Here is a 288358-nt window from a genome sequence, read left to right as displayed (position 1 = left end):
CATTGTCATACTTGAAGAAAATTTTGCTACAGCAGGCACGATTCTCTTTTTGTACCATGGAAGAAAGTGGTCGGTCAGAAACTCTATATACTTTGCCGAGGTCATTTTCACACCTTCAGGGACCCTAAAGGGGCCTATCAGCTCTCTCCTCATGATTCCAGCCCAAACATGACTCCGCCCCCTCCTTGTTGACGTCCCGGCCTCATTGGGACATGGTGGCCATCCACCAACCATCCACTACTCCTCCATCTGGACCATCCAGGGTTGCACGGCACTCATTAGTCAACAAGACTGTTTGAAAATGAGTCTTCATGTCTTTCTGGGCCCACTGCAACCGTTTCTGCTTGTGAGCACTGGTTAGGGGTGGCTGGATAGTAGGTTTATACACGACTGCAAGCCTCTGGAGGATCCTACACCTTGAGGTTGGTGGGACTCCAGAGGCACAAGCAGCTTCAAATACTTGTTTGCTGCTTTGTAATGGCATTTTAGCATCTAGTCTTAATCTGATATATTTGTCCATCAGAAACCTTCCTCATTATGTCTTTATCTGCACAAACCCGTCTGTGCTCTGAATCAGCCACAAATTTCTTCACAGTATGATGATCATGCTTAATTTTTCCTGAAATATTGAATGTTTTCATTCCTTGTCCAAGGCATTACACTATTTGACACTTTTCAGCAGCAGAGAGATCCTTTTTCTTTCCCATATTGCTGAAACCTGTGGCCTGCTTAATAATGTGGAACATGTGGAAAAGTGCATTTTGAGGTTTTTATTTTTAAAAAAATAATAGTTATCATTATGAAGTTTGTTCAAAAACATTTGAATTATACTCTAACTGTTGATGACTTGAAAAATATTATGACTGTCATTTGCATTGATATTTAGAAAATCAGAAAAAAACGTTTGCATAATAATGTGGAACGCGGTGTAATGCCACAACAATGCAATAAAACTAGAGTGTTAAAAGCGATGATGCTGGCTTTGGTTGGAATGGTGCAAATGCAGGGGAATGTTACATCTGAAAATCAGGGAGGAGGGAAAACTAGGGGGAGCCAGTGACAGAGGTGAGTGGCATATGTGCTTTGGCGGAAAGTATGGAGTTAAATTGGCTGAGGGGGTCTTTGATGGAAAGATAACAGTCAAAGGAGAAAAAAAAGATAGATTATGAGACATCCAGTGTTATAAGCCAGGCCTCCTCTTCCTGCACGCTGTACAGGATTGTCAGTGATTTAAATTCATGACCCTAACTGGGACCTTAAAGGCTCTGGAAGTGAGAAGTGGGATTGTGGTTTCTCACTTGGAGGCCTTGAAGAGTTGGAATGTTTTGTCCTTTGTTGGAATTATGAATGAAAGTGTTTCTTTGGCTATGGGCATGCCGGGGGTTGGTTGAAGTATTGGTGGGGAGAATTTGGTTCTTGGTGGACTTGCCTGTCTTTTGGGCTTGAGACAGTTGGTGAGGCAACACCTAAGTCAGGATCTTCCCCCCTGGGCAGCTGGAAGGCCTGCCCTTGTTGGAGTCAACATTTGATGAGTTTTGTGCATGTGTATTGCAACTGCTGTAAAGGTAAAGGTATGATGTAAGGCACGGCAAGGGAAGTTTATTCATATAGCACCTTACAGACAGAAGGCAAGCAGGCAAGTAGAGAGGACTCCAGCTTCAGCGGTTTGCTGTTCTTTAAATAAAAACACAGCATGAAAAGCAAAGTTTAAGATAAAAAGATGAGAAGAGATGCATAAATCCAGAATCAAGCACATTGTAAACCCTGATAGCCATACAGACTCACACAAACTAAGTTAACTTTACTTGATGGTCAACTATTCACACTTATTACTAGGTTTTATCAAGTTAAGTTTAGTAGCAGGATGAAGGAAACATGCTTTAAGTAAACAAGTAAAATCTAAGGGCTGGGCTGCCAATTTGTTGATTCAAACCACTGTCCAGTAGGTGGCGGTAACTAGGGTAAAGCAACACTCAAACAGACAGAAAAGAAGAAATTTAACAGTTTGAGCTCAGATTCTAAGAATTCTGTAGCTTTGTAATAATGCACAGTTGCCAAAAAAATGCATTTATTCTTCAAATATTTACAGATCATGACAAACTTCTGTTTCCTACTTTGGTTGTTTTTGATAAAGTAGCAGAGAGAAGAAACCATGAATCCAATCACATTAACCACAAAACTGTCCTGCACTGTAAGACCGAACTTAACTTAAAAAATCCAAAATAGCTATTTTAGCCATAATTTGCAGAGCTGATTGAACACATTTTTAGTTTTAAGTAAACAGTGCTCAATCAGCCTACATATTTTCTATAAATATGTAGGCTGGTTTTCCGGTGCTCCGGTTTTTGCGTTCCTTTCCACACTTGGCCATTGTTCAAACATTTTCCATTTTAAATCAGCACATAAATATTAATGCAGGACTGTTAAAAACATAGGCTCAGCTTCATGAGTATTCAATGTTTCTTTAAATGAAAATTATGTAAAGCTTTAAATAAAAGCCTGTCCTATTGTAAGGTCCCTTTTACCAGCCTGGTGTAGCCATACATTTTGACAGGTCTCATTAAAAACTCCTGTGCAGTTAGTGTTGAAATAGTTTGGCTGGTCTGTGTAAGAAATAAAGATAAAAAGCAGCAGGACACAGAAAATTCAACATGAACTTCAACATCTATGTGAACCAAGGATTAAAGATCAGCTGGAGATTCGTATGTGCATATGCAACCACAGAACGGCCTCTCAGAGTCTCCTGCATCGTGATCTGGATAAAAACTAAAGACATTTATGCTCCAGTGAGTGACAGGAGGTGAAATAATGAGGACATTTGTTTTCCATACCTCGTACAGAAAATGTTCATGCTCGTACAGAGGCTTGTCCCAAACAAAGGCAGGGTCGTTTCACAGAGCCTAAAAGCATATCTGTTAACTGAAGTTTAGTAACATTAATGTTTTATGAATCATGAGCCCTCCACTAAATCTCTCTCTGAGCACTAGAAAACTTTTCAAACATTTTCATAACTGTCCTCATCCAAAAAGGTTGAATACAAACGGCTCATTCCCTGATGGATCCTTTTCAATGGCATGCTGAACATTTATATTTTTGCTACTTGCTGTAAGGAAAGAAGATTTTGGCCTTGAGTATGACTCTTTATAGGTGCATGAGTTTAAAGATTAATTCTTGAATTATCATATCATTATTTAGTCAGCCTATCTAGATTCAAATGACGTATTTTTTCATGAGATGTAACAGGATGGTTAATGTGGAGAACACTTTTGAGAGAGCACAGAGCCTCTGAGCTCTACACTGAGGAGCCTGTTAGAATAAAAATGGACATGATAGAAATTCAGAACATTCACAGACACTGATTTTTACAGAATTATACAAACATATCTTTAGATGTTTAGATGTTAGAAGTGTTTAAAGTTTTCAGTCCATATGCTTACCATAAAATACCAAATAGTAGCCAGGTTCCCTTTAATCACCGGGTCCCAATTAACTGCCGGGTGTAGCAGTACATTTTGAGAAATACCCACCTGTTCATAATAAACGCTTGGTGTAATTTATTTAAAGCACGGGTGTGTGACTTTCAATGAGAACCATATAGAACCAACTCTCAACTCCCCCTCCATTCCTGTTCTTCTCTGTGTTTGACTCATGGTTTGTCTGTTTGAGCTCCGTAGCTCCGCCCCCTCCTTACATACGTACCTCCTTGCGGATGAGAATGTATTGCGGATGTCTGAATTGAATACTGACGGTGGCAAAGCGCTCGTGGAGTGATTTTGCTCTGCTTTTCCACTGAAATCAATGGCCGAATCACAGGCAAGAAAACACTTCATCTCATCATGAACAAATTCTACACAGGACCAAACACCGCCATTGAATCAACTTCTCACTGAGCTGAGATACGGAAGCTACAGCGGCCAGTAGGGACGCTCCCTCTGACCTGAGCCTGATTGGCTGGGGCACGCCGTCCCTTGCTGGTTTTCTTAAGTGAGATAGCAGCGCCATGGCCCCGGTGCAGCGAAAAAATAAAAAGTACGACATGAGAGAGTGTTGAGTTCACAGAATAAGACAAAAGTATAACTATGGTACTGTAATCTTGTCTTAAAAATGTAAAGGTGATATTCATACTGGTGTAAATAAATACTTTGATTAAATTTACCATATTTTTCCTTTTTTTTTTTCTGAGCAAGATTTTTGTGAGAAAGGAATTAAACACCTGTCCCAATAGCCGCCTGGTCCCAAATAAAGGCCTGGTCTGCTCAGTGATTGAAACAAATAAACGGCCCAGCTATTATTTGGTATTTTACGGTATAATTTTATGGTTAAACATTTATGTAGCATCCCAAATGTACAGTGCAGTCAGTAAGTATTCAGACCCCCTTTTCAATTTTTTGTTACAGCGTGATGCTACAGTGGTTTAAATTCATTTTTCTCTCAATAATGTACACTAAGTAACCCATCATGACAAAGGGAAAACAGTGTTTGCAATTTATTAAAAAGAAAAAACTGAAATATCACATTGACATAAGCATTCAGACACTTTACTCAGTATTTAGTTGAAGCACTGTTGGCAGCAAGTACAGTCTTTCGTGTTTCTGAATGTGACGCAACAAGCTTTGCACACCTGGATGGGGGGATTTTCTGCCATTCTTCTTCTGTTCAAGCTCAGTCAGGTTGGATGGGGGCCATTGGTCAATGGCCATTTTCAGGTCTCTCCAGGGATGTTCAATAGGGTTCAAGTCAGGGCTCTGGCAAGGCTACAGAGTTGTCCCTATTCCACTCCTGTGTTGTCTTTGCTGTGTGCTTAGGGTCATTGTCATGTTGGAACGTGAATCTTCGGCCCAGTCTGAGGTCCTGAGCGCTGCGGAACAGGTTTTCACTGAGGACATCTCTGCTCTATTCAGCTTCCCCTCAACCCTGACTAATCTCCCTGTTAATAAACACCCCCACAGCAGGACACTGCCACCACCATGCTTCACTGTTGGGATGGTATTGGGCAGGTCATGAGCAGTGCCTGGTGTCCTCCAGACATAACGTTTAGAGTTGAGCCCAAACAGTTCAATCTTGGTTTCATCAGACCAGAAAATCCTGTGCCTCAGAGTCTGAGAGTCCTTCAAGTGTTTTTATTGGAGATTCCAAACAGGCTTGCATGTGTTTTGCACTAATGAGAGGCTTCGATCTGGCCACTCTGCCATAAATACCAGATTGTTGGAGGTCTGCAGTGATGGTTGTCTTTCTGGAACTTTGTCCCATCTCCACACATGATCTCTAAATCTCTGTTCTTGGTCCCCTCTCCCACTAAGGCCATTCTCCCCCTGCTCACTGATCAGTTTGGCTGGCCCACCAGTTCTTGGAAAAGTCCCGGTTGTGCCACACATCTTCCATTTGTGCACTTGTGATCCTTCAGTGCAGCAGTAGCCCTCCCTAGATATATGCCTTGCAACAATCCTGTCTCTGAGCTCTGCAAGCAGTTCCTTTGACCTCATGGCTTGTTTTTCGCTCTGATATGCATCATCAGCTTTAAGGCCTTCTATAGAGAGGTGTTGCCAAATCATGTCAAATCAGTTTAATATACCACAGGTGGACTCCAGTCAAGGTGGAGAAACATCACAGCAGTGATCAAGAGAAATGGGAGGCACCTGAGCTAAATTTCAAGTGTTGGTGCAGGTGCAGGGCTTGGGTCTGCTGAAGGTGTCAATGCTGTTTTGGTTGTAGAGGCTGCTGTGGGCCATGTGTTAGGGTAGGTAAGTATCAGTTGGCTAAAAGCATTGGGCTTAAGTCCAAATGTATGCTCATCTTTATTATTATGACATGACTTTATTAAGTTATTTACTCAAAGTCAGCCATAGGTTTTGGCAATGTTTTATATTTAAAGTTAGACAGAGATCAAGCCAATGACAGACAAAAAGCTGTCAAGTGAAGTTATGCAATAAAAGAGTCTGTTATCAGCTGTGGTTGTGACCCATCCTGTTCATACCCAGACAGCTGGAGAGACAGAGAGAGAGCTCTTATGGTGCAGTAGCTCTGATTAACAAAACAGTGTGCCCACGCATAATAATGGCTGATATGAACTCAAAGTCAAGTGGTCATGCACAATAATGCCACATGCAGAAGGATGTGTGTTTGCATGTGTTTGTTTCTGGGATTATGGCTCCATCTATAATGGCCTGAGTCTAAGTGCTTGTGTGAGTTGCAGGGTCGTGTATGTAAATACGTTGCAGTAGAGCTGGAGTGTGCCAGCACAAGCTCATGAGAGTGAGTCGCAGATGAGGTCATGCTATGACATCCCCACTTAGCTCATCTGCAAACAGACAAAAGATCTTTAAAAAGTATTTTGCCTCCAATAGTATTTTGATTTCATAAGACAATTTATCAAATAAAAATAAAAGATGTAAAATTTGCATTTCTCTGCATTTTCATGCAGTGAAAGTAGTTTTAAATATCATCTGTAATGTTAGATATTAAGGTGAAAGCATTAAGCCGCTATCTTTTCATAATATTAACAACCAAATGTCTAAATATCAAAGAAAAGTGATATTTTTCTTTGACTGGGAGGCTGAAAACTGGCGATGAGATATTGGTTTGACATTGCTCAGTAGTCATGCAGGGGATGTTTCTTATTAAAATGTCAGATCGGGTTAGAAGGAAGAATTCTGAATATGATAATCATTGTGCCAAAACTCATCATGCAAGTAGCCCAATAAGCAACAGCTCCAGCTCCAACAATTACAATCATTGCATAAAGTCTCTGAGCTATTGTCTGAGACACACATGCATCCATTCAAAGCCATGAACAGAGAAACACATTCAGGTTTGTGATCTAAAGCAGAGTAATTCTGAAGTGTTTTGTTGTAACTGTTGCAGACAGCATTTCTCATTGTAAAAAAGAACACATTGCATTTGGTGTGTCTGACGCATGAATCAGATCAGTTAGTATCACAGGTCTGCTTTAAGCAGTGCCTTGTTTCCTTTCTGATTCTACATTTTCAAGTATTCATAGCATGAACAGTCAAAACTCTCCTGTCAGGATGCTCAGACAGAAAAAAGCAGCACAGTTTAGGTTTTCTGTGACTCTTTCTGATGCCCTTTTCTTCAGTTTGTTGCTACTGTGACACTTTCTGATCGCTGTCTTTGGGTCACATGAATCTCCTTTGAATGAATGTGTGTTGTGCAAGTTAGGCATGATCCTTGACAATATCTATTACCCATGTCATGAAGTGCTGGCTAAACAAAGAAGCACTCTCAGTGCTAGACTCATTCTACTAAAATGTGCTACAGAACGCTATACAAAAGGTCATTTCTATCCTGTGGCTAAGAAACATTTTAACACCTTCCTCTGAGGGTCAGACACTTTTATTTTTCCAACTGTGAACTTCTCTGTGCAATAACTGTACACTTCTCTGAATTAATACAGCCTTAAACGATTCACTTATTTAACAATTAAAGAACAGCAGATACCAATACTGATGTTTAGTTTAACAATTTAGCTGATGCTAATGCTGATATATCTTTCATTATTCTTTTGTTTCACTCCTAGTATGCCTACTAGAACTCCTAGTATAATGTAACTGGTCACTTCCCTTGCCCTTTAAAAAATCTATTTTATTCAGGAGCTAGATGTACCAGACAGCAGCCTAAAACTGAAAAACCCTGGAGACTGATATCTGTTCATTCCATATTATTTGGCTGATGTTTGTAAGCATGGTCAATATATAACCAGGGCATCACTGCATTGACAAAAATAATGTTTCACTGACAAAGATCACACCAGTAAAGACAGGGGTTTAAAATAGTTCATGGTTATCAAGAGGAATGATAGATAAGAGTAAAGAGAGTGAAGTAAGAATAGTTTTACAGTGCAGTACAATAAATACTAAACAAGCTTTTACCTAATACCAAAACTTAAACTAAACCAACAAACCTGATTACAAATTAATAAAGCTTCACTGAAATTGAGAACAAAAGTTCAAAACAAAATAAAACTAAACACTGATGAAAAATCCCCAAAAGTTGGGGTATTGTATAAAATGTAAATAAAAACAGAATGCAATGACTTGTAAATCTCATAAACCAACATTTAATTTACAATTGTACATAAACAACACATCACATGTTGAAACTGAGACATTTTAACACTTTATGAAAAATAGTAGCTCATTTTGATTTTGATGGCAGCAACACATCTCAAAAAAGGAGACCAGTTGCTGGACTTTTGGGAGAGGAATGTTGTCTCATTCTTGTTGGATTCTAGCTGCTCAAAAGTCCTGGGTCTTTTTTGCTGGATTTGTTTGTTTTATGAGGCATCAAATGATTTCTATTGATGAAAGGTCTGGACTGCAGGCAGGCTAGTTCAGCACCGAGGCTCTTCTGATGTGAAGCCATGCTGCTGAGATGGATGCTGTGTGTGGTTTAAACATTGTCTTGCTGAAATATGCAAGGTCTTCCCTGAAAGAGACCTTGACCTTGACCCGGGAGGATATATTGCTCCAAAATCTCAATGTACTTTTTAGCACTGATAGTGGCTTTCCAGCTGTTTTGGCTGTCCATGCCATAGGCACTAATGCAACCCCACACCATCAGAGATGTAGGCTTTTAAAGACCCTGTAAAGTGAAATCCAAAGTTTTTGTCTTTACCACTAGATATGTTGGAATAAAGTTGCTGTAAACATGTAAAATCACTGAGATCTACATGTGACTGAATTCTGGATTTAGACTGTTAGAAAATATTTCACCTCTTTCCTGGTTTGGTTTAGTTTGGGCGGGGTAGTTATGAGCCCAGTGAGGAATGACCCCGCCCCTCTAACACTACAATATAAAATCACAGAGCATTTCATCTCAGTCCAGTCTGTTGTTAGCTGATGTCACTGTCTTTATTGAAAGTTAACAGTCAGTTAAATGCTGTTTTTTGTTCATTGTAAGGTAAATTTGCCAAATTTATCAGCCACAGTGGTCTATGGATCATTAAAGATCATAACAGAGATTTGAGCCAGATAACTGGCTTTTTTCTTCTCTGGCAAATAGCCGGGCAGCTGCACTCTGATCATAAGGTCAACATTCAGATTGTAACATTTTTTAAATCTGAGAGGATTGTATTTCACCTGGGTGGGCGTGGCTTCATCTCATTCAACAGACACGCCCACACCATCCTAGAGCAGATAATTGTTCCACAATTTTTTGCAGATTGGTAAACTGACCATCTATACTTCTGAGAAAGTTTCTGAGCTGTTGCTCATTAACCTAAAAAGTTGCAAAGTGCTCCTCCAGCTGTTTTCCATTGGTGTCACTGGCTTTTCCAGCCTTTTGTTGCCCTGTCGCTACTTTTTGAGATGTGTTGCTGCCATCAAGCTCAAAATAAGCTCATGAAAAGGCAAAATTTATGTTTCATCATCTGATGTTTTTTATCTTTTATTATTATTTATGAGATTTGCATTGCATTCTGTTTGTATTTACATGTTGCATGATGCCCTAACTTTTTTGGAATAAGGGTTGAGTGAAAATTGGTGTCTGATAGGTCCCTGTCTGTCTTGGATTTAATGCCAAAATTTTACATAAAACATTTAAAAACAAATGGAACACCATCTTCTCCAGACATGTCCTCTTAGTTCTTTCCCTTTTTTCTCTGTTGTTGACTTTTACAGGGAGCCATAAAGACATTACAAACATTACCACAGGAGAGAGGAGCTATAACACACAAATGTAGAGTTAAATGTGCATAACGTAGACAGATCAGCAGGTTCCATGTGATGTGCAAACAATGAGACGAGAGGAGATAAGAGAGAAAACCAGCTTCCCTTCAACAGCACTGAGGGAAATGAAAATCTGTTTGCATTGGTAGGTTATTCTGCCATAAATCTCATTACCATTATTAAGTGGACAAAATTATTAAATTCAATCTGCTCTCATAGTGTTTATACCCTGAATACTTCCCTTCTTATATAACTTGGACTGTTTGATTGAAGTGACATAAATAATCAGTCTAATTGGGAATATTTTCATGTCTACTGATGATAATAATGAGTGCTGTCACTACTAAAAATGATCTATGTGTAGCCGACTCTTCATCAAGCACATACAAACTTTTAAAAGCTCATTTCTCACTTAGAACTTAAACTCTTGTCCACCTTTCTGACATATCGCTGATAATGATGAATACAGTGTGAAGCTTTTGAGGTTTAGAGGTCCATTTACACTGGCGTGTGATGGTGGGAGTGGTTTTTGAAGCCAAATGCACACAAACCACATTAGAGTGAAAGATTATGAGCTAATGTCAGACAACAAGTGGTCATCAAGAGAAAGAAGGTTCATCTGCTTCATGTGAAGGGAATTTTAAATAATACTTAAAGAAATCTAAACATGGGGGTCATTTTGCAACATAACAATATTCTGATGTAGAGAAGGACTTCAGTGATCCCAATATTTAACCATTACTTAGCATATTGGTGTTGAAGTTTCTTTAAAAGTGAAGGACGCTCTCTCTGGGCACAGAGCGTGTTAGACGAGGGAATCATCAGTGCTGTGTCAGGTGTTTGTGTGTCTCATTGTCCCTGATTAAGACCAGGTGTGTGGAGCTTATAAATAGATCTGTGTTTCAGCTCTCAGTGCTGACTCATTAACTCACCATCAGAGGTAGAGAGCATCATTCTGTGTTTTCTTATGATGCACAAGCACCACTAAAGCCCTTATTGTGTTGCTCTAAAACTGTAGATTACTAGTAGGTCTCTAAAAACACAAGACAGTCTGGCTGTAGACCTGTGATCTCTGACAGTCTCTCTAGCTGCATTCCATTATCATTTTTTGCAAAATAAAAGCGATATTTCTATCATTTTGACTGAGTACAATTGTGCTTTGAATCTGTTTCCATTGAAGGGTGTTTTGGGCATGAGCCTCGTAATTCTTGTAAAGTCTAATCTTGTGAGACTCTGCTGCAAGGATGCTCAAAACCTGTTGCGTTTTGGCAACAGATGATAGTTCAGAGGGAAAGTCTGTATGTATGGCAGAGGCCACTGTAAGGGTGTAAGTATGATGTTAAGGGAAGTCTCGCTCTCATCTTCTGTCTACATGTACAGCGCTAAGTTGTCTCAGAGTGAACTGGTCATGTGACACTGTACTCCACATCATGTGACATGTAAATGGAGAAAAAGTGTTTCCATTGCACTTTTGCGATACATTTCTAAATTCAAACATCTGAGAAACCACCTAATGAGAGTGTAAGAACTTTTTAGCGATATTTGAGAGGTTTTTCTAAATAATTTTCAATTTTCTATTGTGCTGTTTAGATTTTACGCATTTCTAAGGGTAATGGAAACGCAGCTTCTCACAACCTTTAATTTGGGATGCCGTATATGTCAGAATAGAAATACACACTAAAACGTTTTAAATAATATTAGATCAAGGTAAAAGTTAGGATACCAAAAGTTAAGTCAAAAAACTGACTTGAAAAACCTGATTACCAAAGGTTTAAGAAAGCCAATTAAACAGTCTGCTTACAAGAAACATCTTGTCCTTCATGAAAACAGGCTGGCCTTACACCAAAAGACTTTACTAAAACTTTTAAGACTCCAAAAAGACTGACCTCATGAGACCCTCTCATATCTAAAGATCATTTGTCAAAAAGTCATTGAGTTTTTAGTCTCAGACTAAGAGAAGACTATGGGTCACTAACTACAAGACTGGAATATGATTCCTCATGAGATTATTTCCCATCATACATCAGGTGGAAATTCACTACAAAAAAATTTGGTCAGAGAACCCAGAAACACTTCAGAATAACAGCACCGTATGAAAACGCCACAGAAACAAAGTGATCCGGCTATTACTCTGAAAATCCCAGTGGTGGTTCACCGTACCTGTCATGTTGGCCTGGAATAAATTGACAAAGTACATAAACACAGAGGCGCAGAGATCTGACTGCAGCTCTGAGCAGAAACGTTTTTTAATCTCTTGAGTTCTGAGTGGACATTCAGCAGCTTCACACTGATCTATGCTCATGTTCATGTTTTGAAGAATGAAGTGATTTATTGTGCTTATGCACAACACCAGCTCCCGTTGGTTGTGGATAAATGTCGCATCACTGTAAAACACAATTTCCAAAAGACCAGACTTAAGACTCCAGACAATATCAGACACATTTGATATTGTCGTAACGCCAAGACTGAAGAAAGACTGCCTTAAAACTGCTCAAATCAATAAGTATGACCACCGTACACCTAACGACTGAGACAACTAGAGCGAGCTGCAACTTAAGCAACACTTCAATGATTTTACTACAACTTTGGAATTTTGTCGGCAACTTTGAAATTGGAGGAAAAGTCATCAGATGTAAGGCAACCTTAACACAAGTGTAGTTTACATAGCTTCATTAGCTATGGAGCTAACAGAGCTGACGATGCTAAGTTAGCTTTAGCTACGTTTGCTAAAACTCATGCTGCTCAAGCTAACTTGGCTATAGATAACTGAGCTACGGAGTAGAGGGCTGCATTGCGGTACCCAACGCAAATCTCATGGGAGCGGGTGGTTTAAACTTTGCTGCGGGCGGGAATGGGCGGCTGAAAAAAAACACTGCAGGATCTGGATGTAGCTGAGCGACTGGAGTCAACAAATGATGTAGAAAAGAAGCTCAAACAAGGTCTTTACAACAGAAAAAGAAATCAAGGCAAGTCTGACAAGGTTTGTTTCTGCAGCCAAGCTCTGATGGAATAACAGATTAATATCTACTACTGAATACTAAATGGCAAGACAAGTACAGTTTCATAAATAATTATTTCAACTGAAAAAATGGGTTTTTGTGTTGTGAAAGGTAGTAATGTTTCTGCTGAGAATGGCTAAATGAGCTGTCCCTGTTGCTGAAATGCGGCAGATTTGACTGACAGCTGTGGCTCGGAGAGAGAGTGAGGGAGAGAGATGCTCTCCATCGATCCGTTTACTATTCAATCTGTGGTTTGAGAAAATGCTGCAAAAAACTTTCCAAACTTTTGGAAAAGGCAGTCAAATTATAGGAGAAAAACTAGTAAACAGTAATAAAGAGGAACAGATTTAGAAGTACTCTCTCAAAGTCAATTAAAATGGATCGCACATGTATCAGAGTCAGCTACAGAACGTCTTTCTTTTCTGGTTTTTATGACTAACAGCACTAGCTGTGGCTTTGGCTCAATGATAAACACCATCAATGTCTTTTGTCGGAAAGTGAGCGGTGCAGATTAGACATGACTCTAAAATCCTCTTCGTGCGTCAGTTTTTTATAACTTTGAGATAACAATTCGTTCAACACTGGAAATGCTGACTCACCTTACATTTTTGTGGAAAGTTATTTCACAAAGCTGCAGCAATTTATTTCTGGTGTTCTCTCCAGTTTGATACAGACATGAGGACTCTGAATAACCGTGTGTGCGTGCTGATGCCTTGAGTGTGTATGTATCTGATTGGTCGCCAAAGTCACGTGACACGGAAAACAGTGCAGCAGCGGACTTTTGGCACAACAGACAGACGAGAGTGACTGCAAACAAACAGATGGGGTGCATAGACGTTTTTTTTTTTAAAGTACTCATTTAATATCGATACTTTTAAAAAGTACTCGATACCAAATGAGTACTTTGTAAATATCGATATATTGATACTTTAGGTTCGATACGCCCACCACTAAGACACATTAAAACATGTGGCTTGTGGTTGTTGTGTCTAAGCTGTGCCGTTTTCTTGTTTTTCCCAAAAGTCAAGTATCTAGGCAGCTACTGGGCAACAGTGTTTGAGTTTCTCTTCATCTAATAGAAACATTTATGGAGGGAGGCAGTTTTCAGTCATGCTGATTATGCTCTTCTCCTCTTCAGTTTAATCACAATTTAAGTGGCATCCTAACTTACAGGGATATTTTGGTATTTTTGCTGTTGGATTGTTTGAGGTACTTGGTAATACTCTTGGCCTTAGCTCCCAAAGATTTCGGTGTGTGTCGCCCCTTTAAGCAGATTGCGCTGGGAGCACCAGCCAGAGAGCTTGGTAATTCAGCACTACAGATGGGTACAGTTGCTCTGCATAATGTAGCTTTAGGTAAATAGTGGTCCGAGGCTTCGACAGAGAAAACGACAGACCAAGCTAAAGCTTGTTATTTCAGCTCTGTTTTCTACTAAAAGAGCTAACACATTGTTTTCATAAGGGAAAATGTATCGTCACAACTGAGCCATTTATCTCCAGAAAGTTGAAGAAGGCCCATAAAACACTGGCGTTCAGAGAGGCAGGGAACTCTGGACGGGGAGTGATGCAGGCTGCAGGTTTATGTGAGAAATGATCAGGAATGTCCTGAAGAAGTGTTGATTAGTCCAACTCCTTACAGCAGTTACTCTCCATGTTGATGAGCATGGGCTCACAGTTTGCACACCTACAGTAGTGGGTAACTTGGGATCTCCCTGCTCATCATTTTCTATTAAAGTTTCTCTCTCTCTTTCTTCCTGCTGAGTCCCTATCTGCAGAAGTTGTTCCTTTGGGTACTTCAGGATGTAAAAAAATCACCTCATATCCACAGTAAAAGGCATGCCATAGTCACAAGTTAAAATCCCCGATAATGGTTTTGTTTTACTTTGTCGTTGACTCTGATCAGATACACTGGGGCAGAAAAGCAAGTAGCCGTAGCTTCCTTTGCAGTATTGTTCCAAACACAGGGGCTTTCAGCTTGAAAAATTAAAATGCTTCAGAAATATTCAATATAGCATATAATTGAGCCAACATTGTTTTTTGGCCTATTTTCACGCTGTATAGCCTTGCTTCCTTGCCAGCACTACCAGTGTGATCTGCTTTAAGAATCCTCTTGTTTGGAATGATTGATGGCTATAGAAGGCATCACAATCCTTTAACACTGTCCTGTAATATCTTCTTTAGCACCATGCAGTCATGTGCAGCAGCTGTAGTTGTCTGTAGTCGTAGTTTTAGCCTCCGGTTGTCGTCTCAGACTCGTGTACCTGTTGTCACAGTGACACGGATGAACCTGGCAGCTCTGCCGTCATACCTGCAGTCACTGTCTCTGACCCCTTTACACCCTACAGTAACCTCACTAATGTTCACGTGGAGACAAATGTGGAAGCAGCTGCTGTTATTGCTTTATTCAGGAAATTAAATACATCTAAATACTCTAAATTGGCAAACTAGTTAGGAGCTTTAGGATATGCTTGTTTGTATTTCAAACATGTTTATTGGTAATAAAACTAATTCTAGTGTTAAAGAGAAATGATCATGTGCTCTAAAAGGGTTATAAAGATACAGGAATGTGAAACTGACATCTCTGTCTAAACTTTCTCACAGTGTGTCTATTCTCTGAAAATCACACAAGCTAGATGGATTAAACTTTACCATGAGCTTAAGTGTAGGATCCCCTTTACTGTGCTGTAAAATGCTTTGAAATGTTAAATCAGTGCCTTACAGTGTATTTAATAAATGTCTGTTAATATTTGATACTGACAAACATGATCTCCTCATACAGACACACAAAAATAAATATGAGCGGCATCTCCATCTTCATGTCATGCCGTCTTGTTCTACATCGTTCTGATGACGCAGGTCACAGAGCAGAGGATGCTAAATATAACCCTGAACTGGAAATGTCATTAGTATCATGTATCAGAATTACACCTCACATATGAGCTTGATACAACCTGGTAGAAAAAAAATTTACTTTTGGTTTTAATTGTTCATACCATTGTGAGCATTAGCGTTGTCATCTTTCTTATCCAGTGGTGTAGTGCAGGTGTAAAGAGTATGCCTGCTTATTTTTCAGTCTCTCAAGAAAATACCCACTTCTACAACCCCTCTGGTAGGATGGTTAAGGGAAAAATTAACCAGAGTGCACCACTACACTTAATCATTTATCTGTTGTCAAATAATATGGAGATGGTTGGATGGTAAATATTCACCCCTTTCAGAGTGACCAACCTAATTCAACTGAGGTCCTGTCAATTGGTGCAAGTAGTCTAACAGTTAGTGAAATGTTGATCACCTGAGCGCAGTGAAAGTGTCTCAACTGATTGTTGTATAAAGACACCTGTTTCTGGAAGGTCCAGTCACTGGTTTATCAGTATTCCTGGCTACTATTACACCATGAAGACAAAAAAACACTCCAAGCAACTCAGAGAAAAGGTTAGTGAAAATTTTAAGTCAGGGGATGGATACTAAAAAGTTTCCAAGGCACTGAACATCCCCCAGAGTTAAAGTTTAAGCCATCATCAAGAAAGGGAAGGAATATGGCACGTGAGTAAATCTGCCTAAATCATGCCTTCCTCATAAACTGAGTGGCTGTCCAAGAAGGAGACTAGCGAGGCCACTGAGACATGAATACTCTAAAGGGGTTACAAGCTTCAGCAGCTGATATGGGAGAGACTCAGCATACAACTGTTGCCCAGGTTCTTCACCAATCAAAACCTTATGAGACACTGGCAAAGAGAAAGCCACTGTTGAAGAAAACTCACATCTCAACTAGAGTTTGCCAAAAGTCATGTGGGAGACTCCATGGCCAAGTGGAAGAAAATCTGTTGGTCTGATGAGACCAAAATGTTGCTTTTTGGCCATCAGACAAGATGCTGTGTTTGGTGGACATCAAACACTGCACATCACCAGAAACACACCAGCCACACTGTGAAGTACAATGGTGGCAGCATCATGCTGTGGGGTTGCTTCTCAGCAGCTGGCCCAGAAGACTTGTAAAAGTAGATGGTAAAATGAAGGCGGCAGAAAATCCTGGAAGAAATCTTATTCAGTCTGCAAGAGAACTGCGGCTTCAAATCGTGTTCAAGTTGCATACTTGCATTAGCATTCTTTACTTCAGGATACTTCAGTGCTGTACACAGCACTAATCTCTACAGAGTGACATACATGGGTTGGGGTATCAAACCATGTGTACCCATTTCTACCAAGACAAAAAAGTAAAAGATGTGGAGTTTGAATACAATTATTTTGTACTATTTTTCTTTTTGGAAAAATATAAAATGAGTCAGTTTGAAAACACCACAAACAAAAGAAGTGCTAATCCTTGGATAAATGCTAAGTACCAGTTAATGAAGACAGAAAACCTCACATAATTTGTTAAATCTTCTTAGTTTGCTTTTTCTTGAGCATGTTATAATGCCCACGTCACAACTTTTTATCATGCACTGTACATAGCAAATGATCTTACCAGTGTGCCTATTGTCCAGGACATTTTATTTTCAGCCAAGTCCCTGTTCCTGCATCTCCAACTGCAATCTCTGCAGCATTTAGATAGTGTTCAATCTGAGTTACAGTCGTAGTTATTACATCATTTATCTGTGCTAAATGGACTCTAATTTCTGTGCTTAAACAATGAACCTACACACGGGGGGCATGCACGCTACAGCTGATAGCAGTGACATTAGAAATTAGAAAGTAATGCATGCACAATTCAATAATAAACCCTATAAAACATCTTTACATTGTAACAAATTCTCATCAAAATCCCATGCAGTTTAATGTGTCCTTTTCAAATTGTTCTTTGCCAACCAATAATCTTAAATGTAGAGATTTACAGTAGACTCAGTTAGAGAAGGTTGTGCTTCACATCAGTGTAGATTATCAGTAGAGCGCTTAGCCTTAAAATGTTCAAAAATTCAATTAACTGAGATGATAACAAATCACAACCAGTATATATATATATATATTAGTTCATCACAAGGCACTCATAGTGAAATATTTTGTATTTTGCAAATAGTCTTACACCAAATGGACTCAATGATGATTTCAGCTTAAAATATTTCTCAGCTGTCACTGTATCTCAAAGATAAAACATTTGTTAAAGCTGCAGCCACACAATTTCTTTAATTTGAATGGTTAGGTTTCTCATGTCATCAAAAATAATATTGCTAAGTTTTTGGTTAATTAGGTAAAGATGCTAACTTTAAAATTCTAACATTGGTCCTAAATTCATGTTTTTGATCCGAAGATTTCCCGCATTGAGAGAGACCCCTAATATCTGTTATGCCCTACATGCTGCTGATTAGTTACATAACCTACCACAGAAGCACATAGCCCTGAGTTGCCACAGCCTCACCACTCAGGCCCCATACGTCAAAGGTTCAGTTTGTGACAATGACAATGCAACATTACGCATGAAGTACGAAGATTACATGGTTTCCACTGAAGTTTTTACATCATCATGAAATGTTATCATGATATTATGTTACCATGCTGTGGATAAGGTGCAAACACAAACAGGTGTCTGATGACATCTGATCTCAGCTCATGTTGGTCTCCCTGCAGATTGAGAGAAATGTAATGTTTCCTTGTTTCACTTGATTCAATTTTGCTGTCTGGCAAATTGAAATAATCTGATGTAAGTATTATTAGTCAAAAATGTCACAATGAAAGGGAAATGAGTTGAGCAGGTGAGGGGGGAGCAGAGTCCCCTCACACAGAGGAACATCAGCTCTCATTATGTCGTTCCTTCAGGACCTGATGCTAATGGATGAATGAAAGTTAACTTCTGCTCATTTTGTTTCAAGCAGTCTCAATATTAAAATGGTTATATAAATGTGTGAGAAATGCTCTTTAATGATACGGTACAAATTGGAAAATGGCTGATGGAAACTTTCATTTAAAATTCTAATTTTGTTATGTAACAAATTAACTAAGGATCTGTGTAATGTTATGACTGAAGAGGCTCAAAAATCAACAGACATTTCTATTAATTATGTGTTGCTTCTTGCCATACTAAAACTATTATCAACTCACACTGCTGTGTTTTTTTTTTATTTTACTGCATTAAAGCCAAAATACCTCCATGTGAGTGCAGATGTATTGTGCTGGTGATGTAAATTGGAGTCATGAAGCAGGCTGACTGGTTGAACTGCAGATGACATGCCACAACTCTTCTGCTGTTTTTCAGTTATTTCATTTATTAAATAAGCCATCCACACCTACCTGGTCCTATGTAAAACAGTAATCTCCCTCTAGACCTAATAACTGGTTGTTCCACCCTTGGCGGCAACTTCTGGAAGCAAGCATTTGTGATAACAGGCAATCAGTCTTGCACATTGCTGTGGAGGAATTTTGGCCCACTCTTCTTTGCAGAATTGTTTTTATTCAGCCACAGTGGAGGGATGCCACAACATCTCAGCCAGATTTAAGTCCAGACTTTGACTAGGCAACTCAAAAACCTTCATTTTGTTTTTTAAACCATTCAGAGGTGGACTTGCTGGTGTGTTTCAGATCATTGTCCTGTGGCATAACCCGAATCTGCTTGAGTTCGAGATCATGAACTGATGGCAAGACATTCTCCTTAAAGATTTTCTGGTAGCAGAATTCATGGTCTCATCAATTATGGCAAGTGGTCCAGGTCCTGAAAAAGCAAAGCAGCCCCAGACCATCACACTACCACCACCATGTTTGTCTGCTGGTATGATGTTTTTTTATGAAATGCTGCTTTAGTTTTATGCTAGATGCACACCTTCTAGAAAGTTCAACTTGTCTTTTGGGGATTATCAATAAAATGTGAGATGAGCCTTTGTGTTCTTCTTGGTCAGCAATGGTTTTGGCCTTGGAACTCTCCCATTTCTGCCCAGTCTCTTTCTTATCATTCAGTCATGAACACTGCCCTTAAATGAGTCATGTGAGGCCTGCAGGTCTTTAGATGTTTATCTGGCTCTTTTTTTGACTTCCTGGATGAGTCTTCGATGCACTCATGGAGTAATTTTGGTGGGCTGGCCACTCCTGCGAGGGTTCACCAATGTTGCAAGTTTTCTCCATTTGTGGATAATGGCTCTTGCTTTGGTTGGCTGGAGTCTCAAAGCCTCAGAATCGGCTTTGTAAACCTTTCCAGAATGATAGATGTCAATGACTTTGTTTCTCATCTTTGTCAGACAGGTTCTGTTTGAGGGATTTCTTCAGGTCTGGGTGTGACCAGTAAAGCTGGACTCAGCTCTCCAAAAATGTTGTTGATCCCACTTATTTCATGGTAAATTGAGCGGCTGTTGGTACTTTTTCAGATATGGTCAGGTAGGTTAGGGTGGCTTTTTCTCTCAGTACATGAAAGCACCATTTTCATCACATAATCATGTTTGAGAATTGAACAAATGATGACATATGAAAGATACAGACTACTTCAACTGTGTATTAAAGATGCTTCATAATGTCACAAGCAGACTAAATAGTTGGTAATTCACCACAGAGCTGTGTAATAAATGGATGCCCAAGGGGAGATAAGGTTAAACTTATTTAAACCCAAAGATTTCTGCTGCAAACTTACAGAAAAAAAACATTAATCAAAGATTCATGTCCACACTATGCAGTATAAATATGAATGAGACGGAGGCTCTTACTGAGGTTAATTTACACGAGGTCTCATTTTGTCTGGATATGTATGCTGAATAGAAGCAGATCAAGATATTCTAAGCTGACCTTGTAGACCTCGACAACAGGGGCACTATCTTTTCTTTTCAAAATAAACAACTTAAAGATGCAACACATTAAAAGTCAAGATTTGAGTGAGAGTTTGTCGTCACAGTCAGATGTCACATTTAATGAGTCAGAAAGAAAATACACCCTAAGTCAGGGACAAACATTTAGTCAGGCTGTGCAGAGATTACAAAGTTTTCAGTGTTTTCTTTGGAAGAAATATTGAGCAGAAAACTTTTAAGACTTAGGATTTGCAAACCTGAGTCACATAGTTTCAGCTTGTATTGGTACATGACCTATTTCATGAAGAAAATCTAATCTGTACAGAGACATAAAAGGACATCCTCAGTCTAGACCCAATTTAGACTGAACAGGAAAAGATGATCCAACTCTGTGCCAACTGGGAGCGTGATGATGCAAAATATGAAAGTGATGGAGTAAAACCCTGTAATAATGCTGTATACTGTCCACTTTAAAGACTCTCTAATCTGAGACCAGCCAAGAGAAAAAAGGAGAGGATCATTGTTAGACAGGGCTGTCAGCCATTGTAAAGAGTTGAAATAAACCATTTGCAAATAGCACCACATCAACTAAGTCTAACCCCGACTTGCCAGTGAAGTTTGCCTTTAAAGTGTGTTTGCAATAAATTTAGGTGTACAGTGACTTGTCATTGGCAGGTGAAAAATTAGGAGTTTGTTTTTTGTCCTGTGATTTAATTCAAGAAGATAGACTTTCATATATTCAAGATTTGTCATTACAAAGTGAAATATTTCATGATGTTTTTTGTTTTAATGTTGTTCATCACAGCTTACAGCTCACAAAATTAAAAAAATAATAATAATAACTAAAAATATTAGAATATGACAAATCATCAGTACAAAAAAGGATTTACAATACAGAAATGTTGGCCTTGTGGAAAATTGTGCTGTTTTTTTAACTCAGTAACTGGTTGGAGCTCCTCTTGCATAAATTACTGCATCTATGTGACACGGAATGGAGGCGACCAGTCTGTGGCACTGCTGGGGTGTTATGAAGCCCAGGTTGCTCTGATAGCAGCCTTTAGCTCTTTATTGTTGTGTAAAGTGTCTCTCATCTTCCTCTTGACATTTACCCTGAGATGCTCTGAAGTTCAGGCAGACCATTTGGCTGGCCAATCAAACACAGTAACACCAGAGTCAGCGAACCAGTTTATGGTAGTTCTGGCTTCACTGTGGGCAAGTGCCAAGTCCTGCTGGAAAAGGAAATCGGTGTCTCCATAAAGCTTTTCAGCAGATGGAAGTGTGAAGTGCACTAAAACCTCCTGGCAGATGACTGACAGCCTTGACTCTGGACTTGATAAAGACCAGTGGACCAACACCAGCAGATGACATGGCACCCTAACCCATCACTGACTGTGGTAACTGAAAACGCTGGACTTCAAGCACCTTGGATTCTGTGCCTGTCTGATTGTCCTCCAGACTCTGGAAACTTGATTTTCAAATGAAATGCAAAATTAACTTTTGTCTGACAGCAGGACTTTGGATCATCTTGCCATATTTTTGTGTGGTGAGGTGTGCTAAGAGAGATCTTTCCTTCCCCTGACATGCTAGATGGATGGATTTCATAGATCCATTGCATGAATAGTTTATAATCATCCGGGGAACCGCCCATAAAAAGTGTTTGGGAAGGGCAGGACCTTTCAAAACATTCTCAGAAGGTGATTGGATATGTGGATGGGCAAATCACAGTGACAAGACAAAACAAGGTAGTAGACATCTGCATCTCCAGTGCTAACCTGAGTTATAAAGGCTAGCACTCTCAGGGTTTTAACGGTGAGCATGTTATTGGCTACAATTCATGCCAAAGGCTAGGAGACGTGCAAAAACATCTCTGCTAAGAGAAGCTTCCGCTGTGACTCTTTGCTCGTTTTGATACAGATATGTGGTCTGTGTCTGATTAAACTGACGCTTTCCTACAACTACATCCAAGCTAATCACTACCATGGCAGTAGCATTGTATTCACCAGCTTACAGTGCAACATAACAATCGCAAACTCAAGCCGAAACAGGTCTGCAGAAAAAAGAAATATTGTTTCGGTCATGAAAAGCCTTCAGTGCTGTTCTTTATTCCTTATCTATGAATGACATGTAGTCCAGTTCTGATCAAATTGCTGCTGTAGCTACGTATGAACTGACCGCCACATAGGAGGCAGCCATTGCTAACAGCTCACATCACAACCTAACTCCTACCGCCTCGTTCTCCTCAAATGATGCTGACTGGTTTGGTACAAACGTGATGAATTTGAGTTTTTCAAGATGGAGTTGCCTGGTGACAGTCTGACAAATCTATCAACTTTGCAACGGTTATCTCAGTTGTGCTCATCAGTGTCATTACCTAAAGAAAACATTGTAAAAAAGTCTCTGATAACAAGGAATAATGTGTGATCACAGCAAAACGGACACACTAAGATATAAACATGTAAGTCTGCCTAGGGCTTCAGAACCAGCAGGAAACTCACATCTTTTAGTTTAAACATTCATTCATTCTGAGGGGTAAACAAAAAATGATGATATCAAATCTCTTTATAATAATGTTCACTTATGAACTTTGCTCTGAGTCATCAGTATCACTAATATAAAATTCACCTCAAACATTTACTCTCAGATTTATCACTTCCTTTCAACCAGTGAACATATGTTTCATTTGTTTACACTGGACCAGAAAACCTCTAATGGCTGCACTTTAAACCCTGCAGCTGTTTCTGTTGCCTGTTCGTGGGTTTCAAGGAGAAAAAGTGTCGCCAAGAGAATCGATCGAGTGAGTCTCCAGAGGCAGAATCTGCTTCACACTTCTGAACTCTCAACAAAGAAGTGACGTCAGCAAGAACACCAAACACACATTTCAGCGAGGAATAAACTGTGGAGAAATGTGTGATACAGGAGATTGTTGCTTGTACCGACTGTTAAGGAAAAAAGTTTGATAATGAAATCACACAGTGTACACCTTAATCAACAGAGTCTTTTAAGGTAAAGTAACTTCATCCAAAAGTAACCTGAAAGTGACACGGCTATGAGGAGAAATTTGTCAAAAAAGGAACAGGTAAAGCTTTTAGTATATCAAAGTATCAAACAACTGTCAAAAGAAATGACATGCTGTTTATTAAACCCCAAGTCTTACTCCATTATCAGAGCCGTTATCTTCTTTGGTCAGCATTCATGCACAAAAGCAGTATAACACGATTGTGTGTGAAGTAGCAAGCTCTGTTGTTGAAAAATTATGCCACCTGCAGTTCCTCAAATGGCCACATGAGGCTGCACCAAAAGATAATGAATCCCCATCTGGTCCTGTATTAAACTGTACATTTTGAACAGCAGAAATAATCGCGTTCACAACCCGGTACTGGGAATAAAGTTGGCGTGGTGCACACACCATTAAGGGGGTTGGTGATTTTGTTCAGAACTTATCTGTTTTGATCTGATAAAGCTTTACAGTTATTCATGAATTAGCAGAATTGGGGCTTGGTTGATATAAATGGCACATTGTAGCCATTTATCAGTAGGCTTAGGCCTGCCCCTGCTCCAACTGTTTGCTAATCAGTAGGTTGAGGAAACATTTCTTACATGGAGTTTGTCACTAATGTTGTGTTTATTCAAGAAAAAGTCTGTGCAGACATGCTCTTATGTGCAGAGTGTTATGACCCTGGGTCATAGTTTTGCATTTCTGTTTTGTTGCTCATGTGCAGCTCTGTGTCTTCCCCTGCAGTATTGATGGTGTCTGTGTGGGTGTGTCTTGGTAATTAGGCGCTGATGAAGGCCGCTGTGGCTGACTGGTCATTCAAGAAGGTGGTGCCATGTTGACTGAATCCAGCCACTCCTCCAGCCTTTATATAACAGCTGCTGAAGTCTTCTTTTCCCTTCACCACTTCCAAAGAAGCCAGCAACTCTGCGATTTTAACTTTTATCTTTTGTGAATTGTAGGATCTGATGAATTAGACTTTGTACTCATGCTGAGCTATTGCAAACCAGTTCTGTGATTGTTAGATTTTGGAAACCTGTGTAGTATTTTTGTTAACATTAAGCATTTGGCAGCAGTGATTAACATTGTTTGTTAATTTGTTTGTTTCTCTTATCAAGACAATTAAACTGCTGCTCAACTTTCTGCTCAATCCTTCCAAGAAGAGTGGATGCTTTTGGAGTAGGCCAAACACTTTTGTCCACATAGTGTATAAATCAGGCTTTAAACATGCACAGGACAGAAAGTAGTGATGAAATACTGCTTTGTCTGCAGGTGGCGCCAAAATCAACACATAATAAAAATTCCACATTAGAGCTTTAACAGAGTGATAGAACAGAGGTGGATTTCAGACAGACAGACCCATTTATATTCATGTATGTATGACTTTTTTATTCTCTTAAGGTTCTTTTTGAGGTTCCTGGCTACATGCAGTTGTTAACTCAAGCAGAAAAAAACTCCTTTTGTCCCAGATTGAATGACTGTTGAAGGACACTGGCTCTGCAGCCCTTCGAGTTTAACCTCTTGAGGATGTGATCACACATCCCAACTCTGAAGAGGACCTCCTCTCTGAGATGCTGTTTATCTCTGAGCTCAAGAGTCTCTCGAATAATTTTTGGCTTTGAAACAGAGCAGCCAAAAAAGAAGAAGAGATCAGTGGAGACTTACACTTCCTTTGACTCAGGACACAAGTCTGTGAGAGGTTTTAAATCTATTCAGGGAGAAAATTCTGCCTATTAAGTAAACCTTTCTATATAAATGCGCCAGTTGTGAATGCCCAGTAACGATAATCTTAAAAACTGCTTTCTTCATACATTCTGCAGGATTCTTGCTTCTCCATATTATCTCTTTCTTCCACAGATGACATGACAGTCTGACCAATATTGATCTACTTTTGTTTATCATCTCATGACAAAGTGACCAACATATGCTGGGAAAATAGTCTCTCTGGCTTCCTGCTTGTCTTCACTTTTTCAGTCGTGCTTGACTCAACTGTTCAGAATTTTTTCATTCCCCTGCTGGGACCACACACACCTGCCCATCCTCCTCTGAGCATCAAAAACCATCTCTCAAGCATCGAGTGCTGCAAGTATCCATCTGTCCCCTCTCTTTGTTTTAATCTCCTTCATTCAGTTACGGATCACTATTTTCTCTCTTCTGAGTGTTCTCTTTTTCTCTCAAAACTTTCTTATTTCTAAGAGAGTTTGACGTCCAGGAAGTTAGTATTTGTCAGTCTGGTTTGCCAAGACATGATGCTGATCTCATACATAAAACATCTGATTTTAAACAGGAACTCCTTGTTACTTTGCATCATTAGTTTAGAAAAAAGTGCAGTCTTCCACCCAGTGTGGTGTTGTGTCTGACTTCAGGATGGAGGAGACGCCCAGGAGGAGAAAGATCTGCCGAGCTTTATTCTGAGAACAGGATGAGCACATATGGGTTTTGCTAAACCAACATTTGGATTCACTTTTAATCTTTCCATGCTTAAATGCTTTCTTTCCCAGGCTTGAATTTGGCCCTGGTTTATGTTTCCACCAGCTGTCAGCTCTGTTCACTGAGGCACACTGCCTCCCTGTGGTGAAAAGTTGTAACAGGTTACACAGTCGGTGTAATGTTTATGGAGACATTCATCAACTACAATTATAAGAGCAACTAAAGAGGATAAGAATGAGTGAGGAAATTAAGCAGAGGCAAGGAATCTCTGTAACAATCGTATTTGAAGAGAGTGAAGAATTCTATCAATGATCACTTCATTAGGCGTATGTGCTCAAGTTCTCATTAATGCAGTCAAATCAGTCAATCACAGGCAGAAACGGGTGCGTTTAGACTTATAAACAATGTCAAGATGATCAGAGCATCTGAACGTGTACAAACTGCTGATCTACTTTGATTTTAATGCACAATCATGTCTAGTGATTTTAAGAGCATGCTGAGAAAAAGGGGAAATATCCTTTGCGCAGCAGTTCTCTGTGTCCAAAAAATACATTTTTGATGGCAGAGTTCAGAGGAGAATAGGCAGACTCGTTCAGGCTGATCCAAAGGAAACGATAACTGAAAAAGTAAATCAAAGTTACATCTTTTATAAGCTTTACTCTTTGGGGGTTTATGTAACAGACGGGACAGTAAACAGGGTCAGACATTAAAAAGAGAGTGGGGCATGACCTGGTAAAGGAGCCACAGGTTGGATTCATACCTAGTCCGCCTGCTCTGAGGACTACAGCCTCAGCAGAAGAGGTGCACAAACTAACCTCTGAGGCTACTGGCACATCAGCAAATGGTGAATGTTGACCCAGCACACAGTAGCAGATGGCTGTGTGTCACTGAGTCTGCTTCTGTTTGAGGTTTCTGCCTGACACTGCAGTCTGGTGCTTACTCAGAGAATATTAAAGATGTCTCTGAATAATATTACAGAGCAAATGTTAATGAACAGAACCTTCAAAGGCCACAAGGGGGCCCCATATACACTCAGAAAATCACCTGATTATATTGTCTGTAAAACATAACTGAACTTTGGGATTTTTCAGGAACATCATAGTGCATCACAGAGCTATTAGGAGTTTTTTATGTTTGTTGTATGACACGCCACTGCGTTTTCAGTCATTTCAGTCATGAAAAACATCTCTGAATATATTAAAGTAAGCTTCAAAATCATGAAAAATGAGGCAGAGAAATTTGCTCTAGAATGGTGTGGCTGTGTCGAGGAATATGATCCTCTCAAAATTAAAAGAAAATGCTGCAACCTGAATGGACGAATCATCTGTCTACTTTGCTGTGACTATCTCTTTTAAGACACCAGAGGAACAATCACATTTATGTCATGACGGACAGTTTAGAGCCGAAAAGTCTGTTTCATTTTTTCATCCTGTATATAACTCCTCAGGTATTCCTTATATTTCATTTTCTGGGTTATGTAAAGTTGTGTTTTTCCCCTGTTTAGGAGATGTCTGAGTTGTTAAGTTGCTGCTGAAAACATTTAATTTCCTGATGTTGCTCTTAAAAATAAAAGTCTTCAACGATGATTAGCATTGGATACTTTTATGATGACTATTTTATTATGCTTATTTTCTTAGCAGGAACAGAATGTGTCATCAGATACTTAATCGATCTTTAGCATCACAACGCTAACAGGAAGTACGGAGCTGTTGCTGCTTTGAGAGAGAAAAAGCCACACTGATAAGTGAAATATGGATTCAAACGCAACTTCAGGGTGTGAAGCTGTGCCAAGTTCAAGTGAAAAATAGACAAGCACTCCAGCGATTAGCCTGCTCCCTGACCTTATGGTAAACTCTGGCCAGAGCAGAGGCAGAAGTCTGTTTTCTGGCACTCTATTATGATACTTTCAATGATCCATAGTCCCCTGTGGCTGATAGATTTGGCAAATTTACCTCACAATGAACAAAAACAGCATTTAGCTAGCCGCTAACTTTCAGTGAAGGCAGTAACACCAGCTAACAGCAGACTATTTTGATAAACTGCCCTTGTTCTTTTTATAGCTGCATTAGGGGGACCGGGTAATTCACATAGGGCCCGTGACATCATGGGGTGCTATATCAGCCCCACCCAAATGAAACCTAGCCACACAAGAGGTTTCAGTCTAAATCCATGATTCAGTCACACATAGAGCTCAGTGTTTTAACGTTTCCAGACAATGTATTCCAACATATCTACTATGTCAAGACATACACTTTGGATTACCCTTTACAGGGACTTTAATCCTCTCTCATCACTTAAAGTTAAAGACAGACACAGGTCCTAGTTTTGTATTACATATGCACTATGGCAAGGTGAAAAAAGCTTACAGGTTTTAACAGACAACATCATATCACCTCCCCTTTTAGCATCTTTACATTAGCTTCCTGTTAGTTTTAGAATTTACTTTAAGATTTTACAAATTACTTTTAAAGCACTGAAGGGTCTGGCTCCAATCTATATAAGAGAACTTTTAACCCCCCTCAAGCCAGCCCACAGCCTCAGATCCTCGGGCGGGGGCTTCCTGGTCGTTCCAAAGTCGAGACTTAAAACTAAAGGTGACGGGACCTTTTCGATCGGGGTGCCTAGACTTTGGAACGACCTGCCCGAGGAGATAAGGCATGTAGACTCAGTAACATTCTTTAAAACACTTCTTAAACTTCACTTTTATAGACTTCATTTTATGTCTTATTTGGTTATTTTCTCACAGGTTTTTACCATTTTTAAAGTTTCTTAGCAAATTTCATTTCCTCCTAATCTTTTACTTGACTTTATTCCCTATTAATGTAATAACATTTTCTTGCCTCCTTTGGCTGTTTTTAATTGTTACTGCCTTCATCCCTTAATGCTTTTATTCCTTATCTTCTGTATACCTGTGCTAGTATTATTATTATCATTATTATCTTTATTTTTAAATTCCTTTTTGTCCCCTTAATTATATTTTACTGCCTTTTACTGTTTTTATCTTCCCCTTTTGTTTCTATTCCTCTTTGTTTCTCTTTTAATCTCTAATGTCTTAAATTTTGGTCCTCTTGGTCTCAGCCTGTGTAACTGGGTTCCTGTTGATTTATTGTACTCAGGTTATCTGCTTTCGGATGACATCTATGATGTCTTAGTTGTGTATTATCGTATGATGCCTGCACTCTGATGATGTCTTGTGATATTTAAGAGTTTGCATGGCATCACATGATGTCTGAGTTGTTGATGCCTCACAGTGTTGTTGTTGTTATCATGATCATATTTTTGGTTAGGATGTTTAAGTGGTTTGGATTCTGCCGAAGTTGTTGGTGTCCTTTGTTCAGTCTTCTTGGTCTTTAGTTTGGGTTTTATTGCTTTGCTTTTCTGTTTGCTTCTTTACATGTCAAAAGCACTTTGTAAACCCATTTTTTGAAAGTGCTACACAAATAAAGTTATTATTATTATTATTATTATTACAGTAAGATCTTGTGTAGTAGTTTCTGTGCAGGGAGCATGTGCTATGCAGAACAGGGTTTTGTACAGGGTAACCATTCAGTGGACTACGTTGCTGTGTTCCCTGAAAGTCTTGAGTAAAATGAGCATTTAAAATACACAAAAACACATGAAAATGTTGTGTTTTTGTATTAAAGAAAGACAGGTCAGTCTTCAGGTTTTAACTTTTTATTGACAGTCCAGCCTGTTCTGTAGAATCGAACATTTCAGTCTCTGAACAAAAAAACATTCTCCTCTTTACTCAAAATAAACTGAATCCCCTGTTTTGTTCTTCTACTGTTACAGTTCATCTTTAAAATAAGAAAAATGTTAGCATGACTATATGTTGCATACATTTACAATGTCATAACAGCTTCCCTTTCTGAGGTCAACACAAACTGAAAACGGAGATAAATCAACATATTGTACATAAATATATTTATACATATATATATGGCCCTACAGCAGAATTAATGTATAACTTACATTCAGATGATTCAGTTGACACACAGAAAAATCCACACACATACAAACACAAACACTCATCATCGCCTCAGGCTTAGCACTTAGTATCATAGTAAAATACTGTCAATTGTCTGATTGTTTGTTTCCCAAATGTGCAATAAATGAATGGAGCATCACTGTATCTTTTGGACAGCTGACTCGGATGGAAATGTTTCCAAGAAGACCTAAAAACAAGCGTGATGATTCAATACAGTCTCAAAGTCTAAACAAACACAATAGACATTCAGTTATATGCTTGTCTAACAATCAGTGTTAAATAAATATATTTTAAGTTTCTATTAATCTCCCACTTGATAACATTGAAACCCTTCATAATCAAGGATAACAGACCACTGCCAGCAGCAGAGAAGGCCATTTTCTCCATTTACTTGCTTCAAACTAGAACAGTAGTCAGAGGCCCGGACCAAAACCGAGACCAAAGAGGGCGCCAGTGATCATGCTGCATGAGGAGCGGGACAGGTGAAGTCCCCTGTCTCATGCAGAAGTTTTCTGCATGTATACAGAGGGATGTCACATGGACATCCAAGAGGACGGACACTGGAACTGGGTCAGTGGTACAACAGACTTCCCTCAAGCTAAAAAGAGTGCTAAAATATCTCCTCCTGCTCTAAAAACCAACATTTGGATGTTTCAAGTCACTCCTACAGTTACATTCATAAACATATTAGTCAATCAACTCTCTATGTTGCTATATTTTCAACCACACACTTGTTGGAATTTAACTAAATAAATAAAATAAATGTATGTACTGTGTGATCCAGGTTTTGTCACCTTTTTTAACAAACATGTTTGAATTTTGCGTTGTGGTCCCACCTACTTTTTATTCGGGTCTAACTTTGGTTTGAGTGAATCTGGGATGGTTCAGCTGAGCCTGTGCAGACTTATTCTTTGATTTTACATCTTCCATCTGCATTTCTTTGAAATGTATTTTAGGTTAGATCATAAGCCATCTCCTTTTTACACCCTCTTCAAACCCGTTCAACACAGACGTATGCAAAGAGTAGGTCTGCCCCTAAATAAGAAAACTAAAATAAATAATCTGTTGCAGGTCGGTCTCTTGAGTTCAGTCCTCACAGTGATTTAACACCTGGACCTGGTCTGGATTGTGCCAATGAGCTACACGACCCTGCAGATTGAACGTGAAGGCAATGCTCCACTCAACTCATTATAATCAAAGATCCATAAAAGACACAAAGAATCCTGTGTTGGGAGAAGACTCTCAGCAGGGTCAGATCAAACACATCCATTATTCTCATTAATGTCCTCCACTGCATTAACATGAAAACAAAAGAAATGCAAATACATACAGAATGAAATACAGCATGTTGGCTGTTTTAGGCACATGAGTACAGTAAGTCACAGCAGGATGACACTTTAAAGCCACAATCTGGATTATTTTCCAACACACATTACAATGTAAAAGGGACTAAGGGTCTAAAGAGAGTTCTTAGTTGAAAATAATCTCTAATGCCATCATTAAAACTCACATTCAGCTCCAGTGCAATAAAACACAGACACAAACTAACTAAAAAGGTGCATAATCCCCACAAAGGCCCGAATATAAGATGTTAATTTAGGTGTTAATGCAAGTAAATAAAATTACTTTGACACTGATCCCACATTCAAATAAAATCCAAGCTGATGCCTGAATAACATCAAGTTAAAAACAGTTTCAGGTGGTTCCTCAGCCTTGTTCAGGACAGTTGGCCAGTAGAAATTTAACATTTGGAGAGCTTTTTGTTTCTGCCCGACACGTCTCAACCCTCAAGCTTTTACCAGAGGCTTTAACAAAACCAGAGTCCCTTTGCACACATATAAAACACAACGCAAAGACTAATTAGATGAGTATGTTGCCTATTCTATAGGAAAACTTCAGTGCTCGCTGATAAAGAAATTCCTTTCAGGCTATTTTTGTGTTGCAGCAGCTACAACACATCCTGAACACAACAGTTTTTGGGTAGTGGATGCGTCACTGTGTAGCCCTGCAGTTGATGATGTTCCTGGAGAAATAATTTCCCATTCCACTAAACACAAATTCTAATCGTGTTTAATCAACCAGTCTAAAGTTAAGTTCCACAGTTTAGTTTCTTGTAAATTTTTGACTTTATAAACTAAAATTTTGAGTTTTAAGTCAAAATTTACTTCCTTTTTAACTCAAATTTCAAGGATTATCTTTTTACTTTTTAAACTCAAGAATCAGAGTTTGTTTTTGTAAAAATTTACAACTTTATGTCAAAATTTTGAGTTTTTTCCTTTCCAAATTTTTAAAGAAAAATAATAAATCACTATAAATAGTTAGAAAAAAAAAAAATAATCAGTGGTATTTGGCCAATATCTCCTTTCTCCAAACTCACGACTTTAAAGCCTTTCTGTGCTGGGTTTGCATGTTCTCTCCACGTACTCTGGCTTCCCACACACCAAAAGCGTGCTTGTCAAGTCATTAGGTGACTCTAAATGTGCTGTGAGTGTTTGCGATTGACTGGTGACCAGTCCAGGGTGTACCGCCTCTTGCCCGGTGAAAGTTGGGATAGGCTCCAGCCCCCCACAACCCCAACACTTTTTATTGCTTTAAAATTTCTTAAAGCCCATTGACAGAGGCAAAAGGTTACCAATAGCTCTGATTTATGAAAAAAAATGAAAAATGTGAAAAATAGAGGGACAAGGTTTTGCCATGCCAGCAAAAATCTTTGCTTTTTTAATTTCTTAGAGTGGCCCTAATATGCCATTGTCAAGAAAACACATTTAACTTCACACAATCAGAGAATGTGGCTAGGGATAGCAGTGCTAACATTTGACCTGCTGGCCTTCAATCCTCTTCTGGGTTGATGTCCTCATCTCTGTGCTTCATTTTTAAGCGAGTATAATCCAATACAACATTTGGACAAATTTATCCCTATTTTCTAGTTAAAAAAATGCTAAACCGCATTTTTTCTGCTAGGAGCTATCAATGTTATCAGACCGGTGTTGTTTTACATCGGATTAAAGTGCTGGAAGCAACAAGGAAGTATTTGTTAGGAACAGCTACAGTGGCTACTAGTGGTGTGCAGTGGTGTTACAGTTTAAACAGAGAGTTTGACCGAGATTGTGGGTCTGAAATAAAACAAATATTAAGATTTAGTCAAACCGACTCGTAATTCTGGTGCCACCTACCAAGAGATCTGACTTTAACAGTTAAGCCAGCTATTCCTGCACATCCTTTCTTTTTTACAGTATATACTGTATATTTACATATAATATTTAATTTAAAAATAATAAGAGGGGAAAAACAAAAATCTTATATTCGGGTCATGACTTAAAAAAAGTCCCTTTTGATATTGCACTCATTCATGTTAAGGTGGGAAATAAAAATGAAGGGGATCATGGGGAGGTGCCACTGTATTTTTACCAGATTGGGCTTTTAATATCAACTTTATATGACACAGTATATTGCATAAACAATGTGTACAACATACTATTAAAACAGACTCTGAGGAAGGCAACAAACTCTGTTATCATCAGCCTGTTTGACAGTAAATGAGTATAACACAGTGTAACAGTGCCAGCCATTAGTGGTTCACTCACCACTGTATCATAATCGATCTGGCGGTGAGCCCCAAGGACCGTTTATCTGAGTCTGCGGGCGGACTGTTGTCATCAGAGTGGCTGTTTAATCTGGGGCTTTATCATAGCTGAAGGTTGGCTGTATAATAATGCAGAGTGTTTTGAGTATATGCGTCATCATGTCGTATGAGTAAGATGTGATGTGGATATCTCCCGTTATGTCCCACTCTCATCGTCACTGTTAAGCTCACTGCTTGTCGAATGCCACAGTTTACAGTTTGGCCGTGTATGTCTCTGAATGATCGTCTGTGGTGCGACACTTTCCAGTGCGTGTAGTGTCTGTGGTATGTGCGAGGCCTTTTTAATCAGGGTGTGATTTGTCTGTATTTTGCTCATTTCCTTTGGGTGTACTTCTTGATGGGTGCTAGGGGCTTGCATCGAATGTGGTATGAGAATTTCTGTGCTGGGGGGACCTCCTGGGTCTTTCATAGCCATACTCGCCCCGACCATGGCAGGATAGCTTCGATTCCTCCTCAGCCCTGCATTCAAGCCTGGGAGGCCCCCACTAAGAGAGCTGTTCCCGAGTCCATTAGAGCCAAAAGAGGCTAACAGAGAGCCTGCAGAAGGAGGAAGGGTGCGGAAGCTTTTCAGTTTGTCCACAAGTCGAAGCTTGGTTGTGTCTGTTGGGCTTTCTTCTTCTGTTTGCTCCCTCTCTGCCTCCCCCAGCACCTCCCTCAGGATGGTACGTGCTGGTTTAGAGGCGAGGAAGGTTTCATAAAATGGCGGATCATCATTCAAAGGGCTGAACTGAAAAACTGGGCAGTTGGAGGTAGCTGACGCTGATTTAGCACGAGGGGAGTTTGGCGGTGTGGAGGGCTCAAGAAGGAGAAGGGTGTTTGGACGTTTCTCAGATCGTCTGAGCTCCTCCTCCTCTGATATGTCACCGATCTTCTGCGCTGCTGCTCCTCTGATGGGTGTCGAAGCTCCGCTGGAATCCAACCCACGGTCCCAGCTGCGGGGATTATACACCGAAGCAGAGATCCCGTGCTCCAGCAAAAGGCGCACCAGGCCCAGAGAGGTGCTGGTGGTCTTGGTGGAGTCTCTCAGGTTGGTGGAGGACTCAGCTAGAGAGAGGGAGAGAGAGAGGCGGCGTGGGGTGCAGCAGGGGGTGTAGGAGGGTGTATGAGGGGCAGAGAAAGGTACAGGAGAGGGAGCAGGGGTAGAGGGGCCAGTGCAAGCAGTGCTCTGACAGGAGGAGAGAGCTGGGCTGTAGATGGAGGAGTAATGGGAGGTGGGGAGAGGGATGCAGAAGGATACATGGGGGGGGCAAAGAACATAGGGAGCAGTATGGGGTAAAATGGGGAAAAAGATGAGCAGACATGAGTTATTGAGGCATTATACAGTGCTTTCAGTGCTGTTTTGAGCAGACAAAAACAAATTTTGTTACTGACAGCCATAGACAAAAAACAATCAAACAAAACCTCAGCATATTTCAAAAGTTCACAGACACATTAGACTATTAACCACACAGTAAGTTAATTGTTAGAGCCCTCATATTTTGACACACTAAAAAGGAATTTGGAAACTTTGCACTGATTTACTAGCCATCATTCAGTAGTTGGAGAAAACTCAAGGGTTATCACATAAGCTGGTTTTGATCAATGTGGGTGAAACGGTCACAAACAGTAAAGATATCACCTGCCTGCCCACTTTTCATGAACTGAAGCAGGACCTTAAAGGTTACATTGGAGCGGTCTGACTTAAGGTACTTTTTGACCGCAGGCACTTTCCTTAGGAAGAAGGAACCTTTGAGGAACTCAGTGCTTTTTGACCACAGAAACCAGGGTCTAAACAGCTAACATCCTGCTGCTTAAGTCCACAGGACATGCTATCTTAATGTCATTTTATATGTTTTTGCGTCTCATTTTAATTGTTGCGACAAGTTCTTATTTCAGTAAGTGTTACGCAGGAACATTATTTATTTACTCATTATCTTTTTAGCACACTGGTCCTGAGTGTTATAATTTTGTTCCTCCCTACGGTACATAGATATGGATGGAATGACAATCAATTAGACCTAAAACTGAACATGAACTAAATTTAGTTCTGGGGTAGAAAATCTTAGCTTGACTTGACCTCATCAGAGATTGGAATCATAGCATCATTTCAGAAGCTCGATTTTAGGTTAGAAACTTGTTAAAGGGAACGTTAGCAGCAAATATACATTTAGCTAGTAGGTCCACACTGCTGTGAAGGTTAATTGTTGATGTTATTCTTGTTCACACACACCCACAGTCTGTAGGGACACACTCTCATGCATTGCCTCACCCATGTGCACCCCAGCGGGTACACTCAATGGGTCTGCTCTACCCCAGCCATGACAACCATCTCATACAACTCCACTTCATCTTCCTCATCACATGATCTGCCAGGGCCAATCAGAAAGCAGGAACACAGAGAATGAGTAAGTCAGAGGGGACTGTTTCCTGCCTGAGACACAGTTGATTCACTTCAAGAATAAAGCAAGAAGTCCCAACTAGCAGGGAGTTTATGTTTGCTTCCTGATTTCTTAGATTCCAGTGCCTGACTTCTTATTGCCAGTCAATAAAGTTTCTCATCATGCGTCCCTAACAGTGCATTACATTGAATTTTACTAGTACATAGAATTGACAAATACACACAGAGAAATTATCCCAGCAGACATTTTAAACTGGAAACACAGTAGAGTGGATCAGTGATCGGTGTTTTTTACCTTGGGGACACAGAGGTCAGCTGGTCAGAGGGGTGGAGAATCCTGCAGGTGGTGAAGGTGTACGTAGAGCTGGTGTGGGACAAACACTTCCCTGGGAAATTAACTAGAAGAGATGAGGGAAAGAGGCTGTAAATATGGAGACAAAGGCACCAAGCAAAAAAACAACAAAAAAAAAAACCCAAACCAAAACAAAACAAAAAAACAAACAAAAAACAAACCAAAACAAACCAAAAAAAAAAAAAAAACACTCAGACAATAAAGACAGTAAAGTGAAGAAAAGATAGATCATAACAACAGTATCAGCCCCAAGCAAAAGCAACAGAACACATCAGGGAGAACCCAGAGTAAAGAGCAAGACTTTCATTATATTTCTCATATTTAATTTAAATTTGCCATCAAACTATTTTAATCTCTACTGATTATTTTAATGTGAGCATTTCTTATTATTTTAATGTGAGCATCTTTTCCACCTAAACAAGTTTTCAGTTTGTTTTATTTTTTGCTTTTCCTCAATTTTCTGAACAAAATTAGGATAATTAAGTTTAGGTACTATTTTTTAAGTTATTATCCACCTGAATACCCAAATACGTTATCCCTTTTAAGGTCAACTTAAAGAAGGTTGTATGACACAAATCTCCATGTTCAAACTCAGTCAGTGGTAGTTTCTTGCAATCATTATTTACAGGTTTTCTTTTAAAATACTCCACGCCCATAGCTACAGCTTCTTTCTCCTAAAATGACTCTGATTGGACTTGTCATGAGGCCATGATTGGAAAAAAGCATATAAGCTTGAAGCTTTGCAAGATGGATCCACCTGATGACAGCATATCTACTTGCTCTGCAAGGTTATATTTTGTACCAACTTTAATTGTTTAGATATTTGGGCTGCATGGTCGACAGGGTTAGGGTTTTCGGCTCTCAGTAAAAAGATTCCTGGTTTTTACCCTAGTCGGACAGGCTTGTTCTGTGAGGATCTTCATGTTCTCCCAAGCATGCTTGTGTTTGTTACAAGTACTTTGACTTCCTCCCACAGTCCTGAGGACATGCATGGGTTAGAGTGCCTGGTTGTTTGTCTATGTGTGTCAGCTCTGGGACTGACTGCCAACCTGTCCAGGGTGTTACCCTGCCTCTTGCCCAGTGACAGCTGGGATTGGCTTCAGCCCCACACAACCCTGAATGGGATAAGAGGTATGAAATAATGGACAGATTTAGGGAAGTTTATATGTTTCACTCTTTAAAATGGTCAACACCCACATTTGTATCTAAAACAAAAAAGGAAAGCCTCAGGCTGAAATGCCTGTTTGTCTCCACTCTTTTTAAGTATAATATTTCATTTTAAGTGCTGATGATTTTACCTCTAACCAGCTGCTTTCATTATAACATGCGATCACTTGTTCAAAATCCATGAATAACTTAGATCATACCATGTGTTTCTGAAGGTGACCTTACACTAAAGTTTGAAGTCAAATCCAATCTTAGCCTGGTGTGAGTGCTGTGTTCATGTGACTTGGACAGCTGCACTAATAACACCTGATATATGCATACATGACCACATACCAGACACTAGCCATGTTATTTTTGCATGCATGGTGTAGCGTGTGTTTGGCTGCTAGAAAAATGAATGAATAAAGCATTTCTGATTTACACCAAAACATTAAGAACCCCGCTTTGCAGAGATTTGAAGAGGATAGTCATCACTCAAAATGGATATAGAGGTGTGACAGGATGAAATGAAGCAGTTTTGGCAATGTCAGAGAATGTGAACCCAGAAGGAAAATAATGAAGTGGTAAAATAATGAACAAATAAAAGATGTACTCTGTTTTGTTTGGGTTCGATGGCTGCAAACACGGGAGCTGGCGGAGGGATGGGTGGGTGGGCAGGTGTGTGCGGGGAGGGACGTCACATTGGGGGGGGCTGATGGATGTCCAGTTAACGCCTTTTATATCCCCTCCCCTCCCCTTCATCCCCCTCCCTTCTTTTTCCCCATATTTCAGGGTTATCAGGGAGAGGGTGGGTGTGGGTTAGTGAGCTCAGCTAAGTGCTCCCTCACCAGGCATGTGGTCCACAGTGGCGGGCTGTAAGGCCTGGAGCTCCTTGAAGTCCACGTGCCCGTTCATCTCAGATGAGGGGAGAGGGGACGATAAAGGGCTGGAGAAGGAAAGCGGAAAGTTCGCAACATGTCCATCTTTGACTTGTAACGCTTCTTTAGTCAGGCACGTTTCAGCTTCTAATGTATCTGATTGGCTGTTAATGTCGTCAATATCTCCATTTTTGTTGCAGCAGACAAAGGGAGAAGAGGTAGAGCAAGGATCCATCAGATCTACAGGAGCGGAGTTCTCTCCTGACAGGCCAGTAAATGAGTCACAAGACACTTCGTCTTCCTCTGGTTGGTCCAGCTGCCAGCTGTCTTCCTGTTCATGCTCGTGCGCCAAACTGCGGAAGCCCTTTGTGACCACACCAGGCCGATGATCCAACAGAGCGCCCATGTGGGGTTGAGCCAACTGCTGCCATGCATGAAGGGTAGCAGAGCCTGGTGGAGAAAAGTCAGAAAAATACTCAGGTTATCCAAATCTGTTTTAATCTACCATTTCTTCCAACATTCTTATAAGGCCATGAAAATTAATTTTACCCCATTTGGTTTCATCATATATGTCATATATGCCCCTAGGCCTGCCCTACTTGTATCCAGGAAAAGCTAAGCTCCCCAGGACCCACTTGGAAAAAGTACACATCAGTGCTAATTGTTATCACTGACAAAATCCCACATTATTGGCCTGCATAAGCTTTTTTGGACAAAATATTTATGAGAAAACAACCATTATTATCACAGTGTGTTAGGGCCAATCTAGAAAAAGCAGAGAACTTGAAATACTCAAAGTTAAAAGTAAATTTACAAGACAAAAAAAAAAAAAATAGATATTAAGATGTCAGAAATGTACATGAACCAAAACTAAGATGTTTTAAGAAACCACTGTTTTCAGTTTGGTTTCTTGTAATTTTTTGACTTTACACTGTTGTAAATTTAGGATTGTTAAAAACCTTTTTTGAATTTCTGGTGTCAAAATTGATGACTCTCTGTACTTGGAAATTTCACTTTTTTCTTTAGATTTCCCAAATTTTAAAACTCTGAAATTTTGAATTAGTTTCTTCTAAATATACAACTTTTTAATCTAAAAAAAAAATGTTTTTTTCCACAAAATTGTAGACTCTTTTTTTTTGCTAAAAAATTAACAGGTGCTCTTTAAAAAAGATATGTTGGCCCCTTTACATCATTGTACACTATTTTTCTAATGATAAATTGTCACATATTTTCTCCAAATAAATCCTGTAATATTGTTACTTTAAATCCCTTGCAAGGATTTTTTTCTTGGTTTTGCAATGACTGAAATTATTAAGGATTTCTCTTAGTGATCTGAGATTGCAATATGAACTTCAGCGACAACAACAACTTCTATATTAAAAATTTTACTGCCTCTAACCATGGCCATGGAGTAGGTGTCAGACAACACTTTGCAGAAACAAAAAGGAATAGCTTCTTTAAAAATTTTCCTCAGAAAAAATCTGAAGGATAAAATATACTGTCAAAACACTACCTGCACAAGTAAAAGACAAGGTAAGCAAAGAGGTAAGATGCTCCAAAAATCCTTCATTGGAGCTTTAAAAGCAAACTTTCGGATGAAGGACTTTACCAAAAAAGTTGCATTTCTAATTCATCTTAACCCTGAAAACTTGACGCATCCTAACCTCAAATTACATACTTTTTACTGTGGCACTTCTTAACTCTTGTCTTAGTTTAAATCACATTTACAATGTGGAAAGAAGTACTTCAGTTTATAGCTTAAGCTACGACACTTCACTCAAGGGCTCTGACACAGAATATAAGGAGGGAAGACCACAGGCAAGCTGCCATATTCAGCCACATGCCTTCTACACTGCACTCATGTCTGCAACACAATCCTTATCACTCTACCCAGACAGGATAGTGTCTCAGCTACATGCTAAAAGCTTTTCATTTCATTACAGTATCAAATGTGACATCGGTAGAGACCACTAGACTCCAGGTAGACATACTGACCTATATGTTTAGAGAAAATGCCCTTGTCATATTTGTAAGGTTAAAAATAGATAGAAATGTACGTGACCCTTTATATAAACAGACCTAACAACAAGCATGCAGATAGCACATGCAAACACTCATACATAAAGGGGGCACAGTCACACAAATAAACTGTCTACATGCCCCACAAAAGCACAGCTAAAGGACAGATTTTAAAGATCCTGACAGTTTCTTTACGCACCGTTTAAATATGCAGCCAAAATAAATGACTCAAAGTTATAAACATGCCCTTCCTGTTTATTGAGCAGCCTTGTATTTAGTAACTTGGTCTGATTTCAAGTCCAATGAGTGGTTGTTTCTACTGACAAATGAAAATATTCTATAAGGGATGTCAGTGCTGAAACCAGCAAGACAAACACAAAAGAATGAGAGGAAAGGAAAAGTGGGAAATTAGTATGCTTTTATTCAGGAAATCATTACCAAAGGAAATAGACAAGTTGAACAGAAAAGAAGGAAAGTTCACAGACAAGACAAAAGTAAAAAGAAAGGACAACAAAAGATGAGTGAAAGAGATGGAGGGAATAAGCTCCTGATGTAGAACAGACTGGTTTCTCAACACGCAAGTTAAAACAGAAATAAAACTGCCAAAACACAGAAAATGTGTTTCTTGTGAGGTTACTTTACTTCTCTAATCTTTCTTCCAAAATAAAGAGGGTAATCAAATCGATGCAGACAAATTCACTATGTATTATATTAGTAAAAATAAGAGCTACCTTAAAAATATGAGATTATGCATTATATCTCACATCATAAACAACCATCATTAGATTTGAAATCGAACATTTCCACCTATATCTTTTATATCTTTCCCTCAAAATGTTTTTACCCTCCAATATTCGTGTTCTTTAATCTTATGACAGCATGTGCCACTACAGTATGATCTTCTGTTATCATGTAAGTGTTGTTACAGGCAATTGCCACAAGGTGGTGCCACAAAACAGGATATACTGTCCTCCAATGAGTTTCAAAAATGTTGATGCCGTCAAAGTTGGACAATATTTTTGAAAGGATTAAGTTTTCACACAGCAACAAATAAAGATTACAGCTACAAAAACACATTTTTAAAAGTATCTGATCTTATAGGGATATTTCTATATTTTTGAAGCTGGGTTGTATAAGGTAACTGACAATAGAAGTAGCACTGGCCTCCATTGATTTCAGCAAGTTTCAGCAAGCATTTTTCACCCAGAAAGCCTCATTGTTCAGCACTACTTTGCAATGCAAGCTTCAGCTACAAGCTCTTCAGCTTCAGTGTATCTGATCAGCTGTTTGGGTCTGCAGGCTTCATGGGAAGAAGCAAGTAACTGAGCTAAAATAAAACTAAAATGAGCGTTTTGACATGAATGACGATGCTGTTTGCTGTGGAAACAAGGGGATCCTTTGAGAAGCATTACACAGAGGAACAACATCTTCAGATGGAGAGAAAGAGAGAGGGGAAACTTTAATGGAGAAACCCTGAATTACCTGCTGGTGTAGGTGTGTAAACTGTGAGCCCATGCCCATGAGAGCTACTGTTGTCATGAATGGGACTTAGTTAGAACACTTCTTCAGTTAAAACACTTCTTCAGGACACTTCTGATTGAGGATAGCGGCTCACATACGCTTGCAGCCTACATCGCTGCCCATCCAGAGTTCCCTGCCTTACTGAATGTGTTTTACGGACCCACTACAACTTTCTCGTTCCAACTAGAAGGACTAAATGTAAATTTGTCACCCAAGAAAGTTTATGGTCGACGCTTTATTCTTCTAATGGATGATAATGAGACAAGCTACAGTCAGTAATGAAAATATTGTGCAAGCTGCTGAAGTGGAAAAGCTGAGCTGAAATAACTTGTTTTAGTCTACCAGTACTAACTTGTATCCCCTGACTGAGCTCGCAGTCGCTAACAGCTGACCAAATATGCTGAGATAGAAGAACATGTAGCCGGTAGCTGAGGCTGCCAAACACAGAGGTTTTCTGGGTGAAAAATAAAACACTTTAAGAATTTTCAATACAGCGTAAACTGAGATAGCATTGTTTTTTGGGCCCATTTTTACCTTAAACTTGCTAAATTATGCAGAGCAGCTGTGCCTGTCTGCTATGCTGTATAACCTTGCTTCTCCAAGCATGTCCTGTTTCAATGGGCAACGCTTGCTGAAATCTCTAGAGGCTAATGCCACTACTATTGTCAACCATCTTATGCAACACAACTTCAAAAATACTAAAATATCCCTTTAAGCTTTGAAGCTTAAGGGGATATTTCTGTAAAACTGAAATCATGCTATAAAGTTTCCTGGTGTGTAAAGCTGCATCTTTAAAAATGCATATTTCAGCATCCAAATATATAGTAACAGTGAAACCCTCTAGTGTAAAAACAAAGGCACTAGATTGTGTTTTTAAAAACTACAAAGTGCTCTTTCTAATACAACAGACTTAAATACTGCAAAATAATGTGCAAGGTGCTTACCTCAGAATTTATAAAAACAGGATGAAGGCTAAATTAATATTTGAAATATTTCACTTCTCATCAGCGGCACTCACCATTAAGGTGCTACATGCTGTATAGCATATTCCCTTTACAGAATGAGGAACATTTTCATGCCTTTCAAATCATTTAGAAGACACTTAAACCTGCTTTGAAAATGATAAACACAAACTAAACAAGCTATATGAGGTGGTAATGGCATACTATCACTTAATACTTCAGGTAATCTGTTATTCTAAATTTAAAACAAAAAGTAAGGAAATTTGTGTTTGGTACATTATTTCTTTGTTGTAACAATGCTTCTTGGCAATACATTTTATACTGTTGGACAGCCTGTTTATTATCCTTTTAAATGGTGACACATCTGTAAGGAACATGCATTTGTGGGAGCAGCAGAGCTGAGTATGTGGGTTGCGCCCAATCAGGCACCTGATTGGCAGCACCTGGGGGTACCAGAAGCTCAAAACAAGAGTTAATAGCAACAGCAAAATAAGCTGTTTAGCATTGGCAGAGAAGATTTGGCACATTTTTCATGGTCGCTCTGCGGCTCATCCAAAAAATGCACGATCCTTACAGATGTGGCATAATTTAAAAGGGAAATAAACAGGCTTTCCAACGGCTTTCCTTACTTTTTGTTTTCAGTTTATATCTCAAACCAGCAGCGTGGCTGTGTGTGTCTGAAGTAAAAGGAGTGCTGTAGATTTAGACTGCCTCCCTGCTGCTCCAGCACCTCCAGCAGACCTGTGAGTAAAGCCAGAGGAGGTCCAAGGTGAGGTTCTGAGCTCTGAAGGCCGCCCAGCTCTGGCAAATTGGAGCTCTTCTGCAGCGTCTTAACATCCTGTGAGCCACTCAAAAAGATTTTCGGTGGACTGTTGTTATGAAATATAAGATATTGATTCTGCTGCTGGTCCCGAAGGGCTTTTCTTTGGCTCTGACTTACATGAGCGTCAGGATCAATTAAAAATAAACTGTTTGAGGGATGGGGTTGGCTGTGGTTTTGATTCTGTTCAGATTTTTTTAAGTTTTTATTTTCATTCTGAGAGAAAATCTTTTGATTTTCTTTTTTATTCTGTGAAGAATTAGAAGACTTGTTCCTCTGAGAGGAATAATCACCTTCTAGTGGTTTTACAATCTGCAGCTTCTCCGGCAGGTAGGACCGCGCTGTGAAGGAGTATCCTGACCACACGCTTCCAAAGGAAGGATGTGAGCACAGTGACAGCAGGCTCTCTGCAGGTGTCCCGGGGCCTCCGCTGCCCTCCTCCCCTCCTTTTTCGTCCTCTTTGGCTAGATACGCCAGCTTTCTCTCCCTCTCCTCCTCGAAGAAGCGTTTTTCTGAGAGGTAGTTGTCGCGGCGGAGAGACAGACGCCGAAGGGCTGCCTCCAGGTCCCTGCTGCCTGGGGTCCCTGGGGTGCCGGGGGGACGTTTGTTAGAGTCCTCTGACCTGCATAGACAAAGTTGACAGTAATGTCAGAGAGGATTTTTGAAAGCAGAGTATCCTTTCCTCTCTACTTTGTTGTAGTTTCTTTTGTATTATAAGGAATTATTTTCCTCTGTTGTTACATAATATCTTGAGGGCTAGAGCTGAAGATGAAATCCTAATCTATTCCCAAGTTACTACTCAGGAATCAAGCAGATAAAAAACTTACTAAAACACTAGAAAGCACCTAGATTAGCAACAAAAACAGAAAAAGAACTGACTATATTATTGGTTTCCTCTTAGTTACTAGAAAAAATGAAAAATAACATGAAAAACATTTTTAAAAAGACTTAAAATTTCAATATAATTTAAAAGATGCTGAAAATAATATCATAAAAATCCAAAATGTGTCAGTCAAGCCATCTGTACCCATCATCTGGACCCTCCAGGATACTGCTGGTTCTGTTGTCCAGGATGATCCCACTTCCTGTTTCACTCCCATATATTGAGTTGGAGCATGGCGTGCCCACCCTGCTGGAGCGTCCTGAGGTGAGGCATGATGTCTGATTGGAGCCTGGGATGTTGAGAGGGGAGGGAGCAAGTGATGAACGCTGCTGCCGCATCAGGTTCAAGTTTTTCACCGTCTGGAAAACTCGTTTTGGATGCAGCCTGGAGAAACATGATGAAATAAACATAGAAATTTAAAGCTCACAACAGTGTTACTCAACCTTGCTCAACAAAAAAGAAATAGTGGAAAAACGCCTTTGCAAGTGCCACCATTCAACCCTAGTTTAAGACATCACTGTTTATCCCACTTGTAAACTCCCTCAGACACTCGTCAGCTCCGTCAGATAATTGTCAACAACCTCAAATACTTGTCAACTCTGTCCAGATTATGTCAACTCCTACCAGATACTTGCCATCTCTGTTAGATGTTTGTAAAATCTGTCCAATAAAAGCTTTATCCTCTGTTCATTTTATTCTGCCTTTGTTAAAATACCAGCGAAACTATATGTATTAATAACTAGATTTAAAAAGATGTGTTGAAAAATAAAGGTTGACAATTAAATTTGACATTTAAGCCTGTTTTGGGAAACAAAGTGATTAATGTGACTTGCAAAGGGTCAAAATTTCCCTTTTTAAACGTTTTCTGGTAAGACTTGACTGGTAAGACTTAAAAGAGCCACAAGTCGTCACAAAAGAGCCACATGTGGTTCAAGAGACATTGCATTGAGCATCACTGGCTTAGAATATGAAATCCTGAACATTATATCTATGATTTTGAAAGTAATCTTTTTGATACCTCTGTTCTTCTACGTCTGGATCATCCATCTGAAGTTCCTTCCTCATGGTTCCCTCAATTTCAGCTGCCAGAGAGTCCTTCAGAAGAAGTTTTCACAAAACTTAGTAACTCGAAGAGTGATGAGATGCTTAGATACTGATGGACATGGTAACATTATGAGCTCACCATTGGAAAAAGGCCCAGAGAGTGGAAACGTCTTGGTGTGTTGAGCGGAAGAGTTTTATTCCTCAGGTTCTTCAGCTCCTCCTGAGCCTCATGTAGCATCTCCATGCACTCTGCATACTTGTCCTGCAACTCTCGCAGCTGCAGGAAGGAAAACAAGAAAGTAAGGCATTAAATAAAACTGCACTATGCTTCAATGTTTTCTTTCCGATTCCTTGATTTAATTTAGAGCATATTGTGTTAACTTTTCATGCCTTACACAAGATTCAACCACCAAAGTGGTAAACACATTTTCTCAGAAGCATGAATTTGGTCAGCAGTCGGCTCTTTTAGCTTTATGGCTATAAATAACTTGTTGGTGGAAGCTACCACTGCAGAAAATAAAATAATAGAGCACTGCTCAGCTGGCTGTGAATGGCCTTACCTCAGCAGTGAGCTGGCGCTGGGCATCTTTGGCTGCACCTAAATGCTGAGTCAGCTCCTCATTTTCCACAGCATACTACAAAATCCCAGACACAAAGGACAGTGCATGTGAAAAGATGTATTCAGCCACTGCATTAAAAATGAAAGGCATAACAGACATTTTAGAGCTTTCATACCAGTTTTGCTTTCTTCTGGAGGTCTACTATCTGAGAGAGGAGGTGTGTGATCTCCTCCTGCTGTCTGGAGGCGTCTTCACTCTTCCTGGCCAGCTCCTCAGCCAGAGAGGAGATTTGCTGGTTGGCATTACCTGGAAAAGTGTTCATCTAAAGTGAGACTTTGAGTTTAAAATCGCTGCTTTCGTTCTACATTAGAGAAAGTGAACGTAGAGTAACTCTAGGCAGTCCAGCACTCACGTAGCTCTTTGACACAATCATTGACAAGCTGCTGCTCTTTCTCTTCATAGGAGATTGTTTCCGTCTCCAAATGACTGGCCTGGAAACGCACAGACAAACACAAAAACATCACTAATCAATGCTAGACAATTTACCCATGATGCATCAACAATAAATCACTTATATGACTGTCTTTTATGACTGAATAAACCTGTTAAACATTAATATAAAAGCAAACAATACTGCTATCATAAAACTAAAGTATTCTTCACTTGTATTTACTTGCATCCTGAATCTGGTGCAAATTAGCCCTTGAATTACCCCACTATATTTGCATGCACGTGTTGATTGCCAAATATGAGTCCAAATATGATATGCAAATGAAGTTGAATGACCTGTATATATTTTTTATCATACTTGCTTGAACATCAAAATTGCCAAATTTGGAATAGATAAGTGTCAACGGTGTATGAAATGTGTTTGCTGGAGCTTATTTTCAATAATGTGCACCTCAGATCGCAAAGATTTATTTTCTTCTTCCAGATCTTTTAGTTTCTTCTGCAGGGAGTCGAGGGGGAAAGGTGTTGGAGATGACACACTGGTTTCAGCTGGGCGTACCCTGTTAACACAAACAAGAAAGTAATTATGAATATAATTTATACTACTAATCCATTACAATGATTTTAACTATTAAAAATGTCTATTCTATGCAATCAGAACATCAATTTATTCATTAAAAAAACACTTAAGAGACCATTTTGGAGAGATTTTGCACAAGGAGAAGTCTCCCTTTTTTAATGCTAAATTGAAGCAGTTTGTTGTGTGTGAATGTTTGTATTGACTTGAATTTGATGAATAATTTCAGATTTTTATATTTCAATGATAAGGGAAGATACAAGGAGAGGTGGGGAGAAAATGAGTAAAAGAGTACACACGGTGTTGTGGTGGCAGACTCCCCTTCACTTTCCTCTGCAGCGTTTGTGTAAAACTGAAGCAGCTCATCTTTCATGGACAAGTCATGACGCAACTGAGACACCTGAAAGAGGAAGAAGACATATAGGCAGTGAAAGGATGGTTAAAATGCTGCTTAAAGCCACTGGGCAACTACTAAACTAGGTGAAATCTTAATTGGGAATGTATGTTCTTGTCCAGATAACTTAAATTGCCAGCAAAAATGTGTGTTGTAATTTAAAGAAGAGAAAAAAAACAAAAAAGCTAGAGAGAGACCATAAAATTATTTTGTATGTCCAATAAAAATGAAAAAGAGGGATACTCTTATATTGAAAACCCCATTTCCCAAAAATTGAAAACACACAGGCCGTGTACCTCCTCTCGTATGTGCTCTACTTGCTCCTCCAGCAGTTCGTTCCTCTCACTAAGAGCTTTGTTTTTCTTCAGCAGTGACTGTCCGATACGAGCCGCCAACTCCAAGTCACGCTCTTTCTGCACACAGACAGAAACAAGTTTTCTTTAGTGAAAGAAGAAGAGTTAAAACATTACAGACAGACTGTCTCTCCATCTTATTGCTAATATCATACAATGTTGTGTTGGTGATTTCTTCACTCTTTCAATACAAATATGAACAACAACAGTCTAACACAGTAATCTTTCGCCTTTTATGTTGGCATTAAATACATCTTTAATTAAGTTTAAACTGCTGCCCAGCTAAGCACTGAATACTTATTCATGTGATATCTATGCGATGAGGAAGGCAGCCTTGCCTGCGAGCCTACGCTGAGGGGAACAAAACCCAGTGCATTTACACTTACAGATCTGAGTACACATTTGCAGATTGTGAACAAAAGCACTTCCGTTTGCGCTTTTTAGAATACAAGTCCACTTTGCATTTCTTTGGAGAAACTCTTTCATATGTACATAATGCTTTTATTTTGAAAAGCTCCCAGCACGCCTCCACTTTACACTGGATTCAGTCACTTGTAGGGAGGTTTATTGAGGTAAAACGTAGGAGGAATGACAGAGCTTTGACAGCAGGGAAACAAAGCCAACACGCAGCAAACTCCTGCCTGGTATGAAAGATGTTATGGCAGCAATAGCTGCAAGCAGAAAAACCATCTGAAACAGCGGTTACTGCATAGGAAGGGTGAGGAGCGCTCATAGGGAGCGCTGCAGAACTGTGATGTCACAGTGCCAGCATGGGCCAAAACATGGCAACCTCCTGGTGATGTTTATAAGGTCAAATTTACTCAAAATGCAGATATCTAGTGAGTTTTTTAGTTCAGTACACATTTGAGAGATACAAATATCTATCCAACAAGATGAACTTGTCTGATCATGCAGGGTTCCTTTTAAAAGTTGCTGCAAGATCTGCTTTTAGTTTCCTTGCTGTCAAATTCTTAAATGCAATTACATCACATTTTAAGGCTTTTACTGCTTGTTTTCATGCTGCTCTCTCAATGTTCAAATTGCTTCCATCTCCTGAATTTCTTTAAACGATGTTTACAGCTCTAACTCAGGGAGTGCTCAGGGAGTTCTGTCTTGCAAATCATGATAATGACAAACTTTGTATTTTTCTTAAAAGGAAACATTAAAAACCCTGACTGACTGGAAGGCATTGTGTTAATTCTATTACTATAATGGATACAAAAAACAGTCATTCTGGTTCAATGGGCCTGCCCATAAGTGTACTACAGCTTTGAGAAGCCAACATTAAGGGCTGTATGTCCTTTTGTCCTCAAATGGAAGGACACAAGTAGTGCAGATACAAAGCTTATACCTTCACCCTTTTTGTGTAGGCAGGAAATAATCATAACTCACTCCTCGTTGACTTGTTCATAAGACTTATCTCACTATGACATTTAACATGACTAATGCACACTGAATCACTGAGCCAAACTGAACCATCACTGCCCTGCTTTTTTTGTCAAACTAGTTAACCATGAAACAGTAAGCAGGGGGAGAAGAATAAAACTTTAACTGTAATAGAGGTCAGTGGAATGATGTCGCTCATGGTGTCTGGTCTGTTTGTTGATGCTCTGACATCTTTAAACACCATATTTAGTCACTAGCTGATTGGCTGATCTGCTTGCTGCACTTTAACAACGTCCTCATTCTAGTTTGACAGTTTTTATTTATGCAGAGAGAGCCTGCTGACGCTGTGTTAACACTGAGCAGCTGATGAGGATCACCCAGATTTGGATATCAGCTCCCAGAAATAGTTTGTATAATGCTGTCTATCTAATCTCATTTCTCATGAACTCCATAAAGAAACCAGGGTTGAGACTAATAGTCCATGAAATAACGTTTAACCGAAGTGCTTCACAGTCTGAATATAATGATGATCTTTGAGTTTTATGACTAAAAGAGCTTTGACATGATCTCACCTCTTCCAGCAGTCGAGTGACAGCATCGATGTCACTGTAGGTCTTCGTCATCTGGCCCACTCTGTCTGCACACAACACTGCAGAGACACAGAGAAATAGGGTCTGTAAGTCTCAGTAGAAAGTCTAAAAATTAATACTTCTAATTATGTTTTGTTTGCACTTTTCTTTTATAAGAAAGTCAATTTTTAATGCAGTTTTTGACAGCAGGTTATTGTAAATATGTTTATGAGCCTAAATACGTCTTATAACAAAACGTCTTTTATATAAGAGGAACAGGAATTGCAGGGTAATTCAGGATAACATCATATAGTATAGTATAGGCTATCATATGATAGGGTAGGATATTGGGGTTGTGCAATTAACACATAAACACATCTACACAATATAAACATCTTGAAAAGGCCTGGATTTACTTTGGATAAATAATAAAATACTATATGTAGACACGCAAGTAATTCTTCCTCAGCCAGCATGCTTACAGTTTCAATATAGAAGCCCAGAAGGTTCACACCTTTTTGATGTAATCAGCTTGAGCTTAAACTGTGACTTGGTTTATCAGTGGAGAGAAGGGTTAGAAAAACAAGCTTTCTGGATTATTTAAACCAAAGAAGTCCAGATCACATCAGTGTGATGGGATCTTGCACTATTTTCAACTGATGGTAGCAAATATACAAAGCAACATTTTGCATCGTAATCACTTTGTGTGGAAAGGCTGATTTTTAGGCTCTCTTTCAGTTTTTTGTTTGATGTCAATAGGTCATTCAGAACGGGAAACATGATCATTTGACTTTGACATTAAAATAATTTCTACAAATAGGGGACAGTATTCCATGCTCTACAGGACAGATACTCCTAATTTTTTCAAAATTTCAACATTTTATTTCTTTTTTTTAAAAGGTAAAACCCCTCCTATTTTAACAACCTGCTAATCCTTCACTCTGCAAAAATGCTGTCCGTGTAATTAAATTCTCCTTGTAATTGTGTTCATAAGATATTCTACAGTGAGTCAGCTAAAAATGAAAAAACACTTTGTATATCATTGTAATTTAGTGCATTTAGTTTTCCCCAATGGATACATTCAAATATTTTTATGAGATTTTAAATGTTTTTGGAGCATTTTTGCATCTTGATTTTAGATGCGGACAGTTATCCCGAATGACATTTTGACAGTTTTGAGCTCCATAGATCCTAAAATTTCTATAACTACTAGTATTCAAAAAAGAGGGGGAAAATGAAATCATACACTGTACTTTAAGTTTAAACGTATGTATTTTAATATTAAAAATTTGCTTTGGACACCATAATGGACACGCCAAATCATTAACCCATATGTAATTTTATCACTTTTATGTATAAGTTCAAAACATTTTCAAAATTTCTATCTCTTGAAATGACAACTTCATCATACATTGACATATTTTTATTAAATTATTATTATTATTATTATTTTTAATCAGATTTTGAAAAATCTGATAAAAATGTACTGGGTTTTTTTGTCTTTTTGAGGTCCTTTATCTTGTACAGCAAGTCAAAGTAAAAAAATAAAATTTCATAAAGTTGAGCTTGTTCTGAATAAAATTAAACCAAACACAAGCGTGTTAATCATTGTCTGAGTGGTTTACATTTTTTAAAAGAAAAGGCTAAATGAAACGTCAAAAGTAGCCTGTGGACTCCTAAGGTTTAAGATTAAGGAGAAATATGTTGCAAACATGGGTATTATTAGGATGAGGAACAACATAAAGAGACAGAAACTGATGTTTAGATAGTGGTGGGTAAACCAGTATCAATAACATCCCTGGTAAGTTCCTGCCACATAGTGGATGCTTTTAACACTGTCATCACCAGGTTGAAGGCTTGGTAAAAATCCTCCTATCTCCAAAATTAGACTTCTCAGGGACTGAAAACAAACGCTGTATTTTTCAAATAATTTAACACTGGATGGTCATAATTAACATCTTATGACTTTATTTATTGCTTTGTTAAAACTCACTGACGGATGTAAGGTGTAACCAATATTACTGATTCATTAAATAAACAAAATCATGGAAAATGGAGATATAAGGTTTTAACCTAAGTTTAGTCCTGAATTATTTTGTTTGAGTGCTTTTATTGTGAAGGCCCACATCAGGAAATGTGATGCCATTAGTAGCAGCTTGACACATCTCAGCAGGAGAGAAATAAAACTTAAAACTTGATGTGCAGTTACACAGAAGTGAACGCAGAGAGAAAATCTTTATAAAATCATTTTTCTGTGATCTGATGCTCAGACATGAGGGGAGAATGTCATCACAGGCTTGTTTCGGGGGGGGGGTTGTAATACCTGAATATGCATTAACATGTATTGTCTAATTATCTTTGAATCCTGCTGCCAACTTCTTCTTTGGTCAATTAACTTCTGTTTACATCAACCTTAATCAAGTTTAAGCACCACCTTTACCACAAGCATATTGGCTGCAAAATCTGTTCAAGTGAAAGCAAAATGTCAATATTTGGCAACAGCGATTTGATACTTGTAACAGGAAGGAACTCTACGGCTCTGGCCATATATCTAGCTTAAGGTACAAACACATGTTACTATTTACAACATCTGACCTGCAAATGCCTCGTTTTAAGTTTCTGTGAGGAGCTCTCTCTTTCATATCAAAAATGTTGCTTAAACTGTCTGCAAAATGAAGTTATCACATGAAATGATGGCCTCCTGTTATCTTTTTTTCCTAATCTTTTCTTGGCCAAGATTATGGGTCACACTATTTTCCTCAGAAGTGCACACCCATGTGCTGAACTACATTAAAAACAGACTCATCCTCATTTATCAACCTACATACCCAGTAATTAAGAAAAGATAAGATAAGTGGAACGTGATCAATGTAAGGGGCAACACCCAAGAGCTGCTACTTTAACTACAGGCAAAAGTTCAATATGAGCTCCTAAAAAATCTCATACAAATTTTTGACTAGCCTGAAATCAAAAGTTTGAAATTTAAACTTTTATTGAAAAAAACATCAGCTGCAACTCTCTGCCTGTGCACACCAAAACTATTCTCTCTTCAGTCTAGTCCTTTGGGGTGTTTACTTGTCCAGTTATTTTGAGTTTGGCAGGTTTGTATCAGAAAAAGATTTTGTCCTTTTACAGCCTTCAGCTTTGGGATGTTTCACTCTAGCATTTGTAGAGAACAGGCAGATGAAGCTACACTCTTTGTAGATTCAATAGCAAACATCTCACATTGTGATATCCAGTGCCAGGAGGTACAGTAAAGTTTTCACAGATACAATGTGTTTCAGTCTCGTAAGGAAAAACGAATGTTTTATCAGGAACATTTCAATAGTGCTAACAGAGAAGCATCCTGAGATGCAAAACAGAGCAGGCCAATTCAAATGACACATTTTCATATCCTCATACAGTACTAACTCTGTACGTCTGCAGAAAACAAACACAACAAGGCCTCAGCTGGCTTTGCTTTAGTTAAAAATGTTCCCATCATTATCATCCATTATTTAATAAGCTGCTCTTTCTTCTAAGGCACAGCTGAATGGGCATGCACATGTTTGTGATTCATATTTACTCAGAGACTTGTCAAAGATTCAAGGCCTTTCCTTGAACCACTAACAGGACAGGCAGCTCTTTACTTGTTTATCATTAGTCATGCCAGCAGCTGTGTGAGGCTGTACAACAGCGCTTTGAGTTCATGCTAAAGTAAGCATGTGAGCATAGTCACCATGGAAACAACATCTATGGCTAGTAGTTAAATATGTCATGAATGAAGGTGAATAAGAAATTCAACTTTGGCTTTCAATTTTGTTACTCTAATTGTACAGCTTGGTTAGTATATTTAAACCCCGCCAATTTTGCCACATTTGTTTCCACATCATCAGCATTTTTTGCCACTTTTAGCCAATCTGTGCTATTTTTAAACCCCTTTTTGCAACTTTAGCCACCCCTTTTTAACAGCTTTTCACCATTTTCCATCAATTTCTCTTGATCCATATTTGCTACTTTATCCCATTTTTGCCTCACCTTTTTTTTTTTTTTTTTTTTGCCACTTTAACCCGTTTTTGCCTTTATTACCTCTGTCAAGGAGGTTATGTGATCGGGTGGGTTTGTTCATTTGTTCATTTTTTTGCAATATAACTCAAAAAGTTATGGACAGATTTTGATGAAATTTTCAGAAAATGTCAATAATGGCATAAGGAGAACTAACTAGATTGTGGGACTGATCCAGATCACCATCTGGATTCAGGAATTTTTTTAAAGGATTCTGTACTAATGGGAGATAGGGCTAATGGCAGAGGTCTGCACTGTTACCACTTTACACCAGGAGATGGCAGACATGAGTAACCTCAATCCCAGCAGCATTTTGGGTGTGTTTCTATTCAAAGTTTTGGAGTTCATAGAGTTTGAAAGACGCACGCCTGGTCGAGGAGACAAGTCAGAGTGTAACAGAGAGAAAGACAGCGAATTGTAGCGAGAATACTCACGATGCTGGGAGGAATAGAGGAATATTCACCCTCTGCCATGACTTCCAGTCATCTGGTTAGACCATGGGTGAGACTGTCAGTGCATCTGTTGGCACCAGCAGGCAATGCTTCCACCATTACAGTCCACTCGTAGTGAAGCCAATGCTTTGCCTCACCATGTTTTCATCCCACTGGGGAGGAAGTAATTGGCGAATGCTGTGGTTGGGGGTACATGGGAATGGATCCAGGAATTTTTAAAGGATTCTTCACTATTGGGAGATAGGGCTAATGATGGAGGTCTGCGCTCTCCGAGTGCTTTTCTAGTTTTGCAATCATTTACTTTTCTTTTAGAAGTTACTTAAGTTCCTTCTACTTTAGTCTATGGCATTCTGACATTTGTGCACATCATGGCTCTGCTATGAAGTCTGACATTAGTTTCCTAATAGTTTAGTTCAATGTGCCCATCCACATTGTTTAGATTACTGAAAAAAGATAATTCTGTTTTAAGAAAAATTGGTTTACATTTTGAAACTGTATATTGTACTACAGCATAAATAAACAAAATTCCTTATTTCAGGTGAAGTATAAAATATTGCTATCAAAGATAAACTTTAAAATGGACCGTGGCTGTCTTGACCTCCATGGGCCCCATATAGCTCCCCCCTCTATCCCCCCTCATGGGTGGCCTTGGTCTACACAATCTGAAATTTGACCTAAAAAGTGTTGTGAATGAAACAGGGATGTTTTAAAAAATGTTATTTTGAGTTTTCTGCAGGTTTCTTGATGCACAAGAAAAATAATAGAGAAATCCTTTCAAGCTCTGGCGCAGTTTTTTAGTGTGGTGTGGAGCAAGGCTGCTAGCATCACTAAAAGATTTCACATTAGTCATTTGCCAGAGAGTTTGACCATAAAACTATTATGAATCATTACCACTTTAAACATTAAGATGATAATTAAAATCTGTCTAATATGAGAAAAAAAGATAAAGCCAAAGAGACATGACACTACAAAAAAACATCCAAATGCACACGACCTTCTCTCTCAGGTGAGTTGTTAGGGCACAGGAGAGTTCACATGGCCTGATGGCAACACAACTACACATGCGTGGACAAAATGCCCTGCTTGTATATGTTTGCTATCTCTCCTCAAATGAGATTGTACATCTGATTGCACAAGGTGCAGTCTGTTTACCTGCCGTACTTTCTGGAGCTGCATGTGCCTTTTCTATTGCTTTATTTCAGTGTTAAACCCTCACCCAAGTGGGATCAATATTTCAATACAAGACCAGCAAAAGGAGTGGTCTGTTGATCTGGTGAATTGGAGAGACAAAATCCACAAAATATTCAGACTTATTGCTTATCAAACATCCTTTTTCTTATTAATCCATTTTGGTCTTAAACAGTGAAGACACAAAGTGAATACACAGGACAGAGATAGAAACTGTAACCCTGATTACATAAGACAACAATGTAACTGAAAGCAGTAAGGTGATCAAGGTGCTTCTTGCTGTTTTTCAAAGAGAGCAGGTAACTTTAGATAGTTACACTTGTCCTCTCTGTGTTTGTCTGCTCCGCAGCATGGAGGCTCTGAAGTCTGCAGTTTTGGCTCTAACAGGCCCCTGTTGCTACTGGGCAACAGACAACACACAAGTTCAAGGGTAACAAACAAACGCCAGGACAAAAGAAGAGATGAGCCTTTGGTATGTGAATCAATAGTCTGGACACAGGCTGTGTGATAAAATAAAATACTTATCAATGACAACATTTCCTTATTGCCACTATAAAACGTATTTATCCTGCAGTGATAGCTGTACTTTCCAGTGACAACTAATCACTGGTTTTTAAATAAAATTTCTCCTCTTTTTGGACATCTTTTAGCTGATCAGGTTACAGCATGGTGGGACTTTTTTAATCTCAAGCACAAATCTTCCAAAACCACGTTCCTTCTGAGCTATCATGAAGCCTCGTCTCTCTTGCTGCTTTCAAAGCATGTCTGGGATTTCTTAAAGTGACAAAAACATTTTGCAAGTATTGCACAGTAGCTTGCTGTCAGAAGCATATTTCCAACATAACACAACACAAAGAGTCAGCTGGGATAAAGAGCCAAGCCCATATTTGAACATGTCAAATCAGCCAGGAGATTAGCCACGCTGTGCTGAGATCAACACTAACATGAGGGACACGAGACAAGGAGGATACTCTTTAAAAGTTTACACAAGTTTCTACTAATCCTCTCTTTGGAACACAGAGTGAAAGCAATACTAAGGACTCAAGGTAAAAAAAGAGATCTGAACAAAGTAGTGCTTGGGTCAGGAAAAAAAAAGCGCAAAAACAAGAGATAATTCCCCCGATAAAGCTGACTACCTTCACACAGTTCCTCCAGAACTTGTTGCTCCTCATCGATCTCCTGTTCATCCTCCAGCTGCTCTGTGCTTGCATGCCTTGAATCACAGAAATACTCTTCTCCATCTTCCTCCTCTTCTTCTTCTTCTTCTTCCTGCTCCATGCTGTCATGACCGGGCGTAAAAATATACTCTTTGTCCTCCTCTTTTTCATTCGAGTCCTCCAGCTCATCTTCAGTGCCAGCAGCTGTGAGCAGTGCCATCCTCTGCGGCTCCAAGGCTAACCACTGAACCACAAAGCCTGCAGGTATGACAGCATGGCTCCTATCTGTGCTGTGTGCATCTGTGGGTGTGTTTAAAAACTATAAATCAATACCTGATCTATGAAAGTACACGACTAACAAAGTGTCAGTCACGCCAGGCATTGCAGTGTCAACTGTGTGCACAAAACACACCCAGTGCCCTCTGTGGAACAATGAAAGTATCCTTTAAGTGGAAAATAGAGTCTCCTGGGTCAGTTCCTTAAGGTGTGTGTATCATTTGTCCCCTGACTACTCTGAGAGAGTACCTGACTCCTCCCTGTCTCCTCTGTCACTGGACAGTGAATGGTTTACCTTACTTCACTAACACAGGAGGGTAGAGCCACACAAGTAGAGGCCAGCCCATCTTTTTTATGTCATTCCGCTTGGCAAATAGAGATTTAAACCAACTCATGAGTGCATTTTAAATCATGTATAATAGTTTTCTTTATGCTCGTACCACTCAGAATTTAACTCATGTCATCCTTTTCTATTTAAAATAAGGTTAAAATAATTAAGAATGGCACTATACAAACTGTGAGACGCTTTCTACTTGAGTAGGTTTCACATTCAATGAGAGAAACTCCTTTCATAACCCCCCTGTAGTAAAAGGGACTTGGTACAGTCCTGTTCAGCCTCTATGGTGACAATAGAGCAGAGCGAACAATAACAGAGCAGCACCAGTTTCAAGGGTGGGGCCTGTGAAACCTTTATAGGTGAATGTTTTCACAAATATTTAACCTCAAACTTGTAACATGAGGTGAGATTCTCTGGAAGAGCAGCTTGATTCACTCTTCACTGGAAGCAAACACCCAAATTAATAAAGTGTATACAGGTTAAAAGCACAATCAAAGCATGGTTCAATATTAACTGCATAATGGTCAAAGTATTTTTCCTCTATAAAACTTCCTTATTACTAATGTGTAACACCAGAGGAACAATGTTTGCTGATTCTCAGCCTGGAACCTGCTGTAGGAAAAAAATTTTTCTGGGGGGTTGGTCTCTTTAAATCATTTTTGAGGTACATTAAAGGCATCATGGGAAGATAAATCCGGCTGTAGGTGTTTCAAGCGATGACTTTCTGCTATGTTGATCCAGGACTGGACTGCATTTGTAATTGCATTGTTTTATGCATGTGCCATTGTTAACTGTTGTGGCCAGGGCACTATTGTGAAGGACATTCTTAACCTTAATTAGGTTTTCCTGGGTAAATAAATGTAAACAAATAAAACAAAGAAACAGAGTGCAGAAAGTATGTTAAAGTAGACAGCTAATACTGTAGAGACTTTCCAGATGGTTCAGACTAAGGCTGGGCAATTAATTGAAATTCAGATTATATTGCAGTATGGCCCACTGTATTTCAATTTACAGATACTGCATTTTTTAACCTGAAATGTGTGTAAAAATACCAGTCTAATAAAAAAAATGCAGCAGAGATTTTGTGCTCTACACATAATGCAAATACCCAAGCATTTTTCTAGAATAGTTTGAAAAAATCCTTCTTTACTTTACTTATCCTAGTGTTTTTCATGCTTCACTTAGTACTTGCCTTGGCAACACCACTGAACCGTCACGGGTTAAATGTAAGGGTGAGAGAGCACCAACTTGAGCGTTATTTTACTGGTTAAAACCGGTATGAAGCATGACTAATATAGCCAGAGAGTTTACTGCAAATGCTAACATCACAGAAAGGGTGAGATTGTGTTTTACTGTGCAGCCCTAGAGACGCATGGTTCAGAAAGTTCGATCCCAGATCCTGCTACTCTGCTGCAGCCACTGTCTCAACTTTGATGCTGAAAAAAAAAAAGAGTGAAATGAATAACTTAATCCAAAACTATACTGTCTAGAAAAATGGCATGAAAGTCTGCAGACAGTTCTATGAAAGTAAGGCAGAACTGGGTCAATACACCAGACTGTGCAGCACTTCCATTCATTAGCGGTCCCTATAACATGGAGACAAAAGGACATGTCCAAGCCTAAACTTTACTACTCACAAACACATAGCCAGCTAGCAACTAGCTTCATTAGCATATTTAAAAGTGAGTGTGGAGTAAAATAAGTTCAATCTCTATTCAGGAAGCTAAAGCCCTTCTAACAACAACTATTTACACTAAGTCATGTGTTTGTCTGAGCTGGGATAGTACGACCTGTCAGACCCGCTTGTTCATAAATAAATCTTCCACAACAAAGCCGAAAATTTTCTGCTCATTAGTCACTGCTAAAATGTTATAATTACTGTAATTGGTCTAGAAAACTGATGCCAGCTCCCACACGCTCGAGTAGCTCCCATCAGTGGTCCTGTGAATAAACTGATTTAGGAAACAAAGGAGTTCTGGACAAACAGCACTCAGTGTTTGTGTGGGTTCAGTGTTGTTCTTCTCTCATCGCTTTTCTGGTCACATTCACTTTACACTCCACTTAGTTTCCCTTTCATTCAACCTGCGCAATTTTTTCACGTATCTGTACATAGAATCTGTGGAGTACTTTTTAGGAAAAATCACCAAATGGGACAAAGACTTAGTCTTAATCTAACTTAATCAGGAAATCCCACTGGCTTAACTATTTTAGACAAGAGTTTAAATGATTCATAGGAGATCCTGTTACTGTTTTCTTTGGCACAGAAACTGTACCAACCGAGCAGAGACGGTCACGGGACAACTAGTTGTCCTACTTATGGAGACGCTTTATGAGTTTTTTTAAACATGACTGTTCTTTCTTATTTCCTAATGTCATAAAAATACAGGGAAACAGAACAAGAGCAGAGTATTTTCTGTTGAAAGAAAAGAAAAACATTTATAATAGGGATGTGGCATGATTTCTGAATATCTATATAGTAATTAAATTTAAGATAAGATAAATTAAGATTTCACATGACTTTTATTTCACCTTTACCTGTTTATATTTCCCCCAATAACATTTCCTGCACATGGTTGTAAATAAATAACAAAGGAAAATGAACTTCATGTAAGCAAGACATAAAATGATGATGCAGTGGGGTAAGTTAACTTTTTAGGTCCTGTGTTTCAGTGACTTTTGTCTCATATACTTCAGATTTTGTGCTATCTAATGCAACGTCCGATGTATTAAACAACCATACAATATATACAACATTATGAAGGTTTCACTGACAATATTGTGTCTGTGGTTCTGGCTATTATAATGCAATCTGCAGGATATTGCACTTCCATGCATTAATTCAAGCATAAAACTATTCAAAAATACACCTGATGTTCAAACATGGCAGGTCCCGTTTGTGTATTACTGCTGCTGGGAAGGAAGTGACGAATCTTTTCACCAGTCAACAGACTGAAGGGTGTCTGCTGTTTGTGTAGCTCCTCTCTTAGGTTAGGAGAGGTACTACAGAAGGGTGCCAAAAAGTCGTGTTTATTATGAGACCCTCACCAACTTTTGATAAAGGAAACACAAATACATGCATTCTGCACCATGATAATCTGAATAGGACTACTCAGTAGAAACGCACCATAACCAACACACCAGCATAAGACATAAGGATGTCAACAGGATTAGGCGGTATTCATTTTTGACCATGTTAAACCTTCCCAATATTTTCCCACAGTGTACAGCATTTCCACTAGGTGTTTGAAAGCTACATCATAGATAAGACAAAAATCAATAAGGACGCTTATTACAGATTGACTGAGGTAAACCTATGAAGAAAAACAGGACTGGACATGGCAACATGCAGCACTTGTGCCTGGTATGAGAGCCTTTAACTGGAGCAGACAAGGCAACATGCAGCTAACCCCCACCCAGTCTGACACAGTTGCAAAGGAAGCACTTTCAATGTACAGCTGTATAATGACAATTAATGTTTCTATTCTATTTATTTAAAGCCCATTTTTTCATTGAAAAGTTGCCAGCTTATTTGTACAATTTAGAGTGTGCAGAAATCTGTTTGCAATTCTGGTCATTAAAGACAAGAAATAATCCTAACTTGGGTACATAAGATTTGTATTTATGTTGAAACAGATGCTTCTATTATTTAATTTCTACTCATATTGTAATTTGACCAGTTTTCTGAAGTGAAAACTAGGGATGTCTTCAGTTTGGTGGGCACTACAAATTGTCACGATGACATACCAAATGTGGACACTTAAAGTTTCATGAATTTTAACAAAAGTTTTGTGTGGGGCATCAAACACAGCCTTACTCTGAGACTGAGTATGTTACTTGTTCATTAATAGATGGAAATACAAAGCTAATAACTAAGTAAAATAGGTTATTTTATAAATTCTGGATCCACGACTTATTATTTTACTTTATTTTATTTTCATTAGAATATTTTCCAACAAAGAGCTGCCATGATGCTGTATCAAGTTACTGCTAATGAAAACCAAACATTTCTTGCTGTTGCAGCCTTCCACAAAAAAAAAAATGTAACTGGTAAAACGCAAGTTGAGGGGGTAGCACAACGTCGAGTGTCTGGTTGGGGGCCTGGTCGGACTCGGCCTAAAAGATGAAAGGGAGCCACCACGCTGTGGGGTGCACAGGTGCAATGGAGACCCGGTGGAAGGGAAGGGTGGAGGCCTAGGAGAACAGAACCCTGACAGTGTAGACAAAACAGTAAACAATTTATTATTTATTTGACTGTGGATCAGTTTGAAGTATGTCAGGGGGAAGTTTTGATTAGTCTGTAGTGAAACAAAAAGAAACTCTTTTTTTCAAATTCATAATAAAAATCAGGGAGATTTTCAGGAATGGTAAAAGCTGGGACAGGTCTCTTAAAATGGGGAATTTCACCACACTCTGATGCCTGGTCAACCTATTGTATTGTAACTAAATTTAAAACTCTGGTATTGTGACAACCATAGCCACATCTTCATCAGAGGAATAGCTTGCCCCACTGTTGCCCCAGCCCCCTCCCCTGGTTGCCATCCGGCCATCCAACCATTTGTTTGCCAAAGAATGTTTGGCAGGCCTCTATCAGTGAGGGTGTCATACAGCAGCATGCAAATCTTTGTGCTAAATATAAGCCAACCTACTTCCTCATCCCTCCCTTCACATCTTAGAATAACACAGAACCAGCTGCTTTCTATTTCCGTCTCCCCACTCCACCAGGACATTTATCAAAGATACTACACAACCCCCTCATATTTTCCTATTTGATCACTTTAATATCAAATACAGCTGTGAAATTAATTGTCAGAGTGTGGCAGAAAACAAACCATCTCCAAAAAGCCACGGCTAAACAACACTGCAGATGTTTAAGCTGCGTGGCTCAGATTGGGGAGGTGCAGAGCTGTCTCAGACTGTTATGTAAGATCATCCACAGAGCATCCCCGGCACACATGCATAATATAAAGCACATAAAAGCTAATAGATCATGTTCTCCATCTCACCACTATCAAATCCACAATGTAGCACCTGTGTTAAGCCAAATAGAAAGCAATCACTGGAGTTTATAGTGTAACGAGTGGATTAAATTACATAATACATAAAGAAAGGGAGCCAAAACAACAGCTTAAAAAAAACAAAATAGGAGAGACAATCAGTGCTGTTTGTCACACATGTGACATGACCCTACAGCATCTGTCATACTAATGTGCTGGCTGTGTTTATGTCTGTGTATTTGAGGATAGAAGTAGAAATGTAATCACAAAGTACCACTACTGTGAGACAATAACAAAAGAAGCTGTAGTAAAACTGGGGTACATTACATAACAGCACATCACTGCACCAAATTCTGGGATTAATTGGAAATTCAACCACTGTGCAGCCATCTTTCTGCTTGTGCTGTTTGTTTACATGAGAATTTTTGTGTTATTTTAGCTTGTTTACATCTTAAAGAAATGTCATGAACATATTCCAAAGGTCGCTACATGTCTTTGACCTGGCAAAAACGTGTAACACCCTGATGTAGTGATGTTTTCACCGCTTCATCTCTCTCTTGTCAAACTAAGCTTATTTTGTCACTTTGACTATTTTTGTCTCTTCCTATTATAAACCACCTGTGACTCCCATGAGTCTATCCATCTCATCTGGTATCTGTCTTTCCCAGCACCTGTGATAAGCTTGTGTCTAACGTCATCATACAAATTTACAACCATCCCCGATGCTACTTCCTACACCTACACTCAGAGCAAGTCATTCTGTCTACTCTGAAGCTTATTTTAGAAGCCACTCTGACTCAGCTGACTCTTCGCACCTGTTACAAAATCTATTGTATATAGCTTAAATAAGTGCTTGCTGTGGCTACAGCTTTAATACTGCTGTGTTTGTCCTTTCTGAAGCATGAAGCCTTATGATGTAGCGTCAATCCACAAGGTTACATTCTAAGGGATAAGGATAAAACTAAGAGACAGCTCTGTAACGAGCCTTAATTCAAGGAACTATAAGACATTTTATCTCTTGTAATCCAAATACCTCATAATTAACTCTTTCTATTAAGATTAAGTAAAAATGTCTGTACTGATAAAACTAAAACCTTAACATGTGTATCCATCTGATTTCCATCTGGGTCTTCTCTATTTAGTCATTTTATTTTTCAGGGACAATACACAAGTATTGTTGCATCTAATTGGAGTGCAACTGATGTAATGTATAGAACACTTCAAGCCATGGCTAATTTGCAGTCTTTGTCCCTGGTTAGTCATGTATTTAATATGTCATCATAAAGGTGGGGGTGGGTCCTGAGCTAGACCAGTTGAGAGCCACTGATCTAAGGCAAAGTGTTTAGTGCCTTGCACTTGAGCAAAGCGCCAAACACAAAACTGTTCAGGTGGTTCTCCTTTGTCGGCAGCAGCCCCTCTCTCTGACACCTCTCCATTAGTGCAGAAAAACAGAGTGAAAGGACAGAATCTCTCTTTAAAGGGTTCATAAAATAGATTATATTCTTGTTTCGCTTTTATTTTAACATATAACAGGCAGACCTAAGGCCTGAGCTGTTCATAATATGTTTAAAAACTGCTAATGTAGTAAGAACAATTATCATAGGAATACATACATATGGTTTGCTGTACTGGCAGATACGTTTTACTTATAAGTAATTCAGACCTATCTTTTGCTTGTGATGTCTTGAAATAAGATGTTTATTTTGACTTGTCAGGTAAAAGTGTCTTGTATTTACCATTATTCAACTATATCTACTCAGAATGTGAGAAAAAGATTTCAGTTTCAACAAACTTGCTCAAATCTGACCAGTCTATTTTGATTCTGCCACTATTTCACTTCAACCTACGTTTGTGTGTCAGCGAAGGATGTTATAAAACAAGCAACTCAACACTAAACGCTATTACAATATGTAAGCATGGCATTATCACAGCAGTGTTGAAGTCTATAACCTTTGAACCAAGAAGCTCCATCTACATCTACTTCTGTTTAAGCTGTATTATATAAAGGCTTACATCTAAATCTAATGCACTTTGCACCTCATCTATACAACAGGTGAGGTGCAAAGTGCATTACATCTAAAACTAATGCACTTTGCACCCCACCTGTTGTATAGGTGTAGATGGTGTTTGTGTTGTTTTAGTAATATCTTTGCATTTCTTCAGAGTAAACCAAAGTTTTTAGACTGAAATAATCAACTATGCATTCTTAAATGACCACATGTTACAGTTATTCAGTACAAGACCAACTACTTTTTCTATATTTCTACATAACCAGTAACATAGTTTGACTCAGCTCTTTAAGACTCAGAATCAGCTGCATGAAACTCAACCACCCTGTTGTCTTACCATCCGTGCATTCCTCATAGTACCAGTCCAGCTCATAGTAGTCCGCCTTGACAAACCTCTGGCCTCTGCTTTGGCCTCGTCTCTTCATCCTCACTGCTCTGATAGACCGCTGTATTGTCCCCAAAGTCCCAGCATGCTTAGAGACAACCACTGGGGTCTTGCAAGCTACTAATAATGTATGCAAGTCAGTCCTGTCCTGCTATCCCAGCATGCGTAGCAGTTGCCAGCTGGTGCACAGGTCCCATCGTATGTCCACTCAGTCATTAGCAGCAAACTGTCAGCGTATTATGCTCCATATTTGTTGTGCTGTTGGTGACATTTCTGCGCGTCATCCCACTGAACCGTTACTCTCGCGTCAGCTGTGGCATCTTTTGTTCCTTGTTAATTCTTCACTGTTAAGCAAACATGCAACTTTGAATCTGCAGTGCTCTTCAATCTGTGCTGTCTCTCACCCTCTCTTTTGGTCTTCTTTCTTTACATCCATAATCAAAGCTCCAGCAAACATGCCAGATTTGATTCTCTCATGTATCAATCCATTAATAGCTTCCTGTTAATATATCTTCTTGTCATTCTGCCAGCTCATCCTCCATCTCAGACTTTCTGAGGTCATATTATAACCGCTGTCTTCTCTTGTGTAAGATTCCCTGTGACAGAAGCAGCTCTGCACATGGACCCCCGCATCTCTTACAATGACTCAATAATCACAGGGATACAGAGAGAGTGAGGGAGAGAGAGCGAGCAGCAGTCACGGGTTTTGCACCACAGAGATGATGATAATCATGACACAGCCAAGTGGGACGGGTTAGACGGGGCCTCCTACCAATCAGAGGGAGAAGAATCCCTGGTTTAATCCCACCCTCCGCTCGTATGTAAGCATCTCCCTCCCCTCCTCTCCTCTTTGTCCTTCTGTGTGGTTGCTATAGTAACAGGCTCAGACTCCAAGGCCTGAGACTGGAAGTGAGCAGGGAAGCAGAGCAGTGTTGGAAGAGGTGACGTGGCGAAACAAAAATGAATGAACACAACTAGTGTCTAGGAATAAGAGAATAGAGGATGAAACTAGCATTGGTGGAGCAATGATGTGTGTGGTATATAAGACTAAACCTGCTAAATACCAATGACAATATAAACAAAATTCAGTGTCAAAGAGCTTACTCTGCCTTCATAGACTTGAAATAAGTATTTTGGTGAGATTAAACACAGCTTAATACTATCTCATAAACCCAGGGGGGAAGCTAATATGAAGCCAGAACCAATAGCTAAAAGGCTAAAGATGAAATTATGTTACACTACTAGCAGGTTGGATTTTACACACAGCACCGTACAAAGCTAATGTGCCATAGGGGTCAAGACTGTACGTGTGTAAGACAGTGAGGTTACATCAGCCTCCCTAGGGACGGATGCAGTTACCTTTCCCCCTTTGTATAGGAAAATATGCATGCACTAAAGGAAAACAGGAGTGCTGATTCTGTTGACTAAATATGACTGAAAATGTTTGTTGACAACCTTTTTTCCCATGAGAAAGAAAAATGCATCTTTGACAATGAAACCTCCGGCCTAAAGTAAATTTAGTTTTCATCAAGGACACTGAATGGGACAAAAATATTTCTTCACAATAATCAAAGCACAAGCAGAGATTTTGTGGGAAAACGTAAGTCAATATTTTCATCAGTATAATTTAAAATAGTCAAAGTATTGTTTGTGCCTCAATATTGGCAGTTTCATTTTTGTTAATTTTACAATTGAATATTGAAATTACTTAAAGTTGAATAAATGTATTAACCAAAAGAGAATAAGAAAACCATGAAGAGAAAAAAATAGCTTAAAAAGTGGTCAAAAGTAATGAAGATTTTAAACCTAAGACCTAGACTAAATTTAAAATATCAAATTCAAAAATGGAAAACAATGATAAAACCTTCATGCATTTTCTGTGTAATATACAGTCACGTGCATAAGTTCTAGGCATGTAAGGAACTAAGGATTTATCACAGGGCCTGATGTGCCAAAACGTGGGGCTGGAGAGGGTGGGGGAGGTCGGCCAGAGTCAAGGTCAAGAGATGTAAGCACACATTTGTCAATTGGCAGCCAAGATCAAGCTCAACTGCATATCTTTGTCTGAGCCTTTTCACCCCTTGCAGCATGAGGATGTATACAGAAAATCGGATGTTAAATGTATATTTTAATACTTTTTTTCAAGACCCTCTTCGTATACTTTAAGACCCTATTGCATCTATTTCTAATCCATTACATTAAAGAAATGATTTTATATGTTTAGATCTGAATGTAGGATAAGATTGTGGTATCAGAGAAAAGAAAATGATGGTAGTGTTTCTGACTAACATCATAATGCACTCAACGATTTATTTTCTCTTGCTGCAGGAGGCCAACCCTCAATTTTCTATTTCCTTTTTAATAACAGTTTCATCCAGAATTTTTTTTTTGTCACATGACCTGCAATTCAGACTTCCACCGGCATTACAGCATGTGTTTACAATGTGAAAATCCCTCATCTGAAAAGCCCTCTCCTCTGTTTCATGAGACATGTGGGTGTGATGTCATCACAACATGGAGTGGCTCCCTATTGGTCAGTTTCCTCCTGTAATCATCCTCCCAAACATGTCCTTACATGCCACGGGTTACATGCTCAAAAGAAACCAATCATCTCTGGTGATGTAACAGTGTGCACGTTGGGTTACCTTTATGATTCGTAGTGCAGTTTAACATTTCAACCAATGAGAGCTTCAGGTAAAGATGATTAGCTGGCAGGGAAAATTATTGCATAAAATGTGCATATATATACTATAAGCTATGTCAGATGCCTTTTGTTTGGCATATAGTGTCAGAAAATGTCTCTTGATCTCAAAACTCCTCCTGTCAAACAGAGCCAGGGTGTCAATGAAGGAACCAACTGACCTCTCAGCTCTTTCATCACCCTCAGGGTGTCAAACCCAGCCATCTGTTTGAGGCAGAAATAAGAAGCAGCATGCATACAGTCTGTGGTGAGGATTACAGGGGATAAAAAATCCATATACTGTATCTAATGGAGATAAAAATGCTGGGGATAAATACAGACGGATAAAAAACCAACATGATTTTAGAAAAAAATAACAGTTTGCCACTGTTTCTTATGTAACATGACCTTGACTCCACCTCTTAGCCTTCATGATTGTGATGAATGTCAAGGCAAAGGTGACCATAAAAACACGGAGCATCAGTGTGAAGTTACAGTTCTCAGTTGAGCCTATTTATACTGTGCTTAATCTACTTTTAGAGTTCGATTTTACCCTGAGTCACCGTTCAAGCAGACACAAGTTTAAACTGAATTATTGATAGTGAAGAAACCCCACTCTACGTTCCCCTGGTTTTTCTGAGTGCACGTGTTTTGTGTGGGTCTGTGTGTGTTTGTTTGTGGCTGTGTGCAAATGGGAGTGTGTGTTTTACAGCTGCCTGAGGCGCCAACCTCAGGGCAGCTCTTAATTTAATAAGACAAGAGTCGACACGTGCAGGAATACAAAACAGAGGAAGAGAGGAAGCAAGGGCACATCAGGTGTGTTTGTTGTGGAAACTTTAATCAGCTGTCACACCCACACAGTGATAGGCAGACAGCCAACGATGTGTCTCTGATCTCTATTTGCTGAAGGTCAGTATAAATCTGAAATCTCTACCCTCTATGTTTAAATCATTATGGTAGTTCTCCAATTACTCAAGGATACATCTTAAACTCTTATTTTCTATTACCTCATATTATCAAGAAAAAATGTTAAAACCATCACAATTATGGGAAAGAGATATTTGAGAGTGGGGAATAACCAATGAGTAAGAAGGGTGTGGCATGATATATGTGATCTTTTTTTTTTAAATACCAGTTTAGATGAGATCATTGATAACTGATACTGCAACAAGGGGGAGCTGGATTGAAATAAGACCCTCCTACAGGGATTGTGAACCAATTTTACACAGTTATGACTGTGCACATGTACTTAGAGGGCTGCTTTCCTGAATAAATAATAATACTTAAAAATTAATACATTATGTTAACCAGTTGTTGTGCAGACCACAGTTTATTAAGCTGTGGTGCTGTGCTTAACTGTGCAAAGAGTGCTTGGTAATTATGTGATAAAAACATTTTTAATCCAGACATCCATCATCTAAACTAGTGGTTCCCAAAGTGGGGGTTGTAGCCTCCCAGGGTTAATTTATCCGTTAATGTAGAAATGTGTTCAAATAAAAATGCAAATGTTGACATTACTTTTATGAAAGTGCTGCGCTCTTGTTTTACTGAATCTGTTTTATCCTTCTCTTTTATCTCTTGATGTGGGAACCTCAACATTAAAAATCAAAACTGCTGGGTATTTTCCAAAGTTTGTGGAAAAATTGTTGGTTCATTGCTGAACGATTTGACCTACCTGCACAGAATGAGGACTTTAAAGAAGGCCCAGTCAATCTTGGCTGATCACAGCCATCCTCTGTTGTTAAAGTTTAAGTTGCTTCCATCCAGCCGCAGAATCAGTATGCCTGCATGCAGGCTTCAAAACCCTTTATCCCAGCTGCCACTGGCTTTTTAAATGGATGAAGAATTGGGACCTTGTTTATGATTTTTATTTTGATTTTAATCTGTATTGCTGAGTTATTATTAATTGTTGTTCTCTGTATTTATTTGTTGGCCTGGCGAAAGGCTGTGTTTGAGCAATGATTTGTTTTAAAGCAAATTATCCTCTCAGAAGATAATAAAGACAAGCTTGAACCTTGAAAATAAGTTTAATTTGAAATAAGAACGTCGTTATTAAGTGACATTTTTGCTTAAGTAAAATGCACAAAAAGTACCTAAAATGTCCATTTGTACACAATGCTTTCTACAACATTGTACGCTTTATCCACCTCCAGGTAAGGTGGTGGTCCCAGGTCTCTGCTGCTGTTGTTTTGAGGGTCATTGGCTGAAAAGCTTGGGAACCCCTGATCTAAACCAATGGTTCTCAACTGACCTATCGCCAGGGCCCACCATTGCCTCCTAAACTACAAATTGTGACACATGTCATACATTTTTCAATCAAATCAAAAAGTTTTTTGCTAAAATGGGGGCAGTTTAGCCTGGAGATGGAACAAATGATGTGATGAACCAATGGAGATGGAAGCCCGTCCTTCAAAATAAAAGCACATCATAGTTTTCCCTACATTTTATTTCCAGGCACACATCCGTGATCCACTGAAAATAACTTTGCAGCCCACATTTTGGTCTTGACCCACAAGTTGAGAACTAAGGATCTAAACTGCTTGTACTGTTTTTGGTTGAGGGGGCCTTAGCAGTTCACACATGACTGAAGAAATTCATCCAGTTATTTGCCCTGATTACGATATGAACCCTTCCCTTTTCTGGGTCCAAACATTCCATCAAAATAAAGGGCTATGGTTAATGGGAGTGTATAGTGTAATAGGGTCTTTAGAGATTTCAAAGCTTTAAATAAGGAAACTGTACACTAAACAGTTTTAAGGAGCCTGAATCCAGAGGTCAGTGAGTGAAACATGAAATCACCTGAACAAGGATCAGCAACATTACAGAATAAACCATTGTAGGCTTACATGAGTGTCTCTTCAGACTCTTTCTAACAGGATAAATGTCTCCATCTTGTGGCTGGAGGTGTCATAAACTGACATCACACACCTTATATGTCTGTTATAACCATGCTAAATAAGATGGATCTGAAATTTTAAGATGAGGCTAAGACATTAGTGAATATGTGAAAAATATGTTACAGGCAGACAGATTAACAGCTCATACTTTCAAAGGGTTATCATTGGCTGAAAGTCAGTAGAAATAAAACACCGGCCCTGTATTTTATGACTTAACTCCTCTTTAGTTTCAAGTTTCAGGCCAAAGCCAGAGCTACTTTTTTATGCCTCGATCATTTGCAGATGAAGAACACATCATGAATTTATGGCTTTTACATTTTTTTTTAAACTCAAAACATAATGCAGTGGTATTTAACCACATTGCTACCACTGTTTTCTAAACATGGCCATTCATCTTTGTTTTTTCTGATGTGGAATTCCTAAACACTAGTTTGGACATAGAGCTTGATTTGTACTTGAACAATCCTCATCAGTATAAAAGAAAACTGACATTTTACACAAAGCTGTTGAAAGAAGGGTATGTGATGAACTTACAGAAGTATTTGAGGGTCTCCTCTATCTGTTCAGTAGTCAGGTCGAGGGAAGAGTCGGGGTCCACCAGCGGCGTCCGCAGCCAATCATCTTGGTCGTAGCCAAAGATGGTGTCGGCCCTCAGCTTGTAGACGGGCAGCTGTTCCTCCAATAAACTGATAATCTCGAGCTCCGGCAGATCAGTACTGTTACACACATCTGTACAAAGACAGACACAGACTCTTAGTTTTGCTCTTTGGCATTTTTTCCATTCATAAAATAGAAGAAAACAACTTTTTGCAGTGGAAAATGTCATTTTTCCTCAGCATTAAGCATTAAAACTGATACTGGGCTTTCCTTCCTAATGTGAAGTCCATCCCAACTACAGACAACTGCCTGGTAGGACAGTAAGCATAGGACGCCCTCTAGTGGTAAAAAGATGAACTAACCCAACACTTCTATCAGATACTGTGTACTACAAACAAACTCAGAAAAAATACAGATTTTGCCAAACTGCATCCATGCTTAATTGAAGTAAATTCTTACCCTGATCGGGGCTGCGCATGATTTTCTAACCAACAACATTTATCAGACAGTTGGCCTTACTTTAAAAGAACTGTTTAAGTGCACTTTTACAAATTCATCTCAGAGATACTAAGTACTTAAACAAGAAGTCATCTTTGACATGCAGCTAAACAAGTCAACAAATCTAAAGTCAAAAGCAGCTGGAAACCACTGAGTCAACCAGAGAGCTACATTTATGAGCTGCTGGGAAAACTTCATTATCTTACCTCAGCGTTTAGCTATGTTTGTCTCTGTTCCCTCTCATGTTCAGAGCACAAGTTTTACACTCATTTAGGACTCAAATTAACATTTTCAGTGTTCAGTGTTGAGATGTATAGAAACGTAAAATAAAAAAAGCTCTTTGAGAACTGTCAGAACTGACAAAGACAAAGAATCATGCAGTCAAAATAAAGGCCTTTGTTTCTCTGCCTGTTTCTACGTCTGTCCCTCTCCTCTGCTGCCTGTCTCTCTGCCTCTCTGTCTGTCTGTCTCTAACAATGCTGTCTCTCACAGTTTTCTAATCCAGACTGAATGACTGACTGTGCTGAAAAAGGGAAAAACACACACAGCAGCTGGGAAATCATTCAACAAGCACAGCCAGTGAGGTTAGAAGACAGAGGTGACTACTGAAATACTACTCTTATCCATTTCTACATTCAGTATATCTTATTTTTTGATGGTTTGGGACCCAAAACTAAGCTGGTGAGCTTTTAAAGTGGGTTGCAAATGGGCCTGCAAAAAATATGGCAAAAAAATGACATACATTTGTTTTATTTCACTCTGTTTTCATGATTCAAAGAGATTTAGGTTGTTTTTTTTAGATCCTGACTTATTTATCTTCTGTCCTCCAGATAAGTAACACTGGTTTTCTTATAAATTAATTTGTCCAGATGTCTTAATCCCAGCTAAATTATTTTATTACAGGTAATGGAGTTAAATTAAATGTATGCATGCTTGTCCTTGCAGAGCCTTTGTCATTATGTGCTTTGAATATTGATGTTCCTAGGCGCATATTTCCTGTCCACAGGGATGGAAAGCAGCTAATTACATTTACTCAAATAACTGTAACTGAGTCATGTTTTTGGGTCCTTGTACCTTTTAAAGTACATTTTGAAATCAGTACTTTAACTTCTACTTAAGTAAGTTTTAACCAGAGTAACTGCACTTTTATTTGAGTACAATACTCTTGTGCTTTTTCACCTCTGTTAACTGCAGTAGCACATAGAGAGAGAATGACTCCACATTACAGTGGTGTGAAAAAGTATTTGCCCCTTTTCTGATTCTTGAGTTTTTTGCATATTTATCACACTTAAATGTTTTGGATCATCAAACCAGTTTTTATATTTCACAAAGACAACCCAAGTAAATGGAAAACGCAGTGTTTAAAAGATTATTTAATTTTTTAAGGGGGGAAAAAACCCAAACCTCTCTGGCCCTGTGTGATAAAGCAATTGCCCCCCTTGTTAAATCATGAGTTTACTGTGATTAAACACAGTTTTTGGGAAGCTGAGTTCAATTTCACTGGCCACACCCAGGCCTGATTACCACCAGATGTGTTGAATCAAAAAATCACTTAAATAGAAACTGTCAGACAAAATTAAGTACACTACAAGATCTCAAAAAGAAACACATCATGCCACGAACCAAAGAAATTCAAGAACAAATGAAAAAACAAAGTGATTTGAATCTATCAGTCTGGAAAAGGTTACAAAGCCATTTTCTAGGCTTTGGGACTCCAGCAAACCACAGTCAGAGCCATTATCCACAAATGGAGAAAACAAGGAACAGTGGTGAACCTTCCCAGGAGTGGTCGGCCAACCAAAAACACTCTGAGAGTGCAACCATGACTCATCCAGTAGGTCACAAAAGAACCTAGAATGACATCCAAAGACCTGTAGGCCTCACTGGCCTCAGTTAAGGTCAGAGTTCATGACTCAACCACAAGAAAGACACTGGGCAAAAATGGCACCCATGGGAGAGTTCCAAGGCCAAAACCACTGCTGACCAAAAAGAGCAAAAAGGCTCATCCCACCTTTTCCAGGAAACATCTTGATGATCCCCAAGACTTTTGGAGAAATATTCTGTGGGCTGACGAGACAAAAGTTGAAATTTTTGGAAGGTTTGAGTCCCGTTACATTGGGCGTAAAAATAACAGCATTTGATAAAAAGAACATCATGCCAATAGTCAAACATGGTGGTGGCAGTGTGATGGTCTGGGGCTGCTTTGCTGCTTCAGGACCTGGACCACTTTCTGTGATCGATGGAACAATGAATTCTGCTGTCTACCAGAAAATCCTGAAGGTGAATGTCCGGCCATCAGTATGTGCCCTCAAGCTCAAGCGCTCTTGGGTTATGCAGCAGGACAACTACCCAAAATACACCTGCAAGTCCACCTCTCAATGGCTCAAAAAAAACTAAATTAAGGTTTTGGAGTGGCCTAGTCAGGGTCCGGACTTAAATCCAACTGAGATGCTGTGGTGTGACCTTAAACGGCAGTTCATGCTGGAAAACCCTCCAATATGGCTGAGTTAAAGCAATTCTGTGAAGAAGAGTGGGTCAAAATTCCCCCACAGTGATGAGAAACACTCATCACCCGTTATCGCAAATGCTTGATTTCAGTTATTGCTGCCAAGGGTGGCACAACAAGTTATTAGGTTCAGGGGGCAATTACTTTTTCACACAGGGCCAGATAGGTTTGGATTTTTTTTCCCCCCTTGAAAAATTAGATAACCATTCAAACACTGCATTTTCCATTTACCTGGGTTGTCTTTGTGAAATATAAAGATTGGTTTGATGATCTGAAACATTTAAGTGTGATAAATATGCAAAAAACCCAGGAATCAGAAAGGGGGCAAATACTTTTTCACACCACTGTATATCCCAAAACAGCTGTTGTTCTTCATCATGCCTTTAGGCTGAGTGTTGAGTTGTGTTTGGTTGTCACCTGTTGTACAGTGGTCTCTAATTAGGGTTATTTGCTGATGTATCTGGTGGGTTGTTGTTGTTTTTGATAAGAGATACACATTTGCACCATGAGTGGGGTTAGCCATTGAGTTAGCAATTCCACCTATTACTTTAGGTGTTCCTAAGGATGCATAGTGCATATTCTTCATCAGCATGCACTGCCTTGCTATGAGTTACAATAGTTATGTACTTTTCCACCTCCTCCATCGGATAGGCTATGTGATTAAACCCAAAATATAACTACATTTAGCTGACTAGTTTAAAGTCAGATAATTACATTCTATAATCCAACTTCACACTGCATCAGTTAAACAATGTCAGATCTTTACAATGTGTAACAATATTTTTTCATTACAAAACATTTGTAATTGAAAATCTTCTGAGTTTGGGCTGGTGATTTTTCATTAAGGGGGTAGTGATGGATCATGAGGCTCAAGAAGCTTTGCTGTAGAGCATAGCTGTCAACCTTAGAAATCAACTTTTTGTTTGTTTGTTTGTTTTTTTGGGCATCTGTGTAGCTCAGTGGGTAGAACAGGCACCCAGAGAGGCTGCAGTCCTGCTGGTTGGATCAATTCTCGATCTCTGCGCATGTTTGGTGCATGTCTTTCCCTGCTCTATCCCTAGATTTCCTATCTTTTATCAGCTGACCAATCAAACAAAAGAAAACATGCCACACCAATAAAACTTGTTTTTTTTTTAATTATCAACCATTATCAAACAAGTATATACTGTGTAGCCCTACAGAAGATCAGCAGCTTTATAAACCATTTTAACTATTATCATCCATTGTCACTGTTTTAATAGTCTCCCTCAGTTTTACCAACACTTTACCCCTGAGGTTATGTCAAGTCTATTACTTCCTAATATAAAAAGGCCTTTCTGTATTTCAACTAACTGTCTCTCAAAACCAGGAGTGTAGCTGAAGATTCATGGCAAATCTCTAAGTGTCAAAAATATATATTATACCAGGAGCTACATATGAACAGGACAAAGTCACTGGCCTGCATCCCAAATGTCCTCCTCTGTACTTATTCAAGATCTATCCACTGAACTTCAGCTCCTAAATACAGTACTGATAGGATGTGGGGAAGGATAAAAATAGCACAAAGGCCTGTGTGCCATGTGTGCAGACAAAAGGTCAGTGGAGACAAAAAAAAAGAGTGAGAATTTGTGCGCGTGTCTGTAGTGAATTTAGTCAAAACAAAGTTAATTTTTCAATTTTTAAGGTATGTTCTGACAGTGTATTTCTTCAAATTATGGAGGAGAATTATTTAAACATCGACTTTTTTTCTGTTGTTGACTTTTGTACCCCATTACTGTTCTCAGTCTGTATTTTTATGTAATATACCTTATCCCATTACATCTTTTGGGATCACAATGAGCATCAAAAGGACTACTTTACGTACAACTCTTATCTTATGCTTGTGACTGATTCGTTGGTACCACAGCTGGTATCATAGAGGCATGATCTTGTGAAAAGCAGCAAAGCTTTGGCCAAATAACCAAAAGAAATTCAAGTTCAAGTCTGACATTCAGATTTAAATATAGACACCGGCACAGAGAAGACAACCTGAAGGGTCATTAGCAGCAGTGATAGCAGCCATTAGAGGAGGAAAGTTTAAGTTCAAATATAAGACTAGGGTGCTCACTTATTAGGCACACATACTAAACTAATGCAAATATCTTATCAGCCAATCACAAAGACGCATGTAGACATGGTGAAGTTCAAACTGGGCATCAGAAAGGGGAAAGAAGGTGATTTAGTGACTTTAAAGCATGTCCTGGTTGTTGGTGCAAGGCATATTGTTCTGAATATTTTACTGAGTTAGGCTGGCCACACACTGGATGATAAAACACAGACCACTGACACTTTCAAATTATTCTTCACCTCACAATTTCAACACATGCACTAGACGACTCAGTCAGACTGTCAGATCTCTGGAGACCACACATCTCAGAGTGAAGTTTCACCACACAAGAGAGTTCACAGAATCTCATGTGATCAAATGTGATTTTAGAAGAATAACAAACATGGACTACTATCAACATCCTCGGCTAGCTGTCCCTCCTCAACAGGCTGTCCTGGCATGTGTCACAGTTGCAGCAAAAATCACAAAACAAGGAAAAGAATCCGAATTACATCTTGGCTGGAATGAAGGGACAGTTTTGTTTATGTTTGTGAGCAGTGAAAGTACATAACATCCAGCTGGTGACGCTGGCCGGTCTGCTTGCTATCATTGGTTGGTGTGAGTCATTGGAGGCATCACAACTAGAATGGCAAATATCAAACGTGTTTATTATTTGCGATTCAGGGACTGGTAGGCTACGGGTTGATTTGGGGCAGTAAAATAATTGTGTTGACACCACACACTTAAGGATTATTCAGACAAATAACGAGCCTCCACTCAGGGTCCGCCTCCAAGATCATTTGGGGAGGCAAATCTGGACTCAAATCAGGCCTACAACAGGGCTGTGTGTGGCCGGCCTTACTGGGATGTTAATGTCCAACCATCTCTAGATTTTCCACAGAATGGTGCAAAAAAGAGAAAACATCCAGCAAGAAGCAGTTCTCCTACGTGAAAATGCCCAGTTAATGGCAGATACTCTCAGCTAAGAACAGGAGACTAAAGCTACAATTCACATACACTCACCAAACATGGACACTGGATGACTGGAAAAATGTTGCCTGGTCTGATGAGTCTTGATTTCTGCTGCAACATTACTCTCATTCAAACTCACTTAAATCACCTCTCTTCCCCACTCTTATGCTAGGTTGAACTTCAGCACAATGTCTTGTAGATGAAAAATCAATGCACATCAGAACTGCATTTGCTAATTTCTATGATTCCGAATTTATTTTAATATTTCAAAGAATCTATATTCTTAAGCGTACTTTATCACATGCTGAGTGCATTTTCAAAATCAGACACACTGCTGGTATTTTACTACCTGTGGCGTCTCAGCTGCAGGAGGAAGTATGCTGCCCTGTAAGCATTAGCAGCGCTAGCTCCCAGTATCAGCGATGTTTGCATTATTACCTGACACACTTACATACTGCCTAAGTATGCATAAAATGCTATATTTTTTATTATTGTAATTAGCTGCTAAAACACTACAAATATGCAGATAAAAGCATTATCTTGAACATATTTTGTTAAGCTTTTAATATGAACTCATTATTAACAATCCCTGAGTGCACAACAGACTGGAGTAGATATTGAAATTATCACCACTTTATAAGAAATAGGGAATGTGTTGCCAATCAGGAATTGGTTTGAATCAAAAATTGATTCTGAATCACATCGTGACCCCAGAATAAGAATCAAATTGTGAGATACTGAAAGATTCACATCTTTATTATCTTGACCATGGCCACATGCCTCAATGCATTAGTTACTCCCATGTTGCTGATTAGGCAATTGTGTTAAAGAGCGTGAGCAGGTATACCTAATAAAATGAACGGTGAGTGTAGAACAGATACAAATAAAGGAGAAAATTGGTCATATTAGGTAACAACAATTAAATAATACAAAGATCAAGCAGAGGTGCCAGTGTCAAGACAAAAGCTGTCTGTAAACCCACACAAGAGCAAACACTGCTCTAACAACATCACTGTGTAGTATCACTACACTGACAACCTAAATTAGGTCACAGAAAAGAAGAAGGGTGTACAAGCTCATGAGCTGGCTCATGATTCAACAGTGGTGTCAGACTGAAGAAAAGGTGGATAAAAGTCTACAGATGTTTCTAAAAAGAAAGGTTCAAGTTTAAAATCAAGACAAAGAGCTCTACGTCCAAAATGGCTGCCTCCTGTAAACAAGTACAGTAAAGGAGGGCTACTTTTGGCCATGCTGACCTTTAAGAACACATTCACAGTAGAACCTGGAAACACTGAAAACATCACTATAACCCAGAAATGTTGCAATTTAAGGTTAGTGGTTGATTTTTCTCAGACTGTTAGAAACTCCAACAGTGAAAGGCATGAAAGGACATTTTCTTGAGGGCAAATCCCAAAAGCTCCCTCAACTACAAGTCCAAAAAAGGAGAAAACAGCAGACTGATTCACAGATAGACAAGAAGACAGCTCAAAAGTTCAAACAACAAAGGCAGAAGAGAGAAGCGCTGTCCAGATGTTTGGCAGACTTGTCATAAACTTGTCACAAACAGTAGCTGAAGCTGACAGAAAACCAAACTGTGCACACTGTACTCACTCATGGTGCCTGACGCCCGACAACCACCGGCTCTCCTGTCCCCAATCACATTTTCCACTGGACCAGGAGAGAGCAAGGTCGTACAAAATAACAGAGAGGAGAGAGAGAAAGAAGCGTGTTGGGAGGGTGAGATACAGGAAGAACATGAGAGAGAGAGGGCGTTAAAAGTTTCAGAGGACGGCACTGACTGTAGGAGACAGAGAGAGAGAGGAAAAGGGAGGGAGGAGTGAAGAGTATGAGACCCGAGCCAAACTGGCTCGTCATGCCTGACATGCCAATGACGATAGCCACATAGACTGCCCCGCACTTACTCCCCCTCTCTCTCCCTATCCGTCTCCCTGACTGTGACAGCTACAAACCCAGCTGGATTCTTCCACCAACAAGATAACTAAACACACTCCCTCTGATTCTGCTGCAGAATAAACACGCTGCAGGTCAGTGCAGGCCTGAAGCTCTTCTTACTGTTTGCTTTTCTGGCTGTTCAAGAACATTGTTGCTTCAAAATAAACTTTAGCAGGGAGAGAAACTGTTAGGCAATCTTGTAATGCCAACAACACAAAAGTGTTCCACAGTTTTAATGCTTGCAGCATGGCTCACTAGGTTTGTAATATGTACTCCAATAGGAAACTTTAACTCTGGGATAAATCTTTAAAGTACTATTTTCATGTTTACCTTCCTGATTCAGATTCTGATACCAGGCTTGAGTTACACTATCTCTGTGACTAATGTGGCAACATTTATTCAGATTTCTTGACAAACACTGATATTTGTTTTCCCTGTAACATTTGACCTCATCATGACATTTTATATCTATCTGCTTAATGGTCATTTTACTGAGCTGACCATAAACATATCATAACATGACTGCCAGTCAGCTTGTTCATTTTGTAACTTCGATTCTGGCAATTTCAAAGCAGATTTTGACATTGGATTAATATTTCAACTAACAGGACTCAAGGGATGTGCGTGGTTAAACAATTAAATGGTTAAATTCATGTAACAAATTAGCAGGCACAAGATTTATGAGCAAGGCTGATAATGGTAGCTCCAGCATGCAGTGTTTTCAAGCAGCAAAGAAAAATAGATATACAGTTTAAGTTAAGTTAAACAAAACGTTGCATAACTACATATACTCACCAATATCAATACCCACATTTTCAGCAGTATTGGACGTATTTCTGATAATGGTATCCAAATCAGAACAGCTCTGATAGCAGTATCAATCAAAGTCTCAGTGATGGCACCTATTTAGAAAAAAGACCGAAGGGTCTTTTGAAGCTTACCTATGGTGATCTCCACATTTGAAATGCTGCCTAAACCGAATATTTAGTTAACTTTACACCAGGCAAAGAGGTAGAGCTAGGGCAGGTCTTTTGCCATGCAAAGCTCTGTGTAAGGACAGTCATAAGTCAGGCCAGCTTCTGCAGCCAGCCTCAAGTGGACACTACAGGAATTGGAGAGTTTTTACATTTCCCCCTTCACAAGTTAATGCTTCAGCAGAGCCATCCTGGTCAAAAATGTCTGGTATTATTACTACTATTGGTGTATTTTCTGGCACAGTCATAATACATTTTATTGCCCTTTGGTTATCATTGTGGAGATAAGGAAACAAGTTTTAGTTATAAATTGATATGTGCAGTGACTGGCAAACTTGCCCAAACACATAACAGCATTTATTGAGGTGTTGGTGGTCTTTGGGGGCTTTATACTTTGTTTGATCTTACTGCTTGTAACAAAGGACAACATAACACTGGCCAATCCACTTTGGGTACAGAAAAGTAAGTCAATTGAAATTTAGGCAAGAAATAAGCTAATTTTTTTCAGTTTTCCAAGTCTTCCATGTTTCCATTTCATCTAGAATAACAATCTAATTTCTGAAAATCACTAAAAATGTAAAGAAGAGAAGGTGTACGCAGCTTTTCCCTTTCCTTTTCTTTTAAATTAGATGCATCCTAACAATGGCCTCATTAGGCCAAACTTTAACCTATTCACTCCTACCACGCTTACACCTAGAGCCCCATTAAAGCCACACAACCCAAAGATCAATACTGTTCTCATGAGGCTGCACTAACAACTCTGTCCACAATTAGACTTCAGCAGCTTTAAGTACAGTTAAAAGCTGCCGCTGGTCACAGAGGGTCAGACCATGCCTTACAAGAGAACACGTCAGCTTGGTCAAGTATCTGTGGCAGCCTGCAGGATGTCAGTGTGGGAGACTTGACTGAGGTGTTCAAATGTCACCAGCCGGGTCATTCTGAGTCAAGATTGTGAATGTAATTCCTCACTGGTTACATCTTGAATAGAGACTGGCAACAGCTTAGAAAAAAGAATGCTGTTTAACATTTGTGGGTCATTCTGTTGTTTAATAAATCAATTCTGCCTCTCATACAGATGGTTCAAAATAGTCAAGTATTGAAAAGTATATTATATAACCTGTCACACTGCTTTGTTCTTTCTTATTGTGGCATGGACTCTGAATCCACCCATTACTGAGAGTCTACTGGTGCATCGTGCCAACCATTACAACACAAATTGGCAGACTTGACAGTGCTGATGGTCTGATGACAGCAGCTAGCATTGAGAGGTACTGTACACATGGCTTTGATGCTTAATGGTCAAATTGTTTTGATAATCAAAAGTCATGCTATGTTTGACCCTATGAGAGAAAAGTATCTGTCAGTTTCCCATACACAGTATGGACAAAAGTATTTAGCCACACCTGTTATTTAATAAATTCAGGTGTTTCAATCAAACCTGTTGCCACAAGTGTACAAAAAACAAGCACCTAGCCATGAAGTCTCCATTTGCAAACATTTGTGAGAAAAATGGGTCATTCTGAAGAGCTCAGTGACTTCAAGTGTGGACTGGAACGGAGATTGTGAGTCAGGCCTTCCCGTCCAGTATCAATGCCTAACTTCGTAGATGCTCTACAGAGTAAATGGGCACACATTCTTACAGAAACACTCCAAAATCTTGTAGAAAGTCTTTCAAGAAGAGTAGAGGCTGTTTAAGCAGGAAGAGAGGGTCCAACTCCATATAAGTACATGTATTTGAATACAATACCATTACAGTCAGTGTAAGGGTCAGGCAGTTGAATACTTTTGTCCATATAGTGTTTTTGTAACTGTGCTTGGGCTGGTGTTTCTAATTGGTGGCTGGACATTCCGTGGGATTTTCAAATAATATATAGGAGAGACATACTGCTTTTGAACAACTGCAAAAATCCTGGAAATTTCAAGAATTTTTATGGGTTAGCTGCAACAAAAATGGCTGTATTTTACACCACTGTGTGTCCTTTCTTTTTACAGCCAGCATCTTATCAAATTTTAAACATGAAGATGGGGTGAGTCAGTGTGTGAACCAAGTGGGAACCTTCAGTGTTAAAAAAATTATGTTGATCTGGAAAATCAATAAACTGAGGTCCATTTAAAAGCCAAATATGATCTGCAGTATACAAGTATACTACAATTACACTTGCAAAGGTATGCAGTTTGGTAAATACAGTGTCCAAAAGTCTATTGTTATGAATGCAGCATTAAAATTATAAGGAAAATCCATCCCAAGTGAGTGGGAGAAGGTGCTAATGTTGATATCCAGGCATGTGACCGGTGCAATCAGTGTGCATGTAATGAAAATGACTGTCCCCTGTTCACTATAATGTACACTACTCTTTTTTAAAATACTGTGAATATGTCCAACTACACACTTCAGTATTAATATAAAGGTAAAAACTGCCCTCATAACATTAGACTCTGTTTCCTCATCACAATGCCTCCTGAGACGCCCTCCCCTGTTCAACAGGAATTGTCTCCTGCTGTGAGGGACCTTGGGTGAACTTTAGCCTCGATTTTCTGAAAAAGGTAACAGAAAATTCATGAAAAGATTATCTGAAATATAATGTGGCAGGCACTGATAGTTCCTGTTGCAAAGTTTCAGTAAGACGTGAGCTCTTGAAACAAGCTGGTAAGCAACTACATGACAGGACAGGCAGCTGTATCAGATGTAGAAACATGCAGCTGCACATGCTCACATCCCCTTCAAAAGCCTAAAAACAACCCAGAGTAACAAAGATAGACGAAAAAGAGTAATCACCATTAGTTAGTTACAGGGCATAATGAAATACGCTGCCTCTGGACATAATTCGGTACAATTTGAGGATGTTACACTCACTTGCACAAGACCTTCTAACAACTCCAAGAATATTTTTTCAGCATAGTAAAGAAAGGTTTCTGCAACCAACAAACAATGCAGTTTGGCCTGCTCTGTCTCGTGTGCAGCCAGCCAGTCTCCTTGTGTTCGGTCTATCTCGGATGATTCAGACTTTTCATGAACTAAAAACACAGTAACTATGGCAACCCAGAGTTACTGTGCATGGTAGCACACATCTGACAGACCAAGAGTCCATTAAACATACTACAAATTTAAAGACTCATCCAATAAAGTTTACAACACAGACAGACTGGCAGCATCTTGTCATCACAGTTTCAGTCTCCTGTGTCTTAGCTCTCTCTGCTCTGTGTGATAATGAAAACATCTAAAAAGAAGCGAGATTCCCTCATCATCACGGCACAATGGAAGGTTTTGCATGATGTAATTGCTTCAGAGTGAGCAAGCCGACTCAGCAATTTGAATTCTACTCTGTTTGTCTGCTTACATAACTCCTGTTTCCTCCTGTCTGTACGTCTGTTTGTTCCTGATCTCTCTCTCCTCACCGAGCATCCCATAATTTCACAGTTACTCAACTCTTTACATCACTGCTGGCCAGTCACCACGGAGAGTTCACCTCACGCCTAGGAAACGCTCCATGGCAATGAGCTGCTCCATTCAGCTTTTTTGTGCTCATTCATCCTGTCGACTTCCACACACATGCAAACTTCCACACAAACACACTCTCTCTCTGTGAGGATTCAACCAGAATGAGGGGGAGGGACTGGACGGACTGAGAAGCAAGAGCATAAGAGAGGAAAGGGAACAAAATGCTGAAAATGAAATTTCATATAGATTCAATTGAAAAGTTTGTAACAGTAACCCTCATATACCAGTAGATGGCAGCACTGACCTATGCTCCTTTAACTTTACTTCCTATGAATGACTTCAGTGTTTATCATGTGACTACAGTACCCATTAGCTCAACAGGTGATGTCAACTTCTGGTTTTACAAAATACAGGTTTCATGTCATTGATGTTTGGTTTCTGTTTGCCTGACTACAGGTGTCACTTAAAGAACATGATGGTTTGTTTCTTGTTCAAAATGTCGACCCTTTGTCTGCAGGGATCACAGCATTAAAATCTAAAAGCGATGCATTTACATCTGAAATTCAGATGCAGTTTAGATTAGAGAAAAACAGAACTACAGCAGTTATGAGAGGTTCTGTGCTGAAAGTCACACAACAAACAAAATACCACCATATAGAGTAATAGCATTAACGGATGTTACCTGGATCCTGGCCAATACAAACTTAGGTAAGCTTGCTACAGGCCCCGTAAAAGAATAAGCTGCTTTGAACAGTGAAACGATAGATGAATGAAGTTTGGAAACAGGTTTCTTGGTCTTCTAGGTATAAAAATTCATATGAGGTTGCAGATTTCTTAATTCCTTATTTAAACTAATAAAGGTAAGTGGGTTCATGATTAAGTACTTGAGGTTGTGTAATACAGGAAAGTACAGGAAGGCTCTTTTTTCCTGTTTGTGCATGTAAAAAAACTGCTATTGTCTCAATCACTGCTGGAATCGGTCTGCTGCTGAACAAGTTCTTGGCATCCCTTAAGGCCTTGCTGAAATGGCTTTTTGCCAGGCAGTTTTCAGCTCCCTGTACCCTCCTTGGGGCCCTTTCCTTACTCCTTCTCAGCTCCTTATTTAACAGATGTCAGCTGAGTTTCATGGTAAGATGGTGTACTGGACGAATCCTTTCGTCTAATGGCCATGTACAGTCTCAGCTCACTCCTCCGGATTCATAAAATTAAGAGCTGGTGGTCTTCAGTTTATGTTTGTACACTTCTGCCTCATTAGCAGCGCAAAAAAAATGAATCAATATCAATGAAAAATTCATGATCTATCATTTCAGCTGTTAAAAGCCAGACGCTTGGTCCAGACGGCTCATTCAGACTGTAAAGAGAAAGAAGATGGAGAACAGCACAGCGAAACCAACAACAACAGCACACAAGTGTCCCTCTGCTCCATGGAGAGAAGGATGAGTGGTGGGAGGAAAAGAGGAGAGGAATGAGTGAAAGAGTTGACAGAGAGTCCCCTGGGAGCTTTTGTAGCATGCAGGCTCATAGAGAGAGAGCTGAGGCCCCCTGGAGCTGCTTCACTGACAGGATGTGACATTAGAGCGGGTCACAGAGAGAAGACACTTTCTCACAGCTCCTCAGGACTCTCACTATCACACTCTCTACACAAACTCCCTCAGTACACAGTGTCATTAAAGGGATGCTTATTCTCACACTATACAAACCATTCATATCTCTTGAATTTGACTTTTTGTTATTATTATTGTTTCTTCCTGTTCATTTTTCTCATGTTCAAACGTGTATAGCACTTTGGTTAACTGGGGTTGTTATAGATGGATTATATGGACAAAGATTTGATTTAACTTTGACTTTTGAATTTTGGTTTCATTAATTTAAAAAATGCAAATCAGATGCATGTTTAAATAGATCATTTATTTTAGCCCCATAATGTATTTATTAGGGAAGCAATAACTGATTTTTGTAAATTATAACAACCAATCGTTTAAACGAGTGCAACATTACCAGTGATGGTCTCTGCATCTCTATAGTTGTTTGTGAACTCCTGCAGTGCAGCTGGTAGACTTGCATCACTGACATACTCCTCCTCTTCCTCCTCTTCGCTGACCAATAGGAGCCCTGTGTTTTGGAGCAGCGCTGTGTTTTCAGGATATCGTCCGGGGGTCGGGGCAGAGGAGCAGGTCTGGGGATGCAAAATCTTCGGGTCCAGCTTGGCGCTGAGTGGTTAACGTTTTAAAACATGACAAGCCATGGACAGGACTTGGACTTGCCAATGAATTAGATCTGTCTTGAGGGCATTATTGGACTGTGGAGGATGTCTGGAGCACAGGGCAGGTGGAGGTGACAGAGAGAAACACTCAGTTGAATGTGGAGAGGTTATTTACTGCATACCTGAAAGAGAAAGAAAGAGAGGCATTAATAATTTTGATGTAAAGTTAGGAAAAAATACAGAAAATTCTGTCTGTACATAAACATTGTAACAAACCGTTCGTGTAGTCTCTATGATGGAACTTTAGTGATCCACACACAAACTATTTTTTTATTATAGTCTAAAACAAAAAATTTGCATTGTACTAAATTACATCCTTGTATTATTCTAAGGTAAAGCCTACTTTAGATTATTGTTGGTTTCTGTTAGATGAATGATGAAACATCAACCCCATAAATTAAATATTTAAAGAAAAAAACCCCTTTTCTTTTCAGATCGGTTTTACATTCTCTCGAAGCCTGCTGATCGGTCAACACAGCTTGGATTAAAAATTCACTACAAATGGAAACAAAACACTTAAGTTAGTGAAAATCACGGCTCCTGTGTAATGATTCTTCATTTCCATGTAGGATCTGTGAATAAAGATTAGAACAACTGTGACTGCATGGATGCCATAGTGTACATGTGGCAGGTACTCTAGACAGAGTAGGTTCTGTGTTACTCTGTGTAAGAACCTAATTTTGATTAAATACATTAGCTAATCATATTCTTTAAATTATATCATGGCTTATTTAGGTGTGTCACAAGCAGTGTGACAGAGTTAAATTGCCTTTTCTGCAATACATTCACTACAATTTCACTTTGGGCCACAAAAATGTGCTACTGTAACCAAATTTCAGGGGCTTGGTGCCATGCGGACAGTACTTTAACATTATTTCTATTCCTTAGGGGTCTATACTACATACACAGACTACTGATGAAAAAACTGCAAACTGCACTGTCAAAAATGTGCCTGATAAGCTAGAAGAAACACCATAACACTCAGCAGGCTGTAGGCCAGCATCAAAGAGGAACTTGCCTTAGGTTCTATTAATAGTCAACACTTCATAACACATGAACAGATACACCCAACAACTCTCAAGACAAGCTGTGAGAAGTGTAATCTCATACTGTCGTCATTACAACACAACTGTTTTTTTGCACATATCTATATTCTTCTTCTGATCTTTCCTTTATTGTATTCATGTTCAATCATCTCTCCTTCCCTCCACATCTTTCTTTTTCCATCCCAGACTCTTTTTAGTCATATTTAGTCATAACTCAGTGGCTTATGGGAAACAGAACTGAGGTCACACGTTTCCATTATTTTGGAAATCCAAAAGCCCTCACCACTGTTGCTAATGACAACGAGACATACAGTGACTGCAGAGACATGACAGACTGAAGTGGGTCAGAAGCTCGATCCTTTGAAACACTTCACAGTCTGTGCCCTGAATGAATGCTGCTGATATATCTACAGTAGTGCTGCTGACCAAATAGTGAAGTATTTCCAAATTAAAGTTCAACAGCACCAGGATCAACAGCGTTATGATCAGACATGTTTTAGCCACAACAATCCCGCCCTGTACCGTCCTTCAGCTGGCTCACAATAAACAGGGCTGGGTTTACTTTGAGAGGAAGTGGAGGATTTCAAAACAACGATAAAGCCGGTGATTAAGAACACAATAGTAGCTGCAATTTCTCTCTTGAGGAAAGGTGTGGTTTTCCATTTTCTTTGAATTTATTTCCCCTGATATTGCTGAGAGAATGTTTAGTGAATGTTCAGTTTTACATGCAATTAACTATTCCACAAGGCTTTCAGATACAATTTTTCCATACTCCCTAAAGACGTGCAATGAATCTGACTAATGAAAATGTATCCATGTAGTTGTGGCATGGTGTGGTGTTATAAGTAGGGCTGGGCAATTAATTGCAAATTAGATTAAATCGCAATGTGGCCTGCTGCAATTTTCAAATCCCAGAAAGTGCAATATTTCTTTAACCTGAAATTTGAGTCAAAATACCAGTTTGAAACTTTTTTTGCAGCAGAGGCATTATGCATTAGCCTACATATCATATAATCTTTCTAGTGGCATATTTTTAAATTAGTGTACGAAAAAAAAATATTTTCTTCATTTTTGTATGTTTTTCTTGTTAAATATGAGAGTTATATAAATATATCATTCCCTTTATTACAACAGTTCATATCTAATTTGCAAAATGAGTCAAAATCATCACAATTACATTTTTTTCCACAATTGTTCAGCCCTGGTTTAATCTAATGTTGTGTTGGCTATAGTATAGAATGAACTATTGCTTGTTTTTGTTGGAAAGTACATGAGATGAGAAACTTAAGAAATAATTGCATATTAAATCACAATCGCAATATTGGGTAAAAAAAAAAAAAAATCACAATTCGGTTATTTTCCCAAATCATTCAGTCCTAGTTATAAGCATGTAAAAAACATTCATGATGTTATAAACCGTAACAGCCAGTTGGAGTAAGATAACCTTTGTTTAAGGTCCAGTTTTACTGGGAAGACTTATCCTGCTGATACTGGAAATACTCTACCCTGAAGACAAGTGTGAAGATTTAGAAAATAATTATGATCCAAAGGATATCAAAAGTATACAAGCTGCCAGATAGCCAATAGAAACTCCTGTTTAGAGGCTTTGGTTGTTGTAGCAGGTGACCAAGGTTGGACCTCCCATTCTCACACTTCCCTCCCTCACATCTTCTACAAGACAGTCATCATCTACAAGACAGACATGAAAGCCCTGAAATGATCTAAAAAAAAATCAAATACTGTACAGTTGCCTCCAAATCAAAATCATTGGTTAGTCAAGGCAAGGGCTGGACAGAAGTACTCACAGATAAATCAAAAATAAAGGCAATCACATCCAAACAACCTAAAATGCTTAAGAACACAATTTACAGGCAAAAGTTTCTCATTCTTTTGTCTTGTGTCAAGAAAGGGATAAAGAATAATGTATCCCTCCCAATGACGATTTCTCAATTTTCCATTCAGTTAATCAGTCACTCCCACTCTTGCTTTTAACTGTAACAATATGGACATTACGACACAGCCCACAGATTTTCAATCTCTACTAAAGGAAACCACAGTTGTACCACCCAAATATCTTTCAGAAACTTTACTTCAGATTCTTCAATGGATAACAAAAACCCCAAGGAGGCTGCTGAGGAAAGATCAGCTCAGTCTTTTGGTGTTAAACAGGACTGTTCAAACATGTTTGCATCATAAAACGTTACCATTCCTTTATAACAGAAACTACAAACCAACATACCAACTTCAACTTATAAATCAGGTTTCTTTGTGTGTTTTGAATTACTCTTCATGCAGGAATAAAATGCAAATGATACACAAAAACAGTCCACTCAAGAGAGGCCCAGATTAAAATATAATCCCAAAAAAATTGGGGCGCTGTTAAAAATGTAAATAAAACAGACTGCAGTGAATAGTAAACCTCATAAACTCATCTTTTATTCACAATAGAATTTAAACAACATACTACTGAAACTGAGGCATTTCATGAAAAATCTTGACTCATTTTAAATTTGATGGCAGCAACACATCTCAAAAAAGTAGGGACATGGCGATGTTTACCATTGTGTTTACAACCTCTTCTTTTAACAGCAGCTGGTAAATGTCAAGGACATGAGGAGACCAGTGCTTGGAGTTTTGAGAGAGGAATGTTGTCCCATTTTTGTCTGATGAAGGGTTCTAGCCGGATAACCTGGGTCTTATCTGCCAGAGTTTTTGTTTGATGATGCTTCAGATGTTTTCTACTGTTGAAAGGGCTGGACTGCAGGTGGGTCAGTTCAGCACCTGCCACCTGGACTCTTCTAATGTTAACCCATGCTGTTGTGGTGGATGCAATATGTCATGTAGCATTGTTAGCATTGTCTTGCTGAAATATTCAACGCTTTCTCAGAAAGAGACGTCTGGAGGGGAGAATATGTTGCTCTAAAACCTCTTTATACTTTTCAGCATTGATAGTGCCTTTCCAGATGTGTAAGCTGCCATATGCCAAGGCACAAATGCAAGCCCATACCATCAGGGAGGCAGGCATTGGAACAGTGTGCTGATACACTGGACGGTCCCCCTCCTCTTTAGTCCCCCGCACAAAGCATCTATTGTTTCCAAAAAGAATTTCAAATTTTCATTCATCTGACCACAGAACAATTTTTCATTTTGCCTGTCTATTTTAAACGAGCTTTGGAAGTGTTCCTCAACCCATGTTGTGATTTCTAGTAGAGATTCATGCCTGTTTTTAATGAAATGCCACCTGAGGGCACAAGCATCTTCAGCCTATTCCTTGTCTCCAGATACTCCAAATCTTTTGATGATATTATGTACTGTGGATTGTGAGATCCTCAAAGTCTTCGAAATTTTACCTTGAGAAACATTTTTCTGAAATTGCTCCCAATTTTTAGATGCTGTTTAGTGCTGATTGGTGAACCTCTGTCCATCTTTAAAATATGGGTTTATGAGATTTGTCAATCATTGTATTCTGTTTTTATTTACATTTTACACAGCGCCCCATCTTTTTTTGGAATTGGGGTTATACAAACTTTAAAGATAATTTTCATTTTGCAGCAACTTGTTGCAATGTCATGTTAGTGTAATATATGCTTAAACAGGCAATAAAAGCAGGCACAAGACACCACTTGGTAAATTCAGTTGCAACCTGCATGATAACATTAATAGCCTTTTAACCCATAAGAGTGTGAATTTCATAAGGGTAAGTTTAAGTTAGATTTGTCAGCCATGCAGAAGTAATCATAGCAGTCTGCTTGATGCTCTGAGGAATATGCAAAAGCAACTAAAGTTAACATAGATTCTGCTTTTTTTAAATGCAAAGACTCAAGACAATGCAAGTTCATAGTTTGGCCTAACCTTAGTAATGCATCAATTACAGTACGTAAGAAAAGTACTGACTGACAGAAATACTTTCATTATTAAATGACTGATCTGTTGTACAGAGTTGAATATTTAAAACAGAAAAATAAATCATTAACAGTGTACAGGTTAGGACTGCTCTCAGTAAAGCCTCAACTTTCGTGCATGTTTCAAAATACACACACACATCCCAACAGTCTGTTGAACACGATTCAATGGCAAGAAAACCTCCACAGAATTAAATTCACCAGTTTGTTACCATCTATCTTGTAGAAGTCAGTCCAGGACAGCAGCACTCAGTGAAAATATTATATCAGTCTACTAAATGAGTGACAGCGTTATAGCCCGCTTGTCAGAAATGTCTCTAACATTAACCTTCAGTCAATAAATCAATAAACCATGTCTCTGTGGGTCTTTCTAGTAACTGATTTGAGAGGTTTGACCTTGCTAGAGGAGACTTCCTTTCAACAGTTCATCATTAGGAGCTATTTGACTTGGAGTAGTGAGAGTTTTGTGCACTTAATCGTGTGGGTCTATGTGTCCTGGCTAGTGGAACAGAGAAGGTCAGGCTGATAGATAACTGTGGTCATGTGAGGAGAAGGAGGGCGTACTCATATGCTGAGAGTGACTGACTATAAACTGAGGATTTAATAAAGGACACACTGTAGACACACTACACAGCTTCTTCAGACAAGTCCCTTTGACACTTGGGTATAATTTATTTCCAGTTGTCAGGAATATCACTCCAACTTCAGGACAAAGAGAAAACCTGTTTTTGTTGAGAGTAGAGGCAATGCTTTAGTGACAGATGGCTGACTTGTTAACATACAACAGCTATGATATTAGAAACTAAGATATGTTAGCTGTAAAACATGTTTAAAGCTGTCTTCATGAAGTCACCGAGGAGGAGACGACCAATAAAGCTGCCTGTTAAAAGCAGCTGAAAGAGATGAGAGTAGACAGTAAACAGTGGCTCTATAAAAGGCAGTGTCAACATTAACCTGTGTAAAGAAATAAGTGTAGTACACATTAGCTGTTAATTTAATCACAAAGGATAGGGTACTTCTCCATTAAACTATCCAAGAGCTCAAGCTTTTATTCCCATTTTGAATTGAATGTGTGAAATTTCTAGGTGAAATGTAAAATTCAAAGAAAATGTCTATGTTAACACCTGCAGTCTACAGCCCATTTAGATGTACAGACACTGAACCTGTGCTGATTGTTATGTCAATATGACTACATCTTTGCACAGAACAAAGACAGACTGAGGTTAGAAAGATAAAAAGAACAAAGGAGAAGAAAACAAAACAAATCAAACAAAGACCCCGTGGCTTGATGAACTAGAACAGCTGTTAGGTGATTATAGACACAGCCATGTTAATCATTATTGCTGTTCTGCTATGTCTCTAAATGTTTACCGTACAACATGACACAACACAACATTATTACAAGTTTTTCCCCTTGGGAAAATTTATCTTTGACTCCAAGCGCAGCTCACATACAGCTGACACCACAGTAATGTTAGTCAAGTAGTGCAATGGGAAACAGACTGAAATTGAATGTATGTGTTCATAGGCATAAAGAAGGTAGAGATCATAAGAGGCAACAATGTAGTACAAAGTTACAGCTTCCTTACAATAAGCAAGGTCACAGTGACCTTTGACCTACAAAATTAATCCACATATATGTGTGTATTGTTTGTAGATTTGACAAAGTTTCTCAAAGCATTCTTGAAATATTGTGCTCACATTATTTGAGGTCACAATAGCCTTGACCTCCAAAACCAGATCACACCTGTCTCAGTGAACATTTGTGCAAGTTTGAAGAAAATCCCTCAAGGCTTTCTTGAGATGTCCTGTTCACAACCAAGGGACGACCACGAGGCTCAATGACCATGACCTTTTGACCTCCAAAATCTGATCAGTTCATCTTTAGTCAGAGTGAGCAAAATGTCAACGAGTGGCCCAGATGGACAGCATGAAAACATGCAAGCCCCTGCCCTGGTTTTCGGTGCTGTGAGGGCATAAAAATAGGAAATACTTTGATTTCTGGAAGTACAGCACTGCAGCAGAGAGAAGGCCATTGAGCTGTACTGTTACACAGCTTTGAGGCTGTGCTGACTTTATAAATCAGTGATGAAATCAAAAGCAAGACAGCCTGCAGTGCACTAGTTTGCTGTGTGAAGGTGGTTGACCCAGCTCAATGAGTTTTAGGATGGCACATTTTATCATCATTTTATGATGTAATGTATAAATGTTGGTTGATGGTTGTATGTCCAGTCAGTGCTTAACAAATTTATTAGACCACCTGTCATATTGTCTCAAAGACCATCCAGCATCATGAAGTGCTTTAATGCGGACTCTTTCATTTTCAGTGAGCTCTCCACGTTTTACCATTTTGAACAGGAAAGAGGAATTTCAAAATGAATTCACCCAAATTTGAGCTGGCTCACTGGGCTTCTCTGAGAAGTCAGAAATTAATCAAGCATAACATTCAACCACTAAAACTCATTTTTCTGTTCAGGAATGCAAGTAAATAACTATAATTTGACATATTAATCAAGAAATAATAATGTGCTTTACTATTTTTTCAGTTTTTTTGTAAATCAGTAAATTTGAAAATTGATGGTTTCGATCATTTATGCCAATAAACCATTTTTGAACTTTGTATTAAAGACAAACCATTTGAAGAAGTGTGATTTTGCTACAGTCTGTTTGCTTTGGTCATCTCAACTCTGAGAAATTAGGATAGTCTGACTATCACTCACCTGAAAGATGTTTTTTTTTTTTTTTTTTTTTTTTTGCAGATTTTGAGGCTTTGGGAAACACTTAAGATTGATATACACATGGTCAGGACTTTAAAAAAGGTTTAGCATTTAAATGAGAAACATTTCAATACATTTTGTTCTTATTTTAAGAAAAAAAGTGCAAAAAGCAATTATTTACAATGCAATGCATGCCATTCATCTGATAAGTTATCTCTGCTGGTGGTTATTAAATTGCATCACTGTGTAAAGGTGTACCACTACTGAAACTACAGTATCCCAGCATGTAAAGTCAGAGGCCAACATTGACAAAGGCTGTAAATTATTTTGTGCCCTTTGGTCTGAATTGACAGTGCACTTATCTATACAATGTTCAGAACAGGTCTTTTTGTGAGAACATAATGCTAAAGGGTTCATTCACAAAGTTAAATATTAATGTCCTGAAGCCCCTGGCACACCAACAGCAGGTGTTTTCACTTAGACTAATTAGATGGTCTCTATGACAGAGTGAATGTGTACAGACAAAGCTGGATCATCACATCCCTCTGGTTCTCCATGGCTTTCACATCAGAGCTTCATCTCATCAGCTAACAAGTAAAGCACCTGTTTTGGTGATGAGCAGCTTCAATCTGACGGCAAAAACCTCTCCACAGTCTGGATTTTGACCCTAGATGTCAACCTCATAGCAAGGCAATGCATACTGTTGAAGAGTATGCACTATATGGCCTTTAGGAATACCTAAAGTCACAGGCGGAAACTCTAAGTGGATAACATCACTGATGGTGCAAATGTGTCTACATCAAAAACATTTCCCCAGAAACATCACCAAAAAAAAAAAAAAACACACACCAGGGATCATTGTAGGCAAGAACAAGTACAGTTACTCTGGTTAAAACTTTCTTAAGTAAAAGAACTGATTTAAAATGTACACAAAAAAGTACAAGTACCCCCCCCCAAAAAAACTGCTTAATTACTGTAATTTGAGTAAGTAGTTACCTTTCACCCCTGCTATCAAAAGAAATGCATTATATATTTTTTTTTTTAAAAGCCTGTCAGGAAATGGGTTGTTTTCAGTAGCAGCAACTTTATACCACTTATGTCTAACACAACCACATGGGAGAAATGAAAAAGTTGATGCATCCCTACATGTCAGGTATCCATTATCTTTACTATACTTGTAATTGTATGTCTAGAAGATGCTACATACTAATCCTACAGACGTAATGACGGTAGAACTTCGTTATGGTGCTGTTGTGTAACTGCAATCTGTAAGCAGCTTGTAACACACTTCCTCCACCTCCTCATTTACTTATCCTCCCACTCTGTCCACTGTCAAAAACACGTGGCAACTAGCTCTTTGTTTCCTTCATAGATTTAAATCTAGCAGCTACATCTTAGAAGAAATCTGATGTTATTACTCACAGAGACACGCACAACCTTGCAACAACAGACTTAACAGGAAGGAAAGACAGAGGAAGACAAGTAAAGAAGTTAGGGTGAGATGTAGAGAAGGAAGTTGGTTTGAAAGACCAACAAGTCACATGATCAGTCAAAGGAAGTTGAGACATCCTTTCTGAAATATTTTAAATGTCTTCATGCTTTGTCAGAGTTGAACACTCCTGGCTGAGGTGCATTGTACTATAGCTGAGACACATAATGTACCTCTTTCTCCAAGAGTAAAACAGAGAGGGGATGAGGCTGACGGGTGTGGCTTTTTGCTGTATAGCTACCCCTACTCTCATATATTGCTGAACTAAAAGGAAAACATGTCAGAGTAACAGTAACAGATGACTAATAGAAGTACTGCTATGTACCTCAGCAAGACAGATAACTACTACAGATATGATGATTTCATTTTTCCTAAAGATAAAACTGGGCAAAGAAATAGCAGAGAGCTTTAACAATACCTCAGTAAGCTGTGAAAGGCGTGAGGTTGTGGCTAATCCTTTTGGGACAGAACAAAGTTGGCACAACAGAGAAGTCTTGCTAAATCTCTCAGCCTTCAGCCCTGTTGATTTTAGAAAAACGTGCAGCTTGGTATGAGCACGCCGGTACAATGTAAACAAGACCTGGGACAAAGTTTGGGGGATTTAGCATTACCCTTATCCTTTTCAAGATGTACTATCCCATAAAAGGAAAGAAAAGTCAGATTATATGATATCCAATAAAAACTCTCCAGAGCTAGTAGCGCTTCAAGTTGACTATCTGCTGCTCTGAGTTCTATCTATCTAGCATTAAGTACAATAAAGACATTACAACTGTCATATTTAAGTCTGACTCTGGCACACTCTTTAGAGTTATTCTCTATAATCTCCAGTCCATATATGTCAGTCAGACAGCTAAATCACTGGGGGTTTAATGTACTGGACCGTTACTCTGTCACCTAAAATAGCTCATCATGTTTTCATAGCTCACAGCTTCCTCTTCTTCTTTTTTTTTTCAGCTTAACCTAGTTTGATTGCAAGGAGCAACTGTTAAATTAGCAGCTATTCTGGATGTAAGGATAAAACACCGAGTACTGTAATGTGCTTTATACAATAAATGTCACATTCTTAAAGTTGCCACTGTTCAAACAAACTGGTAGCATCCAGCACAGGTTTTTCTATCTAATTAAAAAAACTATGATCAAAACATTTAATTTCAAATAAACTCAGATTCCAAATGTATTTATTGCTACTTTTTTTTTCATTTCTGCTCACTTAGGTCAGCTGTTTTCATTGATCCCTGATTTTCTAAAGAGATGAAGCTTTAAAATTTAACTATAAAAAATCTGCCTTCTTTTAAAACTCAATCCAAAAGGTTATCACAAATCTGTATGATGCATAATGATCTCTATAGAGGGGAAAGAGAAAGTCTGTGTATTTGTTAAAACTTCTTGACAATATGTCGTACCAGTGCACCACTGACTGGCACTGCAGGGTCTGGCACGACAATGAATGTGAACTAGGTTTAGGTGCAGCCTATTTGTTCAACGGCAAAACAAGAAAGATCCAAACTTTGCTCTCAGAGGTAAGATGGATCTTGACAACCTGAGCTATGCTGTCTCCTGAACTCTAGTCAAGACAGTCTGGCTGCAGACTGCAGATCTCAGACACCACTACAGTGAGATGCCACCTTTGTCAGAATGGAAATACATACGAAAACTTAAAAAAAAAATTCTGATTAGGATCAGGGTAATGGTTAATGTAAGGGTTAGGCTATTAAAAGTTAAAAATCAAAAATCTGACCAGCAAAACCTAATTACAAAACTTTTAATAAAAACAGGTTAACAGTCTGCTTACAGAAAATAGTTTGTCCTCCATGAAAACACTCCAACGCAGCTAATGTAGCTCAGGGTAAAGCAAAGTTTGCTACATAAACTACGTTGGTAACATAACCATGTAGCTATATCTGAAGCTCACAAAGCTACATTGGCTACGTAGGTAATGTAGCTAAAGTAGCTAACAACGCTACATAGGTAACATAGCTAAAGCTAAAGGAAACAAAGCTGCGTTAGCTAGATTAGATGTTGCGTGTGTCTGATAAAACTAGACCTGTGAGTTATGCAAACAGTGGCTTGTTTAGCTTCTTAAGCTAAAACTACTGAAGCTACATTGGCTTAATGTTAACTATGTAGCTAGTGAAGCAACGGTATGTTAGGTTTATCTTAAGCTAACAAAGTTAAAGTGAGCCATTGTTCACATACAGTAACTACTTCTAAAACAGGTCAACATAATTCAAGCCTGGATTAGAAATTGTGCCTTTTTTCTGTTTTATTTATGAAATGTCACTTAGTCTGTAATGTTTGCAATGTGGTTATTTCTGGTCTCATACAGCTGACAGCACCAGCTTTATCCCTCTTCTTTTGTGTTACCATTTGTTTGTTTACATTTGTTACTGCTGCACTGGAGGCCGATGAGTCCTAAAACACTGTCGGATTGGACTGTAATCACACTGAAAAAGTGTAGTTTCACATCAGCTTTAAGCCGGACGTACCCTGTGCTAATTTCATCTGATTAATGCAGTGTACATTGGGACATAATGGCCGACCACAGCCCATCTAGTTGGATGGATTTTTGACATAATTGAAAACTCACACAGTGAGAGAAGAGCCAGGGGCAAAAACCTAAAATAGTTATTTCTCCTGTAAACTGTCAGAGAGCATCTTAAATAAAAATGAAAAAAGCAAAAAAGCCTTATAGATGTGCTTTTCTCGACTACAATAAAGGAATAAAATGAGCAGGAACTATGCCTACCTACCTGTGGACCTCCAGCTAACACTGAATATTTGTAATCCAGCAGCGAGTTGTGTTTCAGTGCTGAGAATATGTGTGTTGGGGGGAGATAGCAAGAGCAGTTTTGTCCCGGTCTGTAGCTATTTGAGCCATGCAAACAAGACAACAGATCTCACATCAGCTTGACTCATTCAATGTGAGCACATAAATCATTTATGATGTTCATGCGTTATAAACCGGAATAATTGATTAACCCCTAATGAAGTTACTGACAGATCAGTGGTTAGTGAAACTAAGCAGCAGTAATTTTCTGATGAACACTGTCCACCTCTGGTTGTACCAGTATGGTGGTATCAGTGTGCAAACATATGTTTTTCTGCTACAGTCATAATCAACCAAACAGTCAGTCTCAGAGGCAGTAAAACCTCCTCACTCCTCAAAGATTATCAACTGAACTCACTCATACTGAAACTCAGGAAACCACAAATCCATGACTCAACACTGATTGTCCTTTCAAACACATCACTACAAATATCAAACACTGCTATAAAGTGTGTGTGCTAAAAGACTTGAACCTGCTCACTGGTGTCACTTGATTCATTTTTCTTCATAATCAAAGCTATTAAAATGAATGAACACCGTTCAGACCGTGACAATTTCACTTGTTTTGGCATATTAAGGAAGGTGACTCGGGCTTCAAACTGACATCCCACTTTTCTAACTGATTTACCATCTGCTACGAGCCTGAATGTGTCAGCATGTGTTTGTTTGTGTGTTGGTCAGAGGGGTCAGATAAGTACAAACACCCCCCCACAGCCCATCTGTCCGTCCCTTTCGCTGTCATGTGAGCTCTCTGTTGAGATCCAGCTTCTGGCTGTGTGATCGTTCTCAGAAGTGTGTGAGAGACCCACCGGGTGTCTGAGCAGGGAGACGGTACGCAGAGCTGATCACGTGCTGTTGGCAAAAGCAACTGGATCCTTATTTAGCTTCTCAAAGAAAGCCCTCTGATCAGCAGAGTAGCTAAAGTAAAATCAAAATCAGCCCTCATTACCTTTCAAACCGAAGATATGATACGCTGCCTTTTCAACTACAAATTAACTTCACAGATGAGATAGCTAAGGCTAATTATTACTCTGTTTTTCTTGGTTAAGTTTGTAAAAGGTAATCTGCTAAATCTGCATTGAAAGTTCAAATGAAGGAAAATTGGGGTCATGAGAAGGCCTGTATGAAATAAAACATCAATGCAATATGCAATAGTGATCAATATTGTGATAACTGTGAAGTATAAATTGAAGAGTCCATGAGCAATGTTCCTAAAGCTTTACAATACAACTTTACTCAATGTTTATGCTGATCACAGGTACACCCAAAATACATTAAAAAGCACCTTTTTCTTTGAGTGTTACAATATGTGCGATAAAGTGCTGTAGGTGTGCATCAGGCTACAGCATGTTTATTAACCTTCTAACTAACTAACCGTCATTGTCCACCACTAAAAATAGCTGTTGGTCTTTGGCGATATATTCATGGATACACCTTGTGATCTGCTGAGCTCTTGCACTGTTGTATTGAAGTGGGATTGTAAACGCTTCCTTAACAGTCTTTTGGCCTGGCCACATTCTGCTCCTTGCATCTTTGGGAATCTTTTCAAGGTGATGACTTATCAAGTGGCTCCTCATGTTACTCATATTCCCGATCAAGTGTCTCCACAGTCTGGCAGTGTCTGCATAATGCGTTTTGTTTGTCCATTACCTTTTCTCCTTTCTCAATTCTTGACACTAGGAAACAAAAACGCTTCCACAAGTCAGATTTAAAAGTCTCTGGAGCCTCCAGAATCTCTAAAATTTTGTCATTTCGTTCTCCCTCGCCACTCATAGCACCCACCATTTTCATGCTGTTAGCTCAAGCCAGTGAGTGAAGCACAAAGGATGATGGGTATGAAGAATTTGGGTTTTGTCGTCTTCTTGAGCTTTTAGACCCATGCTATGCCCTGCCGTCCTGACATTACATTACTGACAGTGCCTTACCGGAGCTGTACAACAAAGTATGTGACAGCAAACTAGAGAATTTAAAAAAGCAACTTCGCCGCCGTCAGCTTCAGTACAGACGTTTAGAGCTCTGATGTTTGCCCCATGTCACTGCTGAGTCTCACTGAACAGTCCTCCACCTTTGAGTTAAAGCGTGTAGTATTACATGTACGCCGGTTTTCTGGGTCTCACACAGCATAGCATGTAAAGCAGGCCATCGAGAATGTTCCTAAACAAGAAGCTACACTTCATTTTAAAGTAATGGTGGGTAAAGAAATGAAAGTGAGGGAGGAAAACGTCATGTGGCTGCTCCAGTTACACTTTAGAAATTGCACTGTAATAACAAGAGTGCCTTGTATTTGATATTTGGGTTTTATTGCAATGCTAGTGTTTTGGTTCATGTCTCAGATTAAGCTGCTACATTTCAATAGGGATTCTTGTTTTGACTCTATATGATTCATATGTTTTGATCCTATTCAAGTTAAACTGTTTTTACTTCAGTTTTTGTTGTGACTAATACAGTCAAGTTAATAATTTTATAATTTTTAATAATTTAATAATTTTATTTATTAATTGACGAATTATTAAAGTGAAACAGAACACCATTATGAGTAGAAATATGATTTCGTTTTTTACGTCTAGTAGTTATTCTGTTTACATCAGTTATTTTTGTAAACAAAAATAACTGAAACTCTGATTTCAGTAATTATGAATATCGGATCAGGACTTGGCACCGGTAGATATTCAATATTAAAAAATCGGATCGGGATCAGAGGCCGAAAGTGCTGATCGGGACAACCCTAAATATGGGCATATCAGATATTGGCAAAAAACTATATTGTGCATCCCTACAGTTTACCAGTTAAGTGTGTGAAAAACACTGCAAAGCACTTCCAACACCTTGGTAGTAAAAGATGTGTCCCTTTGAATCAGACATGGTAAAAAACGCATTGTCTACAGGTTTTAATTGAACACATGCAGAGGTAGGTGAGCCCTCTGCTTGCTGCATGCTCTGCTTTGTCAGAACTGCTTCTCATAAAGTGAGATTCTTGATTAGATAGAGGGAAAATGTGCCCAATCCAACCAGTAGCAACCCACTAATTTGGGGAAAAAGGATAAATAACATTTAGGAAAGTATATGTCCATATAGGGCCTCCATATGTATTAGATAGTAAACCAAACCTATAAGCTTTTCAAGCATCATATTGCACGGGTCTGGAAAGCAAACTAATTTAATTGCAATCTTTGAACTTCACTTGAAGTAATTTCAACACAACTATTTCTCCTTATAAGGTTCCCTCAGCTGTGTAACTTGAATAGTTTGGAAGCCTTCTAAAAAGCTTAAGTCTGGTTAACATTATGTTCTTGTGGACTTACCAGAGGGGATATAATATACTGTGTAACGACATTAATGACAAAGTTTGTTCCTAGTGTGTAAGAGCTGGCTGTAGTAATCATTCAGACTGCTCATCTGTGGGGACTTCAGTCACTTTTAATGAGTGGGGACGGATTTACCGTGATAGGATTAGGTCTACCTAAATCTGAAATCAATCTTATTAAACGTGCCCTCAAACCGCTGAGAAAACTCTCCAAGCTGAACTTTTAACACCTCTGAGGCAGCAAAGTGTGGGAGGAAAACAGATCTATATCAGACAGTAGTCTTCTCATGCAAAACCACCTGTGCCAGAAAGCAGAGCGAGGCATTCAGGAGAAATACGAAACAAGAAAATACGAGTTTCCCTGGTGGGGTTTGGTAAGATATAGAAACATTTTCCAACATTAAAGCATCGTTGATATCACGAGAAGCCGTTACAGTTACAAAGCACTGAAGACCTGCTCAAAAATAATTAAATCTCATATCAAACTTTACAGAAACTAAACTCATAAAACTTAAACTTCAGACTTCTTACCGTTAAAGAAGATAGCTCCGACTTCCTCAAAGAGACGAAATAATTCCGTTTTTTCTGTGTGGCGACTAGCTACAGGCGTTAAAGTGCTAAATTTAACGCGACTCTCCGCGCATTACACAGTAACTTGAACTGTAACTATGACAAAATGCTTTGGTGTTGGTTAAAACGTCATTCCCTCTTACATTTAACATGAAGGCAAACTTTTCTCACGCCAACCAGTTGCCTTTGAGATGCTTATACTGACCTCAACTTTGTCTAACCCCAGTTAACTCTACAACGCCTCAACATGCGGAGAGCACCTCAACGGGAAACACCATCTGAAAGGGGTAGCAGACTTTCCCACAACACCGGCATCAGAATATAACGCAAAAATAAGAAGCGGAAAAAGCCAAGTCAATGAAAGACTGCAAAAAATATGATTCTGAGTCAGCCCTACTCCTGTTTCAAAAACTTCAGGTGTTATTTTGGCTTCTCTAGCAGGGGTGACTGAATGGCTTGATGCGAACAATGCTGAGTGCAGCTAAGTCAAGTGATAAAAACATGGAACTACATCCGGTTAGATTGATATCAAAATAAAACTTTCATTTTATTTCTTTTTTTTAGATTGGACTTGTACTTGTTTTATGTATTTATCATTGACTGTGAAAAGAACATTTTATTTCAATTTATCTTATCTTGTTTTTATGTTTTATTTTTGTATGGTATACTTTATTTTATTGGTATTTTTTATTCATTTTTGAGGACAGCTTTTCAGATATATGACAGTTCAATAAGTAGATGCTACCAAAAAAAAAGTCGTGCCAGTTATTAATAATATGAATAATGGCAATTCTAATAATTCAAATTACCCTTGAGACCCTTCCCCATTAAGTTAAAAGTAATCATAGTGAGTGAACAAAATACTTCTGAAGCATCTCTTTTCAGTTTACAAAGCCAGAGAACTACACAATCTCAAATACACAACCGTACTTGCTCACCATCTCTTAAAAGAGCATCATGACTCTAATTGTTTTAGCATGTTTAGACCAGGTTTAACTAATCAAAGAAAATTTTAGGTAATTCTGGGTACAGTGTGTGTTCCATTGTCACAAATTGTTGTTTTATTTTCCAGCCATATTTAAAGACAATAATCCACCAATTCAGAGTTTCAATATTTCTATAGACCTCCCTAACAATTTGCTTAATGTGAAGGCACTCTGGGGCTTTTTGGAGATTTCTGACCTTGCTGTTGCAGTTGGGTGTTCAACACAAGTGTGGTTCTGCTTGAAGTTTCAGCCTGTTACAAAAGCTTTTCCTGTGCTACTCTTGCTAAAATCGTTTAAATAAGGGTCAAATAAAATTGCAAATAGGTTCTAAGTGTCTGCTTATGGTGGAATCATGTTGTGTCTTAAAAAAATATATGACAAAGTTTGGGGGATAAGAGTGGGGTAAAAATGACCAATTTACTTCAAAAAATCTTCACAAAACAGTGTTTTGCTGACACAATTCAAATCATGAACAGTATATTGAACTTGTATATTTTGCCATTGCAGAATAGTCCTATTATTTCATTGCACTGTAACAAAATAAAAAGACCTTGCCAAAACCTTTTGAAAAAGAATGAGGGTAGTTTGCCATTCTGACAATTAAATTGATTAAAAAAACAAAAAAAAAACAAAACCACAGCACACCATACCACAGTCTGCTCAAAATAACCATAAGACAATCTGTAACTTAATTCTAGAACCAAATATTACGGAGGATCCCTTCTGAAATGGATTTCACATTTATTTAGTTTTATTTTGTAGAACTTGTAGTTGTCACGGAAATGGTACGTGTTGCATCTTTCGGTAACTTCACGGCTTGGAGAGTGCATTCTGTCATTTAAATGAAGTATCCTGAGAGAATTTTCTGAACTGTTTCTTTGGGGGGGTTTTGTTCCCCCTTTCCGCCCATTTCACTATGCATAGTTTTTTTCCTTAAGATTTAACCACATTATTGTATTAAATTTTAGTTTAATAAATTACCAAAGCCTATTAACCTATTCATTTATTGATTATTAAGATTATATTGATTGCTCATCACGAAATTATTTTTCAAATTAACAGCAAAGAAGAAAGAATAATAATAATAATAATAATAATACGACACTGCTTCCTTTTGTTTGAAGAATAAAGTGGACGTCTATGGGCTTGTTATACGCAAATTGCTCAATTTATATTTGTATCATTAACATTACCGAGAGATTTTTGAAGAGAATATGTTTTAAGTAAAATCAAATATGATAAACCATTTCGATGGTGATCATCCCATTTGATTGCCAGCATAGACATATTATAGGTAGACGCCTCATTGGCCGTGTTTACCCGAACACAGCCAATGATTGTCTGAATTTTAAGTCAGAGAGATAGAATAACTTTAATTCTATTGTTAAAATATAAGAAAGTAGATTCTGCTTCTGTGTTTACTCATAAAATCTCGTTCATTTGTTGTCTAAGGGTTTTTTATTACCGGTGCTTACATGAATATAGGTCACTTGGTATAAACTATTTATTAAAATCAATTTAATGTGATCGTTTGCGCTTTTTTTTATTACGACAATTCACATAGACTACTCCTCTTAAACTTGCGTTGCCTTACGTAGCGGACTTGCCTCTCGCAGTATGGCGGCGACGTTGACGTACAGAGCCTGCCAGTCAATGAGGCGTCTACGTATATTATGTCTATGTTTGCCAGGGCGCCGTCTGTTGTATCCAGTCTCGTGTCCTAGCAACGCCGGCTGGAATATACCAGTCGGAGGTAGTCAGGCCGAAGGAAAGACCCATAAAAGTTTTGAAATAAAAGCAACAACATCTTTGAATAATGGGAACATAAAAATATACAAAAAGTTACCGTCTTATGAGAGGAGATTCAATTTTGGCTGGTAGACGGAGCTTTACTCTTATCGGAAGTAATGAAAACTTCCCTCTTCCAATTGGAATTTCGTGGTCCATCGTTCTTCCGCCATCAAACAGCGGGTTGTTGAAGAGAAGTTGAAGGTAAATGGATATTAAGAAATTCAAACATTTATTAAACTAAGTCATTGCGGTGCTTTTTTGTAAATAATGTGATAGCCGTACAATATCTGATAAACTTCTACGATAAACTTTTATCGTTTTACAAGCGAACAAACTCCTTAGTCTCTGAAGACGTTAACGGTTGGCAGACCAAACACTTAAGCAACAGTTTCTAACATGAGAGTCAATTTGGTTTCACCCCTGGATAGCTTTGAAATCTAGATACTCTCTTTCAGCATAACTATATAAGCTTAACTTTTGAGCATTATGCATCTGTAGCTTGCCGTATGCATCTCTCATTTGACCCTTTTCCGTCAAACGTCAGACGACCGTTATTCTTCACTTAATCAGCTGTTAATTTTATCACCTGGCATTTTTTTAAATTCAGCCATTGTGTTGTTAATCCCAAGTACGAGAGCTTTACATTAGTTCAACTTATTAAAAAGTATTCTTACTGTTGGTCGATCAATTTCCTGAGTTAATTGATGATAAACTTTTCCAAAAGCCTGATATTTGTCTGTGTTGGTGATAACGTTCAATATAAATGTTTTTTTTTAATCCTTTGTTAATCCCCCAAGAGGAAATTAAATAGTTATCTGTTGTTTAGACATGCCACACATACATTTGTTTGATATTTTTATGCACATTTTCCACATTAATGACAAATTCAAGGCATTGCTTGTTGATAGTTTTCAAATATGCTAACTTTTGGCTTTGTGTTTGTTTTCCAGAGGAGATGGAGAACTTCATCCTGTATGACGAGATTGGAAAAGGCACTAGCACTGTGGTCTACAAAGGAAGAAGAAAGGGAACTCTCAGCTATGTAGCCATCATCTGCACGGACAAAGTCAAGAGACCAGAGATCACCAACCATGTAGGACAGTGCTTCCAGTTGTTTTATTAGGCCTGAAATCACCATCCAATAATGATAAGAGGATAGATATTAGTTGTAATAAACCTGTTGTGCTAAATCAAAATAAAATGAGATGGCTGTACATCACTAAGGCATTTTTTAATATAAGACTTATGGGCCAGCTGCCCTTTTTCTAAGTTGGTTTTCTGTTTAGAAAACAGCAGTAAATGGGATACTGAAAATGTTGTTTTCAAGATGTAGTACCTGCTGTGCTGATTTAAAGATGTCTTTTGTTGTCTAAGGTACGTCTCAGTCTTGATCTGGATCATCCAAACATTGTTTCTTTCTATGAGTGGTATGAAACAAGTAACCATCTCTGGCTGGTGGTGGAGCTCTGTACAGGTCAGTTGTAATCTCTTGCACTCTGGATAAACTGTCATTAACCATTTTTGTGCGATTTATCGGCCATTAAGGGATGCCAAGGGTGATATGGATCTTTGAATTTAAGTAATTGATGACTTCACAAATAATATGTTCTCAATTATTTGGTTAAATTCAGATTATCACCTTGTCTTTCACTCACATTTACTATTTATGATATTGTTTGGATTTGCACCATTTAAGCCCTAGCAGCATACTACTAATGATAGATTTAACCCCCTTTTTGGACTTTATTTAATTAATTATTTAACTAGAAGTTGGTTCTATTGAAATCAGAAATGTATTTTTCAAGGGAGAAATGGTCAAGAATAGCAGCAACACACTGTTGGAAGAAAACTCAAACTCCACATAAAAAAAACTTTGATGGACTGCTAAAACATTTGCATCCAGGATGATGTGAGTTTGTGTCAGTTTCAGTTTCAGTTTATAGCCTCTCTCCTCTTTTCTACCTTTAGTCTATAATTTTCTCTTAAACATTGATCTCTCTATTATTGCACTATCCCTATCTCTGTATCAGGTGGTTCTCTTTACTCAGTAATCCGCCAGGATGGGTGTCTGCCAGAAGACGTGGTTATGAGGTTTGGATGGGACTTAGTCAAAGGACTTAGATACATCCATGAATCAGGAATTGTTTTCTCTGACTTGAATCCTGCCAAGGTTTGTGTCTTAACGTCACCCAAACAAAATTACTAGCGCAGCAATGCAGTTTTGAAGTAATGCAGTAACTCTTCTTTTGTTACCCCCAGATCCTACTGGATGGTAGTGGTATTCTGAAACTAAGTAACTTCTGTCTGTCCAAGGCTGAGGGGGAATCACTGGAATATCTATTTAGCTCACTCTCTACATCTGATGGAGCAGAGCAACAAGATGGCAAAGAAAACTCTGACAACCTGAAGAAAAGACTACAAGGTCAGATCATCGTAAAGTTTTGTTGGCTTACATGGCTATGTTGACCTCCTGAGAAGCTAAGTGTCAAGTTAGGGGGATCAGATTTCAAGGTGCAATCTGTGATGGCCGGAGTTGAAGTGTGCAGCTTATATACTCCTGTTGCCATGCTGCATTTTTGATTTTGCAACCACAGGAGACATGTTTTAGGTGTAAACAAAGAGAACTCTGAGGTTGATGACTTTATAAATGCAGAAAAAGAAATGCAAATATTAGGGGACACATTTGGTATTTTGAATATTGCAAAAAGTGTACTATTTTATAGCAAAGTGATGAAGTCATGTTTTATTGAGAACATGACTGAATCAGTTGGTAACCATTAATCTACACAGAAGAATATATGGGTTTGAAGAATGAGAAAGCCTATCTCCTCTGATTCAGATATTTGTGTTTATGTTTTCAGGTTCTCCCTTTTACAGTTCTCCAGAGGTTCTGCAGGGATCAGAAACCAACATGAGCTCAGATTTGTGGGCCCTTGGTTGCATACTCCACTACATGTACACTGGTACCTACTTACACTCTAGTCTAGACATACTGGTTTGAGAGAAGAGAAGACAGACTAAGTAGATCCGGGATGGAAGAAGAATCAGGAGAAACTTAGCTAATCAGGATAGACTAATAAAAGGGAAGGACATAAAGGAGCAAGAAGTGAAGTGTCTAAACTGAGAGGAGAGTAAGAACGTCAAGCATACAACAAAAATCAATAAACAATAAATGAAACAGTGAAAACCTAACATTGGGAACAGGGCAGGACTTAACATATTCAAATTTTTATTGTACTGTTCTCAGTTATAGTAAACCGTGAACCTAAACCTGTTGTTGTTTCACAGGTGAACCTCCATTCTATTCTGATGGCTACTCTGAACTTACTGAGATGATTTTACATCAAGAACTTATGCCTCTCAGACAGACAGGTAACATAAACTCTTCATACATAAACATGTGCTGGTACAAATACACACTCTCAAACACAAATGTGATGGTTGACATCAAATTTTTAACAGTTGTATAATGCTTAGGTAAGCGTGGATTCACAATGTTTAACATTTGAGCACCCAATTCTTGGTTTGTTTGTTTAATTGAGGATATCTTCTACCTTGTTTGTTGTAGCCTTGTCACCTAGTCCCCCCAGTGAGGATCTCCAGGATCTTCTGAAACGCTTACTTGACAAAAATCCAGATATGAGGTCAGACACAGACACAAAAACACAAGGCCTTTCTCAGACTGCTCCCTTGTCACTTCCACTCTGGTATGGAGTAAACTCTGTTCGACATCATGAATGAAGCTCCCTTGGTTAAGGTGGAGGGTTTAAAAAAACACTTTTTCTAACATTTCATAATTTCAAGTTGACTTGTATGAGATGGTTTGTTTTTCAGTCCCTGTAAACATGAAACACTTTACAGAAATAAACATATTAACTGCTTTAAAGAATTGACAGTTAGACCCTGATAGATACATATAAACTTTTGATTCGACATCAGTTTGATACTGTTATTTTTCATTTACTCTGATACATTTAACTTTGTGCGGGCGATAGCACAAAACATAAACCAACGGAGCGTCTCCCATGATGAACAATGGAAGGTATTACACCTGTTCATGAAGTCAGCATGAGGACTCAACAATGAAGGGTTTAACTACACATCCCTACTTTGCACTCTGCACTCCAAGGTTTTGGATGGCACTCAATGTAGCGGACCCTTCACAATAGCACACCAACATTGTGGAAATATGTCGAGGGAGGGTGGGTAGCTGTTTGAGAAAGGCCCACACAGACAAACCCTTTACAAGCCTAATCAAGTCTAACTGATACACTGATACATTTCAATTTTATTTCATGTAATCATCTTGAAATATTGGGTAGTGTCTTTAATCGCAACTTACAGGCATTCTTTGAGAGTTGTCTTTTTAAGACCATCAATTTTTCTTATGTTTATTGTAGAACGACTGCAGACATCTTCCTTAATTTGCATGCGAACAATGGTGTTGTTTCATTAGGTCTCAATTTTTACTTTTGTTAGGATGGGCTGGCTAGAGTTGTTAGAGCATCCTTTTTGGACCGAAGTAGTAATGGAAGAAATGCAGGATGACAAAGAGGAAGATGAGACAGAAGTGAATGAAAAAGAAGATCAGGAGAAAGACAATGGCTTTGAGGGTACTTGTTTGGTAAGCTCAAGGTGGGTCCATAAATAATTATTTGTCTTAAACTGACAGATTCTAAGGTGTATAATCTTTGGTTTGAACCAGCTGACAGAATGTATTTATTTCCTAAAGAAAAGTAATTCATACATCATTCATAAATAAATGTGGCGTGAGTTTTATTCAAGCTCGGTCTAACCTCTTTTAATCCCCTGGATGCAGTCTCTAATCTAAAATATCTTCTAATATGAAGCAGTAAAATTCAACAGCACATCATACAGTTATCAGAATTACAAAAAACACTTCAGATAATATGTTTCAGTTTTCTCTTAGTGTTTCTCTTTTTATTACCTCCACAGTCAAACACAGATCCTAGACTCTCTCACACCAGAAGACAAAGACCAGCTTGTTTACCACCGCTCGGCCATCCCCCAGCTAGTCCACAGGACCTCCAACAAACTGGTGCCACCACAGACAACAGCAACAACTCACAGACCTTCTGACAGAGAGACTGATCCCCAGCACAGTGTCAGACATACAACCTGTGGGGCCTTAAGGAACATCCAAGCAAAGGATAGGGAGGTGGGAAAGGAGTCAGAAGAAGAAGAGGAGGCTGAGACAGAAGATGATTCCAAGGCGCCTGCAAACCACCAGATGTGCCACACTCTGCAACCCAATAAATCTTTCACACTAGGTAACACATCACCTGGTGTAAAAGTTTGGTGATGTTATGTTTAGTGTAGTATATGGGGATTGTACACTTGGTTATGCATATTGGAATATCAAACCACTTTATACAGGGAGTTTTTTTTTTACATGTCCTCTTACCAAGAACCATCAAACCCACTCTTCATCAAACTGAAAACACTGAACTTTGAGAACCTGTCTTGGTTGACTTTAAAACTGTTCAGATCATGTGCAGAGTTAATATCACCTATCAAAAAGTATTCAAAGCTATTTCCATCAGAGGGAAAGTAAACACAAGCTCAGAAGAAATTTCTGTTAAAAAGGAAGCAGTAAGAAACTTCACTGATTATCAACAAAAGGACGAAGAAATTAAAATTTGTAAAATATTATGTTGGCTCAAACAAATTTTTAAATACAACATATTTAACAGATATAAAATGGAAGAGCAAAGAGAAGACTTGTAACATGATCTATACTGAGAAGCTTTGTGGGAAATGAAGCTTTTGTGGTCATCTGTATTCTTTGGTGATGTTGTGAAAGCCTAGGCTTTGAATTACTTGATTTAATATTATAGATAAAAGGGAAAGGGTAACATTAGTTCAAGAGAGGAGGGGAAGAAAGAAGAGGAAAAAAAACCTCTACGGATGCAGTAGTTTTCTGTCATAGATCTTTGTCTTTGCTTTATTATGATTTTGGGTTATCCCAATTTTCAAAAGATGTTCTAAATTAACAAAATACTACTACTACTACTACTACTACTAACGATGATCATAACAATAATAACAACACTGAAGATAATGACAGTAATCTTCTCTTTGATGAGAAACACGTTTTTCAACGTTATTTTTTTCTAGATTGAAAATTGCTGTTGTGCTACTCTTCAGCTTGCATGTTTCATACACATTTGTGGCCTTGACTAGCAGTGCATATGAGACATACAGACACTGGGAACAGCTGAGAAAAAGTTATCTAATCCTGTTGGAGAAGGGATTTGGGGCTTATTTATGCTGTGGAGGGTATTTTGGTGGCCAGCATCCATATGTCCCCCTTAGAGCGAAATGGTCATTCTATAATGTTGGTTGAACATTTTTGGTGGGAGTGATCTCCCCAGGGCGATTAAAACTATAACATGGCAAACACCCCACTAAGACATTTTCCCTATATAACTGTAAATATCAATCCTCAAAATTCTGATTTAGTATTGTTTGTTTTCCCTTCTTCAGATAAAGTATCAGAGCTCAGACCAAAGAGTGGAGTGGATGAGGACAACACTGAGGCCATTTTTCTGCTCAGGTATTCAGCCTGTTTACTTTGGGTAAATCTTTTAGCTAGTTTGTCAGGGTCATGAAAGATAATACCTGTTTTGAAACAGTACTTGTTCCTCTCGATAAGCAAATTGATGGTCTGTTAATTTCTCTTTTTGAAGAAGAATGTGAGTCTCAAAAGTGTTACAGACATACTGAATGTGGGACTTCATCCAAACCCATTTATTGGACTCACAAACACACAAATACTCTACCTTAAAGTGAACAATAAATTACAGGAAATGAAACTTGATTTTGAAATAAGTGCGAGGCTTCCATCATATTGGCACACCTAACCTGTGCCCATGCAAAGCTGCATTATAATCAGGCTAGTGTACATACATATCAACTACAGTCATGAGGAACTTACTGCATATTTTAATTCTGTCTTTTTTAAATTTTTTTTTCTCAAGCTCCCGAGCCAACTTGAGGAGAACGTGCAGTGTCTCAGACTCTCCAAGCCAGACCCCTGCACCCCAGGTCTCTGGCACGATTTATTCTCATCTGTAAAAGATATCCACAATAGAGAGGAGTGATTCATTCTTATTCAATATATGAGCAACTGGTTAATTGTGTGCAAACCAAAGTCACTTCTTTTTTTTTTTTTTTTTTTTAACTCAACAGGCTTAAATATATTTTTTTCAAGGTTTAACTTTGAAGGCATGTAACCCTTTGCTTCCATCTGCTGGAGTTACTGGTAAATGCTTCTGTCTTCTCCAGCTGACATTTATTCCTCTGCTGTTTTCTCTTCCTTCCCATCCCTTAGGCCAATCCTGGTATGGATGTCACATCCAAGCTGAAATCCCTTCTTCATACTGATGCTGACCTGACTGTTACACCAATAATGGACAACCCCAAGGTACTGAAATAAAGTGCTGACCGAAGCAGTATCAGATTGTGGACTAGAATACATAAAAAACAAACAATACAAAAAATTGATTCCAAGTGATTTGTCATTGTAAGGAAAGTGTTTGTGCACTGAAGTCAGTGACAGATGCTAACTATGAGGGCAATGCTACATTGTAACTTTTATGGAGATCAAAAGATTAATTTTCAGGCTCATTGTGTGACTTCTCTTTTTCGTTTGCCAGATTCTTAAAGGTTCCTCTGTGAAATTTGACCCCAAAAGCCTCTGTGTCCCAGCATATTCCGGTGTGTTAAATTTAATTTTCTTGTTTTCTTTTTTGTAGTCAATAGAAAATAATATTTGTATCTTATCAGACAGTGAAGAGGTTCCACGGAGTGTAACAACATGTCTGAAAAGCATTTCATGCAAGCAAGTGTCCTTTAAACCTGTTGTCCTGTTTCTATGTTCCTTTCTGTCACTTGTGTCGACATGAACAAGGAACAAGGAGTGAGATTTACAAAGTGCTGGGAGTGTCCTACAGGAAGATCTCTTAATTTGCTTTGCCTTTTTTAACACTGCTAGCCAACTTGTTTTTCTCAAAGTGGAGACAGCGGTGCATTAATTATGTCCATATCTGTTATTCACATGTGCTTTGACCTGTGTTAACACAGAAAATAAACACTCACTGGTGTCTAAAACTTGTCAATACAAAACACAGCTCTTCTGTTAATCCATTGTCATGACCACTAGATGTGATGTTTAATTACATGGGGAAATTTACAGGTCAAAGAAAGTAAATATTAACGGATGCAGTATAGACAGTGAGGGTTCAACACTGGGTGTTGTGAAGTGATATCTGACAATGGCATGCACTTGCATCACGGTGTAAGGTCTTAGGTCCCAGCTTGTTGTATGACTTTCTTCTCCCCTCTAGTTGAGAAGCTGAAGTCTCTAAGTGACAAAGAGTGGACAGTCTTCCTCCAGCAGCTCTGCTCATCTCTTGAAGACCAGAATCCCTCCGCTCCTATATCCTCAAAGGCCACTCGCTCTAAACTCAACCTACTGTGCTACCTCTGCTGTGTGGGTGGCCATGAAGCTGTCGCTAACAGGCTGATTAACTCAACATTGGTAGGGAATGTATTTTCCCTTAAGATCCCTGTTTAAAAATGTTTTTTGTTTTAACCATAGGATGGATCAATTCATCTTAAATCTTTAGAGAATATCCACATGAACTGGCAGAGTGGATGTTCTTGTTGTGTGAATACTATATCATAATTGAAACATTTCATAGATTTTTGTTTCTTTAATTTTCATGTAAAGTCAACAGTATAATTCATGACAGCTGATTGGTCCTGAAAGTAAATTTTGCCTCCTATATAAACATTTCAGTCATTTGTTTTTACCTGTCAGTAAAGACTTTCAACAGGAAGATGCAAAACACACCAGGTCGTTGCCACTGCTATCAGCTAGTCAGTAGTCAAGTGGGAGTCATTAGCCTGGTCAGTAATGCAGACAAACAGTCCTACAGAATTATTCATTGCAAAAAATGAAAATTTTTCTTTTGACTTTGAACAGAAAGAATTTGAAAACATGTAGCATACTTTTTCTCTAAAATGGACAAATTATCTCTATCTTATCGTAAGAAAACTCAAAGTTAGGGACATATATTTCTGATTAAATGTGGTTTAATAATACTTGTGTCCAGCCGACCCTGCCACTCACTGGAACTTAAATTCATATTAAAACAGTGCCTTACTACAGTTTTTTACAGGTTTTTATAATCAGAGAAAATGTAATCATGATTAAGCAGGTCAAAAAGAATCTGAAACCTGTTTTTCTTGTTTTATATAATTTTCTTTCAGTTTACAGTCTTAATCTTGTTCATCTTTCTTCTTTTTCTCTGTTTGCCACTCCCCTCCCTCTTTTATTCAGCTTCCAGTATTGACCCAGCAGTTACGGCAAGCTCCCAACTGGGATGTGTAAGTATTTTTTGTGTATATTTCATTATAAGCCAGGGAGGGGCATTGTGCTCCTTTAAAGTTTAGGATTTAGGGGCACCAGTTTAGCTTAGTTGATAGAGTAGGCACCCACACACTGAAGCTACAGTTCTCAATGCACTGGTCCTAGGATTCCTGGTACATGTTGTCCTCTACTCTTAGTTTCCTGTCTCTTTTCAGATGTCTTGTCCATTAGAGACAAAACGCCTTAAATAAATAAAGTTTAGGATTTAGGATAAGTGATATAAAATAGGTTTTTCAGAAGGCCCAATTTTGATATACAAACAAAACCAACACCAAGTTTTTATTTCACAAATATATACCTTTCTTCCAGGAGGAGCAAGGCTCTCAGAGTAATGGGTCTTCTTGCTCTGCACTGCAGCCAGCTTGGAGAAAGCAGTCCTATATCTGAGGTCTGGAACAAGCACACAAACATACACATATACAGTTTATACTAACAGCGCTATTACTTTTAGTTTATTTCATCTAATTTTTTTTTCTGCTGCAAGATCCCTTTTTGTTTTAATTCTTATGTCAGTCTTATTCAGTCTGGACTCGTATATCTAAGGAAAACATGAATCACTGTAAAATGTACTTAGCTTTTTATTGTCATTTAGTTATGGGCCAGAAATACATTAGAAGCAAAAAAAAAAACCCTGTCTAATGGGGAACTCTGCAGCCTTTGCTATCTTTTTAAGAACCTTCAACCTGCATTACCATTTTGCACCATGAGGGGGAAGTACATACAAGCAGAAGCCCACCACTTGCGTCTAACAAGTAAAATAAAAGTAAAAACATCTGTAAAACACAGTTACCAAGAGTTTAAATGTTAAGACTGTGTAAATGGTTGTTACTTTATTCAAAGGAAATCCTGAGTTGGTTAAGATGCAAATCTAGGGTTCTTTATAGTCTAGGTGTTGTGCACTCTGATTTTTGTGGTTATTCCTGCTGTTTAGAGGATAATCACCAGATGACATGTAGGCGGAAATATTTTTTCTCACCAGAGCGATGTGGAGTGGATAGCTTGACCCCTCCACTCTAACTCTGTAGTGCTAGTGTTCGCCAGTAGGTGGCATTAAATGCCCTAAGACAGCTCTTTTACTAGAGGCTCTTAAAACATCACCTTGCCTCTCTCTTATACACCCCCTTTTGGTAAATTCAGTTTTACATACATAGTTAATAGAAAGAGACCATCATGGGACCTTATTTGAAAAAGAAAAGTTTTTTAATTAATAAAAAAGACAAAGATTTTTTTGCCTGAATAAAGCCATAAATTGCCATTTATGGTTTTAATGAAATTAGAATATAACACTGAATGTGAAGAAAGTAGCAGTAAAACCGTTTTGTTGATGTAACACATAAGAAAGCTTGTGCAGTCAGCCCACATGCTTGCTCTACCTCACCCACAAACTCTTCAGCAGCTCACAGAATTGAACAGAAAACAGAAATAGACTTTGTGATTCTGCTCAAATCTGGTTGATATTTTTCCATTTTCATTCATTTTTTTTAAGGGAACATCCAAAGACTTGATACAAATGACAAAATTCAAAAACAACCAAAAAATCATTCTCACCCTAATGAAGACCATTTATATTTGATGTGGAATAAAGGTCTACCTGAAGAGCAGGTTCTTTGCCTCACTATATGAACTGAAATGTTTCGTGTGTTTACAACCATATATAGAACCCCAGCCTATGAGGATGCTGATATGAAAACAGGGAGTGTTTTTATGCTTAAAGCTAAAACTGCTTTCGTTTTTAGCATTCCAGTCAGATCGCTGTAATAATTGTAACTGAATAACATGATGAACTGGGAAGTATTAGGACTGGTGAGTTTATGCAGATGTTCCCGAACAGAGACACTCATGGGCAGTACAGATAACTGACTGAACCCAACTCAGCTACCACTCACATACTTTCAAACAGAGCGCTACTGAACTAATTCAGCACAAAAGCATTTGGTATGGAGGTAAGATGTGGAGCTTCTCTCGGTCATGTCTTTCTTCACCTTAATCATTTTCCCTGTTTCCCTCTCTTCTGTACCTTGTCTCTACCCTTTGTCTCTCTGTCTGCTCATTCACATCCCTTTAATCTGAATCAAATCCGTTCTCGCTGCAGGAGTTCTGATTCCACATCCGCTCCCATTCCTGGTTGTCTTAGCTTGTTCTGACACCTTACAGCTACTGAGTCGTCACGGCGATTTACAAAATGGCCGACACTGGCAGAGCAGTGGTTTTTCAGGGCGCTTGTTGTTAAAGACAAATGGCGGAACATTTTTTTCCGCTACCCTTCTTACATCCTGCTGCTACCGTAGGATGACAAATTGTTAAGAAAAGGACAAAGCTGTTCGTTTGTGCCGGTGTGTCTTTGTGTGTCTGCTTGTGTCTATGACTGTGTGAGTCTATCTATAGACTCAGCAGGGGTTCTCTCTTTCTGTGTTTTAAAGTGTGCATGGGCTTTTTCAGACGTGTTGCTGTGCTTCTCAGCAGGGGTCCTGGGTGTGTAGTTTTGGGTGTCTGAGATAGTGTATTTCCCTCTTTGAGTGTTTGCGTACATGCAGATGTCCAGCAAAACAACAAATACTTGTGTGTTTTCTTTCTCAGCAGGGGTTCTCCTGCTGCGGTCCTGCTGATTGGAGTGTCAGGGCTGGGCTTAGTTACTATGGTTACTGCTATATGCTTCAATCAACACCCCCCTCCCCAAAATCCATCATACACACACACATGCACTCCTGTCTGTCTCTGTTACTGTCACTTTTTCTTCCTTAAGTCTGTCTGTCTTTGTCCTTAACTCACTCTTTGTCCTGTCTCCAATAGAATTAAGAGAGAATAAAATTTTATGGGTTAATGTCACTAATTCGTGCTTTGTGCTTCTTCCTGCCTCACAGAGAAGCTGTGCTTTCAAAACCAGCTCAATATCATTTTCCCCTTCACTTATCATCCCTTATAAAGTTTTCTGTGGCTTTTACAGCGGTTTAGCTGGTAAATCTTTCACTGTGCGGGGTGTTTCATGGAGTCTTAATGCATTCTAAAGGCTCACAGCGATCTCGAGGAACACATTCAGGGAGCATTAGCTCCAGGATAGGAAGACACTACTTGGAGTATTTGCGACAATTTCATGTAGGGAAAATAAGAGCTAAAACACTACTCTTGAGAATTTATTTGACAAGTAATAAATTTGATTTGAAAAAATCCAAAGCATGCTTCTGGTTGTACCTAAAGTGCATCAGTATTTTCTGCTGAAGACATTTTCAGAGAATCCTACATGTCTCTTATCACTGTTTGATTCAGTCACATTTTATAAAATGAAACTTGTATTTTCTATAAGGATTTGAGCAGTGTGTTTGTTGCCCTTGTTTATCGATGAACTAACAATATGCTGGAGCTGAGTATTTTTCACAGCAACTATGTATCAGCATCAGGCTGAAGAGGCCACAGTATGATACACATGGTGATACGCATTGATTTTGGATAACAGGCTTACCCTGATAAAAATGTCCCACACATTGTGGAAGATAACAGCAAATACATAGTTTTAAGGATCCTACAACTTAAAACACTTAAATTCAAGTCCTTAGATATCCAAAAAGAATTTAAAAGTATCTTATTTATAATCCTTGAGCTATTGATGAATGCAATTTAAATAATATAACATTTCCTAAGCTTGAAAAGGCCATCTCTGTTGTCTCTTTTGCTTTTGTTTTTGATACAGTAATATTCTCATAACACTTGACTATAAGCTAACTTGTATTTGCGAGAATGTCTTGTTGCTTTACATGTGCATTCAGTGTTGGTCCTGCAGTTTTTTAATGAACAAACAAGCAGGGATTATACAGTATTACTCACTCCTTAATCAGCTGCATGAAGTCTTTGTCATGCTGCATGTTTAAAGTCTTCAAGCAATGCATGAAAATGTGATCTTCTGATTTCTGTTTAAAAGTTGAAGGAAATTTGACTTTACAGCATCATCCAGTGCAGTTTGAGACTGCACAAACTGGCCCATTGTAGCAGGCCCATCTGCTGTAACTAACTGCTAATTAGGATGGCGTCTCTTGTCATGTGTAGATGGATGTTGGTTGTGTTGCTGCAGTATTTTACTTTGTTTGTGCATATCTTGCATATTTCATTACTCATGCTCAACTTTTGGTGTTTGAAGAAACCCAAAATCATCCAGTATCTTTGCTTTATAGTCTTGCTGGCAGTGGTTAGACTTTATCATCCCAATTTTTTTTTGTTTTGACCTGAAGCATGTGCTCCTTCTTGCAGTTTACTATTTATTCTATAACAACTGTATTGATGCATGTATTGGCATAGACTACTTGATTTATTTGAGTGCAGGCTGACAATATGCCGCATCTACAGTGTCGCTATACAACTATCTGTAATGAGTTACCATGAACATAAAAAAGAAAAATTCAAATTCCATTGGAAAGCAGGGTGCTTAGGGATATTAGGGTTACTCCTAACAGTAATGCTTTGAGACTGCTTTGTACAGTCGTGCTCTCTCTCTCTCACCTTTGCAGAGACCAAGGTTATCATAGTTTTTTAAAACTAAAAATAAATTTAAAAAAAAGTTAAACAATTGTAGTTACCTGAAACTAGAGTTAAACAAGGCTTTACAACAAGTAAATTTCGTCTGTTTCCAAAAGTATGATGGAATAGAGTCAGGGACAAAATTTCCTCAGATTTATCCTAGTCTTTGACACAAGCATGCTGACTGACACATTCTTTATAGTTTGCCACGCAGGCACAGTAATTTACATTTTGGATGAGCTGTTTATTGCAGAAGTTAGAAATTTGTTTGTTTGATTTTTAAACAGTATCCTTTAATACTTTTTTTTAAAACTTAGACTCCAGGGCACTGACTTCTGGACTTATGTTGGAGTGGCATTGAGTTGCTTTGCACACATTAATGAATAGCATAAATTCACATGATCTTCATGTCCAGTAATCATACCTATTTCTAATGTTAAAGTTAATATGTTTGGACACCCATCCTTTTCCCCATTTACTGGTCAAGGCTTCACTCAATGGTAGTTTAAGATCTTAAGTTGCATTCAGATATATAATTTGGATAATTTAAACAGGGAATGAAGAGTAGCGTATTTGAATATAATTAAAAATTGAGGGATTTTACTTTTTTTTGTTTTAGCACTTGTGGGTCTTGCCCTTGACAAGTGTCCTATATTACTGAAAGCTAAAAGAAATACTTATACTAGTTACAGTTAAACAAGAACAAAAAAATTCCTATAAAAAACTAAACAATTGATCAGGTAGTAAAAACTAAATCAAAAAAATAACTACATTTAAAAAATAAACAATAAAAATTAAACAAATAGAAATCTAAAATTACCACAACCTTTGCAGAGACAAGTGTTGTATTAGGTTAAGGTCATTGATTTAAATTTTTATTGGAGCTATAAACCCCCCAGCCTGCACTTAGAAATCATTCTTTAATAATCTGATCTTCTTTAGGGTTAACATAAAACAGAAACTACTCCATGGGATTATTCGTACGTGCCTTATTTGTGTTTGAGAACAACCTCTGTGATTTGGGTTGGGATGTCTTTTTATTCCCTATGCCACTAATGCTGTTTATGGATGTTAATTAAGTGCACATGTTAATATCAATTGTGTGCATTCATATGCATTATCTGAGCTGAGCTGTTGATGCTGAGATAATGATAATGTGTGTGTTGCTGTGTGTTTGTGTAGTGGTGAAGTGTAGCTTTTTTGACTCTGGCTCTGTACACAGGGCTTCCTTTCAGCTGCCTCTGCGTGAGAGCAGCTGCATGACCAGCTCCAGTGGGAGAGAAGAATGCAGATTAATCATGTTTGCAAGAGGCCAGTAATCGAAAGGAGCATCTACAGCTCATGTGTATGCCTATAGTTGTGGTTCAGGCAAGGTCAACTCAAAAGTGTAGGCTTCTAAAGGTTCTCAATGTGTCCTGACAACAATGTTCAGACCTGCCCATGACTTCAGTGCCAAGCTAGTGCCTCCATATGCTCATTGATAGCTCAGCAGGCGGTTTTACCATGGGCAGAAATAACAGGAAGGTATCACTTCTGGCCAAGGGGAGATATGTAAAGAGAGGACACAAAAACAGACCATTGCCACTTCTCTCTATGAGAAAGAGAGACACAGAAGGTGAGACAGAAGAGAGTATGTGATACATACATAGAGGGCAGTTCAAAGTAAAGTAGAAAGAGAAAAGACAGAAAAAGAACAATAGGAAGGGGAAAGCGATAGCAAGAACAGAGAGCAGTGGAAAAAGAAAAAGTGATGAGGGAGAGATGGAGGAGAGAGGCAGAACTTGCATCAGATCACAGAGGGGGGAAGCTGGCAGTAATGCTAATGCCAGGAAGCAGCCAGCCAGGAAGCCTGTCTCTGCATATACTTAACTGTGTGTGTTTGTGTATGGGAGTGAGGTGTGCATATCTGGGAGTGATTGCATGAGTTTGTTTACCTGTGTTTGCATCGTTATATTGCTCAGAATATACCTGTATGTTTTAAATACAAGTATGTGTCTCCATTATAATATGTTGTGTGTGTTTGCATTTTAGTGGTTGTCAGTGAGATTTTTATCACAGCTGCCCAGTGTTTTTCTGTATATAATTTCTTTCTACGTCGTTCAAACCATTCTAGGACAGGTCGTCCTTTTCTTTACATCTTTCGCTCTCCATTTATCTGTTTGACTCTTTAAGTACATTCACCCTTTCTTTTCATTTATTTAACTTCCTTTCCCTTTACTCCCCCCTTTTAACTTTCTTCTTTTGCCCTTAAACGATTGAAGTTGCTCACTTTTTTGATCATAGACTAAAAGTTTATACCATAAGGTAATCTCAACAAGCGAGATTTTATACACAGAATATCTTCTTGATTCTTGATGAAAAGTTGGGAAGTAATAAAATAGCTCAAAGTTAAAACAAAATCGTCAGAGAGCATACGAAGACACACTGAAGCAAGCATAACCCAACAAAAAAAAGCTCATAAAATGGAAATAGACCAGACATAGTGAAGAGGAACTTTCCTAATCGGAGCAGTCATAGACTCTCAGCTATTTAAAGAGCACACATTTTCATTCATTCTGTTTTAAAGGTGTAATGATACAGAGAAGGTCATCCAAAGTTTATTATTCACTTGAAGTGCTGTTTGCTTTTTGATGTGTTTCATAGATACAATATAAACTTAAAACAAAAAGTAAGGCAATTTGTGTTTGGTACATTATTTCTTCGTTGTAACAATGCTTCTTGGTAATAAATCTTATACCGTTGGAAAGCCTGTTTATTACCTTTTTAAATGATACCACATTTGTAAGGATCATGCATTTGTGGGATGAGCAGCAGAGCTGAGTATGTGGGTTGCACCCATGAAAAATGTGCCATATCTTCTCTGCCAGTGCCAAACAGCTTATTTTGCTGTTGCTATTGACTCTTGTTTTGAGCTTCTGGTACTCCCAGGTGCTGCCAATCAGGTGCCTGATTGGCAGCACCTGTGAGCATGGGTCCTGCTACAGTGGTCAGTAGATGTCTGCTTCAAGAAGCGGCATGCCACGTTTGACTGATCTGGGTAGGGCCCGTTGGCAACATCAAGCTGGTGTTCCACAAAACCAAGTTGCGGCATTGTTTGGAGTGATCCCTAGTACCATCTCCAAACTGAAGGCCAAGTTCCATATAACGGGGAATGTCAGAGACAGGCCATGAAGTGGGCGTCCCAAGAAGACAACACCCCAAGAATACTGTTTTTTCACCCTGTCAGCAAGAACTCTATCCTCCAAGATGACAACACTCGCCCCCACAGAGCGGGGTTTATCAGAGACTACCTCCAGAATTTGGGAGTGGAGAGGATGGAATGGCCTGCCAGCAGTCCTGACTTTAACCCCATTGAACACTTGAGGGATCAGCTAGGGTGTGCTGTTCGTGCCAGAGTGACCAATACAACCACGTTGGCTGACTTGCGACAAATGCTGGTTGAAGAATGGGATGCCATCCCACAGCAGTGTGTGACCAGGCTGGTGACCAGCATGAGGAGGAGGAGCCAGGCTGTGGTGGCTGTGTATGGTTCTTCCACACACTACCGAGGCTCCTGGTTGTTAAAGGAATACATTGTTAAACTGTCAAAATGTCTTGTTTCTTAAAACTTCAATCATCCAATCCACAAAAAACCAAACAAGAGTCAATGGCAGAATCAGCTGTTTGGCATTGGCAGAGAAGATTTGGGACATTTTTCATGGGCGCAACCCACATACTTAGCTCTGCTGCTCATCCCACAAATGCATGATCCTTACAAATGTGGCACCATTTAAAAGGGTAACAAACAGGCTTTCAGAAGGTATAAGATCTATTACCAAGAAGCATTGTAACAACAAAGAAATAATGTACCAAACACAGATTGCCTAACTTTTTGTTTTAAGGTTATTTCTCCTGTAATGAAATGCAACAACCAAAACATAAGCTACTTCTAATTAATTTAAGCTAGAGTAGACAGCATAAATAAGGAAATAAACTTTATTTATATAGGACTTTTCATAGACAAAAGTCACAAAGTGCTTTACAAAGATATAATATTCAGCGAATAAAAAAGTGATGATAATAAAATCACATGACCACAATAGTAATAACAACAACAGAATAAGAGCAATACAATTTAAACAGTTCATAAGAATATGTGATTCCTTCATTGTCAAGCATAGACATGTTAGTGGACATTTATTGTATCTAATAAGTTTCAATTATCTTCCATATATTTATCTATATTTTGAAATCACAATACTGAGTTTAGTTTTATGTTAATGACACCTTCTTTGAGAGCTGTGAACTCTGGGGAAGTTTGCTGATTTGGCTGAAAATTTTAGATCAATTGAGTATCTAGATTCTACTGTTATTTCTTTATTTAATTATGTATTTTTTCATTGATGTCTTCTATAAATGGTTTAAAAATGGCTGCCATGATTTAACATAATCTCTCTTTCCAGGTTGTGTCCACAATAACGGATCTGCTGAGGGAGAACCTGCGGAACAGTAGAGTGAAACAGTTCCTGCTGCCGCCACTAGGGGAGTTCCTCTACCTCATTGCCTCTCAGGTACCATCTGCATAATATAATAAATAATATACAATAATAACAATATAAAGAGACTGTAAGGCTTCTGCAGTTTATGATCCAAACTTATCCTATGCAATCCATGGAAAATTTTTAACAGCCCAGTATTCTGTAGCAATTATTAACAAGTTCATCTATTGTGACAGGGTTTCTAAATGTATCTCCGAGCGTTTTACCCCTTGTGTTTATTACCTGCACCAAGGAGGTTATGTGATCGGCAGGGTCTGTTTGTTAGTTTGTTAGCAACATAACTCAAAAAGTCATGGACAGATTTTGATGAAATTTTCAGGAAATGTCAGAAATGGCATAAAGAAGAACTGATTAGATTTTGGGAGTGATCCGGATCACTGTCTGGATCCAGGAATTTTTTTGAAGGATTCTTCACTATTGGGAGATAGGGCTAATGGCAGATGTCTGCGCTCTCCGAGGGCTTTTCGAGTCAGAATAAGGTTTTGGAATTTGGTATTTTGCTTTGAAAGTCACAGTAAGATGGGGTTTGCTAAATCTGTAGAAAGTTTGTTAAAATTTTAAGTCCATATTGCAGCCAAAAAATCTTCTTTTTGTGTGCCCTCAGAAGATCAGTCACTCATATTTATGGGTAATATTATGCAATATGGTAAAAAAACTAGCGCTTTGTTTTTTTCCAGGGGAAGTAAGCAGGACTTGGGGAAGATTTTTTCATTGCTGTATTTGGCGTAGCTCTGTTCATGGGTGAGAGTGTTACAGAAGAAGAATAGCTGGCAGAGGCAGAGGTCTGTGTGCAATGTTCACACACTTCCTGTTACTGATTGGCTTGAATTGTGTTGTGTGGCTCCATGAACCACAATGTTTGATTCCTATTTACAGATTCAAGGCTGTTAGCTAACACCAGATTGTGTTTATGTACACACACAGGAAAGAGGGACTGCTATAGGAAATATTTACAAGATTTTAGCAAACCACACATAAAATCAGTGGGAAAATCAGATTTCTGGGCCTTTCTTTTCTTCTTCCTTTTGTAAAAGATTTATTTTGGAGCTTTACATATGCCTTTATTTGAGCGAAAGGAGACACAGTTTGGATTCAAACCCACTCTGCTCAATTTTAGGACCACAGCCTCTGTGCATGGGACCCGCATGTATGGACAGCAAACTTATTGCCAGGCTACAGACCCCCTCGTGACAACTGTTTTCTATCAAGCATTTAAAAAGGCTGACTAAACCCCGGAGTTCTGGCGGAAGTTCATCTACCCTTGAAATAAAAAAAAGGAGCCTGAAGAACACCTTTAGAATATTTTACAACTAAAGGATGCATTTAAATGAAACAGCCAACTAAAAGTTCATTGTTGCTTGGCATTTGTAAACACAAACAGATCCAGACGGAGCTTAATAGAGTGGAACTTAGGCCCTGTTTACAGCGGTTTCAGGTGAAAACGCAAAACTTTTGTTGCATTTTGGCTGTCTCTCTACAGGAGAACAGTGTTTTGGATGCCTGAAAACTAGGGATGCACAATAATTATTAGCACCAATAAATTATTGGCTGATATTGCACATATTTTACATATTTTTATTATCCCCATAATAAAATATAAACCGATAAAATCCACTGATAATAAAGGCGTTTGTTCTCTTTCTAACAAAACTACACATTCCGAAACAGTAGGTGGCGCTGCGGTACATGACCTGCTGTTAAACACCAGAGAAGAAGAAGCAGCAGCATTATCGCTAAGAGGCTAAAAAAACGGTGGAATTATTCGGTGTTTATGGGGAGGATAACACGACAGTGTTTGTAAAATTTGCCCCTCAAAGATCCCAAAGAGAGGAAATAAGTCCTTACACAAGAAGTTTAACACAACAGATCTTATAAATCACTTAAAAGTCTTCATCCTAACGATGTTGAAATGAAGCGGCAGTAGCCGTGGGCATTAGGACCAAGCCAGAGCTAGGCAGAGTGTTGATTCAGCAGGCATCTGTAACCGCCGAAAGTTTGCTAGAGCCAAAAGGTTAATTTCAAGGGAAGACGTCTGTCAGTTGTTTGTGTATGATTTACTTTGGTACACAAATGTTTAACTAAAAAAATAACAGTTGTAAAGTCAGAATAGTTCTTCGTTTTTTGATGTAAACAGGAGTGATGTCAGTTAGAATTCACTATAGAGGTCTTTGGTCACTACATATTAACCCCCTTCTTACCCACAGATGTGCATGAATACATCAAACAAACTTCTTTTTTTAAATCAACAATTGAGAAAAAATTATCGGTTCTTATCGGTTATCGAGCATCAGGAGTAGAAAATTATCATTTATCAGTACCTGTTCAAAAAAATACTTATCATGCATCACTACTGAGAACAGAACAATTTGGAAATGAGTCCCAGAGTGAAAGTTTGAGCTTTTAAAGCATAAACATGAATATTTACTGGGTGACTTGGTTCTAAAATGGCTGATGATGTCAGATGGTACCAGCTCAGCTAATAGAAAAATTCAGCTGGCGTAATCTGGTTTCAATCTGTAGAGGGCAGTCACTATGCACATTTCTTACAAAAAATGTAAGATTTCAAACTTTGTGCTCACATATTGAGGGTCAGATGGTAAATGCTCTACAGCACCAGTAAATGCCAACATACAGCTCTGCAAAAATTAAGAGACCGCTGCAAAATTATCACTTTCTCTGATTTTACTATTTATGTGTATGTAGAGTAGAATAAACAGTGTTGCTTTATTCTGTGAACTATTGACAACATTTCTCCAAAATTCCAAATAAAAATATTGTCATTTAGAGTATTTATTTGCATAAAATGAAAATTGGTCAAAATAACAAAAAGATGCAGCGTTTGCAGACCTCCAAAAATGCAAAGAAACCAAGTTCATATTCAAGAAGATTTCAGAAATCAATATTTGGTGGAATAACCTGTTTTTCAACCACAGCTTTTATGTGTTGTGGCATGCTCTCCACCAGTCTTTCACATTGCTGTTAGGTGACTTTATGCCTCTCCTGATGCAAAAATTAAGGAGCTCAGCTTTGTTTGATGCTTGTGACCATCCTTCTTCCTCTTGATCACATTCCAGAGGTTTTCAGTGGGGTTCAGATCTGGAGATTGGGCTGGCCATGACAGGGTCTTGATCTGGTGGTCCTTCATCCACAGCTTGATTGACTTAACTGTGTGGCATGGAGCATTGTCCTGCTGGAACAGCCAGTCCTCAGAGTTGTGGAGCAATGTCAGAGCAGAGGGAAGAAAGTTTTCTTCCAGGATAACCTTGTACGTGGCTTGATTCATGCGTCCTTCGCAAAGACAAATCTGCACAATTCCAACCTTGCTGAAGCACCCCCAGATCATCACTGACCCTTCCCCAACTTTCACAGTGGGTACGAGACACTGTGGCTTGTAGGCCTCTCCAAGTCTCCATTTAACCATTAGACGACCAGGTGCTGAGCAAAGCTGAAAATTGGACTCATCAGAGAAGATGGCCTTACTCCATTCCTCTATGGTCCAGTCCTTATGGTCTTTTACAAACCTCAGCCTGGCTCTTCTTTGCTTTTTGTTGATGAAGGGCTTTTTTCTAGCTTTACATGACTTGAGCCCTGCCCCTTGGAGCCTGTTCCACACTGTTCTCCCCATACAGTTCACTGAAGTTACCGTTTGCCATTCTTTTTGTAGGTCACTTGATGTCATCCAACGGTTGCTGAGTGACATTTGAATTCGGTGACCGTCATCCTGGTCACTGGAAAGTCATTTTTGCCCTCTGCCGGTCTGTAGCTTTGTTGTCCCTAGTGTCTGCTGCTTGACCTTGTTCTGATGAACCACCTTCTTAGAAATTTAAGGAGGGAAGCAACCTGACACTCACTGTAACCCTCTGCCAGTAAAGCCAGAATTGAACACTTTTCTTTTCAGCTGTTTTGGCATGGTTGATAGTTATTTTTTAAAATTCCATTTACTTTTGAGGTACTACTAGCACTGTTTTGTACCATCCAGCTGGTCCTATTGCAAGAGGATAGTGATGACCACAGCAGTGGTTTTTATACTTTACCTCATTAGACAGTATTCAGTTCAGGTGATCACCAGTCCAGGGTGTACCCCACCTCTTGCCCAATGACAGCTGGGATAGGCTCCAGCCCCCGCAAACCCTCACAGGATAAGTGATATAGAAAATGGATGGATGGATGGAGAAGGCTGTGACACAAGACACAACAACCAGTGCTCTGGAGTAATTTAGCTGACATTTGCTACCATACCTGTAATTAAAAGACAAATTAGTTAGTTGATTAAATGTTATCATCATTAGAATATACTTTCATGCTTATAATCAATATCTGAAAAAAATCATGGCTCTCTAACTGTTGTTCTCTTTGGTTTTACTGAGCAAATTATGCATAAACCACATTTAAACCACCCATAGCCCTGTACTTAAAACATTTACACCTTACAGGGCCATTAGAAGATACTAAAGATAACTTTTTTTTTTTACTATGCATGTAAATTCTCAGAAGAATTTTCTTTCCCTGCCTCTGAATTAATGAGGAATGACTGCTTTCTTTAGGGGTAATGAGTCAAAAAGAATTTAGCACAAAACTTATGTAAGATGCATGAAAGATCAAGACATTTTCCTATCACTACAGAGAGAACGACAAGTCTAGAGTAAAATGAACAGACCTGGGTGCCTTGCCATTAGGTAATGGTGTTTAAATTAACATGCTAACTAAATTGAATTGAAAGTGAATTGACCCCTAGACCTGAAAATTACAGGAGAGAAAGAGTGGAGGAGCCCTCGTTTGACTTCATTAGAAAAGGTGATCCCAATTTATTTCTGTTAACCTCAATCTAGCCAGCCGAGAAGATGAAGCATAAGATTTTATTTACACCACTGATGGATAACCTTCAAAAATCAATCACCTTGCCTGATTACACTTATTACTCTCCTGAAGCCATGGAAAATCTCATCAGTGTCCTGGAGAAGCTCTTAATAAATTGACTTTTCAGCTCCTGCACAAGTGAGTGCTTTTCCTCCAAGGCTAGAGTGTTCTTAACAAAAAAATAACATGGTAATTAGTTGATTTTTTCCCCCCCTTGGAGACGACAATTTTTGTTTAACAGCATAAGTATAAATGTTTGTCAGCTGATCACAGTAGCAACATCAAAAACAAAAAACATTCCTTTCTTTCCCTTATGCTATATGCGCAGGCCAAAGATTACATGCCCCATTGGCACTGTGGAAGTGGAGTGATTTTTAATGTCTTTGAAATTCTATAAAGACAAAGTATGGCCCAACGTATTTCTACAGGTAGAAGACCACTCAAAAGCTCTGGTCCTTCCTTGCTATCCTGTCTATGCACAGATCACTGTGTGTACTTACGTAGCTAACCAGTAGGACTCAGACACTAATAATTTTCTACACAAAACAGTCTTTCTCAGCCCGCCCCCCCATATTAATGGTGTTTCCACATCTTAACAATTGTTACCAGTGACCTCAATGTATTATTCGTTATGCTGTGTAAATGTGCCACTGCTAGGACTCTATACAATCTCTATATCTACTGATTTCTTGTTGTTCTTGTGTAGATGACAACTAGAGGTGCAGCCTTTCCATTTTTGTTGCCTTATCCTGATTTGTCATTTTCTCCTGATCTGTCCTGCCCACACCAATTTTAGCTATTTTTGTTCCTTTAAAAAACTGTTATAGACATAAAAAGGATAAAAAAAAAAACAACATTTTCTATTACGGATGTCTGATTTTATTTTTATGACAAAATCAGTCACATGACCGTGATGGAGAGTGAGAAAGTGTGAGAGGGAGAGAGAGAGAGCACTTATACAAATGGGCAGCCCACATGCCAGATCTGCCATTGGCAGAGAGATACTTTACAGGTCACATATTTAATCCCTTTAAGACAGGTCTATAATGGCCTCAGAGGTCCCAAAAACATGCCTGTGTTTTTTTGTTTTTTTTTTGTTTTTGCTGAAAAAACACTCCAGTATTGGATTTTTGCATGTCTAAAAACCCCTCTGTTTCAGCCCTCCACAGAACAAGCTGTTTCTGTGTCTGTGGCTTTAAATGTGAATGAGCTGTCTGATTCCGCCCCTGACTACACCCCCCTCAGGAAATGGATGTGGCTCTCCTGATCCTCCTCTCAGGATCAGGAGAGGAGGGTGGAACCTTCCTCCAAGCGGAGAGGGTCAGCTGATCTGGGGGTGATGCCAACTCCCCACATGACATCATGAGGAGAAAATCTGAGAATGGCCTGTTTCAGCACATTTCTGAAAGGTGGAGAAGGTGTTTTGGGGGGGGGGGCTGATGCTTAGGGGGATTGTAGACAGGTGAGGGGCACATATTTTTGTTAGAAAAGCCTGAAAAAGTGTATTTTGCATATTACGTGACCTTTAAAGCACAAAGAGCGAGTGCACGGAAACATTCTATGTTTATTCCCGTGTGTAAGTGCTTTCTCTCCTCTGCTGATGGGCACCTCATGCTAAATTGTGAAGATATAAGCTTTTGTATAGGCAATGTTCATTAGTCTTTTTGTTTCTATGAACATGGCATAAAACAGCAAGTAAGTCTTCAATACTAGCTGAGGATCTGCTGGTCACAAAACACTACTGAACAGGCAGAAAGTCTATTGGTTCTAATCACCCATACTGTGCATACTGACAAACAAGACAATCGCCACTGAAACGTTAACCTTCATAGAACTTCAGACTTAGGTTTCAAGGTTGAAACAAAACATTAGGCTACTAAAATGTGAAAAATCTAATGTAGTATGATAGCAATGTCTCAAATTTCACCACCATATAAAAACCATCAAGGAAGTCTCTGTGGTATCATGGATCACATACTGTTGAAACCCTTGATCAACATGAGCGGTAGCTTATATTATTCTTAGCAGTTCTAATGAAAACCTTACAAACAGAGTGTGAAATTACAATGACAGGTGGAATCACTTGCCTGTTTAAAAAGCAGGGGAAACAGTTAAAAAATGTGAAACAGCCCTTTAAGTGTCCCCAGGTAAAATCATCTGCTATGCTACTCTCTTCTTGTGCAGCACCAGTCAATGACAACGATTAGCAGCAGCCTCCGGTGCTGACTTTTTCCTCAAGGTTAGATGTTGCCTAGAGCCTAAGAAGTAGCAATAGAATTGGTTAGTGATTCCTGGAAATGAAATAAAAAATTAGTTGAAAAAATGTGACAGTTGTTGTACAGAACACTATTCTGGTGTGACAGGGTGTATTGTATTGTGTTATTATGATAAGAACAAGTATTTATCATGGTCAGAGCAGAGATTGAAGAACCCTTAATTTACAACTGTTTAAGTAACTAACTTTACTTAAGTAGTTGGGAGTGTAAAGGTTGGTTGATAACCATGCTTGTTTCTTGAGATTCTGTGGTTTTTAAATTTAAACCTTAATAACTGCGGTAAAAGTTTACATTTTTCTCCTTTTTGCTACCTCTTATTACATAGAAATGAAAAGGTCAAATACATGAAATAAGAAACAAACTGATAAAAGTCAATAAGATATGCACAATGCCTATCCATGCTCTGTTTTTCAGTATAATAAATATTTGATGAATAAAATAAACAGTTGATTTTAAAGAGTTATGAAAGCATGTTCATATACAGGCACAAGTAATCAAGATGTCATGGCTCCTTATTCCCCTTCTCCCTCCTGACTTGGCCCTTTCTTGCCCTTTTCTTTACTGTTCTCTTCTTGTATCTCCACGTTATCTCTGTGCCTTACTCTCACTCCTGCTCTGCTCCTCTACTGCCCCCACCCCCCAAACCGTACCCCCACCTCCTCTCTCCTCTCACCCCTATCTCCCTGTCTTTTCTATGTCTCTCTATCAGGAGAAGAAGAGAGGTTCCCCAGAGGGACTGTGGTTCGTTCCCGCTGCCGCCTACACTGGCTTAATGAGGAGCCTGCGGGAAGGGGTGAGTGTCTCTGTGTATGTCTGCGTGTGTCTGTTTTTTGTGTCTGTGCCTGTGTAGCTGTGACTAAGTCTCTCTCACTGTGTGTATGTGTGTGGCAGGGGATCCCTGTGAACAGTAATGATGAGGCAGCTGTGGGGGCCTAAAGCATTGTTTGCCAGCTGCAAGTCAAGGGCATGCAGAGCAGTCACACACACATGCCGCACACACACTCTTACCTGCATCAAACACAGCCCTTTACTGCTCAGCAGCCTGACCTCAGCAGCAATTAGGACCCTCCAGACACACATACAGTAGAAGGAGCAGAAATACAAGGAAAAATATGGATAACTCTTTCCTGTTTGCTAGAGTTCTCACTTTCTTTGTTTCTTCTCTGTATTTCTAATTAATTCTGCTTCCGCTGTCACCAAACCATAATACATTAGGACTATGGATAATTTAACTCTGAACGAAACAACCAAAATGTATCTCCAGAGATAGAACTTTTCCTAAGATTGACTATACCTTGTTTTGGGTTAACTCCACCTGTAAGAAGTTGTTCACACATACACAAAACTTCTGTAAATGTCCTGAAATTTTCTAAGTCATCCGCATGTGGGAATGCAGACAGTCAAATTCTTAATCAGATTTTGCCTGGCATTTTATGCAAGTTTGCTAGTTGAATCTTGGTAAGAATTCAGTGTGAGCTGATTTGTAATCACATCAGGATTTATTTAAAAGATTATTTTAAATGAAGGCGTGTTTATCTTTATTTAATAGAACAGCTGAAGAGAGACAGGAAATATAGAGGGAGAGAGTGGGGGAAGACATGCAGCAAACATACGCCAAGACCGATAATCAATCCTGTGACCAGAGGTGGAAAAAGTACACAACTATTCTATTCATGTAAAATTAAAGTTACTCTGGTTAAAAATTTCTTAAGTAAAAGTACTGGTCTAATAATTTACTCAAGTAAAAGTAGAAAGTATTTAATTTAAAGTTTACTTTAAGTACTGAGTACTGAGGAGCTACTGAGGAGTTGTGCAGTAAAAAATGATCTTTCTTTATTGGCAAGAAGAACAAGAGAATAGACTTCCAACCAGGTTGTTCAGGATAAGCCACACCTCTATAATAAAGTAAAATACACAACAAAATACACACTGTTGATTAAACTCACAGAGTAAAATTTAGCACTTAAAAAGTGTCCATAGTTGTCCATACTACATACAGTTAAACTACAATTTTGAAAGTTTAAGACATTTTACAATTTAATAGAAGTGCTGAACTCTTGAAAATCTGTGGCAACTTTGGCCTCCTCTGGCAGGAACAAAGCAAAGAGTCAACCACATAGCAAGACAAATTGATAAAGAATACTCTGTGTTTTTTTGGAACACCTAATGTCACAGGTGAGAACTCTTATTCACTGGATAATTTCACACATTGTGCAAATGTATCTCACATCAAAACAACAAAAACCCGACAGAAATATGACCAAAAACCCCAGCAGAGATCACTGTTCAACAAGCAAAAGTAAAACAGAAAAAAAAAAAAAAAAACTAAAACACATCAAAGGGTCCTTTGCTTCCCACTATCTAGGTTTTCGTTTCTCTTCTTGTTGGTAAGGTGAATACTTACAGTTGCATGTCACATTGACACCAAGTCATAAATGATCATTATACTGTTGGACCCTTGGTCTGGAAGCTTAGATTTTCACAGAACCTTTTATGTCATGTCTAACCTCCTGAGACCTTCATCGCAACCACCTTGCTTCTGTCCATGCAGTAAGGGATATATTGTATTTGGGTGAGCAACAGGAAGATTTCACAGCCAGGCTGTCCTGAAATTTTATAGGAATTTTCCAGAGTGCATGTGTGAAAACAGAGTAAGTTTCCTCTATTTTTACTGTACACATTGTCCCAAGGGTTTGACATTGGCTTCACTTATTTAATTAAATCTGTGGTTGATTTTACATCAAACTGAGCTAGTGTCTAGGTATCCCATGATTGACAGTAGTTACTCTTCTGTGTGGCTCTTCTTTATCCCAACCTAGTTGGCCATAACTGAACAGGCATAATTTTGATAAGGGTGAGACTTAAAGGTCACAGTAAACAGGAAAAGGGAGCAAGGGAGATGTATGGATGTTGTTTTGTGACTCACAGTTGGAGGGGGTCTCTGTGGTGGTGGTAGCCCACTAGCAGATTGAATATAGATGAAACTCTGGTCTGCACACTTGTCAGCTAGTACCTACTGTTGCTTCATTACCACAGGGAGTGTAAGAGGAGGAAGGGGGGTAGATGAACAGAAGAGGGGTGTGTGTGACAGGAGCATGAGGGGTTTTGGGGAGGAGAGGGGAGGTTGACTTATTTATCATTATTGAGCTGTGAGAGTAGGCTGACTGAAACACACAAGCACAGAAACACACCACACAGCCTTAGGGACCAGACACTCATCCCCAGACCCTACCTCCCTCTCTTTTCCTATCTCTCCACCTCATCCTCCTTTTTCCATTCTCTCTCCTCTGTCTCTCCGTCTCCTGCTCCCTGACTGGCTGTTTTTCCTGGGGATGCATAAGTTTATTTATTATTATATTACTGAGCTGTCTAAATAGTCTAACTTTGACTCATGGGCACAACACCTTCTGGAGTTAACAAGGTGGTCATACTATACCACAGCCTGCTATACATCTACAGACAACCATAAAACTGTACTGGTTAAGTATAATAACATTGAATCAAATGATGAAGAAAAAACCTGAAACAAGTATAGGAAAATTTGAAAAAAAAAAAAAATCTTGTCCAAGCAAGTTTTAAGACTATGTAGCCCTTTTCACAAACAAAGCTGTTAATTCATTACTTTCATTAAATTTCTTTAAAAAGTTGTGAGACGAAAATATATGATAAAATATCCACATTAACTGTGCTACTTTAACTGATATAAGTAGGAGGAGGCCAAGCATTTTCCTACAGTCTGTCATGTCTGAACCAAGCTTGTCTATCTCAGCAACTTATCCACTTGCATTCCAGCTCAACACTTAATCACTGAACTTCCAGCAACACCCCTCTAACAAGGCTGAACAAATGACTTTCTCTGTGCCACCTTGTGCTCTTCGCAGGCCTTTACCATAAAGTGTATAAAGTAGTGGCCAAAGTCTGAGTGATGCCAGCTATTTGGTTTCTGAAGCTGTCTTATGTAGCCAGTCAGTGGTGGTCACCATGTTTGAGGTGCAGTCTTTCAATAACTTTCAGTCAACTTAGTAGATAAAGAGGTGGAGTTTAGGCAGGTCTTAAGTCAATAAAAATAACAGCAATAAATAATTATATATAATAACCAACACAATATTAGATACACTATATTGCCAGAAGTATTCACTCACCCATCCATATAATTGAAATCAGGTGTTCCAATCACTTCCATGGCCACAGGTGTATAAAATCAAGCACCTAGGCATGCAGACTGTTTCTACAAACATTTGTGAAAGAATGGGTCGCTCTCAGGAGCTCAGTTAATTCCAGCATGGTACTGTGATAGGATGCCACCTGTGCAACAAGTGCAGTTGTGAAATTTCCTTGCTCCTAAATATTCCACAGTCAACTGTCAGTGGTATTATAACAAAGAGGAAGCAATAGGGAATGACAGCAACTCAGCCACGAAGTGGTAGGCCAAGTGAAATGACGGAGCAGGGCCAGCAGATGCTGAGGCGCATAGCGCCCAGAGGATGCCAACTTTCTGCAGAGTCAATCACTACAGACCTCCAAACTTCATGTGGCCTTCAGATTAGCTCAAGAACAGTGTGTAGAGAGCTTCATGTAATGGGTTTCCATGGCCGAGCAGCTGCATCCAAGTGCAATGCAGAGCATTGGATGCAGTGGTGTAAAGCACGCCGCCACTGGACTCTAGAGCAGTGGAGACGCGTTCTCTGGAGTGACATATCGCACGTCTTAATTTGGCAATCTGATGGATGAGTCTAGGTTTGGGGGTTGCCAGGAGAACAATACTTGTCTGACTGCACTGGTGGAGGGGGGATTATTGTGTGGGGTTATTTTTCAGGAGCTGGGCTTGGCCCCTTAGTTCCAGTGAAAGGAACTCTGAATGCTTCAGCATACCAAGAGATTTTGGAGAATTCCATGCTCCCAACTTTGTGGGAACAGTTTGGGGATGGCCCCTTGCTGTTCCAACATGACTGTGCACCAGTGCACAAAGCAAGGTCCATAAAGACATGGATGAAAGAGTTTGGTGTGGATGAACTTGACTGGCCTGCAGAGAGTCCTGACCTCAACCCAGTAGAACACCTTTGGGATGAATTAGACTGGAGACTGAGAGCCAGGCCCTCTCGTCCAACATCAGTGTGTGACCTCACAAATGCGCTTCTGGAAGAATGGTCAAAAATACCCATAAACACACTCCTAAACCTTTAAGATTAAGATAGGGCTAAATGATTCTCTAAAGATATCTTATTGTGATTACTTTGATTCATACTGCAGATTTTCTATAAAATAATGTATTGAAGGTAATTATCATATTTATGTCATTCCTCTTTTGATTATGAAAAACCTACAAAACAAGGAAAGTAGGATTTTTTTTTTCTCAAAAAACTTGACACTCAAATATTTGCATGTTGTGTATTAGTAATATCTCTGATCCACCAAAAAAACAGTATATAACATCTCAGGTTAAAGAAATGTTGCAGCCTTTGCAACTTGAAAATTGCAGTAGTACATAGAGAGATGTAATTTAAATTTAAAATTTTGATTAATTGCTCAGCCTTTTCCTTAACTGACCCTTTGTTGGCGCTCTGATTGGCCTGCTGATCTACCAATCAAAGAGCCCTTTTTTTTACAGCAGCCATTGGCTGGGCTTTTACTGGTTTGCTCAATCAATCAATCAATCAATCAATCAATCAGTCAGTCAGTCAGTCAGTCAGTCAGGCAGTCAGGCAGTCAGGCAATCTGTCTTTGTATAGCTCCAATTCATAATCAAAGTTATCATAAGACACCTTACAAAGAGGGCAGGTCTAGACCGTTCTCTCTGTCATGACCTATTATGATAAACCTGTGCCATTAATATTATAACAAAGACTTATACCTTATTATCATAAAGACCAGTGTCACTCACCACAAGCACAGCACTGGCGGTATTTAGCCCCATTACAGTAGCGACAAAGACCATCCCTCTAACTGGCAGGAATGGTGACCAGACCAGACTCATGTTAATAGCCTTCTGCTGTAGCTGCGCTGGGGTTGATCAACTTCCACCCAGGACAAGTCTTTTCAGTGCTTCACAGTGAAATTGTGATTTCAATTTGGTTACTTCTTCATGGTTAAAAGGTGGGCTTGTGTCTTCCAGAGTTACTCAAGATTCCTATATCGGGGAAATCAGGGGAAAAAAATTAGAGTTTCAAAATGTTGGATTTTTGATGATATTGGATATGCTGATATTTACAAAATAATTTTAGCCAATACCAATAACGCTACCAATATTTAATATTAGTTCAGACCTAAAACTTAAGTCCTTAAAACACACAAATTAAAGTTTAAGATGGACAAATAAAAAAAAACAGTCCTTAAAACATTCTTTAAAGTGTAAAAAATGATCACAAATGAAGAAAAAGATTTCAGCAGAAGTAAGTGGAACTAAGATTAGCACATTATCTTTGTCTTTATGACTGCAGTGAGGTCAAATTTATTCAAGAATCAAATCAATTAAGCATGACCAAAAGCTAGTCAAATTGCAGGGTGTTTTTTTTTTTTTGGTTGTTTCAAATGGGAGAGAGTCCAGCTGCCAGAGTTGTTTTTAACTTAACTTGGCTGCAGTAACGGGGCGGGGGTCTTGACAAATTGTCAGTTCCTGGTGAGGGATGGGCTTGATAAATGATCAGTAATGCACAACTTGTACCCTTCTTTTAACCAAACAAGTTATTAAAAAAAAGGAAAACTAGCCCACTCATTGTTCTCTCTTAAAGGTGTGATCTATTCCAACCAAAATGGTTCATTTGAACCAGGCTATAAAAATGTTTATTACCACTGCCAAGGAGGTTTTGTGATCGGCAGAGTTTGTTTGTTAGTTAGTTTGTTTGTTGGCAACATAACTCAAAAAAATGTACCAACAAATGATTAATATGCACAGTATTCTTTATTTTGAATCACAAATTGAAAATTATTTGTTGGACTAACTATTTGAAGCAATTTTTTAAGCACTTTGCTTAGAATTCATTTTATTCCATATCTATTGACCAAACAGACCAGGAGGTGTTAGTTTAGATAAAAAGAAAAAAAGACAGGAAGGACTGCTCTGTCTGGATAATTCAGCCATGGATTTACACGGAGTTGAACATAAGGTCCGAAAGAAATATAGAGCCGCTTTTACCAGACAACAGTAGAGGGGTATGGCAGACCGATTAACAGAAGGACTTTATTAGCATTTTTATTATAACTCTGAAAAGAATCATGTTGAATTAGTTGACAAATACCCCAAGGCTGAGTGTACTGCCAGTCTCATTCTCGATTACAACTTTCAATTAAGGCTTTGTTTTTTTTTTGTTAAACGGTAGCAAAACAATGTCAGGTCATTTAAGCTGCTTGTTCACACTACAAAATGAAAGATAGCCAAAATGGAAATCTGGTCAAAAGAAGCAGTTTCTATACATATTATCCCTTATATTTACTTACATGCATGGATTAACGGAAAGCAGTACAAGCTCTTTACTACAAACAAGACATGGAGAGAAAATCCCACAGAAAACCAATGTAGCTTGCATCAAAATTCAAACATCCACCAACACTGGCGTCAATAGCTTCCACATTTGGAGAGCTGCTAACTGAAGCACTTGTAGGACTGTGTCTCAAAACCAAAACTCACCAGCAATAAAGTCAACAATCCCGACTTTTTGTGACCATAAAAATGGTCTGTAATTAAATTATTATCAGGCGTTGAACATGTCCAGGTCTGCCAAGAGCTTAATGCAGGAGAACATTTACAAATGAATGTAGAGTATCTATTGAGTATCTTTTATCTGGATGACCTGCTCCTGCTCGCTCGCTGCAGAGAAAGCTACATTGAAGATGAGGGAACCATGTTTTGCATGTGCAGGGTCTGGGTTGGAAAAAAAACTGCAACAACAAATGATTCTTAATTAATAGTGCTATCTGCAACCAAAATTCAATTTCAGTTTAGCAGACATAAACCATTTATTTTTGTTTACTTGATAGTCTGTATTTCTTTGATAAATGACCTTGAGACAGGGTCCAAAACTAATTTTTTCACTGAGTAAAAAAGACCCTTATTATGTGTAGAACAACAAATGAACTTGCTTCTGTCAATTCTTGTTTTTAAAACGTCACAATTCCAACCCTCCTTTATCTGGACTAGGCAAAATGACTCAAGAGATACTCTGGCAGGTTACTTTAAATTTTATTTTTGGTTTATCATAATTTATTTATTATTCTATTTTTCTTAGAAGTTCAGTTTTCTTAAGTTTGGTTTAGTTTTAAACTTTATGGTCCACTTAAGAGCCTACACAAATCAATTTATTTTTTTGTATACAGTCTTCATTAGCAATCTAAATGGACCAAAAAGATACCATAGAAAAAACTGTCAAGGTGCGCTCGCAGCACGGTTAATCTGTAGTCTGGACATGGAGGCGGGCCCATGGAAGCATCCGCTACTCACTGAGAGGCGCTACAACGATACGTGCTTTCATGTCAGAGTCTTCAAAAGTCTCCAGTAACACCAGAAAAAGTCGCTAGATTTGTTTCTAGTCGCTTTTTTGAAAGAGTCGCTAGAGGGGTCTGAAAACTCACTAAATATAGCGATGAAGTCACTAAGTTGGCAATGCTGCAGGGAGGTACGGGTACAATAACAACCATGGTAACAACAAGCTATCCACCTCGGCGCGCTGTGAATGACGTCATGACTGATGCACTTACGCGACCAAAGATCGTCTCGGCCCGAAATACACATTACTCTGCCAGGAAACCAGCCGATACCAGCGTTGTTCTCCAGTAGCAAAAAAATGAATTTTTCACTGGTAAAAAAAATAACTTGCCGGAGTGGCAAGTAGTCTTAAAAATTTTCCAGCCAGAGACAAAATCCACCCATAATTGGTGAGTGGCAAGTGTTAGTTTTGGACCCTGCCTTGAGCTGAATAGGAAAAGCATTGATCCTTGTTTTTATCTAACAAGAGGGAAAAGTTATACAAAATATGTTTTATTGTTCTGACAGAGCTTTGCAGGACTGACTACTTCAGAGTGAACAGCAATTACTGTATCATTGACATCTTAAAACTATGATTTGTGTTTGTGGTAGCAATATTTTACAATGACAAATAGACACTCTTAAATGGCACATGAGCATACTGGCTTTGGACTACTATATGCTGATCACCAAAGAACTTTCTAAAACCTATAGTGTTCGATTTGACAATTAGCCGGTTGAATCCTTCCTTATTATCATTTCAGTGCTGTCTGCAGTATTTAGTCATGCCTTTGTTGTGTAGAGTTGTCTGGAGAGGGAGATTGTCTTCCAATGTGCTAAATGTAAATCCAGTGCCACACACTGTTTATTGCATGACAGCACTGAGATACAGTGCCAAGACCCTTTCTAATGTGCTTCAGGCAGTGTGGTTTTGATGCATTTCTTGACCCCCTGGATCACCCCAGCCCCCTCTGCTGCTGTTCAGAGTATTCCCGATTTACAAGTAAAGCACTGGAGAGAGGGATGGAGATCGTGGTTCAAGACATAAGGGTCGACTGGGGGTGCACATCGCCAAAGCGATTGTTGCGGTTTTACTAGCAAAGAGGGGGATAGTTGTGGGGGATGGCAGGGAGTGACAGAGAGGAAGAGAGTAAATGATCAGTGTGGTGGGAGGGAGATAGGAGATGGCAAGGAGTCAGTGAGGAGAGAGAGTTGTACTTGGAGAGGGGGATTGGATGGCATGGAGTGAAAGGTAGGTTTCCAGGCCAGACTTGAGCTTTAGGAAATTATTTATGAGCCTGAACAAGATGATGCTTCTGCTGCCTATGATGAAAAATCTGTGTGTGAGAGAGAGAGTGTGTGAACAGTATTACAGTGATGGAAGCCAGGGGGCAGAAGGCAGAAATCCCCCTTACACACACACGCATACGCACACATTCAGGCACACAGCAGTGGTGAGCTTATTAATCATTTATTACTATCTACCACAAAGGAGAGGAGAACAGAGGGGGACTCGCTAAGACAGTCATGGGTCTTGCCCTTGTGTCTCAAACATACAGTGACCACTCCATGTGCATGCACAAACTCACAATATCACACATGCCGACTGTGCAAGCCACATTTCCTCTGATGTCCTGATGCACTGATTACCTACCTGTACCTACACCTCCACTTGTTGCTCTTTCGTGCTGCTTTGTCCACGTTTCTCTCCCTCACACGTCACTGTCTGTGTGTTAGCCTGTTAATCAGACAGTCTGTCTCTCTGTGGCTATTTGTGGTGTTAGATGTGCTCTGTGAGGCTGATAGATGGTGTCTGTGTCTCTGCCATAGGGGCTCATTCAGAACCAGGTGCACTGGCTTCTAAAGGACTTTAATTACAGAGGGAAACCACATCAGACATTTGAACACACGCACTTGTGCACACACGGGTGTTCACACAAATCCTGCATCATGTGATGTACTTTTTGTGATGTGCATGTCTTTCTGTTCAGGACTTAGAGGCCAGGTGCAAACATGTTTGGATAGAAAACTAATCTACTCATCGACAGTTGAAGACAGAATTTCATTGTTCCATATCTTCACAGCCTTTTAACTCTTTACATCTGAAAATGGAGGTTTTTCCAAGTCTTTTAGCCAGCAGTTCAAAGTGCATAAATCTCATCTGTCAGCTCCCTTGTAAAGATTAAGAAAGACCTAAATTTCCCAGTTCATCCTGGTGAATCTTGAAGGAGTCTTGTAAAAACAGGAAGACGCAATAAAGGGATAAAAGCTACTTTAAAATCCAGAAAATTGAAACTGCTATTGTTCTCCAGAAAATATTTTGGAAAATATTATATGTTTTAATTTGGTCTTATTGATTTAATACTGACCAGCTGTCAGCCCTCAAAAATACTGTATTGTGAGACAAATAGTGCTTTGCTTGTATTTTTAATTCAGTGATTTGACGTTTACAGGTCTTTGATATTTCATTTTAAATTTATCAGAGTTTTAGTGTAGATAAAACCATCTTGGATGACCTTATGGAAATTTACCCTGACATGATGCCTTTAATTTCTACAGGTTTAAAGGAAGGGGTTTCAGTTGACACTGAGTGCAATATAATAAGTGTCTTTCTTGGACAAACTTTTTCAGGAAGACATTATGATAAGAATAGCACATTCTCTCCTTCCTCTATCTCCTTCATATCTCTGTCTTCATCATAATGATGGAGTATATTGCATGAGCCACTTGTTTCTCACCACATGTAAGGAAATCTCACTCACCCATCTCTCTCTCTCCTTTAGTCTCCCTCTCTTTTGCTTTCTCTGTGTAGTTCCTGGCAGGGCTACAGTCTATTAAACACACAGACAGTGGGGGCTCCCCCGTGGGCTCATTAGTGAGCTGGCCCGTGCAGCATGGGGAATGCTGGAACAGACCATTCTTCTGATTCCCGAAGGGGTGCCGGAGGATTCATTATGTTGTCTTGCTACGTTGTCCCTTGGTGTTGAATGCACAATATGATGTCTCATATTGGATTAATAGGTAGGATATTTAAGCAGTTATGATTTGAGTCCCCATGTGACAATAAATAGAAAGTATCCTTGATTTTTAGATAGAATGTTAAATAGCCAGGGATCATGCAAAGCCTGGCGATCTTAAATATCAAGGAGAGACTCACAAGTCACAATTTTGAAGGTTCACTTGACAGTTTTTGTAAACATAGGGACATTATTTGTTGTTGTGGTCATTTAAAGAAATGACATTTGTTAAATCATATTTTAAAACAGCTGAACTGAGGGTACATTAAAAAGCATGGCTTAACGCAGAGATAACATCTGTGATCTCTGACAAATGAGTTGTAGAAAGATTGAATAAATGTTAAATATGATTTATTTTCTCTTTCAACTTTTCATACCAGCTGTATATCCAATTCGACATACATTTATACCCTTTGTATAGCATAATCTACATCTGCTGACAGTCTTTATTATGAGAATTATGCTATGATATTAAAGCCTTTTAGGAGCACAAAGATGTGACATTTAAGTAGTTTATTCCACCATATTCAGCTGAAAACTGTGCCTGCTCACTGCGCACACAGATGGACAGAAAATAAGTTTGCTCTTTAAAACATGTGAAACATCTGGGGTCATTATCAATGACAAAACAAAGATGTATGTAAGGAAACAAACTGAAAACTTTATAAAGTGGTTTTTAAGCCTGTAGGGATAAGCTTCATATTGAAAAGACACATTTTCAGTGAAGTTTTGGTGTATTTTCTGGATTTTGCCTTAAGTGTGTCATTTGGTAAATATTATACAGTGGATATACAGTATGTTAATTCTTGCACAGTGAATGCAGATATATATAAGTGGCATAAAACACTTAAGTATTGTAGTATGTTGACTTCACACCACCTGTACCACTCTTCACAATAAACAGTAAAACCTGTCAGTGAAATTAATGTTTCAGCTGTTAATATGAACCGTCACCAGAAAATACCGTTAACTTCATTTATGAAAGGCTCCATTGTATCTCATATCTGGGGAGAGTAGGGTCTGCGTGATGTAACACAGTGAAACACAATAATAACCTGACAGAGGCAATCACTTCTCTCCTACTTCCTGTCCTTCTCCACAATGACTTTCCTGGAAAAAACTCATTTCCTCAGCCACAGAGATTTCATTAGCCTGGCTCTATTGTCTGAACGCAAACAACTGTTCTCAGGCAAAGGTGTGGGCACATACAGTATACACATTAGCAAACACACACAAACACTTGCACGCTAGCTCAAACACACTCACATAATCACACACACAAATGCACAGCCTCTCTCTTTTTGTATTGAGGTGATGTTGAGAGCTAATCTAATTGTCAGGTTGTGATTGTGTTAGCTCTTTGTTCATTTTTGCCTTTTGGTTTGTGACATTTTTCAGTGATTGACTTTCAAGTGTGTAACTTGCCAATGAACCAGAAAATGTGTTGCTCAAAATTGTGTTATATTTTGTGAAAGAAATATTTTCAAATCAGAGCACTTTGATATGATTTGCTTGTTGGATGCAGGGATATACCAGTACAACATCTACTATTTAAAAATGAGCGACATCTAATACATGGTTATCTGGATGATACATATTTGACTCTGCCCTTGTTAATGAGCATCAAAGGCTTTGCAGCAACATATTGTAGAACAAAATTAAGGTCTTGTGGTCTTTGTTGTTGATTTTTAAAATTGTTAATATACCAGAGAGAGTCACTGACATAAAAACCACAATGTACTGTTGAAGAATTACAGCTGAAAGGTTTTTTATAATTTCATACCCCCAGATCTTCCTAAAGGATAGTTTTTAGTCTTTGCCTCAGGTTACCTAAAAATCCTAAATAACAAGTTCCCATAATTTGAATATTTCTCAGGCAAAGATTCCTGGCCAGTATTCTCGTTGTTATTTTTAATCTTTATTTTATTTTTTTATTTATTTAATTTTGGTCTTCAGTGGAGAGAGATTTTGGCTTTTGGAAAGTTTGCAAAAACAAGTTTTCAGTACTTTGTAAATCACTTGGCTGGATATATTTTTAAATGTATGTGTGCTCAGGTGTTTTTTTTGTGTGTGCCTGTTCAACAGGATGACTCCATAGTTCATCACATGGCTGCAAAAGCCATCGAGAACATTTCTACCGCTATCTCTGACTGCTTCCACCCCATGGTAACTCCAGAGATAGGCTCCGCCCTGTGGTACCTGTTCACTCACTCCGCTGTGGAGGCTGTCAGAGTCACTGCCATCTCTGTGAGTTCACATGCATGCAAACACACAGACACACACACACCCCCACACACACACCCCTCCCCACACACACTGTCATGTGTGTAAAGCTATATGAATTAGGGTTCGCTCAATTATTAAGGCTGATATTTGGAATTTGGTGGATTATCTGTAACAATTTTTTATTTAACCAATTATTACCTCTGCCAAGGAGGTTATGTGATCAGCAGGGTTTGTTAGGTTGTTTGGTCTGGATCACCGTCTGATCCAGGAATTTTTTTAAAGGATTCTTTACTGTTGGGAGATAAGGCTAATGGTGGAGGTCTGCGCTATCCGAGCGCTTTTTTAATTTATAAAATTAATTTATCAAAGAGGGCTCAACTGTGGCATTGTTTTTTTTCACTCGCCACAGTCTCATCCAATGTGTTGCCCACAATATTATCTGATTGGGCAGACGTTACACAGGTACTACCCAATCAACACTGGTGCCTGGTGCCACTGACACCATCAGCCATCTGTTTTTTAGCTGCTACTGTGTTGCACTGTGCTGTTTCTTGTGTCAACAGAGCTAATGCTAAATTCTTCATTTTGAATAATAATAATAATAATAATAATAATAATAATAATAAATTTATTTATAAAGCGCTTTCAGTCATAGAGTGCTGTACATAGAGATCAATTACATGTAGGGCCCTATGATTGCTGCATTAACGTAATCACGGACGGAATCGCGGAATTGGCCAATAAAAACGGAATCTACTGTTTAGCGTGGAAATTGAATGAATTTGAATGAATTTGACGGAAATACTGTGTTTTTTTTGTTTTTTTTTTAGAGGAATGTATACGTATGGGCAATATGTTCTGGGGCATTACTGAGGTGTGGCACAACTTGTGCCTCACTTCACAAACTCTCACCCCACCCCTTCCTAAACTAGAAAAGCACTCGGAGAGCGCAGACCTCCGCCATTAGCCCTACCTCCCTGTGGTGAAGAATCCTTTAAAAAAAATTCCTGGATCCATCCCCATGTGCCCCCCCACCACAGCATTCGCAGATTACTCCCTCCCCGGTGGGGTTGACACGCGGTGAGGCAAAGCATTGGCTTTACTATGGGTGGACTGTTATGGTGGAAGCATTGACTGCCAGTGCTAACAGGTGCACTGACAGTCTCACCCATGGTCTCACTGGATGACTGGAAGTCATGGCAGAGGGTGAATATTCCTCTCTTCCTCCCAGCATTGTGAGTATTCTCACTACAATTTGCTGTCTTTCTCTCTGTTACACTCTGACTCGTCTCCTTGACTGGGCATTCGTCTTTCAAACTCTATGAACTCCAAGACTTTGAATAGAAACATCCAAAAACTGCTGCTGGGATTGAAGTTACTCATGTCCGCCAGCTCCTGGTGTAAAGTGGTAACAGCGCAGACCTCCGCCATTAGCCCTACCTCCCACTAGTAAAGAATCCTTTAAAAAATTCCTGGATCCAGACGATGATCCGGATCAGTCCCAAAATCTAATCAGTTCATCCTTATGCCATTTCTGACATTTCCTGAAAATTTAATGAAAATCTGTCCATGACTTTTTGAGTTATGTTGCTAACAAACGAACAAACAAACAAACAAACCCACCCGATCACGTAACCTCCTTGGTGGAGGTAACAATAACAGCATGTCAAAGCAGCTGCACGAAACACTGTGGATATGTCTTAAAATGTTGGAAATATCTGACTGTTACACTGGTTATAATTATTTTATATCAGGGTTATCCAAACAACGGCTCCTGGGCCAACGGTGGCCCTTTTTGAATACGTTTAAGGTTATTTAATTGGTTAACATTTTATTCATTTAACTGATATCATAGGGCCCTATATATGTTTTGTTAATGTAATTTTACTTTTGTCACATTAAGTATATGTTGTTTGTCATAATAAATGAACGTAAGTTCTAAATACCAGTTATCGGTATCATGAATGATTAATAATCTATATTGATATTGGCCTAGAAAAACTAATAAACCCACATATGATTACCCAAAAATCTCAATCTGGTCTACAAACAGACAAGCAGCAAACACACATGAACTGCCAATGCTGTGTCAGTTAACTCAAGTAGAACTTGTTAAAATTTGTAAATAAACTGATAAGAAACATATATAGGTATGTGTAAATGTACATTGAATTAACCTACATGAATTCTTTTGGATCCCTTTATGTGATGTGGCTGGATTTACAAATGAATGAATAGATGATTTGTTGCTGTTATATGTTAGGGGCAGTAATATATATATATATGTGTGTGTGTTTTTTATGTTTTTTTTTCCCTTATTTTAAAGCCACTTACTCTCAATCAAGGGCAAATGCAACATATTTATCTGTGGCGATGTCTCCAGTCTCTTTCTAGACTAGCCCGGGTGGTCCCAGCAGTCTTCTTGGCAGTGATTGACACATGTGGCCCTGCAGCTATTTTGGAGGGTGTTGCTGGAGCAGGGGCCAAGGTGCAGCAGCACCTGCTCACTGCAATGGCTAGTGCCCTTCTCACCTCACGCAGCCAAACAAACCGGTTCACACAGAACAAGGTACGTCTATTTGCAAATTGATTTTAGAATATCTTGCAAAATGTAAACACAAACATGTACAGATTTTCCCTGTTGCACAGATACACCATAAAACAAACAACTTTGTTGTTTCAATATCGTATTTTATTTAAGTTACTGAAGAGAAATACACTGAGGGTTTGTTTCTGTGTATCAATACTGAGAAGGACGGAATTTTGGAGAGGTTGATGAGGAAGTGACATTTCTACTGAGGTTTTAACTCAAGGAGCAAGAAATGAAAACACAACAACATAAGGAATAAATGAAACTATCTCCACATTCTTTAAATCTTTATTTCGTGATTCCTCTCTTTTTCTCTTGTCACCGTCTCCCTCTTTCTCTCTGTCTATCTTTCTTTCTTCCACACAGTTCATGAACTAATGCTGAACTGTGCATGAACTAATTTGTCAGGAATTACTTACTTAATTTTTCATAAGACAGCCCATCTAGTGTGTGTGCAAAGTGCTAATCTTGGTAATGCAGAAGGGGCTAAAATTGATTTGAAGGTTTTTAAGTTGGAGTCTGGCATTGGTAATTGACTCTGAACTGAATTTATTTGCATTGAGCATTTCCAATTTAACACCAGAATACAAACTTAGTACTTCAACTCTGCTCTAATTATACACTGATATGCATTCACCCTCTCTCCCTCCCCCCTCTCTCTCCCCTGGCACAAAGACAGACAGTCCAAGAGTTTGTTTACACAGAACTCTGTCTGTTTATGTGTGTGTGAGTGTTTGTGCTCGTATACATGTGAGAGAGTGATTGTTTGCGCGTGTGTGTTTTTGTGTGTATGGGTGCATGGAAATGCGCTAATTTGTAGAGTGTGTCAGTATCTGGGCTAATTGGCTGAATGAATGTGCTGCAGCCTTCTACTTCAGCAAAGCATTATGGGTAGTGGGGAGGGACTTATCAGCCAGGCACACACTACTGGGCTTTGAAATTAATTAACTTTCTGTGTCTCCCCATACACACTCAGGCATGCACATTATTTCACATTAAGTCACAAACACAGTCAGTGTGTATGGTGTTGGTGATAATGATAATGGTAATGAATGTTGGCCACTCATACATTTTTCCAAACCGTTTTCGCAGCTGAGTTTATACTGAGTGAATGGATGTCTAAAGTAGCTGTAGGCATACAAGTTTCTCTCTGTGTGTATGAACTTGAGAAGTGTGTCCAGTGTGTGTGTACAGTGCGTGTTTGTGTGTATTTTGTGTGCATGTCATGTGATAATATGGAGTCTGAGCTGATTAAGTTTAAGCCTGTTTGTTGTCGCAGTGACAGAAAATCTGTTTTTTTCTGGACACCTTAGGCCAAATGTTAAATTGAATAATTTCGTATTCATTTGAATATATTACATGGATATACTGCTGTTGTATCTTTTGATGAGATAAACTTTGAACATAGCGCAGTATACAGTCGGCATACACTTTCTTCCTTCATACTTCTTATCAAGCCACCACTGTATGTGTGGTACAGTGCTGCATTAACATTTATATGATACTTTCCAGTGGTAAAATCTGCTCCAAACAGCTGACTTGTATTTACATCAACAAAACGTGTTTTAGACTGTAAAACAGCAGAAACATCCACAACCTGTCAAGAACTTTTGCCTTATTCATGTGTATGTTTATGTCTTGTAGGATTTGTTGTTGAAGGTGCTGCGTTTTCTAGAGAGTCCATCCACAGTAACAAGAGCCAAAACATTTCTACTGCTTCTTGTGCTAATACAGGACAACACATACACGCTGCTGTACTGCTGTCAACACAGGTAAGTACACACACTGAGACATATGTGTGAAAAGGGATATACAGTACATGCACTCACACATAGAGACAAGGCATCTTCCTCATTAAAACAAGATTAAACATACTGCTAGACTGTTGTGAAATGTTTCAAGCCCCAAAATCTAGAAAATAGCTCACATGGTGTCACTTACTTGACTGAATTTGGTGGCTGTGACTCAGCGGTAGAGTTGGATGTCTCCTTGGGCAAGACATTGAACACCAAAATGTTCCAGCTGCTGTATGAGTGGTGTAAGAATGGAATAAGTTAAAAATGTTGGACACTTTACACAGACCTTAGACCAGGGCTATTTATTTACAAATTCAACTGGGCCAAATTTTAAAATCAAGAAATGTAGCAGAGTTGGGCATGTTTGGCACCCAGTAAGCAGCTAGTAATGTCAAGTTTGGCACCAATACAGATAAATTTGATGAAAAAAAAAAAAATGCACTTTTCATTCATAGTCTCCCTTTTAAATTTGGCAACATGATAAAAGCACTTCAAAAGGTGCATAAAAACACAACAACAGAGCTGTATTTGAACATAACCTGAAGCAGTAAAAAATGTTTTTTTTTTCACTTGAATAAAAATAAAATAAATAGAATGAAAAAATGAAATTAAATACTGTAAATAAAATTTTGGTAGCATCTTACCCAGGCATATCTTAAAGTGCATAAAAACTAAATTTGCACACTTGCAGCTACAGTTGAAAAGGATATGTTTTATACTTGGTATTTTGGGGCTACTTCTGTCAGCATCTCTAGCCATACTTCAAAACAACGCAGTTCATTGTATGTAGACTGCTGCTAGGCTACGCGGAGAGTTGTATTTACGGTCTGAAATACTGTGGGAATTTATGAAAACTAATATCTCTGGCATGACCACAGGCTGGGCCACTTGGGGGTTGGTTCTGGTTCATGTGGCCCTCGAGCCGCTAATTGAATAGGCCTGCCTTAGACAGTGAATTTGTCTTATTTCAGATCAAAAATACTTTACTTTATTTGTACTTCTTGTTTCAAGATACTCAAGTAAACTTTTGCGTTTTTTAATGTTTTTTACTTATAGCCCCAATTACAAAAAAAGTTGGGGCACTGTGTAAAATGTAAATAAAAATATAATGCAATTATTTGCAAATCTCTTAAACTTATCTTTTGATGGGTAACACATCATATGTTGAAACTGAGACATTTTACTTTTCATGAAAAATACTGACACAGTATTTCAATTTTGATGGCAGCCGCACATCTCAAAAAAATAGGAACAGGGCCATGTTTACCATTGTAGATAGTCCCCTCTTCTTTCAACAACAGTCTATGTGTTGGTTATAAGTGCTGTTGTGATGGATGCAGTTTTAGCATTGTCCTGCTGAAATATGCAAGGCCTTCTCGTAAAGAAATGTTGTCTAGCTGGGAGGATATGTTGCTCTAAAATCTCTATATTCTTCTCAGCATTTATAGTGCCTTTCCAGATGTGTAAGTTGTCTATGCCACAGGCACTAATGCATCCCCGTACCATCTTGTCAGTGCTCTTGAAGTCCACTCCTTGTGAAGCTCCCCCAAATTCTTGAGCAGGCTTTGTTTCACAATCCTTTCAGAGCTGTGGTTATCCCTGTTGCTTGTGTACCTTTTTTTTTTTTTTTTTTAACCACATTTTTTCCTTCCATTCAACTTTCCATTAATTTGCTTGGATACAGCACTCTGTGAACAGCCAGCTTCTTTAGCAATGACCGTTTGTGTCTTACCCTCCTTGTGCAATGATTGTCTTCTTGACATCTGTCATGTCAGCAGTCTTCCCATGATTGTGCAGGCTACTGATCCAGACTGAGAGACCATTTCAGGGCTCAGGAAACCTTTGCAGGGTGTTTTTAGTTAATTAGCTGATTAGAGTGTGACACCATGACTCTCCAATATTGAACTTTTTTACTGTAAGCCATTAGAATCAGAATTTAAAAAAATAAACACTTGAAATAGATTAGTATATCAGTGTGTAATGAATATATCCACAGATCTATATCCTGTTTTTTAAGAAGGTTTGAAGCCTCAACTATGATTGCATTTTGTCAATTAAAGAAACATTTTGTTAAACTGCACTGCACAGGAACAGATGGATCCAGCTTCAGAAGAATGTGTAAGTTTCTTCAAATGTTGTATACCCCTCTGCATCCTCATGCCTACTGTGCTGAGTAAAGGCCCAGTGAAGCTCATTCATGACTAGGGATGGGGATCGAAACCCGGGTCCATAAGGACTCGGTTCTGTGTCTTTGAAATACCCGAAAATCAATAATGTTTCAGCTTATTGATACTGTTATCAAGTCTCACAGGCTCTGTGACGTAACATCATTTTAAGATATAACTGTTGTAAAAACATACATCAGTTCTTTCAAAGGAAACATAAACTAAAAGCACATCAATATTGTGCATCACCGGAATGTACCTTCTACTGTCGGCTTGAGGAAAAAAGACACTGCCTGCGAGACGCATGCAATCATATCCGCCTGCTCTGGTAGTAACATGCTCTCATACCCCTCTCTTTAGCTGCTTCAGAACAGTTTTCCTCTTCAGCTGCTTAGATAAATGCTGAAACGTGCTCCAAAACTTTGTAGCAATTCCTGTTTGTTAAAAGTAGTAATCCAACTTAGACATCCGTGGTGGAATCGGCAGAATTGAAGTTCATCAGCGCACTTAACAAGCTGGAAGACGGAAAATGTGATGCGTTCAGGTAGCCTCAGTAAATTAGATGACTGTATTCTATATGATGTGTTAAAATGTCACATAAGAATGAGAAAATTTAGTTTTTGATGAGAAACTTTAATAAATACAGTTGTGAATATGAAGAATGTGTTTATATTTGAGGGATGTAAAATAGATGTGACAGACTGAATCATAGTTTTTTAACTCACGCTCTACTCAGCTAAGACCACTTCAAGTGTAAATATTTGTCTCCTTTTTGTTTTTCCACCAAACTGTAGAAAAGTATTGATAGTGGTATTGATAAGGACTTGGATCAATAAGGAGTATGGATAAGGGTATCAATATCAATAAAAATTAACGATCCCCATCCCTACTCATGACTCCATGTGGTTTGTCAGACTGCTGGCTAATTAGTGTGTTGGTTTAATGTATTTTCTCATGTTCACATACAGTATACACTGAACTGTCAGAAAACAAATAAATAGCATTTGCCAGTTCTGTTTCAGGGAATTTCCCTTTTTTTTATGCAGCTCTCTTACCCAGCTTCATATAGGTAAGACCAAATCCCATCGGAGTGTCTTTGCAGATGTGAATGTGCATGTATGTGTGTTAAGAGGGCTGGCTAAATTGTTCTCAAGGTTTGGAAGTTTTAGCATTTTTATGTTTGTACTCAAGCTACCACAACATGTACTTTAGATACACTGTAAAAAAAGATACACCATAAATAATCAATAAAATTGAGGCAACAGATTGCACACAATATGATTATCTAGATCTAGATATATTTTTTGTGTTGACTGAACTTAACATTTTTAAGTAAACACAGATGAATAATACAGATAAGTTTAACTTAATAATTTTGTGTAGAAGGTGCTAATTTTTTTAAGAAAAGCCAACTAAACCTAGGTTAACCAGACTCAAATGAATGGAGTTGAATTAACTCAATTTTATCAATTTTAGCAGTTGCACAAAAGAAATTTGCCTCAATAAGTTGACTCAACTTATTATTTTTAAGTAATTCCAAATTAATTTACTTATAGTTTTAGCTCAACAAATAAGAGGTATATTTATCATCATAGGTAACTGCTTATCTTATAATGTTAAATAGTACTCAATGATAAAGGTTGTTTTTATGTTATCATTTCACCCAAGGTGGATTAACTTACGCAATCATTTACAGCAGTGACTGTTGGCGATCCACTGAGCCAGTGGCTTAAGTTTCACCAAGGTCAATCTACTATTCAATAGCCATTAACATTTACAACAGTAAGATTGCCCCCTATAGGTGGGACCTCTTTAATTGAGAGGGCAACTTCACTCATGGTGCATTCTGTTGAATTATTTTATCTAACCCTTATTTAACCAGAAGAAAACCTCATTGAGATTAAAAATCTCTCTTTCAAGGGTGTCCTCACCAAGACAGCGCAAGACACGCAAACTGCGTGCATACAGGTTTAGTGCCCAAAGGCATTCTGGGAAAACTGCAGATTTGTCATAACTCAAATAATTTGAGTAATAACCTAGTGTTGGCTACGTCTTGATATCTATGGCTATAACCTTATAAAAACAGCTATATGTGTTCAAAAAATACTTAGAACAGAAACTCATTTAACTTCCTGACACAAGCTTCACCACCAAAAACAGTAAATCCCAAATGGGTAGGTAACTGCAGGGCTGAAAATGTCCTTGGAAAAGTGTAAATCCCAACCAGGAAAGAACAAAATGGCAGTTTCTCCGTGCACATGCTCAGACAGGGCAGTATGTGGTCCTCATTTGAATACAATTTTTTTATGTTCCTGGTACACATTTAAATCAACTAGCCTGAACACATTTTTAAGATTACTTTTACATAATTAAAATCACTTTAGTTTAACACATTTTTTACATTATTTTAACACATTTCAAACCAACTTATTTGAACAAAGTTTTATTATGTTACTTTTACACAATTAAAATAAATTCATTTGAAATGGAGACAGCACATTTTGAAATTAGTCAAAAAATATAAGCAGGATTAAATTACACATTCAAATTAGTGAAACAAACTTAATAATTATATGTTATAAATACTAAGAGTCAAAATCTGTTTTTACAGTGTAGTATCTATGTAAGGGTTTATATTTTATATTTTATATTGTCAAGTTAATGCTTGCAATGCTGTTGGTTTGAGAGTTAATTGTCATTGATTGATTGACTCCAGTTTTTCATCCCGCAATATTGGCTGAATCTGTAAAACATATTTGAATATGGAAGTGATGTGTCTACTTAACATTTTTGGTTGATGCTGAGGTCAGCCCTACACGTGGCTCTGTATGTGTCTCTGATTGAGTGACGCTACTTTCAGAGCCATACATTCAGAGTTGCACTATGGGCTGGCTTTCGTTGTGCAGAAAGCCATCAGTAATGGCTGCCTCCACTGCGCTAAATACCGCAGATATACAGTAGCTTTAGCATTGGGTTCATTTTACTAGAGCTGGACCACGTTTCTGTATGAATTAAAGAATTAAAAAAGACCCTAAAAGCTTTCAATGTTGGGAAAAATGTTTTCACTCTTCTGCTGATCTGCATTGGCCTGAGTATGTGTTGTGGGGAAAGGGTTACTTGTTGTGTGAATGATTGTATACAATAGCTGCTAATGATTAGCCCAGAATTCGCCACAGCGGCACTTTGGTCTGAATGTTTATTTTAAAACAAACGAATATTTACTTTTAAAACAAATGCTGAGGGCAACACTGAAAGTTTTACATGACGGAAAAGATGTTTTCGCCCTTCTCCCACTCTGTTTCAGCATGGGTATGTGATCACTGCGGTTACTGTTTTCCGGTGTATCCAGGGGTTGCAGCTGCGGTAGCCCTTAGCTCAGTTGTAGCTGTAGGAAAGTTGCAGTTTAATTGGAACTGGCCTACACTTCTTTTTAAAGCAAGCGCAAAGAGTCACACCGAAAGCTTGTCTTGGCACAGAAGTTTTTTTGCACATCTCCCAAGTGGCCTTGGCATCAATTTTACATGAAGCTGTGCTATTCACAATTTAAGGCAGGGTGGCCTGCACAAGACTAGCACATGCATACTACATCATTTGTCGCTCTGGTAGCCTGTCATGAATGTGACGGACAGTACGCTCCTCCAATCACCTTCTGAAGATTGTCTGAAAAGTCCTGCCCTTCCCTAACACTTTCTATGGAAGCATTCTCAGATGAGTAAAATATATTGTGTAGATCTGGCATGTCAGGTTAGTTGTTTCCTGCTAACAGGGCTTTGTGTTTTAAACTTTAAGGCTCCTTCAACTCTCAACCCACAGACATAAGGGACAGCACAATTACACACCCCATAACTAACCACTCTGCAGAACACACAATTCAGTCTGGCATTTCAACAGGCGTCCCAGATAATTACGGTCAGCCATACACTAGGTTTAACTTAGTCTTGTTTGGTTGATTCACAGTTACAGGTCATAGATGCCTGTCCTCTTAAGTGTATGTCATCCCATCAGCTGATCACATCTGACCATGCTTACACCATCCAGAAGCTCTGTTTTCTCCTGTTCCATCAAAGGTGCAAGACTGGCATTTCTGTATAAACACTGGAGAGTACTTTCTATTTTCTGTTTTTAAATTAGCACCTTTATGTGGGCTTAGAGAAAAAAAAGCTTAATTTTTCCATTGAACCAAGGTAGCAAATGGTATATAATTATCTTGGTTGGATATATTTTTTATATTAACCAACACATTTGGCCAAACTTGCTTTTGTGTTTGATGTTAAAGCACAGATTTCGCATTCTGTTATAGCACTGAGAGATTGCCTTTCCACTCATTTGTCTGTTATTTAAAGCTGACTCTTGAAGAAGGGAGACTTCCCGCACAAAAATGCTGCACTGAAGGCACTTGTACTCTGTGTAACCTTTGCATTAAGTAGCACAGCAGCTGAGGGAATGATAATATAAACGTATGTACCCTGGACTCCTAGTTCAGTTTGTGCTGCTGTACGTTGTAACTTTACTAGAACTTCAAATGCTTCATTAGCTGGGTGTCCTGTGTTTCACCCCACACAGCCTTGCAATGCAGCTGTAAATGTGCAGATCCCACATGATCAGTTGCATATGCATGAAATTGTGTACATGTACATATGTACACAGCCAGTTCCCCTGGTAATTTATGGCCAGTTGGTATTTTAGTTTGAAAATGATGCCCTATATTACTGACATATGGATTCTAATAGCTGTCTCTTCCCCAACTGTCTTTTCTCTCACCCTACCCCCCTCTTTTTGCTATTTTTTCTTTTTAGTTAGTTGTAATGTATCTCCCTCACTCTTTCTTTTCTCAGTTTGAGCAGTTTTTCTTGTCTATCATTGTTAATTATTGAATATATGATCTGCAAGATTTAATTAAGTGGCACGATGGCTTATGGAAAGATAATTTGTACATTTGTATTGCTGTTTTATCTACCAAAAAATAAAGTGTTAACTTGAATAAATCACCGAAAGACCAATAGAAGCAACAAATCTGCTACTAGCTTCTGCTGGAGGTTCCCCTTATATCTGAATAAGTAGTTTAATAGTTTATATTTTGATATACACTAGGGCTGAACGATACATCTTTTTACATCTGTGATAGCGATGTGCGCGTATGCAATAGTCACACCACAGCAGAGGTTGTGCTGGACTTGTTTGTTTCTGTCATTTTGACGGAAAGGGTCGTAAAATATTCTGTCATACCATTTTTTACAATCTGTCATAATAATTTTCTCTTTAATATCTGTAATGTAATATAATTCAGTGACTTTATTAGTAGTGTTTAATTAATGAAGCACCATTTCTAAACTTATATTTAAAGAACAATCTTTGAGGTTATGCATTTTTAACTGCATTGAGAGAAAGATGAACACAGCAGCACAGCGTTTACTCCTTTTCATTTTTACGCAGTGACGGTGGAAGAACAATCCCTGTCTTCAAACAAGCAACTATTAACTGCGCCATTTAAGATATCACGTGAAGTTTTTAGGATATTTTTCGTAACAAGATGTTGTAGTTTGACGACCATAGCTGTTAACAAGTTGTTTAAAGGCTGCACTGTGGAGCCGTGTGCATTTTTGTCTGCTCCACACGAGTTGTAATCCAAAAAAACATCATGCACACTGAGTCAGGTGCGTTTGTATTTGCCTGACTGCAAAAATTTGTAGAATGTGGCAAATCATTTCGTACTGCGAGCCTGTGTCTCTGTCACTTCTTTAAAACCCCGCTGGATCCATCCATCCTGACAGAGCGCTTCATACAGCACACGCTCATGCATCATAGCACTGAGACAAGTTGGACAGATGGAGAACGACTTTTTAATTCTGTTTCTGTTATGACCTGTGAGTCGGCCACAAATGTATGCCTTTATCTGTTAAATTTACATGGTTGACATCCACACAATACACAGGCAAACTACGGTGTTTAAAATGAGGTTTTGGTGCAAGAGAGGGGGAGACATGGGAATTGGTTGGGCGGGGGTGAGTGGGAAAGAGAGAATAAACCAACATGAAGAATCATCATTCACCCATCTCTCTGTTATATATCAATGGTTGATATTCACATAATAAATGAGCACACTTTGGTGTTTAGGTTTCGGTGCGAGAGAGGTTGGGGGGGCGTCAGGCGGGGGTGAGCAAGCGAAGTGGAAGTAGTGGGAACTGTTTTGAATCATCAATCACCCATTTAAATGACTTGGACTGATGTGAAATTTCGCATAAAATCAAACCTGTTCCAAAAAAACGGAATGACAAAAAAACACCAATTTCGGCATCAGTGTACAGACATGATCAGAACAAAATGATACGGGCTCGTTGTGCAAAGGCCTTAACACTCTGCATGCTGTCCTGTATCCCTCTGTGATGTATGAGACACCTGCAGTAGCCTCCCAGTGTGCTGTCAGCACAGAGACCAACGCGCTTTCACTATTCTACGATGTCGAGGTCAGTGAGAGAGCCCACTGGGTACAAGATTTTTTAATAGATTAAATAACCTCCTTGATAGTCCATGTGTGCAAAATGGATACCGTCTATGCATCTGTCTGTGTGAGCTGAAATGTAGGCTCATCCTCATCATTCCAGCCCATCAAAATGACAGACAGCCTTCAAAATTATCCATCATCCTTCTAAAAAATCTGTCAAAGACGGAGAATATTCAGTTACCGCGACCTCTGCATCACAGGATGTGTGATGTAAGTCATGTGAGCTGAAGTACAGTCATGGACAAAAGTACTGATACCCCTGGAATTTTTCCAGGAAGTACACCATTTCTCCCAGAAATTGCAACAATTACAAATGTTTTTGGTATACACATGTTTATTTCCTTTATGTGCATTAGAACAACACAAAAAAACAGAAGAAAAAAGCCAAAATTGACATGATTTTACACTAAACTCAAAAATGGGCCATAACTGTACATAATGCTGTGACTTTCATGTTGTTTGATGAAAACCAAAACTACTTGTTTTTGTGACTAATCTACAGTGAAGTCTGTCTGATGACATCAGCAGCAGCCAGAAAGCTGAGCACTGTGCATGCATTTTGTCTCCTGTACATAAGTTAGGGCTACAAGTGACACTGCTGCTGTCACAGATACACTGGCATGACACTCAAGGCAGACACTCAATCACATGAGGCCAATCTTAAGAACCGTATTTTCCGGACTATAAGTTGCACTTTTTTTCATAGTTTGGCTGGTCCTGTGACTTAGAGTCACTTATATATCAAAATATATATAATTTAACATGTTTTTTAATGTTAATTCATACTAACTGACATGCACAAGGAGTAAACATTACCGTCTACAGCCGCAAGAGGGCGCTCTAGGCTTGTGACAACTATGTGCTATATGCTATATGCTATATGCTCCTGTACCACTGAAAAAATTAACAAAAACGATAATCGAGCAGCAGAAAGAAAGTTTGGAGTGAGTGAGAAACTTGTGAGGGACTGGTGAAAAGCAGAGGTTACTCTTACTGCAATGAAGAAAACAAAGAAAGCTAATCACAGGCTGAAAGCAAGATGTCCAGAACTGGAGGATCAAGTCCACAGATGGGTGCTTGAACAACGTGCTGCCGGGAGAGGCTTGTCAACGGTACAGTTACCAAGGAGATGAATATAACTGACTTTGCAGGTGGGCCCTCTTGGTGTTACCGCTTCATGCAATGCAACCGCCTCTTTATCAGAGCATGGACAACAGTGTGTCAATTTCTAAATAAATGTGACTTATAGTCCAGTGCGACTTACATATGTTTTTTCCTCTTCATGATGCATTTTTTGACTGATGCGACTTATACTCTGGAGCGACTTATAGTCCGGAAAATACGGTAAGCGTATTTGCGCTATCAGCAACACACTGTCTTGGAGCTCTTAAATATATCATCTGTTGATGGTACAGATGTGCCATTTTTTTAGATTTACAGCTGCAAGTGTTGACTGCAGTGTGGAAGTATCACAGCAGCTTGAGCTTTCTATCATTATAAGTTACACTCATATGGCTGCTCAGGTCGGCTAATTATAATTTTGAACAACGTTGAAATAGTTGATGACGATTTAAGTTACATAGTAACAAGTTCAATGTAACGTTAAGAAGAAACAAGGCGCTATGCATACCTGTTCTCTCTCTCTTTTCATCCTACTCCATGTGTCACAGCTGCTGTCAGAGGGCTGCATAGTGTGTGATATTTGACTTAAAGACCTGAATAAGAAAAAATTTGTAATGATTTGGTTAAAAAGAAGTAATGTACCTAAAAATGCACAAAAAAATGTATCTGGTTTAATTTACTATTTTGTTTTAAGAATAACAGTACAGTGTATATCACATTAGGAAAAAATACTTAAAAATCAGTTTTTCCAGCATCATGCATCCCTATACACACCTTGTGCATGGAGTGTAAGTTAAGAATGCCTTACAGTACTCAGCTTGCCCTGAAAATCTGACCAAACCAAGTGTCCTCAAGTATGCTGTTACCCATGATAAGATGATGAAGACTGTTAGATCGCACAAGACTTAGGATACTAAAAAAAAAAAGCGTTGCTGTAAATAATTTAATAAAATCAATTTGGGTTTACTCTGAAAATCTTGGGAAACATTTTGAAAACATTTTTATACAAGTTTTAATTAGCATTGTGCACAGTACAATTGTCTTCTGCTAGTATTTGTCTATATCACTTTTTCTTGGCCTAACTGTCTTAAACAATAGTGTAGATACTGTAAAGAAATTATTGTGTCAGCTTCCTTTACAACTGGCAGGAATGGAAATAAAGCAGCATAATTACCTCATTAAGGATCATTTTGATTGGACAGTCCCCGACATTACTGCCTCATACCAGAGCATCATATAATTGATCTCTTGTCTTTGCATTCTTATAAATAGATATGAGAATAGCTAATTCCTGAAAGTCACAAACATCTTCATTTTACACATGAAACTAAAACAGAATGGAGTTATTTTTGTTTCTCTTCAGGTCTTTTTCTTTCCCTGTCTATCTCTCTCTCAAACACGCACAGACACTTTCTGTCTCTCTCCACAAACTTGCTCTCCCTCTTTTCACTGCTAGAGCTGTCAGAGTTGACCTGCCTGTCTCTCTCCCACTGAGCACTCTGCATGATCCAACCACACACACACCCGCACACACAGAAACACGTCTTTCCCTCAGTCCTGCTCTCACCGAGGCACGTTGTGTTTAATTAGCTCCTCAGTGGCATGAAAATATGTGTGCTAACGTGTGTGTGTTTTTGTCAGTAGGAGATAACTTTCACAGGCCTCAGTGAGGAAGTGTCAAAATTGCCACTGGGAGTGGAGTGTGACGCCTTTCAACACATGCAGACACACACGCGGAGCTGGCCACTTGTAGGTCAGCTGTGTGTGAGTGTTTTGTGAGTCTCCCACTGTGGGTGACAGAGAGGTGGCAAGTTTGTCTCTCTTTATTTAGCAATCAGGAAAAACTGCTGCAACACTAACAGTAGACAACACAGGCAGAAGTCTGACTGGGAGACCAGTGAGCAGATAGCAGGCAGACATCTGGTGAGAGCCGCAGACAGGTGAACAGCTACAGAGAAAGACATACATACATTTAGTTATGTATCCAAACAAATAATCGGAATCTGAAAAATTTTGCAGTATACACTATATGGACAAAAGTATTTGGCCACACCTGTTAATTATTGAATTCAGGTGTTTTAGTCGGACTCATTGCCACAGGTGTATAAAATGAAGCACCTTGCCATACAGTCTCCATTTGCAAACATTTGTGATACAAAATGGGTCGTTCTGAAGTCTCAGTGACTTCAAGTGTGGTATTGTGATGGATGCATGCTTTGCAACAAGACGGTTTGTGAAATTTCATCCATGTTGGATGTTCAACATTCAACTGTAAGTGATATTCAGAAAGTGGAAGCATTTAGGAACAGTGTTGGGAGTAACGTGTTACTAAGTACCTAGCGTACTAGTGACCTTTTACCTTTGAAATGAGATTTCTGTTCGCCGTAGGTGCTCGCCTATCGGTGCTTGCTGGGTAGCTGGATTTATTTCTCCACTCATCGCTGAAACGTCTTTCAGTTACAGTTCTGCACCTCAGAAATCAAGTAATGTGAACTTAGTATGAAGGACGGATAATTTTCGAAATGTCTGCCCGTCTGTACGCTTTGGAGAAAAGTAGTGATGGCCAGATGAGGCTTTCTTGAAGTATTGAAGCTTTCCATCGAATTTGTTCATTAGGACGAAGCATCATTCTCTAAGCCATCTAGTGGACAATAAATGTATAACAGGCAGAGTGACTATAATGACATCATGGCTTTTGTGTGTGAAGCTTTGGATTGAATAAATGAATTTGTTGTGATGCCAGTACATAAATTATTAACTTGTTGATATGGTGTCTGTCTTTATAATACAATGGTGGGGTCAAAAAGTAAAGTGCAAACAAATTGGGGAGAGGGTTGTGACGTAAATGTGCTTGTGTTACTTTGTATGTTTCGAATCGCACGCCACACCTGTGCACCAGCTCCTGAATCAGTCACCAGGCTTCAAACGTCACCAGCTACGTCATCAACACAAGCCTCGATATGCACTTCACAAAAATCTTACTGGACTACCTGACATACGCTTCGAAGCCTAACTATGACAGCTCATAAATCTCACCTGTTGAGACGGCAGAGCTAAAGTTTAGTTAAAATGCTAACACCAAATGTAGTTACAAACAGACCCAAAAATTAACACTTTTCTGAGTTCAAACTTGGGGAAGTCTTCAGTTATCACTGCAACAACAGCCCGTTTCATTCATGGCATTTACAACCGTAACATGTTGGGAGTGATTGATTTGGTGACATAATCAAAACATCTGAGCCTACTGGTATGATATTAAACTGAAAGGACTTCACTGAGCTGGAGCTCAGCTGATCACCAGTGTATTAGTTCAAGAACAAAAACAACCAAGAACGGTCAGATACAGAGAGAGCAAGAGGAGATTACAATGTTTTGGCGACATGTAGACTAAATACTCACATTAAGAGGAATTATGAAGAAAAAGAAATGATGTATAGAAATCTGTTATTTTACTGTTTTTACAGCCCCTTCTCCTGTACCAGCAGACACACAGAGCTATGTCTATAAAAATCGCCTTATGATTTTAAGTCAGTTTTAATTTGTGCTTCTTGGAAAAAGTTTAGTTTTAGTTTAGTTTGATTTTAGTTTGTACTATTATTGGGATTGATAATGCTAAAGAAGTTACAAGTACAGAAAGACGTACATGTATCAGTAAACACTCATTTTAATATTTATCTCCCAACTTACTGTCAAAGAAAGACAAGGGCATATGTGTGATGAAAACTTTCTTAAAGATACTTACATAATATTTGCACAGGAGGCCTGGCATTTTGTCAGTTTTATAAATAAGATCAAATCAATCTAGATTATATGAAATTATCTTGTTTTCCCCTTTTTTCTATATATTTTTTTTTTTTTGTCAGAGCAAAAAAGTTATTTTGATTCCATGATCAGTTTGTACCAGATCAAATCGAATCGGACCGAATCGTTTTGTGTTTTAATGAATTGAGATTCGAATTGAATCGTCTTGAGAAGGAGAGGTTCACACCCCTACATGGTACCTGTTACTTTTATAGCCAGCAACTCGTTGATGAAGGTTAGTAAACATCTGGTTCAATGGACGATGTGACAGGACCGTAAGATCATCAGCATCCTGGGAGAAAGAATAGAGCCTCTGCAGAAACACACAAACAAACACAGGCACTGAAGCGCACACATCATTGCCCCACATCATGGCTGAGCACTTGAGCGTGAGTTCGCTGTCTTGGAAATAAGAGCATTATTTTTTCCTCCTCAGGATGAAGGACAAAAAAGAACAGGTAAGGAAACTTTTTCACCGCCAAGAACAACCTCACAAAGTACCGAGTTAAACACATGCTTCGACTAAACTAGTTTCCAGAGAGCTGGACGCTACAAACACCGCTAACCCAAGTAAAGCTCACATTAGCACAGCAGACCAAGGAGGAGCCATCCAAACAACCACGACTTGATTAAATAATCTGCAGTGTGTCACTAAGGAAGCACTAAACAGACTGGTAGCAGGGTACGTTGTTGAAGACATGCTTCTGATATCAGCTGTAGAGTCTGCTGCCTTCAGAGAAATACAGATAAGACGAGATAGGACCGTCATGCAGAAAGACATTTAGAGAGCAGCTGGAATTTAATCTGTACTCTGTCAGTGGAGTAGGCTACATCTTTTTTAGATTTCTTTAACACCGTACCAATACTTTAACAGTGTAAAAAAGTTGAAAAACATTTCTACTGTGTTCTATTGTTTCACCACTTTCCAACAAAATAATGGCTACAATGTTATATGACAGAGTTATTTCCTCTCACACTTCCACAACAACACAATTAATGTGATGTGTACAATAATGATGATTGAAGCAAAAAACATAATTAATTTTTATTGATATTGATACCCTTATTGATAGTCCTTATTGATCCAAGTTTTTATCAATACCACTATCGATACTCTCTATAGTTTGGTGGAAAGACAAAATCAGGGCAAATATTTAAACTACAAGTGGTCTTAGCTGAGTATTGCTTGAGTTAAACAACTTTGATTCAGTCTGTCACATCTATTTTATATCCCTCAAATATAAACACATTCTTCATATTCACAACTGTATTTATTGAAGTTTCTCGTCAAAAACTAGATTTTCCCATTTTTATGTGACACATGAACACATCATAACATATAGAATACAGTCATCTAATTTACTGAGGTTACCTGAACATTTTCCTCCTCCAGCTGTAATGTTAGCTAATTAACTTCAATTCTGCTGATTACACAACAGATTTCTACACTGGGTTAATATTTTTTAACAGGAATTGCTACAAAGTTTTGGAGCACGTTTCAGCATTTATCTGAGCAGTGGAAGAAGAAAACTGCCCTGAAGCAGCTGAAATAGTGGTATGAGAGCATGTTACACAGGCGGATATGATTGCACGCGACTTGCATGCTCTGCTGCTTCTATAGTGGAAAAGTTTTGAACTTCCAGTGGCATTTGTGTAAGCACAAAAGCTGTGCAGTGGGAGCTTCATTGAATGGGTTTCCATGGCCAAGCAGCTGCTTGCAAGCCTCACTAAGTCCAATGCCAAGTATTGGATGGAGTGGTGTACAGCTCACCAACACTGGTCTGTGGTGCAGTGGAAACGTGGCGTGACGAATCAAGCTTTTCTGTTTGGCAGTCAGATGGGTGAGTCTGAGTTTGGCAGATGCATTGTGCCAACTGTAAAGTTTAGTGTAGGAGGGATAATGATATGGAGCTGTTTTCTGGGTTTTGGTTAGAGCCCCTTGTCTCCAGTGAAGGTCAATCTCAATGCTTCAGCAAACCAAGACATTTTGGACAATTCTATGCTTCCAATTTTGTGCCAACAGTTTGGGGAAGGCCCTTAATTCCAACATGACTGTGCTCCATGACTGTGTTTGTTAGCAGCAAATATTGTATTAAAGTGAAAAGCTCAGCCTTAATAATGGGTTGAGCTTTTCTGAGCTGTACTCACTGTGGGTTCAATGGGTCAACCTTTCAACCAAGCAGACAAAATTACAAGGGCCAGTATTCAACGTCAGGCATCTTACCCTGCCTGTCTATATTAAAAACAAACTTAAGGCACAAATAACAACTTTGTATTTTATGGGCATGCCCATACAGTTAACACTGAGATTTCTCAGATAGTTTTTGTCTGTTGAGGTGCATCTGTTATGGCCTCTTAAATAGATTCATAACAAAATAAGGCTCTAACACAAAAGAGACCAGTAACATATTAGGACACAAATAGCAAATTAAAGTTTCAAAAAAAAAAAAAAATCCAAGATGATGCTCAAAGCAGGTGGTGAAACCTCCGTGTGGTAACATGCCCTCACCTGCTCCATATGGAGAACAGTCATCATCCCTACAGACTAGAGGAGGGGCATTGTTGTCCCAAGCTGGAACAGAAAGGGTGATGTGCGAGAGTGTAACAGCTGCAAGGGTATTACACTTCTCTTAGTGTCAGGCAAGGTTATTGCACTGATACTGCTGAACAGGATGCTGTAACACCAGCTGCCTAAACAGTCAGTTTTTACACTTAAGAAATCTAAGGTAGACCGCACCTTGGCACTCTGGGTCCTTACTGAGTGCTTTCAAGAATTCAGAAGAATGCTTGCAGCCTATGTTGACCTCCGGAAGGCATTCAGCTCAGTGAGTAGAGATGCATTCATGCCCCCATGTGTGCTCGTCTAGCTGATGTCTGCCCTATATTGTGGTACTATAGATGTCTTTATGGGAGATGGGGGCTCTTAACTTGCTGAGGGAGAAGGCTGAAGTGTTGGGAATGTATGTCTCTTGGGCCAAAACAAAGATCCAGGCATCTGGGGATGCCTTGGATGCTGCCATCCAATCTGTGTCTGTCAGTGGTGAGAGCATGAAGTTGTAGAGCAGTTCACCTACCTTGCCAGTGTAATCCATCGATCCACTGACTGGGAGGCAGAAATAAACCACAGACTTGGACTCGCGCATGGAGTAATGGGTTCGCTGAGCAAGAAAGTGTCGCGTTCCCAGTATCTGAGCATGTGGAAGAAAGTCAGTGTTTTTGCTCTTGGTCCTTTTGGTCTTACTAGACTCTTGTGAGGCCTGGACATTGACTGACTGCAAGAGGTACCACCTGGACTCAGTTAGTACCAACTGGACACAAGCATATGCTCCCATACCCTTTTTTTAGGACTTTCAAACTTTTTAAATTGTTCATGTGCAGACCTTTAACCCTTTTAAGCCTATTGTATCATATTTGATACACACATGAGACCTCTATCTAATCAACATATTTAATAGATTACTTAAAACCTTTTGAATACAATCTGATAAATGCTAAAAATGCCCTCCAGTTGATTATCAGTTGTCAAGAATGCCTAATGTATCAAACGTGATAAATATAATACATGTGAAATTTTATGGCATTTTTCCTTTTGGGGATTTCAGTAGAAGGTTAAATAAACATTCCAGTTTATTAAATGAAAATTTTCTGACTGTTATTTGAATTATCAGACTTTATGGGAAGTAATTTGTGACAAAAATCTCTTCTTTTCCTCTTTTTTAGTAAAAATTCCCATTTTCCCTCTTAAAAAGGAAGGAGGGGGGCTGCTAGAGAGCTTCATTTCCCAAGTTGTTTTCTAGTTGGTTTAGCAACTTATATAGAAACAGTTTAGAAGACAAACATTTTCAGTGTGATATTTGTTGGATCACTTTGCCCCCCCCCCCCCCCCCGTGAAGGTGTAAAGTCACAAGGGTGTAATAATCACGCCTTGAAATGTCACTGTAAATCAACCTTTTGTTGCCCAGTGGTTTGCACTAAATAATGCAATAATGAAAGTTAAAAAAAAAGGAAATTCACTTAATACTGTTGTTTCTCCCCTGAAATGCATTGAAGCCCCAATACAGCCCCATTGCTAGATGCTATGCAGCAGTAAACTCTACAAACTAATATTGTATGCAGCTGTATGAGGAAAACATGCTGCATTAGTAGTCCTCCACTGCTGCTGCACCATTGCACTAAAGCTTAGAATCAATATTTGTTAACTAATATGACCTCTCTGAATCGCTCTGCGTGTCTGCATTCATATTAATTTGTGTGTGTGTGTGTCTGTGTGTATTTTTGTTATAACACACATGTGGGGGTGTTTATGTGTCAGTTGAATACCAGTTAGCAGTGGTAACCTTTCTGCTCTGCTCTGAATTTGTGAATAGAATTTTATTGATTACTGTTCAATACAGAAGTCTGACAAGAATGAAAATGTTCTGAAACTCAGAGTGTGTCTGTCTTTCTGTCTCCCATTCTTTCACCTTTTTATGCATCCTTGTCAAAATTTTATAGCTCATTGACGAAAATCATCATATTGATGGGTCTGCATCATCCCGTCATTAAATTGTATTGTAAGCTTTCACCATGAGTGCAGCGGTAGAATTCAATAAAACACTACAATCAGTCAAATGATTTAAACTCAAGCAACCTTAGGGTATGCATGCATCAGGAATACAATATGCAGTAGCTTTTTTCACATGCAACACCTGTGTCTCTTTATAGACTTATGATGTACCTGGAGAAAGATCTGCGCAAAGCCATTCCTCTCAAAGAGAATCACAACCAGTCAGGATACCTGTCGCAGTGTTTGGATTTGCTGACTGTATATCTGACCAGCTCTGCACCGCTGATACTTGGTATGGACAGATAAACACAAAACATACACCTCTGTTTACATTTTCATGTCTGTCTCATCTTTACCCGTAATTCAATTCTGATTCTGCAGTAATATAAATGAATTTTGATTGCCAAGTTCATTTAGTTTTTTCTTCTAACTGTGGTACAAATTGTATTTTTCTTAGTTTTGTATTTAAAGCAATATGAAGTAGGCGTTAATGAAATGCATCTTTAGCTTTGTTGCCAGCACGGTGTTTGGTTCAATTCATTTCTTAACAGTCAGTGGTGGGTAGAGTACACATTTAAAGTACTCAAGTAAAAGTACTGTTACTTAATAATAATAATTACTCAGGTAGAAGTAAAATTACTCATAAAAATAAGTACTTGAGTAAGAGTAAATAGGTACCTTATTAAAAGACTACTCAAGTAGTGAATAACTTCATGAGTAACTTCATTTTGTGCAATTTATTAAAACGTATTGCATTACGACATATTATTCAGGGGTAGTAATGTAAATTGCACATTGTCATAAATAAAGTAGCATAACTTGCCAAAAGTAAAGAAATAAATCACTTAATACATAAAGCAGCAGTCAAGTTATGTTTGTGACTCACAATTATGGGATGAAAAGTTCAATATAATGAAAAAAACAGATTCATTTTCTCATAAAAGTTATCTTATTTCTAGATGATGATTTTAATCTCACATACATGAATTTATACCTTGCAGTTCTTACTTTTTAATCACATTATATTCATTTTATCATGTGTTAATGATTTTTGGCTCATATTTATGAAATTAATCTATGAACTGGCCTCATTTCTGACTTTTTGTCCTTTTTTATTTAATTTTTACTTTTTAGCTCCAATTTATGAAATTTTTATCCTTATTATCACTCAACAAATTTGGCAGGCCAAACTGAAACTTATTAAAACCAAAGACATCTTTGGCCCCCCAACCCTAACGTTATAACCATGTTAGGTACAATCACTGTTGTAAGAGATATGCCACAGCCTTCAGCTGCTCAGCACCCAGACTCTGGTACTCCCTCCCCCCACACATAAGACAGACTCCATCACTTTATTCAAATCCTGACTCAAAACCCACCTGTTCAAACTGGCATATTCCCTCTAACTGGACACTGTGCACTTCACTTGTCTTTAATGTTGATGTTTTAATGATGTTTTATTATGCTTTTACTTTATGTAAGGTGACCTTGGGTGACTTGAAAGGCGCCTCCAAATAAAATTGATTATTGTTATTATTATTATTATTATTATTATTATTATTACCTATGATGCAATGTTAAATGCCATGTAAAATCACATTTGTGGCAGAGTTGCAGAGGTGGTTGGACACGTGACATAATTCAGCACTGACACAACTGTGTCTTTGCAGTCTGCTAGGTAAAACAGAGATTTGAACTTACACGTTTAGCTAACCAGCAGCACAGTCGTTAGCTTGTTTATCTTACCATAACGGGCTTTCTTAGATTTGAGGTGCTATTTTTGAAGCTTGAGATTTCCACCGTTTTAGATAGACAGAGTAGGCAGTGCATTATGTGGCTGTTGCTCCTTGTTGTTTGAAAGGCAAAGAGTCGATGTTGGGCCAGGGATGAGCATGCTCCTCTGAAGGAGATGCAGGTATTACATCTTCAGCCATTATCTCTAACTGTTGATAGTTAAGGGGGAGGGGTCACTCCTCCATTTATTCTGTGGTGCTGAGGATCTTACCTCACGCTGCTGTGAGAGCTCAGCTGAGTGTAAAAAATAATTAATGAAAATAAATTATAGACAAGTAAAAGTAGGGACCAGTGCATGCCCGATGTAACAGAGTAGAAGTATAATTTTTTAATCACAAATGTAATGGAGTATGAGTAAAAAATTCTCTGCTTAAAAACTACTCTCAGAAGTAGGATTTTTTTTTTTAAACTACTCAAGTATATGTAATGGAGCAAATATAATATGTTACTACCCACCTCTTTCAACAGTACACGGTTAATTGCATTCAATACCAAAAGTTATTAAAGTTACCAGATGACTAATTGATACCGTCCTGCATTTTCTGAACCCTTCTAATGAGGCACCAAGTGTATCTATCCAACCCTAAAAAGTGGAGTTTGACTCAGAAGTCCTCTGAATGGTCATGTGACTGCAGTGATAATTGACAAACAATAACCGTGCCATGTTTTTCAATGAGCTGAACAGCTTTTCTCCCTTGGACATCATTTTAAAGGAAACTGTTATGTACCATCTAGCAAATAAACCTCTGGTTAGATTGAGATGAAAACGCAGTTTGAGACAAGTTATAAGGAATGGTACCCTGCCATTCATGAGCTACCAAGTTCTAAGAACTGACACTTTCATCTGAATGACAGAGGCTGGCTCCCATTTGAGAACCATTTTTTTTCCCCAACTTTTTTGTTGTTGAATAGACATAAAAGGCCAAAATGGTACCAATGACTAGCAGTTCTGGAGCTGAGAGACCAGCTCTTATTATTAATGACAGCCAAATGATGCAGCTCTCTAAAAGATCATAAACATTCCCATTACAGCCAGGTTGAATGGACATTGGCTGTGGAAATTCAAACAAAGTTGGGTTTACTGTACCAAACCAAGACAAACTGGGCTGAACTAAATTGGACTGCTTGGTGAAATACACTATTTGTGATACAGAAAGTAACCCTATTAGTCCTGCACTTTCAGCCCCTTTCTTGTGACCCCTTTTCTCATCTTTCTTTAGATGAGGTCTTACGTGCTCTACAAGTTGTGATTGGGAGGAGACACCCATCCACAGTTCAGAGCAAACAGCTGAAACACACTCTGCCAACCATGTCTGTTGTGCTTGATCTTGTTTCATCACAGGTAACTTGGGTAAAAACATGTTTCTTCAAAGTTTGCTTTATTTTGTCTTAGTAGTTTTACCTGAAAAATTATCTACATGAAGGTGTGCCCCTGTTGACAAATACAGAATATTTTATAGAGTACCTATAGAATGGTAACCTTGCAAAGCAGATGGATATGCCCATTTCCTTGTTTTTCACTGGCGAATCGATCTTGCTTAGCTCCCATCTGAACCGTTTGGGCCCAGTTAGAAAGTGACAGGACCAATCAGCAATGAGGGGCAGTACTTTCAGACGCAGCAGAGTCATAACGTAAACAAGCGACAGCAAGAGCTGGTGCAGTTCTGGAGGAAGAGATTAGCGTGGATGCTGCTAAAGCATCAGATCTTGACAACATTTCTTCATTAAAAGAAGAATAAAGAACAGCATTGAGTTGTTTTCTTTTCAAAAACGACAAAAGTTGAGTACTTACATGTCTATAGTCGCCATGTTTCGTGTTATTCCTCAGTAACTGCGCACATGCAGCTCGAAAGTTGCTACGTCACATGTTTATTTGCTCTGATTGGCCCGTAGAGATGTGACAGACAGAACGTTCACCCAATCACACTCTGAGTTTTTTTCAAAGCCTCTGCCTTTTCTCAAACGTTTCCTATTGAAGCTTTCCCAGATGGATGTGTGAAACACATCCATCTGACGTGTAAGGTTAATAGAATGGACTGTGACACTGTTAGTCTCATTGGTTTATGTATGAAAAGCCCTCGCCTTTTTTTATCTGTTTAACTCACTCTCCGTCTCTTCTCAGGCCTTAAGATGTCAAATGGTTACTGAAGATTTTCTTGCTAAAATGGGATTGCTGCTGGTATGTGTTCAGTAAAACAGTTTTACCAACAGTCATGTTAAGATAAGGACTCATTAAAGTTTAGATTCATTTAACTATTTCTTCTGACAGGTAAACCCAATGCTTTGAGACATAACTCAAAAGTAGATATCACAGAGAATCAGTACGAAAATGATTAAGAGCACAAAACAGTATTATGAACACAACTCTGAAATTGATATATCATAAATGACTGTCAGCTGCAAAATCCATTGTTATGATTTCAGCATTCCTGACAATTTTAAAAATGGAGCGGTACTGGGATTTATAAAAAGAGACCTTGATGAACTTAAACCAAAATTGTTTCCAAATTTGTTTGCATGAATTACTTAACCTTGACAGCGCACACCTGACAATATATAAATGCCAACAATCAATACATATGACAAGAAAAAACTGTGTAGACAACAATGGTAACATGAATTGTAGCACTGATGTCCCTTTTACTCCATTACCATTAAGAAACAAACATATCTAAACAAAATCACACAACAGCACACAGTGGTTAGGAAAGGTTTAAAAAAACATACAGCATGGGAGTAGTTTAATTTATTGAAACCATTTTGACCAAGTGTTGCCACCATAAAAGCTAACGAGCCATTTTGATCCTCTCCCTTTCTGCCTGAACAGGGATATATCACATCTATAGAGTCCAATGAAACAAATCTGACCAGTGCTTTAGGTAAGTTTCCTCCTCAGTGATAAAGATCTTATTCTAACCAGGATATGTTTGAACATGTGCTTTTAAATGTTAAATAATGTTTTGACTGTAGCTGACTGATTTTGATCTCCTGTTAGGTGCAGCAGTATGTGAGGAGTTGATAAGGACATCACTGTCCATCATGGAAGTGCTGAGCCAGCACCATGCTCTCATCTCTCCACAGCAGGAAATTGTAAGTATGCAAGCAAGCAGATATACAACTGACTTCCTGTCTCCCTCATTGTATATCTTTATGTTAGAAAAATCTCTGTGTGTCTGTATGGTTCAGTTTGTGGCTTGATGTTTGTTTTTGTCTGATAGACTGACTGACTAAGGCTAAGAAATATAGGGCAGGTGTCTTGTGATATTGAATAAATGACAGTACATTATCTCTAATGGGATCCACCCTGTCATCCGGGTAGGCTGTTACACTTCTGAAACTGTCAAATTTGTATTTATTTTTCTGTCAGGTACACTTTACAATAAATACAGATTTAACTATGTATTGCAAAATTGATATACAGTTATATAAATCATACTACCTAGGTTAGGTCATCAACATACTATGACTTTCTAGGGAGGTTAGTGCTCAAAATTTACCACATAGGTAGAGATATACTTAAATATCAATGCATGTCAAATACAATTACATTTATTTTGGCAGCAATTCACTCCTTAGTTGGATATGGTGCGTATGAGGGTGCAACAGAAGCTTTAAGCTAGTAAGGAGGAGGATGGGATGGGGGAGGCAAAGCTTTGCCAGCAGCAATGCAGTGTCATCAGCGTTGATGTAGTTGGGATCAGTGAGAGGGAAGTCTTATTTAAACGGACTGCCATGTTGAGAGAAAGAGTGGTGATTGGTTGAGATTGTTGGGAGACAATAATTCATTTAACAGGGAGCAAGACAAAACTATTGCATTTGTCAGTTAGATGTTTCATTACCTCTATGAATATTTCCAGTTTTCTCAATTCCTGGATTGTATATCCGCTGTTTGTCCTCCAGTCTACTGAGACTGTCTATCAGTGGTCAGAAGACAGGGGGTCAACTTGAGCGCTATTAAGCAAGAAACTAATCAACTATTGAACCAACAGAGACTCATCTGATCAGTGTGTGTATTGGTGTGTCTGTATGTGTGCGTGTTTGTAGCTGGGAAGACGGTGAGATTGTGTTTAATGACTATTGACATGTGGAAGTGAAGAGCAGCAGGAAGCAGACAGGATAGAGGGAGAGAAAAGAAAAGAAATGAGGAATAGTGGAAAGGAGCAAAGAGGGATCTTGCTGCTACTGATAGTCAATAACACAGGAAGACACTTTAATTACCACCAGCCAGCTCAGATTAACTTTTATTGCCTGCTGGACAAGGACACACACTCTGTGTTTGAGTCAATTTACATCTTATCATCCTTGTAGCAAAGTAAAGTTTGCTGAAAGTTTGGCTTTACAACCCTTTACTTTATCACAGCCCCTTCTCATATTGTGGAAAAGGTGTGATTTATTTTTCAAACAACTTTGCCAAAAGAGCTCAGATTTATTGAATGTGTCATTAAACTGTATCATTTAAAACAGTTAAAGCACCTTGAACATTTTAAAGACCTTTTGCTCTTGAACTGTCATTGAATGAATATTACTCAATGGCGATCTTTACTGTTGTACAATACCACAGTGTGATAAAGGATTTCTGCCCTACTGTTTGGACTTCTCTTAATAGTGTCAAGCTGTATTCCATAAAATCACTGTATTTTTGATATAGATACATATACCAAGATAAATCTAGGTTAAAAATGTGGGAATTCATGCTGCTACCCAACTCCAGGGAAATTGTACCGTAGAAATGCATTTCTTATGTTGCAGTTTTGTTCCAACAATCAAAGTTGCTTTGATACTACATCAGCGAGAGTGTGTGTGAGAGAGAAGGAGATTGTGGAATGCCAAATAACAGTTAACAGAGGTTAAGTACTTTATATCATAGTTTTAAGGGTTATGTCATTATATGACGAATGTGCCTTCATAGTACTATGACTACAACCAGACATTCAGCTATGTATTTTTGTTTCACACAGTTTCAGTGTCACTTTAAGTTACATCCGTGCAAGAGTAGGATGCAGCATATATAATATACTTCCAGCTACTCAGGTCTATTCATTATACTCTGGGTTATGTTAGCTTGCAAGGTTAGGGGGTTATGCTGTATGGGTTGTGTTGCTGATTAGAGGCTATGTGGTAGAGCAAACACTATCATTGATGTCTTTGCATGAGTCGTGCCTGCTTGTTAAAGCAGGCCGTGCTGTTTGTGTTTGGCTGGCTACTTAAAGGCTGTATGTAGGAAGTTAGTTAACTTGTCAGTAAGTTGTGAGTATTTGGCTTTGGGAGGAACTATAATTTAGGTGAAAATCCTGGAAAAGAAAAAGAAAAAAAAAAAGAAAAAAAAACAATTTTCTTTGAAAAGCTTACTTTTTGATTGCACTCATACTGCTGGTCACCATTATCAAACTAAATCAACAAATGTCATTGTTCATCAGTAGATTCCTCATTTTGGTGGATGGAGAGGCTTTTCTGAGTCTGCTGCACTGCAGTATCCTAGCCAAGATATATTTAGCATCTCTGCATCAAGAAGCTACATGCTAACAATATCCTTGCATTCTTGTTGTGGAAATAATGATATACAGTAGCTTCAGCACAGAAGGGATACTGGGAAAAGGTATTTTTGTACGTCAGCAACATACACATGAGGTTTGTTTGTTTAGAAGAAACAGAAATGTTATTTCAAGGCATCAGCTTTTGCCTGTGATTAGTAAAAAGTAAAAAAAAGGTAAAATAATAGCCATATAAAAAAGCACAACTTTAACTCAAATGTACAAACCCCAATTCCGAAAAAAAGTTTACATGTTGTGCAACATGTAAATAAAAACAAAATAAAGTGATATCCAAATCTTTTCCAACCTAAATTCAGTTAAATACAGCACAAACACAAGATATTTAATGCTCAAGCTGATAGACTTTATTGTTTCTGTAGAAATAAACACAATTTGAATTTGACATCTGTAAAACACCATTTCACATCAAATATTTCTGAAGCTTTGTGGAAGACTGTATGGTTCAATAGTTTGACAGCTTATGAACAACAGTACTTAACATGCAACTGCCAGGAATGTAAGTATTTCACCATCTACCACAACTATAATGTCATGAAAAGATTCGAAGAATCTGGAGAGGGCAAGGTCTATAACACTGATGCCTGTAACCTTCAACCCCTCGGGCAGCACTGCAATAAAAAACAGCAAAACTCTGTAATGGATAATACAACATGGGCTTAGAACACTTTGGTATACCACTGTCAGTTAACGCAAAACATCACTGCATCTGCAAATCTCAGTTAAGACTCTACCATTCAAGCAAAAGCTTTGCATGCTGACTTCTCTGGGCCCGAGCTCATCTATGATGAACTGACCTAAAGTGGAAAAGTCTGACAAGTCCACATTTGAAATTGTTATTGGAAATAATGTCTATCTGGTCCTCAGGGCTAGAGAGAAAAGGGAAAATCCAGATTGTTATCAGCACAAAGTTCAAAAGTTAGCACCTGTGATGGTGTTGGTGTGTATTAGTGCCCATGGCATGGCTAACTTGCACATCTGTGAAGGCACGATTAATGCTGAGAAGTGCACACTAGTGTGGAGCAGCATATGCTTCTATCCAGATAACGTCTTTTTCAGGGACATGTCAGGGATGCTGTTTACTTCAGCAAGACAATGCCACGTCACATTCTGTATGAGTTATGACAGCATGGTACTAAAACAGGAGCTCTGTACTTTTCTGGCAACTTGAAATGTACATCATGCAAGAATGGGCGAAAAAATCCAGTGTCAATACTTTAACAATTAATGTCTTCAGTCCCTATGGGTTTACAGTGAATTGTGATAAGAAAAGGTGATGGAACAGGGAGGTAAACATTCTTCGGTCCCATCTTTTTGGATCATGTTGTGAACATCAGATTCAGAATCTGTATATTTCAATACTTCTACAGCAAATTAAATTTGATGGTAAGAGGGATTTCTGACAGTGAATGGACATGTCAGCTGTAGTTCCCAGTTTATGCAAATGTAAGCAAGCCTTCAGCCTCACACACTCTGCCCAGCCTTTTGATGGTTGTGATATTAATACACCCACCATTAAGTGCTAGACAACATCCTTTGTAGTTTCCTTTCTCTGGCTTTCAATGTAATGACCTCACACACTTGCTCAGCATTAGTGTTGTTTCTATGGTAATATTAGTAATCATGCAAATTCATGCAATTCAGATTCAAGCCTAAAAGGGGCTTTGACAGTTGTTGTACGTTTGTTTGTGTGGTTATTGTGTGTTAGTTTGAGTGTGTGTAATTGTGTGTTTGATCAAAGCGACCATTCAACAGTGCATTTCCATAGTAATTTGATCCTCTGATACTGGTCTGTGTGGTTGATGTCCACTGAATTAATAGTACAGTGTCCTCTCTTCAGCATAATGTAGAAATATACTCTGTTTTTAAATTTGCTGAATATTAAGTAGGGCTGAGCTTGTTGTATTGAAGTGCGTGTTTCCCTCAAATGAGAAAATACAGAACCAAACTGAGCTTATTATGATATTTGTACTGTTTATGTTAAACAGTGAGATTAAATATGAACTTCTGCATATGAAAACACATTGATCATAGTTCTACTGGTTAATTTTCTACAAAATGAAACAATTGTACTGTAATTGGTTTAACTTTAATAGGCCGTCAGTGTCTTATCCAGTACTGTTGTTTAAGACCAACACAGTGTCCTGCTTGTAAAAAATGTTTTGTCTATTTACGTCTCTCAAAGGTTGTAGATGCCATCCTGCCTCCTTTGACAACACTGGCTTTCAGCAGAAATGGTGAGAGATGGTGGGTCACTTTTGAGAGATGGAAGGGAGGAAGACCAAGAGAGAGAGAGAGAGAGAGAGAGAGAGAGAGAGAGAAGGAGAAGTGGAAATAGAAGCAAATGTCAAAGTGAAGGAGGGGAAGAGAACTGAACAGAGGAAATGGCAAATAGGAAAGAGCTGAAGAGGAGAGCCCAGCTGGGGACCTTTATTGCCCGCTGAAGCTTTCTTTCTCTCCCATTGTTTTCTGTCTGTTAAAAAACAAAAATAAAGATAGAAAATGAAAAAGTATGGATTCATTCTGTATCTACAACCAGAGTAATAGACAAGAGGATGCAAATCAAAAATACAATAATAGATAAATTAAGAAAATTTTGTAGGGATTAGAGATGGCCAAGAAAAGATGAGATTGTGAGTCAGATATTTGTAAATTTTTTCTGATTGTTAAAAACTGCATTTATAAAAAGTTGTATAAAGTAAAACGTCACTGTAATGAACTACTGCATTGTGTTCAGTCTTAACCCAGTGACTGAATTTTTGGATCAGTAGATGACATTATATCATATTAGACAAAACATTAATGTATCAATTTATTCAGTAATCTGGATTTAAATTTAAATTGAATTTATATCAAAATGTTTATGATTATGTTACAGAATTGTATTGGGGAATATCACATGCATATGTTGGTCTACCTGGAAACAAATGCAGCTAATACATGCGTTATCAAGTGTATGCAGGCTTAATAACTACAACTTTATGCACATAAATTCTTAATAATTGTAGCATACCATATGTGTAATCTGCCTCTTTGTCTCTTTCCATGTGTGTTTGTTCCAGTGGAGTGGTCTGTGTTTGCTTTGAGGGTGCTGTCTGAGCTCAGTCTTGCCCTGCTTGTCCGGAAGAGTGATGAAGATGAGGAGTACATAAAGAGTGAGGGAGGAGAGGACAGAGAAGGTGCAGCAGAGCAAGGAGCTAATGGAAGCTGCTGTAGTCAAATATTGGCTGTTATCAGTGAATCGCTGCTTCCCAGGTTGGTCAGACTTTTGCTTATAATTAGCCTGAGACATTCTCTGCTTTCAACTTTTAGTTCTTGCTTCTTTAAGAACAGACAATACCCTTCTTATTGTGCCAATGGTATTCTTATTGATTACTGGCTAAATATTTAACCAGCCTTTCTCCCTCTGACAACCACATAGTTTTTTTTTTCTGTAAGAACTACATATATATTTTTTGTAAATACAGTCTGCTATGACAGCATTCGAGCCTGTGAGTTAGAGAAGTGGCCAGTTAAAAAATAATTTCCATGTTTGTTTGTGATATCATCAGAGCAACTGTGATTTAACACACCGGCATGAGACTTGGGCTCCAGTCCATTTATAACTATGTATATATAACTATGAATATGGCTAAAATACATTGTATACTTTATTTATTTACCACAGGGTCTGTAATTTTTCACACCGTTCACTTTAAGTGTTCTGCTTCTTCTGTTATTTTATTTACCTTTAAAGGTTGCTCTTGTACATGTGTGTGTGTGTATATATATATATATTTTATATTTTATACCTCTATAACTTAATAGTTATATTTTCCTATATGTCTTTCTTCTTTATACCTTACCTTGATTTATGCACATTCTTAATCTCAGAGCTGTTTTTCTGTTTTTTAGATTTCTGTTGTTTTTTTACCGCCCTTCTTATGTGTGTAATGGAACAGCTGAAACTCAAATTTCTTTCGGGATCAATAAAGCCATCCAGCCACCCATCCATCCATCCATCCATCCATCCATCCATCCATCCATCCATCCTTCCTTCCTTCCTTCCTTCCTTCCTTCCTGCTGTTTAATTAAAGACAGCAGGAAGTATACCATTCGTGTTTCTGTTGAGAGTTGGTTTGACTGAAATCCTCAGCAAGGACATGTGACAGGCAGAGGAGGGCAGAACAACACCAATCACTGGAGGCCGAGAGCACAACTACCATATAGTAGCTAGTAGATACGTAATTTCTATAAGGTGGAAAGAGATGGTACTAGGGGAGCAATAAAGCTGCAATGAAACTGCACATTGTGGAGTTTCCTAAACAAAATGGAAATTGTAACACAGAAGGACAGTTTAAACCATTTTTCCTCATGGGAGATTCCAAAAAATAGACTATGACTTATGCACCGGGGCAACTTTTATTCTCTATTTTGCAGTATACAGAGTAGCCAAGTTGAGGGACATTTCTATGACATCACCATGAGCAAGTTTTTAAAATTCTTGTAATATGCTGGAACATCATTAATTTAAGATATATGATCATTTCATAATTTCCAAATTTTTATACTCATAAAGAAACTACTTACATTTGTACACCTCTTTTGGCACTTGAGCAGCCTCCTTGCTGATGATTTAGAATGCATTCTGGAGAACTTCCCAAAACACTAAATTTGGAGTGTGCCAAAGGAAATTCTCGTTCTGAAAGGCCATCTGTCCCTCTTACTTTAACCCTTACCTCCATTCCAACAAGAGTCTGGGCATTCTATCCTAAGATGTGATCCCACAAAACTTAATGGTGGGGTTAAAAGGTACAGGAAAGTGACTGAAAATAGATCAAGAGAGAGAAAATACTAACATGAGAATAAAATAATGATGATGGTCAATGGAAAATATTCAAACCTGCTCACCCATGAAAAAAAAAAAAATAACCACAGGTGCAAATCAGAGAGAGTGATTGAAATGCAGCTAGAAATGCAATGTAACAAATTCACCAAACAGGTCAAATACACATTTTGACTTCTATAAGGTAGTTATTGTGTCAGAGCTGAGCTTTAAAGGAATTAAGTACTTGATGAAAATTGTGATGTCTACTTATTCTTTAGAAATTCAGTATTTATTGCTGGGGAATTGCCTAGTAATCTTATAATGATTTATTGTTGACTCTATGTCTTAAAATGGAATAAGTGGATTATTTTGTGTTTTGTGATATGTTCTGTGGGTCCATGTCTCATCCTTGTGCTTGTCAGATACGGCTCACTGACAGGCATCTGTCATTATGAGTGTTGACATGGACTGATGTTGTAATCTGCGGAGAGCAGACACAGACAAATGAGGTTTAGGGAGGTTCACATCATGACGAAGTATCAAAGGCAGAAAATAGACATTGACATTTGAAGTTTGTTTTTCTTACTTTCTTACACATCCTTTATGTAAATGTACACCATCTTCTTCTATAGAATTATTATTTTTTATCTCAGTTTCTCAACTGTTCCTCTCTTTTGGGTTTGCCTCATGTGTCACCTCTGGTTCAACTCCAACCCCCGTTTCCCCTCTTCACACTCTCATCTCTTTTTCCTCCATTGGCTTGGAATTTTTCTTCTCTGCTCTTCTGCCCATATTTCCTTTTTCTCTCCTTCCCCTATTAAAACTCTAGTTCTCCCCTCCCCCTCTTCTCCACCCCTCTCTGCAGATCTGTTCCAGTTTACACTCTGTTACTAATGATCAGAACAGTACATTAATTATTAACAGTACGAAAGCCAAATGTTGTACTCCTGCATGTTTGTGTCTAGGTATGAGTCTCTTCTTCGAGCAGCAGAGCCGATCCAACTCTACGCACTCAAACTGCTGCTGTCTCTGACTGAACACAGCATGCAGATGTGCAGGTAATATACACACACTATCAGACACACATGGAGAAAAGAAAAAAAAACACTGCTAGATGATCAGATTAGTTCTTGTGACCTCACTAAAGCTTGCTGAATAATACCAAGTTTAATCACCGCTCATGGAAATCATGTAGCACATTAAACTACTATTGAACCATGCTTTCACATTGACAACCTTGTAATAGTAACAGAAATGTCATGCTAACAGTTAGTGCATTACCAGAGGTAGTTTAGTCTCCATTTTTCACATTTTTAATCCAAGTACAAGCTGTGGTTGTGTTTTGTAGTCCTAGCAGGCAGACACATAACTACACACATTTAAGCACTTGGTGTGTAATGTTTCAGTGCCAAGGCCAGTCATTCCCAGTCCAGCGCTGAGGATCGCTAATACTGTTTCTTTATTCAAAACCATACACAAACACACACTATTAGCAGTGATTTTTACCCACTGTTTGAGATACAAATACACACAATGATTAAATATTTATTGATGCTGTTGGTGCACTTTCAGAGCTAACATCAGCACCTGCTCAGAGGCTACTAATCTACATTCATTAACACCTTTTTCACCACTTTAAAAGCCATTGTTTTCTGGTGTAGAAAATTTAACGCTAGATTTAAAGAAGACTTTATGAGTCTCTGTCTTTCAACTGGAGGTTGATGTGTCCTTTGCAAAACATTTAACCTCAAACTGCTCTCATTGTTGCATCCGTAGAAGTGAATGTGTATGAATGGGATAAACTGATACTGAAGGCCACTTGTCAGTGTGGGTGCAGTGTATAAAGCACTGAGTAGTCAGACAACAAGAAAAACACTATACAAGCTCAAGCCCATTTAGAACTTTAAAGTTGTCTTGAGGAAAGACACGTGTGACACCAAACTCAAAACATGTAAAGCTGTGTTTTCTGTTTTTGTTGCACAGCTGCTCTGTTGATCCCTATTCGTACGGTGAGATGACTCACCTGTGTTTGCGTGTGCATGTACATGTGTGTCTGATGTATGTGTGTTTGACAGATATGTTCTGACAGCAGCTGTCAGTGAGTCTTAATTCTCTGGTCATCTGTCTTCTTCTCTCAGCTGTAGACAGAGACAGAAAGTGAGGAGGAAAAAGAGGAGATGGAGTAGGGATGGAGGGGTGAAAGGCAGGAGGAAGTAAGGAGGAGTTCAGCAGGGAGATTGAGTTAGATGGATGAGGGAAAGTTGACCTTTGTAAAAAGAGAAAATCTTGACAAAGGTTGGCGTGCTTGGATAGACAGGATAACATTTTAATCGGCAATGTTACGTGAGTCAGTTTGCATCCTCTTAAAATTTAAGCAACGGTAGGGAGAAGATAAATATGCAGTTTCACCCATGAGCAATTGTTTCTGCTGCAGATGGGCATCATTTTGAAATTAAAGAAATAGCTATTACCATTATACATTCATCCTCCACAGCTTTGTGGCTCTATTTGACATGGTAGTGGTCAAAATTTTTAACACCTTGATACTTACTGATACCATAGAGGCAATAAAACAATAAATATCTGTTGTTTTGATAATCACTGGTATTAAATTAATAAATACACAAACTTAGGTTTTAAACCTAAAGCTGCCATTAGATAAAGAGAGCAGCTATGATCAATCAAGTCAAAAACTTTTTGACAACCAATGACATTTTCTAAATAACAGATACATTGGACACATTTTTGTACCATTGCTGATGAATCTCTTGTGTGTGGGTGTTTTTTTCTGAGTTGATTTTCGTTTGACTTTTACCAGTACAGCATCAAAGTTAAAATTCTGGTGTTGTGACAACTTTATTTTTTACAGGCTACGTTTTGGTCAAATATAATATCTTTGAATCCTAAATGTGGCATAGACTGGCCATTTTCATGGCCAAATATTGCAGCTCATCTATAGTTCAACATTTCACCTTTCATAATTCAATAGTAAGTATTTATTTACAACAACCATCAGAATAACCCTCTTGTTGTGCCCTTACCACATTTCTTTACTCCATCCATCCACTTATTTTAATCTCCTTGAGAAAAATAACTCAACAAACCACTTATAACTAATATCCCACTCTCCTTCCATTCCCATCCATTCCTCCCTGAGTTTAGAGTTCACCCTCATTTCTGAATACGCCCCATCTGCTCTTATCAGTAATATTACCCCTACTCGTCTCCATCCTTCTCCTCCTCCACCTCTCCTCATCCCCCTCTTTCCTTGACTCAAGTAGAGTGACGTGAACTTTTCAAATTGGTGTCAGCACTCTTCTCTCTACATCTCTGTTTTTTCTCTCACTCCTTTTCCTCTGACATTATTAACAATATTTTATGTTTCTTCCCATCTCCTTCATTCTCTTCCTCTCACCATCTCTAATTTATTAACATTAGTCCACATTTCTCTCTTTTTCCCTGCCCTCTCTCCACAACTCTCCCTCCATCACTGCGGTTATACAATCAGAAATTAAATTGCCTGGGTCTTGGTTAGATAAGTGTGGCTATGAAGCCAGCCGAGCGGTAATTAGATGGTAAATTGGGGACATTAACGTTGGGAAGGCAGCCTGCTGTTTCCCTCTGCATTATCACAGCCCAGACACACCTTCAAACAACTACATTTACTATGACCTTTAGCCAAAGAACCTTATACTGTGTGGTTACATGTGCATGTGTGCTCATGTTTCAGTATCCTTATATGTCTATTTGTGGCATGTGTGTGAATGTGGTGTAACCCTTTAGCATATTCCTTGCTTATCAACCTGCTGTCAGGTAGTAATTTCTTTCATATTCAGCTAGGTAGGATATTAAGAGGAATTTCCCATATTCAACAGCTAATTTCTCAATTCTTCTATAAGGTTTTTTTCCCCTGTTTTATTTTATAATAGTTAATACTTTAACACATACCTCCAGCAAAACCATGACATCATCGAATTACTAAAATCATTTGGATGCCATACTGTCTATAACCCTATGGAAAGTGTAATGAAGAGATGTTAAAAAACACCAAGGTGGTAGTTTTAACACACTAAAAATCAGAGATTACGTGTTTAACTTGACTTACTGGGCTGCTCTCTTATCAAATCATCATTTTGATGTCTGAGCAGACTCATTAAGATGTATCTTTAATAAATCATTGGATCCTCCTTCAGCCTCCAAATGCTAACATATAACCAGCACCAGACTTTTTCTTTGATGTCTATTATTGTTTTTATTTCAAATTGAAAAAGTCCATGATGTCCTTTTAAATTGTTCTCTGATCAAGCTTCTGAAGTGAATTAGATAACAGCAGTGGTTAATCAACCTCACTGGTTGTTCATATAATGTGTTACAAGGCTTATGCTGATGATGTATGGCATCTGCAGTGAGGGTTGTCTCATCTGTGTCGCATCATAGACAGCCTGTTGTGTCCTGGGTTGTCTGATCTCTGGTGTTGTGCGCTGTGTTTATTGATGCATGGCTGCTGGTTTAAAGGTGGTCCAGTTTATCATGTCATGCTGCCCCGGCCTGTCCTCTCTTCTCTCAGTCTGTCACCTACCTAATGGGAGGCCATCCATCACCTCTGCAAACACAAACACAGACATGACACACTCAGATGCACAAACACAGGCACATTTAACACTTTATAAAAGGCTTAGTAGCATCCTACAGAGCTCACTTTCTGTCAGCAGGTTGTTACATTTCTGTTTGTATGTCTCAAACATGCCAATGATGCTTGTTTTTACAGTAACAGTTAAAAACACATTTTGCATTTAATGCACATGTGATTAAAAATACATTATCATGTTGTACTGAATGTGTCTAACCTGACAAACCAGATAGACTCTTTCACACATTCATAGCGTGGAATATATTTCACATATCCAACCATAGCTACTGCCACATTCTCCTCAAATGAGGCAGCTGGTCAGGAGCTCAGTTAATTCCAGCGTGGTACTGTGATCGGATGCCACCTGTGCAACAAGTCCAGTCGTGAAATTTCCTCACTCCTAGTCCTAAATATTCCACAGTCAACTGTCAGGGATATTATAACAAAGTGGAAGCAATCGGAAATGGCAGTAACTCAGCCACGAAGTGGTAGGCCATGTAAAATGATGTAGCGGGGTCAGCGGATGCTGAGGCACATAGTGTGCAGGGGTCACCAACTTTCTGCAGAGTCAATCGCTACAGACCTCCAAACTTTATGTGGCCTTTGATTAGCTCAAGAACAGTGCATAGAGAGCTTCATGTAATGGGTTTCCATGGCCGAGCAGCTGCATCCAAGCCATACATCACCAAGTGCAATGCAGCGCATCGGATGCAGTGGTGTAAAGCACGCCGTCACTGGACTCTGGAGCAGTGGAGATGCGTTCACTGGAGTGAGTAATCACACTTCTCCATCTGGCAATCTGATGGACGAGTCTGGGTTTGGCGGTTGCCAGGAGAACGGTACTTGTCTGACTGCATTGTGCCAAGTGCAGAGTTTGGTGGAGGGGGGATTTTGGTGTGGGGTTGTTTTTCAGGAGCTGAGCTTGGCCCATTAGTTCCAGTGAAAGGGACTCTGAATGCTTCAGCATACCAAGAGGTTTTGGACAATTCTATGCTCCCAACTTTGTGTGAACAGTTTGGGTATGGCCCCTTCCTCCTCCAACATGACTGTGCACCAGTGCACAAAGCAAGTTCCATAAAGACATGGATGAAAGAATTTGGTGTGGATGAACTTGACTGGCCTGCACAGAGTCCTGACCACAACCCGATAGAACACCTTTGGGATGAATTAGCGCGGAGACTGAGAGCCAGGCCATCTCATCCAACATCAGTGTGCGATAACCTGACATGCCAGTTGGATTTGTTTCACACAGCCATCTGGGAAAGCTTCAATAGGAAACGTTTGAGAAAAGGCAGAGGCTTTGAAAAAAACTTGGAGTGTGATTGGATGAACATTCTGTCGGTCACATCTCTACAGGCCAATCAGAGCAACAAAACACGGGACGTAGCCGCTATCAAGCTGCACGTGCGCAGCTACTGAGGAATAATGCAAAACATGGCGACTATAGACATGTAAGTACTTGACTTTTGTCGTTTTTGAAAAGAAAACAACTCACTGCTGTTTTTTGTTCTTCTTTTAACAAAGAAATGTTGTCTGATAAAACTTGCGCTCTAGCAGCATCCATGCTAATCTCTTCCTCCATAACCGCACCAGCTCTTGCTGCCGCTTGTTTACGTCACAACTCTGCTGCACCTGAAAGTACTTCCCCTCATTGCTGATTGGTCCTGTCACTTTTTAACCGGGCCCAAACAGTTCAGATGGGAGCTTTGCAAGATGGATTCGCCAGTGAAAAACAAGGAAACGGGCGTATCCATCTGCTTTGCAAGGTTAGGTGTGTGACCTCACAAATGCGCTTCCGGAGCGAGTGGTCAAAAATTCCCATAAACACACTCCTAAACCTTGTGAAAGCCATACCAGAAGAGTCGAAGCTGTTATATCTGCAAAGGGTGGACTGACGTCATATTAAACCCTATGGATTAAGAATGGGATGTCACTTAAGTTTATATGTGAGTCAAGACAGGTGAGCGAATACTTTTGGCAATATAGTGTATGATAGAGCAGCAGTCCTGACCTCAACCCCACTGAATACTTGTGGAATCAGCTTGGGTGTGCCGTTTCTGCCAGAGTGACCAACCCTCCACAATGGCTGATTTGTAACCAATCCTGGTTGAAGAATGAGATGCCATCCCACATCAGTGTGTGACCAGGCTGGTGACCAGCATGAAGAGGCACCAGGCTGTTGTGGCTGTGTATGGTTCTTCATCACACCACTGAGGCTCCTGTTTGTTAGATAAATGTTGTTAAATTGCCAGTATTTCTTGTTTCTTAAAACTTTAATCATCCAATCCATCAAACAACACCAAACAAGAATCAATGGCAGAAAAATACGTTTGGCATTGGCAGAGAAGATTTGCCAAATTTTTCAAACTCAGCTCTGCTGCTCATCCCAAAAATGCATGTTCCTTACAAATGTGGCACCATTTAAAAGGGAAATAAACAGGCTTTCCAGCGGTATAAGATTTTCGCCAAGACGGATTGTTACAACAAAGAAATAATTTACCACTCACAAATTTCATTACTTTTTGTGTAAGGTTTAGAACAGAAAACTCCATAGTATGAATGTTATGGGATTTAATTATTATTTATAGTAAGATAAAATAAATGCAGAAGTAACAAAGCAATGCAAAAGTTCTGGACATCCATTTAATAGGTTATTCTAAGGATTTCTGAAAAAGAATGTATCACCTAAAGTTCAGTTTGTGGTCAGAAATTGAACATAATATTTAGCAGAAAATGATAGTCACAGCCTGTTTAACAAAGATTTCTCTGAGTGGTATTCTGCTTGCTGGACGAGCTATAAATCATGTTTTAAATGAAGACAGATTTTTAATCAATGGCCAGACCTTGTTACCTTCTGCATATTAACACAAATCTGACTTCAGCCGACTTTGTTCCCATTGCACCCTGAAGATTTCTTGCTTTTGTTAACAGACACTGACATGTGCATGAGTTAAGAATTTGTGTATACATGTAGATACTCTGGCCTGATGGTAATTGGTTTGCATTCAAAGAACCTTAATGAGTGAGTGGACAAATGTCATTGCCTATATAAACATCGATCTCTCTTTTCCTTCTCTTCCAATTTGTTGCCTGGTGTTCCACTAATTTCTATGTGAATTCACCCACATCACTCTTGTTTTTTCCTTGTTTATAGTTTTTTCCTCTACTCCTTTGTCTTCACTCTTTTCTCTGCCTTTACTAATCCTTATCCCTTTCCAAATCTTCCTTTTTCCCCTCTGCAAAATGTTATCTTCTCTTACTTCATCTTCTCCTTAACTATCATCTCCTTCTACTGTGTCTTTCCCTCTCCTTTCCTACCTCCTCTCACTTCATCTGCTCTCATCACATCTCCTCTTTTCTCCTCAATTCCACTGGTACCAGGCAGGAGTCGTCGTAGCGGAACTCCAGCCTTAATGAAGATGAAACAGCCCTGTGTGTGTGCATGCGGATGTGTGTGTGCATGCGTGAACAGGCCGGTGAATTGGCTTTAAATTGAATTAATTTCTCACCCTGGTCTCTCTCCCTCTGCTTCAGTATGTATTTTTCTCCTTCTTTTTCAGATTGATCAAACACAGCAGGATCCTACCACTGGTCCTTCAGCTCATTACGGTAGGAAACCAATCTCCCTTAGTCAATGAGTCAATTTTTTATGCATCCAATCAGCAAATCTTGGTTACTCCATCAGTCAGGGAATCAGTCAGTCTGGTTGACAGTCACACACTCAGTTTATGAAACCCGTTCATTACTATTTGTATTGTTTTAAGGCATTACTGCTGCATTTCATTACAGCACAGTAATACTCTTTCTCCAGCCTTCCTCTCCCTTGCTCCATGCAGCCCTTCTCCATGTATTTATGTAAATTAGTCTGAGTGGTGTTGACCTATTAAAGGGCTGGTGTAATTGACTGGCAGGTCAGCCTTAAAGACGAGGAAGGGTTAATAGAGTGAGAATATGGACTCCACCATTAAGATCTCACACAAACACACTGCGTATGTCTGTTATCAGCCGAGCATAACAACGCTCCCAGTAAACAATTTATTTCACCTGACCCTTTTTGCATACGCACAATCTAATGAACATTCATACAGCACAATCTGTTTTCAGCAAATGAACTCAGTTGTGCTGCAGCAAACAATTTAGGATTTGTGCCACACACACTTACACACATTCGCTAAATAATCAGTGTTCTGCATGACTGCCTGTCCAGCCCTGACTAGCTGATGCAGAATGTTAAACACTGCTTTCCACACAGCCTGATTAACTCCTCTCCTGATTGTTTACTCCTGTCTGAACCACTCATGTAAGGATCCATTAGCGCAGTCTCTATTGCTCACGTTCGGATTGATTTATGCTGCCTGAAACACTGTGATCTGGATTGATTTCACCTGTCACTGGTGATCACACTTGTCATGGAGAAACTCGCTTAATCGTATTTGTCGAGATGATGAAGTAGTTCTGCTTCAAACATGAAAGGATTTCAGGAAGCTGTCACGACCAGAGTTCTTAAACTTGTTGTTGTGGATGAGGAGGCCAAAGACTCACCAGAGTCAAAGACTTTTGCAAAACTTTAGCTGCATATTCTGTAGATACACAGCTAATAGATATTTTACTCTACTCTTGAAGGTGTAGGGCAGTAAGTCACTGAGTTAATTTTAGTTTGCCTTCCTCATTGCTCTTTGTAAGGTGGTTTGCATTCTGTGATGTGCATAATAGTCCTTTTACAGCTTATTAGTCCATAAAGATCAAAATAGATTAGCTTTGTCATTCGTTGTTACTGACGGGCAGGTTGTCCTAGGTGCAAATTGATGTCATTGTCTTCAGCCTCAGGCTACTGCACATGATGAGCAGCAGGCAGGCTTATCAGCACGTACACAGATCACACTGATGCGCACAGAGCCCGCAGGCAGAGCCGGTGTATCTCAGAGAGGATCAAATAGTGAAATGAGGGCAGGAGGGAGAGGAGACGTGAATAACTGTAGGAGGAAGGAGGGACAGATTTGTAGGGAGGAGAAGCCGAAAAGGTAGAAAAAGGGGGAAGGAAACTAAGGAGGAGAAGAGGAGGAGGACCGCAAAGATAGCATCTTTGCTACTTGTTCGTCTTTAGAACAAACCATGTATCACAGGTCAGCATTAAACCATCCACAAATTTACAGAATTAATTTAATCCTTTCTCAAAATTAAACAGTAGTTTGAATTTATGATTTCTGTTAAATGGGACATCCAAATCTTTTCAGTCTCGTATATGAAGAGATATTCGCCTGTATTGATGTGTTTTTGAGAACTGCAGTTTTATTAACACCTGTCAGGCATATATAGTGTATAATTATCACCTGAAATAACAACAACAATACTATTCACAAATTGTGTCACAGATTTAGTCTATGGAAAAGGTTGCCACCAGAGTGGAGTATTATCACCCGCCACCAGCCAAATGCTGGCTCTTTTGGGTAGTGTCAGGTGAATTTGCTCAATTTACCTGCCACTGGGGCAGGTAAATAAGTAGCCCAACCTAACAGAGTGATTTTAAAACAGTAAAGAGCATAAATGGACCCCCCTTTTTTTTTTTTTTTCCTGCTTGTTCCTGCTGACTGTATGAGTAAAGCCGAGAGGACTTACATGCTCACTGGCCAAAAAGATAGACCAAGATAATTAAACAAAGCCTTAATTTTGGTGGAACTGCAGAAATCATGCACAAAATATTAACTTCTAGTAGGCGTGACACTCATAATGCAGGACAATCCTAAAAATGTACAGTTCCCACAGTGATCTTTTGCATGGTTAAGTACAAGACAAATTGGTATAAAAGAGGTTTAAAATGAGCACAGTTTGGATCATTTATGCACCAACTCTCTTGTTAAATAGCCTACAACTTAAATACAGTAAGCCTTGATTTTCATATTTTACCTCATTAAATAATGTTGCTTGACAAAATAGAGTGGCTGGTAGAAAATGTTCATGACTGGTTAATACACTGGCCACAGTCGCAGGTAGGCAGGAAATTCCAGTCCTGGCTGTCATTTATGAAATACAGTATCTTCACTTAGAGTTGGAATAACAGGAAGAAGTGCCACAGAAATTTAACGATTAAACTGGAGGCTTTCTGAAACTCACACTAGCAACCATGATTTTTCACGTCCAAATGTACATGGTCTTTGTAAAATAACTGTTATAAGTTCAGTCAGTACGTGTACATTAACCTTTTTTTGCTATTAGCTTTTGTAATATTGCTAACCTGTTGTTATTGGCCTTGTTGTGTGGCACACTGGGATTCCCACTGACATTTTCACATAAGCCAATCTGGCATAATATAATGACCAGCCAACTAGTATTAAGTACATTTTATTATGCCTCACATAGACTTCACTAAAGGTTTGAACTCTTGGAACACTTTTGGAGGTGCTGAAATCTGCAGACCGAGAACACCACACAAGAACCACAGTTTTAGATATGCTCTGAAGCAGTCATCAAGCCAATTTGACCCGTAACACGTTTCATATGTCCCTATCCTTGTCCATTTTTCCTGCTTCCAACAAATCAATTTGAAGAACAAATTGCTAATTTGCTGCCTAACATATTCCAACCACTGGCAGATACCACTGTATAGAGATAGTCGATCACCACTTAGGCCTAGATATCGTGGTTCCACAACAATATTGCAATTACTCAGTCATCCAGCCATCATTATGCCTTTGCACATTCCCACTGAATACGCAACGATGTAATATTTTGTCCCAGTGAGCAAATTCACTTTGCAATACAGCATTGCGGAAGCACAACAGGCATAACATTGTCAACACATCACTGGCTCTGACATTATACATTGCCAGCTTGTTCCCCCCATTATGCCTCTGTCACTACCTTTGATAGTGCGTCAGGGTGAAATCACTTTGCCCCACCATTCTGCCTTTTATGTTTTACACCCATATAATCTGCTTTTTGCCATTGTCCCCATTCTAATGTTGACTTGTTTGTTTGTTGGCACCAGTGCCACGTTTATAGTTATGTCTTTTCTTTCTGCATTCCTATTGGTTGGTTTTTAGCAGCAGTCACACTGTGAGATAGTCATCCTTAATTTCTGACACTATCCAAATTTTATCCCAGACTATCTTTGTTTGAAAGACCATGACAACAGCCATCTGTCAACACTACCTCACGTAGGACCACCATTTAGAGCCACAACCAACAATATTGCCATGATTGGTCATCTTTCGTCTGGGACAGCCCATAATCGCACAGTGTAAACCGGGCTTTAGTGAACAAATTTGTATTATTTGTTTATTTAACGGGGAGAGACTACTGGACATAAGTATCAAAGATAAATTTAAACATGCCAGAGTTAACACAACTGCTAATTTACATCTGTAGTTCCTTTGCAAACAACACAACCTAAATGAAAGGAGTCGTTCTCCACATGTGTGTATTGCAAGCATGAGTCAAGTACTAGAGATGCAGCGATACCACTTTTTTCCAGACCAAGTAGGAGTTAACCTTAGACGCCAGATCAGCTGTTTCATAGATCCATTGCAGAGAGGTATTTCACATTTATCTTGGAAAGCTCCCATGGAAAGCATTTGGGAAGTGCAGGGCTTTTAAAAAAAATTCTCTGAAGGTGATTGGAGGAACGTTGTGTCTGTTACATTCATGACAGCCCAATCGGAGCAACAAGACAAAATGACGTATACATGCACTTTTCTTGAGATGACAGGCTACTACTGCCATAAATTATAAATGGCAGAGCTTCTCTGTGAATAAAATTGATGCCAAGTTTGGTGTATTTTCATCAGATGTTCTTCGTCCTTCCACTTGACAATTGATCAGTGCATGGTGTTTAATTTCCTCTACTTTTGCCATCCATATTATGTTAGAATATCATCAAATAGCAGACATGGCTCAAACTTTAGCTATGAACTCACAGAATGAGAGGCTAAAATCATGTACTTTTACCACCTGAGTGGACCAAGACAGTAAGAAAATGCAATAAGAGTTGATACATAGACATATATAGGAAATGCAAACACAGAGGGCTGAAAAAATGCATTTATTAACATCATTTGCAAGGCAGTCACATAGTCTGAGCTCCTCCAGTCTTGTCTAAAGAACACTTTGGCAAAATCTAGGACATGAGCTGGAATCAGCCAAACTAATAGTCCAAACTCAGTCCTGTTGTTCCCTCTTGTCTTGGACTTTGTGATGAAAGTCTATTAAAGAAATGTTTCTGTCTTGACAGCTCTTACCAACAATGTGCTGAAATTCATTAACTCACTTATGTTTTCATGATTTATCTGAAGTCATTACAGCCAGTTTGGTGTGAAATAGAAAATATAAACCAATTTTATGAGTACAACACATGTTAGTAGCCATCTTGTCTTTTTCTGCTTGTTGTAGGCTAACTGGGAAAGTGGTAATGCTGGCCTAGTCCAAAACGCAGTTGCCCTGATGTGTAATCTTGGCGGAGTGGAGCCACTGCACCACCAAGGTACAGTAATTCTGCAAACAGTTCAAATGGAGAGAGGGAAGACTGAACTATTATGATATTAGTACATTTTATTTATAAAGTGCTTCACATCAAAATGCAAAGAAACTGTACAAAAGCTAAAAAGATTCATTACAACATTGAAGAGCAGCGTAACATGCAGATAAAGCCAACACAACAAACACAGAAACAAGCAAAGGTGACAAAAAACATCAAAATTCCACCTTAAAAGCCTGTCTGAAAGGTGACTCCTGAGCATAGAAGGCTCTGTCAGGTTTTGTGCTTGGTCCTTAACTGGGGAGAAAGGAGGCTGATGTTAGAAGAGCGGAGGTTACAGGTAGGAGTGTGGTGATGTAGGTGTTGGTGGTGGGCTGTTGGTTTAGGGAGTAGGATTTTAATTGAATGCAGTAGGAGACAGGAGCGAGTCTGGGTGAGTAGGTAGCTGTGGAGTTCTGAATATATTGAAGTTATTTTGGACTTCAGGAGATGTACCATAGAGGATGATGTTGCAGTAATCTTGTCTGGATGTGATGAAGTCATTTATTAAAGTTTGGCTACAGGGAAAGAGAGTAGTTGACAGATGTGGGCTATGTTTTTCAGGTGAAAGAAGGTGGTTTTAGTTAGTTGGATAATGTGCTGGTCAAAGGAAAGGTGACTGCCAAAAAGGATACCAAGATTGTGGATGTGAGGGGAGAGAGAGAGGGTAGTCAATATGGATGCTGAAGTTATGAGCAGGTTTGGTGAGGGACTTGATTTGGGAGTGATCATAATTTCGGATTTATTGTTGCTTAGTGAGAGAAAATGGTTGGTCATCCATGATTTTTTGAGGCAGTCTGTAAAAGTGGAGTGTGTCTGTGGTGATGGAGGTAGTGGAAATGTAAAGTTAAAAATGGTCAGCTTAACAGTGAAAATGGAGACCATGGTGATGAATGATATGACTGAGAGGGATCAAGCATATGATGAACAAGAGAGGACCAAGCACCTAATCCTATCATTTGCTTTGAAAGGAAAACAAATCACAATTTTTTCTATTTTGGAGGTTTTGTTCTGCCTCGGTCACAAGTGTAAATAGTCAGTGAGTTATGAGTCCTAGAGGCTTGCCTGTCATTGGCCCTACCACTCAGCATCTCTGTATCTGCTCCACAAGCATTAGTTATTGTTATATTACTTGTTGACATCTTGTTTTCCCCAGCCTGCTGTCATGCTGCAGATTTGTGCTTATTCAGGTCAATAACCTTGACTGACTCTGCATTTGCGTGTTTCTGTGTGCATGTGTAAATGCTGTTTTTTGTCCTTCAGCTACAGGGAAACTCAATAATATTAGAATTGCTATTGATTGCAGTTGATCCTAAGGGGGACATCAAGTTTATAGTGTGTTCTTTGGAGAGAGGTCATTCTTTTAGAAAGTGAGTCTATTTTGGCCCTTATTCACACCCAAAGGTTTTTTTTGGGGGATTTTGGGTTTTAATTGAAAGGAAAGACTTGCAAGGCAAAAATATGACATAGAAATAAGGCCTAAATCTTGCTTTAAAAAATTAATGTTGACACAAACACCGCCGCCCGTGTGCTTTTGCCTTCATGTTTTAAATGCAAATGTTTCACGACCCCCAGTTCAGCACTGTAATTGCAACTCGGGGGCAATGAAAAAGAACAAAAATTCTTGTTTTCTCAAATTCTGGTTGCAACTCATTTTGAAAATTTCTCTCTTTCTCTCTGTCTTTTACTCAGCATTTTGTCTCTTATTCTGTCCAGCCTCCCCCTGCCTCCCCAAAACCACCACCACAATCACCCCTTCCTCACCCATTGCTCTCTCTTTATTTCCATTGGGTCAGCAGTGCGGCAGTTCAGTAGTCAGCATCATTATCGTCCAATCAGCTCTCCTCTCAACAAGAAACTGTCAACCCAGCACTAAAACTGTCTGGGCAATTAACGCTATCTTCTCTCCTCTCCTCTCCTCTCCTCTCCTCTCCTCTCCTCTCCTTCTTTCACTCCTCTCCTCTCCTCTCCTCTCTCTGTTTGTCCCTTCTTTCACTCCTTGCTTACTTTCCAATATACTCAGCCTCATAGTTTCCTCTCTCCTTCCTCCTTCCGTCCTTGTTACCATTTTTACCTCCTCTCCTATCCTCTATTTTGAGCTCCTCTCCTATCTCCCCCTCTCCTCTTTCTCCCACCTTTTAGTTGCGGTTCACTCCAGATCAGTGTGGCGATGGCAAGAAAGAAGGGAGAGGGAGAGGAGGAGAGAAGAGGAGCAGGGAGGAAGTGTGTATAATTGGCTTTTTTAAGGTGTGACAGGGAGAGGAGGGGAAGGGTGGGTTGTGAGCATGTGTGTTTGTGTGCCTGTGTGTGTTAGGAGGCAATGAAATAGACAGCGAAGAAGAGCAAAATAGGAAGATGGGTTTTTTGTGCTTGTGTGAACGTATTTGTGCTTATGCCTGTGTGTATGCATGAGACTGAGAGGAGTTGGGGGGCGGTGGATGCAGAAGTGTGTGTTTGTGAGTATGTATGTGTGTCAGCGAGAGAGACAGAGAGAGAGAGAGAGAGAGAGAGAGAGAGAGAGAGAGAGAGAGAGGAGATGAGGTTTATAATTGGGCAGATTTGCCTCCGACTGAGATAATACCCCCTGGGGAATGAAGACAGAGGGAGCAGAGAGAGAGAGAGAACAGCAGATAGGGAGGGAGAGCAGAACAACAGAAAGAAGAAAAAGTGGCTAAAATGAATGAGAGAGAGGAGAGAGAGAAGGGATGGTATGAACTGAAAGGTAAAAAGGATAGCAGAGAGGAAGAATGAGATACACAGGGAAAGAAAATGTTAGGAGGCCGGGGACAGGGGGATGAGGTGATAGTGGAGTTAATGTGAGGTTGAGTGAGTGATAGTCTGATGGAGCAAGAGTTAGATTTATAAGTGGTAGAATAAGTTAATGAAAGTGTAAGAGACATTCCCTTAAAAACATGATATGATAGTGTATGGCTCAGTTTTAATTTGTGAACATGTAACAGACTAATGTAGAGAGTCATGGTTGTAATCTAATTATACAAGGATGTGAAGCCCAGAGCTTCTGTACAGAGAATGGAATTTGAGACTCATTTTGTTGGCACACTGACAAGCAGACTGTGAGATTTGATAAGGAAATGGACACATCTAGAGCATGCAGAGCAGCTAAAGTTCCCCCAACAGTTCAGAAGATTTTGGATCCTGTCTTAGGCTGAAATGCCAACAAGATGTCAGTTAATTTCAGCATAGATACCCTTTCATTAATTAAAGGAGTCTAAAGGGGATCCAGATATCTTCAGATTCCTTAGAGGTCTCTGAGATTTTCTCCTGGTTTGATCAGCCACCAATCCTTGTTATTTCTCTTGACCTTCTGTGAGAAGCTCCGAGAAATCTTTAAGGTAATTGCCTCTGTGCCAGAGTTATCTACTTATTTTGAAACTTGCATTTATGCAAGTTGCTGTTTGAAATTAGGTTTGGAGTGAGGTTCATATCCCCAAACGATGTCTAAAAAGATTCTATAATGGTTCATTCACACTTTGTCCATATGTGTCCAATCAATAAGGATGCCCCCTGGCATAATTTATACCACAAAGCTCTGTCTTCCATATTTATATCAACATATTAGCAAGCACCCAAGAGAGGTCATTGGATTTACAACTTAACATTATGGCAATCAATAACATACTTTTGACAATAAATGTGAGATGTTTTTCTGTATATCTAGATTTTTTCTCTGTGCATACATGATACCAGTGCTGTTTTAATCTAACACCAGTGAGAAGTTGTTCATTGATAAAGATTTCTAATGTGATGGAATGTTTTTTTTTGTTTGTTTGTTTTTTTACACAGAAGAATACCCCAGTGTAAACAATCATCATGTAACAGATACATTCATATTTACATCAATGTGCTGATCTTTTCGCTCCCAAAATTTAAACTTAACATAGAGGCACCTGCCAAAGATAGAGCAACCCTTGTCCACCCTTTAAATCTACCTCTGGATTAGGGCTGGGCAATTGATAAAGATTTAGAGTAAATGGCAATATGGCTGTCTATAATATTTGAAATCACAAATGTGCAATACCTTAACCTGAAATATGTGTTGAAATATCAGTTTTAAATTTTTTTGGTAGCAGAGATTATATATTATGCTTTACACATTCTTGTGTTTATTTTTTTAGCGTAGTTAAAAAATCCTACTTTCTTCATTTTTGTATACATTTTTCTTAATCAAAATAAGAATGACATGTAAATGATCAAATTCAAGACAGTCTGGCTGCAGTTCATTTCTGATGGCTCATTCTCACAGACTGTTCACCTGAGACACAGTACTATCTCAGAACAGAAATACATGCTAAAAACTTAAAAATCAAATAGGATAAGACTTCCATTAGGGTTAGGGTTAAGGTTTGGGTAAGATTAGGATACCAAAACTTGAAAGTCAAACCCCTGACCTGCAAAACCTGATAACAAAACATTTTAAAAATCAAGTAAACAGTCTGCTTATAGGAAAAAGCTCGTCCTCCATGAGAACATTTCAAAGCAGCCAGCATAGCTTGCATAGCTCTGTTTGCTGCATAAGCTATGTAGATAACAAAGCTACGTAGCCAAGGAAGCTAAAGCTAAGCTCACAAAACAACTACGTAAGCTATTTATCAAAGTCATCTGTGTAGCTAAGTTAGCTTTAGCTATTCTTGCTAAAACACAAATTGCAAAGGCTCACATTGCTAAAGCTAACTTATCTATAAATAACAAAGCTACATAGTTCATGTAGGTAAAGCTAAGCTCACAAAGCAGCAATGTAAGCCACGTATCTACCTTATCTATGTAGCAATGTTAGCTGTGTTCTTAAACTCTCTTTTTCCTATCCTCTTACTCTCACCTTTCCTTCACCCTGTGCCATTTGTAATCAGGGTTAAAAAAAATGTGGATAGGAAAGGACTTAGTAAGTTTTTTTCACTTTTCAAACAGACCCAAATGTAGACACCTAGTGTGTTGTTTGTACGACATACATATAAAAATCACTAATGTTAATATTATAGGGTCAATATAGGTAAGGGTTCAAATGGAGAATGTCATCATATGGGGTGTAAAACATTTACTTCAGTCATTTACAAAGCATGATAAGCTCTCTTAAAATGACTTCATCATGCTTCTCTCTGTCCTTGAAGAAGTCTTACCTAGATGCAGCACACATTGCTGGTGGAAGTCATATTACTGAAACTGCGTACAACCTCTAAATGAACTTCATTTTCATACACTTCTACATTAATCATGACATCATTTTAATGGAGATTTTTCTATCTCCTGACTACTTTCCTACTTTGCTCAGACAGTAATGCTCTGAGCCATCTTTCCTGTGGAATCCCAAAAGTACTCATTTTGCGATGGTTTATAAATAGATTATACTGCAAAGCATTGTATAATGACTATTTTTATCCTATTTAAAGTCTAAAGTCCAAAATAGGACTGAGCACAATGGTTTTCACTCCAACATTATCCATCTCATATTATAATGAGCAGCTGACATTAGTTCAGTAACATTTACAAACTTGTCTTGTTACCTTTCACTGAATTAAGCTACTTTGAATACTCTGAATTATAGATACATACTCCATCCATACCTGTCATTATTACTTCATGCACAAACACACATGCACTGCTGGATTCACTTCTATAAATATTTCACAGGTATCCACAAAAAGAAGAGCTTTTATATCTGTGAAGATACAACTTCCACTGAGCAATTTCTGATATATATACATATATCTGTCAGAATACAAAAAAACTACAAGAAATCAGTATTAAGGTTGGAATGGACCACACTGTCACACATTCTTTGTACTCTTATATCTTCTTGTGACATAGACCAGTGGTTTCCTTTGTAAAGGTCGGGACCCCTAGGCAGGTCGCAAGACACTTAGGTGGGGCTGCAGGATGCTTTCCAAAAAATAATTGGGACCTTTAATTATTAAAGGGGTGTATTTCATCTCTTAATGTTAAAATCTCCTTAAATAAGTTTTAACTTTAGCAAAAGATTGTACTTACAGCATTCAGATAATGATAAATCAATGTGGGAAATGAAACATAATTGTAAAATAGTGATTGAGTCAGCTAAGAATGTATTTCTCAGCTGACTGAAGAAGTAGTTGAGAATTACAGAGTTGGAAAGTCATTTTAAATTGCATTAAAACTCTGCTTTGCAATGCAGTTGCAGTGCCATGTTTTTTTGGTTTGTATTTGAAATGACCTCCACATTATGACAAAAAAATATACAAGCTGTGATAAAATTGTTCAGTATTATGAAAATGATATGAACTGCAGCAACTGCAACATACATTTTAAGAGTCTATCTGCTCTTCACAGTGTTTAAGCAATACATCTGTTTGGGACATTTCCCTCCTGAAACTCAAACAGATCCAGATTTCCCCCTAAATAAGCACACATTAATTTGAAGGTAGCTGACAGCTAGATTGAGCTTCATTTGCCTGCATAAATGGTGTGAAAGCATATCTGTTATACTCTAATGGATAAAATGGACCCATTCTGAGTGAGAAAGCATTACTTGTCTACATAAATTTAGATAGATTCAGAATTTTGCAATGTGTTTGTACAAATGCTTTTTTTCCTTCTTTTTTTAAAGATTGCTTTGTAGAGGGTTGGGGTTGGGGGGGCTGATTTAATTTGATAAGGTGGCTTAAGAGCAACAGGAAATATGGGGAAAGAGAGTTGGAGATGACAAGTATGAAAAAGCATCAAGATCTTTAGTCTGACCATCAGTCAGTGTGAAGATGACTGTAGTCTTCGAGTGTGATGCACCTGCTCTACCAACTGGGCTGAACCGTTGCCCTGCAAATGTTAATAACGCAATGACAAAAAGAAAATGAAAATAAAAGGTAATTAATTGTGCAGCCCTAAAGTGGAGTCTCCGGTGTTTTGTTTCTTCATACCACTGAGCTCTGTAAATCCATTTTTGTTAACTATTCCTGGAGAAAGTCAGTCTAAATGAACGACAGTGTGTCTGGATCCAAAGTGGTCTTGAGTTGTTGAATCTACATCGCAACTCACTTTAATCTGGTTTATTGTAACCCCACCTGATTTTGGTGTGTTTACCATGGCTCATTAAGTGGTAAGCAGTTTGTGTCTTTGGTTTCTGGTTGGGGGTACAGATGCACCATTTGTGAAAATTAGGGCTGATGCTGATACCAATCTTTAAAATAAAAATGTAGCCATTGCTAATACCAATACCGATGTTTATTTTTTTCCATTTCTTCTTTTTGTGTAAGACACCCATGATACCAACATTTTCTTGTGTTTGACCTTGAAAACAAATCTCAGTTTGCCCACATGTTAACTTTGTCTAATCACAAAAATTAACTATGGTAAAAGTATGTCTTGAGAAGCGATTCAAAAGAAATCAGTGACATGCAGATCATTCTACAGTTTTGGTGCCCTCACTGCAAACACCCATTTTCTCTTCAGTCTGGTATTTGGGATGACCGCAAGACCTCTGACCGAGGAACTTAATGTACATGTTCACTTACAAGGAGCTGAAAGGTCAGAGATGTAGCTGGGAACAAGGCCATTAAGCCCTTTAAAAGTAATCAGTAAAATCTTAAAATCACTTCTAAATCACAGGGAGCCAGTAGAGCTGGGAAATATGGCCTGAAACTTGTACTGCAGTATTTTCAGGCTATATCAGGATATATGTTGCGATAATTTGAAGTCTCCTGTTTAATTCAGCCCTTTGGGGCATAAAAGGACACCAGTATGATGATTAAAGTTTACCTTTATACTGGATATTTTTAAAGTCTGTATGCAGAAAGGGTCAAATCAATATCAGGTTCCATTTAGCACACTATTTAATTTTGAAAAAGACTTAATTCACAAGCTGTTATGAATAAAAATGACCATGACAGGGTTCCAGCTAAGAAGAATCATGAAATACTTTCACTGAGTATAGAAAGTTATGAAATGTTTTCTGTTATGAACATTGAACTTGGCCACAGTTATGACTTTGGCCACCTTTTCTCACACTGAAATGTACAACTCTGACAGGGTGTTTTCAGCAAAAAATATGTGTCTTTAAGACTTTATATTTCTGGCTTTTCAACGACTTTAACTGGGGCCATGTCTTTGGCGATGTGTTGTGTTACTGCCGCAGTAATCTCAGCATATTTTACAGATGATTGCGTTTTGTTCAACAACTTCCTACTGAAATCTGAACCACTGCTAAATTATGGATTCAATGCTGTAATTTTTCGGACCTAATTGTCCATCTCCATCTCAAACTCCCATCTCTTAACACTCACTTTGGCTCTGTGTTTACTTTCTCTGCTTGCATGCATCCCTTCCTCTCCTTCTGATACAAAAACGCACATGCCTGGAGGAGAGTTTTCTGGATGGGTGGGGGAGTGAGCTCTCTGCTCTGTGAGAGAGACTGAGGAGACTCTGGAAGAAGTGAAGCTATTGAGAGAATTGCATACTGACGGTTTAAAAATTCCATGTAATTTATACTCAATGATCGTGATATAGTTTTAAACATCTCTTGTGGCTAAAGCCACGATACATCTAGTATACTTGATATATCGCCTAGGAGCCAGTGTAAAGAGGCTAAAACAGGTGTGATGTGTTGGTGCTTTCTTCTTGGCTGCTCTTGTAAAAAAAATCTGTCATTAAAAGTAAAAATTGATCAAATTTTAGAGATATTTTTAAGATAAAATAAGACTGTAAGCTTTGTTGTGTGTACTGCTGTTAAAAAATGTCATTATTAACTTTTTTGGAGATGACAGATGAACATTATTTGCTGATGTCTGTTACGTCCACTTACGCCACATGTGCGAATCAAACCAAAAACAACAATGGCAGGTTACAGGGTTGTTTTCATGCTGCAGAAGCGTTTGAGCTTATTACGGCTTTTACAGCAAAATCTGATGCTCCTTTACCACCACAGAGAACAGCATACACCAGATGTTCTTAAATCCACTGCGCAGAACAACCAAAATGGCAACTAGGAGAAAGTTTGTGGCAGTTTTCCGTAATCATCTTCTCTCTTTTGGTGCAGTTCTGTGGCAGCATTACAGCACCATTTACAGGCTTGGCGTATACACTACAGCATTTTCAGTGTTTTCAGTGGTTCCATGCCTTTGCGGACATTTCCTGAAACCATTCTGTATTTACAGAAAACTTTTTCTAAATGAAACAGAAATATATCATTTTTGTCTCCGTGTGTACAAGGCCTGATGCATCTATGAAACCCTAGTTAGAAGTACTTGGTTTTTAACTGAACAGCCGGCCAAATCCAGGCCTTGAAGTCATGAAAAATCAAACATTTTGTTTTATGTCAAAACGCGGTCTGAGGGAGTCAGGGCTAAAATTGAAAACCTTGCAGAATTTGAAAATACCTATAATGTTGGAATTGCTTCAGGTGCTCTGTTTAATCTTGAGCCTTAATTAACTCATTTTTCCTCTTGACAATAACCTCATTGTTTTTCATGTTTAAGTAGAAGAGTGACAATGAAAATCTGCATAGCTGCCTTTTGAATACTTTCTGGTAGATTTTTACAACAGTGGACTTTTCAGCAAAATTATGACTTGTTAGGGTGTAAATTGAACCTAAATGGTTCAGATCATTACCTGTTACAAGCACACAGCCACTGCTTCCCTATAAAAGTAGCATTTTCCCCTGAAATATCTACACTAATTCAAGCAGCAAAGAAGCAAAGACTACAAGTAGAAGCTGCTATTCTGTTCATGTTTTGAACTGCTTACTTGAGGGCCACCTTATTCTCACCCCCCCACCCCATGACCACTGTAATATTGTGGCCCCACTAGATATTTCCAAGTCACGTACAGATGCTCTGCTCAGTTATGGCCACCTTTCTGGCTTACTTGTTGTTTTGAATTAAGCAGTCTTTGCTTTATGAGGCTACTGTAGCTCAGTTCACAATGCGGTTTGAAGCTGTGATATTTCTTGTGACTTTTTTCCTTTATGATGACAACGTGGAAGCTTAATAAGGGCACAGAGTGATCCCCCACTGCGTCGTCATTGGAGGTAGTTAACAGTGTAACCTTTGAAGATTATACTTGGACTAGTAGAATAATAGATCATCCTTGCCAAAAACTCAAACCAAAAGTAAGTTTAGTTTTTGTCAAGAAGTCTAAAACGAGACTAAAATAGCCATTGGACTGTTGGACATTGAAAATCCATTTTATTTCTGCAATCTGCATATAATATGCACAGAATTTCCAGACAAGATGTCCAGTTATCAGTGATAAATGGAAAATGGAGGCCTGAGAAAGTTCTCTAAAATAACAGAAAAGTTTAGGAAATATATTTGGAACAAAGTCTTTGTGGTACGGCTTGCATGGCTGTGTGCAGTGCAGTCAGTAATTCCTCACAGATAACCACATCATAATATTAACATATACATGAGTTTCTAACTAGAGCAGAGTGTTCATCTGAACAGGACGGCACTGTCAGATCACATTATCATTAGAAGAGGTCTTTTTTTGACTGAACAGTCCAAAGCAGAGCGCTCTATTTATTTAATTATGAGGCAGCTTGACAAAGTAACAGTACATCTCCCTGACAGCAGGCTAACTTTACAGCTTTCTAGTGTCTCCAGTGTTGCACTTTCACTTACAAAAATAAACTCTCTCACATTGTCTACAATCTAAATAAAGATCTATTGGAACTGAAAAAAACACCCAGTGTTTTTCCTCAGTGAAGACTAACTCAAATCGTTTGCTATTTGGCTGATATTTTTCTGTGCAAAGAACTGAAAACATGACTTTGGTCTTACTGAAAACACAGTGCCCATTTATTAGACATAAATGTCATGTTAGGACAGAATGATCTCATCTTTACTTACAGGGATGTGTGGTGCAAACGCCTCAGGAACAGAATGCTACCGATGATAACCACACAGATGGAGCTGCAAAATGCAGAGTATCTTCGGTGTCATGTTAAATTTAACAAGCACAGAAACATGGTTTTGCACTTAAATAGGAGCTTTTTATTCATGGCTTTGCAAGGGTTAGCAGCTTTACAACTTGTTCTACATGGGTGATTTTCTAGGTGATAAAGAGAGGTGTAGGGAAATGAAAGAGATACAAAGAGCAGAACACAATGTATTTTCAGATGAGCATCTAAATTGAGCTTTAGTTTGTTGCTGCTGTTTGTGTTTCTACTATGTGGACTTTGGGTATTGATACTGTCTGGTTGGCACAGATTAATTCAGCCCCACAGCTTCAAAGTTTGTTTAAATTGTCAAATATCAAATTCTGCTTTTTTTTCTCTGGGCAATTTGGTGACAATGAAATACTAATCTACCTAGGACAGAAAATGTCCCTCATCCTCTGTGTGGCTATTGATCCAGTCCAACCAGAGCCTGCAGCTGTGGACTCAAGCCAGACTCAGGTGTTTCATACCACTGACATACTGTACATGAGCAAGAAGAAAGGAGTTTGGTTATGCAGTGTGTAGTTTGGTTCATTTGGTTGCAACCAAAAAGCGCTTACGAGTTAAACAATATGCTTACAAGCATACAGATGTTTTTCTGCATTGATAACTGTGGTAGTGTTAAGATTTGTGATAGCGGTTTTCCTAACAATTTGGTTTCAGTATGATTTAATGTGAGCTTTACAATGCATGCTATTCATACCATACTCATCATGCAATGTTTTCCCATTGTTCAGGCCTGATAGAGATGCTGGTGAGAACTCTCTCTGAGGCGGCTCAAGTCCACCTGCATGAAGAGGGATATACTGAGAGGAAAGTCGGCCATCTTGTGTTACAGGCCCTACTGGAACTGCTTCACAACATCCTAAAACAGATGTCTGTTGTTGTCCGCTCTGCACTACAGGTATGATGACTAAAACCCAACATTTTTGGTCAGGCCCCTCCCTGCCCAGACACTTTGTATGGCAAGTTTCCCAGATGAATGTGAAATGAATCATGCAATGGATTTATGAAACTGTCTATTTGGCATATCAGGTTAGGAAAAATATATCCTTATTTAGAGTCTCCAACTTAAAAATTAATACAAGTGAAAATATATCACTTAATACATGTGACTACATTCTATGTATGTAATTCTTATATTTCTGTGCTCTGCTAAATTCTTTGGAACAAATCCCTGATCAGCCACAGAGATGTATCTTGTATGTTTTATATTTTTAAATTGTTGGTAGCAATGTGTCAGTGGTTTTGCTGCCTCATGCTCCAAATGTCTTTATTGACTGCTACATTTCCCACATTGATTCACCATTATTTACCAGCGCCATCTCTGTTGAGCACGGATTCACAAAGTCAGCTCCCTCAAAATGTTGCCCTTGTATCATGTCCCTGAAGGCATGTGTGCACTGGTGTGCTCATTGGTGTGTGTATGTGTGTGTGTTCATTGATGTGTGCAGTGGAAGCTAGCAGGTTTAAGAAACTGCAATATTGAAGTTATGGACTCAGGAGGAAGCGGATGAGGTCCTGAGTCCATGGGACACACATACACGTACACACATACTTAGAGGCATACACAGAGGGGCCTGTCTGGCTCCGTCCCTGCGGCCTCATTATCACCGCTGGCTTTGTCCTCAGCTCGCCTCCCCGACATACGCTCACATATACACATACACAGCAGCCCCCATCTCCCCATAGTGTGCACCCCAGCCCAACGCATACATATTAATGCCTGGACAGGGGGGGTGGGGGGAGTGAAAAGGAGGCTGGGTGGAAGACTTGGTGGAAAAGAGAAGGACAGACGAGGGAGAGGGAAGGATGGAGAGATAGAAGGAGAGACAGAGACAGAAAAGGGAGCAAGCAGAATGTGCAGCGGAAATCAATTCTGTGAGAAATGCAAAGCTCATTAAAAAGAAAAACTTCAGCCCAAACTAAATTCATTTGGGTAATAAGGTCTGATAAGAACGGAGGACGTGACTAGAGCGCTCTCCCCAAACTATTACTCCGCTGGTCAAGGGAGAGAGAGTCAGAGATTATATATATCCTACAGAAGAAAAAAGGGAAGGAGCGGGAGAGAGCTAAACAGAGAAGAAGTGACTTTGGATGAGAGGGGGAGAAAATATGTGCCACTATTAATCACATTATTCCAGCACTAATTGGCCTGAAGTTTTACCGTAGGCATGAACTGAACTGAAATAAACCAACGTGAGGGACAGAGGTGCTAATGAGAGTTTGAAAATGACTGGATGTGACAAATGAAAAAATGTTTAACTGGTTATTGAACACATGTTTAATGAAGGGTTAAAATAACTGAACATATGCAGGAAAACGAGTTCTTCTCCTGGTCTAAGTATCAGTGTGTCTCTGTGTGTCTCTCTCAGTCTGACAGAATCTGTCCTGGCAGGTCTCTGGATCCATCATTATTGACTGTCAAATCTCTATAAATGATTTAACGCCTGTGTGTGTGTGCGCATGTATGTGTGTGTGTGTAAATGTGTGTGTGTATAGAGCCAGAGGCTATCTTGTCCAGCAGTGGAGACGAAGGAAGCAGAGAAGCTGCTCCAAGAAAACCAACCCCTGAGCCAACTCAGCACACTCCTCATTCACATGGTGAGACCAACACTGTCAGGGCCTCTGTGTGTATGTGTGCAGTAAATGCCTTGCATGCATACATAAATATTTTCTGTTGCCCCTGCATGCACGTCTGTGCACTGTATGTCTACATGTATGCCTGATACTGTCGGACAAACTCTGCATGTATGCTTATTTATGCAAGGAAGTGTCTGTGTGTGTGAAAGAGACAGAGAGCAGAGAAAAACATGCATATTTGTTTGATCATGCACTTTATTTTGCACTGGGAATAACACCTTAAGCATAATATTATTGATATGTTCAATACTTACTGGGTGAAGCAGAGATATCCAAGTCATAAGGTAAGTCAAAGTTGTCTTTGAAAATACAAAACCACCTTCTACAGCACTTCAACAGTTTCTAACTGCACAGCAGAAAAGCAGAGACACCAAATCTGCAAATTAGAATAATTTTTACTATTTAAAAGAAACCACTAAGATTTACCTCTCTCTTCAGGATCAAATGTGATAAAGTTGAGGGATGTTATCGCCATGATGCCATTATCGTTTGTGGGTTTTAGGTTGGACTAGCTGAAATCTTTATCCCTATTCTTCCTCATTCTGAAGTTTTTAAAGTGTGTTTTAAGGACTTGAAGTTTAGGCCTGAACCATGTTGATAATTAGTATCAGTTTTAGTATTGGCAAAAATACATTTGGAAATATTGGCACATCGGATATTGGCAAAAATCTAATATTGTTCAAACTTGCCCGTATGTTCCTGTGCACTGTCAGTGGTAACACTACTGGGTAAGTTTATTTAAAGATGACATATCATAACCCTCATCCGCCTTTTAACATGATCCCCTGTGTAGTCTAACTAAATTGCCAGCCTTTGGTCAAAATATAATATGGATGAATAACCACAAGAGGCTTTGACCCTGTATAAACCAGCTCCTAACAGCCTCTCTTAAGGTGGATTAACAGTGCTGTTTCAGGCTGTGCTTTTTATGCCTTTACTATGGACTTGTTGAGGCATAATGTCAGGACTCAGTGATCCTCTGCTCCTCTGTGCTGACTTTGGAGGAAGTAACAGGCGTTACACAGACGAGAACGGGATCAGCATAGCCAGCATGGGAGTGCCGTGCTGTGTTTGTGTGTGTGTGTGTCTATGTGTGTTTATTTGCTGTGCTCCCTTCCTGCAAAGCTATAAGGCAATAACAAATAAGACTGCAAAATATCACACTGGTCCAGTATCAGTATGAAGATTGGAGCTTGTTTTTTTTTCCTGATGGCTTGTTAGTTAACTGTAGTTTTTATTTTGAAAATTCTTCATTTTAGTTTGGTTATAATTAGTTTTATTGTTAGTTTTACTTTTTCTCACTATTATGGGATACTTCTCAGGGGTGAGACTCAAACGAGTATCATACAAGTTTTAAAGGTGCATATAGCTCAAGACCTAAAATTACCATTGTGTGAGGTCTTGACCTCTCAAATCAGGCCATTTTCCACTCCCCTGGTTTGGATCTCTGGGAACAGAGTTGGGGGGACAAATGGATAAGTTCATAAGTAATTGTCCCACTGTCCCTTTTTTCTTATAAAGAAGTAAAATACAAATAAAAAGCTTATTATTGTTTAAGAAAAAATAAAATCATTTCTCGTTTTTTCAGTGAACTAGCGCTTCCGGAATGGAAATAAGCGTGTCTGTGACAATTCAAGGACGTGCCAGCCAGTACGCTGCATTTAAAGACTACAACTAGGGGGCTTTGTCTGTAATTATATTTTATTTCAGTTTATTTCAGCATACAATAAAGTTTTAGTTTTTTTGTAAAGTCTTTTTATTTTAGTTTCATCAGTAAATACTCAGGTTTCCAAAATATTTGTGCAAATATACAGAAAGGGTTTTTTTATGATATTTCTCCTTTAAATGTTCCAACCTGATTCAACACAGACTGTCAAAAAAGAGCGTATCTGTCTGTTATGGCAATGAAGGTACTGGGGCGATCCTAAAGTACATTACTTTCATGGTTACAACATTCTTTCAGTCGCATATGTTGTGTCTGTTTTATTCCTTCCTTCATTTATCATGAACATTTTGATTCTGCTACACGTTACTCAGCGTGAGAATGTGAAAGTGCTTGCCTGTTTCACTGCAGATGATTATTCTTGTTTACTGAAGTAATTATACTAAAGTTATTACAAATATTAATCCCACAAATCTGCAGAAAAGGCTCTTATTTCTGCAAGTGCCAAGGCAGAGTGATGAAATCAAAAAAAAAAAAAAAGAAACAGGAAGATAAGACTGGGTACAATGTTGGCTTCTGTGCTGGGGTAAATGTGGAAATGTTATCTCGACAGCCATTCTTAAAACACCTTCTGGGACTAATAATTCTACTGAGAATGAATGATAATTTAGAATCAGTAATTAATCATACTAAATAGTGTTTTAATTTGAAATATTTTGATGCAAAAAAACAAAAATAACACTCTATTTGCACCCACAATTTGACAACAATAACTAAAATATTTTTGTATTAGAGTTACAGTCTAGTTCAAATTCATCATTAATGTTGGTCATTATCTTTTGCTTTCTGCAGCCTTCTTTACACTAAAAATGTCTGGTGATTTTTGTTGTATTTTACACAAAACTGTGACTGATGAAAACCATGAGGTCAAGAGTTAGAGAAGAGAAATCTATTTGATTTAGGAGTCATGTAGAGGTGAGAAATGAGACTCACAGGCAAGGGAAATATAGAGAAGAAGATGGAGAAATTCATGTTAAATAGTGAGGGTGCTGTGAGGCATCATGGGATGTTGAGAGCAAAGAGGGGTTTAGAGAGTAGGAGGAGAGGAGGAGGTCTCTAGGGACACAATAGAGGTTTTTACTTACACTTGACACGTTGAGTGTTGGGTGGGCGTCTGTGTTTGGTTGTGTATGAGAGGGTTAAGGGGGCAGCTGACACAACCCTGGCCTCCAGGCAGCTCCTTTGCCCCATGGGAGATTAGTGCGATAGAGACAGCAGAGGCATCAATTTGATCCCTGAATATATTAACTGCAGAACTTGCTTCTGTTAGAAAAATACAGGCTGAGAGGTAGTGGGCTAATTAATGACACAGTATTATGAACTATGGGTCACTCAGTGCATTTTGTTAATTAATTTGGGAAGTTCAGAGTAAACACTATCCTGTGTAACATTACAAGGTATGACCTCCAAGCAACTGGTTGAATGTAAATATGATAAATGCTCTCAAGTTACATCTTGGTAATATCCTTAAAAACATTATAAAAGCTAACAATACTGCTACAGCTTCACCAAAATTAATACATTTTACAGAGGATTTATTATTAGTTTAAGACAGATTTGATTGAATGTGCCTTAATTTGCAAACCTGAGTGTAGTTTTTAAAAATGAATCTACTTTTATTTAATATAAGTATAGTAGTTCTTGGTGAAGGAGAGTTCAGTGTCTCCTAACTTGAATAAAGTCCACAGCCTTTGATAAAAACAGTAAAGTCCAGTGATATGTGGTATGTGACGGTTTGTCATTGTGTCTGTTATGAACTGATTTCCTTTCCTTGTAGATTACCACTGAGAACCAGGAGGTGTGGGAGGAGTCAATTCTCTGCCTGTCTCTCCTGGTCCAGCTGTATGGGGGAAATGGATACAACTGCCTGTCATCATCCTGTTTGCAGAGGTTTTCACATGTGCTGCGCACAAACATGCACACAGAGACCCCCAGAGTCCAACGCACAATACTGAGAATCATCAAACGACTGGTGAGCATCGTTCAAACTAAGACACATGCAGAAACAAACAAACCAACATCTGAGAAGTTTTCTCAGACATGTCAACAGTGGTTTTTTGACCAAAATAACAGTGATCAATTTGTGTTTATATGTGTGTATATTATGTGTCAGTTCCAGTCACATCACAGTCCTGATGTGTGTTTGAATTACTCTGAATTGAGAATCTTGGCTCTGTGTCTGTTTTTATTTCAGGGGTTGAGATATCAACCCCTGCATGCTGAAACTATTGGGATAATACAAACAGGATCAGTGCAGACACACACTCAGAGAGACAGCCCTGCTGTGCTGCTGTTCTGAAAATAGAGTGAAGTTTCACCAGAACTACACTGACAGAGGGAGCGAGACAGAGAGGGAGAAAAAGTGTTGGTTTGTATCTGCCTGTCATTCTTGGTATGAGTGTCTGTCCAATCTTGTCTGATTGTCAAACTTTGAGATGATTTGTAGTGCAGGACAAAGATGGCTGACTTGTGTGCAGTGAAGCAGGTGGATATCAAGTAAAGGTTTTTCTTTCTAAATACACTAAATAAAACAAAATCCATGAGCTAACTGTGACTGATGAGCCTCAGAAAGTCCATCAGATTGTCACATTGGAGCAGTTTTTGAAGGACAAAACTGTAAAAGTACACACCAGCAAATCATGCATCCAGGCAGTCAATGAGTTAAAGCGGGCTGTCACTGGATTCAGAGTTGCAGTTGAGTTGAAGCTCTTTCACTTAAATTAAAAACTCAATGAAAAGGCTTTACCAAACAGCAGGCATGACCCGGGACTTGATTAGGCAAAGCCAACTGTGGAGCAATGAAACAATACAAGTTGTACACATTTGACAGCTTGTTAAACTGATTATTTTTAGGTGATTCTGCCACATAAAATTTGCACCCAGTGATTTCTCAAAATTTATACAAGAGGGTTTGGTTACCAATATTTAATGGCGCTTTAATTGGCAAGTTGCCATATCAAAGATATACATTATCCCTTAAGGCTTACTTTGGTTTGTTCAAATTAATTACAAGGCTTTATCAGTTTAGGTTGCCAACAGTTCAGTTAAAATACATCTGAAAAAGTCCTACTGACCTGTTTAGAAAAGTGGTTATTTTAAAGCTCTGTGAATTATGTAAAATGCATTTCTTGTGTTTTGGCTTTGCTTCAGGGTTATATTAAGTATAATAGCTTCTACACATGGGACACAAGGTCAGCTGTCACCCTGAGTTTATCATATCTGACCGAAGGCTGTGCCTGAAAGCTATCTACTGTGGGTGTGTGTGGGGTTGTGTGGGTGTGTGGGTGTGTGTGTGTGGGTGGGGGGGTGTGTGTGTGTGTGTGAATTCGCAATTAGTGTCAGCCTCCTGAACCAAGCACACAAAAACTCTGTCACACACAAGCTCTGAGTTTTACCTTTTTCTCTGTCCTGTCTGTCTCTTGTAGCACATTTGTCCGCATTTGAAACTCCCCCATTACCCTGTGTGCCTACAGCTTTAGTTACGGTGAGGTGTGTATACACTGTCCTGCACACCACCCGCAGCTACGCTTACTAAACTCAGTGTGTGAGTGTGCGAATGTTTGTGTTTGTGTGTGTTTCAGCTATTTTTTGTAGCTAAAGAATGAGTCACGAAGCAGCTCAGGGCCAGGAATAGAAATAATTTATTTTCCCAAAAATCTACCCATCTACCCATCTGCACCCTTATTCAATCAGCTAACTGTGTTTTATTTAATTTACACCGGCTGTAAATAAATTTTGTCACAGGGGGTTTAAATCAATGCAAAAATAACAGAAGAAGAGAAAAGCTTTCTCATTTATATTGTAAAATTCATCCATGAAACAAAAAAGCAGTATGCTGTGTACAATCGAACCGGTGAATGTACCAAGGAACCCAACCTCTGCATATAGGTATCTGCTCTACCAGATACCAGTGCCCAGAGTGCATTTTTAATGAACACAATCCTCAATTAAAAACAATAAGCAAGCAACAGAGGCAGGTGGAAATGAGCTTCTCTTTTCAACAGCTTTTGTTGTTGTTTTGACACTTAATTGACTTTGAAATGTTGTTTGGGCTTTAGGGGATGGAGTTATGTATTACAAGGGCCCTTAGGTGATAGAATGCAAAGCCAATGGCAGAGAATAACCATAATCCCTTACAAGTCAGCAGCTCAAAGCATGAATGAGATACAGCAACAGAAAGGCAGCTCTCAGTAGCAGTTCACACTTCCTTATCAGAAGCAGTCTTTGATGTAACATTCAGCGTTTTCATGGCAGTGATGAGTTGTGTCTGTCTTGTACCTGTTTTCTAATGAAGGGCTAGAACAAAAGTGTTAAAGAAAACTAAAAATGTATTTTATGGCTTTTTGAGTCTTTTAATACTCTTTAGCAATCACCCATCAGTATGCAGAGAACGAGTACCTTTGAAAGAATGCATCAGGCATTCACTATCAACAAATCAAAAATGTTCACACATATACTGTCAGAGAAACGCAGAGACTCACACTCACTCAAACAGACTCCTACACACTCAGACAAGTGTCTGCCCTTTAACAAAGGCTTTTTAATTATCTCTCATTGATTTCAGGGCTCTGTTAATCTCAATCAAAGATCCCACTAATAGCTTGGAAAAGGCGAAGGAGGAGAAGGAGAATAAATCAAGTCTGAGTGACTGAAATTTTTGACTTGCTTTTTTTCTTCTCACACACTACAAGGAAAGACTTGAAGGGGAATTCTAATTAGATAAAAGGGAGTTGTCAAAGAAATTACTATTTATTTTCTCTCAAAGCAGTTTAATTTGCAGGCTTAAAATGTTTTTAAACTCTTGCGATATAGAATTTATTGTGAAAATTATTTTTACTCTGAAGAATTCACCTGTGTTGAACTTTAATGTCAGTTGTCTGGCAGAAATAATGTTTATGATAATCACTTAGTGGTTTTATGCCAATTGTTTTAAGACTAGTTTTGTCAACTAACACATACATTATATGGACATAAGTATTTTTCCACACCTGTTAATTATTAAGTTCAGGTGTTTCTATATGAAAAATAAAATCAAGCACCTAGCCATGCAGTCTCCATTTGCAAACATTTGTGATACAAAATGGGTCATTCAGAAGAGTTCAGGGACTGAACCAGGCATGGTACTGTGATAGATGCAACTATTGCAATAAGACAGTTCATGAAATTTCATCCCTGCTGGTATTCCACAGTCAACTCTAAGTGATATTTTTAGAAAGTGGAAGAGTTTAGGCACAACAGCAACTCTGCCACAAAATGGAAGACCATGTAAACTCTCAGGGCTGGGTCAACAACGGCCAAGGTACGTACATACCAGTGGTACGTAAAAGCCACAAACACTGCTGATTCCATAGCTAAATATTTCTGGACTTCCACTGGCATTAATGTAAGCACAAAAACTGTGCAGTGGGAGCTTCATGGAATGGGTTTCCATGGCCGAGCAGCTGCATGCAAGCCAAACGTCACCAAGTCCAATCCCAAGCATCAGATGGATTGGTGTAAAGCACACCAACACTAGACTGAGGAGCACTGACACATGTGGAGTGATGAATCACTCTTCTAATTTTTGGCAGTCAGATGAGCAAGTCATGAGGAAGACCCTTTCCTGTTTCAACATACCTCTGCCCCAGTGCACAAAGCAAGGACTGATGATGAGACATGGTTCAATAAGTTTGATGTTAGGACAAGCACAGAGCCTGAACTCAACCCCATTGAGCACTTTCAAAATAAAGTGGAACGGAGATTGCAAACCAGGCAATCTACAAAACACTCAAAAATCTTGTGGAAAGACTTCCAGAAGGCTTCCTTGGAGCACCCCCTTCTTGTATTGTAAAAAGTGTTGAGCCACTCCCAGGACAAACATGGGGGAAAATGATGCATGCTGTCTGATATTAGTGTCAACTTCAGTCATTTGGTGATAAACCCCTATAAAACAGGCCCATACACTTTTTTCAGTACCAAAATGAACCTTTTTATGAACCATCCAGTGACTGTGTTACATTGATTTTAGTTAATATATGCAAACCTAATTTTCAACTCTACTCCCCCCTCCCTTCCTGTTCTTCTCTGTGTTTGAGCTCCGTAGCTCTGCCCCTCTTCTCACATACCACCTCCCGAATGTGCACGTCCGCTGAATCGAATACGGATGGTGGCAAAGCTCTCGTGGACTGATTTTGCTCCACTTTTCCACTGAAATCCATGGCCAAATTACAGGCAAGAAAACACTTCATCTCAGCATGAACAAATTCTACATAGGACTGAACACCGCTGGTAACTCTGCCATTGTATCAACTTTTCACTGAGCTGAAGGGCACAAGCGCACCTACTACAGTGTCCAATAGGAACGCTCCCTCCATCCTAAGCCGTGATTGGCTGTGAATACTAGCCTCCTCATTGGCTGGAGCATCATCCCTTGTTGGTCTTCCTCAAGTGAGAGTGTAGCATGAGGAGGTGTTGCAGAAGTGTGTTATTCTTTTAGATGGCTTCAATAGCAAGACCTTGACGGGTTGTGTTGTTTTTGTGGGCATACGGCACTAAAAATAAATCGCTTACTACAGCTTTAAAGTATATGTATTTGAATACAATGTCTACTTTTGTCCATGAGGTGTATATGGAAAACATGAGAAGGATTGCAGTTTACTGCATAACTGTGGTTAGATGGTTAGTCCTGGTTTGTCATTTGTTTTTTAGGTTTTCATGAGGGGCTGCACGGAGGTGCAGGGGTTGGGGCTGTTGCCTCACAGCAAGAAGGTCCCTGGTTTGCTTCCTGGTCAGGGCCTTTCTGTGCAGAGTTTGCATGTTCCCCCTGCGCATGCGTGGGTTCTCTCCGGGTACTCCAGCTTCCTCCTACCACCAAAAACATGCTCATTAGGTTAACTGGTGACTCTAAATTGGCTGTAGGTGTGAATGTGAGCGTGTCTGGTTGTCCGTCTCTATATGTCAGTCCTGTGATTGACTGGTGACCAGTCCAGGGTGTACCCCGCTTCTCACCTAATGACAGCTGGGATAGGCTCAAGCCACCTGTGACCCCCAACGGGATAAGCAATATAGAAAATGGATGGATGGATGGTTTTCAAAAGTTGATTCATTAATCCAATCAGATTTCTTCCCTGTAGTCCTTCCCCATCTCCCAAAAACACACGCACTGTACCTTATTCTGTGCACAAGGCTGCTTGCCTCCCCTATCTCTCTGTTAGTCTGTATACTTCTTCATCAATGTTTTGTTTGCCTCAAAAGTTTTCTTTTGTTCACGTTGAATCTGTTTTAACATCACATGAGCAGGTCATGATCATGATCAAAGTTTCTTGTCAGTTACAAAAGCAAAAGGATGTGCTTTTGAGTGGCACCAGAACTTTTTTTAAAAAAACTTTTGAAACAGAAATATAGATTTAAATTAAACAGAAAGAATGCGCATCAGCAGATGTATTCAGACCAGTGTTATTTTCTCTGATAGATTTAGCAGAACTAGTTAAACTATTAGTTGAATTGCATGTATCTGTGAAGCAAGGTGGCATGTTAATGTTGATGCTCTTTTATGTTTCTCTTTTTTACTTCTTGTTAAACCCACTCTTGTGTCTGGCAGCCTCTGTAACTTCCTCTCATCTCTGGAGAGCAAAATGTCTCAGCACAGAATCTTCAAAATGTAATAGGATATTATGTTCAGTTATTGTAACCTTTTACACGTTTGAGTGAGAAAGACGTTGATCCATCATGCACCCATTAATGATGAGTAAAAGGCCAATTCTGACAAGCTGGACAGTATCACTTCATTAGTTATTCTGAAAACATCTGACTCAGAACTGACTGAACAGACTTTCAGATTGTGTTTGTTTATGTGTGTGTGGAGAGTGTGAGACCATATTAGTATATTTTTCATATTTAGATTGTCTCATGATCATTAAAAAAAGCTGTAGGTTTGGAGATTCCAGAATTTGTTAGAAACATCAAAACATTATTTATTTCAATTTAATTTGCACTTATTTAAGGTCAGTAAACAAATTAACGTGACTTTATGCTGTGCGCCAACTTGACTCCTTAGATCAGACTATTTTTGAGTCACTGCCATCCACTGAAGCATGCTTTTATATGACATTTAAAGGATTTGATCTCATCAGAGTCAATAACTAAAACAAGAAATGTGACTTTGGTATACTTTGGTTGCAATTTACTGTGATTTGGGTCTAAAATAGGATTTCTATGTTCCCAAAATAAGAATTTTAGATTATTCATCAAACTGTACTTAATGTCAGCTAAGTTCAGATAAATGGTATGAGATGCTAATATGCTAGGGCTTTCACAGCAGCTAAAGGCTGCCTTATACTGAAGAGATCTTCATAAAACCCTTAATAATGTAATATTTACCACTGAGATTTTCTTGTTTCATTCTCTACATTAAACATCAGAGAAGACACCGGCCAATAGATTTGTTGTTTTGTAGTCCATCAACAGTATAATGTTGTTTTTTCATAGTAAACCCACATCACATGTGGAACATCTGGCTAGTGTAAGTGCAGTCTGATTCAGAGCTGTTTGATGACAAAAATCATAATCTCGATTATTTTGATTGATTTGTTATCTGGATTATTGAACACAATCACTTATTGGCTGTACAGTATCTGTGTCTTTGTGTGAATTTCTAAGGATTCAATAAACCACTGTATTGCTTTAAAAGGCAGCCATATAATATATAAAAAATTATTTAAGTTGTTTTGCGTTGTTCCAGGTCTAATCACTTTTAAATTTTGCTCTTTTTAACTGTGAACTACATTCACAGACCTATTTATTTGTTTATTTATTTCCATTAAGCTCTCCTTTTCTATTGAAATGAGTCTTTTTTTTTTTTTTGCTTTATTCACTTGCAAGTTTTAACCAAGTTAATATCAAAAGTGTCAGAATTCATTTGTTTTACAAACTTCATAAGGACAGATTCACAAAGAAAGCTGAAGAGCTGTTAATGCACATCTGTGAAATAGGCATATTATTCACTCATTTTACTCTGTTTGGAATGTCTGTATAAAGCAGGTTTACTTTATTATAAACATACAGGACCAAAAAAGTGCATGCATAGATGAGTCTGAAATGAATGTGGTGATTTAGATCTAAAATGAAAAAAAAAAATGATGTATCCTAAATTCTAAATCATTAAAATAGCATTCACAAACAGTCTTTATGATTTTTACTGTATTTTTTGTGACAGAAGTTTAGCAGGAGAAGGATCTGTACAACTTTGCAAAGTGGCTTCAATAACTAACTAACTGTCCCTTACTTCCAAATGAAAGTAATGGGTAAAAACAGAGTCTTATCACACTAAAACATATCAAGCTTTGAAATGTTACTGTACCATATATTCTTGCTATGGGCAACTTTACAAGCAGCCCTTGTAAAGTAAAAAACAAACAAACAAAAAAAATAGCAACTGAATTTATTCAGATTTCTCACCAAAAACTAAATTTGTTTTTTCTCCGTTTTACATATAAACATATCATGGAAAGTTTTTATTTACCTCCCCCCTAATGGTCAATATTCTTAGCTGTCATTAAACACATCATATTGTAACAATATGATATGTTACTTCATTTAGTTCACTAAATTAGGGTTAATCTTGCTGATTTTCACATGGATTTCAGCTTTGGATCACTGTTCACTGACAGGCTGAGGGATTTTATCACAACTGATCTGACCAAGTTTAGGAGTATTGTTGTACAGTAGTAACAGCAGCTAATATCACAAGTCTAAGGTACTCAACAGCTGATGAAGTTTTGAACAATTCAAAAGTGGGCCAACTGCATTTTGGTTTAATTTGATGTCAAGATTACAGCTGGAATACAGAGAAGGCTACAGGTTCAAGCTCCTCTCTCTGTTACACTTTTCACACGCCCAGGCATGGCCGCTCCTCCTGCTTTCCCTCCTCTGGTTGTGTCATGACAGACAGCTGGTTAAAAACACAGTGAAAAAATATCATGGAATTTAAATGTCTGTCAGTCCAGCACTTACATTTTAGTCTCTTTCTAGTTCCTGTAATAAAGACTAATCATACATTTTGTCATTTTTTATCATCAGTAATCTATTTTTAGGCTGCCCTAGTCCAGTCTTCCTCATGGAATAAAGGTTGATAACAAATGTTTTTCATCATAGTTTTTGTTAAGAAAAATTAACACTGACTGGGACAAAGGCAGTGGTCCACCTCAATATTCTTATCAAGCTTTAATGGTGGCTGGACTTTCTGTTTATGTAAACAAACAATATATGGACAAAAGTATTTAGCCACATCTTGTATTATTATATTCAGGTATTTTAATCAGATCTGTTGCCACAAGTGTATAAAATCAAGTACCTAGCCATGCAGTCTCCTTTTGCAAACATTTGTGATTCAAAATGAGTTGTTCAGAAGAGCCCAGTGTCTTCATGTGTGGTACTATGATGGATGCCACCTTTGGGATGTTTCATGAAAGTTAATCCCCGCTGGATATTCCACAGTCAGCTGTAAGTGATATTATCAAAAAGTGGCACATTAAAGAACAACAGCAACTCAGCCATGTAGCAGAAGACCACGTAAAATCCCAGTGTGGGTCAACAACTACTAAGGTACATGATGCTTTAAAGTCACCAACTCTACTGATTCAATAGTTAAAGAGTTCTGGACTTCCACTGGTATTGATGTAAGCATAAAACTGTGCAGCAGAAGAATCACTGAATGGGTTTCCATGGCCGAGCAGCTGCAGTCAGATGTTTGAGTCTGGGTTTGGTGGATGGCAGGAGAGTGTTACCTGCCTGACTGCACTGTGCTAGTTATGAAATTGGGTGGTGGATGGGTAATGATATTGGGTTGTTTTACAGATTATGGGCTAGGCCCCTTCTCTCCAGTGAAGGCCATTCTTAATGCTTCAGCATACCAAGACTTTTTGGACAATGCTATGCTTCTAACTTTGTGGCAACAGTTTGGAAAAGGCCCTTTTCCTTTTCAGCATAACTCCCCAATGCACAAAGCATGGCCTATAAAGACATGGTTTGATGAGTTCAGTAAGGAAGAACTTGACTGACCCACACAGAGTCCTGACCTCAACCCTATCATGCTCCTTTGGGATGAACTGGAATTAAGGTTTTGAGTCAGACTCATCGTCCAACATCAGTGCTTGACTTTTGCTAACAGAATGAATGGGCATAAATTTCTCCAAAACATTCCAAAATCTTGTGGAGAGCCTTCCAAGAACAGTGGAGGCTTTAATAGGTGAAATGGGGAGACAAACTCCATGTTAAAGTACATGTGTATGAATACAATTTAAATTTAGTCCCTGTTGGTGTAATGGTCGGGTGCTGTATACTTTTGTCCATTTAGTATACTTTGTCTGCCTGTCTGTCTCACCTATAACTTTAAATATGAAAATCGCTGAGTCAAGGTGTTGGTCAGCTAGAAATGAGATGAAAGGAAAATGAAAGTGTAGGAGGGTGGAAGATGTGTGTATGTTTAAAAGATGGTTAGAAGAAACACATGAACAATCCCTTACCCTCATGCTGAGCATGAAGTCTGTGTCTGTGTCTGTTAGAAAGTGAGAGGAGCGTCTCTGTCTCCTCCTAAATATGTTGCCTAGCAACAACAATGCTGTGTCGCCCCCAGAGACCAAGGAGATGATGTCACCAAAGATCACAAAGAGCACACTGACCGAACACACCGACACATCCACACCAGCACACGCACATGCAAATACATAAATGTAGAGTAACAGACACACCTGGCACCATCGTAGACATGAGCAAACAAAGATTTTACTGTTCATTAGGAAGCATTTTAGCTTTACTACAAAAAGTCTGAATACAGTATGAAAACACACAAAGACACACAAACACTCAGCAGTCTGCAGACCAGGTGTTCCTGTGTGGGAGGGGAGCATAGATGTCATGGTTTCAGTAGACATGTCAGGACAGGAATAAAAACAAGGACGACTAAAACAATGATGCAGTAATGAAACTCAGAGGAGGATTAATTCTGTAATCCAGACTGAAGTGCAGGTTCAGCAGTACTATTAGAAAATAAATTCACAGAGCATTAAATCTGTGACCACTTCTGAGTGAGAGCAAGGATCAAATAACTATCTCCAAAATGTTTGGAGTGAACTTATGAACTGCTCATCTTCAACTGCTATAATTACCTACCTTTTCCTTGTCAAAAACACTGGCATTATTTCTAATGTCAGTATCAGAATGATCAGTTTATGATCATATATGGGTGGCCCTGCAAATACAAAATATACTGTTAACAAAATAGGCTGTTTGCAGACAACATAATGTCACAGTGAGGAGCTCCAGACAAGGGGCAAGAAGTGATTTCTGCACAAAGAAGCACCATCAAAATGCCAAAGTTTTGTGCTTTTTACGACTGTGCCAACTCTGGCTGCAGACATGGTGAAAAGTCTTTGCCTAAAGTCTGGAGGAGTAGAGTCAGGCAGTGTACATCTATTGTCCATTTCCAACAAGATGTCAGGTTTGGTTTAGTTTAGTCATGTGATCTTGCTTGTGTTTCCACAGCCAGAGTCTGTCCAGCCTCAATTAACCTTGCAAAGCTCCTGTTTGAAGATTGTGTCGGTGTGCTCAGATTGAATTTGAAATATTCCTTCCATTTCTTGATGATGGATTCAACTGAACTCTGGGGGATGTTCAGTGCCTTGGCAATCTTTAAATCCATCTCATGACTTACTATACTTTTCAATAACCCTTTCTCTGAGTTGTATGAAGTGTTCTTTTGTCTTCATGGTGTAATGGTAGCCAGGGTTAACCAGTGATTGGACCTTCCAGACAAAGGTGTCTTTATACAATAACTTGAGACACATTCACTGAACTCAGGTGATCCCTGTTCAACAAATTAACTACTATAACTACTAGCACCAACTGGCTGGACATCTGTTAAATTAAGTCAGTCATTTTAAAGGGGTTGTATATTTATGCAGTCACTTGTTTTACCTTGCATATTTTTATTTGACATTACTATGTTGAAATCTGTTATAAATTTTACATTGACAAGTTTTTTTTGTCTCTTTTTGGTCAAAAAAGGCAAATTTATCGACCATGATTAATTTATAAGATCAATAAAGGGTAAAACATCCAAGGGGTGAATATTTTTTATTGGCACTGTATTTGGTAAATGAGCTCTTTGATCAGTTTTCTTTGTACTGACATTGACAAATGAGTGTGATGTTTCTCTGCACTGTAATATCAAGTTGATACAGTGACAAATTTAATCAGTGACTCTTTTGATGCTGTGGTACTGGTGCTGCTAAAGATTAAATAAAGGGAAAATTATATTTCTGAGGCACAAATGTATTGTAATTGGGTTTCTTGTTATTAATGAATGCTGTGCCATGGTTCAGCTGCCTTTTTCTCTTCTGTCTCATCAAAAACAAAGGCAGGGGCATTACACCAGACAGCAGGGATGTACAACTAGTGGTATAGTGGCCAAACACAGCCTCCTTTACGTAAATGTAGTCTACAAGTAAATTTCAAATAACACTTAATTATAAACAGGTAGAAAACAAAATGTGTCATGAATGACTTCACCCTGAGTTTCCACATGAATTAGCAAATAAAAGCTAGAAATATCTCTCTAATGATGTTATAATATTGTTTTTTTTTTGTTGTGTTTTTCAGAAAAAATTAGAGATATTCTTTTCTGTTATTGTGTAAAACCCTTTTGTGTGAAGCATTACTAAAATACATATAGATGAAAATAGAAATTGAATTAAAATACACTTTAATGTCCTGAAATAAATGGTTCACTTCACTGAATTAAATTACAAGTGATTAGTCTGATGAAAAGAAACGATTTTGCCTCTGGTAGTGACAATTTAACGTGGTTTTCTTTTGAGCCAAAGTTGCCCACCTCTGACATAAAGAGTCTTGCTGCTAAACTGTTGAGTGGGTTTTTACTGACCTTACTGGTACTAAAGCTCATTTTTCTCACACTGAATCATATTTTGTTATTACCCATGTCAAAGTGAAGTCATCATATCTGCTTCTGGGCATGAACCACTTTAACATAGATTACTGTTACTGTAGACTTTATCTCTCACTTTGTCACCCCCCCCCCAGGTGGAGACTGCGAAGAGACCTGACTGGTTTGATTGTCCTGAAGGAACAGAGCTGATCAGTCTGCTGAGAGATATAACTACATCCAACAGGTTTGTGCTTTTGTTGATCACCTCTGTGTTTACACAAGTAAGTACACTAGATATGTTTCACTGTGGTTGCTGTAAACATGTGAAAACACTGAGATCTACATGTAACTGAATTTTGGATTAAGATGGTTAGAGAGTTTTTCACCTCTTTCCTGGCTTGGTTGGATTTGGGCAGGGCAAATATGTGGGCTGGTGATGTCACCAGCCCACAGTGTGGAATAACCCAGCCCTTCTAAGTCTACAATATAAAATCACTGGGCAGTTCATTTTAGCACAGTCTGTTGTTAGCTGATGTCACTGTCTTTACTGAAAGTTAACAGTCAGTTAAATGCTTTTATTTGTTTTTTTGTTAGGTAAATTACCAAATCTATCAGCCACAATGGCCTATGGATCATTTAAAGTATTATAACAGAGAGATTTGAGCCAGAAAGCGGACTTTGTATGTTCTTTGGCACAGAGCCAGGCAGCTGCGATCTGATCATAAGCCCATGGAAAGGTCAAGGGGCAGGATGATGGCGTGAGTCCTTTTCTCCAGTCAGATTGTAGCATTCTTTAAATTTGAGAGGATCATATTTCTCCTGAGTGGGCGTGGCTTCAGCTCATTCAACCAACACGCCCACACAATCCTAGAGCAGATTTTACTGCCTCATTTTCATTATTTTGAAGCTTGATTTTATAACTTTAGAGGTGTTTTATTTCACTGAAATTTAGCTTTGGGGTTAATTACACATTGACTTGTCATACAACAAACTTAAATGCAGTTTTATTTTACTTTCCATCTGATTTTAAAAAATCCATTTTTATTTAACCTAACTGTATATGGTAGAGATTCTTTGCAGAAACCACTCTGAATCTCTTCAGCTGTTTTTACACAGATCATCATTCCTGTCAGCTGCATGTGTTTTACTCATATCTAACCTTGTGTTAAGTAACACAGCTAATTACAATTTGGAAGGAATCTTGAATTTCCCTAGGGACTATTTATCTATCTATCATGAAATGAGAGTATACAGTATTACCAACTAAAGCATATCAAAAAGATATTACTTGATCTTAACAATAGTTGAATTTCTGAAATATACTGAATTTCCCCTAATGAACCAACAAGGTTCCTTAAAATTGCACTGATTTTACATCAACATAAACATCTTTTGACCGGCACTGGACAATATGTACGAAAATTCAAAATCCTAGGTTAAACATGGTGCAGGGGCTGATTTTTTAAATTTTGTAAGGTGCACCATGGAGCCATTAAGCCACACCCACCAAAAAACTGAAAATCAATAATCTTGTTTCTCTAAGAGGTACTGCCATGTTTCATGGCTGTATTACCATTTTTACCCCCCTGACAAAACTACTTCCTGTTTCATGACAAAAAAAATCGCCATGGCCATTCAGTTATTTTAAGCCATTCAGAAGTGAACTTGCCGGTGTGTTTTGGATTGTTCTGCAGCATAACCCAAGCATGCTTGAAGTTATGAGCTGATGGCCAGACATTCTCCTTCCTGATTTTCTGGTAGAGAGCAGAATCCATGGTTCTATCAATAATGGCTTTTCGTCCAGGTCCTGACGCAGCAAAGCAGCCCCATACCGTCACACTGAAACCACCATGTCTGACTGTTGATACGATGATGTTTTTATGGAAAGTAACCGCACCTTTCAATAAGTTCAACTTTTGTCTCGTCAGTCCACAAAATATTTTCCCAAATGTCTTGGGGATCATCAAAACGTTTTTGGTCTTGTTGTTTAGCAGTGTTTTGGGCCTTGGAACTCTTTCATGGATGCCATTGTTGCCCAGTCCCTTTCTTATTATTTAATCATGAGCACTGACCGCGACTGAGCCAATTGGCCACTCCTGGGAAGGTTCGCTACTGCATAAGTTTCCTCCATTTGTGGATAATGGCTCTCACCGTGGTTCACTTAAGTCCCAAAGCCTCAGAAAAGATTTTGTAACACTTTCCAGACTGATAGATGTCAATGACTTTGTTTCTCATCTATTCTTAAATTTCTGTAGAACAAAGCATGATGTTAACCTGACACACCAGATGGATTTGTTTCACACATTCATCTGGAAAACCTCTCATAGAAAGTGTTTGGGAAAGGGCAGAGGCTTTGAAAAAATCCCCGGAGGGTGACTGGATGAACGTTCGGTCTGTCACATCTTTACGGGCCATTCAGAGCAACAAAACACGTGAGGTAGTCTCTACCGAGGAGTAAATCCATAGAGAACTGCACAATGTGAATCAAGGCAACTGCAGACATGTAGACAATCGCTGTTCTTTGTTCTTCTTTTAATGAAGAAATGTCGTCAAGTTCTGATAAAACTTACACTTTAGCAGCATCCACGCTAATCTCTTCCGCCATGATTGTACCGGCCTCTCGTTGCTGCTTGCTTATGTCACGACTCCACCGTGCCAGAAAGTTCTGCCCCTCATCGCTGATTGGTCCTGACACTTTCTAACCGGCCCGTTCAGATGGGAGCTTTGCAAGATGGATTTGCCAGTGAGAAACACGGAAACGGGAATATCCATCTGCTTTGCAAGGTTAGCATGATGTGTTACTTTTTGAGATCTTTTAGCCTACTTCACTTTGTCATTTCCATTTAAGGGATTTCTTGATTCATAAAGTCTGGCACTAATCAGGCCAGGGTGAATTTGAACGTAGCTTTCCAAAAATGTGGTTAATCACAGTAAATTTATGATTTAACAAGAGGGACAATTACTTTTTCACATAGTGTCAGGTAGGCTTGGATGGCTTTTTTCCCTTGATAAATTACATCATCAATCATTTAAAATTGGCATTTTGTATTTATTCTGGTCATCTCATATTAAAATTTGTTTGATGATCTGAAACATTTAAGCGTGACAAATATGCAAAAAAAGAGAGAGAGAGAGAGAGAGAAACAAATCAGGAAGGAGACAAATTCTTTTTCACAGCACTGTAAGTGTGAACTCTTCCAAAGTGTTAAAGCACAAATTTAGATCAGTATTCTTAAAACTACCTTTGAATTGTCTTAGATAAACACAAATGACATATTTTAAAGTATATAAATCTTTATCATTTCCATCTGTGGTTGCAAATGTTTATAATAGATTCTCTGAATTATGACGAGTGTGTGTGATTTCTGCATGTTTGTGTGTGCACCTGTATCTTTGCATCTTGCTGTCTGTTATGAGTGCTTGTTCCCTCTTTGAGCTGAGGGTTTTGTCTCTGTGGTGACCATGATTCGTTTGATCTCTAGTTGTATGAGACAAGAGATCTGACTCACACTCACACTAATAATGGCATTCACCCCCGTCTATATACAAACGGTGTCTCTCGATCACGCACACACCCTGTCAGATCGATAATAAAGGTGTATTGTTGTCCTGCTATAGAGGCCTCTACTGCTCTCCCCTCTCTCTCCCCCTCTTTTCTCCTTGGTCACCCCTTTTCATCCCCTTTTTGTCACCCTCTATACAGATTTCTCCTCCTCTCTCCCACTTCATTTTCTTTTCCTTCTCCTTACTTTCTTCCTTTCTCTCTCCCACTTTTCCTCTCTTCTTGTCTCCTCTCCTCACCCCTCATCTCCTCGCTCTCCTCTCCAGCAGATGAAAGCAGAGATCAGCTCGAGCCTTTGAAGTGGCTGAGACTGGCACACTCCCACTGGTTTAGCGGCAGGAGGAGGGGAGCAGAGGTTTTAGGAGAAAGGGCAGGAGATGAAAGGAGTTATGAGGAGAGAAGAGGAGAGGAAAGGAGGGAAGAAAGGGGGGTCTAATTGATAGGATGAGGGGAGCTGGGGCAGAGAGAGGAGATGGAACGAGAGCTGGAAGGAGAAGGGAGGTCTGGGCTGAGATCCTAACCCCAATGATGTCATTCAGCTTTCACCATGGCAACCTGAGGAATGCCCTTTTTAAAACTTGAGGCCTGAAGGGTGTAGAGGGAGGGCGGAGCTTCACTCATAGACCTACATTCTAAAGAAAAGCCTGGGGGCCTAAAACCTGATCTGTGTTCAGTCAAACATGAAGCCATCAGCAGTTCAACACACTAAAGTCTGCAGAGAAAGCTCAGAAAACTGCACCACTCCTCTGCAAACTCAGTTTTTATATCAAGCTACAATCAAAGAAGGAATTTACCCAGATGTTTACATTAACGCCCTGAAAACGTACTGAGGCCTTGTACACATGGAGATGAAAATGATATATTGCTGTTTCGTTTTAAAAAAGTTTTCTGTAAATGCGGGATCATTTCAGGAAATGCCTGCATAAGCATGGAACCACTGAAAACGCTGTAGTATATATGCCAAGCCTGTAAGTGGGGCTGTAACGCCGCCACAAAAATGCACCAAAAGAGAAGAAGATCACAGAAAACTGCCACAAACTTTCTCCTATCTGCCCTTTGACTGTTCTCAGCGGTGGATTTAAGAACATCTGGTGCATGCTGCTCTCGGTGGTTGTGAAGGAGCATCAGATTTTGCTGTAAAAGCCAAAATAAGCTCAGTAGCTTCTGCAGCATGAACACAGCCTGTAAACCGCCATTGTTGTTTTGGTTCTACATCGCATGTGGCGAAGGTGAGTTATGCTATGTGTGACGTAATCATTTCAAGAAAAAACCATTGGCTGTCAACACAGAAAACACGATAAGCGTTCACAGATTTGTTCACTCTGCAACCCGGTTTCAAAAAGTAGCCTTTACAGCCCCCCAAAATGCAGTTTCTGTGTGGATGAAATGCCAATACAACAAAACTTTTGCGTATACTCCTGAATTCGTCTCCGTATGGATGGGGCCTGAGTAAGGCCTGGTGCTGCTTGATAAAACCACAGCACTCTGATGATCCAAGAATTATAAACCTAATACTTAAACACCTTATTAAGAGAGTCTTGCTGTAACCAAGGACACAAAGAAAAAAGTAACGATTCACATCTCACTTTAATCTCCTATGTCCCAGTATCCCCATTTAAGGACATTATATTTTGGGTTCCCTGCACTATCACTCTTAATTTTACTGAGCGTAGACCTGTAAGCCTCATTTGTAGATACTTCGTCTATATTAAGTTGTCACAAAAACCCATGCAATTACCAGTGTCCATTCAAGTTGGCCACCACTTTAACCAAAATGCTCTGCAGCCACCCTCGACACAAAACTGTTCAAGGTACATAAACCCTTCAAATTGTATGATTGGACTTGTTTCTTTATGCTCGGTAATGTTTGTAGTTTGAATGGCTGTAATTTGACAAGTTTGATCAACAGTAACAAGCAATCCCGCTAAACAGCAAGTTCTCATATGAGGACATGGGGACTTTTTACTTGTGTAAATAAAGGAACTATAGCTTGGTTAGATTTTGGAAGAAACCAACAGTTTACAGGTAAGTGTGAGTTTAATGCTTATTGCAAGTGGTACAAATAAGTCTACTCTGATTTTTATTTGTCCGGGATATATTTCCAGGCCATATTTGTTTGTCAAGCGCAGAACGTTTACGGGATGCAGCTGAAGAGAAAACTCTGAGGATACTATGACTGTAACTACTTCCATGCCACTTTACCACAAAAATCAAACCTTTTATTGAGATCTGGTCTCAAACTGAGGTGTTTGTTGATGTCCAATCTCAAATGCACCTAGAAAGTTTAATTTGCATGCTACAACAAGAAACACTACCAGCAATTTTCTTTCTATATTGTCATATTTTTATTTTACAATCAGAACAAACCATGCAGTTTGTGACTGTGTCACTTATGAAATTGAAGATGCAATTGGTAAAGTTCTCAAAAAATACATTTAATGTCAGATTTTCAGTATATACCCTGTTCTGTTTTACAAGCCTGGAAGAGGCTGCTTTACCTCTGCCATATAGGCTTCCTTTGCATGCTCGACCCATTGAGTCTTCAGTGGCTATCTGGTCTGGAAAAATGCATTTCTTTATTATTAGTCAGACATCAATAACTGTGACTTTAGCTCTTCAACCATCCAGTGGCTGGGGGAGCTTTGTTTTGTGTTTTACAATGGTGGAGAGGGTGAGTATGAAAGGTTGGAGCCCTCAATGTGTCTTTAATGTGCACTTTAGACACACATATCCCATTAAATACTGTAACAAAAAAAATCTGAAAACTCATTTGGCAACCCATCAAAAACGTCTCCCACAATCCACTCATGGATCCCGACCGGGACTTTGGGAATGAGGGCTCTATGACACCTATGCACTTTCTTTTCATCCATCTGCCTTCTCTTCCTCGCAACGTTGCGCAACGATGGCAAGCTCCGTCCTGCCGTGAGTTCAATGAACGGGAAGCTTAAAACGTGACTTGAAACGTCACAGACAACTTCAGCACCTAAAACAAACAACAGGCACTGATTAACTTCATCTAAATTTCACATAAAACCGGCGAAGTTTAAATGTTTCTAAAAAATGTTAATGGTTTTACTTGTTCTGATGTTGCTCCTACAGGAAGCCGCACACATGCTTATTTATAAACTTAATCATTTCTCATCACTGATCTACACCCAGAACGAAGACCTACAGTGTTCTTAAACTCACGTTTTCTGTGGATCACACTACAGCCAGCAGTGCACATTTAACAGTCTGACTTTAGAGAGGACCAGAGGGCTGTGCTAGACCATGGTGTGCAAGTAGATATAAGATAGTATATAAGCACACATTGGTAGTTTGACTAATTATGCCAACATCATTAATAGGAGTTCTTTTAACACCTTTAAAGCATCTTCACACACAGTCAGTGGTGCTTGTGGTGGAAGCAGACACATACTCTAAAGCAGTGTTTCCCAACCATTTTTCCTTGGAGCCCCCCTACACGCTCCTCAGAAAAGCAGAGCCCCCCCTAGGACCCAAGAGAGAAGAAAAAGTGACACATTGCTGCCAAAAATCAACATAGATTTTAACTGTTCCACTGATAAAAACCTAAAAAAGGTCCATGCATACTTTTCTTAACAAAAGAACTTTGTATGAATTACTTTATAACTGCTTTATCATGGTTTTAGTCAATATATGCAAACCTATTTTTGGCAGCCTCAGAGCAGACAAAGCGTTGTGCCCCCAAGATCTCTGACGCCCCCCCTGGGGGGTCCCAGACCACAGGTTGGGAACCAAGGCTCTAAAGGAATGTATTCTAAATGTTCATCATGTCTTCATGACAGTAATTAAGGCAATACTGTGACTATTTTTAATACCCTGGAATACTGTTTTACTATATTAACGCCCATTCCTACTCTGACCTTCTCCATCAGCTGGGCCTTTTGGCTAGAGAACTGCAGTCCTTTGGATATTTTCTCTTTCTTGGACCATTTTCTGTAAACCCAGAGAGATTATTGTGTGTGAAAATCCCAGCAGATCAGCAGTTTGTGAAATACTCAGACCAGCCTGTCTGGCACTACCAAGCATGGCATGATTAAATTCACTTAAATCGTCTTTCTTCCCCATTCTGATGCTCAGTTTGGACTTCAGCACATTGTCTTGACTGTGTCTACAGGCCTTAATGTGATGATCAAGACCAGGAGATAAAATGTCTCTGATAACAAGCAGTAGAACCGCATATGCACAATCAAGTGATCTGTGAGTGTTTATCTGGTTTAAAACATTAGCAATATTTGATCACGTGCTTCAGTATTTCACTGACATTGAGACAAGTATTAACTGGTAAAGCAAACATTGAAGCGTGCTTCTTAGCTCTTACGTAATCTCTGTTTACAAATTCTACAAAAGAAACCTGTTGAGAACCTGTTGGTGCAGGACAGGATATTGGTATCAGAAATCTGTTTTTTGTCAGTTTTCCTCTGTATTTGTCCAACAGTGTTTCAGTGAAGGAACAGAATCCTCCATAATGTTATCTTGGCACCCATCAGCAGTCAACAAAGCTGTGATGCCCTGAAACAGAAATCCACCCAAGAAAGAAACTTCTGCTTAGAAAAATTATGCATGCAGGTGCATCCAGTTATCTACTCTCAGGCATCATTTCTTAACTCCATCTGTATTCTCCATCTGTAAATCTATTTAGGTGTCTGCAGTATCTACTTACCCTCAAAATGGGCGATAAGACAACCCAGTCCTTTGTATCCCTGATGATCACTTACTATGACTACACATGGTCAGACATTTAGTCCTTTTACTGTATTGATGTCCATATAGCCCAAAACATGCTAATGAAGAGCAGATCTAAAGCAGATTAGTAAAGAAGGTCCAGGTATTGAGAGCTGTGTTGTAAAAATATACATGCGTTAATCCACAGAGTAAACACAACAGGAGAGTGAACTGGTCTACTCTTCAGCTGTAAGAGGAAGAAATGAGAGTGAGGAACCTGCTTGTCCACTTAGTTTCTCTGTTAGACTTCCAGCTCCATGTCACAAAGAAAACAGTCTGAGTGTTTGGGTAAGACAACTGCAGGGCTAATGTGTTTCTGTAATGGCCATTCACTGTAATCTAAAACTAATTATTTCATTTTCAGCTATCCTCTGCTCCAGCTGCTGAATGAGCCTGTAAAGTTTCCTCTAAAACTTTTATGGATCCAATTTAGGCTCCTCAAATTCACAAACTTTCAAGGTTTTCTCAGGCCTCTGGGAGCTGTGTTAATTAGCTTAATTATGGAGGTTTTAATCAAGTAAAGGGGTGGGCTTCTGCCGGCCTGGCTGTCAGGCTGCCCTCAAAGATACCTGGGAGGAACAGAGGAGGGGAGGAGGGTGAGGGAGGGAGATAAGAGAGGGACGGGGGAGGTAGACAGAGAGGAGACAAAGCCTGTAGGGTCTGAGCCAACCGAGACACACTTTAATAAATGTTTTTAGGTAGTATGGTCTAGTTTTGTATTTTGGCACCGGTTAAAAAGAGATTCTTTAGTATTATGGTTAATAATGAATGATGGTGTGAAGTTAAATAAATAAAGGGCCAAGATTAAAAAATGGCATATAGCTCAAACTGATCAGCTTTGTACTTTTTCATGCTATTTTGGATGAGTTTTAATGTTCTAATACCTTATAATGTTTTTTGACAGCTTTTTGATTGTAACTCATCAACAGCACAAAGGAAATTATTTAAAACGATTAGATGAAATGTTTCTGAAGACAGCTGGGTAAAGCAGCAGCAGCACCTGCAGTCTCATTCAGTCTGCCAGCAGCCTGCTCCATGAACACACCTGATCCAGAGCTCTCAGCTGCTGCTCTTAAGCCTTCTCCACACAAGCACTGCTTTAAATTTGTAGAAAATTTCAGACAGTCTGCTTTTGAAATCTTCCTGAGTTATAGCTCACATATTCACCTCACAGCAGGAAACTTTCCCTGTAGGACTGGAGTAGGGTTCAGCGGGCAGGACATGATGTAAGAAGAACAAAGAATGGTGGATGAAGCAGCAGAGTCAGACTGTGTGATGGCAGTTGTGCCATCAAATCAACACTACATGTAGTTCATCATAGTGACAGTATCAACAAAAATAGCACAGAATAACATACTGGTGAATAAACAACATAATGGAGCAGTTTTATTATGTGCACAGAGATCACACCAGTCTCAGTGGTTGCACCCCCGATCACTGGCTCACAGTGAATTTTACTATTTCCTGCTGCATTCCCACAGCAGCTCCCCATGACTTCATACAGAAGTGAAGGAGGCTGGCAGGAAAAGAATTCTGGGTAAAGTCAGGGTGAAAAGTTTATGTTCACATTTTTAACTCAACTGAAAACTTTGATACCCTCTATCAGTTTCTACAGCAAAACCTTGAAATAAACACCAAATACACCTATTTCTGAATGAAGTAACAGCTTCATCTTAACTGGTTTAACAAGGTATGATCCAATGAGTTAATTCAAATAAAGTTGATCTATTTCTTTTCTGCAGTGTGCTCAGAGATTAGTTAACAGAGTAGTTTCCGTGCACAGTTTTAACCAGATAGACTGTTTCATATATCAATAGCATGGAATATGTTGCTCATCCACCCCAGCAACAGCCCATAGTCTGTGTGCAAAACCTTAACAAAAAAAATTGGTTCGGTGATTGGATGAACGCTGTGTCTGTCTCATTTATTCTGGGGCAATCAAGGTAGCAAACATATGAACTAATGGGCATGCGCAGCTCCAGAGTGAACTTGCCACAGTAGCTGCTATCACTATGAACTACCAGTGGAGCCAGTTGGGAAAACAAACTCATGTCAAAACTGGTCAAAGGAAAGCATTTTCTTTTGCCAAGCAAAGCTTTCAGAGCAGATCTTTGCTTTTCTTTTAATATGGAAATGTCCAGTACTGCTAAAGCTACCACTGTAGCTACATCAGAGCTAATAGCTATACTGGTCACCATTGTTTACCGGCTAACAGTATAACTAAACCACATTTGTAGCGCCCACGTTGTTCTCCTCAGATGACTCTAACAGGCCTGTCCTCTCTTAAATTGGGCACAGTCATTTCAGACTGGAGCTCTGCAAGATGGATCTGCATGATGTCAGGGATGGAATCTAACCAATCTGTCAGCTTTGCACAGATTCTCCTCAAGACTTGAAGTGCATGGAGCTTTGAAAAGCTACATACACTTTATGTGTGGGTTAGGCTGGCTACAAATGATTTTAGGCATAATATTGGCCCTGATTTGTCCATCATGTTTGGGCAACTGGGGCTCAGTAGATAGAGTAAGTTATCTCACAGTCAGAAGGTTGTGGGTTCAATCCCCAGCTCCTGCAGTCACATGTTGATGTATCCTTGGGCAGGATACTTACCCAAGCCTGCTTCCACTGCTTCGCCTGTGGTGTGTAAATGTGTATGATTGCATTTGAATGAGATTAGCTAATACTAATACTGATGGCCCAATTCTCCTTATCAAAACTCTGCAGTCAGTGTGGGAATGTGGAGTGAATGGGGTAAAAAGGTGTAAATGGTTAGGACCTGCAGCCTTAAAGCACTTTGAGTAGCCAGATGACTAGAAAAGCGCTTTACAAGCTAAAGTCCATTTAGGATTTCAGATCTGGCTGCCTCTAAAAGAACAGCCAATGAGAGCAGGCAGACCAGGGAGTTTCACTGACTGGATGTAACGTACTTTGACTGCACACAAACATGGTAGTGAACATAAACACTACTGTGCCAAGAGATAAAGTAAAAGAAAAACCAAGTTATTGAAGTACGGCAAACAACGAGTGCCTTTATGATGCCTAATGTAATACATACATAGTAGGGCTGACAACCTTGATTGTCCTTCATTTTGGCAAGTTTCAGAGATCTCTTGTGTGGAATCACCACTATGAAATGGTTACTCCAAACAGCCGGTGTTGTCTCGCTGCCAGGCCAAATTGTCTCGTGTGCACTCATGATCTTAAAATCATTGGAAACTGTCCTCATGCCTCTGCTCTCTCATGTTTTTTTAAAGAGAGGAGAGAGATATATGGAAATTTTTTTAAGTTGTTAAAAGGGACATATTTTACCCTTTTAAGACAAGTTTATATTGTTCTCAGAGGTCCCCAAAACATGCCTGTGAAGTTTGTTGCTGAATAAACACTACAGTACTGATATGTGTAAGTTTTAGCCCTGCTCAGAACGAGCTGTTTCTGTGTCTGTGGCTTCAAATGTTAAAGAAGTGGTGAATACTTTAACATTTTTTTCAGCTGAACACTGAGGTATCTGACTGAACTGTGATAAAACACATCAGTGCTGGTGTTATTTCTGATATTTGCACCAAACTGATAAAAATCACTGCACTGCTTCAGCTCCAAGAGCTCCGGTTTTAGTAATGCCGGTGCTGGAGCAAACGGCCACAAACAGGTAGTGCTCTGGACCACCATGGTCTGCCACCACTCCACAGCCTGCTTCAGGGGACTCTAGAGGAGAACATCCTCCACCTCAAAAGATTGCTCTGAGGCAGCAGTGTTCGGGAGTCTGTCACTTTCTGGCAAGGGGAATCACTTTCACTTCCACTTCATTTGGAAAACCCCATCCTTTAAAAAAAAAAAAAAAAAGAACAACATCCTTTTCCCCTCACTCCTCTCAGTACCAAACTGCTCACTTTCTGTGCATTTTTTGAAATCTTGAAGTGGGCGGAGTTAGCTCTGAGCTGGGGGTTCACTTACACTTTAATGAGCTGTCTGCCCCTCTGCCCCTCTCCAGAAATGGATGGGGCTTTCTTCCAGGCGGGGAGGGCCAACCAAATCTGGGGGCATGGCTAACACCCTACATGACATCATGAGGGGACAATCTGAGAATGGCTAGTTTTAGCACACATTTTCTGAAAGGTGGAGAAAGTGAGGGGGAAGGAGCAGATTGTTCTGGTATGTGAGGGGATTGTGGACCAGCCAGGGGCACATATTTTTGCATAATATGTCCCCTTTAAAAAAAGTCTTGATAACATGTCATTGGTTGCACTATTTATTTGGATTATAATTGTGTGTGTTTTTTACAGAATTATTTGGGAGTCTAGATAGAAAAGAAACAAGTAAAAGAGGAAAATGGACGGCCACAGGTTGTCTACAGGACATAAAAAGAGGGCTCTTGCTATATGCAGGGCCACTTAACTATCAGGATTCCTCAGAGTTTGCGGCTGTGACTAAAAATGTTTGAATACTTTAAATGAGTGGGCAAATAACCTGAGTAACACGTTTTCTGTCTCCTCCAGGTGTCATGTTGATGTTGTTTCCCTGGCTGATGAAATCCTCCACCACATCTCTGCACTGTAAAGCTTCACATCTCCAAATATTTAACTAACTAGAAAGAATTCAGACCTCTCTGGATCTTTATTTATTCATGGAAAAATGTCTTTGTAGAATTTCTGTCTCGTTCTGTCCAAGTGTTGCTTCTTTTTTAATAAATCACAATATTTACTTAATCTATTGATTGATCAAGCTCATTATTGATTGCACATGTTGCAGACACAACAGAATCATAAAAATGTAGTGGAGAGGCTTTAAATTCAAGAGTTGTTGATTTTGATAAAAAGCAGAATAAGCCGAGACTGACTCCTATCAGAGCACTCAGCTACTACAGCCATATACATGATTCTCATCAAATGTGCAAATAGGATCAATGACAGTAATACATATCACTGTCACTGAAATAATTTGACAGCTCAATCATAAGATCCATACAGCCAGCGACCATCAGAGCCCTTAGGATTACAGTGAGAGCTAATTCAGACTGTCACAGAGCCGACTGCAGGGGTCATCCTGACATTAGAAGCCGTAACAGATGAGTATTTGACTGTAAGTTCATCCGTCTGACATCATCTGCGTTTCTAATGTGACATAATTGCTCATTTCAAAGACCATAATGACAATTAAACACACACTGCTCCATACTGCCAGCTCCTCCGCTTAAATCCACACTTACTGTAAACTGTCTCTTCATCAGGATGTATGATGTCGACACAGGAGGATGTGAAGGCTGGAAGCAAGGAACCACAGGGTTAAGACTGAGGCCATTCCCTGCAAAAGCATTAAAATCATCCAAGGTAAATCTGGATTCTACTGTGCTGTCCAAAATTTTGATTCTTTTCTACACCATTCTTTTAATTTAGCGATTTATAGCATTGAAAGGTATCGAATCTTTCTGTAAAAGCAACAGCATTGTCTTAAATTCAATAAAACATTGACAGTGTTCAGGTCAGTGTTTTTGTACAATTTAGAAAGTGTGAGGAAGTTTGCTAGCAGTTTTTTAACTGAAAAATAATAATTCAATATTGGGTGCCAAGGACTTACAGAGGCTTGCAAAAATATTCATACCCCTTGAACTTTTCCACATTTCTTCATGTTAAAACCACAGACATATTGGAATTTTGCTTGACAGACGAACACAAAGTGGCGCATAATTGTAAAGTGGAAGGAAAATTAAACATGCCAGTGCAACCAGTGCAACCAAATGCCTCCAGAAGTCACCTAATTAATAAATAGAGTCCACCTGTGTGTAATCTAATCTCAGTATAAATAAAGCTGTTCTGTAAAGGCCTCAGACTTATGTTAGAGAACATCAGTGAACAAACAGCACCATGAAGACCAAGGAAAACACCAGACAGGTCAGAGATAAAGTTTTGGAGAAGTTTAAAGCAGGGTTAGGTTATAAAAATATCCCAAGCTTTGAACATCTCATGGAGCACTGTTCAGTCCATCATCCAAAAATTGTAAAGAGCATGGCACAACTACAAACCTACTGAGAAATGGACTTCCACCTAAACTTACAGGCTGGGCAAGGAGAGCATTGATCAGAGAAGCAACAAAGAGGCCCATGGTAACTCTGGAGGAGCTGCAGAGGTCCACAGCTCAGGTGGGAGAACCTGTCCACAGGACAACTGTTAGTCGTGCACTCCACAAATCTAACCTTTTTGGAAGAATGGCAAGAAGAAAGCCATTGTTGAAAAAAAGCCACAAGGAGTGTCGTTTGCTGTTTGCCAAAAGCCATGTGGGGGACTTACCAAATGTGGGAGAAGGTGCTTTGGTCAGATGAGACCCAAATTGAACTTTTTGGCCTAAACGCAAGGCGCTATGTAGAGGAAAACTAACACTGCACATCACCCTGAACACACCATCCCCACCGTGAAACATGGGGGTGGCAGCATCATGCTGTGGGGATGCTTTTCTTCGGCCGGGACAGGGAAACTGGTCAGAATTCATGACAAGATGAATGGAGCCACATGCAAGGCAATCTTGGAGGAAAACCTGTTAGAATCAGCAAAAGACTTGAGACTGGGGTGGAGTTTCACCTTCTAGCAGGACAACGACCCTAAACATACAGCCAGAGCTACAATGGAAGGGTTTAGATTGAAGCATATTCATGTGTGAGAATGGCCCAGTCAAAGTCCAGACCTAAATCCCATTGAGAATCTGTAGCGAGACTTGAAAATTGCTGTTCACAGATGCTCTCCATCAAATCTGACTGAGCTTGAGCTATTTTACAGAGAGGAATGGGCAAAAATTTCAGTCTCTAGATGTGCAACATGGTAGAGACATACCCCCAAAAGACTTGCAGCTGTAATTGCAGTGAAACGTGGCTCTACAAAGTATTAACTCCAGGGGGCTGAATACTTTTGCACACCACACTTTGATTTTAATTTGTAAAAGATTTTGGAAGACATGTATAATTTTCCTTTCACTTTACAATTATGCGTCACTTTAACTGGATCTATCACATGAAATCCCAATAAAACATATTTATGTTTGTGGTTGTAACGTGAAGAAATGTGGAAAAGTTCAAGGGGTATGAATACTTTTGCAAACCACTGCATATCTTAGTTACCATGGTATCAAAACAGGTATGAATGCCTTTTGAATTTCATTTTTGTGTTAAAGATGGACTACAGTAAGTTTCTTAATTGTTTTAATGGTAGAAACTTTACTATCACAGGAGATGATTGCATGAAAACAGGAGTGATAAGTCTGTTAGTAAGAGGTTTGATTAGAGGTAGATAATAGTATGTGCTCTGTTTTGTTGTGTCACTACAGCCTGACAAAAGCACAGGTCAATATGCATTGGTGCAATTTTAGGGGATGTCAAATGATTTAAATATTTAACTGCAATTATTTCAGAATTTTTATAGTTCATCACTAGTAATGTCCTTTTTGTTGCCTTATCAAATTCCACTATTTTGCATTTATCACTGTTACTTTTAGATTTTTGTACCATTTTAAACTAAGGTTGATTTTCTTCCTGTTTGAACACTGACCGGCCTTTATTTTGAAAGAAAATAAGGAACTTCAGGTATATTGAAGGTTATGAAATGAATTTAACCACAGTAAAAACAAACTTTCTATAGATTAAAAGGGAAAATAAGTGAACAGTAAAAAAGTCAAAAGTTTGATAATGCATGGTTCAAATGATTTTGGACTTAATTTTTAGAGTGAAATGAGACAAAAAGGAGCAATAAACAAGCGTTTAATGGGATTTGGAAAAAATAAAAATGCACTAATTATGGACTTCAATAAACCATGCTAAATTCTGACAGCCCTTCCTTGTGCACTTTTAATGTTTCAAGGCCCTTTGTATTTTTTTAAAAGTCCTGAGTGCCTTGATCTAGATCAGCTATTTCAATGTTATTTAGTCACAATTTTTCCCCTATTTTAAGCTCAGATATTTAGATTGCTCCCAAATACCAAACACTGTCCCAGAAACTTCTCTAAAAGAAAATATTGCTGCGTTCTCATGTAGTCACTACTTCCTGTTACAAAAGCAAATTTTCACAGATCCCATTTCAGCTGTGGTGAACACAGTGAGAGATGTTGGACTTTCCTGCCAACCTGACTGGGGTCTTAGAACAAGTGTGGAGTCAATTTTTCCTGTTGATGAAACTTAAATTTCTCACCTACACTGCTCTCATACACATAACTCACTCATGCTGTGTCCAACCATTTCCTTTGCCATTTAAAAAAAGGTGAATGCAGCTTTATTGATTCAGATGCCATAGATTGGCTAACAATTGTGACAAGGTGTGGCTGCACATTAAATTCAATGTTGCTAAATAAGAATAAGACTCTTGTGGGTAAAATGCTTAATTTAGCAGTGTGTTTCTGTGTAACTTGAGAGTCCCCCTGGATCAGAAGTGTTAGTGAAATAATAGCATGACTCATCCAGGTGAAATGACAGTCCATTTTATTGTTTCAGAACACAGCAGGCTACAGCAACCAGCTCCTCACACTACCCCCTCCCCACAGAAACAGCAGACCAACAGGAGTCCTCCTCCCCCCACTCCCTCTACAGCCACATCCCTCCAGCTAGGTCAGCTACACCCCCTTTGGAACAGCAGAGACACATTAGTGTCCACCTTTAAAGCAAGAAAATAGCTTGATATTTGGACCATGATTTCCAATTCATGTTTTTTTATACAAAAGCTACACAATGTTACACTTGATCATCAGAATACAATTCAACTGATTAACTTTAGTGTTTGGACACCATTTAAAATGTGATCAGATTCTTTACTTTGATGGAGCATTACCACTAAAAAACTCAACACTACCAGAGACTTAAAATACAAGGGACTGCAAAAACAAGAAATGATGAGTATCAATTCAGAAGAATGGAAAAGCAAGCTAGAATCAGTTTGTACCATTACAGAGTTGAGGAAAACAGAATAAAAAAGTAAAACAACCAAAAGAATTAAAAATGAAAAACAAAATACATAAAAGGGATTTAAAAAAAAATGTTGAGATCAAATCCATGTGTCATGTCAGGATTTAAAATCAGCCTTGTGCCAGGCTGAGAGACCAGAACCGCACTTTTATCTAGTTTGTCCCAATGGAGTTCCCATAGACAGGAAACTCTGCTTTGTTGTCGTTGTTGAGTCGTCTTCAGGCACTTTCTGAAACCCCGCCTCCTCCATATGGGCGAATCACGATGCAGGTTCATCCAGATCACATGATACAGCTGCAGAAAGGAAAAAGGAGAAATGAGGAGGTGAGAGGAAGGAGACAGGGCGCAGGCGTTGGTTAAGACCACACACAAAGATCAAACACTGTAACATCACACACACAGCACATCACACAGCTTTGTAATTAGGAGCAGTCTGAACATGCAGCAGCCACAGTGAGTAAACCCACTCCCCTCTCCCCCCTCACATATTTAATCCAGACAGAAAACCTCCACAGTCTGCTACTTTTACTCTCAGACTCAGCTAGCACACGGCCCCCCGAGTGTGAAGAAGCTCTTACCTAGTAGAAAGTGTAGTGTAATGTTGGTCTTGGTATTTACAAGTCGGTATCAAACCAGGCCAGTTGGTTGGAGTCGCCAGGTGGAAGGCCCTCTATCAGCTCCTGGGTGTGTCCAAGGTCAGGCAACCCCTCTACAGGGGGGTAGTCCTGGCCAGGGTGGTGTGCCCCGCCCAGATCGTGGTCCATCATGGGCTCCATGCCCATCGTGTCCCCTCCGTAACCCCCTGAGTGGAAGGAACGGTAGCTGGGGTCTGGTGGAGGGAGGAGTCGGTGGAGGAGAAGCAGGGGAAGCAGAGCAGTTGTTAGAAGCATGTTAACAAACCAAGCCGTCACACAGTAGTACGATCATCAAACAACACAGCAACACAGCACACGCTGTCCGACCTCCAGCACACGCAGCTCTCTGTCAACGCTGACACTTGCAGATTGATCACTGAACTTTCTCTTATACGCCAACTAATGCATCAACTAATTTAAGTTTTCTCATTTTTGCAGAGGGCAACTTAAAGCTGTCAGTGCTGGAGAAACGGTGAGCTGTGCAAATTTAACAGCCAAGTCCCAGCCTGTTGATCAGTACACAGTCCAAGGTCCTGCTGCTGTTGGTACATGTGGAAGGAACAGTGATAAAAGCTACAGTGTTGGATTTCCACCCATCTTTGACTTAACTTGAAAGCATTATTGCCCTGCACAACTGACCCAAGTTTCCTGAGTATCAGGAACTTTAAAAGTCATCACCAGTAATAATGATGGCTGAATAAGACTTAGACACTGGACTGTGGCAGATCTAGTGTGTAAACTAAAGGCAGGGCAAAGGGGGATCCATTTTCAGGGGAAATAACAGGAGGGAAAAGTACAGAGACTGTATGCCAATCAGTAAAGGAAAATCCACTCAGACTGTTTTTACTGCAGCCTCACTGCTCTGGTAGCTGTAACATCTCCATCACCTCCTGTGTTTCTCTCCTGGGAGCCCCCCAGCCAGCCAGAGGTCAGAAGGTGACTTACCTTCTGGTCTGTAGCCCAGAGGCTCTCCCTGAGCTCCAATGTCCAAACCCAGATCTCCAGTCTGCAAATAAGCACGTACAGAAGGTGGTTAGACAGACCTATATCCAAGGCTCAGGATAGACAACATCAGAGTGGTTTGTGTGCAAATAGACTGATCAGATTTATTTTTAAATAGATGATTTGAAGCTACTTTATACCTCATTCCAGGCCATCGGTTCTGTCCTGAAGAGCGAGCTGGTGAGTTCTACTGAGAGGCGTTTCTTGTAGTCTTGAGGTTTGTCCTCTGACATACGGAACAAAACTGCTGCAGCATAGGTAGCTGAAGAGGAGGAAAAAAAATTAGGAACAAAGATGTCACATAAACCCTATCCACACATGCACAATATTCCAGAGAATTTGCATAATTTTTCATGGTGAGCTGCATGTGTAAACACAACCAGTTAAATTTTTCACCCTGACTTTACCCAGAACTTCTCCTGCCAGCCTCTTAGGATGCTCCCTCCCTAACCTCTCACTTGTCTGACAAGGAAAACTTTCTGCTTTGAGGAAAAAGTGTAAAGAGGCAACTAAGAATGTTTTTTGGGACAAGACTAGTGAAATAATCTAGAAATGCATGTCAAATAAAAGCTTGTATACATTAGCTCATTCATTTTAAACTTAGACTAGAGCTGCACGGTTCAGGCAGATTTGTCTGGATTATTTTGATCAATGATTTTCTAGTGTTTTTACATACACACTAAAATATAGGAAAGCAAGTTGAGCAGTTTTGTCCTTTTGGCATTTACCTAACATAATGTAAATAGGGTAATGTCATTCTCATCTTATTTCCAACAGTGGACCAAATTGAGTTTCTGTGGACAGAGCACTCATGCTAAATGCAAATAATCGCCATCAATCCTGTGTCTTTGATTATGAGAGTACCATTATCACGATTGTGATTAAAAGTCAATTAACTGTGCAGCTCTCACTTAGACTTAACGTTCTACCAAAGAGTTATCAAATCAAAAGCCCTGATCACTGAGTTGAGCTGGCTCTTGTGAACATCTGTGTAGCTGAAGTGCAGCCTAGTTTAAACAAGTGCATGTTTGTGAACTTACCAACTCCTTCATTGCGGCTGTGTAGCAGCTCTGTGAGAGGGGCAGTGGCTCCTTCAGCCTCGATGGCCTCAGCAGCTTCTTTGTCCTGAGCCAGTTCACACAGGACGCCTGCTGCCACACGCTGGATGTTCTCAATGGGAGAATACAACAGCTGCACACAAACAAACAAGATGTAAAAAGATTAACATCAGAACTTCACAGTCCTTAGTGAAACAACAGGCAGTGCGGGAGTGAAGAGCGCTTTTACCTGTACAAACAGTGGAATGGTGTTTAGTCCTCTGATGACTATTCTGTTGTGGACGTCTCTGGCGAGGATGTGCAGTGCTCCTGTGCAGCCCTCCACAATCTCCTCCATACGAACTCCCTCCTAGAAAACCAGTAAAAGCTCTGTTAGTCAAAGTGTAAATGAGCCCTAACTAACTCTTCCATCATGGATCAGTCATTAATCTGTAGGTTCTGATGAATGAGAGGATGACATCTGATAATTTTATACTGGGGCTTGTTGTGAGGGTCTTTTCTTACCACAAACTGCTGCTGCGTGCCACCCATGCTGGTGCGTCTCTGTGTGTCTTGGTGTGCTCTGACCAGCAACTGAACCAGTCTGGGGATGGCTCCCTGCTCTCTCAGAGGAGCATGGTTAGCAGGGCACAGAGCCAGGTTACGGATCAAACCAACAGTGGCCTGAAGAGAAAACAATAATTTATCAGTGAGGCTGTTTTGAAATGTCCTATTTAGATATTTAGCAGTCATGAGATCAAGGATGAAAGCATAAAGTTTTTTTAAGATCTTTATATTTGTATAGATAATACTTTAATTTCTCCATTTGAAAGTTGCTCTTACAGGCTGCATGTAAATATAGCTTGTAATTCAGGACTCGCTCATTTTCTGTCCAATAGTGAGAACAGAAGTATGCAATTGCTTTATTTACATATCCATCATGAAAAAACACCATAACACACCAGGGGTCAGGAATCAGACACATTCAGCAGCGTCTACATTGGACTGAGAGAAACAGTCACTCTAAGGTCAAGTGTAAATACATTTTACTGAAAACACAAATGTGTCAGTTTAAGGGTCTGCAAATGTGGCAGACTGCTGCTGGCTGCTGTGTTTGTTTGGGCCTGTGTGTCTGTACCTTAATGAGTGGCCAGTGTGATGGCGGGTGCAGTAATTTGACAACCACAGGCAGACCGTAGTGCAGTCTGACAGCGTTCTGTGCCATCTCAGCGTCCTGGTGTCTGGATGTGAGGTGACGAAGGGCACAAATAGCTGGTTCTGTAATGTCTTCTCTGTCTCCGGCCCGCAGTACTGTGCGAACCAACGCCTCAATACCTCCAACCTAGAGGGGAACACAACAGATTATGGATGCACCAGAGACACAGTACAAGTGATGTTTCTATCAAACATTTGCTCTGTGACCACAAAATTACACAGCTGTATTTGTGTGCTCACCTGGCAGACCATCATCTTGTTCTTGTAGTTGTTGCAGGTCAGATTTGACAGGATGCCAGCAGCACAGGTCACAACGTTGATGTCATCACTGCCGAGCAGCTGGACCAGAGTTCCTAGCAGACCTTCCATTCCCTCCTGCACAAAAACACAAAGTGAAGAGAGCATGAAAGGAAGCTCCAGCACAAAGTATGAAGGGCAGTGTGAATTTTAGCCACTTAAGAGTGAGCTCTGAGTTATTAAGTCATTATCACAGTCATTCTCTTTATGCAATAAAACATTTGGGGCTCTCCTCACCTGTTTGGTGGCAGCATCTGATAAGTTCCTGAGAGTCCAGAGACAGTTTTGGACCAGTCTCTGGCTGGGGTCTGTCAGGTGGAGTCCCAGAGCCTGCATACCTCCTAGACACAAAAACAAAGATGAACTTTGGATTTTCCAAACATCACAACACACTGCAGCATTTTAACTGCTGAAATCAGACCAATCAGTAAATGTTTATGTTGACGTTATAAATGTGTTTAAAGCAAGCAAACAGAGGGAACTCAACCATTAATCTACAGTTTGTGTTCACTGGTTGTGTAATAAGAGCTTGTGCCAACACTTAGATGCTACTTGTGCAAACATACCAGCTTCTACAATTGCAGGCTTGTTACTGGAGCAGACTGACAGAACTTTGAGGACTCTGCTCGTGGTCCACAGCAGCTTTTCATATGTATAAGTCCTCATGATGTTGACCAGTGCCTGGGGGCCACCGCTGGCCAAGATAATCAACTACATAGGAAAAAATAAATAAATAAATGTTAGGTTATGTCATCATGGTGGCCATTGTGGTATGAGCACTTAGTTTTACAATCTAAGCTCACATGTTTGACCCCCTCACCTTGCTCTCCTGATTTCCATAGGCCAGGATCTGGAGGCAGTCTGTGGTGATGGCCAGGAACTTGACGTTGGTCTTGTTGAGCAGTGCGACCATCTTCTGTAGACCCCCGGCTAAACGGACGGCCATCTTGGCTCCTTCCTGGTGCAGGAGGAGGTTGTGAAGGGTGGTAATGGCGTAGAAGAGGACAGAGTCCACGGGTGAACTGTAGAGCAAACAGGGGCTGTTTAGAGTTCTGATCCACTGGGAAATAAACACTAATACATTTTCGATTAGGTTTCTCTGAGCTTCTTCCTCCCTTCATCCTGTGCTTTAATGAGTTAACAGATAAAGTGTTTTTATTTCTCTGGTAACAGCTTGTAAGCCTGTGTGTTGTTAAAAGTAGCGATTTAATAATGATAATATGATTACAGAAATTATTCCCAGCTTTCCAGTAACAGATATTTAAAAAAATTAAAGTAATCATTTAAAAGAAACGCCTCGAAACAAGCATTTTCCATCCACCTCTACATACCCGAGCATTTTAACGAGGGCTGGTATTCCTCCAGATTTGAAGATAGCCAGCAGACCCTCTCTGTGGTGGGACAGGTTGTGGAGTGTTCCTGCAGTGCAGCGAGCTGTCTCAACATCGTTTGTGTTCTGCATGGTCCTCACAATAGCAGACACCATCTGAGGGGAGCGCATGATGGCGTGGCGAGAAGCTTCTTTCTTTGAGAGCTGGTGGACCATCACGGCCGCTTTGTTTACTACAACCTGTGGAGGGGAGAGAAAGAATAGAAATAAAAGTAAATAAGGAAAAGTAAAACCAAAATAATTTAGAGGGAGCATTTAATAGACATCTTACCTGGTCTTCATCATTAAGCAGTTTGGTGAGTTCTGGTATTGCTCTGGTTGCCAGCTCAGCGTCATCTTGGTAGTTGATAAGATTGACCACAGCGTGTTTGAGCATTTGTGAGGGCTCTGCCAGCCTCTGAACGTTGGTGGGGTTTGCTGCATCATACTGTGTAGAGGGTATCTGCATGCCCTCCTCAAGAGTCTCTGGGAACATTGCTGCACGCACCCGCTGTGCACGTGTCATGGCGTACTGACCATCTATGTCTAGAAGACACAGAGGATGTTTTTTAGTATTTAAGCTGCATTTGGTGAAATGTGTAAAATATTTCATGTTATGTGTAAAGATGTGCTTGTGGGTAAAGTGTCCAACCTTGGACTTGTTCCTGGGAGAAGTTCTGGTTGAAGCCCTGCTCCCACTCATACATGGCCTGGTTGTCCACATCCTCTTCTTCAGGGTTGCCCTTCCCACTGAGGGAGGGGGCAGTTGTGGTGGCTCCTGAATGGATGCCTGAATCCAGGTATGACTGTTGCTGCCAGTGACTGACTGCAGCCTTACGGTCCGGCTCCATGGCCATGTCTAGCTCCATCAGATCAGCTACAGACACAAAGATTTAGATGGTTGGCTCAAACTAATCCACACACAAGTCAGTCTAAAAGTCAGTATAAGAGATCAGCAAATGCAGTTGAATTATTATTATGAATTGTTTATTGTTATGAATTATTATCTGTTGTCCAAATGCTGCAGCTTGAATAGATTTTATAAGTGGAATTATGATCATCACAGCACCCCAACAATCACAGCTGGTAAGTATCCAGCAGCAGCTTTAACCACTCTCTGAATTCTAATTTCTTTCAATTTTATGTTTAATCTTTAGACAGATTTTTAATGTAAGTCTTTAATGTAGTAAAATTGTAAAACACTGAATTGAAATGGAGTTCTAATGTGTTGTATGACTAGCGCTCTAGTTAATGGATTTAAAACTTGCTCTTCAAGTTGTTTTAACACATATTCTTCCTTCCACTATGTGTGATTTATTATTGAAGGATTCGTCAAGCATAAAGTTGAATTTCATGTACTCCAAATTTCAAATTGAAATCAATACCTAAATCACTTTGCTCTGATGAGAACACAAATCATCAGCTGGAGAAGAGGCCGTTTTTAACAGCAGCAAAGGTTCACCTATTGTTTATAAGCCAATATGTGGCAGAGTGAGAAACAGTGAGATGCTGACAAAATAATTACAAAGAAACTTTAAAGAGTAAGAAGCAAATTGTTTGATTAACTCACCCTGGGAAGCCATGTTCCTTTCTCAAACTGCGGCCAACACAGCTTCCTAATCTGAAACAAAAAAAAAGGCAAAAAAAAAAAATCAGTCAAACCTCCGTAGCACCTCATCCTCCTTCATTATTGCCCTCTGCTGCCCCCTATTAATCCCCTTTTCCTCCACTCAAACAGAAGACATTTAACTTTAACACAAATGGACTAAAGAAGCGATTTCAGCAGAAAAAGTAAGGAATTAATAACAGAATTGGTTAAAAAAAATCTTCAAGACCAGCATTTCCTTTCCTTCCTGCCTCCTCCCTTTTTTGGATTTCCTCCTGTACTGAAGCCAGACATGCAAACAGCAGCCGTTCACACACACAAAGCCACCATTAAGTGTAGCAGCTAGCAACCATTTAGGTGAGGAAGGACGGGGGAAGTGGAGCACTGGGTGGAGAGAAAAGGAGAGGGAGGAGGGCGTACACATTCCTGAGCATGCTTTGAAGCTGAACCCACACTCTGCTGGAAAGTAAACACAGGCTATGGCAGGAGAGAGGTAGAGCGAGGGAGAGGGGATTAATTCAGAAAAAAACAAGGAAAATTGAAACAGAGGAGTTTTCAATTCACATTCAAAGATAAATGTTTTGACAGTAACACTCCAAAGCAGGAATTGGGAAAATGTAGAAGAAAATCCCAGCTCAAATGAGACAGCAAACAGGAGCTGTATATCCACAGACTCGAAATCCTTTTGTCAAACCCTTTCCAAATAAATCTCTGGTTAGTCCTTAATGAATTCTCCTGCAAAGTACAGACTAAATCCCTTTCACTCTCACGGCACACCAGTCTGGACATGTTTTAATACGAGACAGGCTTACCACAGGAAAATATGGGAATAGCAAAGTAAGAGTCATGAATTGATTCATACCTTACTCATGATAGCAGAGGTGACTAACAACCCATTAACCCTCATCCAGTAACAACAGGCTTCCCTGCTGAGAGCTTATCAAGTCAAAACTAGGCACACAACACTGGACCTGCGTAGTCTGGACTACACATGAAATATACCAGTTATTGTTAACACCTTTTTTCTGCTTGACCTTCGTTTGACAACAGCCCAGTAATAGGTAGAGTGTCGAGACTACCTCACATAGCCTTGGGTTTACAAGCTCCTAACCACATAATGCCAATGAAACTGAAAAAAAAAAAAAAAACAAAAAAAAAAAAAACCCAGAACCCCGTTCTGCTGGAGAGGCCCAACCATATCCCAGATAAAGTTCAAAGTGTTGGATTCAAATTCTGAACAGCTACTTTTTCGCCTTAAGGCTGAATGCAACAGGTTTTTTTAACAGAACTAAGGTTAGATGTAGTGACAATGGAAACTTTGATGTTGCTGCTAAAGAGAAATAGAAAAAATGACCATGAGAAGTATCATTTGATATTTCATGTTTCTGTATGATTTTTAAAACAGGCACACTGCGTTTTGAAGCTAATGACATTATTTTGATTTTGGAGGTTGTAAGAGATTAAAACAAAACATGAAAAAAAATCACCTGAACAGTGAAAAAGCCAATTAATTTTCAAAGACTGCACAGGAAATAAAGAGGCCTGTAACACTGGTCATTAAGTCTGCCACGAGTACGGCATTAATATTAGACAATAATATTATAGGTAATGATATAACAGAAACAGTAACAATGTTGAATCTAATGTGCTGACCTTTATTGATTCTGTATAGACACTAACCTCTCTAGTCTAAATAAGAAACAAAAACAATCAGCAATCTATTCAACAAGCACAACAGTTTTTGTTGTGCTTAACTTCCAATTGTAAGAGTTTTCATTGATTTCCATTGTTTGCGTGAATGATTATATGAGGGCTGAGCACCTCAGAGTGAGTCTTCTCAGAGTGTGACCCTGTAGCCAGCTTTTGGTGTTTTCGAACATCCAACAGGTTCTCTTTCTTATACACGGTGACATTAAAAATTACAGAGTATTAACAAGGACAATGTCTTCTATACTCAAATGGATATAAAATGTTCACAGAGGACAAAAATACACAGCACACAGAAATTTGATGGCATAACTGTCTTGCCTGAAAGCCTGTGGATGTGTAGGAGTTTCCTGAGCTTTAGATGGTTGCTGATATGTAAATTCACCCGAGGATGGCTAAACTTTTCTCTGGATGACATCCCTCCTCTGGCACCCACACTGCCCCAGCTCAGCTGTGTCATTAAAGCTCAATCTGGAGTCAGGCTCCAAGACTGTGGTTCCCAACCACAAACGCACCAACTCAAATTTACTCTTCACACACCATCCTCCAAGCCTTGCAGAACTGCCCTCACATAACCTAGTCCTACCCTAATGGAAGCCATATGTCCCATACAAGGCAGCATACAAAATCACAAGTTCAATCAGCGCACACAGTAGAACCATTTATGATTCACACTAGTGGAAAATGTAGGTCGTTTCATCCTTCTTTGAAAACTGAGCCCATGACAGATTTTTAGATGGGCGAACAGGAGAAGTCTGCTCTCAAATTGAGACACAAATGATAGCTTTTCCATAAACGTCAAACTCTGCCAGTAAAAACAACAACAAAAAGTCATTATGGTAAAAGTTCCTGGAGACCAGGCTACCAGCCGGGCCACAAAAACTCAAAGACATGTTTCTTTGAAGCCAGATGTGAATTCCCATATGTTGAGCGGAGCTGGGTTCAGCTCAAAACCATAAAACTGAAACCAGATGACTAATGAGTGACACGCCAGTCATGACAGAGTCAGATGGCTCTCTTTGCTCATGTTTGTGGGATGAATCAAAGTACATGCTAAAGGAGGAAGTCACATGATGCTATTCACTCAAAATACCACTTCAATATGCATATTATTTATTTTTCTCTGCTTGACTGACTAATGTAAGTCTAGATGGAGATTAAATGTTAACGGACACAGACGAACAGCTCTACAAACTTAACTGTCACCACAGAACTACAGTCAACAGACATAACTCAAAAGACAGGATAACTGTGCAACACAGAACAAGAGGCCAGGAGTAGAGGGCTTCAGTAGGCCTTCAACAGAATAGGAAAAAAATGAATTCATAAAAGAAATGTATAGATTCCAAATTCAAGTTTGTGATTTTATCATATTTCACCAATGAAGACAAACATTCCCCTACATAAAGTGACACTTTGATGAGGGTGATAAAGGCATCATTTTAAAAATAAATCCCACCGTTCTAATGTAAAAGCAAACTTCTATTTACTCATGCTAGGCATGATAGGGTATTCTTGGTCTAGTGTGGGTCATTAATTTTGATTAAAAAGCATTGTAGTACCTCGACTGCAGTGTGGCAATACATTGAAATATAAATCCAATTTATTACACTAATGTCCTTCCCCCTGGAGACATCTCAACCAGTCAGACAGCCCCAGAAGACAGATATTTGAATGACAAACATTCACAAAGAAATCAGAAAATACCTGTGAAACAGCAAAAGTAGCCTAAAGAGGTTTTGTTGTAACACTGCCCCAAAGTTTCCCAAACAGCAGAGAAATCACAGCTCAGAATGATGAGTAAGCAAGGTGCCTAATTATAAGTGATATTTAAAACTCAAGGAAAAAGTATTACAGCCATAAAATATTTAACTGCAGTTGGCATGACTTCTTCTGTTCAACAAAGGAAGTGTGGCCATTAATTAATAGGTTTTAACATGATATCTCTCTAGATGGCAAAAAGGAAGTGTAGGTTGAGACAGGGCAGGAACTACAGATGACTACAGACTATCATAACATCACTTCACCTTGTGCAAATCAAGCAAACACTTTCTTTATGACACATGATTTGACATGTAAAGACTGACCAATTATCCAGTTAACATCAGCAGCTAGATGAGCAATTGTTAGAGCAATCTGTGAAGTATGTGGGAGATCTTGCTTCTCAGAACTCTTTCAAGCAGAGGGAAGAATAACTGCAGAGGCAAACAGTCCCCATATTCACCTCTCCAAAATGAACACCTACTGTCCCTCTCAGTTGAAATGAACTGATCATAAAGTGCTGAAAGTCTTTTCTATTTATTTATAGATGAATTTCAAAGAAACTAAAAGCACAACTCTAGCCTATTTCCATTCAGTGAAAGGAATAAAGTATCCATTCTGTCAGCAAATCTGAACCAGTTGAGCCTCGAGGTACCTTGTGTAAAGATAAGGTTTCATGTTGCCATTAAAAAATTGTGTTTTACACATTTATTTTAAATTGCATTTCAGTCTTTTGACCTGCAGACATGTGTGGCTCCTCTCATCATGCTGTGGCATTTAAACTAGATTAATTGGTGCGAGGAAGTGTTCAGTGCTTGTGTTGGGAAGAAAAAATATTTACAGAGAATTGGACTTCAAAAGAGTTAAATCTATTTCAAACTCTGGCACAGCCTATTTTCTCTCAAGTGAGAAAACACAGAGTTCAATACATCCATATGAGTAAATGACCCAAACAAGCTGCATTATCGGCTCCAGCAGTGAGACAGGAGCTGCCACAGGCTTCAGTGCTGGCCACATAATGTGCAGGGTCAGCAGCACTCACTGCTGGCTGCCAACAATACAATGAGCTCAATGCCTGCAGCCGCTGCAGTGTGTGCTCTGTCTCCACTGCAAAATGATGGATGCCCACTGAGACACAGGAGCTCCAGGAAACACCTAGGAACTTTTCTGTCCAATATTTATCAGACCATTTCAAAGTGAAAAATTGTAGCATGGTTGAATGTAGAAACAGCTGGAATTAATCATACAAAACAGAGCATCAAATCCTTTGACATATTTGTCACTTGTCACCTTAAGCTTTATTTCTGCAATGATCCTTCCACATAATGTCAACATAGATGTTCAAATTAGCAACCTTTTTTTTCTTTAATTCCAAATTGTTTGACTGTATAAACTTGTGTTAAAAGAAAATGTCAACTTGCAAAGCCAATTACTGAGTAAACACCACAATAAAAGGTTCTAGTCCTCACTTTTTCAGGTAAATTACCTCATAACATACCACAAGCGGTGTCTAGCCCACATACACATTTCCGTTTTACCATTTCAGTGTACCGGTAAGAGAACATTTTGCTGACAAGATTTGTCAGTGTTTCCGTCCATTGTGCAATCTGATGGGGATTTTTTAACAACAACAGTCTACAGAAAAAACAGCCATGGAAGTAATCTCTGGGGCAAGAAAACACAAAGAGCTGATTAAATGTATTCAGTTATGGTGTTAAAACTCAACCCCAAGTTTGTATCAGATGAAATTAACTAGTTTAGCAGGTAAGCTTTTGCAACAAAAAATTCAAGCATTATTTGATGAAAAGTCAGCATTCCTATGCCGCTGTTTATTCTTATTGTAAATTAGTATTTTTAATGATTTCAATATGATATCAAAGGCTTTTAAAAAGAACTTAAAATCCCTCCAACAACTCGTCTCAACATTTTCCAGCTGAAGCATCACATCGCCTGTTTTCTCTGTCTGCAGGAAAGAGGACGCACAGCGGCGTATTATCCAACTTTTACCCCATGGTTGCAAACACACACCTGGCTGTGTACAGGAACCATGCAGAGAAAAAAAACATTATATTAAATGAAATGTTTGAATGACCAGACGCCAACACACAGCAAACTAACTAAATAATAGTGCGCTGCCCCCTCCCTGTTCCCCACAGCTGCTGGCTGCCCCCGACTTTCTTGACTCAGATTTCACACTGTGGCTCCTCCTCGTCTTCCTCCCCATGCACAACGGCTGGGAGGAATTTGTCGGTCTTTGTTTAAATGGACGAATGAAAAACACACTAACCCTGGCCTTTGAGTCAGAAACACACTGAAACACAACCAAATTGATACAAGTTTAGTGGGGTTACACTAAAAGATAACTTTATATAACCGTTAAAGTTTCAAACGGTTTTCAGGTAGTCGAAGTTCCAGCTAAACTTCGGACTGATTGTTTGAGCGGACGTGGCCCTCAATCATTTTGTCTTTGCTTAATTTAAGGTTTTATTCCTGACTTCTCAAGATAAAGCAGAAAACATATCCACGATAGGACAAGCCCGAGTCCTCATACAATAACGAGAGCCTGTTTAGCTAAAACCAGCTGCAAAAACAAGACGACCAAAAGGCGAAACTCAAGCCGAGTAAAAAATGAGTCAGACCAGTGGTATGTGGCCAGGAGTTTAACATGGCTAGTACTAGTTATGCTAAATTAACTTGGTTATCATCAGTTAATGTTGAAAACTGAAACAAACTGGGTCCCGAAAATGAAAATTTCATTCCGAATCCAGCTGAAGGTTTGTGATTCAACTGAAAGGCAATGAAAACCATCTGTTCCGTTAAGCTAACCTTGTTCGGCAACTGCCGTTCATAAAGCTCAAACAAACCATGCGCTGATAAATTACATGTATACAGAGTTTTCAACACATAAGTTCCATTGAGGCGGTGGTTGACTTATCCCAAATATCTGCCGTGAAAGCAGATGGCTCGCTAGCTGCGGCGGCAGCATCCCTGGCCGGCCCGCACACTAACAGCGTCTCCATTCCTGCTGGCGTTCAGGCAAAGCCCGACAAGAAAAGACTCGCAAACTGAGTGAAGACGAGAGTTTGAATGTTGAAGCCTACCCTTGTTAACACAGAAAGTCCGTCCACTCGGATCCTGGTGAATAAAAGCCACTTAGAAATGGAAAAAGTCGAGGCAAATGTGGGGACGAGCGTCAGCCGGGAGCCCTCGTCCACCCCCTCCGTCGTGGATAGATGTTGACTTGGCCGGAACAGCAGAGACTGAAAAATGTAAGATGGCGGCGGTATTATATAGACCGGAGAACACCTCCAGCGGTCACATATCCTGCCGTGCACTCGAATAAAATAGAATCAAATATCTGAAAATGCCCAAAACTCATCACTACCAAGCGTCTCCGCGTAAATTTTAGGATGATAAAATCCGAATGCATTGGTTGTGACTGTTGAATGATAATTTGGAGTAAACTAAGCACAAATCAATGCTCATGACATGAGTATGAATACACAATTGAATGAAGTTCCGGCGGACTAGAAATAGGGAAATCCGATACCTTTTTCCCAAACTTAAAGCTCCTGCAGAGTCAAAAAAGAATATGCATTTTTAACCAATTCAGATAGACAGACACTAAAATGGCAATTTAATTCCCTGACATTTCTGATAAAAAAATAACATCAAAGGTTAAAGATTAAGTAAAATATTTAACGAGACTGATAACATCATGAAAGACAGCCAAAAGAAACTAAATTCAGCTTTCACATGATTTTCACAAATGTGCATCTTCAGAATCCAAATTGTGCCAAATATCAAACTTTAAACTGAATAAGCAAATTAACTTTTCAATCAACACACAAAAAAGATTAAGTTTTATTGAGCTTGCAGTCAATCAACATACAATGGAGACACTATTTGTTTTTATTGTAGCTTGCATCCATAAGCTTACCGAGCAGGGTCATACCTAAAGAAAAAACACAATCAGGCAATAAGGCAAAATCCCTTATCAGATTTTAACCTTTTTTCACTTGTTTGACATTGTCAGGGGCTCCTGCAGAGTTGTCTAATTTACAAATTAAGTTTTAATGAATCTGATTTAACCTCACATGCTTAGGAAAAAGTAATGGAAGCTTATCGTTACCACTATTTCCTAGTTTAAATAGGACAGCATTTGAGTTCAAGCCACTATGTTACAGAGTTAATTGATAAAATATTGTACACAGTAATAAAGGGATAATTACTTAGAAAAGGGCAGAATTAGATTAATGTTTCTAGGCTCCTTTAGAAAGCAGACTCAGTTATTAAAATTATTTGTGATGTACTAGCACAGCTGAGTGAACAGTGTGATCTTCACTTAATCATGAGATCACAGAGTGTTAGCTATTAATTTTCTGATGACTTTCAATATGCCTCAATAATAAGCAAGCTAGAGGATGGGCTACATAGGAGATTTATATGCATTAAGGATCCTCAGTAAATTGGTCCCTTAATCTCTGTGTAATAAAAGGTGGAGAGCAGGTAATGTGCTACCTACACACTGTCCCTTCATTCAACAGCTAGCATTGTCCTGGGCAAACAAAGGTAAAATCCTCTCTTGTCATCTGCCTGCAGGCTGTTTCATTCACTGTTATTTACAGTGAGTGGGTGGAAGAGGTGACTGAAAGCCAAACTCTAATTCAAAACAGGCAGTGCAGCAGTCCCTGGATGGGACATACATGAATTAAATTGCATGCACAATATGTGAGCACATTACCTAGAATGAGTCCACCCTGCGTCATAAGATTGCAACATGGTAAATTACCCTAACGCAGGGAGTTGAGTTTTATTTTTGAATGGATTTCAAACCACAGTGAAAATTACTGCTGTCGCTCAGTTTAATATACGGCCGTGATTTGTGAAGTAGAATGGTGCAGCTCATGCAGTCACGTGATTTCACAGGAGCATGCTGATATAACCAAGCAGGTATGAAATCACAGCACAGTGGGTGACTGCAAAAACGGGATAACATAGCATTCTGGGTTGCAGAAAGCTTGATTATGAGATACCCAAACACGCATCAGTTCAAAGACAGTGCTCTGATGTAAAACACACCTGTGACCAAAAAGTTGCTGGATTTCTCCAAAAATTAGATTCAGAGATTAAAGTTGAATAAGAAAAAATGCCCCTATAAATAGACACTAGTGCAACATTTCAGTATATTGTCTTACTATCAAACACTACAGGCTGTTGCTGTAGGTGCAGATATAAAAAGGAGAAATCAAGGATAAAAAATATTAAAAATCATTGCATCTCTTACCAACAAGTGACATTTTTCTCAGACATGACCATGCTTATGTAAGATGGTAATCTCTAAAGCAGTTTACCTGCTCAGAAACAACCAGAAAATAAAGAGCACAGATGAATTTGCCAAATAACAGAAGGTAAGTCTACTTTTCTAACTGTGGGATACATTTTTGCTATCTCAATAGGGCATAACAAGATATAAAACCTTCAGAAAACTATTCTGAATTCGTAACAGCTCATTTTAAAATTCACTTCTCTCACATTGAGTCTATAATACAAAAATCAAGGCTGTGTCGTGCATTTATTAAAGAAGACTGCATGTCTTGTTTTCATGATTTATTGTGCATTTTGTATCATTCAATGGAATTGTGGACCAGAACTCTTCACACATGAATGGAAATAGATATTTATGCCTTTTGCTTCACTGTTTGCAGACCTTTAAAAGTGAAAACATCTTTGTGATATATCTATTATTTATGCAAACTGTATGTTATTTCTGTCGCACAATGCTCTTACTTGCATCAAATCCCACAGAATAAATAATTTAAATGTATGCCCCTTTCAGCAAAGACAGCAGGGAACTGTCAGTTTTTAAAGAGAGGTTTCTGTAAAGTTTTAATCAGAATTGGATGGAAAACATACATTCTTCTACTGCAACGTGCTCTGGCTTCAGAGAGAACGCTTAACAAACTAATATAATGAGTAAAAATAGTCCTAAAGTCAAAAGTATAATGTCTGTGAAAATTGTTCTCTCAGTGCATACAGTGTCTGTCATTGATCTCATTGACAAGCAGCAGCTGTGTTTAAGTTTGTCTGATAATAAGAAAACAGATCACATTCATGCATTTTCATTCATTCTGTGCATTTTAATGCTGTTTACAAGGAACTTATCATAACCACATGCATAGGGCTGCACTGCTAACAATTATTTCTGCATGGGAAATGTAAAGTTGAGCCAAGAATTTTAAATATTGAGCTGTCAATCACTGCTCCCACTGAAGTGAACTTGATTTTATTTCTACATTCAGCCCAATATAACAATAAAGCATTTTAATATAAGTTACGGAGGAGATTGGAGGGTTCAGCTGTGAAACTGGGCTTCTGTGGAGCTAATATGAACAACTAATAGATCATTATTTCATAAAAAGGTTTAATTTTTTTCACTTGAACAGAAATTTAACATGGCTTTTTGAAGTTATGTTTATTATTTAATGTACAAGTGAAAGATACAAAGTGCAGAAACTTCAACAGTACTGCAAAGTAGAAAAGATTTGATTTAAAACTCAAATGATTATTTATGTGGAAAGGGCTGGAAAAGAGGTCCAATGTCTTCTGCTTACAGTGAGGGATACAATAATGGAACATAATCATATAAATTTCATCAGTTGTAAGATTTCAGGAAAGATGAGTTTGTTCACATTAATTTTATCTGTTAGTTATGGAAACAGTTTGAGCATATTTGAAAGTACTTGATGTTTAACCCAATATGGGTCAGATCCAATCCTCTCTATCCTGGTTTTTATCAGTGGAGAACGCTCAGCTGTAGTACACGTGAGGTTAAACATCCAATTTAGTTTGATCCCAGAGAAATCCCGCCAAACATTAATCCACAGAGCCTGTGAAATGGCCCTTCATCCAACAGGCTGTGCTGTAAAAAACACACCCCACAGACTGTTCTGTTCCCAAACATGCTGTGGCTCTCCAATGACCTGGTGTTGCACCACTTCAGGGAGCCCACACGGCACTTGTTCTTCCAGCTGGAGAGGCCGTTAAATGCTCCATCGAGGCACGCAGGGAGTTCACTGGATGAGAATTTACACCTGCAATTTATTGATAATGCAGAATGGTATAAATATCAAGACAGCATATTTCACATTAAGCATAGTGTAACTGGGATGAATAATATGGTTGTATGCAAATAAATGTGGTGTCAAATACAAAGTTGCTGTAATTCAAAGCATTCAACAGATGACATTCAGTCAATATTCATTCTAAGTGGACAGAAAAAAATGCGATAAGGCTGTCTCACAATACAGGAAAGATTTCTCCAAGAGCTGCATGTAAGGTTTGAATGATCATGTATTTTTGCTGGTAATATTTGGCTTCGCTCCAGCATCATGCACTGCGACGATTCAAGGTCACTTCACTGAGTAATCAGACACTGGTGTAAATCTGTTGACTGGTTAAAACTGAAGCCTTTATCTTTGAAAATCTCTCAATGGCGCCGGTCATGCTCATAAAAACTTGTCTGTTTTTGTTCTTATAAAAACATATCTTTGCAGTAGCTCAGTGCTTAAATAGTCCCAGCCAGTGTCTCTCTTGTGTAGCTTGCAGGTTTGAACCTCAAATGTGCCAAAGTAGATTTAAGAAATCAAAAACCAGACATGCATGTAAAAACAAACCATAACAGACTGTGTACTTTTACACTCTGCAGGACCTCTTGACAGCCAAACCAACAATTATTCCAACTTTTCCACCCCTCTGACTTGTTGTAATGCATTAATGTGAGTAAAAATGCAGGCATGCGTACGTGTGTAGATCTGCTGTCTCCTTAGACTCAACAGAGGACAAGCCCATGACAACATAGAGCCAAGGATGGTAGAAATAATGCACACAAACAGGAAGCTTTTGGTTTCCCTTGGGCTTGATATTCACAAGGCAAGGGTAGGTCACATTCAAGCTCAAACTGTTTGTTTGTTTGTTTACATATGTGTGAATGTACAGTCTTATGTGTACCGTGTCCTTTGTTTATTTGTCAGTACACTGTATATGTGCATAAACATGTTTCCATCTACAAATGCATTCTAATGAATTGGATTTGTGCGTGCTTTGTGTTGAAAGGATGGAGCAAGATGGGAACCTTATTGTGAGAACTTTTTTTTATAAGTGTAAACATGAAATAGTCCAGATCAGCAGGCATGTTTACCTGCAATGCATTTTACAGCTTGTATTAAACTTCTTTATCTAATAGAAAAAAGTCCACGTGTTTGCTGTTGTGCGGCTGCAGCGATTGCTGAGAAACAGAGACTGCAGTACAAATCCTAAAATCCCAAGAGAGCGAAACGCCACACACACGCATGCACTATGCCAAGGCCTAAGGGGTGTGGCTCCTTTCTTTAACAGTGAAAGAAAGGGGCAGGACAGAGCTATAGATAGGGGCAGACAAAACAAACACCCTCTTACACAGGGACACACACACTCACTCACACGACAGTAGCGCAGGTCAGGGAGGCGAAAAAGACAAGGCTGCATTGTAGGAATGTTTGTTTGGGACTGACGCTCGCCTGAAGAGGGTTGTGACTGAACGGCCTTCTTGACTTTCACACAGTCGTGTAAACCAAACATGTAATTACACTCGTAGAAACTGTAGAGCTGTAGCTGTCCAAACGTGAAGCCAGTATCAGAACATATACTGTGTTATTTCTCAGTATAATAACCTACTTCTGTTATGAAGGATTTCTCTGATTTAGATTTAAAAATGAGGCCAATGTCTTCCATTTGGTTATAAAATAGTCTAACTCTGTGATCCACAGAACATGACTGAATTAGCTTTAAATCTGCCACCAAAAAGCCACATCTTGAGTTTGCTGCACTGCATCTGTCAGTGCAGTGGGAATTTTTTCTTTTTACAAACGACATGCAAACATTGCATCACCAGAGTATAACACACTTTTAGGCCAAAACATGACCAGAACAGAGTGTAAACCAGAAAGTGACTTTAATCAAAACTCCACATTAACCTGTTCGGTGTCACTTTTCAAAGCTGCCTGGTTGTAATCCAGCGTGTGAAGAGGACGAAACAGAAATCCCATCCTTGAAGAAGGTGAGAGGAGGACACTGCAGGGACCAGATATTTGACTCGGACTACAGTGGGATTATGAGGATTGGGCAGTATAAGCCGATATAGGAAACAATGTGTAGGAGAAGTGAAGTGGGGCTATAATGTAATATATAGGGAGTCATGTCGAGGAGACATTTTTTTTTTCTGCCGTGGGGAAGCTGAACAGAAAGAAAGCTGTGGCACTGTACGAAAACAGGAATCTCATTTCATCACAGGACTGAGTGGGATTTATTGTTGTCCACACTAGACATCAAAAGCACTCTTTACTCATTTTAAGGAAAAGCCTGCATGACATTTCACCTGCCCTCCATGATTCCTGCATTATTACAACGATAGGGACGGCTCAATCCCTGCATCTATACTGCATTAGTGGTTGCCATGGTAAAAGTCCTCCATCCCGCATCTTTCCTGCGCAGACAGACAGGCAATACTCACACCGATTTCTGCTGGAGGAAATTGAGGGTCTGAGAGTCAGAAACAGCTGAAACCCAATGACAGCCATTCACAGTAACAGAGAGAAGCTGTGTGATGTGCTATCACTGAGATCTACCTGTAAATTCATGCTGAGACTCCAACTGTTACTGCAAAGCAGCAACATGGCGACTCACACAGTAATACAACAGAGGGGGAAGGCCACTGATTGTGTTAACAGCTTTATCGCTCTAAACAGTTCTCATAGTAGTCTATTTTTGAGAGAATTTCTCTTGTTTTAACACAAGACATACAGAGAGGAAGGCCACATTCTGGGTTTCAATCACCATGACACTGTGGGTATGATGCCACCACACTGATGCCTGATATTTCATTACATCTCATGATGTCATGTTGAAATAAAAAAATAAATCCTCATGCAGATATTTTAGCTGAAGGGTTTAAAGCTCCAGAAAGCCATTTATCAGATGGATTATCGTCAACAGATGCTTATTAAAGCCAGTCACATCTGGGTTTATGTGCAATTTGTGTCAGATACAAAGTACATCGTTATTATTTTCATATCATAATGAACTTAGAAATAATTAAAACAAGGCACTAGAGTTTAAATTGTAGTCTGACTTAAAAAACAGGGAAGGTATAATTTCAAACAGTGTTTTTTCTGTCATGAATGGGATGATTTTTAGTAACTTTATATTCTACATAGGATTAATTGTGCTGCTATTATAATGCTGTGTGTTTTGCATGATGCAGCAGCTATTAGACATATTGAATATTCAAAACAGGCTGAAAGTGGCAAAGAATTGTTCACTTCATCATGGTGCATCACTGTAGTCATTATTAAATCTGTAGGAATTATTACAGATTTCTAAAATTTCACCTAATAAAGCTGAATCAATAATCATCACTATTTTAGCAACAGAATAAGAACATGAGCAGTGTTCTTACAAGATAAAGTAACATTAAATTTTATACCAATAATTGATTAAAAATGCAAATTAAAAAGCAAATAAAATAATATCTACATTGTAAAAACGTAGTCATGTGAGTTTGTCCTTCAGAATCAAACACTGATAGAGGGAGCCTGAGACAGTAATCCTACAGTTAGTCTGAGTGCATTAATAACTTTCAAAATAACTTCATAAACAAGAATCAAGCGTATTCTTCCGCTCATTGAATTATTATAATTTGGTTAGCCTCAACAGTTCCAAGCAACAAAACAGATACAAACAGCTGTATCACATTTATCTCAAATCATCTCTACGCAGCGTGAGACAACATCCTGCACGGCTGGCTCCAGTTCACCTTCAGTTTAATCAATTTACAAAGCCAATTTTCCTCCAAACCTTCCAATACGGGGAAGGATATGGTTGTTATATCCATCGTATTAAGACTGAATACTCTATCATTAGCAAATCAATTGCAGGTTCTATTCACATTGTGTTGACGCCTTCTCCCTCCAGTGCAAAGCCTGGCTCACCGGCACCAACCTTAAAGTGATGGGGGAACGCCTTTTCTTGTACAAACTACTTGGAATTGTCCTTTATACTTCTCTTCTTGCTCCAAAGCAGCTTATGGACAACAATGTCAAGTTGGCCCATAGACGACCTCTAGCATGACTGATCCTCTGTAGGTCGGATTGACGGTGTGTGTGTGTGTGTGTTCATAATGCAGGAAAAGCGTGACATGGGCAGAAAAAGAAAAAGTAGAAAAATAGAGTATTGTGGATTCTAAACCTCTGTTTAAAAGGCTGCAGCACACACTCACACATTCACCATCACGGCAACCCCTTTCTGTTTACATAGACGGTTGGACATGAATAGCAGCCGTAGCACAGGCCTCTATCAAAGCTAACAGGACTGAATGGAGCTGATAGATTCAATGGTGAGGAGAAGACATTCCTTTTAGACGTTAAAAGATAATTTGGCTTAACACACACGTCTGAATGCTATCATAGAGTCTGTGCACCTCAACGCTAAGCTCTTAATCTACTACTCATTCACTGCGAATGCAAGACAAACAGAAGCGGATGTTGTTTATATTCCTGTTGATGACATGAGAAAAGAGGAGGCAAGAAAGCCACAAAAAACAGGTGCAAAGTTGGATTATACCAATTACCTTCCGTAGCATGATTATAAAGGCATCGTATATCTAAGTTCATTAAAGATATGAGGATTCTTTAAAAAGACTTGAAATGCCAAAGTTAAAATGATCTGTGAAACTCCCTTTTAATCATCTATACTGAAAGAGACTTCTTTATTATTTTGGTTGGTTGAAGACTAAAATAATGATTAAATACCGAAGTTTGATGAAAGATGCATAAAATGTATCACAAAGTTCATTACTTCATTAGTGATATACACACAACACTAAAAACAAGTATATTTAAACAGTATATTGACTACTGATTACGCCTTCACACTTAGCCTTTAATTGAAGTTACATTTAAAAGGAAAAATAGAGAAATGGAGAGAAATATGAAAAACAAATCATGCTGTTTGACTCCATGCGACTTCAAGGCCATGAAAGCAAAGCACCATTATCTTATTCAGGGTACTTCACAAACTGAAGAAGTCGTATCTGGTCTATCGTAGGCAGGGTTAAGTGTGAACGTATAGATATCACCTGTAGAGATAACAAAAATGAAGCATGCTTATAAATCTGAAAGATGTGAGTATTTATTATCTGTGGAGATAAGAAATACGCAGCATGGTGATAAATATGAAAGGAGCTTCACTTAAAATGACTTTCATTTTAATCTCTATGAACGGTCTGATCAAACAGAGAAGAATCTATATTTTTGTACAACTCTAATCAATAATTGGCATTCTGGATGTTAATAGAACTTAAGTAGAGCACTAGTCCAGCAAAATAAACAGATTCAAACATTAAATCACATTTAGAGGAAAGTGTAAATAAGAAAAATGTACGGTAACATTGTGCAACATTGCAATAAATAGAAATTAAAACAAAGTACAAAAGTGCAGAAGCTAGAGCTTCTATGTTTATCTGGTGTTCATTGCAGGATCATTTAAAATAAACCCTGGAAACTTTTTTTTTCCTCCGCTAATTGGCACATATAATTTCAAAGGAAGCTTATAGCTGGCTTCATCTTCATCTAGCTTCATGTGATATACCCAGGTCTCTATCCAACAGCACACATGCTGAAGGAGAAAGTGTTGTTTGGCTACATTAAAGTGTTTTTTTCTACTGCGATAAGTCTGACTTTTGTGATGTGTTCATTGCAAAGGTTTATGATGTCATTGAAATTGCTCTTAATTGCACAGCTCATATCATGTCATAGGAATAGACGTTAATTTTAAACCTCGTGTTTTGTCCATCTCACCAAATGATAAAAAAACATACAGCATTTCTTGCATATGAGCCTATTTCCAAGGAGGAAACTAGAATCATGTAAGAGGTAAAACTATGAGGTGACAGATACAGTAGGATCCTGATTTACACAGAATGATATTTGATATTATTTTAATGCAAGGCTACAGAAATAAAACTATTTTACTATTAAATAAAACCAAGAAAAAATCCAAACTACAGCATCTCCTTGACTCTGCCAGAATCTGGATCAATCAGATTTGATGCTTTTAAGATGTGAAACCACATGAAATCCAGAGGGGGAGCTGTGTTGTTTTAACAGGATAGTCTATTTATTACTGTTTATTTGTTTATATTTTAAAATAATTAGTGAGCATCTTTAAGACCCTACTCTAAATAAGTTCACAATAAACACAGTAATAACAGTGATAATGATAGCAGTATAATAACAGTCATGATTTAATGAAAATGGTGAGTAAAAATGTGAAAAATTTTAAGTTCAAACTAAAATAACAGTTATTGTTAAGGCTAATAGAAGCACCATACTGAGATTTGAGATATGCTTTAAAATATCAAGATTCGAATTGGCATTTATATGGGCATTTTGTGGGAGGAGACTACACAAAACTAAATAAAACACCAATGATCCTTCCTACATCTGAAAGCATCTTAAGACAAATATTTTTCTATATTAACATGTTTAAATTACAATGTCTGGTGTGAATTGGTTTATCATAAATCCTGGTCAGAGCATGATCATTTTATGCTGTTGGTGAATTTGTTTGTTGTGATAGAACTGACAGGGGTTTTTCCGTGACACTATTGATTTCATTGTTATCAAATTAAATAAATTGTTAGCATAAACTAAAATTCTTAGAGTGGCAGGTTTGTGTACTTAATGGACAGCAGAATGGCTTTACTTGAATGTTAAATGAGAAGATTTAGAGTCATATGGTTCTACACACCCTCCAATAACGTCCCAAGATTAAAATGCTAAAATCAGACATTTTGCAAGAATGCACAATAATGGAATTTATCTTTTACTTATTTTTGCTTGATTTATTAAAGCCTAACTTAAGGTATTAACCGTATTTGTAGTTAAGCTTAAATAAATCTACCATTACAAAGTGAGAAATTACTGTAAAATTAAAAATTTAAAAAAATAATAATTTTAAAGTACATGCAGTGTTGTGCTTTATTATAGCATATTATAGCTGTATTACAAAGCAGGCCCGGAGTCAGGAACACACAACAATACTGCACTATCGATTTGGCTCTATATTTGTTATAAAATTTTTTCAAAATAATTGTACAGATTACAGTCAAATCTGTAGACGTTCATCTGACCACATACAGCAATATCCAGGGAGCTTTAAATGAATAAAATAGGTGAGATCTGATAGTGCCAACTTTCATGCTTTTTTCTAAAAGATTACACAACAGTTTTCCACAAACTCCACCCCACTGTTGTGACAAAAAGTCTAAGAAAACAAATCAGTATGGTCTGAAAATTTGAGGCGACAGAGGCGACACAAGCTTGTAAACAACGGTTATGGGTGCCACTTTGGCTGTGTGTCTCGCTGACCGCGCTGTTAATCCACTTAAGACACAATAGACAACAGATCTCCTCTACACAATCCCTACGTTTTTTATTTCAAATATTTGGTTTGGTGTGTTTCCCTGCTGCTCTAAATCATGACTTTCGAGGTGAAATTAGTGAAATTGTACAATTCTGATGTGCCAACTTTAAAGGAAAAAACGCATCTGTGGGTCATCGGTGCTTTGCCGTGGTCTATGCAATTTTCCACGGTGTCTTCTCCCTCGCTCTTCTCTCTCTCCTCTGTATTACCTTAACAAAAGCCTCACACACACCAGCACACACACATCCACTCTACCAGTGTGACAGACAGAGAGACAAAATGGCTGAATAGTGATGGAGGAGCTGCGTGTTCCTTTATGTGTCGACTAATCAGCCAGCACTAACATGTGTCAACACTACACTCACACTCTGCTCAGAATGGGGACATTGTCCCACAGACAGAAGGAAAAACCAACACTCTTTCGATATCCTGACAACAAACAAGAAACCAAAAATAAAGCTCCAATCATTGTCAAAATCATCCGTGATGAATGTCCTAAGAATTACGCTCAAAAGCAAATACATTTCTTGGAAAAAAATCAAATAAATGAATTTTTATTTCAGGTATCCAACCAAAATGATTCGTCGTGTTCTGTATTTTCATTGGAGCTATGGAGGTTTTATAATATTAGCTCCACCGTGGCAGTGGAGGACTGGCCGACAGCTACCTTTTGAAGCCTGCTGCAGCAGCACTGATATCCTCCATCACACATAAACAGTGTCATCAGTGGCCTGTTTCCAGTTGTGCTGTATTCCTGTTAATCATTGCCCTTAATGCATTAGTAATATTCTTTACATCTGGTTCCAATGCCGAAGAAAAATGTCTGTACAATGGGGTGGGTAGATACAGGCTAGATACGGTGAGTGGGATACACGTTGTTTTAAAGTACAGGGAATTACGTTTTAATTATTCCAACAATAAATTCATTTTCTTCACCCTCAATCAAATTTCCTAATTATCACATCAAAAGGGTAATTTAGGGTTTAAATAGAAAATGTATGAGGACTGCAATAGTGGAAAGACAATAAACTGATAGAGAAAAGACAATTATTACTTCAAGTGTTATTCATTTTGCACTGTTAAAAAATGAAATAATGCAACAATAATTTGGCACGTAACATTTCAGCCTTGCTGCATTTTCAGTGAATCTTTTGTGAGCAGGTGCATTTTATTTTTTCAACCATCGTGCATAAAAATACTGCATGAGGACACAGAACGAGAGCAAGTGGAAGAGAACTGGAGAGATAATGAACCTGAGTCTGCTACTGCTATAGGCAATCAGGAACTAACCTTGTGAATAATCAAGGCTTGGCAGGCTCGAGAGGGAGAGGGGGTGAGAGAGGAAGAGAAAGAGAGAGAGAAAGCGACTATAGCACCAGTCTCTAATCCTATCAGTCCGGTCCACGGTGTGTTTATGTGTGTGTGAGTGTGTGTGAGGGTTGTTTCTTTAGGACAGCTCCCACTGCGAGCAGAGAAAAGCAACCTGGAATCAAAGCCTAAATGCATCTGTGTTTGTGTTTATCACACAATGGCAAACCTTCTCTCACGGAGGCCTTCTATACATCTGAATCATTCTCTACGGCTCTGTGCCTTTCTCTGCCTCGCCATGCATTTCTAGGGTTTTATTTTGTGCCCGTGTGTGTTACATATCGATGCTTTCCCCTTGAAATGGCTTTCTTTTTAGGCACTGCATCACTGTCAACTGCATAAAATGACTGTTGGGCTTGTGCTGAGTAAAAAGCATGCATTAAACTGCTGTGCTGGCTTTAGAACAGGGTTAGAGGGAAAGTACTTATTGTATTTGCATGTGTAGCAGTGTTGTGACATTGTGTATGTTTTTGAGTTGGGCCAAGTAGGTGAGGCTGGCTAAAAAAGGAAATAGAGTAAACTGATGACACGCTGAAAAAAAGTGTAAGCTTGATTTTAATAAGTGTTGAACCCCTTATAAAATTCCACCTCATTCTTTGTTCTACAAATAGCAGAAAATTGTTAAAAATCCCCAAAAAGTGAATTACAATTTTGGATATTTTCATAATGCCTCTGCAGGACTGTGGTGTTTGAATGCATTAAATTTCAATCTTGAACTATCCTTTAGCACATATCTATGCATAGAAACTCCTGAGCTACTTGTCATTCTCCTTTTTGAAATACATCAGACCCCACTCTGTGTGCTATGTATAAGGCCACGCAAACAACAGCTGATGCTGTGGACAGGTGGACAGAGGGTCACCCTCCCCCACTATTGTACACAAAAATTTTAACACACCTGGTATGTTAGCATCCTTGTTTGGACTCACGTATCTAACGGACTTAGCATACGTGTATTTGTAAAATGCAGAATTAGTCATTGTAATGAATACATTGTTTTCGATGTGCACATATAGACACGCGCTTACGCCCTCCTGACTCATGTACAAATAATCAGACATACGTACAACGACGAAAAACACTCGACACAACAGAAAATGCCAAATTAAAAGAATGGCGTGACAGAAATCAATATTACAACAATGGCTCATAGAAACAGAAATGACAAAGCCGTGTCTCTGTCTCACGAAGCCGTCCGCTAAAAGCATATTTCTCGCCCTCCATCTTACAGCTGGCTGGTCGACAGGCAGACAAAGAGACACTACCGCAGTGTGAAAATATACTGACGTAGCTGGCTTCTCTGTGGCTCACATTCAGTCTGTGTGTCTATGTGTGTACGAGTGTGATTCAATGCTTTATGGATCAAAATATGCATGCTATGTTTTGTTGTGTCTGTTAGCACGTTGCAAAGGTTTGTGATATTTGATATGTGGTATTTAGCAGGTTACTTGAAAAAAATGCTCAACGTTCTTATTGTAAAGTATGCATTCCTGTGCTGATGTGTTGTGTTATTTCCTTGTGTTTGTGTCTGTTTCAGAGTTCGAGTGGAGATGGCCATGCAGATTCTAGTTGTATTAATCTGAATTCTCAGCATTTCAGTGTTCGCTCTTCTTTCCTCCCCCCTTCTCACTCTCTACCTCTCCTCTCTTGTCCCCTCCCCTCCGGTCCTCAGACTATTTCACAATGCTGGTTGTAAATAAAATTGCAGAGCTAGAATTTTAATGACCGTCTTCTCTTCCCTACTATCTGCTTACTGCCTCCATAGACACACAGAGGAAAGCTAAAACATTGCGTCTCTGGAGGGAAACAATCAATTTGGAAAGAATATATTTAGACATGCACATAAAACTGCCAAATGACCTGCTGTTAATAATGATGCAATAAATAAGACATTACAATACCTTTATAAAACAAGGCATAAGCCCATTGAATTCAGCTTCATGTAACACACAGTGATTGTATCGATTAACTTTGAGCTAGCCTTCTCTTCATATCTGACAAAGCTAATGACCTGTTTCATGATAAAACAGCTACTAAAACTGATAAATGCTCACCCAGCAGCTATGTATTTGACACAACACAAACCTCTAAATATGATGCATCCATCATTGTATTGGAAAGTCTAAATCAGCAGTGAAGTACATGCTACACAAAACGCAGAGGTGTTTTAAAAGTGTGATGCAGATGCTCACCTGTTTCAGGCAGTTGCTAGCAGGCGTCTGTGTGATGGAGGCCTGCAGAGGCCCAAGCCTTCACTTCTACTTCACATGGACAGAATACAGCAAATAAGCCATCAGCTAACCCTTAAAATCCAACCCAAGTCAGCTGAGGCCAGAAAAAAGAAAGCTAAAATGTAGAGAAAATTTGTAAAGAAAAAAAGTAAAGTAATAAAAAATGGCACCCATTTTGGAATTGGATAAAATTACAAAAGTAGACCCAGAGAGAATAGATAATGAGGAAAGAGGAGAAGTTTATCTAAAGAGAGAGAGAAGAGGCATGCTAGCACTTCACTGATCAACTTTCAACTTTGAGAACAGGAGCAACAGATGCACTGGTGGTGTATTGTCGAGGGTATTAGGGTGAGGGACACCCCAAAATCTCCCCCGCTGTGTGCGTGCGTTTGTTTGTGTGTGAGAGTGTGACAGCAGGGAGCAGCTCAGCGCAGGACGCTGCACGCAGCGAGGGGCCATTAGACATGGTGGGGTGACCCACATAAAAGACACTAACACACACACTCAAACACACACTCACACACACACTCACACAAATCCATGAAAGTTTCCTTTTTGCGGCCAATGTGCCATGATAACCATAAAGCGGGGATTCTTTAGCATTGGGTTTAGCATGGCTATTGTCACATGGTTCTCACAGTGCAGGATTTGGTCAGCAACTGCTGCTCCAATAGGCCTCAATATAGTCAGCATAATTACAAAAACCCTTTCAATGATGAAACACATTCTTCCTACTCAATATACAGAGTGAAAACTTCTCAGTCTATGTGTCCTGCTGTACTTCAAAGTTGATGTGACCATCTGCGTAATAGGAGTAAACACTCTGCATATGTTTTTACTATGAAAGGAGAAATTATTTTGGTGAGAGGAGTGGTTGAAAATGAGGAATGATATTTGGTGTGCTAGAAACATGGGAGTTAGGGATGTAAATCTTTGAGCATCTCATAACTCGATTTATTTCTGATTTCAATTCTCGGGGTCACGATTTGATTCAGAATTGATTTTTGATTCAAACAGATTCCTGATTCACAACATATTCCCTCTTTCTTACAAAGACATGATTATTTCAGAATCTACCCCAGTCTGATGCTCATTTGCTTGTGGTTTTTTTTTCTTTTTTGCAAATTGATAGTGTTTTTATCCGCTGATTAAAACAATGTAAATACATAAAGTAAAACCTAAAACAAAGATTAGAGTAATTTGTGCTTAAATTGCAAAGTAATTATTAATTAGTAAAAATGTGTGGGCTTAAACAAGAAACGCACTGATCAGACACTTGTCTGTGGAAAAATCATCAGAAATCTAAAGTTGTCAGTGTTGATAATGCTGTAGGGGAGCAGGTGTAATGTTTTAACAAGTGTCCGTGTCAACTTGTGACTTTTTTTAGCTGAAAGTGCCCATGGTTGTTGTAGTTACAACAGTGCTAGAGCGCCGAACATTTCCTGCATGTCTAAAATATGCGTAGAAGATACGATTTTAATGTCAAACTAAACACAGGGGCTTTTTAAATTTTCAATATCCATTATTAACCCGGATGCATTGGACGTGTAGTCATCAGCTAACATGGTCAGTTCTGAAACCGTAACACCAGTCTTCAACACAAAACAGATGATAGATCCTATTATTTCTATTGTCAGTGCCAGTCAGCAGTTGTTGGAACATATTCTACTTACTTATTTACTATGGGTGAATGTGTATATATGTACTTTAGTTTAGCACACTTAGCATTCACATGAGGACAGGCTTCCTCTTACCTGGAATTGTAGAATCTATAGTGAGTGTTAAAACTTTTCTTTTAGGAAATCGTAAGGGCTGGCTCCATAAACAGTACAGGCAGTAAATCAGCATGTTCAACACAACCGTGTAAACTTTACTGATGCTAAGAGCCACTGCTGCTAATATGCAAGCACAGCTAACCAGTCACACATCTCCTGCAGCATCTTTACGCTAGTCTAATAGGAGATGTGCACAGAGGAGAATATCAGGGGTGGGTTTGTTGTGTTCAAACTGTCTGCTGTTGAAATAAACTCAGGATGTAATTAAGTATGTTTAAAATATCAGTGTTTGGAAATTTTGAATCTATTACATTAATATTTAATAGAAATGACAACCATAGAAATCACTACACAAAGCTTTTCTGTTGCAGTATAAACAGGAAATGTGAATGTAACTTAAATTTAAGGTTTTCTGATGGGAGAGAAGCTAGATTACATGAGATAACATTTTTTGATAACAAAAGAAGGTTCCTGCTCAGCCCTTGATTATTGAGGCATATTTCGATTAGAGTACTCAATAACTTCTCGAAAGATATCATCTTTACATCTCTCAAGGGTGGAAAAGTACATGACTAATGTACTAAATTAAAAGTACAGTTAAATGTATTTAAGTAAAAGTACTGGTCAATAAGTCCATTCAAGTCAAAGTAAAAAGGATTAAATTCAAAATGTACTTTAAGTACTGAGTAGCTATGGAGGAGTTGTACAGTAGAATAAGATTTTTCCCTCATCATTAACAACATAAGAATCTAGATCTCCAGTTAGGTTTCTCAGGTAAAGTCACACCTCTACAATCAAGGAACCTACAACAGCTGTTCTGGGATGTGATGTGGAATCATTCTCTTGCTAATAGGGATGCAAAATATTGGATTTCGCCAGTATCCTTTATGCTGATTAACAAATTAATCTTAGCCGATATTAATACCAATACTTTCAGACCTAACACTTCACTCTGACGTAGGTCTGTTGGTGCCATTCAGGGTTGCAGGGGGGGCTGGAGCCTATCCCAGCTGTCACTGGGTGAGAGGCGGGGTAAACCCTGGACTGGCCACCAGTCAATCGCAGGGCTGACATATAGAGACAGTCAACCACACACACTCACATTCACACCTACGGCCAATTTTAGAGTTACCAATTAATCTAATGGTGCTAGGAAGCTGGAGAACCCGGGGAGAACATGCAAACTCCGCACAGAAAGGCCCTGACCGGGAAGTGAACCAAGGACCTTCTTGCTGTGAGGCGACAGCGCTTACCCCTGCGCCGCCGTGCGGCACCCTTCGGCTAAAACTTACTTAAGTAAAATTACTGATTTCAAAATGGACTCAAAAAAGTACAAGTCTGCAAAAAAGCTCATTAATTACAGTAATCTAAGTAAATGTAATCAGTTACTCTCCACCTCTGCAATCTCATAACTTTTCCTTTAAAATGCTTACACGCCACCATGTAGTTTCTGTATAACAAAACTTATTTCACAGCTCAAATCGAACACAGAGATTATATACAAGTGGACTTTGTTTAAAGCTAATGTGGCTGATAAACAGTTTATCCATTGTGCATCCAACTAAAACAACCCAACACTGAATAAAAAAAACTGAAATTTTCAAAGCACAACATCAAATCATCAAATACTAAATAAAAAAATATACAATAAAGTACAACTGTTCCAAATAGATCCATTCTACACTATGTTAGATTTAATGCCAGTACTATAAAAGATGGACCTAAAAGGAAGGTTTTTCTTGCTGCTGTTGCCAAGTGCTGGCTCATGATCGATTTAAACGGGTGTCTGTATATAATAATACTAAGAGCAAGGGTAGACCTGCTCAGAGAAAAGTGTCTCAAGATAACTTTTACAGTGATTTTAGGTTGTATGAATTCTTTGATTGATTTAATAATTGATTGATTTAAACTGATGTGTATTTATCAGCTGTACATCGTGGTGCTACTGATGTTCTTTAATTCCATGTTTCCCAAAAAAATGGTTAAAAACGGCCTTAGTGTTCAAGTGTAAACAGCTGTGAAGTTTAACATAAAGGCCTGTTCGGTTTTCTTTAAGTGGGCTGAGTCAATGTTAAGTCTTATACATTATGTGCCATGAGGATAATTTGTAAGTGCTTCAAGCATTTCCCTGGTGCCAAAAAAATTCACAGAAAGATGTCCTCGTAGTGCTATATTAAGGGAAGTATCAGCTCCTATACACACAGCATGTGGCCAATTAATAATTTGACTAAGTTGAGGCAGCATCAGGTTCTCCAGTAACTCCAACACAATGTTGTGTTCTCTAATAAATCTTGAGCCATGTCTTTTTTCTCTCAGATAATTACAATTTGGCTGCACAGCTCCTCTTCCTCACTGTGCTTCACAGCAGACAGATTGGTGAGTTGGTGAGTTGGCCTGCAGTTCTGAAACTCTCCTTCTTTCATTATCCTTATCTCTCCGTATCTCTCTCTCCTGCCCCCACAACTCTCACACACACACTACTATATACATTGCCAGAGGGATTTGCAGCAGCTAGGCAGAGCGTGTGTGTGAGTGTGTGTCTTCACAGCAGGGAGTTGCCAATTACAGCAGTGATTAAAACCCAGTACTGTGGAAAAAGAGAGCAAGGGAGAAGGAAAGAGGGAGCGGGAGGGAGGGAGGAAGAAAGAAAAGGAAGGGAGTACACAGAGTCAGACAGACGGAGCTACAATGAACCAGGACACAAATGTGTTACAGCAGAGACAGCCTTTATATTAATGTTACAGACTTATAAGCCATGCTGTGACATATGTGGCCAGTATGAATCAGAAATTCAGTAAACGGGTGGCCATTTACCTTTTAAAACCATTGATTAATCTCTATAAAAATGTTAAAATTACTCTTATCACTTCAGGTAGTATTGTAACAGATGACTTCCTAAAAAACTTCAACTGAAATCCATATAGACTAAACCAGCCAAACGTGGTGCCAAATCAACATCATCCTACAGTTTGAATGTGAAGCCTAGAAGAGAGAAAACAGCACGATATTTATGTGATGTGAAATTCAGCTTGTATTTTGAAACCATACCTTCATCTCTTGCAGGCTCCCTCCTCATCTGCCTTTTAGCATGGATAACAAGTTTCTCATGGCTCATATCAGGCTTAGGTTTCTCAGACTGAATCAGAAGAAAAACTGAATGGTAAGAAAGAAAAAAGAAAGAGGCAGACAAAGACAATGGTAAACAAGAGAATGGCATCTATATAATTGTCCACTGACAGTTGCTGAGCTGTTTCACTGTTGGCATTAATTAAGTTGCAGAGGGAGCTGCATCTCTTAGTTTATTAACTGTTTTCTTTCACCATGCATTCTAGCGCCTGTGGCTGTGAGGAGATGAGAGGTGTGTAGGTTCAAATGAGGATGAGGGGGGTGAAAAGAAGTAAAGAAAAAAAGATTGAAATAAAATTTTACATGTGAAAGTAGGGCTGAATGATTTTCAAAAAAATCACTGAATTGCATTTCCCCCCCCCCCAAAATAGCGACTGTGATTTGATATGCGATTATTTCTGAAATTCCTCATCTTATGTATATTCCAACAAACACAGGCATTAATTCAATCTGTATTAAAACCAACATAATATTAGAATAAACAAGGGCTGAACAATTTTGAAAAAATATTTAATTGTGATGATATTTGCTCATATTGCAAATTCAATATAAACTTTTGTATTGAAGGGAGGATTTTTTTGTAAACTTCTGAAAAAATGGAACTTGAATGATTGCATGATACGTATAACATCTCTGGTGCAAAAAAAGTACTGGTATTTTGACACAAATTTCAGGTTAAAGAAATTCTGCACCTTCTGTGATATAAAAATTGCAGCAGGATATACTGTGATTTAATCGAATTTTCAACTTATTGCCCATCCCTATGAGAAGCTAATATGCTCCCCTATGAAAATTTCAGTTTTTCTCAAGTACTGCCCAAGTGTTGAATAGAGTGACGAGTTTTTAACAGAGCTTTTTCAAAAATCCTAGTTTTATTTTGGACGCTTACATTATTTTATTTTGCAAACAGAAAAAAAGCTATTTCACTAAAACCAAAAACTACCAGGGTCAAAATTATCAATCCCCTTTAGAATTGACCTTTTAGTCGAGCCATAGCAAAAACCACTGTTAGCCAATGATGTGCCTTAACGTTGTAATGCTCAAAGCTTGTAAAATCAAGCTAAAACCAAAAGTTTTTTTCTAGTTTACACACAGTATAAAAGCCTCAGAAAGGGTTGGGACTGCCACTTGAGAGGACACCATGCCAAAACCAAAAGAAATCAGTTTAGACTTGAGAAAAAGAGTTGTTGACGCTCACAAAGCAGAAGGATAAACAGTTATCACAGCATTTCCAAGTGTCAAGAACTGAAGTGAGAAGGGTCATTAAGAAATTCACTAAGAGCCACACAATCCAGAACAAGCCTGGCAGAGGTAGGAAGAGAAAGATTTCAAAGACCCTGGAAAGAAAACTAGTGAGAGATGTGTCTAAAGACCCCAGCCAAGTCAGGAATTGTAGTCTCAAAGAAGACCATCACTAGAGCCCTGCACAGGAAGGACTGTGAGGTTGCAGACCAAGAAAAACTCCCCTTTTACAGAAGAGACACCTTCAAGCCAGACTGAAGTATGCTAAGGACAACCTGGAGAAGGATTATGAATACTGGAAGCATGTCCTTTGGTCAGAAGGACTATACTAGAGCTCTTTGGCCATAGAGACGTTGCTTATGTTTGGAGAAAGAAGGGAGAGGCGTATCACCCAAAGAACACCGTCCCCACAGTGAAACATGGTGGTCGGAGGATTATGCTGTGGGGATGCGTCAGTGCATCTGGAACTGGAAACCCTGTCAAGGTGGAAGGAACCATGAAGAAAGAAGGATACGTGGAGATTTTGAAAGAAAACCTGAAGCAGTCAGCAACAAAACTGGGTCTGTGCCGCCGTTGTTCTTCCAACATGACAACGACCCAAAACATATGTTACTCCTGGTGAAGAACTACCTTGACTTTGAAGACCAAAGTAAGCATTATTGAGTAGCCTGCACAAAGCCCCGACTTAAATCCCATTGAAAATCTCTAGGGTGAAATGAAGACGAAGGTCCATGCCCGGAGGCCATCAAATCTGGAGGAGCTTGAGAGATTGGCCAAAGAAGAATGGGCTGAGATTCCTCAGGTGTCAGAGACTTACTGAATATGACTGCAGGCTGTTATCCAGCAAAAACAATACACTATTGACTATCAGCACCAGCAGGGCTAATAATTTTGATCCTGGTAGTTTTTGGTTTTTGTGGAATATTTCCATTTCTGTGGGCAAAGTAAAATAATTTCAGCATCCAAAATAAAACTAGGATGTTTGGAAAAGCTGTGTTAAAAATTCCTTGCTTTGTTTAACAGCACTTGAGAAATATGCTACTGCACGGTCCAGCATAGACCACTACGCTGGGGCTTTGGGTAGTGGTCTATGCTGGGTGTGTTGCTGCACGCCCGAATATAAGCACATCGTTGTAGTCATGCTAATTACAGCTTACCCAAGAGTAGGCTTGGGCAATGATGTCACGCCCCAGCGTAGAGGTTTTGCCCCACCGTAGAGGTGTCCAGCCGAATGCCCCAGCGTAGAGGTTTGCTCAAGGGCTGCAGCCAGAGCCTCTTGCAATATTGAGTAATTCTTGCTTTAAATTGATGAAAACGCCAAGCAAACTCTTGAATGCTGTCCTTAGCTGTGGACACACTACAAAATTTTTACCCACGATTCTCAGTTGGGCAAAATCTGCCCCAGTCTGCACTAGTTGTGGACAGTTGGCACAAAAACCTGTTAGTGTGTGAGAGGTGCAGATGCAAATCTGCAAGTGTGTGGAGGGAACAGACCTGACCCAACCTCAGTCGCAGCCAGTGAAGCATGTTACTGATCCAACTGCAAACATGTGTTGCCAATAGCCAATGAAAAGGGAGGGTGGGACACAGGACAGAGCATTAAAAGACGCAAATTGATTCATTACTGCCACCAACTGGAATGTTTGTTTACCCTTTAAACTGTTGCCCTCTAGAGAGTTTGCTTGAGAGTTTGCTGTGTTCAGTTGGTTTTAGTTGGTTTGACAAATCATGTAGTCTGTGATCCCTCATCAGGCATAGTTAAGCATGTGATCCCCAGTCTTTTCAGTCATCTTACAATAATCTGCAGAAACCAGTCTGTTACTGTGTAGTCTTTTCAGCACCAGTAATGTAGTGTCCCCAATAAGCAGATATGCAATATGCTGATAAGTATCGCTGTCATGACCAGAGCATGGAGACAGAGTGATTGATAGCTGTGAGGAATAGCAGGACAAACTTAAAGTTTAAGCTATGAGTGCAACAATACACATCCCAACTCCTCAAGACTCAGGCCGCGTACATAGCCCCATAGTTAGCAACAACTTTGGTGGACAAGAGGGCAAAAGTCTCCTCTGTGCTTTCTGACTGTGGTAGGGACTCTGAAGAAGGGAAGTTTAACCCTTTATTTGCTGTAGCCAACCAAAGAAGAACTTGGTCAACTGAAGTTACACCCATGCACTGATAAATCAATTGGGGGGGGTATTGCTTGATCTCAAAATCAGTTGAATCTGTGACAGGTTCCTAATTGCACTCCTTCTGGTAGTCCAAAGCAAGCTTTATGTGCATTATGCTGCATTACTCCTCTGTCTCCTGCTGCGTGTCTCTCATTGAGTCAGCTGCACACTCCTGCTGCTTCGTTCTCAAACACACACATGCGTGACCAACCGACCACCAAGATCTTGGTCAGATGAGAGCCCATCGTCGTGATGCTATGTTTTGTTATCCTGTCACTTCACCATTGATGATTTGCATACAAAACTCTCAGCAAAAACAGCGGTGGCTTGGCTTGTTGGCAATCTCCGTTCTGGAAAACAATGTTGTGTTCACGCACATCAGGGAAAAAACACAATGACATAACCACCAATTCACAGACAAATTAAATGGCAACTGATTTTGTCATCAATTATTTTGTTGACAACCGCAACAATCATATTTTTAACCTTAATACGATTAATAGTTTCACACTCTATTTATACGTACAAAAAATATGCTAACCTGAAATAAGTACTGCAGTATAGTACATCATTTCTAACTTCATTATGAACACTTGATCAAAAACTGACTCAGAAAAAGAAGTTACCTTAGATAGTTGTTTTTGTTTTACCTTATGACTAGAATGAGTAACAGGACCCTCTTGTTCAGCCTGTAATGTGTAATTTACAAACTCCAGACAGCATGCAACTAATATTTACAGAAGTTAATTGATCTTCCAGTACGTTAATGTTGAGCGGTCAATGTGTTTCTAAATTCTTTAAATTGTAACCACGGTGAAACAATCAGAAAATCACATATACTCAGCAAAACATGCATTATACTGAATGGAATAAATGTCAATCTTTGTATCCCTCTTCATTAGCCTTCAGTCTACATAACAAATCTGAACAAGTCTTAGAATCATCCGTATCATAATTTAATATCACTAATATTTATACATATCTCTGAGGCCCTTTTCAATATCAGTTCTATTGTTAATATCCCATTAAAATGTCCAAACCTTAGTCTGGTTCAAACAGAGTGGCAGAGGGGATAATTCATCAGTTTAATTTGACAAAGTGGCTAAAGCTACTCCAAATATGCCTCTCCCACCAAGCATAATAAACTCTTAGTGTTAAAGACGTGCTGGTGTAAAGTCAAAGATGCTGTTAGTTTAAATGGAACAAATCAAACCTAGTCATTTCAGAATTGGAAAGATATAAACCCAAAGTTTCCTAAACTAGCGAATTATGACGTGAAGTCGTGCTGCATTTGTGTTGTGTCAGATTTAGCATAAATACAAGCGCCCTGCTGAGAGGAAAGCCTCCTGGAGCACTTGCATTTTAGAGACGTGATATATTTTTGTGTGCTTACAAATCCCTTTAGTACCACTAATTGAAAACCTGTGTTGACATGGAATGCAAACAGTCATAAATCTACTTTAATTGAATTTTATGAATCCAGAGATAAAAACTAGTGCTGATATTCACAGTAACAGTATAAAGCTACAGAAATTGCTAACATCAAGAGTACAATTTAAGCTTCAATTTTGTGTATGATGGATTTCAAATTACCCCATAAAAACTCAAATTCTACAGACAACAAGTAAAAGACACAGTAACAAAGCCTACCGTGAGGTGTTTTTACCTGGAAATGTGGCAGACTGGAATTACTGTGAGCAAATTCTATTTGACCTACAAACAAACAAGATTTTTAATGTGACTTTGGGGCTTGAAACAGACACAGAGATAAGAAGCTCCTATTTTCCACAGAAAAGATCAACATTGAGTGATATAGTCAACAATTAGGAGACAGTTACACATCTAGAGGGAAATAATTGTTTTGGTGTCTACAGATGCAACACTGAGAGAGACAAGGCATACCAACATGGGTCACCAAAATCAACCCAGAGTCAAACAGTGTGTCTCAACAGTGTGACACAAATCTTGCACTTCCATTTAGTAGGGGTGGGAATCACCAGTGACTCCACGATACTTGGGTCACGATTCGATATTATTTTATATCGATTTTATTTTGTATTTATTTTAAACATTTTGCAATACAGTGAGTTTGTCATATCCCTCATGTTTGTCATATTTCTGCAGTATTTTATTTTCATGTAGCACTTCTTACAAACCTCATGTGTCATGTCCATCTCATTCGGGCCCTGCTTGCATTCCTAAAGTCCTTCCCCTGGTGCTGCCATGTTTGTTGACCTCACTCTCTCCTGCTCTATGACGTTACCTCTGCCGACCTCACTGGACAAACAATTATCCAAACAAATGATTTTATTTTTCCATTATTATAGACTTCAGTTCATATTAGCAATTAATTTGAAAAAAATCAATACTTGGTGGACAAGACAATACGATATATATCACCAGACAAAATATCGCAACACTATGCTCTATCAATTTTTTCTCCCACCCCTACCATTTAGCACTAACAGTTAGTGACAACGTTCTAACCCCCTCTGTTTCTTCTGTTCTTTTCATGTAACTTGTGTTTCATTTTAACATTATTCACTTAAACAAAATGATCTTATTTTGCCTTAAATCCCATTTTTGCCGTTGCAAAGAACTAGTTAGCTGGTGGTCACCAATATGACGGTCACTGAGTGTGCAAAGTGTCCATCGTTCAACACTCAGTTCTTGGACGATTTAGAGAGGGTCAGCAGTATCCTGCATTTAAGTATACTTCTCAGTGTAAACACACTATGTGGCTCATGAACTCAGATGTTAAGTGTTAAGTTCAGAAGTATGTGATATGAGACACAAAGAAAGTTTCTCAATATTAGCCTTTAGCTTTGATTTATGATGTTTTAATGGGGTTGCAAAAAACGACATAAAAACAAAAATGAATCTTTTAAGAAACTCAACATTAACATACTTCTTTGTAAAACTGATATTCAAATAAAGACATTCAGCTGTGAAAAAGTATTTTTAACAGTGGCAGTTAAACTTGGCTTTATTGACTGTTTAAGTGCTATGAAACAGTATTGTATCAACCTGCTGACAGACAGTAGGTCCTCTGATTCTGCTTTTTACTGCACAACTAATCCATACATTTTATTCATATTTATGTTGCTGGAAATGATAGCAGACATTGTAATATCTGCCAGTACTGATAACTGAATCTTAGGGCGTATCCACTGATACCAATACCATGAAAATATCGTGCATCCCTCTTTGATTGTCAAACTTGGTGTGCAGCTAATTCATCCAACAAGTAACACGAGACTACAGAGATAAAGATTTGACATGAAGTAAACCAACAAATTCAAATTTACAAAAAGCCAATTCAAAGTATGATAACTTCAGATCAGGGATTGGATATTTAAGAGATCAAGTACTCATTATTGATTTTTTTTTCAAGTAACATTTCACTAGACACAAACCTGTGCACACAATGTTTTAGGCTAAAACTGCTCTCCCTTTACGGTGACTGGGAAGGTGATGTCTGGAAGTTCTTTGACTAAGAAGACAACAATAACTCGTAGTGTGAGATACTAGTTCCATGCTTTAGGGGTTCTCAACTGGATCAAAAATGTCAACTATGTATTTTAGTTTAATTTGTTTAATGATAACATACATTGTAGTTGTTTTCCCAAGATCTCAGATTATGATCCTGGGATAAAACATTTGGTTTTGGTTATAATAATTTGATAATTCTCGATAAAGAAAACAACCAAGATTTACACGTCATCATGACAAAACTTGCTGAATTTTAATTTATGTGTAAAAGGTCTCCAAGGGCCCCTGTGATGATGTGCTTTTTAAACATGTTTATTTCGACCTGTATCTTTATTCAGTCTAATGTTTTGTTCTACATAGTGCAACATTTTTCATTCAACTAATTTGAGTGGTGGAACAACAGGCAGTCTTGCATCATCATTTGCTAACCCTGTAAGCTAAATCTATTTGATAATGCCAGAGTGGGGAAGATAAGTCTGGTAATTCCAAAAAAGAAGTGACTGGAGATATGTACCCAAGGAGTTTAGTGAAAGGAGAGGGCCACTGCTAATGGCATTATCAAACTAGAACATAAGCCAACTTCACAAACAACAACTAAACGAGTGGGAAAGAGAAACAGTGAATGTGTAGAAGAGTTGAGAGCTCATAAACCACACTTGGACTAACTGGCTGTTACTACCAACTTCTCAAAAGCTCACTCTGCTGAGTTTTATGCAACCATCACCTGTCATTTCATTCAGAATTGGCGTTATAAGACCACCGTCCTACAGCTGCACACCACTAATGAGCAGCACACTGTACTATACAGAGATCACAGGGAGGTCCATGTATAAAGTATTTTTAACTGTAAAAATAGATATAATTTAATGAGAATACATAGATATTGAAATGATTGAAAATGCCAATCCATTTTCAGAGCCCATCCCATCCCATAAAACTCTGTCATGTTTTTTAATTAGTTGGCTTATAAAATTCAAGTTTTAAACTACTACTCAGAGTTTTCTAATGACAGAAATCTGTATTAATGTATTAGAGACATTGCCTATCTATTGTTTATGATAAACTGAGCAGTGAGGATGAGGAGTGGACACACAAACATTGCTGGGCTTCTTTGACGGCATAAGTCTGTTAACAGACAGCTACAGTCTGCTCTTCTCTTCCCTCACTTTATTAGAAAACTGAGCAACAAATGAACAAATGATCACTTGAGTATTTGCTTCAACTGTGCATACTTGTGCACTGTGCTCCTTTCCCCTCACTCATCCCACAGCTACATTATTTCACTATGTGCACACAGAGTGGAGCAGGCTGGCAGTGCCACTTTTGAACAGCTTTTCTCCCTCATTAGGTCAGACACATACATTTAAAGAAAACAGTGGGATCATTCTGAGTAAAAAAACAGCTTGGTATGTTGTTTAAAAAGATTTCTTAATACAAGAAACATGACCAGCTGACAGGGGCAGCATATCTGATAATTTGTGAAGTGGGTCTGCACAGACAGAAGCTGTTCAGAATTTACTGCTTTTAAAGGTAGTCTTACTTACTGTAGAACTTATCACACGATGAAACTCAAGCAATTGCATCCTTTCTTCAGATCAGGCTGGCATGTGAACATGGAAACACTAGGGAGTCTGCAGTGTGCTTACAGAAACAAAGTGATATGGGGAAAGTCAGGGAGACTCAGAAAAGACAAAAGTGAAAAAAGACTTATATATCAAAAAGTGGATGGACTCTTATATGTCCTTGTCACCACTGTGTCTGGTATGTTCTAGTACCGTTGTGATCACTAAATGTGGTGATGTCAAACATTACTACCAGACAAAAACCTACATCTGTTGAGCATAAATGCCACACAATGACAGAAAAAAATGTACCAAAAGCCCAATATGATCAGTATCCTCACTCAATCAACTGCTGCCTAACGATATACCCACAATGTTCACTTACAGTGACGTTAGTTTTGAGTAAACATAAAAATCTTTTTATTGACACAGGAGGCCACCTGTCACATTTTCTGCTAAAATTTAAAATTCTGACATACAGTCTGAAGTTCATTTCTCTCATTAGACCAGAGATCTACGAGATTGGGGAAAACAGAAAAGCATGATAAGGATCATTTCAATTAGGAATGCACAATATTAACAGTATGATATCTGTATCAGCAGATATTAGATTGAAAAGTGAAATATCAGTATCAGCAGGTATAAAAATTTATGCTGATATTTATAACCAATATTTTGGCAAACAAGTCTGCCTTGATTAGCTGTAAATATTGGCCATTTGAACAAATAAGTTTGGAAATTTTTAGGTAAGACCAACAGACCTTCGTCAGCTGAAGCCTTACTCTTTATTTATCATCATTCCTTACACTTTTTATTTTCTTAATACATTTTTAATGACTGAAATATGTTTATTTGTTAGTCATCAAACTTTAAATTGTGCGTTTCAAGGACTGAAGTTTTAAGTCTGAACTAGATTTAAATATCTGTATTGATATCAATAATGGCTTAAGTTAATTTGTAAATATCGGCATATCAGACATCAGTAAAAATTGGCTTCTGTGCATCCTTAATTTCAATACCTAACTTTGTTTAACAAAAAAAAATTTGAATACTAGGTTAAAGAACTACAAAAAGGACATAAACTATTCAGACCTTGTTTGTTTAGTCAACTATGCCTTTTTCAAAATCTGTTATGAACTTTTTTAAAAACCAGTTACTTGAAACAAAAATAATAATTTGATATAATTTTATTGTTATTAAAAATGAATATTACTTAGTAACAATTAACCCTGAGTCTGAACCCTGAGAAGAAACCAATTTTGATTAATCGTGATATTGTACTGAATCAAATCAAACTGTTGGTTTGATAATCATAACTTCAGCTTTAACTGTAATCAAATCAAATCATGACACCAGTCATGATGCACAGTTCTACTTTTCGGACATGAAAAAATCTTCATACTGGTGTAGATTTTTAAGCTTTAGGGGATGGGCAAGTTTCTTATCCTAAAAAGGAGCTTAAGATCCTTTAAGTGGATATAAAAATTATTAAAAAGGAGGACATTTTTTTTTTTAGAAAGACTGAGTGAAATCTTGCTCATTTTAAGTACTTCCATTCAAACTCAACACTAGAGCAAACAAAGGACGTAAAACAGTTTGTTAAAACATTTTCAACACAAATTCAGTCATTTTCCCCCCCTCAAAGCTGAATTAAAATTCCTTGATTTATTTTTTTCATCATATCGAAAGCCAGGCTGCTTCTTTTAAATGACGCCAGTGGACAGTTTGATGTTTGTGCGTGTTTGTGTGCATGTCTGCAGAGTGGCAGGTGAGTGAGCTATCTGCAGTGCTCACACACTCACCCCCTGCTGTGTTTAATCAATACCATTCTGAATTTCAACCTTCACATGTGCACGGACACACGCACTCACACACACAACGCACACACACACAGGCACAAACACACATCCACACACCTTGCTATCTTTCGGTGAGACACCGAGGGAATACTAAGTATGAGCAACTTCATACTCCTCCTCAGTGTATAAACAGAGTGCACACACTCTCACACACATAAAGGGTGAAAGTGTGTATTCATTTGTGTGCCTGCTCTACCCGTTTGTATGTGTGTGTATATATGTGTGTGTGTCCATAGCGGGGCGGGGCTAATTAATTCTGGTCCATCTTGTCCACTGGGAGAGTGTGATATCAAGATTGAGCTTGAGTTGTTGAATATGTGTATTTATGTGTGAGTGTGTGCATGTGTTTGTGTGTGTATGAGGGAACTTCTCAAGAGGATTCAGAGCAGCAACCGGATCGATTCAAGTTCACCCAGGATGGAGAGGAGGGGGGGTGAAAGTAAAATACAATAGGAGAATAACATTGTTTTTCCTTCATAATGTTTATTATTTAATGATTGCCACTTTTTAACTAATTTCCTTGTTTCTATTATCCTGAACAATGTCACACCAACATGCATTTACTGAGCAGAAGTGTAAATACCACAGTTCATAAAAGTGGTCAGCACGTTCCTACAGAGAGCCTTTGTTTGAATCGCTGAAGGTTAAACACTTTGCTCAAAGGCACTTGGCAACATGTAGCATGTAGCAAGACTTCTTCATTCACTTTTTCTTTCCACATATTCCCATCCGTTCTGGGGAATGAAATCCCAGCTGTTTCCCACAGCTGTTTGTTAAAAGCTAGTATTTTTTAAACTACATAAAGAGTGTCCATGACAGATCATGGGGCTCACAGGATGATTATGAAGGCCAGTAAACAGCATTTTCAGTTGTTTTATGTGTCCTTCTCAAAATATTTCTGGATTTTTGAGCAATTTCAGGAGGCAAGAACAAAAAGAAAGTGAAGGCCGAGTTGAGCAACAAAGACCATGAGCTGCTGTTTGAAGGGAAACACCAAACCAAGTGGCACATAATTTTTTAAAAGAATGCAAGATAATGGATTTTTCCCAATATCTGTTATGCCGGGTTTCCTAACACATGTAACCCAATTCAAATGTTTTCTATCATAAAAAACACACCACACCTCTCCTATCCTCAAACTGACCTATTATTAGAATACATGCCCTTAATTAAACAACATGTTTGAAAACTGGAGTATCGTAACCTGGTACTGACATGATGCTGGTATCAAAACATCTGATACCTACTGGACCAAATGTCATCACTGATATTGATACCTTATAAAGATATTTCTGCAAACCATTTATGATACCCAGACAGCTTTAATTCTCTAGCTGACTTTCAGCACACATTTTTCTCTCTAAAAAGTATTGATTAATTCACTGTAAAGGCACAGGCACCGCATAAGAAGTATCAATTTGCACCGGTATCAGAAAAAAAACAAACGATACCCAACCCTATTTGCATGGTGGTCATTTCATGATAAAGTGCTTAAAATAACACAAGAAACAAATTCTTCACAAGCATAAAAATTAAAACTAGCTGGAGTTTAGGCGTAAAAGTCCATAGGAACACTTTAAAGTCTAAGAGAATGAGGATAATGGAGAAAAGATCACTAAGGCTGAGGTAGGTTCATGGATTCTACTATAGACTGCACAAACTCATTTACACATTCAGTTGATATGTATGGCCAATAAATTGGCTGTAAATATCAGCAGAAGTTTTTATTTTATTTTTGTGACATACATACAATCATGCACAGCCCATATGGGCTTACACCAGACCAAGAATTCACCCTAACCAGGATCAGAGTGCACAGTAGGACTTTCATAGTCACAGAACACAGAAAAGGAGAATGGAGACAAACTAAAGATTTATTAAATAGACAATCTCGTTTTATTTTCCAGGCTTCAGAGACTAAAGATACTTATAACTGACTTTTGACAACTGACTGCTGATATGGGTATCCTGATAATGTCATGCATCCCTACCTTTTCTGCTTCCTCTTATAATCTTACCATTTTTATTGCTTTGGCATTGTGATTCATTCTTTGCCAGAACTTGGACAGAGGCTTTTTATAACTTTTTTCATACTGTTGTTTATTTAATCGTCATTTTAACCAGTTGTAACATCCTCATTTTTCTGTGGAAGTATTTTTGCTTTGCAATGTCCAAAAATTTTTACTGTGTATACACATGCTCAAGTTTCACACAGCATAAATGCAACTTATCAAACTAACAGTTTAATGTCCAAGTGTGGGTTCATTCCTGGTTTTGAGCTCTAAAAAATCAGGTGAGAAATGCCTTCTATGAAACCTACTGTTGATGTATATGTAGATTAACAAGTTTCATCAGGGCTCCTAGAATAAATGCATTAATTATCATTACTTAAGGTTTATAATTAGTTCTTTTATTTCTTATGATTCTTCTTCGCATGTATTCCCTTTCAGCAAACTTTGGTTAAGCCACTAACGTCTTACTGCAGCAAAAGTGATATAAAAAAGTAAAGACTCCTTTCACTTTAAAGAACTCACAGACAGCTCAGTAGACAAGTCAAAAGTCATTTGACCCCTGTGTTATCCAACATTTACCTTTTTACTGATGCCCTGTTTCGATTTCAATCCATAACAAGTTCCTTTTCCTGAAGTTAAGTTCAAGTCATAATCTGCTTGCTTCTTTCAAAATAAAAGCTGGTTTGGTTCAAAAAGGAAGTCAATTATCCTCATTTGATGGCAGTACAAAAATCCAAAATAAAAACAGTTTTAAATGCAAATAGTGGAATTTCTAAATGTGGTACAAAGAAGAGATCAATTGTGATTAACTACTGCAATTCTGAGATTTATCAAGATTTAAATTTTTAACCACTTGCTACTAGTTTCCATTAAATTTTAGAGCGTTTACTTTGTATAATTTGATGGATAAGTTTTGTTTTATTGTACTTTTTGTGCCTTGCTGTGGGCAAGTGCTGTAAAAGCCAATATTTGCTCAAGTTGGAGTTAAAATTATTGTATGACTTTTCCAGTTATTATTAGAAAGCAGTGGGTTGCAATCAATTAATATGCCTACGAAAAACCCTGGGGAAACAGAGGGGAGAGGTGTGTAGTGTTGTGAAAATCTGACTCACAATCTATTTACAAGCTGCTTCGAAGCCTCTCCATCCCATCCCTGCCGTCTATTTGTACTAAGTAAAAATAACTGGAGTTTGAAAAATCGGAAAACAGGCCGCTCGGAGATGGGAGGTAATTAAGGCGGATAACAAGCAGGTGTTTTTAACCAGTCACACTTTCCCGCTCCGTTCCCCACTCACACTCTCGTTGAGGGTATTTTCTGTCCCTCCTGACACCTTGCTCCCTTACTTACACACACCTTCCCTGCAGCCCACCTCACACACACACCCACACACACACACACACTACAACCACCACCAACCAGCTCCCCTGCTGTGAGAGCAAACACTCATCGCACATGATCACCATGACGATATGGAAATATGAATTATACATGAAGGCAGCCTCGCTTCGGCTGCGGGTACAAAGCTGTGTGGGTGATATTCTCCCTTCAAATGATACGGGAAATATCCCCTTAGTATTAATAATATAATAATCTATTCTACCGCATTATTCTCTGCTGTATTACCCTCTCATAGATTTGTGATTTGTCAGGTGTTCAACACATTTGAAACACCTGACGAATCACAGAACTTGACATTGTAACTTAAAACCATTGACAAATTTAATCTAAAAAAAAAAAACCTTGTGTACATTGTTTTTAGATTTCTGTTCTATCCCATATTACAGATACACAGGCCTAATTCCAGTTTGGCCCTTTAATATACTGTTACAGTAGAGGGGCTGGATGTAATTATGGTTTGCTGACTTTGCTTTCTTAATGTTCCTCATTCTGTCACTTCAAGGTCACAGTGCAATTAAACAGCCACACAGAGACAGTGCACAATAGGCATGCAGTAATGTAATACAAAGTCACTGTGCTGTCTATTGTTTATCAAATTGAGTCCAAATTGTATTAGAGGCTGCCATTTCATCAGCTCTGTATTCAAGAGATCCTGACAGTGTGACAGCTTGCTGCATCTAAACCCTGGCAAGAGCATCCATCTAACACACTGGCTATTATTAGATATTTGCCTAATACAAATTTGACATTGAGATTATTGAAGTAGCAACAGATCCAGTGCTGACAGGCAGACAAAAAAAGTGTCTGGCTATATTTGTTGAGAAAAAAGCCGTCCCTGAAAGTGAAAATAAAACTGAAGAGGCCCGGAGACGTTCTGAAACATGAGAAATCTTTACTGTACGACAGGCTCGGTTAAACAAGGATGACTGGAAGGTTACATTGAGGCTTTATACAGTTTCTATGTCATAACCAGTATTAGGTGAGAAAATAGGCAGAGCAGTCACTGAGACAAATTATGTACATAAAGGGCTGACAATTTTTGTAACACATAATGACTTAACAAAAACGTCTGTATTTTGTTTGGCAGGATCCAGCCATATTATAATGGTATAAAACAAATCACATTAAATATTGGCTGATGCCAACATTCCCATCCCAGGCCCCCTGAAGGCAAACAAAAATGACCATAATACCCTAAATGTATCTTTGGTTATCAAACAAAAGAATAGATTTGATATTTTCTGCTATGCTTCAATTAATCCCTCACACATAATCCAATATATGATCAATGACTATTCACACTGTCTTCTACTATATCTTGCCACCGTGGTCAAGAAAATATGATGTAAAATTTTGCAGTTTTAAAAATGTTGAAGGATGAAGAGCTGAGGTCATTTTTCTTTATCTCTTTTTCTCCATACATTGAATAACAGTAAAAGCAGCACTATGAAAGCTTAAATGGTTTTTCTTAATGCGTCTGTTTGACTGTGAATTTATCTGCTATGAGCAGTACAGTTTATCACACCTTGACATTTACAGACAGCATCACTGCACCATCCATCTTTCCTGTAAGAAAACATGAGAAATTTGAAGATGCACAGCTGTATGGCTGATAGGCGTAGGCTGCAGATGGATTATAACAACAGAAGTAGTCCTGCTGTCAAATAATTAACTCGTGATGAATAAGTGTGTTAAATGTTTTCAGGACAAATAATTCTGCCTAAAAATAGATACAAATAACTCCAAATAAAATCCCCAACCTTGTTGAATTAATATTTTTGTTAAATCTTATTCATGAAAAGAATAAATATATTTTAATTTGACACTAAATGTTGTGAAAAGCTGCCAAAATAGGACTGTTATAAAAAGAAGCATAATTTTGTGTTGCTAGACAATGGTTACTGTGTGGTTGTGATACTTGAATATATTTAACAAATAGAACAATGAACCATTTTACAAAGGCCTTAATAAAATTAATAAAATTATTATTTACCTGTCAGCTCTATTCATAAATACACTGTCTGAGTTAATAAAACATTTTTTGATGTTGAAATATCTTCTATTCTTATGATAATGTACATGTATGTATATCACTAGTCATTGCCATAAATCATTATAATTTTTTACAGTAAATATCTAAAGTGTCAAATAATGAAAACATGTCATTGTAATGGCCTAGATTTTATGCAATAAATTTGAATTTATTTGGCATTTCAAGTTGTTTTCCTGCATGTGTTTGTGTAAAAATGTGTGGCAGTACCTCTTATTAGAAACTCTTGAGGCCTTAATGCTATACGTTACTATGAGCCCCTCTAATTATCTGCTCCGTGCGGCAGAGTTAACCTACACACTAACCAGAGATGACAGGAGTTTATGCGTGTGTGCGGATGTGCTCATGTGTCATTTGGGTGGGTGCAATGGCGCTGACGGTTCGGTAACTGTCTGCTGACACCTCCTCAGTATGTAAGAACCATCTCTCATGTTGCATTATTTAAAGGTAGAGAGGGAGACACAGACAGGAAGGGAGGGTGAGGGGGACAAAAAAGGAGAACAGGAGGGAGATGGAGATTCAGGTATCCCTCAACAACATACCTCCACAATGTGTCGGAGAAATAAACCACTGCAAAAGTTGGCTAATTACAGCACGTTCTACCCTCCCATCTCTTCCTCTGTCACTCTTTCTTCATTTCCCCAGTGCTTCCCTCCTCTCTCCTCTCTACTGTTTCCACCACATCCTCATCTCCTCTCTCCCCTCCCTCCCTGCCTCTCCTCTGCTGCTACAGCTAACAACTTGCAAGAATATGATTAGCACAGTGGAGAGCTGAGAACCACAGTTTGCCAGAGAAGTGACACACACACACACACACATAGGCTATACTCTCTGACTACACGTTGCTGAGGAAAAAAGACATGGGGGAGGGAGAAAAGGTGAGGCAGAGACACAGGGTGTGACTATAATAATACCAGGGCAGCACAGCGACTCAGTGGTTAGCTAATTTAGTACATTTCAGTGTGCTGTTTGCATGATCCCACCTTGTGTTCTCCTGCAGCCAAAACACACTTGGGTCAGGAGGATTGGAGAGTGTAAATAATCCTGGCTGTGACTGTTTGTGCATCCATATTCTCCATTTGATACAACTGGCTACTGGCTTTGACATTTTCTTCTTGCTGGTAAAGACTCTCCACCCTGCCCCCCTCTACTGCGACAATGAATAGGAATAAGCTGAAGTCACTAAACATGGTAACTGACCATCTTGCAAGAGAGCAAATCGGTTGGGCAGCAACCATTCTAGAGACAATTAAGGCGATAAATACGCTATTAAAGTACACTTTTCTCT

General features: G+C 38.9%; 3 protein-coding genes across 8 annotated transcripts; 1 reads left to right on the top strand and 2 right to left on the bottom strand.

Moving 5' to 3' along the window:
- Positions 1 to 29459: 29459 nt before the first annotated feature.
- Positions 29460 to 85355, bottom strand: trak1a (trafficking protein, kinesin binding 1a). Of its 5 annotated transcripts, XM_041792811.1 has the most exons (17): positions 78391 to 78554; positions 70676 to 70870; positions 49726 to 49802; positions 47711 to 47827; positions 47320 to 47420; positions 46895 to 47003; positions 46406 to 46484; positions 46169 to 46299; positions 45994 to 46068; positions 45573 to 45710; positions 45408 to 45484; positions 44534 to 44773; positions 43800 to 44128; positions 38155 to 38634; positions 36104 to 36206; positions 35680 to 35776; positions 34485 to 34618 (listed from the first exon to the last, which is right to left on the bottom strand). In XM_041792811.1, the coding sequence occupies exons 1-16, from the start codon at positions 78392 to 78394 to the stop codon at positions 35704 to 35706; spliced, it is 2328 nt and encodes a 775-aa protein (XP_041648745.1). In that variant the 5' UTR covers positions 78395 to 78554; the 3' UTR covers positions 34485 to 34618; positions 35680 to 35703. The 5 variants fall into 5 exon arrangements, with proteins under 5 accessions (XP_041648744.1, XP_041648742.1, XP_041648743.1 ...); XM_041792810.1 differs by lacking the exons at positions 35680 to 35776; positions 78391 to 78554 and adding an exon at positions 85144 to 85355 and having other exon boundaries at positions 29460 to 34618; XM_041792808.1 differs by lacking the exon at positions 35680 to 35776 and having other exon boundaries at positions 29460 to 34618; positions 78391 to 78552.
- An 18791-nt stretch (positions 85356 to 104146) lies between these two features.
- On the top strand, positions 104147 to 233386 carry ulk4 (unc-51 like kinase 4). 2 transcript variants are annotated; one of them, XM_041792526.1, is made up of 37 exons: positions 104147 to 104241; positions 104991 to 105133; positions 105415 to 105514; positions 106071 to 106210; positions 106300 to 106462; positions 106902 to 107003; positions 107329 to 107412; positions 107609 to 107684; positions 108520 to 108675; positions 108997 to 109331; positions 110548 to 110617; positions 111042 to 111108; positions 111395 to 111487; positions 111720 to 111780; positions 112410 to 112603; positions 113408 to 113454; positions 113807 to 113885; positions 122446 to 122553; positions 130384 to 130467; positions 143235 to 143396; positions 145759 to 145944; positions 147610 to 147737; positions 166056 to 166189; positions 168912 to 169033; positions 169814 to 169870; positions 170519 to 170570; positions 170687 to 170781; positions 175426 to 175477; positions 176303 to 176495; positions 179013 to 179105; positions 186238 to 186286; positions 191063 to 191153; positions 202842 to 203008; positions 204607 to 204708; positions 208248 to 208442; positions 220547 to 220635; positions 233196 to 233386. In XM_041792526.1, exons 2-37 carry the CDS (start codon positions 104996 to 104998, stop codon positions 233254 to 233256), a joined length of 4125 nt encoding a protein of 1374 aa, XP_041648460.1. In that variant the 5' UTR covers positions 104147 to 104241; positions 104991 to 104995; the 3' UTR covers positions 233257 to 233386. The 2 variants fall into 2 exon arrangements, with proteins under 2 accessions (XP_041648460.1, XP_041648459.1); XM_041792525.1 differs by lacking the exon at positions 104147 to 104241 and adding an exon at positions 104600 to 104668.
- A 3751-nt stretch (positions 233387 to 237137) lies between these two features.
- Positions 237138 to 251519, bottom strand: ctnnb1 (catenin (cadherin-associated protein), beta 1). The gene is made up of 17 exons (XM_041793402.1): positions 251365 to 251519; positions 244760 to 244810; positions 243842 to 244066; positions 243482 to 243735; positions 243152 to 243390; positions 242641 to 242842; positions 242387 to 242531; positions 242058 to 242161; positions 241764 to 241898; positions 241447 to 241650; positions 240834 to 240992; positions 240559 to 240678; positions 240312 to 240462; positions 239412 to 239533; positions 239215 to 239275; positions 238213 to 238463; positions 237138 to 237928 (listed from the first exon to the last, which is right to left on the bottom strand). The coding sequence occupies exons 2-16, from the start codon at positions 244770 to 244772 to the stop codon at positions 238249 to 238251; spliced, it is 2349 nt and encodes a 782-aa protein (XP_041649336.1). The 5' UTR covers positions 244773 to 244810; positions 251365 to 251519; the 3' UTR covers positions 237138 to 237928; positions 238213 to 238248.
- Between the last annotated feature and the right edge of the window lie 36839 nt (positions 251520 to 288358).

This window comes from Cheilinus undulatus, linkage group 8, assembly GCF_018320785.1.
Source record: "Cheilinus undulatus linkage group 8, ASM1832078v1, whole genome shotgun sequence".
NCBI classification, from domain to species: Eukaryota; Metazoa; Chordata; class Actinopteri; order Labriformes; family Labridae; genus Cheilinus; species Cheilinus undulatus.
The sequence above is the reverse complement of the archived record's forward strand: the minus strand, read 5'-3'. Positions and strand labels throughout refer to the sequence as shown.

Bases quoted from the DNA above. Each gene is read 5' to 3' on its own strand.
- ctnnb1 (XM_041793402.1), bottom strand. The intron at 242,162-242,386 runs GTATGTTTGCAC...TTTTGTGTCTAG, and splicing joins GCCTGCAATTGTAGAAGCTG to GAGGTATGCAGGCTCTGGGA. The intron at 238,464-239,214 runs GTAAGTCACCTT...TCCCTCCACCAG, and splicing joins TCTGGGCTACAGACCAGAAG to ACCCCAGCTACCGTTCCTTC.
- trak1a (XM_041792807.1), bottom strand. From the start codon at position 56,783: ATGGCACTGCTCACAGCTGCTGGCACTGAAGATGAGCTGGAGGACTCG. The intron at 47,828-49,725 runs GTGAGATCATGT...GTCTGTGTGCAG, and splicing joins TCACTCGACTGCTGGAAGAG to AAAGAGCGTGACTTGGAGTT. The intron at 46,485-46,894 runs GTGCACATTATT...GTGCGTTTCCAG, and splicing joins ATAAATCTTTGCGATCTGAG to GCCAGTCATTTGGAGACGGA.
- ulk4 (XM_041792526.1), top strand. From the start codon at position 104,996: ATGGAGAACTTCATCCTGTATGACGAGATTGGAAAAGGCACTAGCACT. The intron at 147,738-166,055 runs GTAAGTACACAC...GTCTCTTTATAG, and splicing joins CTGTACTGCTGTCAACACAG to ACTTATGATGTACCTGGAGA. The intron at 220,636-233,195 runs GTTTGTGCTTTT...TGTCTCCTCCAG, and splicing joins GATATAACTACATCCAACAG to GTGTCATGTTGATGTTGTTT.